The 212,835-nt window shown below is 41.7% G+C and overlaps 8 protein-coding genes, 1 long non-coding RNA gene and 10 other non-coding genes across 25 annotated transcripts; 10 read left to right on the top strand and 9 right to left on the bottom strand.

The window, feature by feature from the left end:
- Positions 1-8,324: 8,324 nt before the first annotated feature.
- Positions 8,325-22,077, top strand: gata2a (GATA binding protein 2a). 3 transcript variants are annotated; one of them, XM_018680074.2, is made up of 6 exons: positions 8,325-8,635; positions 12,972-13,399; positions 14,215-14,790; positions 17,507-17,652; positions 19,976-20,101; positions 20,841-22,077. In XM_018680074.2, the coding sequence occupies exons 2-6, from the start codon at positions 13,171-13,173 to the stop codon at positions 21,138-21,140; spliced, it is 1,377 nt and encodes a 458-aa protein (XP_018535590.1). In that variant the 5' UTR covers positions 8,325-8,635; positions 12,972-13,170; the 3' UTR covers positions 21,141-22,077. The 3 variants fall into 3 exon arrangements, with proteins under 3 accessions (XP_018535590.1, XP_018535588.1, XP_018535591.1); XM_018680072.2 differs by lacking the exon at positions 8,325-8,635 and adding an exon at positions 12,435-12,716; XM_018680075.2 differs by lacking the exons at positions 8,325-8,635; positions 12,972-13,399 and adding an exon at positions 13,843-14,111.
- A 7,158-nt stretch (positions 22,078-29,235) lies between these two features.
- On the top strand, positions 29,236-39,222 carry LOC108885642 (uncharacterized). Of its 2 annotated transcripts, none has more exons than XR_001961271.2 (3): positions 29,236-30,054; positions 34,748-34,877; positions 36,949-39,222. It is a non-coding gene; the product is annotated as an uncharacterized LOC108885642 (long non-coding RNA). The 2 variants fall into 2 exon arrangements; XR_001961272.2 differs by lacking the exon at positions 36,949-39,222 and adding an exon at positions 36,569-36,715.
- A 40,750-nt stretch (positions 39,223-79,972) lies between these two features.
- On the bottom strand, positions 79,973-89,696 carry LOC108885643 (inter-alpha-trypsin inhibitor heavy chain H3). Its single transcript, XM_018680076.2, has 22 exons — positions 89,530-89,696; positions 87,707-87,742; positions 87,519-87,542; positions 86,217-86,371; positions 86,032-86,136; positions 85,775-85,937; positions 85,504-85,614; positions 85,253-85,381; positions 85,054-85,170; positions 84,811-84,979; positions 84,369-84,494; positions 83,867-84,048; positions 83,579-83,764; positions 83,110-83,249; positions 82,778-82,938; positions 82,480-82,509; positions 82,290-82,379; positions 81,747-81,860; positions 81,437-81,638; positions 80,903-81,078; positions 80,638-80,749; positions 79,973-80,530 (listed from the first exon to the last, which is right to left on the bottom strand). The coding sequence occupies exons 1-22, from the start codon at positions 89,635-89,637 to the stop codon at positions 80,392-80,394; spliced, it is 2,775 nt and encodes a 924-aa protein (XP_018535592.1). The 5' UTR covers positions 89,638-89,696; the 3' UTR covers positions 79,973-80,391.
- A 353-nt stretch (positions 89,697-90,049) lies between these two features.
- Positions 90,050-97,886, bottom strand: LOC108885644 (inter-alpha-trypsin inhibitor heavy chain H3-like). The gene is given in 24 exon segments (XM_018680077.2): positions 90,050-90,757; positions 90,902-91,013; positions 91,230-91,402; positions 91,507-91,708; positions 91,904-92,018; positions 92,551-92,618; positions 92,738-92,767; positions 92,970-93,130; positions 93,304-93,443; positions 93,564-93,626; positions 93,628-93,750; positions 93,932-94,113; positions 94,238-94,343; positions 94,345-94,364; positions 94,465-94,633; positions 94,719-94,835; positions 95,017-95,145; positions 95,260-95,370; positions 95,483-95,645; positions 95,780-95,884; positions 96,055-96,209; positions 97,036-97,059; positions 97,328-97,357; positions 97,720-97,886. Coding segments are annotated over 24 exon segments (2,751 nt in total). The 5' UTR covers positions 97,834-97,886; the 3' UTR covers positions 90,050-90,618.
- A 2,111-nt stretch (positions 97,887-99,997) lies between these two features.
- On the bottom strand, positions 99,998-102,932 carry mustn1b (musculoskeletal, embryonic nuclear protein 1b). Its single transcript, XM_018680081.2, has 3 exons — positions 102,756-102,932; positions 102,480-102,603; positions 99,998-100,693 (listed from the first exon to the last, which is right to left on the bottom strand). The coding sequence occupies exons 1-3, from the start codon at positions 102,762-102,764 to the stop codon at positions 100,578-100,580; spliced, it is 249 nt and encodes an 82-aa protein (XP_018535597.1). The 5' UTR covers positions 102,765-102,932; the 3' UTR covers positions 99,998-100,577.
- trnae-cuc (transfer RNA glutamic acid (anticodon CUC)) lies at positions 101,981-102,052 on the top strand. Its single transcript has one exon. It is a non-coding gene; the product is annotated as a tRNA-Glu (tRNA).
- Positions 102,933-104,316: 1,384 nt separating the features above from the next.
- trnae-cuc (transfer RNA glutamic acid (anticodon CUC)) lies at positions 104,317-104,388 on the top strand. The gene has a single exon. It is a non-coding gene; the product is annotated as a tRNA-Glu (tRNA).
- Positions 104,389-106,758: 2,370 nt separating this feature from the next.
- On the bottom strand, positions 106,759-118,110 carry stimate (STIM activating enhance). Its single transcript, XM_018680080.2, has 8 exons — positions 117,065-118,110; positions 114,754-114,802; positions 114,568-114,663; positions 114,290-114,411; positions 113,896-114,008; positions 112,642-112,719; positions 112,331-112,474; positions 106,759-107,155 (listed from the first exon to the last, which is right to left on the bottom strand). Exons 1-8 carry the CDS (start codon positions 117,276-117,278, stop codon positions 107,042-107,044), a joined length of 930 nt encoding a protein of 309 aa, XP_018535596.1. The 5' UTR covers positions 117,279-118,110; the 3' UTR covers positions 106,759-107,041.
- trnar-acg (transfer RNA arginine (anticodon ACG)) lies at positions 108,017-108,089 on the bottom strand. The gene has a single exon. It is a non-coding gene; the product is annotated as a tRNA-Arg (tRNA).
- trnar-acg (transfer RNA arginine (anticodon ACG)) lies at positions 108,875-108,947 on the bottom strand. Its single transcript has one exon. It is a non-coding gene; the product is annotated as a tRNA-Arg (tRNA).
- Positions 110,551-110,622, top strand: trnae-cuc (transfer RNA glutamic acid (anticodon CUC)). The gene has a single exon. It is a non-coding gene; the product is annotated as a tRNA-Glu (tRNA).
- On the top strand, positions 111,715-111,786 carry trnae-cuc (transfer RNA glutamic acid (anticodon CUC)). Its single transcript has one exon. It is a non-coding gene; the product is annotated as a tRNA-Glu (tRNA).
- trnae-cuc (transfer RNA glutamic acid (anticodon CUC)) lies at positions 113,244-113,315 on the top strand. The gene has a single exon. It is a non-coding gene; the product is annotated as a tRNA-Glu (tRNA).
- Positions 118,111-118,194: 84 nt separating the features above from the next.
- Positions 118,195-135,414, bottom strand: sfmbt1 (Scm like with four mbt domains 1). Of its 3 annotated transcripts, none has more exons than XM_018680079.2 (21): positions 135,217-135,414; positions 131,003-131,060; positions 130,811-130,905; positions 130,166-130,409; positions 129,245-129,333; positions 128,164-128,416; positions 126,974-127,071; positions 126,686-126,787; positions 126,190-126,349; positions 125,924-126,006; positions 124,847-124,973; positions 123,576-123,689; positions 123,409-123,451; positions 123,238-123,302; positions 122,982-123,121; positions 122,528-122,637; positions 121,960-122,135; positions 121,065-121,243; positions 120,706-120,930; positions 120,074-120,202; positions 118,195-119,925 (listed from the first exon to the last, which is right to left on the bottom strand). In XM_018680079.2, the coding sequence occupies exons 2-21, from the start codon at positions 131,025-131,027 to the stop codon at positions 119,785-119,787; spliced, it is 2,598 nt and encodes an 865-aa protein (XP_018535595.1). In that variant the 5' UTR covers positions 131,028-131,060; positions 135,217-135,414; the 3' UTR covers positions 118,195-119,784. The 3 variants fall into 3 exon arrangements, with proteins under 3 accessions (XP_018535595.1, XP_018535594.1, XP_050930250.1); XM_018680078.2 differs by having other exon boundaries at positions 123,238-123,305; positions 135,217-135,411; XM_051074293.1 differs by lacking the exon at positions 135,217-135,414 and adding an exon at positions 134,772-135,055 and having other exon boundaries at positions 123,238-123,305.
- Positions 135,415-137,184: 1,770 nt separating this feature from the next.
- Positions 137,185-156,573, bottom strand: prkcdb (protein kinase C, delta b). Its single transcript, XM_018680082.2, has 17 exons — positions 156,356-156,573; positions 147,168-147,298; positions 146,631-146,903; positions 144,239-144,407; positions 142,967-142,998; positions 142,789-142,874; positions 142,181-142,310; positions 141,918-142,018; positions 141,691-141,775; positions 141,365-141,492; positions 140,370-140,543; positions 140,058-140,149; positions 139,852-139,914; positions 139,561-139,699; positions 139,040-139,228; positions 138,748-138,876; positions 137,185-138,598 (listed from the first exon to the last, which is right to left on the bottom strand). The coding sequence occupies exons 2-17, from the start codon at positions 147,274-147,276 to the stop codon at positions 138,440-138,442; spliced, it is 2,058 nt and encodes a 685-aa protein (XP_018535598.1). The 5' UTR covers positions 147,277-147,298; positions 156,356-156,573; the 3' UTR covers positions 137,185-138,439.
- On the top strand, positions 146,128-146,199 carry trnae-cuc (transfer RNA glutamic acid (anticodon CUC)). Its single transcript has one exon. It is a non-coding gene; the product is annotated as a tRNA-Glu (tRNA).
- A 5,394-nt stretch (positions 156,574-161,967) lies between the features above and the next one.
- fgd5a (FYVE, RhoGEF and PH domain containing 5a) lies at positions 161,968-194,806 on the bottom strand. Of its 2 annotated transcripts, none has more exons than XM_018680087.2 (21): positions 194,521-194,806; positions 189,691-192,484; positions 182,952-183,069; positions 181,919-181,977; positions 181,542-181,572; positions 178,557-178,708; positions 177,058-177,214; positions 172,150-172,240; positions 171,616-171,666; positions 171,379-171,437; positions 170,588-170,659; positions 170,367-170,435; positions 167,454-167,537; positions 167,266-167,345; positions 167,008-167,104; positions 166,600-166,737; positions 166,255-166,357; positions 166,032-166,168; positions 165,254-165,355; positions 164,719-164,873; positions 161,968-163,661 (listed from the first exon to the last, which is right to left on the bottom strand). In XM_018680087.2, exons 1-21 carry the CDS (start codon positions 194,528-194,530, stop codon positions 163,625-163,627), a joined length of 4,596 nt encoding a protein of 1,531 aa, XP_018535603.1. In that variant the 5' UTR covers positions 194,531-194,806; the 3' UTR covers positions 161,968-163,624. The 2 variants fall into 2 exon arrangements, with proteins under 2 accessions (XP_018535603.1, XP_018535602.1); XM_018680086.2 differs by having other exon boundaries at positions 165,227-165,355.
- On the top strand, positions 164,570-164,642 carry trnae-cuc (transfer RNA glutamic acid (anticodon CUC)). Its single transcript has one exon. It is a non-coding gene; the product is annotated as a tRNA-Glu (tRNA).
- trnae-cuc (transfer RNA glutamic acid (anticodon CUC)) lies at positions 165,656-165,727 on the top strand. Its single transcript has one exon. It is a non-coding gene; the product is annotated as a tRNA-Glu (tRNA).
- Positions 194,807-212,835: the final 18,029 nt, after the last annotated feature.

Consider the following 212,835-nt stretch of genomic DNA (forward strand, 5'->3'; position numbering starts at 1 on the left):
TATCATTTAATCTCTTTTTATATTTCTATGTTGACATAAATATACAGATTGTTTAGATTTTGTGTGAATTACTTCTATATCACACAAATAAATTTGCTTTACAAAACAATAACATTGCTTTACACAGGCAGACAATGGTAAGTACAGTACATTTCAAATTTGTGGGCTCAAAGCCAGATATATAAGTTGTGAAACCTTACTGTTATGCCTTTTAGGCTGCTTATAATCATTATCACAGACAAGGTGCTCCACATTTGGACTAAAGGGTGCCAAGAAAGTAGTAGTATGTTCTTGTAATTTGCCCATTTGAACTAATGAGCTAGTTAATTAGTTAATTAGGTACATACAGATACATTTAAATATGTGAATTTAATGCAGCTCAATTATATGAAATCATGCAAACTGAACCAGAGACTGCAGAGACAGCTGTTACGGCTACTCTGTAAAGCTAGGGCTAGTCAGCTTTTAGAATAGATTTCAATTGACTTTTTCTCCATTATGTGCAATTGCAATTATTGTGCAATTCCATTATTAAGATGCTAATATGATAATCATATTACCATTTTTTTTAGTTCTTACAATGTTTACATGCAGTTAACTAAATACTGTATGTTGTTACTGTGTTTAGATTTAGCAGAATATTAGGCTGCCTCTGATTGGATATTCCTGCTATAGCATGAATGTGGTTAATAATGTGATTATTGTCATCTATATGTCAGACTAAATTGCTTTATGAATGTTAACTTGTTTAATCCCACATTTGACCCCTTATAATTCACAAAGCCTTTAAAATGCTGTAACAATGTACACTCACTGAGCACTTTATTAGGAACACCATACTAATTCTGGGCAGAGTCTCTCATTGTTCTTAAAACATCCTAAATTCTTTATCATTGGATTCCACAAGATGTTGGGATTCTGGTCCATGTTGGCATGAGTTTATCACATCATTTGTCACCTGCACACTCATGCTGCTAATCTCCCATTCACAAACTAAAGGTGTTGTATTGGACTGGATGACTGGGGAGGCCACTGAAGCGCACCAAATTTGTTGTCATGTTCATAAAAACAGTTACAGACGACTTTTGCTTTATCACACGATGCATTTTCTTTCTGGGGGTAACAATTAGAAGATGGGTAACATCTGTGGCCATAAAGGGATGAACATGATAGGCTGTGGCATTCAAATGATGATTGATTGGTATTACTGGGGCCAAAGTGTGCCAAGAAAACATTCCTCACACCATCACACCACTATCAACAGCTTGGACTGTTGATAGTGGTGTGATGGTGTGAGGAATGTTTTCAGGGCAGGTTAGGCCCATGGATTCATGCTGTTGATATCAAAATCTGATCCTACAATCTGTGTGCCTCAGCAGAAACTGATATTCATCTGGCTAGGTTTTTCCAGTCTTCAACTGTCCAGTATTGGTCAGCTGCAGCCTCAGATTTCTGTTCTTGGCTGACCAGAGTGGAACCTGACCTGGTCTTCTACTGTTGTAGCCCATCCGCCTCAAGGTTCGACATGTCGTGCATTCTGAGATGCTTTTCTGCTCAGCTTAGCTGTAAAAAGTGGTTATCTGAGTTACCGTAGCCTCTCTCGTGTTAGCTTAAACCAGTCTGGCCATTCTCCTCTGACCTCTCTCATCAACAAGGCATTTCTCTCTGAAGCTAACTGCAGCTAACTGGATCGGGTTTTTTTTTTTTTTTTTTCTGAATAAGCGCCAGAGACTGATTCAGAAGTTTCAGAAATGCTCAAACCAGCCCTATCTGGCACCAACAATCACACAATGGCCAAAGTTAGTGAGATCACAGTTTTCCCCATTCTGATGATGTGAACACTACCTGAACCTCCTGGTTTGTATCTGCATGATTTGTGCATTGCACTGCTGCCACATGATTGGCTGGTTAAATGATTGTAAGAATAAGCAGTGTTGGGTTGCTCCCAATAAAGTGCTCATAAGTGTATGTTCGAATAATGCTGTTACCAAGTATCGTACTGTTGGATTCTCACCTGCATCATTGAATGTGGCTGGACCTTAAAGCTTATGTCATTATTTGTTATGTTGATGCCTTTGCTTCCCCATGTGACTGCTTTATCACTGAGAGAGGCATTGCCTTGTGTGGTATTGGTGCTTGGCTGATTGGAGGCCTTTCACTCTTTTCAGTTCCAGCCTTGTCCTCTGGCCCAGGATGTGATTACCGGTCGCAGAAGAACTGCGGTTTATCTGTTGGTGTAAGCCGAGCAGAATACTGTTTAAACCGGAATTCATGTGCAGCACTGTATCCTGATGTGGCAAACCGTGTGTGTGTTTGAGGTGGATGGTGGGGTATGTGCAGGGTGTTGGACTGGCTGGGCCATGTGGTTGAGCTGTCATGGTCGCCCCTCAGGCATGAAGTTGATTATTATCTTCCTTTCCTGAAGTATAGTAATGATGCAGAGGGTGTTCTTTCTTTATCTGCCAGAAAAAAATAATGAATATGCAAAAAAGTGTGGAGTCAAACTAGGTATCAGTTGAAGGGGTAATCCACAAGCCCTGGGCCTTGTGACGTGGTGGTGATTGATTACATTGAGGGCTCACCTGCAGCGCTCTCCCTCTTAATCTTTCTCGCTCTAAAATACACACACACAATCACACATACACACAAAAAGAGAGGCAGAAGTCACCAGTCAGGGAACAATATCCTGCTCAGAAGACCCTTCACAGCACACTCTCATAAATCACTGAGACAGAGCCACCACCCTCACTGTCAGTATGTTATTATGCACACATACACACACAAACTCAGATCCACGCTCCTCACAATATTCATTCATCCAATTCAGTCAATCCTGCTACGCAGCCATAAAAGGATGTCATTGAAAAGGAGAAATATGAGGCGAATCTAAACTCAAAACTCGCCCTCAAACACACACCTCACCTGTGTTGATTCTCTTTGGCTCTGCTTAAAACACATATCTTTACAACAGCGGCTCTGTGTCCCTCTCTGCCCCCGAGCCCTCTGCACCGGCCATTCCTCAGTGACAGGGTGCCGGGATGAGAGGCTCTGAAAGGGGCGAGGTGAGGGGTGGATGAAAGCGACCGCGGCTCAGGTACCGGGACCCTGCGTCCTGTGCAGGTGGCAGGTGTGATCTGGCCGGGTGCAGACGCGTGAGGGCGAAGGAGGAGGAGGACAATGAAGGCGTCTGTGGCCATCCTTGCAGCTGCAGGAGGCGGAGAGGAGCGGGGGCTGACAGATAAGACGGTTAGACAGACGGACAGACGGAGGAAGGGAAGGACGGCGTAGGGAGAGCAGAGATGGAGATGGGACTTCAAACAGGGGATTGGGCCCTGGGTGCAGAGAGACACATTCTTGTCTGGCATGGAGGAGGTGGGGACGGAGGGAGTGCAAGAAAGATGGACGGCACAAAAGGAGACGAGCATCAAAGTCCACTGTCGTGTTCGTCTTGTGCGGATGTTTACATCGCACACACTTTTGCTCAAAGCCTCTGTGCTCTGCCTACATCTGTGCATATTGATGTCAACCTCTCTCTCTGTATGGATTTGTATCGATGAGACAGTAATCCTCTTCCCTTGCCGCTCTTGTGTGCAACTGTCCACAGCTCCCACTAAGACCCACTGATCTCTGCCACATGGCGCTCCATCAAAGCACTGATGGTCATGCCTCTCAGGGCAAGTTTTGCCAAAAAACGTGCCCATGTGGCTCATATATGTCCCTCAGTGCCGGGGATAAGCAGCAGATGAAGGTCTAACGCTACTTTAGACTTTGTATCATCTTGGATCACATGAAGGCGAGTGAAACAAAGCTGCTCTCTGTTTAAAAAGCACTCTGCTCTCAGCGTCTGCACACACACACACACACACACACACACCACACACACACACACACACACACACATTTCCTACTTTCTCTATCGGACCTGATTAGAGTGACAGGGGCACTTCCCATTGGCTGTGAGAGTGGCCCTCTCCTTCCCAGGGCAGCCAATTTCCCCTACTCCGGAGCTGATAGGAAACTTTGATTGTCCACTGAGCTCAGGAGAGACAAAGAGATTTTTCCTCTTGCAATCCACATATCGCTCCATCACATCTCTACCTACGATCTCCCTCTCCACTTGCTCTCTCCTCTTCTCCTCTGCCATCTCTCCCTTTTGAATTTTCTTGCCTTATTTCCATGAACCCAAACTCACTTTCTGTTGCGGGCTGCAGATTGTGAGTCCATTAAAGTGGCACTGACTGCTTTGATGGGCAGGAAGTTTCACTTCATGTGGTGACATCTGCATCCTGTGACGCAATTCTACCCTGTGTACATGATCTACTGTCTTGGCTTACCACTGTCCTCTAATAGCATTACATACTGTGAGCCCAGGCGGATGCTGCAAAAAGCATTTGCATACTGGTACGAACTCATGTGGGGTGTGAAGTGAACTGAGAAAGGGGTTGGGGCGTGGGTTGGAGGGCGCAGTCAGAGTAAGCGAGGCGTCTAAACATGTGTAGAGAGCCAACAGGAAACATCTCCCCTTCTCTCTCTCTCTCTCTCCACCCGCTGCTGGCCCTCCCTGAGAACACGCTTCCTGTCATAGCTCCTCTGACTTCCTGTCCAGCCACCGGGAATCCCAGCTGGAACATTCCAGCTGTGCACTTAGTCTCCTTCCCTTTCAAGGCTGCTTGATTATTACAGTTTCTTAGTTGCTCGATCTTTCAATGGACCCTCATGCAAAAATATATAGCACACACACACACACACACACACACACACACACACACACACACACACACACGAACAGACACCAGGACTGCTCTCGTAGTGCTACTGCATCTCCTCCTCGCCAGGGGTCGCTACATAACAGCGCATTTTCTTGACTGCGTCTCTCCTACAGTGTAAAACTCGCCCTCTCAGTCCTGGCGATTCTGGGCTCTTCTAAATCCTCAGAAGGCTCTCATTTATATTACTGGTGTTTTTTCAGCGCAGGAAAATGCACAGTGCTATTAGTCTAATGGCATTAAATGAAATGGAGCATGCATGTTTATGAATGTGCTTTCACTGGGGGGGAGGAGGGGGGCATATGGAGTAGGGAAAAAAAAGCAGGTTCGGTGACTTTGTGTATGACCTTTTCGGAAAGAGAGCTAATCCCGAGCTATAATAGACTCCGGGACCGATATGGAAAACTGCTGCACCGTTATCTCGGTTGTCTAGGAGACCATCAGAGAACCGGGGCCGGTGGAGATGCCACGGTATTAAAAGGGGAGTGTGTGTGAGTGTGAGTGTATGTGTGTGTATTGGAAAATGTTTGCTTTTTCTGTCATAAGTGTCACTCATAAATGCTGCATTATATCTCATGCTCCATTATGGACGTACAATCATTTTTTTTTTCCTGCCACGTTGGGTCCACAGCATCATTACGATTTTCGGCATGTTGAATTTGTAAATTCAATTTTGAATACATAGGAAAAGGTCAGTCATGAGAAAAGTGAGTGAAGGGGCCATGCTCGTTCGCTTATTCGTTAAATTAAACTGCACTGGCCTGACATCAATTATAAAAATTCAGTAGGTCTTCTATGTGCTAAATTATAGCGGACATAGACTATTAGACCAAATGCCACAGCAGTCTCTTTTAATGATAAGGCCGGCCTATAAGGTGAGGCCCGTTTGCTCTGAAGTCAAGTACTGCAGGCCTACGAACCAGACAAAACGAAATCAGAGAAAACTAACGGTGCATTAAGCGGCTTAGCTGCTGAGAAACTGAAAACAATGCTATCATGTTTCTATGCATTTATTAGGAGGGAATCATTTTCACATGTACAATTATAGTTGGAAATTGAGCTTATCACGTTATCTGCATTTTATGGTGTTAAGCTAGAGATAAACTAAAAATATTAAAATCACACTTTATAAAAATATATCCAAACCACCTGAAAGTTTTATACGTTTGTAAATGTGTGACTCTACTGTCTCCTTATTTCATAAAATTTGAATTTCCAAAAGGTGGCTTAACTAAATTTTAAAGTGGCTTCATCTATCCCAGAGCAGGAGATGGGACTAATCAGACAGATAGGCATCATATCACAATGATATATGTTTAATATAGCTTGTATTGATATGTAAAGCGTGTGTACCAGTGGCCTGGCCCCCAGAAAACTCCCTCCAGTGCCAAACAGAGCCTATATTGGCTGTAACCTACCGCTGCAGCGCGTAAAACGTGTAAATATTTCTCATTCCCTGCGCCTATCTGTCTCTATCAACCTGCGGGATCTCCCCCACCACCACCCCACCCCTCCAACAAATGATGCATTAGATGCATTGAATGTATTTGTTGTGCAAGTTTGAAAAGGCGGCGATAATCTGGGAGTGAGAGATAAGGAACACCAATTTATTCAGCAGCACTTTGGACCCCGCTTCCAGCCTCGGTCGGTGCTGACACCCCCAGCAGTTTGCTGATAACGATTAGGCCATTTATTATCTTCACAGAGAACAAAGATTGCGTGGTGCCGATGAAATATTACCCCTGGTAATAATCAGAAGGAGAAGGGCCCTGGCATCTAATGCAGTGTGCATATAATATCGTCCCTGACGAAAGCCGTGCACACACAAGCACACACACACAGTCTCGTGCAGAACATACAGAAAACTGATTAACAAAACAAGTGCAAGTAGACACAAATATAATATTAAGCTCTACTGCTGTGAATTTGATTTATTGATAGAGATAATTTGCCTGTTTTTCTTTACATAATAATAATAATAATAATAATAATAATAATAATAATAATAATAATAATATGGTGGTAATTGTGATAATATTTCCTAACAGTGCCAACAAAAAAGATGTTAATATAAGATTTGAATAAAACTGTTATTTATTTATTTGCCCATCATTTTGCTCTAACCTGATTAACAGCTCTGGTGAAATACTGTCAGATCTGAAAGACATCACAAAGACCACATTGACATATTTAGATTCTAATTAACTACTAATTATAAAAGGTAGAAATGTTGACTCAAATGTATTGTGTTTGCATGGCCTATTTTTTAAAATACTGAATACAGACTAGTCTACATGTTTTAACTAAAAAGTTTTTTGAATACATACATAAAGCCTGGACAAACAAAAGGGAGTTTTTTTTGGCTTTTTAAAAAACTCTATGAGTCAAACATATTTTAAGAAACCATAAAGAGTTTATAGGTTATTCGTTCTGCACAATAAAAACTAAGTATTTCCGTTGAGCACCATTATGTGCCAAATATTGGTATTTTGAGCTCTCACTTCTCTGCTCTGGTGATTTTGAACACTGAAACAAATGTTATTAATTCAGTCAGACTTAACGTTTCTTTCTCTTTTTTCCTTTCCTTTTCTTTCTCTTCTTTTTGTGTTTGTGTGCACTCTGGGGAGCACGAGCCCCGAGTTGCAGAGGTCCTCGCGCCCCTTGCACCTGCCTGAGCTGCGGCGCCGCGCACGAGCCCAGGTCGCGTGCAGGAGATTTCAGGGGCTTTGCATGTTTTACAAAGTTGTTTGTACTGTGTGGGGTATAAAGCACGAGAAAGGGGAGGGAGGGAACCGTAGTTTTCTTCTTTAACACATTTAACACAGTGGGTGGAGGAGGGGGGAGGAGGGAGGAAGGGATGGGGGTGGGGGGGGGAGAGAGTCATGAAGCAAAATCTCGGTAAGTCAATTAGGACCGAGCCTGTCAGTCTTTCTCCAAATATTAGTGACAAACAAAAGGAAACATAAAATATTTGAAACAAAGCAGCGTATGGGCCTGTTCACCTACACACGAGTGACTGAACAACTGGCTCTGAGTACAAATGCCATCTAACTTCAAACTGAACTTGTTCTGTTGGCTACACGCCGACAGATTACTCCTAAATTGTTGATAATGATTGTGCATGGTATTACCTTGCAGCTGGGACAAGCGGGGACCAAAGGGCCCCTCGACAAAAATGAAGAATTATTTAAGTTTACAGTATTTTACTGCCTGGAGAAGTTAAAGATGTGGGTTAAATTCTCCATCGTTGTGTGCAATTCTGAATTAAATAATATCCAACACTAAGAAGTCTGAAGTCAGATGGTTTTGTAGCTGAAAGCTGACCTGGAGGACCTTTTTTTAAAAAAAATATATATATATATGTATATATCTAATTAATAAAAAAAATAACGCTAAAATGCTGCGATTCTCTGTCAGAGGCAGGTTTATCTCTATTGATCACCTCTTGGGAACAGGTATTGCTGCCAGTTTCTGTCTATTTAACGGGGACCCGGAAGACAGGCTGCTGGCTGACGTGCCATTACGTTGCTGTGTGGCTGCAGCCTCTCATACGGCCGCAGAAGTTTTTTGCTCATATTCAGAGAGGTTTGGATACAGCGAGCGAGGGGGGGAAGAGACTGAGCGCTCTCTGCCAGGTGATGACACAGAGATCAGCGGCTACATACGGGCCACCGGTTCTTTCATGTTGTCTCGACATTATCTTTAAAACGCGGGGCTCCCCTGGACGTCTTTTCCGCATCGGTCTTTTATTTTTTTGCGCCGTTATCTTGGAGAGAGGAGCCGAAGCTGCGCTGTGGATCAGATGGACCCACTTTTCTCCGGTTCGACTCTGAAAGCGCAGCCACTCTTTTCACTGAAGAGTGGAGCAGGTCAGTTAATAATTGTATTTTTTAGACTATCTGGCATTTTAAGTATTCTGCGGGAAAAATTATTTTGCGTTTAAAAAATAAATAATACAAATATATAGGCAGGTAATAATAATTATGAAAAACCTCTAGGTTATCATAGATTGCTATTAACATTATTATAGCAACAACAAACAAACGATAAATAATTTTTCTGCGACATTTCTTGAGCTGTACTTCCCATGAATGTTGAGTAAAGATGTTGGTTTTACGCTTTGTCAATAATATTTACTTTCATATCCTGCCTTAGTCCCTCACAGCTATCCGGTTATTAACTGTACAAACCTTCAACCAGTGAAAGCGGCATTAAATTAACTGTGGGGATCCTATCAGTAATCAGTCTTATTTATTGCAAAGATGCGGTGTTAGGCTGAAATACTTTGGTTATATTCACTGGCAGGCTGCTTTTCTTTTTATGTTCAGACTGGTCGCCTCTGTTATTTTCTAAATAACCAAACAATTTTAAAAAAAAATATGTCCAAAATTAAATATTTAATGCGCCAACTAATAAAAACATTGCGCCCACCAGACGTACAGTATTTCTAAAAATGAATCACGCGGGCACGTAAATACTACTATCAATAATGGCCCACTTTGTTGCCGTGGGCAAGGTGCTGTATTCCTGGAATACTGTAAACCCTCGATCACGAAATGGATTAGTGTATCATCAGCGTGATATTAGTGACGACAAAAGTATTCAATTGTCACGGCTTTAAAATGCATAATGACTGGAGCAATCCCTTTTCATCTGCAGAAAGAGCAGTCACATCACTACAATGGTGGAGCAGAGACAGGGGCGGGCTGGGGGTCTCTACAGGCATGCAGGAGCTGCAGTCAATACATTACACCGACCTCTCCTCTCTCTCTCTCTTACCTGTGTTATTGCCTGCACAAGGCTTTATATAGACTGTGTGTGTGATTCAGATAACATGAAGCAATTGTGTGGAGCTTTCTGAGTTAGTGGAGAGTGTTTGTGGGTGAAAGCTGTGAGCAAGAACTCAAACATCTGTGTATGTTTAATAAATACATGAATGAATGAATCCAGCTGATGAATGAATGAACAGGTTTTGACACTGCTGCTGAGGGGCTGTTGATGCATCTCTGACAGTTTTTTTTTTTTTTTTTTTTAAATCAAACATTGTCCTATGGAGAACTTCACGACAAATGTTCTGTATTTATAGCTCTCAAAAAGGGTTTAGGCTGTGAAGCTAAGAATCATCTTATGCTCCATAATCTTTTTTGTTAATAGACAGACCATGTGTTATGTCCTGCCCCTATTCTGAAATGTTATTATTCTGAGCTCAAACTGCTTAAATGGGAGTGAGTGGTGCTCTCATAGCAGCATCCAGGCCCCTCTCTCAGCAGTTATATGGTCTTGTGTCTGGGTGCTTGTGTCTATAAAGCCCCCCAGTGCCCTGGCTCGATCTAATTAGCCGTGAGTAAAGGGGACAATAATGCTTCAGCTGGTTTGTGTCATTCTCTTCTCTCTGGCTCTGCTTATCTTCACAAGCCCCACTGTGGCTCTTCACACTCCCCCCCCCCCCAAACACACACATATACACACGCACACACAAGAAAGTCAAGCATGCACACACATTCACACAGCCACACACCTCCACTCTGGATAATGATGAATGACCGTGCCCAATGGGAACAAACAGGTAGATAAAGCCAATCCCATTTAATAACAGCATGGATCGGAATGATAATCTTGTTGTTCATTAGCTACTGTGGCTGCACAGCGATACAGTTGTTGCACACAGTTCTCACCCGGTGCAGGAGGTGTTGTGAGAGGGATAGTGTTCTCCAGTCTAGGATAGCATCCCTGGGTGAAACAATACTGCTGTGTCCTTGAGAAAGACAGAGGGAACACAACAGCACCCCCCCCCCGTCACCACCACCACCCCACACCCTCTCCACTAACCCTCCGTCACCCTCTCCCATCTTTTGTTCCAGCACAGATACAAATGGGATTAATGAAGGTATAAATTACAGAGGGCTAAATCCTGCTGAGTAATCCATTTGGCAAACATGCAAACAACAATGGGCATGCTGCAGCAGCTAGGCTGACCCACTATCTAAAAGGCCCAATGGTTAACACAGTCAGAACACAACACAGGCACACAGGCTGACCACTACAGGCTACAGTGAAATGTTACAGTGCTAAGAGAAAAAAAAAAAAAAAAAAAAAGAAAAAGAAGAAAAAAAAAAAAGTCCTTTCACTACTGACCTAAAGAACAAGAGCATCACTGGTCATCCATTCAAGCTCAAACAGAGGCAGTCGTTGTTGCTTCAAGCATGTGTGACAGCAGTTATTCTGCAGCATAAAATGGCTTCTTTTTATTAACTGTAAAAAAAAACGTGTATTATTGATGAATTACAATATTTATTTAAGTACAATGAATTCCATATTAACATAAGCATGTTCTCACTCCACCTGCCAACTACAGCGTATCTCTACACTGGAATGTCAGTTATTCAGGTAGCTGGCCCTCTGCTGCCCCACATGCACTAATTTGTTGATTTTAGGAGTTGACAAGCTCAAAGGGCTGAGCTCATCAACTCACTGCCCCTGGCAACATGCCAGTGAATTTAATGACTGATGACTGAGACACACACACACACACACACACACACAGGCACAGAGATGATGCACACACATTCTGTAGGTATAACATCAGATCACAGCATGGATCGCTGTCCTAATGACCTGCATTGCGGAGTTACGACTAATTCTCTTTTACCTGGAGAATTTTTTCCAGGTAGCACAAGCCTCACGTGACGGCCCCAAACACCCCCCCCCCCTCCACCCACCCACTGGGATTCTGTGACGTCAGGTCTCGGCGTCGGCGTGGCGGCCAGTCTGGGCTCCGAGCACCCCCCCATTTATTCCCTGTCAATCACATATACACACATACAGAACAACAGTGCACGTAGGCCTACGGGCATAGCCTTTAGTCCCTAATCCATACCTGCCAAAATGTGGTTGTATCCTTACAAGCAGCAATAAATGATAACCTATTGATAACAATAATGAAAGTAAATTAATTCGCCTCTGTTACGGGTTTTGATTTCTGTTTTGATTTGTATTGTGAGGTCTGAATGAGGGCGTTAAGAGACACCTTGATGATCTCCAACTGGTTTTCATAGGTGAGGCCTTGCGCCCATCCCTTGTGCCACCAATTGAGAAAAGAGGCGCCCCTTAGTATGCAAACTGTGTTTGACTGCCCTGTTCCCGAGACAAAAACCTCTGTTTTCACAGGCGGAATGCCCTGCTACTAATTAAAGACAATTAGGCGCTCAGAACAATGGGGCCAATTTCAGGGTCATAAATCGACTCCTCCTCTGTTAGTTTTAGAGGTGCTGAAAACTCTGTTTATTTACATAACAGACATATGCGAAAAACAACACATACAATTATTGTTAGTGATGTGAAGCTCAATTGAGCAACTTTAACTGGTAAAAGGAAAAAAAAAAATCAAGGGGTGTGCGAAATTTAAACGTCACTTCAAAGCCATAAAAATCCTCTAAGTTAGTTTATACCCTCTAGAAGATTTTGCAGAAAAGCTCATACAGGTGGAGGCGACTTACTCCATGATTACATTTTTAAATAATTATAATAGTAGGCTAAGTCATACATTGTGGAAAATGAATTTCCCTCCATGTTAAGTGTCTGTCTTTACGCTTATAACTGCCGCTAAAAAAGCAGATTATCAGGGGCCGATTTCTCATTCACTGTGATCTTCATGAGAGAGAAAGACCCCCCGAGAAATTACACTGCTGATTGATAAGTCTTTTAGTTTTTTCGGTGCAGGGAAATGGAAATTGAAAGAGGGAGAGTAGGGATGCAGCGAGCCAATTGTGGCACAGTTGACCGTGATTGGCTCAGACCGAGGCCCCGCCCCACGTGGCTTGATATGGGAATTTACTGGCGCCAGCCGCATCAGTCTGCGCCACATCTCATTAATGAGCCTGAGCACTGCACGGATCAGGAGGTTTACACATCCAAGCTGTATTTGCCGTCAGCTGATCGAAATTGCAACAGGTATCGAGAGGAAACATGTCCGTTTTTTTTTTCTTTATGCGGAGATGGGATGGCATTGCTTCGAGTCTGAGTCAGCCGTGCACTACTTTGTTTTCGACCTGTGGTCACAAGGAGCCTTGCGTGTGCAAAGTTTATTTAATGTGTCAGCTGCTATGATTAGATAAAAATATAACGGATGCTTATTCTTTGCGCGGAGGAGGAGGAGGAGCGGCCACCGTGTCTATGAATTAACATTTTGTTTTCGTCTCATTGCAGGTATCCCTGAGGTGAAAGAAGGAGACCGGGTTATTTAAGGATTCTATTTCTGAAGTAAATAAACAAAGCCGAAACTTTTCACAGCTCAGGAACTATATTGTAAGGAGGATTTAACTTCCACCTGGAGGTAAACATATAGCCTAAAAGTAGCCCAACGCACAGAGACGCATTCAGAGGAGAGGAGACGGCCAGCTCAGCCATGGAGGTCGCAGCGGCCGATCAGTCTCGGTGGATGGCGCACCATCATGCAGTGCTGAACGGCCAGCACCCGGACTCTCACCATCACAGTCTGAGCCACAACTACATGGAGCCCATGGCGCCTTTACTGCCCCAGGACGAAGTTGACATGTTTCTGAACCACTTGGACTCTCAAGGGAACCCTTACTACACCAACTCCCGGGCAAGGGTCACCTACAGCCAAGCACACGGTAAGATGCGCGAAAAGTTTACAGTCGCACTTAAAGCTGTTGATCAGCTGTGATTAGAAATTAGAAACTTGCTTGAAAAATGAGCGCATTTTACTGAGGCGTTATTTATACTTTATATAATGCATCAGTGAACAAACAGAGCTTGCATCAATACTGTGTTTGTTTGTGTGTGCGTGTTGCAGTAGAATATTAATTTAGTACAGAAACGACGAGCTTAACAATTCATGTGCTGCCTAGTAATTTGCTCATAAAAGTCCATCTTAACAATTCTGGGCCGATTCACCAACATAAAAGGAATTTCTAGCAAATGACAGCGAGAGGAAAGGGAAGTATGTCATTTAACCCCTCTCTGTTGGGGCAGGGGTTCTAGAGGGAGAGAGAGAGAGCGAGAGAGAGCGAGAGGCACTTCCCGGATATAAAATAAAAACCGCAAATTTACTAATAACAATCTTTAGTCCGAGAGCTGCAGCTGATGAAAAGATACTGCCCTGACAAGGACCTACTTTTACTGTGTTTTACTGCAGTCACAAGGCCTTTATCACCTCTGTCTTAGATAGGCTGAGATGAGTGAGTTTACTGTCATTTAAAGGAGAACATTTTCTGGATAATTGATCAGTTGTGAAAAAAAGCTTTTCCTTTAAAATTATCTGTTAGTATTTGATCTACATCTGCAACTAAATGTCGGACGTGAATAATTCAGAGCATTTATCAGGTGAGGTCGTTTTGTTATGCTTTGCACACTAGTGGCAAGACTGTTCGTGTTTAAGAGGCTTTAAAGTAAAACATATATTAAAATAGATTATTTTGGATTTCAGCTCGTCTCACTGGGAACCAGGTTTGCCGACCACACCTCATCCACAGCCCCGGAATTCCCTGGCTGGACCCCGGGAAAGCAGCCCTGTCCGCTGCCCACCACCATAACGCATGGGCGGTCAGTCACTTCAGCAAACCCGGCCTGCATCCCACCGGCTCCGGCTACCCATGCAGCAGCAACACCGGCACGGCTCCGGTGTCGTCGCTCACTCCGGCGTCCCACTCCAGCCCGCATCTCTACAGTTTCCCCCCTACCCCTCCGAAAGACGTGTCCCCGGACCCCGGCCCTACCTCCCCGACCTCCACCTCGACCAGGATGGACGAGAAGGAGTCGATCAAGTACCAGGTGCCGCTGACGGACGGCATGAAAATGGAGAGCTGCAGTCCTCTCCGCGGCGGCCTGGCCTCGATGAACAGCCAGGCCGCGGCCACGCATCACCCCATCCCGACCTACCCGGCCTACCCTCTGCATACACCGCACGATTACGGCGGCAGTCTCTTCCACCCCGGCAGCCTGCTCGGCGGGTCCTCCTCCAGCTTTACACCCAAATGCAAAAGCAAAGCCAGATCGAGCTCAGGTGAGTCTCACTTGTGTTTGAGTTTCTCCCTCACACTAGACGAAAAGATCAAACTGATAAGGCCTTATTAAATGGTTATGGTTTATTCAGCTGAGCGGTGAAGCGTTACACACTCAATCAGCCATCAGGAGATAAATGTGTTATTTGTCACCGTGTAACAATGTTATTATATACTGCGACATTTTGTTTACATGAGTGTGTGTTTGTTTCAGATTTTATTTATCTCTTAATCGTCATCTCTTTCTTGCAATTATCTTTAATGCTGATGACACTTCTGCGTTGTTGCTGTAAACGAGTGTTCATTTCCATATCGGACACTTCTCTCTTATGAAAACCTGTCCTGACACGTCTTATCTGTGTCCCATCGCCTCTTGTAAACCCCATCCACTTAAAACGGGTTCAACTTAGAGAAGAATCAAGCATAGGTGAAACTCCTCAGACTAATCGGGGTCAACTATTTACTAAATGTCCAGTTAGGGCCATCATACGTTTCTGGAGTACCGAGTGTGACTTGAAAGAAAAGACAGTGGGATTACACCTAATAACAACTAATTGATTATTCATAAATATCGTTGGGTTGGGGGAAAAAAAATAGACGCAATATTTGTGTTTAAGCAGCGATTAAAGAATGTAACTTTAAAAAAAAAACAAACATATTTCACAAGAACTTTACACGAACTTATTCAATGACTCTCTAACTTGTTATCGCCGGTCTGCGTTCAGACAGTCAAATGGCTTCTTCTTCGTGCTGTTGCCTTGTTTTTCTTTTAAATGTGGCGTTTATTGCACTTTTAAAAAATGAAGTAGTCACGACGCCCTGGCTCCTGCCATATCCTGTATACCTCCAAGTGAACAAATCACGACCTCCACCCCGCCCACCGCTCTCCCCAGTACTAACAAAGCACAGGCGACAGAGCCCTGCTGTTTGTGTTTTTAAGCATGGCCTTGGCCCAGTGCACTGACACAAAGTGGAGTGCAACAGAGTCCACGTTAAACCTGCATCTATGTGTTGATGAGAGCGTGTTTAATAACACTGTCACTGTGGGCTCAGAGACCAGTGCATTGAGTAATCCTGATTAAACATGCACATAATTGGTTTTCCTCTTACCTAAAATCCTCAAAGCCAGTGAAATTGTTTATAATAAAACACAGGCTATTTTCTGACTGTCTGGAGGAGCACCTGATTCAATATTCTGCATGTGTTGGGAGTAATATTTAGACGTTATGCCTGACATTAATGTGCAGACGTTTGAAAAACAACTCAGTCTGGTAATGGCTCTGTAATTTCCCTACATTGTTTCAGCTGTTGTACTTTGGATTAATGGACAAAAAGTAACAACAGACATCTTAGACTGTTAACAAGTTGATCTAAATGTTGCTGTGCGATTATCGATATTGCCACCCATTGTTCCACTGTGCTTTTTAACACACCTGGGAGAATGCTCACTGGCTGATAATCTGAGTGAATGTGAGCTGCTGTAGCAGAGAAATGTTATACTGTGACATTTAAAAGAAGTTGGCCAGACTGTGCCTGAATCAGTAGCACAAACATATCAGCTGCGGCATTAAAAAGACTCTTATCTATCAAAGTCGATGTCCAGTGCCAGTAATGGTGATTGACTGTTGTACAAAATGCCACAATGACATTTCAGCTGTCAGCACATACACCTTACAGTGGTGTGGCTTCCTGTTGAACTAGCCTCAAACCAGAACTCCTCCTCCTCCTCCTCTCTACACCAACTTTTCTCATGCAGCTTTCATCTTCCTATTTTTGTTGGTCTTATTTCAACACTATACATTGCAAAAGACATAATACATCAGTCATTGTTGATGAATATTTGAGGCGTTAATGACCCCGCTTTAATGTGGTTGTTGGACTTACGAAACACTTAAGAGGATGAAAAGGGAGTTACAAAAAAGCGGCGAGATGCATTTCAAAAGGAACATAGCTTTTTGCTCAGGTCACATTCCATTGTTGAGCAAGGGTGGGACTTTGGGTGTCGCTAGCATTATAACAGGAATAATGAGAGGATGCTCTAGGGAGAGAGGGATACTTGAATTAAATGAATCGGTCGGTTCAGCAACAGGCTCTTTGAAGTCAGTCAAACCTGTATGGGAGAGCGGACCATGTGGGAATAACTAAAAAAGCAGGTTTTATAGAGAGGTATGCATGGGAGGGCTATTTCTGATCCAGTCACTGCTCAAGAAGAATACAAACTCCACCAAGATAATGTTGGACTGATCACCATTTCTATATTATTAATTGCAGGCAACTGGCATGCAAGGTTTTCATTAAAGACTGCAACACTGTCCGGCACATTTAATACCACCACCACACACTTATGTTTCCTCTCATGGGTGCCCACTGAGCTGATGAATAATGTAGTCCTAATTTGATGGTGTGTCTCATTCTTCTTGTTGGACACCTCTGGACATGTTCTGGCTGTCTGTGGCCTCCCCGCTCTGGATCGTTTTACATAGAGGTGTCTGTGTCCATGACAGCCGTGCACACTCGGTGCACCTGCACGCTCATATGGACACTGTCACCATCGTGAGACAGATTTTGACTTCATATTACAGGGCCATCTAGGGTCATTCAACGCTGTACAGTTGCCCGATTGGGCTGCACAGCTGCTACACGTTGCCTCTGGCAGAGGGTGAATTTTTTAATTATATAAAATTTCTTCTTCTCTCCCCCTCTTGAACTTATATGCAGAGGGCCGTGAATGTGTAAACTGTGGTGCCACCTCCACCCCTCTGTGGCGACGGGATGGTACTGGCCACTACCTGTGCAACGCCTGTGGACTGTACCACAAGATGAACGGCCAGAACCGACCACTCATCAAGCCCAAACGTAGACTGGTGAGTTCTCACTCCGTCACCTCACTCTGAGAGAGAAGGCGCCCAAATATGAGCACAAAGCAGATGCCAGGAGCACAATTCCAGGAAAGTTATATTTTCCCTATGATCTTCCTGGAATTGTTTGTCCCTCTCACCCCCTGATGATCCGCCTTCATGGCCTGTTACAATACTGCTACTATTGCCATTGTTCGTGCTATCATTATTGCTGGTACTCCTGATACTGTTTCTGATACCAATGCCCATGCTGCTTTAGTTAACACCATGCTCGAGTAAATGAAAAGCAGCATGGACACAGAACGTATGTGTTGTTGGTGTACCACTGCGCTGGGGCTGCACAGCCACTTCTGACATCAACCATATACTGAGTATGGATGAATTTCTATGTGGCTTAATATATCTATTTTATGGCACCAAAACGGTTTATGAATCTGTGTATTTAAATTATTTGCTATCTATCTATCTATCCTGAAACAGGAGATATATGAATTATTGTTTATCTTTTTATAGCCTCTTACTGTCATTATTATTAAAGTTTTGTGGTTTACAGTAACTCCTGAGTTCTTTGCTATTCAGTTGAAAAATGTGTTTTACATTTTTTTTTACTAGTAGTTGCTTCGTCAACAAACAAACAAATCCAGGCACTTTGTTATAGAAATTTGTAACTAGCCACAAATAAAAATATTAACTGGTTAGTAGAAATAAATATAAGCACCCAGCTTATAAAATTTATTGTTATTATTTTTAAGAGTTGCATAGTTAATACTACGACTAATAATAATGATAACGACAATAGCAACAATAATAGAGACATACTGCGAATCAGTGTTAGAAAAATTAAACAATAAAAAGTTTAGCAGTGGTTTAACCTTTTAACTTTAATTTAAAAAAAAGGTCTGGTCTTTATCATTTAGCCAGGGTAATTATGATTGTGGAGGCTGTAGCCTGGGTTTAATGGTCTTCATTAACGTTAGTTGGTAATTTGACTTGCCAATAAATGGGCCGCTATCAGTCGATCGGTAATGATATTCAGGGGGAAAAAAAAAACCTAGAGATTATTTTTTAAAAATCCTATTTTTTCGTGTTGTTCCTTGACCACCTCCACGTCGTCCCTCCTCGTGAAAAGTCCATTACATTTTCCACTGGCTCGGCCCATGTGGCTGTAGCTTTTGCATTTTCAGCTCAAGTGTTTTTCAGAGTTGTGTTCAAAGGGGCATCCAGTTGTTTCCTATCCGGATATCTGCCCGGCCCAGATAAGGAAGTCAGGCTCCCGGCTGTTTCCGCCCTCAACCAGCGCGCTGCATTCTCTATGGCCAGACTGACATATACTGTAAAGAGATTATCACAACACTGGAGGAGCCGCTTATGTGTGAAGAGACAGACCGTGAGGGGCGGGCATTGGAAAATAAATGGATTTATGTTCTTCTCGTGTTTGTCATTCTCTGTGGGCAGTGTACAGTCTTAATGCGCAGCGGCTTTTTTTTTTTTTAATTCTCAAAATATAGGGTTACGTATTTTATTTCGTATAAAAATGATCGGGGTTATTGTTGCTCTCCAGGTCAATAGAAAAGAGTCCACCTGAAATTAATTAAAAGGAAAACCTGGATGCTGCTTGTGAAGCAAAGAGCCGCAGGGTTCTTGCATGTAAAGCTAATGTTTCTTATTATGTGTGAAGAATTGATCTGCAATGGACGCAGGAGCACACTGCCAGGCAGGACACCGGGTCTTACACGACTTGTAGCCCAGTTTCCGTGGATCAGGATAAATAGAGGGTTTACACAAGGCCTCTATTCTAACTTGTTAATGCCGGCGTACTTATTTTAATTAATTAAATATGATAATTACCCACAGACATGTACAGAGAATAAAGCATTCTCTACAAAAATGCCCCCATATCTTATTGCACAAATTAGAAAATTTGATCATGGCTGTAGCGGTCTGCATACATGCAATTGATTTAGTAGAGGAGTTAAGTAATTTTTCCAGTCTGTGTGACGCTTCTTTTGATTTTTGATTTTTTTTTTCTTTGCACATGGTTCTGCGGTTAAAGTTGAAGCCTCACGAAAACCCACGTGCCGCCTTTTAATTTAAGAAAAACTTTCTGTCTCTTATTGGTTTTGTGCTGAGGCAGAAATCACAGATTCGTTGCATGCAGTGTCAGCGCTGTGGCTTTAATAGGAGAATGGATAAATGATAAGCCTTCTATAGGTGTCTAAATAACCGTGATATTCAGTGTTTTTTTGTGCAGCCCGGTGTCCGCGCTGACCTCTCTCTACAACACGTCAGTTGGTCATTATTCATGATGTCTTTTCTCTGCTTCCTGCAGTCCGCTGCTAGACGTGCAGGCACCTGCTGTGCAAACTGCCAGACCACCACCACCACCCTGTGGAGGCGCAACGGGAACGGAGACCCGGTGTGTAACGCCTGCGGCCTTTACTTTAAACTGCACAATGTAAGTAGTCTGAAAAAAAAAAAACCACACATCAACACTGAACTCAAGTGCGGAGTTTTTGGAGGGGAGGAGAGGGGAGGGGAGGAGGAGGAGGAGGATAGAGGAGGATAAGAGGGGAGCTGGTCGTTAACTGGTCAAGTGGGCGGACAGTTGGTATCGATTTAGGAGCAGAGAAACTGTGAGAGTGTGGAGGCAAAGCCTGCTCACCCTGTCGAGCAGAACCCACCGGTCGCCCTTTTTTTTATTAATCCATCGTTGTTTCAATGGGGGGCGTTACTCCCAGGAGAGACAGCAGGGTGGGACTGTCATTCTGTGTAACGGCGTCGGTTACACTGATGAGGATTTGTCTGAGACTGCTCTTTTCAGCCCAAGCCTGGTCCTCATCCCCATGTATTCATATTGACCAGGACGGTTCTGTTTGGTTTTGAATCAGACAAAAGCTAAAAAAAAAAAAAAAAACGCCCCTGACTCGCCTTATAATGGAGCTATATATGCAAAACAGCTGCTCGTTATTTATAGCATTTATTTCACACTGGTGTAACTCATATTAGGCTAGCATGAAAAACAAGCATGTAAATCCTAATTGGCAGTGCAATATGTGACATATTCCCAGTGACAATTTAAATTATGAGCTGGTTAACAGTCTGTAACAAACAGCAAAGTAACTCTTTACCACTATAATGTAGTGTTGTGCAGTTTGTGTCTGGTTTGCCTTGAACTAATGAGCCGCTCTCCACAGGTTAACAGACCCCTGACCATGAAGAAAGAGGGCATCCAAACGCGCAACCGCAAGATGTCCAGCAAGTCCAAGAGGAACAAACGAGCAGGGGACGGCTTCGACGAGCTGTCCAAGTGCATGCAGGACAAGGCCTCTCCTTTCGGCGGTGCACCCGGCCTCACCAGCCACATGACCCACATGGGTCACTTGCCCCCCTTCAGCCACTCGGGACACATGCTGCCTACTCCCACGCCCATTCACCCTTCATTCGGTCACCCCCACCATTCCAATCGCTCGCCAGTCTGGGCTGAGCCTCACTGAGGCCCCTCCAGACCCAGAACTCCTTCGCCTGTTGGAGCCATCGCATCGCCATTAACACTAAATGGCCTTCACATCACGTCGAAAGCTGAGCAGACTTGTTGCGTCATGTACAGTGGTTGGAGGGGAGGTACTTTCAGTCGGACTTAATGACTGAAGGTCGCGTCATGCCTGACCTCACTGATGGGACGCTGCAGAGAGCAGGACTTTAGCGGACTCTGTGAAGAGCTAATGTGACGAGGGGCTTTTTAGTCTCTGGGTGACTGAGGCTTGCAGGAATGGAGTGAATGGAGATGCTTGTCATTCTTTTTGCTTATTTTTACTAAGTCACTTTGGTACCTGCCTCTCCATGACCCTGTAACAGGAAACTCACGAGAGGTCTTAAAAAGAACCGCTGTTTCCACCTCATTATCATCTCGTCATATACTGAGATTTGTGCACCCTGTCCATCCCAAGGCTGCCGTCCACAACTGCTATGGACACACAGACAGACAGACTCTTCAGTGCTGGAGGTCTAAAGACTGGCTAACAGCTACAGCACCCGTACGCCTCGGTTACCAACCAGTCAGGCCCAGACTACAATACCCACGAACCAGTGCTCTCCTCACATGCTGGATTGTACACCACCACAACGTTCACCTGTTTTTAATAATGGACTTTTATGGAAAAAAGACACAGTAAATAAAGTGTTTATAAATGCTTAATTGCTATTATTGTTGTTATATTTGATGTTATAATTATTGCTACGATAATTTATTTTCACTCTTTAAGCTTTCGTCAAAGACACATGGAAACTGTTATGATTTTAATTTCATGGTTATTATGTAAAGAAAAACACTGACCTATCTTAGATATAAAAAAAAAGTCCCTGAGCTGTATGTTTTTATCATTTTTCCATCTCACAAAAGTAAAGGAAATAAAGTTTAATACTGAAGTAAAATCCGTCGCTGCCTCTTCAGTTTAGTCTGTCTTGATCACTCTTGTGCTTATATCTTGTATGTACACGTAAACATACAGCATTAACCAAAACTCTCCTTCTAATGAAGACTGCTTGATTATTAAAATCATAAGTGATATCAGATGTATCAAGGAAAGCTCTGTGATCCCTTAAGCGTGGTAATGCTTTGGTCAAGCTCCTCCTCTATCTGTGATGGCGCGTTGTTAAGAGAAGGCCTCTTTGTGGAGCCGAGGCCCCAGGCTGGACCATTGTGCCCAGACAGCAGACTCCAGCAAAGGGCTCCCAAGTCACACACAGTCATACATATGCGCATTACCACATGCTCTCTCTCTCTCACACACACACACACACAGACGGAAAAAAAAACAAATACAAAACCTAATTCACACCCTTGTTTAACCAGATAACCTCTTATGTAGCTGCAGTGGTTTTTCTATAAATTTCTATGTGGCAAATACTGAGTCATGAGTCCGGTTCAGTGGGAGCCGTTCTCGCTCCCCGTGTCTGTCAGAGTGGCCCTCTCTCTTGGCCGCGGTGATTGGAGTGAGAGGAAGGACAGCGGGTCTTTAGTGGGAGAGAGAAGAGGAAGGAAAGGCAATCAGGCGACCTGAGCAAACACGTGGGGGTCTGCTCAGACCCTTTGCACACAGATGTGCGCGCAGCTGAGGCTGCCAGGAAGCAGGCGTCGACTCTGTTTCTCCCTCATCTCGTCGTCTTTTTCTTTCTCTTTCTCTTTGTTTTGTTTATCTTGTTTCACTCTCCCCCTTTCTGTTCTCCCATTTATTCTGTTTGTCTTTGACTCTCCTTCACTCTCTGTTCCTATGCTGGTCATTCTGTCTCTCCCTCCCATTTGGACGATTACAGTAAAATAAAGGGGCTGAAGAAACTTTGAACAGAGCCAGCCACTAATGAGTCTGCTCGATTAGGGCCAATTTGAGGTCATCATCACTGAGTTCAGCATGGCCTCACACACCCACGGCACAAACCATCCGATTAAACAGTCCGAGCTAAAAGTGGACTACCACCCCTCCCTGAACCCTCCACCCTGCTCACATCTGCTGGACTGCTGTAGAGGTTCATCTGCTGGGGTTTCCCCAGAGGCTTGATCAGGTCAAATTGGAAATAATATTTATTCAGGGATTTATATAGGTGCTGTTTTGTTATTCTGTGTGGCTGGAGCACTCTGTCGTCAGTTCATGCTACATCTTAGCACCTTCAATACTGACTATCAGTACACACATGGATACAGGACTGGAGGACTGCATCTGAGTGTCTATTTTCAGAGTGGGGGCTCCCACTACCCCCCGATCCACTTGCTGAACATCAGTGAAAATGTAATGCCTGACTGCCAATAAGCAGTCTAGCCATCTGTGTGTAGCATAGTGCTGTGGGTGCTGGGCCGTGTACAGGCCACGGCTCCAGCGAGTTGTGTGCTGCTGCAGCCAGCGACTCTGCTCGGCCGGGCTTGGCCGAAGTCCCGGAGTCTGAGAGGGGGAGACAGGAGGGAGCCAGCACTCTTCAATGAGGCCCTCCAGAGGGAAGGAGCAGCCCTCCCAAAAATAATACAGCAGTCTGCCAGGCCAGCGAGTCCCAGAGCTGCCCTTGCCTCAACACACACACACACACACAACCCCCCCACCCCCCACTCCCACCCCCAACACACACACACACACACACACACACACACACACAGACATGAACACATATGAGTTCATACCTACAAGGATGGGGTGTGACAAAGCTTCTGATGCGGATGCAGAGGCAGTGTTTGTGTTTATAGGAAGCCAGGCTACATTTCAACTTCTAGGGCCTGAGAAGCAAGCACATGACATGCACACTTGCTCTTGAAATGAATGCTTGGCAAAGTGTCTTGGTAGACAGCATGTGCCACTGCTGCTCCATTTTCTTTAACATTCACTTTATACAGACTCTGCAATGTGAGGGCTTTGTATACTTTCTACTCACCAAGCCTCACTAGACCAACAGCTACATTGAACAAGACATCCCCTCCTGACTCACATCATGAATTATGAGACACCAAAAGAGCCATAAAATAGGATGTTACTTATCTTCACTATCAGAGTGGCGTTGCATGGAGGAGATGAAGAGGAGAGATCTCAGATGCGTTGGCGGGGTGAACGTGGTGGCCACCTAGATCAGAGCACGGAGAGGTTTACGACTTCAACCTGGAACTGGATGTTTCAACTCATCTCAACTCCCACCCTCCTTTTTCTTTCTCCGCTCTGCTCTTCCGTTTGTCCTCCCCCACCATCTCCACCCCCGGCACTGCTCATTCCCTCTGAGAGCTATGTGCAACTCTCCATCTCTTCCATTTTCCCTCCAGTCTCCAAACCCCTTTGCTACTCCCACTCTTTTCTTGTCTCCCACTCCCCCAGTGTATTTGTTTTTCTGTCAAATTGAATTAGCAGAATCAAAAGGTATCCCGACCATCCCCTCACAAAGTTGAGTTAGGGAGAGAGACACGTAGAAGATGAAAGGAAGTGGAGCGCAGTTCAGATGCAGGTCCTTTAGTGTGTGTGTTGCAGTGGGGGTTGACCTTTGCCTGGGCCTAACTAAAAAAGCATCCCTCCTTCCTCAGACCCCTAGAAGGATATTAAAGCTGCAAGTCGGGACAGTATTTAGATACTACAAACATGGGACATGTATTCTTGTCTTTATTTGCTGTAACGTTCCCTTAGTAAGTAGCTTGTTTGTTGACCTTAAGCAAAAAGAGAACTTATGCTTTGCCTATGATGAAGCATTAACTAAGCTCTTAAGTCTTTGAAATGTAATTGCTACCAAGTCATAGTGATTGTGCTATGAAGAGACCCACATGTGAACTTCCTCTTTTCACGGATCAAGTGAAATTCATAGAAATACTCCGCTGACAGAGCCTGACAGGAAAAAGGTGGGTATGTTCAGAAAAACACCTGGTACACACTATTCATGGAAACCTCCACAGACACACCATCTAACACTTGAACAAGTCTTTTAACACTTGTAAAATTAATCAGCCATGCCATATAGCAATTATGTGATGGGAAAGGCTTTGACAGAAATAACTGTCACTCTCAGAGAAACAGAGCTGACAGCAGATAATCACTGATGACCTCTGTTGACAGGAAGCAACCGCATCCTGACCTGCCAGAACATCAAATCTTACTGAGGATCTCTCCAAATGTCAGAAATTAGTCAGAAAACGTCAAAACTGTTTTGATCTTGCATCATTTTTGGCTCCTCCATGACCCCTATTTCCCATCATGCCTTCTTTCCTACTTCAGGCCCAACAATGAAAGGCTGCTAGATAGTTACAGCTGCATACCAAGCATGGCTTTTCATAGCAGTGGAAAAAAAGAGAAAAAAAGAAAAACAGGAAGTGAGAAGTTGAAACAGGAAATACTTATGTTGTACTATTAGGACCAATTAAGACCAGAGAGGTCTGAAACAGACAGCAAAAGATACTGTTTATGAGCGGCTCTATGTTTGTAAAGAATTTTGGTGTAATTCTCCACAAGGTTTTTATCCTGCAGCATAATGTTCCATATTGTTCTATATTATATGTTCTATTTAGGACAAAATCGGTCTACCACTGGCTTTGTTAACACATACTTTATTATTATTTGGGCTAATGAAAGTGTTTCCATAGATACTATGCTCAGACACAAGAACTAACCATTTGATAGTGCTAACCTTGAGGATATAATATATTTTTAGACTTATTTGAAATGCAGGTTTATATTTTTCATGCCTGCAACCATTGTGTATTTTGAGTGTGAAGTAGGCTTAAAAGTATCTATCATCTAATAGTCAAACTTTTATGGTTGTCAAATAAGATATAGAATTTATTTGAACATGTTTTACCCTCAGAAAAACTTTTTTCTCCATTCATACCACCCTCCGTGGGATAGCTTGCTAATATGAAAGTAGAGAAGTGAAAGAAAGAGGGAGAGTGTTTCATGTCCCTCATAAGTGGCTGGTGATATACCTTATTACCACAGTTTGTGGTTTTAAAAAGGTTGAGAGAATGCACTAATAATGAAAGTGGTTTATGAGTAGTGTAGTAGTAGTAGTTACAGGTCTTTGTGGCAGCTATCCTCCCAATGATTATCCCCACTCTAACTCAGTATCCACTTGTCTGATTGTCAGGATGTTGCCATCATGTTGTGTCTGGGTTGTTCTGTTTGCACACAATCCCCGCTGAAATGAGGCTGATACAAAATCCTGGCCCCATTCAGTTCCCCTAATCACACGAACTTGCTGCAATTCAAATTATGAATTGGCATCAGTCATCTGCTCAGGTCACACATTTTTTTTTTTTGTACACTAGTCAAGTGTTAAAAAAGTAGCTGTCAGAGGCAGGGTGTGGACATGCAGAGCACCCCTCCCATGACTCACCCTGAAAATGAGGTCAGTCTCCTCTCACCTGGGACAAAGAGCATTCAGGATGTTCACCTGGGACAGGTAGTGTTCAGGTCTCTTTCATGCCTTATTCTGCTGTGCTGAGGCCCTCCTGCTCACCTGCTCCGACAGACAAATTCATCCCCACTGTCTCAGGACAAATAAGCCCATTCATCTGGAGTCTCCCATTGACAAACCGGGGGGCAAGTACAGTACTAAAGCCTGGGAGGGCTCAGGGGAGTGGGCGTCTGGACCTGCCATCCTCTTCCGCACCCATATAATGTCCCTCACTATTCCCAGCCCCCGCCCCTCTCCACTCGCTTTTTTTTTTGGCTTTCACTAGCAGGTAACTGGAGAAAGGCATGAGTGGGGGAGTTGAGGGCACCCTGGCTCATGGCCAGGAGTGAAAGGATGGGACCCAGGTGCCTACCCCTGGATACATCCTCTGGACACTCCCACAGGGACTGATGACCAGACAGAGAATGGGAGGACAGTGGAGGACAGTAGAAGCCCACAGAGACCTGCTCTGCCCTGCTCAGACTCCCAAGCTGTTCAGCTTGCTATTGTGGTCTAACGATGGTTGCTTGTGTGGTGGATTAAGTGACAGAGCTGCTCGGCGGCTGATCTGAATTCACTTTCAAGCCTACTTCCTTCTCATGGACAGATTTGTCCTCACAACACAGCACAGCTGCTCTTAATGTACTGAGGTATTCAGGTGCATCCAGATCGCTCGCTTGCATAATACACCTCTGCTGATGTTTGCCTGTATGCAGAGGTACACCAGAGAAATGCTGACACGACTGCTTAATCTCATAGAAGAAGTCAGCCGGCCAGGCCTCATTTCAGCTCAGCTCATCTTGTCACTCATGCACAAAGACAGCATGAGCTGAGGGCATTCCTAGATGAGTTTTTCCCCCAAGTGTTTATCTTCAACACAAGAATGTTGTGTCTCTGGCTGTGTTTACCCAATACTTGTCAGGTTATAAGAGATAGGAAGACACAAACACGCACACATACACAGGCCAGTTTTATGATGAGTGAACAATGAATGAAACACAGTGTGCTTCATTTAAAAAAGCCGTAATATGATTAGACCATTACTGGACCGCAGGGACATTTTGGAGGGCGATAAGAGAGAGGAAAGTGTTATTTCTAATGGGCAAAGTTGTGGATGTGAGGAGTTTTATTTGATCCACACAGCTGATAGAACAGGAAGAAGTATTTGATATGTATCACTGTATCAATGCTTTATTCTTTCTTACACAGAAGTTTAGCAGTAACTGACACCTCTTATTTCTGATCAGCAAAGTCGGAAAGACTATAGTTTGTAGTGTATTTTACCTCAGCAACCTTAACATCCACGGTATTGGACAGACAACCTGTTCTCCATATTCAACTTTTGTTTTACTTTAAACCAGTCTCTGGATAGGAGATGTGTGCAGACCTGCAACCATTACACGGTAGCTGCCAGAATTCAGTGGAGACAGAAATTATCAGTGGCATCACATGCGCACACACTCACACATGCACTGCAGGCCTATCGGTTGAGGATCGGTATGAAAGGGCGTTGTGCTCACTCATTGGCTCAGTGGGATGTTGCAACCCCAGCACCTAACTGGTCCTTATCTCCCCTGAGCAGACTGCGCAGCTTGATATGCATCTGTCATATTTGTCGGAAAGAAAGACACCGTGGTAAGAGCACGATGAGTCAAAAAAACGGGCCAGTGACATAAACTCACTTCCCTGCGGTTTCTGCATGATCACGATCATTTCTTGTCTGCGTTGTACTCCCTGGTTGAGAAGACGCTCAACACAAAACAAGTCCAGTGCAGTTATGGATGCCTGATATTAAGCACTGGCATTTGCATTTTTTTTGTGTGCGGATATCACCGTACACCTGATCACTGACAGTGCTTACATGCCTGCACAGGTGTACACTTGTACATTGTACACTGTTCACGGCAGTCGTGCCGTCCTGTAAGAAAACATGAAGCCAAGAGCAGATTGCCATCATTCCATCGTGGCCATCACCATGACGACAGATAAGGCCCTGTCCTCTTGTCGTCATAGCGGCCTTGCATCAGCTCCATCAGCTGCTGTGGCTAGCTGAGCCTCTGACTGTGCGGGTATGAGTGTCTATCTGTGGGCTATCTGGCCTGATAAGAGTTGGGAAAGAGACAACAGTGCAACACATGTGCCACCGAGCTGCGAAAGGTATAGGAATATGGACAGGGTCGATGTTGAAAAGGTTTCAGTGTCATAGACAACTTTTCTACACTTGTATACTGCCGCTGACTGTGTACAAGTGTATACGCAGACAAACAAAAAGAAATGCTCAAAGTGATCTTCTCTAACATCTCGCACATCTCATCTCCTCATCTTGCGAGGTCAGGTTGTTAAAGGGGCAAACGGTCATGTGGGCAGGTATAATCTCACTTCTCTCACTCGAGTCGATTCTCTTTCTCTGTGCTACATTTATGCCTCTGATTGACTTTTAGCTTGCCAAACCATCATTAATTGGCATCACACACACACACACACACACACACACACACACACACACACACACACACACACACACGCACACACGCACTGATGCAGGCACGCACACAAATACAGAGCATCTAATCCAGCTAATCCACCCTGCCAGTTGAACAACTGGTAACATGGTTAATCACCCATGTAAAAATAAAGACAAGACCAAATTGACTGATAGAATTATTCCATTTACCCGTCTGATTAAAACATGTCACCACTGCCATGGTTCACTGGAGATCATCTCAAAAGAATGAAAACAACACATGAAAATTAATTAAAAGTCAGTGGTGTAAACGGCTTCATTCAATTATTGGTGCAAATAACAAGCTCTGTAGCATGATAACTGGCACGTACAGACACATCAAATTAGCTCCGAAGAAAAATAGAGAATAAGGGAACCACTTTGAAACTCTTTAAAAGGGCAGGACAGACTTCTTGAAACAGGAGACACTTTCTCCAAACAAGGGAAGCACTCTCCTGAAGAATGAGCATTTTTACGACACCCTTTTCAGTCGGCAGAAATGCTCGCTGGACACGAGCTCGTTCGACCTCAGGTCACTTCCCGACGTCCCTCGCTCCTGCTGTGACATCATAGGCCGTGTGGGTCAAAGTGAAGCGTGCGGAGACGGTATGGTGCAGACCGAACTACGAGCGGACAGAGGCAGAGAAAGGCAAAGTGAGACAAAGGAAAAGTGTGGTGGCTGAGAGAGGGCTCTCTGATTCGTTTCCTTGGCAGGATGACAAAACTGTGCGGAATGCAGTGGAGAGGGGAAAGAGAAGTGATCAAGAGCTCAAGAACGAAAAGAGGAGGGGAAAAAATAGACGACAGACGAGGGGAGAGAGGCCTGCTGAATAAGCCAGGATGGCAGGGCCTTCCATTGATTCATTTCCCCTTTCCCACCCTATTACCATTCTCTCTTCATCTCTCCACTCTCTTCAGTACAACCATTAGCTACATATCCGCTGCTTCCTTCAGTATTTCAAAGGACATCTTTGTGGCTTGATAGAAGGAATAAAACGAAGGTGAGTGATTGCTCTCTGTATATTGGCACATCACGATCTCTACATTTAAGACACAAGCAATCAGCACATGCCAAGTATGCATTAAATTCAATAAAACTTACAATTAATTTAGACATACAAGTGTGCACGCTCATGCACAGACAGAGCAGACAACACAGACACACACATACACACACACACAATTACAGTGCAGAGGGCAACGGGCTGCCTCTGTCAACCACATTTCACAGTGGCCTATCATGGCCAGGCGTTCCCGGCCTGCGGCCAACCGCTGCTTATGCACTGGGTAAACACTACCACCTCTGCCACATGGAGTCTCACACACACTCCCAGAGTGCCATCCAATGCACAACCCCAGTCACACATACAGGCTGTGATTAATGGAGTGTGAGCATTAGATATGACAGCATTACTAAGCCTCTGTGATAAAGAGCCACACACAGCCGCTCTGTTTTCTTTCAGCCGGTTCTGAGCCCATCGCTTGTGTCCATTTTTTTGTCCACTGACTCTGGACTCTCGTCAAGCCAGCCAGGGCATTTTGCTCTGAAATACCACCTTGGCATAATTTTTCATTTTTAATTTGATAGTGATGAAATGCTCTGCCTCGGTAAAGTATTTTTAATACCTCCATTATACTTTACAGGCTCTATATTGAATACTGGCAGCAGATCCAAGCTTTGAGGACACACACGTATACACACACAATATCAAAAGGACAGTGAGAACATTAGCAAGTCCAAAAATCTAAGTCCGTGGTTCCCGGTGGGTATCCGATTTTTAATGGGTGTAAATGTGAAGCTCACAGATTTATTCTGTTCTCCATGCTGACAGAAGTGTATCCTCTGATATAACAGTTATAGCAAAGGACTGAGCAGAAGCTCCATGTTTACACAATGCTAAGTCAGGTCATGAGTCATTTGCGCAGTTATTCCAACAGTTTGAATGCAGTTTGGCTTCATTATATGCCCATCATGTGACAGCAGTCAGCCAGAGCGCCCCCCTCCACGGCTCCATAGCTCCTCTTCCCTCCTCCACGTCTTCTCATGCCCGTCTCTCGCCCCCGCCCCCCCACCTTCTACTGGCGCCTGTACGGTTAGTTAGGGATTGCCACAGGACATCATGTGACAAACAAGCAAACACACACAAACACGCTGCTGTGTGCACGCACGCACAGGCACGCCCGCACACACACCAGCAGATGTATAAGCATGTAAACTACAAGCACCAACACATTCATTCGTCATTCTCGCTCCCATTGACTTCTTTCATGTGGGCTAACTTGAATGAGCAGTGGAGCTCTCCAACAATAGAATCCATTCTACTTGCAGCATCAAGGCTGCGTGTCCATGTGTGTTCGTCCCAGCAGTGGCCAGACACACCTTGAGGCAAAATGTTATCACTTACTTACTGTAGTTACATCCTTGCCAAATCTAGGATTTGTTACTTGTTTTTTTATGTGACAAGTTAATTTATGCTGGTTATGAATCAGAGTGTTTCCAAAGTATTTATATGGTTTGTCCTTGACGACTCCATTGCCATTAATATTTCTGAGAAAGAAGACAGTTTAGGCTTCAAGCGTTTTGATTTATTTGGGGGATTTCTCCATTTTGTGACGTATGGATGTTACAACAACAGGAAATATTAATATCTTGAAAGGAAGCCATTATGAGAATAACACCCTGTTGATACCCTCACTCATTGCTCGACCTCCTTACCTACAGTATCCATCCCAGCCTCGACTCCCTTGAATCCCCCCTCCTCACTTTCCCCCTTTGTCTGGCAGATCTCCAACGTCTGAAACTCTAGACAGTGCTGGTTCTGCCCTTTCTACAAAAATTTAGGAAGCCATTAGCAACATCAAATCATTACTTCAGGAAAGGGAGAGGGCAATGCGTGGGGGTGGGTGGTGGAGCAGCGAAGTAAGAGAGGAAAAAGAACAAGAGAAAGAACAAGAGACACACACAGAATCAGAGAGAGATATCAGATTTCTCCTGTTTTCAGTCACTCCATTAGAGTAATGTGTAGGGACCTATTTTACTAATACATACTGGAATTATCCCCATAATAACCAGCAAATAACTGACCAAGAGGGTCACTACACTGGGCACACACATTCCATGTACTGTTGGTAGGCCTTGCAAATGTACAAGCATGCATACATAACTAAAAAAAAAAAATCAGTCATATACCTCAAAAATTGTAATTTTCATCAAACAAGCATGGAATAACTGTCTGTGCCATATGTATTTTTTATTGAAATACTGTCAAAATCCTGAATGGGTACTATTTAGTAGCTTCATTTTTTCCACGAAAAGCCAATAAAGACAACACAGAACATACTGAACTCACAAGAACACTGTGAGGAGTTGACAGGGCAGTGCAACAAATACACTGAATGAATGGTATTGTCTTGTATTTTTAGAGCATGAATGCACTTTACATAAACTGTCATGACAGATGTCTTCACATATCTCCTCAACTTTTTTTCTCTTCAGACTTTGCAGTCTATCATATCAGGAAGATATCGTCTTTTTAGCACTAGAAACAGACTTTACACAAAGACAAATTTTATCCGGTTCAGAATGAGCAAAGCGTCATATAAAGTAGTTTCTTACTCGTAGGTATCTAGGTATCATGTCATGGAGTCTTACTATCCCTTGCAGTTCAAGGTGTGCTCTGTCAACCAGGTCTACTGTTTTGCCCAAACACTTCTATTAGCAACTTAGCCACAAAGTCCCAAGTGTTTTGGGACTGAGTGGGGCAACTGAATGGCTAGTAGAACCAAATCTCTGAGAACCAAGTCTCTGTGTCTGCTTCCATTAGCATTAGCAGATTCAACCGCCCGTGCAAGTGACTTTCCAGGTGAGGTAAGGGCTTCTTTGGGGTCATCTTCTTCTGCAGCATTTTCTTTTTAATTTTCAGGCCCATCTTTGGATAGGACTTGCGGATTACAAAAGACTGCGCTGTTCTTAAGTAGGTTTGAGTACTCTGGGTTTAATTGGAATAATAGCGTAGCAAACGGACTTTAGCGACTTTTGTTGTAGCATTGCTCAACCGGAAGTCCTGATTCCTCTTTTCATGTCCTCCATTACTTCTGCTTTTCCTGACTCTTACTCTCAGTCACTCTCTCTCTCTCGTTACTGCGCTGTCACCCCAACACTAATCCAGTTCAAATGTAAACAGGCTTAGGTCTTCATTCCTCACTTAAACCGATATCAAATGTATCAAAGCAGTGGCTCAGTGGTGTCCCTGGCTACAGAGAGGTCAGGCTGGGGCCACACGGGGCCACACACTCTACTCAATTAGCCAGAGAGCCAGTTAGTCTGTCTGACCAACACCGTGTGCGTTTCTGTTTGTGCGTGTGCCAGGCGATACAGTCCATGAGTGTATGTGCACATCGTAACGCTGTCTGTGAACACAGTGCCATATATGAGTGTGTAATCATACGTGAGTGTCTGTGACTGAATGTAAATGGCGCTGTGTACTGGGTTAATAGGTCACTTCACAGTTATAAGGAGCATGAGCATGTGTATATAATAGTGTGTGTATGTGTGTGTGTCTGTGTCTGTGTATGTGTATGTGTGTCTAGCAGAGACATGGAGTCTCAAAGCTCTATCAACCAAAAGGGAAAATATGTGAAAGGTTGTCTGCAGGCTAAGGACAATAATGCAGTCTGTGTCTGCAGCAACATTATTTCTCTGGTTAAGTCAGAAGCCCTGGAGGAGTCCTCAGTGGCCTTGACAGCACATCGCCTCTTTTTCTGGCAACCCTGAATATCCTTTTTTTTTTCTTTTAAATATAACACAGAATACAATCCCCTCTCAGATGAGATACACATGGATTTTGCAAGTTGGTTAAAGCTACTTCTGCCTTGAATTTACTATCTAAAACAAGTATTTTTAACCATGAGCATATTACCAAACACAACCAGTTAATTACAAAGCCACAACTTCTAATCAGGAAATAGATTTAACTTGAGACAAATGTGTCAGTTTTATTGCTGATTAAAATCTACAATTACAGTCTTTTTTTTAAAAAAAAAAAAAAAAAAAGATAATTCAACCATTTCTTGTTTTTTTCCCTGGGGGAGATTCTCACTTCTCACATGGGATTGTTTTCTTTAGATAAAATCCTTGCACCTACCCTTTGACCCTTCCTATGACATGTTGGTGTGTTCGTGGTTGGTTTATATGTGGGAATCAACCGCAACTAAAGCTCTCATTATTTAACTATCTTGTTCTATCATGCAACAGGAGGTGGAGAAGGAGGAGGGGAGCATGGGTCCCAAGAGGCTTTAATTACAATCAGTTTTATTGTCAAGTTCCAATCTCATCAGCTACAAATATCGTATTGCTCATTCACAAGCTTGAGCCAATTGGATGCAATCGAACTAATTAGCAAAAGAGAAACTAAGGTTCAGCTCCACAATCCAGTCCAGTCTCAGCCAAACACTGAGTAAATTTTGATGTAATAACAATGTCCAGTTTTCTATTGAATTATCACCAGAGTGATTTCTCCCTAATTCAAGCATCAATCTGGTCAACATATTTTGTGGGCTCTGGAGGTCCCTTAGGGGTCCTCCACTAAAAGGGACCCTCCTCCCTATCACAATCCCAAGCCCATCACTCTTCTTCAGGCACTCAACTGTCAATCTGACCCTGATCTGGGAACCCGGTCTTATCTGATCCCTCAGGGCTCCCTGGAGGAAGGAGGGGTAGAGGTAGTGGGGTGTCCCAGCCAAGCCAAGCCAAGCTATGTCTACAAACCTCCCCATGACCAGCTACAGCCAAACTTTCACCCAGTGAGTGAGGTGCAACCTAATGGTAAGAATATATGTTTTAACTAAAGGTATAAAGTAACATAAGACACGCAAAGTAAGAATTTAATTGTGCAGTGATTATGTGCATCAATTATTCTAATTCTGATTCTGAAGTGAAGATGCATTTAAATGATGCTGTAATGCTATTAGTCAGTTATGGCTACTAATCATAAAATACAAGAAACCTCATTTAGGATTATTTATACTGTGAAATGAAAAGAAGAAAAATTATATATGTAATATCCAGAAGTGGAAGAAGTATCTAAATCCTAAAGTTAATGTCCATTCAAAATCTCACTTAAGTTTGCAGGTATTGTCAGCAAATTGTATTTAAAATATTTGAGGTGAAGGCAGCCCTTAACTATAAAAATGTCCCTTGTCAACATCATATTATCATGTTATATTATTATGATTGATGCATTAATATCTAAGCAGTATTTCAACTTGGTAGCTGTTGAGGTGGAGTCTTACCAGTTCACGTGTAGTTTTGTTGCTAAATCTTAAACACTACGTTGTATTTTCCAGCATAGTTCTGAAAGATTTAGAAAATCTTAATCTGCAGATTAAACTGTAAAAATATATCTATTTTTAAATTGTACTGTACTTGAGTAAAAGTACTTGGTTATATTCCATCACTGGCAATTTCATACTATTAAATATGATTTATTCTTTAAATATTTTTCAAACATAACAACATATCAGATTTTGTTGGGGACATAATGATAAAGTCCTGAACTTATTTGCATCGTGTGCACAGCAAGAATGATGACATAAGAGGAAATACTGTTCTTTACGCAGTTCAAGTCCTCATTCCTGGAAACATCTACTCTGACACAGGTTCTACAGATATGACTGAAATGTACTGTACCTACCGCATCAGAAGCGGAAATCAATTATTTTTTTCTGTTTTCCTTTTCTTTTCTAAAAGTTTTTTTTTTCTTGTCAAGACAGTTTGTTTAACATATTTTAGCTAGTAGTCACCACTTACTAAGACAGATTGTAAGAAAACAATATCACCACATGCTGCTGCTGTGGAGTTTTTGATCATAATCCATGATCTTGTTCAGGGGGTGGGGTTTATACCAGTTGTCATGGAAATATCAATATTCAAATTTTCATTTTTCTGAGTTTGTCTTCAGTCCACGTCAGCTGCATGTGGGTTATTATTGTTTGCATTGTAGTTTTTAGTTGTTTATTTGTGAGGGGACAAGTAGGCTACATAGCATGAACCAATGCAACGTCAACGCCAGCATTTATAGCCTATGCTAATTTGCTATGCCCGTTCCCTAGATGGACTGTTACGGCACACAAAATTCAACAATGAAATAAACAGTACAATAAGAAATTCAATATTCCATTAAATTACGAGACATTTGAATGATGCGTATCTTGACACAGAATAATGCACTGGTGCTTTCTTTACATGCATTTCTTGTCTTTCAAAAATGCCCAAAAACATCATCTTTAAAATAAAAGTGAAAGTACTGTTCCATAACTGACCTCTGAGGCAACAAGTGAAAATACATATTTGCTTGAATCCTCACGGAAATGTTTTAATGTGATACTGATGATATGCGTGATATCACAAATACCATCAGAACAAAGCATTCACTCAAGAGTGCTTTGTCAGTGTGTTTGTCAGTGTGTATGAGGATGTATTTGTGTGTTGACTTGTCTCCTTCTCTTTATCGACAGATTCCATCATGCAGAAATAAGCTCTGCCAGGTCCTGTAGCTAATCGTTTCGAGGCTCGTCCATCAGACACAGATTCAATTGGAACCTTTTAATTAATAATGCCGTTTATCGGGGGGGGGACATCAGGCGCTTGGACGACGGGGGGTGGGGGTGGGGGGGCATTGGGGAGCGCGTCTTTGTAATTGGGACGCCTGATTAGGCTCCGGAGGAAGCTTTTAAGCCAGCAAGGTTATCAGTGCTCCTCCCTCTGCCTGTCATCGTCTCCTCAATGTGGGCTCCCGTTTTCCTTTGCTCTTGTCTGATCACTTTTATTTTATTATCTTTCGCTGCTGGTTCCTTTGTCTTTTCTAGTCTAATTTATGCTTTGCTTCCTCCAACAGGTGTCTGACATAAAATTCCTTCAAAGAGCTGCTTGCACAATGTATTAGATTTCCCCATATAAAATACTTTATATACACACATTTTACATCATTCACTTGGTGCCTCAGTCAGACTCAATGCAGCAGAAAGTGAGGCTCAGCACTCAGAGAGTTGGACAGCTCCTGTCCAGCCTGATGTGAATGAAGACTTATTGATCCCAACAGGCTGTGGCCCTAATGCATTTACACCCTGCTATACTCCCTCCACACATTCCGTTTGTCCCTCTTAATTAAAGCTACACCATAACGGATCCATACAACTCCCCTGATACCCGATGACTTTCTCTCCCATTCTCCCCATTTCTACCCTTCCTTTCCCTTTTTACCCCCCGCCCTCTGCCTCTCTGTCCTCTGAGATCCCTGGGGTATTACCTCTAACGGCAGTGTTTGTAAGGCCAGTCTGGTGTTGACATGGCTGATGTATTTTGGTGTGCAATGATGTGTTCTTTCAAAATGATTCAAATTAACCAATAGTGCATGGAAACAATGAGGAAACACCCACAACTGTCAACTGAGGCTTCATGTTGTTGTGGGCTGTGTTGCTTTGACATGGTAATAAACAAACCACATTTGATAATATAATTCATGTGATAGAATCTGATTCTGGGCATATTACATTGTACTGGTATATCAAACATACTATCTTGATTTTTAAGCTGTTTAAACCATGATGTAAGCGCAAGATAAGTGAGTTCAATAATCGCTAACATAAATTAAATTATCTGAAATTTCCTCATAGAGACATTCAGGGACCTTAATGTAAACTGTACATAAATTTATAGGCTGCTGACCTCTAAAAGAATGTCAGAACTTAACAAGGAAATAAGGAGATTGATTTAGGGAGCAAACTAAAAGCAAGAAGAAGGAGATGAAACAGCGTTTAATTTCATTGGTGTGAATTACTGCCTCTGACAGATCAAACATTTTTTGTTAGTGTAGGACTAAAACGTGTCTTCCTCCCTCCTTCTCTCCATCTCTGTCTTCCTCTCTCTTGGTATGCTGTGATCTCTGAGGAACATCCCACCCTGTCTCTGTCTCAAACTCTTAACCCCACCTATACCTTCTCTTCAACTTTAAACTGTACTCTTAAATTTCTGTATTGCACTGAACTTGGTTTAACTCCCTTCCCTTCATTCTTTAAAAAGCCCAGTCGCCACAGTGCTTTTACAGTGTAGCTAACTCAGCAAAAGAAAAACATCAGGTATACGCAAAGAAAAAATAGTTAGTTTAAATTTGCTCCTCTTATGAAACCAATAGCACACATTCAGATGACTAAGTGCAATAACAAATGAATCATTGTGGATAAAAACAAACCGAGTTTCATTCCATGTAATAAAACACATTAATGTCCCATGTGACTAATATCTAACAGGGAGATAATAGTGTTAGAGGTTGTGCTGGGGAGATCTGTGATCTTTGTCTGCCTGTTTAGAAAAGACATGTAAATCATCAGAGAATAGTCTTAAAAATGTGACACAAGAGAGAGCCAGATAAGTGGATCAGGGAGGGAGGGCTGGGACAATGAGAGGAGTGCTTACATACCACTCTGTTTATGACCGTGATCATTCAAACACTTAACCCGACACTTTAAAACTGCTTTATTCTTCTGTGACACCCATCTGGTATTGTATTATAAATGTATCATTCTGCTGGTACTAAAAAATAAAACCCTTGTTAGAACTAAAACTCCTTATGTATTATTACAGTTTTCATCACATGCTACTGAGGAATAACTTTGTACATACAAATTTTACTAAATTAACAATTAACAGAATGATCAAGGTCACACTGAAATGAGACCAATGAAGTACAGTGTTGATAACATGGGTCTTTTTTTTTTTTCATTTCAAAATAAACTTGTATGTTTTATCTAAAAATGTTATCAGCTAAGAAAGAAACCCTTATTTGAAATGACTATAAATTTTGGAATAATTTTATTATTGTTTTGTCTATGAGGAAGAACAATATGAACCAGGTGTTCATTTTTGTGGAGTTATTGCACTGCACTTCCCAGAAATCACTTGCCATTAAATCAGTTTGTCTGGTAATGTCACAACATTTTTTTGTAAGTGTGTGTCTTAGGTCCTGGCTACTACTCCTACTTTCTTTTTCTGTTCAGGCAGGAGATTAGTAGATTGCACAAAAAACTAAATAAAAACAACAAACAGGCCATAACAACAAAGCTTCTCAAATGAATAATACATCTTATATGAGTGCACGGTGTTCTAACTGGTTTGAAGTGGATGTGGCTCATCTGAAATGATGTCACATATTTCAGTTCACCAACGAGGATTTAGAATGTAACATTTGATAAACCTCTCGGCTGTGAGGTTGTTTATGTTGCCACTGCTGTCAATCAAGTTTTATCAAACTACACCCACGCAGTCCTGATGAAGCAGATAAGCTGAATTATTGCGTATTAATCTCTCAATGATTTCTAGTGAATGAATAAGGATTTTTTTCTAACTTAACTTTTGATCATTAAAAAAATGAAATGGAGAACAAAATAATAATAATAATATAGCAACTCTGACTGTGTCCCAGAGGAATTTTACCAAAAGTCCCAAGGATATTTCCATGAACTCAGGGGTAATGTATGAGTTGGTGGTAACTGATTCACTTTCTTTTATGGAAATGAGTTACCATTCCAGCCCGCCCTACTGCTCACTGGTTTCCCCACATCCAACACGGGTCTGTTTTGGTGTGGTGTGGTCTTAAGTGGTTGGACTAGGGAGTACTGTCCCGCGGCCCATCCGTTGGCTGGTTCCTAATCCAGTTAGGGCTGAGGGGGTCTGGCGTTTCCCGTCTTGGCTGAGCAGGCTGTGCTAAATGAGGTTTTTACTTGCCCCAGGGGAGCCCAACTTTAATGGACCCTTGCAAATGAATACATAAAGAAGAGAGGCAGACCAGTGCAAGGAAGGCTGCTTGGATCGGCGGGGAAGGAAAGACAGTGACAGTAATTAACAGGTGAAGTAATTAGGAAATCTACTGATCAATCAAACGTGAATCTGTCTCTCCGATAATCATTGACAAAGCTGCATCTTAAGGACAAGGAAACAAACTCATTTATTAACGTCTACCGGCAGCCATGACATTAAATAAGTTAAATAAGACTGTTGTAATGCTGTAAAGCTCTTAGTGACTCAACATGGAGGCAGCAAAGGTCTATACACTGCTCAGCGCACTTCCTTTCTCCCACTATTGCTAGAACACTATTGTGCGTATGAATGTATTTATAAGCTGTAGACGCTGCTGCTGCCTGGAGCCCTTTGGTACAGTTAGAAAATAGCTCCATCTATATCCCTGCGCTCTCTCTGCTTCACACAGACTCACAAACAAACAGCCCTCCACTCCACCCTTTCCCACTGGGTCCATGGGATGGGCAGTGGACTCAGGGGAAATGAGGTAACACATACACACCCACACACACATAGAAAACACAGTGGCGGTGTAGCACCATTCAGGCCTCTGTTCTGCTCTGTCCATCAAAGCTGTCAATCTCAGGGCATGTCTCATTGCTTCTCCCTCCCAATCCCTACCCCCCGGACCTCGACCCACCTTTTAAGGCCTGGAATATTTGGTCCTGCCGGTTGCCATGGGAACCATCCAGATGTTGGCCTCTGATTAGCTGGCGACGGTCAAATGAAATCAGAAGAGGTGTGATAAGATCGTGGGGCGACAGAGACTGGGAGAGTGGTGGCCGCGAGCAGGAGGGGGATGGAAGCGGGTGTGTGTGTGTTTGTGTGAGAGAGAGAGAGTGTGTGTGTGTGTGTGTGTGTGTGTGTGTGTTGGGGTGGGGGGGTGTCATAGGAAGTCACAGAAAAGGGGGAAGGTGGGCTTTAGTAGGAGGTTTGAACAGACATTCATATACTTTAATGCAATTCACTGGGGAGTGCTATTTTTCACCCAAACATTTCCATTTTCAGTCTGTGTAATCTCGGTCTTTCTGTTGCAGCATGTAAAAATGGCACCAATTTTCACTCACTCAGAAACCAAACAATTCCGCTCTCTGTTTGTTTTGAGAGTGAGAGAATGAGAATGTGTCATAAACATTGGTAGTGAGTGACAACAGAGCACCTCTGATCCCTTGAAATGCCAATGCCATGCTTTTGCTCCGATTGCACAAGTGATACGAGGGCTACAAGCTGCCCATTCAAATGGCTTTTAAACTAACTCAAAACATCACTTTTCTTCTCCCATACCTGTCCCGCAAGTACCTAATCACATCCAAAGTCCCATTTCCTATCAATGAAATTACATTAAACATCTCCCTTTAGGTCCTTGTCCAAAGTGACCCCAAACTCGCAGTGACTGATAAGGGTGCTAACTAGGTAAAGGCTGAAGCACTTCCCAGTGTTCGGTCAGTGAAAAGAGCTACAGTGAAGGGACTGGGGGGGGGGGGGGGGGGGGGGAGCTCGGCCCTGCCCCTGCCCGCTCCATTTTCCAATAAACTTCAGCAATCAGATCAGCGCTGCTTTAAATGGACGACTTGATGGCAGCAGGCTGCATTAGCCGCTGGTGTTCTCCCAATCCGATTAGACAGAGACAGTGACAGTTTCCAGCCAAAGGAGGCAGGTAACGCAAACACACACACACACACACACACACACACACACACACACACACACAGCAAAGACTACATTTACCGGAATAAAAATTTACAAAAGCTGATAAACAATAACAGGTATGAACTGAAGTTGGAAATGAATGGGCATCGCATACACACAGACACACATACAAGCAGTTCCTCTTGTAGTCATTTGCGGTGCTAATTGGATTGTCTGAGGCAGATGTCATTATTGTCGAGCAGTCAGCCACTTGATGTTTCCAAGTTGTTGGGCAGTCATTTGGGCATATTAGCAGCTCCTTTAGGGCAGAGGTCATACCCCCCAAGGCTACGGTATGCGCTCCTGTGTCTGCCAGGTACAAATGTGTGTATGGTTGTTTGAGTGTGTGATTTATGCATGTAAAAACGACTCTCTCTCTCTAATGGCTCCACTGCTTTGAGGACCGGCCTTTTACGGTCAAATAATTACCCCTGATTGTTTTTATGCACACAATGGAGTACTTTTCTGCTGTACGCGTGCCTGACATGAGAACCTGGCAACAAGCTGCTAAGTGCAACAGACAGTGTCATAAAAAATGGCTGCCATACCCCAGATAGCTAAAACCTCTTTCAGGGCAGCCTTTCCTAAACTGGACTCACAGCAGAGAGAATGGTCCCTCAGTGCGCTTATCAGGTAAAATAAACCTCAATGATGCAAAGTAATGGCTGGGTTATATGAGAATGCATGTGTGCGGTAGAGACTGGAAATGCTGCTCCTTATCACGGGGCTAGACAGAGAGGAGTGAGACTGCACTTAACAGATTTAGACGGTCAGTGAAGCCCAGCACCTGGACAGAGAGAAAGAGGGGAGGAGAGTCGTGTCTTAGGTTACAGTGCAGCCCGCCCAGAAAGGATACAGAAAAACCCTGACAGATCAACATTGGTAAAACTTTTTTTTTTTCTTTTCTTTGATTCAAATAATTTCAATGAGTCCCACACTTTTGTCAAATGAGCCCCACTTGCAGCTTCTGGGAAAATATGCCACAGAGCTCAAAAAGGTAAATGTAGATGGAAAGATTTAAAACGAGTTTACGCCTGCATTACTCTGTGAGCTGATAAAAGCAGACCACCGGCTGTTTTTTAGTGTTTTATGTTGGAAACACATTTGCGCAGCACTGCGCTACCTGACGCCTTCTGATCCCGTGGCTGATGATGGACTGCGGATCAGCCAGTTAATTTAGGCCAGATAAAAGCCTCTCATCTCCGCCGAGGTAGATTACTGTAATAGCAGCCTTTCTCATCTTTTGATCTTTTTTACTGCTGCGTTGGTTCATTTGCATGTGTCAGAGATACAGCTTTATTTAGGGCGCTTATTAATGGGAACAGGAGGGATTCTAGATACTAAAACCTGAGGCAGATTAGCATTGACCCCCCTGGATCTTGCATGCTGGTTCTTCACATACATTTATGAGCATATTATCTATGCGTGCAGGTACACCCTCACATCCTATAATACTGTAAATACACACACATATACGCATATGTACGAAAACTCATGTAACCTAATAATGCTGCATTCACACAAACCACATGCCAAAAAGACCACAAACTCACAAGGTGATGCTCAAACACAAACACACAGTGTATTTAGAGATGCAGGGATGTGGACTCACAACAACACACACACTAAAGACAAACACAAACATTCCTTCATCCCTGCCCCTCACTGACAGCATGTTGGACTTCTAAGCGTTCTCTCAGGCCTCGGCCTGTCATCCTCCTGTCTCTTCCCGGCTGCTTCACTGCGGCAGATATGGTCGATGTGGACGTGTACTTTGTCCAGATCATCCGTGAGATGAGATGAGAGGAAGTGGGAGGTATTGTTCTTCCTGTGGCGCTAAGCCCCTGGGCGATTACCCTGTCAGGAGGGAAAACTCAGCGCCGGCGCCGACTGCCACAAACCAGCGCTAAATCCCAACTGATCGCAAAAGAGGCCGATTTTACACTTTAGATTCCTCCCATCTCTTAATGCGGCCGATGAGGCAGAGGATCTTCGCCTCTCCCTCATCTTATCCGCTGCTGCTATCCTCCTCAGCCGGTGGCGTCAACCCCTAAGCTTGCGCTGCGGGGATAAGACTCAACGCCTTGTCAGGCCAGATCAATGTGATTTTACAATGCAGTCCGAGAGAGGGGGCCGTATAGTCAAGCGTGGCTAAACAACAGCGCATAGCCCCTTACACATGCTCAAGCACTGTTCAAAAGTGACTCTTACCACCTCTGTGTATCTAGCTTGCTCAAATAAGATACCATAATCTAACAACAATCTTGTACACAAAACCTGCCAACTGCATCTCCTAAATCTGACTACCTCACACATACCTGCACTATCTCTCCCCTTTCCTCTCTCTATCTTTTAGTTTATCAGTGGGGTTGATCTCTCTGAATACCTCATTGAACTCCTCCATCGGTTTATCTTATCTGTTTTCTCAGAAACACTCCTCAGGACAGTTCTTCAAATTCCTCCTCAAGTCGTCAAAGCATTTCTTTTTTTTTTCTTGGTGAGATCACCCAAGGATACATCCCCTGAAGATGACACTATCATGTGTGTGTGTGTGAGACAGAAGATGTTTATGTTAGGAATTAATAACATAGGAATTAATAATGATACGGCAATTATGTTATTGCATAATGCAGTCAGTGATTCTGTTGGTATCATTGTTATTAGGCTTTTTATTGCATTTTCCTTCTGTGAAAGACAGAAAAAGGTTTGGTTGGAAATGAGGCTCAGGGGCAGATTGAGTGAAGGTGAAATGAGAAATAACAGAAATATTGTTCCCCATCAGAGCATCCAGCTGCATGATGACATCCTCCTCCCTGCCAAGCCCTACGACTGATTTCCTGTTTGGGTTTGATTATCATATAGGGCCGCGCTAGTATATCATCCCCTCCCTCTCTTCTCCTAGTCTCTCCTTTAGTTTTACGAGTGACAGTTGCGAATAAAGAAGAGCGTAAATCTCTGGCAGTAATAAAGCTGCTCAGGCCAATGTTCCTTCCTAATGCTGGTTCTTCTCTCCCTCATCACAAATTTGTACACTTTACAAGACAAGCCCCGACTGCCTTTCATTGCTCCCACTAAGTCATCCTCAAGTGTCAGCTCTCAATCCAGGTTTAAGAGTATTGGGAAATCCACAGTTTGACACAAATAAATCCTTGAGTGTTGCAACACACATTATGAACACAAAAATAAATTCAGAGGGCAGTCATGTGCGTAGGCCTACACACAAACGCACACAACTTTTGCACACACACACACACACACACACACACACACACACACACACACTCATCCTTGAAGACCTATCGTTGTGGGGTCCTGTCATTGATATAATGACAGCCCCTTAACCTTAATCTAACCCTCATTCTACCCCTAAGCCAAAAACCAAGTCTTAATAAGTAAAACAGGCCCACAGATACAGACATGTATATACACACACACACACACACACACACACACACACATGCACACACATGCACACACATGCACACTGCTTGCTCTACCTGACCACATTCCTGTAAAGGGTGATCATGAATCTTGGCCAGGAATCTGAGTCCTGTGCTGGTAAAGCAGCCTGTGGCAGCACTCCTCCTATCCCCAATAAAGTCATCCCTGGGTGGGCAGGAGAGCCCCACACCTCCCTGACCTCCATCCATCAGCCAGGGGGAGTACTCCCCTCTGCTCACTGACTGGATCCTGAATCCATCTGCCCACATGCAGCACCAGCCTTCACACACACACTACAAACCACACACACGACTCATCAAGCAACATCTAACTTGTTCAAGCCCACAGGTGTCAAAACATGCACAAACAGCTCCAAGCATACAGCCCACAACCATCTAATCAGTCAACTGTTAGATAATACTGTCAAGAGGTAAGACATTCAACTGCTGACTTCGCACTTAAAAATCCCTTTTCCGCTCCTTATTTTATTGCAGTGAAAATGGCAATTTGCCATTTATTCAGGGAAAAAAAAACATGATGATGATCACAAGACCAGCATGTGAATTATCTCATAAAGTAAGTAAAACACACACATTTATCACAAAAAGATTTGCTGATTTTTGGGCCTGAGATGTATCTTTTGGATGTCAGTGAGAGGACCTGGGTGACCGCTCACAGGTGGGTGCTGGGGAACTGAAACGGGTCTTTGTCTTAAAATTTGTCATAAACAATGACACAATCTAGTGCACTACAGTATTTCTATGAAAATCAAGAATGATACACACTTTGTGTTCCTTGTAGTCTTACATTTTGTGTCACTGACAAAGAGTGCTTAATGTGCATATCATCGATCACATAAGTCTGGTCCAAGGACTTTAATAAGACAACTTGCTGTTTCCTCTTATCAACTCTGTGATCATTAGCACAGGAGTTGCTTCACTCCTGAACTGCAGGTAGTATTTATGAGTCACTTTCAAATGTGTCTGCCAAAAGAAAAATGAGAACAGCTGTATTGCAAGTTCAGCTATATATATATATATTTTTTTTTTAAAGTGATCACAGAGCTGGAGGGGACAGAATGACATTTTAACCACCTGAGATTCAGCAGAGTAACTGTTGCATCTATCCTGTCGTCACCAGACGTTCGCTTGTGATGCACATTTGTGCAGTTTGCCGACTGACAAAAGAGGAAGAAGAAAATTAACAATTTTCCTATCATTAAGGTGTTTGTTGATGGAGATCAGAAAACCTCTAAGTTGTTTTCACATGTTAAAAATTTGTTGTCAGATTAAGGTAAAAGCTGCAGCTACACAAGGTTAAACATGCAGGGTAAGAGATATTTAATAAAGCGTCTTGTAACATTACCGCCTTCTAAGATTGCTGTAATAAATGTATTATCTTAATCTCTCATGCAAAATGAAAATAAGATCAGTTTAATAAGATAGGAAACACTGTGAAAGAGCCCATTTAAGTTGTTGAGGAGATTCTTCTCTGATCATATCAGTCAATAAAAACAATTTCTCCCTTCACGGTACGACTGGAGTGAGAGAGGTTAAAAAAAAAAAACCAAAACCCTTGTACAACCACAGTATAATAATAATAATAATAATAATAATAATCTGATAGTCTCTGCCTATATTTTTTATTTTCATTCATGCCAACTGCATGGACAAATAAATGAATGAATCAGCAAAACATTTCACATACAGCATGTGAGCGAATAGGTTTTAATCGTCCCAGGGACCTATTATTCAATACTAGTGCACTGTTGGATATTATAAAACAGACAGCAAAACTCACTTACTAATAAGGTTTAATGAAATTGATGCAGAAATATATCAGTGGATTCACTTTGAAAAATGGGGGACGAGCAGCTTTCTCACTGACCATGGTCATTAATTACAGTAAAGCTTTAATGGCAGAGTACATGTTAAAAGCCACCAGTGATGAACAAAAAGCTGCATTCTTGTCTGCTGTCATAACATTTTTAACTCACTGCTGTTCTCGCTCTCCCTCTCGCAATGCTGAAGATATTGCAGGATAATTGTGGATGTTTCTGTAAATGTGCTGTCATGTTACTTATGATGTTGCCAAATTGAAATTACTCCAGAAGCACATGGAATTGATGTACTTCCTGGGAGAGCACAGTGCAGTGTTGATTCAAACCTCACCACAGTTTTAACTGGAATCCACAAATCTTGTAAAGATAAATTAATTTAATAATTTTACGGCTTATCTTTATAGGGTCTGCACAGAATGAACCAGTGCCACACACTGCAACATTTATCAGATAGTTTGTTATGTTTGTACCAAGATTGGCTTTCATAAAAATACACACACAGATACACGATATAACAAGAAAAACACATACATAACTATGCAAAACACACAGAAACACAAACAAGTTCTAAAAAGTAACATAAAATCAGATAACATTCTAAATAAATGACACCTGATGTCTCACGCTTGGTCACTCTTCAAAAACTGGAACTTCCCTGATTCAAAGGCTCAAGAAGACGCCCTCACATCACCAAATAGTAATACTAGCTGTACACTGGTCTGGACTGAACCAACAGAGTTAAAGAAAATACTTTTTAATTTTGGGATCAACTGATGGAGAGTGAAATACACTAGTTTCTGGTAAAGGCCAAAAATATTTGTTTTGTCTAGAATATTTCTCCTTTACTCGTTTTAAGTCATTTCTCAAACAAACCGTGACGGCAACCAATAGCCTACTACAAACTATGACTAAAACCCCAAAACTCAAGGCCTGACAGGATTCTTTCAGTAGAAAAATGGTTCCCTGGAGTATAAGTTTAAAAATCACAGAGTCAGATGGTCATTTGGCCAGTTAGGGCATGTTAGGTCAGACAAACACAGACCCTGAGGCTGCCACAATGTCAGAGGCCAAAGCCTGAGAGCCTCAGTGGTGTGTGCAGGAAAACCCTCCCACATATAGTAAAAATGCAGTCGGTAAACAACAGAACAGTTGAGTAACACTGGTTTTTAATCCATATGTGGGGACATAGACATCTAACACACACACGCGCACGCACAAACACACATAGATCCCATCACTCCCCCAGTTGATCAGAGTCTGTTTCTCACAGGGGTGGGACTGTGGGAACCATGCTGTCACTTCCTGTGCCCGCGGGCCTCAGCCAATCGTCATCAGATAAGAGTCACAGCTCTGCCAATCAGAGCTGGTCGTCAGCTTCACATGAGGGCACAGGGAACGCGATAAGGACATAACTTGCCAGGGAAAACGTCTTGATCTCAATTGTACCCCCTTCAACCCGACCTTCTCCCCCCTTCCCACCAAAATAGTTATTTGGAGACAAGGTTTCTTTTTGTCTTTCGCCCATAATTACGCTCCCTTTCATCTGCCCCCCTGTTCCCCTTGACCCCTACTCTGGGGTCAGTGGCCAGGATATCCCACTCTCCTCGGGCCAATAATGTGCCTTTTAGGGTGGATGAAGAGGGGCATTCATGCCAGGGCAGACAGGAGAGCAGCGAGGAGAGTAATCACTCCATCACACTCTGCCCCCATCTGTCCCAGCTCCTGCCCAAACACCCAAACATCTCGCCCCGCTCCTTACATCAAAGACCTGGACCCGGACTACAGCCTCAGCTTCAGCTCTACACAGCACAGAGGGCGACTGTGTCACCAGTCAGGGAAAAGCACAGTGCTTCACCAATGCAGTTGTGATCACCGTGGAAACCCCCTGAGATTTTTACATCTGGTGATACAGTGAAGGAGACTGCAAAGATTCAAAGAATTTAACTCACATTCACATGCATGGAAGCACACTTACATGTACGCACATATCAAAAGACAAACACACAAACCCACACTGTCATCGAATTAATAAATAGAGTCTGAGCAATGTGCACAATGAGTCATTAAGGAAGTGTGTGAATCGTGGGGAATTTTCCATCAGCTAGACCTTGGGCTGTCACACAGACCTTACATACATTAGTATTGTTCCTGAGCAGCTATCACAGGTGGTGGTCTGGCTTATGAACTAGTCCCTGGACGATGGCTGAGCTACACTAAATGTAGTCAGCTTATGTCAACAATATGAATGTATTTTAAAGTGGAGTGCGCCAAATGAGTGTCACAGCATATCTACACTATGTGTAAATCTGTCTGGTTTTACTTTACTGTAAAATGTTGGAGGGCCTCTCTTGACCCCGCATGCAAAAAACAATAAGCAAAGTGTGGAGCAGTATCTTAAAACATTCCTCAGAAAGAGGTGAAGACTGACTGGAATTCTGCCAAAATCTTCCACTCTGTCAAAGCCCCCCCGCCCTCACTGATACATGAACTGCAACACAGCAAACTCAGCCCTCAGGTCTTACACGTGTAATTGACTAAATTGGGAGTTTTCTGATTTATTTTCAAAAGATACTTAAGGAGCAGGTTTGCAATATTGTTAAGAAAGGCATTTAAGTCAGAGTATTCAATAAAACAGAGCATAAAGAACCACAAAAAGAACCATGATGCTCTGGCTTCATCAGTGTGGCCTCGTGCAGCCATCGGCCTGAATAGACCTAAACCAGTCTGCCTGCAGCCTCCCAGCCTTTAGAGTTTCACTGTGATCAATAGCTGGATTAATTACTGAAAGGGCAGGGGGAGGAGGAGGAGAGCGAGGAGAAGGAGGAGGTCGTCAGAGCCCCAGGCAGGGGAGGGTTTCAGAAGGTGGGGGTTAAGATGGTGCTGACAGGCAGGGAAAGCTAAAGGGATTTAACAGGCGAGCAGAGGGGAGCTGGAGTTGTAAGAGCTGGAGAGGGAGCTTCTATACCTTCCTCCACCCTACCCCACCCCAGGTCACCTGGCAGTGCGCAGGGCGGCGGGCCGTCAGATTAGGATCTGAGAGGGGGAGATAACGAGTTTATTGCCCCCTGGACAGGGCTGTTGGAGCCAGGGAAGGAGGAGGGCAGGCCAAGAAGGCCAGGGTGGGAGGCTGAATGGTGGTGGAGGGCGTTTGTGTTTGTTTTAACCTGGGGAGATAGATGCAGCCAGGCATGGATCTTTATGAAAGAGCAACCCAGCAGGGCAGTAAAACACACAGACAGCATGGTTAGAATACCATACACCACTCAACCAACAGTTACAGCAGCTCATCCATCACAACTTCGACACAGAGTCTGCATATGCGCATGTGCTCAGAGACACACACACAACTTTATCATCTCTGCGTGTGTCTGTGTTTTACTGTGGTTTTAATGTTAGAAAGTAGCTGCACAAATTGACTGCCAAGTGTTCAGTGAGTAACTGATACTGCAAATAATTATAACGGTTGCCATTTCCACCACTGTCCTAATTTGTGTGGGCTGAGTAAATTCATGTCTGAGGGCTTGTTAGGAATTCCACTTTCTCATTGATCAACACTGATGTGTACTTTCATGTTATCTCCTGAGTTATTGGAAATGGGATAAGCCCGATTCTATTACAAGCAAACACAGAATAACGTATGAAATCTATATGTATTTCACACCGCTGTGATCTTTGGTCACTGAATTCTGTGCACGTATCAGGAGCCTGTATTAGCTTTGCGTGTCTGGCCCAGGCGCTGGGAGAGAGATAAGGGGAGCGGATATGAGAAATATGAAAAATAGCACTGTGATAGGATGATCAGTGAGAATGAGCAATACGGGCTGCAGTGACAAATGGGACAGAGAGCCAAAGAGGAGAGCAATGCAAAACGGCTTTAGAGCCAAGGACAGAATGATTTTCCAAGAGGAGTGGAAACAAGCATACTTTCTTAGAATGAACAGGTCAATAATAACCTCCTGATATCAGTCATTTTGTCATTTCCCCTACTTGATATTTTTCAGTTTCAAGTCATCTAAGAGGTGCTGTTTAACAGTGAAACTCAAATTCACTCACCAGTGCAGGTGCTGTTGTTTCGCTGCATGGACTAATACCATGAATTTTAACAGTCAACAATGTAATCAAGTTCTCAAGTTAGAAGACTATAAGCTTAAACACTGACAACAACAAAAAGACCTACTTTAACTCCTGCTACTTGATATATCTCATCTTACAGAGATAAGATAACATGATATGTTTTGGCTTCAGCCAACAATCCAGCCAGACAATTGGAAATGAACAGACATCCTCAGAATCAAGAGAAATAGGATGAATAGCACAGATCCTTCTCAAACACACAAACCCCCACTTTCTCCCCAACACTCACACACTCAAAGGGATTTTGGGGCCCTGTGGAGCGGCACGTGAGCAGCCCTCTGTCAGCTGTGTTTGCAGTGAGGCAAGCGAGGGGCACCCTGCACCTCCGAAAGAGAGTAGCGACCCAGTGATATGGGGAAAAGGAGGGGTGCCCTGTGGAAAGGCCAAGGCCCGGAGAGGAGAGAAAAGAGCAGCCACAAAACAGCTTTCCTCCAGAGAGAGAGAGAGACAGAGAGACAGAGAGAAAGGGAGCGAGAGCGAGGAGGGGGCTGTTGGAACAATACCCCTTCAGTTGCAGGTGCAATGGCTAAGGCTGTGTGTGTAGTGAGCACTTTCTTTTTTGTGTTAATTGAGCTGATCTGTTGTCTTTTCTGTGCTGCAAGTTTAACTCACAGCTGATTAACATGTGGCCTTTTGGAGCTCCCATGTGTGTGAAGTGTGTGTGTGTGTGTGTGTGTGTGTGTGTGTGTGTGCAGAAATACAGAAAGAGGTCCATTGGCAGTGTGAGCAGAGTAATGACACAGGCACAGGGTGTGTAGACACTGGCTAACAGAGAGTGTTAACTCGATTTGCACTTGTATGGAGCACAGAGCAATGGTTAACACATCTGAATAAAGGCTTTATGTGCTACATGTCGTACAATTGGAAGTGCACAGAGGCGTCACTCAGCCACTAGATTAAATAGCATAGGATTACAGGCTTTACACCTAAGAACAGTAATGCAGTATAACACCCGAACATTCAGCTCACCTGCTATATTTACTACGACAGTCGTATTACCAATATGACACTGGAATCACTTCCAACACAGCCATGAGTTCATGATGCTATGGCTCTTCACTTTTCTTTACACAACTTAACAAACACAAAAGCTTATATTAGGTGACGTTATTATGACATGTAGTAGTTAACAAAACACTTTCATATTGTTGAGTTTGACATCAAAACACTTTGGTCATTAAACTTAATGAGACCCGGGGTCCTGACGCCGAGGGTCTGTCCCTGACAGCTGCCCCATGGTGAGAGATCTTGATATTCAGACCTCGCCAGACTGGATGACCCTGTTTGGACAACTGGTTCCTATCCTACGCTCACTTGAGGCCTTGCAGCCACAGGAGCATGGCCCTGCAGCCTGAGGGCGCACCGGGGCCGGGCCTCAGTGTTAACACAGCGGTAGAGAGGTGCCCATGTACCACCCACTGGCTTTAGAGGCGGTCTTCACCTACACAGAGGAGCAGAATTTATGTGCATAAACAGTGGATACCTGCATGTCGGCTCGCTCTTCCACACATACACACTTAAGGCACCTCAAAGTAGGAGCCCCAGGGCCGTCGGTGGGGCGCTCAGACAGCCACAGTGAGGCAGAAACACAGAAACATGTGTAAGGCCTTAAAGAAGACACTCACTTCACAGAGGAGTGTGTCCCCTGATCCCCCCCCCCCCACCCCCCCCCATCCCACACCTCGGCCCATCCCTTTCATAGGAGATTATTGGGAGAGAGAGAGAGGAGCAGAGGGTAAAGATGGGGAACTGTGATATAGAGGAGAGCGAGCGAGGAAGATGAAGACAGAAACAGAGAGATTTTGCTCTCCACCCCTCTCTGCAGATATTACTGCTTAATTAAAAGGGCAGCATGTGCTAAGTATTATTCCAGCTGAGATCTCTATCTTCAGCCTATGTAATAAGATCTTCAGCAGGCTTACAGCTAAATTTTCGAGCAAATTTCCTTCCTATTCTTTGCCATTATTTCCTCATGGCCTACGTCTGTTTTGTGCTGTCGCTGCAATCTTTTTGCATGCCTGCATTGTGAGTGTGAGTGTGTGTGTGTGTGTGTGTGTGTGTGTGTGTGTGCATGAGACAAGTGGGACTGTTTTGCATGTTAATTAATGTAATATTTTGTACACCACTCGGGAGCGTGTAAGTGTTCTCTTGAATGTATTCCAATTAAGAATCATCCCTCAGGCACAAATTGGTTTGGACACACTGAAAATGTTCCCATATTTTTACATATTTGGGAGAACATGAAGAACGTGAACAAAATGCAGAGTTTACACGCCATACAAGTGTTGAAAAGATGTTTGGTTTCTGTAGAGTCTTACAGAGTAGCCTCCTTCTCCCTAACTGTCATTCCCAAAGCCATCTCATTCCCAAAGCCATCTCCCCGTCTCCATCTGCTCTATATCCCGACGATGATTCACGTCTGCTGCTAATGCTGCAAATCCAGAGATGGTGGCTGGGTTGGGTGTCAGGCTGCCTGCTTTTAAATGAACATCTCCAAAACCTTATAAGTGCAACAGCATTTTGAAGTACTATCAAAAACATGTGCCCAACACAGCAGAACTACAATATGCTGGAATACAAAATAAATTTTGCATGTACAGAAATCACCTCCATATCAGATCATCTTGTGAGGAAAGACATACTGCAGATTTACATACAACACACACTCACATGTACACACAGTAAGCATGATTGCCAAGTCATTCATGTATCATGTCTACTGGAGGAGTGGCCATGAGCCCCTTTTGCATTTTTTCCAAAAGAGTGGCTTTGGACTCACATTCAATCATCTGGTAAATTAGTTTAATCCTGCAGCAAATCTGTCCCTCTCCTGGGACATTTCCAGAGGTGTCAATCGGAGATAAGGCCGGTGTGACAATAAAGCCACCAAACCACAGGGGGAGGGGGGGCTGCTCTTTAACTCTCCCATACATTTGAAGCTATTTGATTTATGGGAACAGAAAGAAAGACAGCCATTTTCTTTCTAAAGGAAAGAAAGACATGACAGTTGCGTCGCCTCAGAATGCAAGATTTCAGAGGAAAAACACACTGTGCAGGACATGGAGAAGAGGAATAGTAAACCCTTTAGTTAAAATCACAGTAATACTGCCAGAATATGCCAACAGAGACATACGGTGGGTCTTTGTGAGTATTTAATAATTAGTTCATGTAGTTCTTGTGGTGGTTAAATCTCTGACAGTGGAACAATAATTCCAATCATAGCCCCATTTGATCATAATACTCAATACTTTTTTTTTAGCTTTACTTGTATGGATGTTCAAACCTTACTGTCCAGTGCAAACAGCTGGACTAGTGATATACAGACATTAATGAAAAGCATAAACAAGCAAACATATCAAAACACACAGGCAGATGAACACACATTAACACAGACATGGCTGCACACACACAGACAAACACACACATTTATACTCTACATGTCTTGCTCTCCCTTCTCATGCAGACAAGCCTCTGCAGATCACTTCTGCCCTCTATTGACTATGAATGGGACTGTAGCTGTAGAGAGATGGAGTTACAGGATGGAATTAAGCAAGATGTAAAGATTAACTTTGTATTTAGTGTGGCTCTACATATTGCATTCACAGAGTCAAAGAACACAGTCATTAGCTGCTAAGTGAGTCATGGACAACTCGTAGTGGGAGCATGGTAAAAGAGGAACAAGAGGAGAAAAATGGAAATCTTCTGAGTCATAACAGCGAGTTACAGCATTCAAATCTATTATTAGGAAATTAGGGCAATTCAGATACTGTCATCACCATTATTTTAATTCAGGATTTTCATAATGAGATTATAAATAATTACCTGCATAGAAATTAAAACTTACAGGACAGATAATAAATAACAACAATAATAATAACACTAATAATGTAATAACCTAAATATAACCTTGTTTTAAACTGTGTTAATTCATCACAAACTCTGTGTTTAAAATTATACTTCTACAAACTACCAGGTTCTTGTTGGTTTTGCTTCTTGTGTTAAAAAATGTTTGTCTTTCCTATTGTTGACTAATAAAAAGGTGAATAAGTTAAATCATTAAATCATGTTTTTTACTTTATACAACAAGTGCAGTCGACACAATAAAAAATACTCTGATTCAGACAGACTATCTAAACATATAAAAGTTTCCACAAACAGTGAGCAGAGAGCTAATGTGGTGCAGAATGGCATAACGGAGTGGGGGAGACCCGGGTGACTTAATGTGAGTCATTTTAACATTAAAACAAGAGGGAGAGGAAACAAAAAGAGCAAAAGAGGAAAGGAAACTTCAAAATGCTCTTTGAGGAAAATGAGATCACAGGCTGCAATTATATAATTCTTGTCAAGTGATGGTGGTGATAGCGCAAGAAGAATGCACGCATATGCATGTGCGCGCGCGCACACACACACACACACACGGATAAACTCCAATGGGAGAATAGGCTCCTTGACTGCATTTTTAAATGTTGGAAAGTTGTGGGGGTCACATGGGGGTCAGGTACAGGAAGAGTATGTGTGTGTGTCTGTCTGAGTGTACATGAGTGGGTCAGGCCCTGAACACTGGGCCTCTGATAAAAGCACTTCTTCTGATTTCCTCCTTTGCTTTTTGTTTTTGTCCATTTGGTCCCTCTCTTTCTAGTTATGATGAAAGTCAAAAAGCCAAGCGTTCCCAAGTGTTCCCTGATGCCAAATGCAGATTTGAAGTGGGAGCATGACTTATGAAGTGTGTGTTGTACACATGTGTGTGCTGTGAGTGTGCTTCAGTGTCTCAGGGTTTGAGAAACAGTCAATCTTGATATGGCTTCATCACATGGACTCCAATACAACCACATGAATACAAGCATATATGATGAATTGTCAGGAACAGTGGTGCACTGCTTCCAAATGTACATTCAGAATAAACCAGGCATTCATGCTGTGGCCTACATATCATGGATGCTACACATCTCCACATCTCCCAGTTTACAAAACCCATTTACAAAACTGGGAGTGGAACACAAAGGTTCCAGTCTGAGCCCTCGTCATCCATCCAAACACACACATATATACATACACACACACGCGCACACACACACACACACACTGGTGGTGGGGCCAGGGGGTCTGCTGCTAGGTTCCCAGGGAGCCTCACTGGCCTGATGGAGGCACTTTGTCTGAGGCCGGGGCAGACTACAGCAGACTCCAGAGGAGATGCCTATCAGCTACTGGCTATGCTACGGCCTAGAGGAGAGAGGGAGGGAGAGAGAGAGCGATATAAGGGGAGAGGGAGAGAGAGAGAGAAAGAGGGGGGGGGACTATAATACAAGATGCTGAATGAAAATATAGTCCACATCAGCATAGAGATCACAAAAAATTAATTGCTCACTAAAGGCAGAAACAAAAACAAAACAACCCCCCAGCAGTCTGAATTTTGAAGGCCATATCATGTTAAGTCAACTCACAGAAAATAAACATTTCCTGTTGGTTGTGTATGCCAGATATTGACAACAGCGTTTTACTGCAACGATTGGGATAAATCCCTCAGCGGGCGAATCAAGTTAAAGAGCCTAACTGCTCTCCATTGACAAAACTATCCCACTGGCATGTGACACATTGCAGATAAGTGCTTTGAGCTTCTTCCTCCCTATACTAGTGTTGACAGGCAGAGTGATGTATAGTGAAACTGAGGGAGAGTCAGGTCGGTGACACACCAAAGGTCAACAAGGAGCATGACCCCTCCAGGTGTGGCCTTCTCTCTCAGCTCTGGCACTGCAGGCAGCCTTCCACACTTTCTTCATCCCCCTTTTTATCCTCCAAAATGATCTCTGACAGGTTTAAAATTATATGCAATACACAGTTCATATTTCACACAGACAGGGACTCTGACAGGTATTGTAAGGTGCTGAGCAATGATAGGAACAACAAAAAGCGGATACGAGGATAAATTCAATTCCTTTCTGCCGTGTCTTTCTCTAATCTCTCTCTCTGATTACCGAGGCAGTGCAGGGTTATGGACTGGGTGGGTTAGCTGGCGTAGTGGTAGACAGATCTAATATGTGCTGTCTGCTGCATGGCGACTTCTTAGTTACAGCATGAGGGCGCAGGCTAGGATTGGGGGGTGGGGGTGGTGGTGGGTGGTTGGGTGGGCTGGGGGGACTTGCACCGTGACCCAAGGATCTCCACGGCCTCTGTCAGCGGAAAATTAGATTACAACAGTCGGACCAGGGGGTGACTGAGGAGGGGGCGTCAAGAAGTCTAAATATGGAGGGCTCAGTATGTCCATAATGACTTTATACAAGTTAGATGAACAAAAAGACTTATCTCCTTCTCGCTGTCCAGATTGCCTATGCTGCTGGTGTCAAGCGTGTGTGCGCGCGTGTGTGTGTGTGTGTGTTGTGAAACCTCTCTGACACAAATCCCCTGTAGTCATCGTACCTCCATGGTGTCTTTTTACGGTGAACTGAACAAAAAAAGTGTACAGTGGAGCATAAATGTTAGTGATATGTCTGAATGGGTGGTTTTGACAAAGCAGCAGCCAAAACAGGCCAATTCAGATGGTGCCATTCAGAATGTAGCCATTCTGAGAAACAGACTCAAAGACATGAAGCCGTATGTCCGTCTGGATTTACATTCACAATAATGGAATGATCAACCCAAGGTGGAAAATCAAAAAATTTTTTTTTCCCTGAGATCTCAAAAGCCTTAAAATCATAGTTTTTTTTCCCACCAGGTCAAAGCATAGGATACATACAATTACGTGGTTGTTTATGTGAAGAAAAATTATCAAGTTTTGCCTTGATATGAATCAGTTAGATGTCAGTCAGAACTCTTTGAGACAGAGAGAAAAAAAGGAAAAAAAAAAAAAGAAGTAGTCTGGTGGAAAGACACTGGCAGCGACTGTGGATGAACGGTGGCAGCAGACTGCAGTGGTGATGAGAAGGGAAGGAAAAGAGTGGGAGGGGGGGTGATGGACAGAGACAGAGCAGAAAATTGAAGTACATGTAACATGACACAAATGGACAAAAGTATTTAGCTAATGATTTATTATTAAACAGAGCAGGCAGCCCTCCCCAGCCCGATCCCCCAGCCTAGCCCAGGCCCCGGCCCTATTGTAGGGAGATGGAGAGGCAGATAAGCAGGGCTGTAATGGTAGTCAGATGGCAGGTGGGCCGGCCGAATCCGGGGTTAATCACTGCTAAGTGCTGTGGAGAGGGGAGGACACGGGGCCTGGCTGAAACACTGTATCCTGGGGGGCATTGGGAGGCCAGGTAAGTCAGCCCAGGTAACTCACCTCGGCGGCTCAGGGAGACAGCTGGACTCTTGCACTGGTTGGCTAATGGTGTTAACTCAGGAGAGTCGCCACAATGATATGTTACATCAGCACACTCCCCTCCGTCTCACTCTCTGTCTTGCTCTTTGAAACCATGTTAGGCTCTTTTGTACGTGCTCCATCCTGCCTTATTGCTTGGAGCAATTCCGAGTAACACAAGTGATTTAATCTTTCTGAGAGGAAGGAGAGAACACTGTGTAACAGAGTAACAAAAGAGAGAGGCTTGTGGACCTTTAAACGGAGCTCATTTGAAGCAAAACGAGACAACTTTGTAATTTAAATTTTTTTTTTGCAAAGATGCATGACAGAAAACAACACCAAAACCAACACATTATATACATATATGTAAATATGTGTGTGTCTATCTTATACACACACACACACACACACACACACACACACACACAATGAAACGAAAACATTTAATTTTATCCGTCTCTACTTTCAATTCATGTATTTTTACCCGGAGTCACCCTATTGGTGACTGTTTCCAAACTGAGCTGCATTAGCCTCAAGCGGATATCAGACTACATGAAAAAAAACAACAAGAGGCCTCTCCTGCCACAGCATGAAATGTGGACCGCTGTGCGTCTAAACAGCGGATGACAAACCCATAATGAAGGCAGTAATTGGAACAACATTTCAGGTCCACTGTGCACGTCTCGCTCTGGTATCCCTGCCGCCATCAGGCCCTTCTCCCAAATCATTCCCAAACGTCCGGCAAATCAAAACAAAACACGGGGAAAGGAACACAACTTTACAGAGCAGTGACTTCTGATGGGCCATTTCTGCTGGAGACTCCAGTCTGCGTGGAGGTGGGCCTTATTTAGCCCTTAACATGAAACAGGCTGCTACTCTGGGCTACATTCTGCTAGAGCCAGAGAAGGTATCAGTGCATTGTTACTTCAACACACATGAGCTGTTGTGTTTGGAAATAAAAGCTGCGCAAAAGGAGTATGCACTGCACGCAATATGCCCAACGATAACAGAGATATTAAATAAAAAATGCACACGTACACAGACCTCCTTAATTTCCATTGTCACACACACACAAGCACCTTCATCTTAAAACACACACATGTGCTACCCCATCAACCATATAGCTAGCTTATTCCTCTGCCTGCTCCCATAAAATGGAGTCGTCGTAAACAACAGATGAAGTCATCTTGTTTTAGAAGAAGAAAAGAGGAGAGGTCAAGTTGAACAGAGAGCCTTAGTTAAATCATCTGCTTGTAGTAAACAGTTGAGAGGAACATCTATCAGCCAGGCACGTGCCGCTGACAGTATAATAATAAGGTAGCGAGAGCTGGAGCGTGCACTGAAAACAGATGAAGAGAGCCACGGCTCTCCAGAGACAGAGGGAGAGAGAGAGTGCGAATGAGGAAAGAGAGGACAAATAGAAAGAGAAAAGTAGCTCATCACCTTCTCCATCAGCACGGCGGGTGGTGCTGGTGTGACTGAACACAGTAACACTGCGGACCCTGTTCATAATCACAAGGTTACTGTTCATTGTTCAACATGACCTGGCGGACATGAGTGACAAGGTGGGCAGCCCGGCTCTGTGCCACTGTGCGGATAATTACCTCATGACGACAAAGTGAACTTTGATGTACAGTCTCCCACTGTAATTCTTTAATGACCTTAGAGCTGGTATTTGCGCATGTCTCTGTATATGTTTGTGTAGAAAATCCCTATGCACATACACAGACACTCATGAATGAGCACACACACACACACACACACACACACACACACACACACACACACACACACACACTTTCATACACACACACTATGCTTCAGCCAGCCAGTAGGCTTGATGTCAATCAAGTGGGTGTCTAATTAAAAGTAACAGGAGGAAGCTGCTGGGGACAGCAATCGCTATCAGACTCCCATTTTCATATGAATGGCCTTTTTTAATTAAACTCAACAGCTAATAAGCCTCAGTATCCAGACCATGTAGCAGTTTAACAGACAAAGAGAAAGAAAACACACATACACACACAAGCATAGAGGAGAATGGGGGATGAGAGGTAAAGACAGAGGGATGAATAATGAAGAGTCAGAAGCAGAGTGATGCATTGCCTTTGAACCTGTTGGCTCCCCTTTGTTTGTGGAGGCGCTTTGCCAGTAGCTATTGTTGTCAACAAAGTTTATTTAGCGTTGATGGTATTAAAGAACACAGTCCCACAGAATTTGCCTTTGCCATGAGACGGGGAGAAATGAAAGAGTACTATCTCTTTCTCAGATGAAAAGGAGAGTCTACAAACAATTTAGGCACGTGTGTTTTATTCTGTCCCACAGCTAAAGGCCAATTATACATTTATTTGAGTTAGAGTGACTGGATCAAACATAAAACAGCAATAAAAGTAAACCAGCTGTCTTTATTTAAGGCAAGAAAGGCAAAACAATGACAGTATTTTACCAAATGATTTGGAATATCATAAAATGAAATAATTTCAAAAGTAAAATGTCACTGTAAAATCCAATCTTATTTCCATCAATGGATTTAACATCTATTGAAATTAAATAAAAAAAAGCATGACAGCATAATTCAGTAACATGAATTTAATGCTTAGCGGCATGGTTATATGATGTTCAGACTTGTACTGCCAAGCTCTAACAATGACATTTAGCAGCTCCAAAAAATTGCTTTGTTCATGAGCCAGACATAATTAATGTGTTGATCCTCTTCTATATGAAATTAGCAAGCCACTCAAATCCGGTATTTCTGAAAGACAGACAGATTTTCTTCTCTGCCATCCCTCCCATCTCATATCAACAGTGCGTCGGCAAACATACATAATCACACCAGGTTGCCAAAACGTGTGTGGAGAGAGAATGGGGACAAAAGGCTAAATAAATGGGACGTATGATTCCCATACTGCTAAGATTTCTCTGTGGAAGAGATTATGGCTCCGTTCTAACAAACACGACAAATCTCCATTTTCCCAACCTTTTACAGCAGATAAAGGGCCTTGGATCCCTTTTCCACACTAAATCCCAGATCAACTTCTCCTTAGCTATTCAAACCACCCAGCAGGTTGTTTCTAAAAGGCTTGAAAGTGAGCAGAGAGATAGCCAGCTCTGGCATCTCAAATGAGCTCTCCACGCCGCCGTGACATACACTCGACTCGCTAATTCTCCCCTCTTTCTCACTTCTTCAGAAACTTTTAACATCATGACCCCGAGAAACATTTGCAAACTATAACAATAAAATTAACTTGTAATGAGCAAAATAATTGCACATCAAACGCTGCTCGATGGTGGAGCGCAAGCTTGGAAGAAAGGGCCCAATTTACAGATTACATGGCTCATGACTACCGAAGTTCAAAACACAGAGAAATTGGTTGTGAAGTGAGAAAAAAGGGCCCTCCAAAACGACTCCGAAGCATTCTTTAAACTTGTGTAATAGATACGCTGCGGGCAACTGGGCGAATTTACCATGCAAAGAATCTCCATTCTGCACGCAGTACTTCAAAGGCGAAAGGAACTGAGTTTCAGGGAGCCAGTGGGCACAGGGAGAGGGGGGAATGAACTCAGCGATGCACATTTGTCTCCCGGAGTGACAGAAATTGGCGGGGGGTGTTCAAAATGAGAGATTTAGCTGATCTAGGGCAGAGTAGTAGTTCAGTCAACACCACAGTGCTTCCTCAATCTTCAAAAACAGAGGAAAATCATAATACGGAGAGGAGAAATGCTGAGAAAGTTAAAATGGAAGACGAGACGCACATCAAAACTCGGAGGGGACTGGAAACGTTTTTCTCTCCTCTGCTGAGAAAGAAAAGAGAGCAAGTTAAAGAAAGATAGAGAGATAGAAGATAGGGAGATAGATGGCTCGAGAGACTAGGCCAAGTTGTTGTGTTATATTTTTCTCTATCAGGCAGCAGTCTTTTATGTTGTGTTGGTAGAGGAAGTAGAGAGGAGCAAGAGATTACATTAGAAATGATAAAGTGACCAATGCCACACCGTGTCTTACCATCAGATACACACACAACACAGCAGATTACGCCAAAAAACACCTAAAACCTAGATACATTCTGGACTGCAGTGGACAGCTGATATCGCCTCTACAGCCCAGCGTGCGGGGAAAATGTGTGATTTTAAATAAAAACCAGTGTGAAGGGCTACGGGTACATGGGTCTCTTTCTGTACAGCAAACAGAAATGTAAACTATGTTGACATGTTTTTTATTTGTATAAAACTTTTATAAAGTTGTGATCAGTTGTAGCTAAAATACTTGAACAGGGTCACAGAAATGTTATGCTAAAATGTCCAAAGGTCGGATAAAAGACTCCTCAGACAAACGTGTGGCTATTTATTTAGCTGTCGCAAAACATTCAAAAGAGGCATTTTCTTGGCCACTATGTTTTGCGCTCAGTTCTCACTATTGCCTCTGCTTTCACCCCTCACTCATTCTGTCTCTCCTCCACCCCTCTCTGCCTCACAAGACAGTCTCCTTCTCCTGTTCTGGAGCCTTATCTGATGGGAGTGCTGCCACTGTTTGCATAAAACACTGTTTATAACGGGTTGCATATGTTAAAACATTAAAACACACATTAGAGTGCATGCACACACATAGACATGCTGCACACAGATGTGCACACACTGACAAGTTGAGCTGTTTTGACCTTAGTAAAAGGTTTGCAACTGACGTGTGGTAGATTTGTTTAAATAAGGCTTCTCCTTTAATATTATTAAGGAAACTGAAAAAGAGTACACTAAACACACACACACATATACTGAAGTTGTTTGTGGTTTCATAACATGACATACGCATTAATATTATGATTAATTAAGCTTTCACTCAAAACTTAATGGTTTCAAGTTTACTAATTTACTCATTTATTTTAGAAAGAATAAAATTACACTACCTGATGTTTAACTTTCTCATGAATAAGAATGTTGCTATTAATGTAGGCATGATGTAACTATACTATTAAAAAGACAAGATAAGAGAAACAGCAAATTAACTTACAATTACAAAAGTACATACTTAGGTCAGCTGAATACTAATGATGACAAATGTATCACATTTTAAAATTTCTCAATAAACAATCCTAACAATTAATGTAGCAGTGGGAGAAGGGCAGCAATTGATTATTTTATTACTGATTAATCATTAATGACCACGTCTAAAATAAAAACTTTTAAAATAGTGAAAAATGCCTTTCATGTGATCTCATCTTGTCCAATCAACAGACGCAAACCCAGATATGTGTTATTATCTAATGGTATTAAACAGACAAAAGCAGCAGATCCTCTGTGAATTTGGAACCAGTGAATGGTCTAACATTTCTGACTGATAAATCACTTTACAGTTACAGTCTAAGTTTGATAATTGATTTATCAATCATCAGTTAATCAGCTGTTGATTCATTTTTCATTTGCTGATTTACTATTCAGCTATAGTCTTTTAGATTGTTTCAGCAATAATCGGAATCATACTAAGAAATTGACTACTGTACATATATCCCATAATTCAGATGTCATTTTTGAAAATAACAAAGATAAGTAACTGCTCAACAAATTAAGCCAAGCTCTGGACACATACTATGGTGCAACTGCTTTTCACTTAAGATGATCATGTAAACATGAAATTGGCTTTGTGAATACAAAGATGGCCTCCTTTATTACAATCACATATACACATCAATGAATTGTAAATTGAACAGATTACCTCCTAGTTCATCATTTACAAGTTAAAGAATGAGTCCCATGGTGGACCTGCAGTACTCTCGACAAACTCCAATCTGCTCTGAGGTGCAGCCCCATGCCATCATTGGGGATTTATAATATTTTGCATATTTGTGTGAAAATACAAGGACACATTTTTTGACACTTATCGGAAGCAACAATGGGGTACCACACTCTTCCTTAGGATCTCCACTTCACAAAACAGTTTTAATGAGTTTTTTCTGCCCTCTCTAACAAGGTCAGTGTTAATTTCTGAGTCAGCAGCCTATACAAACCATTAGTTTTTCCATCAGTCTCACTTCATTTTCCTCATTCTGTCTGGTGAGTTGACCACTATTGTGTTCAATTAAAATTCCACCATTTGTTTTCTCTGAAAATTAGGTTACTTCTGCAAATTTACACTAATTTACTTAACTTGCGCCAACCTCAGACTCCAGTCGTTCAAAAGACCCTGCTGTTTGTTTAACATGCAACTTGAACTCTGTGACTTTTATGTCAACCCGTCCTCCACCTATCACCTCCCCTTCTCCACCCCCCTCTATTCTTAGATCCCTAAACATTGATCAGTGCGGTCCACGTGGTTCAAGCTAGGGACACCTTTCCCTGTCTGGGATTAAAATTGTAAACCTAAGGGGGTTTGATCAGTGAGATACATCAAGATGTGGTTTCGATTAGTCCACCACAGCACTTCCTGGGGGAAGTTTTCCTCTCAGCTCGCACCCCTTGAGAACAGCTCCTTGATATCCTAACTGCCAACAATGGTTCTCTATGCTTGGGTCAGTCACGTCAGCGTCTCTCTTCCTGTGTGGACAGAGCGCCTTAAACTGAGTAGTAGGAGTATAATTCCCAGGAGGTTGAGGAGTGAGAGTTGTGTACTGATTGGAAGGGTGCTGTCAACAGAGACGAGCCTTTTGCCCTGACATGTGACCTGACTACTTCCGGGTCATGTCGTGATAGCTTTCCTGAAGGTTATTCAGAGTGCCAGCAGTATTTCACATGACCTCCAACACATTACATTCCTCAGCACTAATATCATGAAGCTCTTTTCCTTTCCTTCTCTTTCTCATACACACACTCACAACACCGCATTTGCCCACTCAGTCTGCTTATGACACGTCCGATCATGTCAGTCTAACCGCATAGACTGAGAGTGTCCGTTCATGGACTGTTTGATGTGTGAACATTAGACTGGGGTTGGGTTAGTGTCAACAGCTGAGTCATGGGGGTTAATGGACACGATGGCGAGTGCATGGGTCTTAAACGCCGTGCTCTCTTTCTTTGGCCACGCGTGACTGGAGATTATCATCATTAGAGATGAGGGGATGCAGCTATGAGCTCATCATGAACAGATGATGGTGCTCATTTGTCATTTCATGAGGAGAAATAACTCATTCACCAAAGTGTCATGTTGTGAAATACATCAGGCTGTTGTCAATTCAGAGAGGATGCTGCTCTCAAAGATAAAAGTTGAATTCTTGAAGTTGCAAAAAAAGTCACGCACAGAAAAATAGTTTAATTTTATATCTTAAAAGCTGATACTATATACAGTGGGTCAAAATTCAACTAAAAAGGTAAAATAAACAGATGCTTTTGTTTAATTACATGTAACAAAAGAAGTTACAAAAAAATTGGTAAATCCATTATTGCAATTGAAGTTGTCCTGCCTAATAGTTTATAGTTTTGTTTCTTTTTCAAGCAAAAAAGCCAAACACTAGTTGCAGCTTCTCCAATGTGAGGAGTCATGTTTGGCTCCTAAAGATGGAATGGCTAATTCTTACAATTTTTGACATTCTGAAGTCAAAAATCATCAATCAATTTATTGAGAATTGAGAAAATAATCTACAAATGAATAGATAGTGAAAATAATTGTTAGTTCCAGCCCTGTTTAGAAACAAGTTAGCTGGTGCTTTACAGAAAGACATACAACCAAGAAAATACATACAGCAGAGTCGATAATATAAATAGCATGGATTTTAGAAACAATTTCACCAAATTCAATAAAGGCAAAGAAATGCCAATTTAAGAAAAGACTTTTTACAAGTATTTAAAGGTTTATAAAAATAGCTTCCCGTGTGAAAATGATATATCACTGACATCTACTGATAAATCTATCACCTCAAGTTATACTATATTGTCAATATCACAGCAGACATACTAGTCACAGTAACGTATATGGGAAAAGCAAACTGACAATAGCTGTTTGTGTTTATTGGAAATTGCAGTGAAATTGTAGTCTGTGTAATTCTAAAAAGAAAAATGCTTGTGCAACCTTTGCAGCTTTTAGGTTTATTTCTTACAGTAAATGTATAAAATACTTTCTAGTCTGTTATATTACATTAACTTTGTATATAATATTTAGATTACATTCTACCAATACACTCATACAACTAAATAACTTTCTGTCAATGTGACCTTCATCAAAGAGCCAGATTTCTTGATTTCTTGTTATTTCAACCACGTTACGTTACACTTTAGTCTGATTCCAGGACGCAGAGAGCCTCTGAACCTCTCAGTGAACCCCGACTCAGCGTTCAACTCTCAGCGGATACACTGGGAGCTGTGTGTCGGCCCATTAGGGCAGGCTGGGGGTATTCAAAGGGTGGACTGAGGTCACGTGATGGGTTCCCACAGCTCAGAAACTTTGCTTCCCTAAAGCTACGACAGGAAGCAGAGTTTAGGGACAGACTAATGGACAATCATTATGCTTTCTGGCTCCGTTTGCTTTCATTTGTTCTACTAGTGTGAGAACATAGAGCCTCTAGCCCCCCGGCACAGAAAGACAGTGATATCTGCACTTTGTACATTATGCTGCACAAGTGATAGCCTATTTTCCCATTTCTTGGCTTTTATTCATTTTAATTCATCTTCTAGTTGAGCCATTTCCCCGGCCGTCCTGCTCTGCTCAGTCTCCAGGTCTCTACTCTATCTCTTAATTCCCCTCTGATTAGCAGTACTGAATGAAGCACTGAGAAGCACACAGGAATAAGAACTGCATCTACAAAGTTTCCTCTCCACCAAACCATCACTAAATTGTCTGTGTCTTTGAAGCACAAAATCTCATTCATTGTATACTGCCCCTGATGTTTAAAATACATGCATATGGAGAGGTGGCACTGATGAAGGCAGCTAATCAAAGCATGTTTTTTCTTCAAACTCAAGACAACTTTTACCTCCTCTGTTCTCTTTCTTCTACAGTTAGATAACCCAATATTGTTTGTTACAATGGCCGACAGCATTCTGTCTTCCTGTCTGCAGCACCTGTCCAGTCTGACTCAAATGGGCCAGAGTGGATTGAAGAAAGGATGGGGCACAGGCAATATGGCTGCAATTGTTAAAGTATGCTTGAGAGACAGCCAAAAGAGACAGACCCACCAAACTGGGCCAAAAGAGAGCTTGCTGAATGGTGTGTGCATGATGTGTGTGTATTTAGGGGGCAGCAAGGACGGGAGATGTCAACATTTTTCCTTCAGTGTGCCCATCTCCATTTGCATAATTTCCATTCCCTATGAGCAACAAAGAAAGGAACGAGATGCTCATACAAAACCCAAATTGACGAGGGAACAATGGTGGCCTGAAGGGTCATTTCGGAGGGGGCTTTAAATTTCCGAAATCACGGTTTAATATTTTGTCAGGCCAGTTTTGGAAAACGCAATCTTGCCAAAGCTCAGTCAGACCGCTGCTTTGTCTGATTTGACGAGCAAAATACATTAAATGTGAAGAGTTTTCACATAATCAAAAAAAAAACAAAAAAAAAACAATGCCTTTCATGTCCGTTGACTTTACTGCAAGCCAAAAATGAGCAGCAACAGATAAAGGCACAGAGGATGGTGGACATATCAATGATTAATGTTCATCCTCATGAAGTTGAGTTTTAGATGCATCATTTACTAAAGAGTACAAACACCTATGTCACATGAAAAGAGTGGACAAACAGTTCAAAGTCCAAGAAACTACAGCCACATCAAAAGCATCAATGGTTTGAGTTAGAAAAGTTCACAAACTGGCCCGATATACAAAGGCGACAATAGAAAACAGAAATGCAGACGGTTGCTGTATTCAAAGTTTTGTGAAAGGTCTAATGGTAGTGGGGCACCTAGCTGACAGAGGGGCAGCTGTAGGGAGTGAGAGGGCTGATGTGAGGGCGAATGAGCGTGCAGACAGGCAAAGATGGATGATGGATGGTGTTGATACAGAAGGCAGCAGCCCTGCTTTATCTAGGCAGCACAAGCCAGACCTGCCGGGGTGATGGGTGGGCTGTCAGCTCTTTGTTTATGGACCACCACCCATCTCCCATCTCCTATACGCCCCAAAAGCCTAGATCACTCAAAAATAGCTACTACCTCACCGCTCTTTGTCTCTCCATCTCTGGCTCTCTTCCTTTTTCATTTTCCTCCCTAACAAATGGCATTTTGTCTCCCCAAGTTTGTTTCAGACGTACAGTAGCAGAGGAAGAGCTCTCAAAGTGTCAATTCCTCTCCACTGCTTGGACAAAATGTGAAAAAAAAAATGTTACATTTATTGCAATAATTTTAACTGTTGATAATGGAATGTGTCTCCCAGACATTTAAGTCCACAGAGGAGGAAAGAAGAGACAGAGAGCAAAGGGAAGAAGTGAACCTAATCCAACCGTATCCCCACGAGTTGCACACTTCCAATTAACGACTGGTTGGTTTATCAGTCTCCGACGGATGATTGCTGTTTTTAATCATTTTCTTTCTCTACATGGTTTCTTCCACTCTATCAGTTCTTCCCACTCTTATCATCTAACCCCCTCCTTGCGCTGTCTCGCTTCCCACCCCATCTCCGTTCAGCGCTGCCTCTTGTTTCATCACGTTTCCCAAGCAGCTGTTCTCTCACGCTGTGTCCAGCATTACAGACTGTTCTGTATGTGAAATCAAAACTTTGATGTGAGTTTAAAATCTGCCAGTGGTTGTTCTTTGACAACTGACGCAGCACCTTCTACAGTGACTTATTCAGCTCTCCATTCCATCTGAATTAAAAACTCCAAAACAACTGTGTGATCAACGAACAACATTTGCCCAGAATAATAGAGACACTACAGTCAAACCAAATAATGGGAAAGAGATCCATGCACTGACCCACTGTACTGGAAGTTAGATAAAGTTTGAGTCTTTGGTTCAGGACAACAGAGGGTATTTTCAGGCCTTTTCACCTGACTCATCCAGAAACACAGCTGTAGTCCTCTGGGGGAAAAAAAAAAAAAAATCAACACCTCTTCTTTCACCTGCCTTTGTTAGTGTGATTGATTTGGAGACTAGAAATGTGCCTGTCACATTGATCGATCTGTCCACTTGATGGGGGGGTTTATCCCCCCCGCCTGTTGGCATGGTAATAAATGAGGGGTGATGGGCGGTTGACGGAGCAGCAGTTATGGCTTCTTTAATTTACCCAACGCCTCACACTGACAGAGACTCATAACAAGGTGACACGGTGCTGTAATGGTTACGCTCAGTCACCTCTTGTCGGGTGGAGAGAGGGAGTGGGGGTGGAGGTGTGTGTGTGGATTTTCGGGTTTGTGTGTGGCTGTGTGTGGATTTGTGTGTACAGGCTCACTGATTCAATGTTTCCTCTCCTCCCTCTGGTCAAGGTGTTATTGAGAGTGGGACTGTTATCTCTGTCCATGAGGTCGCCCGCTGCCTCACAAACGGGAGTACACCAGCCCTACCAATCCCAGCGAGCCGAGAAGCGTGTCCGGGTGGGTCGTTGCTAGCCACATCCTCCTGGGTGGGCTATAACTCATCTCCAGACGGGAAAAGGGCCTTATCTCAGTCCCCCTCCGCAGGCCTGCTCCTTGCCTGCTCTGTCTTAGGGAAAAGATTTTCTACTGCCCTGGTGTGTGAGTTATGGTTGGGGTTAAGGGGACTGAATACGCCTGTCTGTTTGGGTTGTCTTTGTGAATCTATGACTGTGTGGGCAGAGGAATGTGAGGGTGCCTGTGTATGCATTTATACAGTATGTGTATGTCTGCGTAACTGAGATTAATTAACATGCAAACAAGGTGTGTATGCTCATCGTAATGTATCCTATCCCATAAGGTGAAACGCTATTGTCATAAGTTATTTTATCATGTGAAGGGCATTGTTACAGTTGCATCTGCGCTTTGCCCCCCCCTCTATCTGTGCACACATACTCACGCCCCTCCACCCACCTACCCCATCCACGCCGCCTCTCTGTCATCTCAGCCTATCAATCAAAAATGTATTAAGTCCGGAGTCGGGCCGATCAAAGGCAGAATTCCTGGGAGGAGAGCAGATAAGGCCTATCTCATTAATAAGTGCTTTACCATCGTAGGGGCCCGCGCGCCTCGCCACACCCTGCCTGCCTCCCTTTGATATCTAATTATCCATCCGTTTCATTCTGTCAGAGAGGGAGGAGAGGGACAACTCACAGTCTCATCACAAGCAAATACTGTTGCGTGTGCGTGTCTATGTGTATCAGGATCTGGGCAAGGGGCTGTGCCAAAACATCATGACATGCAGCAAATCCAAGAGCAGAGAGTGGCACATGTAAACAAATGCAAATAAGATGTTCTTGCAAAGGCAACTGGGCCCACATTTGTATGGCACCCCTCCTGAAAAGCTGTCAGGCATACAGTGTGAGCCTGAGATGGAGAGAGGGATCTATTTTACAGAGTGCAATGCTAACAGCCAACTGCAGCTGAGACTCTGAGGCAGCTTACAAATCAACCTTTTAACAATCTGTAGGTGCAATGAGCTCTGAGAGAGCTCAGAGAGAGCTCCAAAGAGCTGAAGACGGATAAGATAGTAGTGGGTGAGGAGAGAAACAAGATATTAAAACATCAAGGTAAGATATTGGGGAGAGGGGACAATGAAAGGAGTCCAAGGGTTAAGAGGATTTTTAAGAAATGCCGGGTAAAGACTGATGGACAAAAGAGGAAGAAGAAATGAAGAAGGAAGGGAGAGACAGACAGAAGAAATGAGAGAATGGGAAATGGGAGAGAGAGAAAGAGCAGGGCATTCTTTTCCCTTCTCTCCTTGGTTTTCTGTAAGAGTAGCTCAGGAAGATAAGGCTAAAAGGTCCGTCAGTCTGTTGTGGAACAATCCGTTCTGTGTCTCCCCCCTTTCTCTCTCTCTCTCTCTCTCAAGATACTGCCTTTCTCTCTGTCTAATGGCACAACTCAGATTTCTAGTGATGCCTCTTGTGATATGGCTCATCTCTGGTGGCATGGTTTACTGACATCACTTGTCTAAAACAATATACTCACATCCCATAGAGAGAGCAAACCAACCTCAAGTCTAATGTGACAGAAAAATTCTGCAAACACTTTGTGGGCTGTTTCTCTTTAAAGAACAAACCTTCAATATATCTAATATTCAAACCAGTGTCATTCACTGATATAAGGGAGGACTATTCAAAGCTACAATAAAGGGCTGAAATTATGTCTTCATTTAACTGAGCTGTTCAAACCCTCGTCCCTAATCGCTCAAAGCAGAGCTCGGAGACAAACACAAACCAAGGAGGATTTAGAAGAACAAAACCGACACAAAACACAGGCCCACGTGCTTCACAAAGACTCCAAAGTCTGCCTCCCCATCCCATGTCCTCTTTTAAAAAGAGACCTTCATCTCTTGGTGTTCCTGTTATGAAGAGACTTTCTTCAAGAGGAAAAAGGAGGCATGTCAAAGACATGGGTCACAATATTTACAAAGACGACTTTTAATCCAACCACAGCATCCCCCTGCTTTTATTTCCTGTTTCATGGGATTAAAATTAAATGAAACGTAATAAAAAACAAAATTAATTTATGGCTGAATAACTTATTTCTCTGTTTTAAAGGAATGGGTTTAAAGACTGAGAGGGAATCTACAAAGGAAATAATTAAAGTCAAGATGCAAATTAGTTTCTTAGACTTTAAAATTCATTTTGTGTTTTCTAAAGGAATTTTTTGATGCAAATCCAGCAAACAATGCCTAACAATCACTGAATATTATCCAAACAGACTTCACAAAATCTAAGTTTTGTCCACAGTCCCTAATCAGAAGTAAAGACACCAGTTAATCAGTAAATAATCAGCTGCTCTTGCTCTCCCTCTCTCTCACCACCTCTCTCTGCAGCTTTCTCTGTTTCTGTCTCTGACCTGTTGTGAAGCTGCCTGAGGGTTTGAATAACTGTCTGGTGCCAGGCTGCCTCACCCCGAGGCCTTGTGGGAGATGAAGAAGAGGTCAGCAGGGGTGGGGGGAAGGGGGTGTGGGGTATTTGTGTGTGTGTGTGTGTGTGTGTGTGTAAATGTGAAGGTGTAATGCCCTTGGCTGATGCTGTTCATTGAGCCTAAGATAGATGGAAAGCCAGAGACATGGGAAAAGTGTGTCAATGGAAAGACATGGGAATAGGTGGAAAGTGAGACGAGCGTATTGCAGTCATGGGACCCAGTAGCAGAAAATCATGTGGAAAAGATGCCAAATTGGCAACTTTTACATAATATATTCAGCTTTATACTCATGCCACTGACAGATGCACAATAGCAAAACTAATAAGATTTCAATTTGAACTCCATCCGTTCTGGTATATTCTCAAACTTGAGCAAATTATTTTTACAGCTACTTAAAAAGTACTTATGATGATAAATGCAGCAACACACAGAAGAACATGACTGCAGTTGCAACAGCAGTCAGCCAACCTCTTAACCTAGCTAATACTTTGCCCTTGCAGCACTACTGGGTGTGAGAGAACACCTCAGACCCACAAGCAGATGAAAGAGAGGTCAACCTGCTGGGATCACCTTCTTCTAGGGTTGACCAGGGCTGGAGGGGCTGCCTGCATGGGTGGCACTGCTTACACCCCCCGATGAAGGGGTCTGGTTATGATTTGGTCCAGCGGACGCTGAGACACGGAGGACTCTTCCCTCGTTTTCTCTTTTGTTCCCAAGATGCCTTGGCTAACGTGGGTTGGAAAGGGGTGACAGAGAGGTCAGGGGGGCTCCAGTTGACTGTGCCCTGAGGGGGAATCCTGGGGAGGGATAGCAGAGAGGTAGTTGAGAGAGAGAGAGGAGGGGGGAATCCCTCAGGAGCCTGGTCCCTCCCAAATCAAAACAAACAAACAGAGTGGTCCTCTGATCTAATCTGCCTGGACTAAAGCCTTCCAAACAGACTGCTTGAAGTAGCTACTACATTGAACGGCAGCTTTTTCTTTCCCTTGCAGAAATTCAGAAGCACTGTCACTGTAACTACAATACCTTCATTTTACAGTATCTTGTTCCATTGTGAGTCAATGGGTAAAATTGGATGAAACTCATTTACATGAATACAGTGGAGCCACTGGTGGGTACTTGCAATATTCTCTGCTTTGACGTGGGGTTAAGATAGTGTATTTAGTGCATCTGTGAGGATCCGCTAGGGACCCTGTGATGTAAATTTTGTCATCAGAGGAGTGTACACAAGCCTGTGTGGACATCTGTGTACCCTCCAATTTATTATGACCACATGCAAGGGCACCAACTGCACATGTGCACTAGTCCACAAACTCCAAACTTGCTAGAAAGTAGTATAACGAGAGCAACTAGTTGTCCATGGCCGCAAGGGAGTATAATTGAGGTTTTAAGCTCTGACTTCTACAGACTAGATGAAGACACAGGGCACTATTGCAAGCACTGTAGTAAATATATGTGTTGATATTTACTGACATCTGGTCAGGCTTGTGCACACTGCAAGGAAACAGTATCAGGATTATTCTAAGGCTACTGCCTGGGAAAGCCAACATGTTTGGCTTTTTGAATTCTCACCCTAAACATTCCTTCTGTTTCTGTGTTTTGAGGATTTGCTATGGTTTAGACAGTAGACTAAACTTCTCACCGACTAACTGTTACCCCAACACAGCGCTAAACAAATTCCTCTTCCTCAGCTGTGCATCCACCAACTGCAGTGCGGCCTTCTGTCAGCTGACCAGCAAGGGAAGATGAGGGTGAGATTAGACCAATCAGGGGTCAGGCTGAGGTTATCACAACCACTCCAAAACTAAAACAGATGGAGAACGGAGTGCAGCACGACTCAACATCTACTGTTGGACTCATATCTTTAGGCCATGTATTCTTCCGGCTCCACTGGACTGGAAGAATGTCAGACTTAGTTTTGGTTTTGAATTCTGGGTCGTGTTGCTTTAACAAAGTAGTGTGAGGATCAGCAAGTCCAAGGCGTATGATACAACACGTGATAAGATGTGTAAACCTTGCACAGCGGTTAAAGCTCTCTGTTCCCTAAGGGGACAGATGTGACATAGAAACAACAAAAGATGCAAAATAAAGTCCACACACACTCCCTGTTCAAATGTTAAAATCTTTTCCTATCAGAATGATCACAGAAGAAGCAGTAAGAAGCAGGGATCACGATCACCCACCTTTTTTGACTAACATCAGTATTATGACCTCAATACATAGAATACTGTACACACAAACAGATGCACAAGGTCAAGACAAGGTCTTATCAAGCAAAAAGCTTTTTCTAAAGCATTGGTTGTGTTGTGAGGTTTCATGATGATCACAGCATTTTGTTGATATGTATAAACAAAATGCAAAGCTCCACTCTTATTCAGTGCCGACCTGTCTTAAAATGGCCCTCTAGGAGTACAAATAAAAACTTGTCCAGTTTACCCCAAACATCACTCCTGTCGTCTATCAGTCTGCTCTTTCTTTTTTCCCCACTTTGTCTATTTTTGTATAATTATTTGCTTGTTTTCTTCATTATCTCTCCATCTGGAATTCAAATTCCCTGCTGTGGTAAACATTAGGCCCCTCTCAGTCTCTTTCTCCTTCTTTCTTTCCTCAACTCCTTGCACCTAGATGAGATGCAATTGTGATTAACAGCACCGTGACAAGAGGACACAAGACTTTCGTCATGACGGAAAAACAAACAAACAAAACCACAAGATAAAATGGTGAAAATATGTACAACATCTTATCACAGATGTTAATTGTTTCCGTGTGGGAGTGGAGGGTGGCTGTGCAGAGGAGCAGTTCACGTGAGGGAGGGAAAGAGGAACTTGAGAATATCCTCCCTCTGCCTTTGGCCTGCGCCTGACTTCAGAGCTAAGCCCTCTCTCAAGAGAAGGTCAACACCAGGTTCAACTTTTCACCTCGGCAGCATGAGAGAACACATTAAATACCAAGGATTACACCACGGTGCGCTGCAATATCGCCTGGCCTTCAACTGCATTTCAGAGCAGACCCACACAGTACATTTCAAAACCACAAAATTCAATAATGCACTTTCAATATAAAATAAATGCCACAACAACATGTCTGTTGCCATGGCGTTAGACAAACTTGGTTTATATTCAGCAGAATATAAGGGTACATGTGCTAGAAAAGCAAAGGTATATATTTGCGTAAATACGATTACAAATAACTGTGGTATATGTGCAACAGCTTTAAATAAATCATATTTATGGACGTTAAGTTACATTTGTTCATTCAGATTACTGGCAAGCTGCATTCGATTACATTTTGGTAACACCTATTAACTCACACCACACTAAGCAGAACATCAACAACACCAAACCTAATGAACCTCCTGAACTGAGGGGATGAGTGGGCAGGCAACATTGGTGGGGAGTTGATGACCCTTAATTTGACTTTCGGCATCACATCTAATGATGTTTTCTATGTGTGTGTGTGTGCATATTTCTCTGTGTGTGCGCATGTGGGCATGGCGATGTCAGCGCTGGTCAGGTGTAACTGAACAGACAGAAAGACAGACAGGCAGGCGGCCGGCTGGCGTCAGCGGCCACACGCCTGTCACGACACACCACACGCCAAGGAGCCACATACCACAGCACCCACACTGTGTACACACAATGAGCGCTCAGTCCCTAGCATCACGCACCAGCGGCAACAGCAATGTGAAATATTCACACGGGGACAAAAGGTAGAGAGACGGGCGGGTGGGGGTGGACCTGGAAGGTGAGGGTTGAGGAAAGGGTTCAAAAAAGTGGGGCTGAAATGGCAGGAGTGACATGAAACTAGAAAACTTGACAAACTTGAGTGTTCAAACAAACATCTCACTGTACAGCTGTTTGACAGCAGGCAAAAAAAAAAAAATCCAGAACAAAAAAATTCTACTGTTTCAAAATGCAACATTAATTCTGAGATTTGCTTTGATGAAATGTCAAATGTTAAAATACTCTGTAATCAAGCAAAATTTATTGGCAATAAACAGCCTTCACTCTGAAGAATTTAATACTTCTTTTACTTTTACTTTACTACTTTACTTTTACTATCTAATCTATTACAAGACTCATAACTGGAGCAGAAACAATTTAATCCATTAGTTGACCTATAGTAAATTGCCTGCCATTATAATAAATAAAGAAAAGATTCTAGCTTCTCAAACATGAGGATTTGCTGCTCTTGTCCCTGTTGCATGACTGCAAACTGAATTGAAGATTTATGGTTGGACTGAGCAATGAGTGTCACAAAGTCACTTTGGGCTCAAAATATTGTGATATTTTCTATGTGAAAGTTCTTCTCTCTGAAATTTTATTTCAATACAGTAGTGCAATACAAAAACAGTTTGAAAAGGTTCTTGGAAAAAAAAAAAAGAAAAAAAACTATTAACCTACAATAGTCAATCCTGTTTGTGGGACCTGAACTTAGAGACACTGCAGATGTTTTACAGCTCTCTCCCACCCTCTGGTGGAGAAGAGAGAGACTACACTGACTCTCTCCTTGCTACGCAACCTCCTTATTTTACTTCCTTTAGCTCAGACTGACCTGATGTTTCAAAGCTTGTGGGGATCCAGAGGATGAACAGCAAAGATATTACTGTCAGCCATGTGTGGAAAAAAAAAACACTTGAGTATTTTCTTCAACCAAGGCCGAACGGAGTACAGTGGGGCCCTCTCAAGCTATTGCCGACACCCTGAGCTGCGCACATCTGGTGTTAATCAGCAAAGCTTACACAAACACACACATACACACACATACAAAGAGGCAGACACACACAGGCAAACACTTCTGCAAAGATCCCCTTAAGAAAATCCCTCTCAACTCCTGAACTTCCGACATGACTGGGGTCAACACACTTGCCCTGGATCTATTAGTACACACGCCACCGCCATGTAATAAGATCTGATGAGTTGTTACAGTACAAGGAATTCTCGCACATAAAACACACACACAGAGAACATTTTAGGCTTGCTGCATGGGGGCAAATACAACACATCACCAGCCATGCATACATAAACACACATACATTCAAATGAGGGTATAAAGGGAGCAGAGAAAATGAAACTATGTGCAATAAGCTGTTAATAATATCAAGATTAGGTCATATCACACCAGTCACTGACCACATTCATAGTGACTGTAGCACAGACTGAATAGCCTAACAGCTGAAAAGGTAGAGCTCCAAATTTTACAAAGACATGTGATAGCACAATGAAAAAAGACAAACACACTACATTTCCTAATGGCATCCATCGACTTCAACTTCTTCAATGGAAAGAGTGAAATAAAGATAAAAAAAGAGACTCCAAATGACTGGGAATAATAACAATCACCAGGTAATTTAAATTTAAAAACTGCAATAAAAAGTAGCCCAAAAATAAGTTAAAAACAAAACGGTAAATCCATGTCCTGGTCTTTTGACGTGATAATATCTTATTCTTATTTCTTTACTTACTTTTTCATGTTTCTATTATTCTGGTATGATATGATATGATATATATATATATATATATATATATATATATATACACACACACACTGTATGTATGTACACTGTATGTGTGTATGTGTTTATCTTATCAATTTATCCTGTGTCCTGCTTGCACAGGTGTAACAGTTAACTTTCTAATTGTTGACAAACACCCTCACAGGTGTTTCATCGATTCTGGCTGATTAGACCTCTGCTCAGGTTGAAATTGCATGGAGCTAAGAGTGGAAGTAAATTATGACATCATTGTCTACAAATGAGAAGAGTGAAGGAGAATTCAATGAGCATTTTAACTGCTTCAGTTTCAGGGTTCCGTTTTTGTTCATGCTGGCTCACTGTCACACTGTCTTACTGGAACAATTGAGTAAGATGAATGAATATGAATAACACCTAATGTGAATAACACATTAAGTTATTTATGCTCATGATGAGCACGTCTTTATCACTTGGAAAAATGACATACCTCCGTCCACACGTTTACTCGACGGCAGAGACCTGTTGTTTTTTTTTTTTTTTTGCGTCACCTGCGTCTGGCCCGTTCTCTCCAGGTGAGGAGCAGGTGGCTCTCCTTCAGCGGGTGGTAACCTGTCAACAAACAGTTTACTGACCCATTAATATGCTTACATGGGGCTACACATAAAGCAAAATTGGTATAAATACGACGTCACTGTAATATTATCCCAACTAAACTAAACTTTATTTAAGTTTCAAACATTAGTTAGCTAACAGTAAAATTAGCTTGGATTAACGTTAAGTTAGTTTTGAGGCGTCGTGTTGCTTTTTCCTTGAGGTGCGTTCATGTCTCCATCCTAACAGTCATTTTGCTTCTAAAGGTGAAAAATGCTGTTCGAAAATAATTCCAATAAAGCACAAATCTCACCTTTGTGTGGCTTGTCAAATAATATTTTCGTGAGCAGCATCTCCTTTACCTACCGCGTACAAATGTTTTTTTAAATCACCTGTGGTGAGCGAAGACCCGCCCTCCTCTGCCTCTGATTGGCTTGGTTGGTTAGGTTTAGGCATGAGGAGTGGTGAGATGGTTAGGGTCAGAGGGAAATGCCAGGATCAGAGCCAATCAGAGGCGGGGTGAGGTCAGGTATTCGGGGGTGGTTGAAAATAACGCTGCGTAACAAACCGTAAAGAGCTCACTGCTGCCCCCCGTGGTCAAAGACCAAGGAACACTATCTTCCTTACATCAGCCCTTTCACCCAACGGGAAAAGATAAACATGCCCAACAAATAACTGTAGAAATGTACAGCTGAAGCATTTAACATATTCCTTCACAGTTTAACTACTATCTGTAAGAAGTACTATTTAAAACTTGCTGACTTGCTGACTTGTATTATCTGACAAACATATGCTCCATTATCACAGGGTACCAGCTCTGGTGAACAATGATAATGATGTTGAGGAAATTAAGTGATAGCTGTGCTTTGGCCCACCCAACATCCCAGCAGTGATGACAACCTCACTAACTGGATGTTTCTATAATGGACCACCTCCAAACTCAGCCTCACCTCCACTGCTCAGTCCCTCTGCTGCCCTACAGCTCTGAGAAAAGACATCTGGCAACTTTTACAATGTCTGAGAAAGAGAGAGGTACTGGTATCCAGAAAGAGAGATGGGACTGTGTGTTCAGGCTTTGAGCCTCCTGCCTCCTGCCCTGAAAGACTTTCTGTGAGTTACCAGCCAGAAGGCCTCAAGCAAGCCAACTACTCCACACCCTGCTTGATTAATCTGTTCTCAAATTACGACATCACAACATTCTCAAACACAACCTTGTATTTAATTACATGAACAAGTGTCAAAACAGTTATTACGTAGAGTCAACAACAATTAACATGAGTAGCTCCTGAAACTAGAATGACTGCTTTGCTGTCAGCTTTGGCTATTAATCACCCAGTGTATCGAATCTAGTGTAAAGATTCCAGTTTCTTTAGGGGACACACTGCAGTCTATATATGCAAACACATTTGGTAATGCTGTGGCCAGCACCTGCTGTGATGCACATTATGCCTCGGTCCAACTTTTCTGTATATCAGTTACTGACATAAGCAAATACATTGAACTTTAAAGTTGCCTATAATGTTATGTTGTGATAATCTAAAATGTCCCACGCTGTAACAAGTTGTTACAGGCTGTTACTGAACTTTTCTTTCCTCCCTAAATCTGAAAGTGGCAATGCTACGCTATGGCATTCCACTAGCTTTTGCCGTTCAAATGCATGAAACTTTGACAACCAAATGTCCTTCTTGCAGTGAAAGGAGACAACTTTTTTTTTAACAGAAAACTTTTATTTGATTACAAAGACATGTTAAGACAAGTTAATTTGGTATGTGAGGTACTTTACTGAACATATTTAGTTTATTAGTGAATGTATATGAACTATATAAAACACTCTTCACCTTGTATTACAGCTCAAATTACACTCATTTTCATTGTAGTGAATATGCTCCTCAGACATAACTGTACAGTTATTTAAAAAATTGCACTAGTTAGAATATAAATTCATAATAAATTCATTTTGTATTATCTTAAAACTCAGTGTTTTTATAATCCTTGTTTCTCCTTGTGACCTTTGTGTAACCTTTTAATGGTGACACGCTGCGACCCATTATAATCTGCACCATCTCTCCACGCAACACTGTCACCGTATTGATGGACCATGATGAGAATTTCAATTTTCAAGATTCAAACAGTCTTAAAAAGCCCTGACACAATGTAGTCTGAGGCTCTTCCATCAATGAGGCCTGTTCCGTCATTGTCAACAAACCAGCAGGGAATACTTTCTCCGTTCTTCACATCCCTGCTAAAGTCCTTCTGCCAGTGTCTGTGAGGGAGAGAAAACTGATGATAAGATGTGTGTACATGCACACACTTTCCCCTCAGATACATTCTGTGTGTGTCTGTGTGTTTAAATTTTATGATCGTGTGCACCTGGTCACGTTGACTGTTCGTCCCTTCACATACATGGTGGCATCTAATTTCTCCTGCACTTCACCTGGGCGCAGGTCTGTCACCTCAAACTCAATCCCATGGTAGAATTGACCTGGAACAAAAAAGCTTGTTTGTTTTTTTATGTTTTTTATATATATATATATATATATATATCTTTTGATTTATTCAAAATTGGGAATAAAGAAACATGAAATAGTTATAAAAACAATGCATCATAATAAGCTATTTTTCTTGCTGGTCCTACCTAGCAGGCCATGAACTGAAGGAGACATGTGGTGGCTGTCCACTGTGTAGAAACCCAGGTAGTCTTGTTGATCATGGCGTCTCTTCCACACCTTTGTGTGTTTGATGACTGTAAATTTAACAGAGTGCCTCAGTGTCACCGTCAGGCTGCAGTTCTTTGTTAACTTGAGGTCCATACTGGAAGAGAGAATATCTGTGACTTGGATGTGAACAAACAAGAGTAGTAGTGTAGTAGAGTGTAGTTTCCGTTGAGACAATTTATTGTTTAGTTTTCATATAGATCAAATTCTCATATTTTGCTTATTTCTAGTAGACTGTGGGAGTGGTATTGAACTTAAGGTCATATATTGTGTAATAAACTCAACAAATTAACATTTATTGTGAAGAATGTCTTTAAATTAACTTTTAAAAGCATTTTTAACCTGACAAGTTGACAAAATAAGAAACCATCTATTTTAATTATTTTATCATTACAGTTTAAAATATGTTGCTGCCAAATAACTTTAGATAATATTTGCAAAGCAGTGTTACTTACTTGGTTTCTTTGATAGAGGCTGTATCAGACCACAGCATCCTGACCTGCCTGCCATCGTGGAGGACTGAGATGTCCTGAGTGCTCACCTCCAGCCTCACTCCCAGCTTCTGATGGCTGATACCAAAACGCCCAAAGTAGGTGTTGGTTTTACCATCTAGAACAACTTTCTTCTTTCCAATAATTTGGCCATTCACCAAAAAGCCTGAAAATAATAATAATATATATATAATAATATTTGTTTGTTTGTCCTATTTCTCTCCTTTTGCTCCTTTTCCTTTTTTTTTTTTAGAACAACTAACTTGGGGCTGACCTGATTTTGGGTCTCTGACCAGAGTGAAAATGGTTCCTGGTTTGTCGTTGATGTTGAAGCACAGAGCGTCATCTCTGTTTGGTAGCTCTATCATGAAGTGAGGGTCTCCGTCCACTGCACAAGCATCATCAAGGTATCATGTTAGAATAAAAGCTATTTAATAGTCAAACTCAAATATATAAATATACATAAATAATAGGTGTGTTATGATGATGTTTTCACCATTTGGTTCCTTAGTACTGCAGTGCAGAGCCTGCCCTGATTTCTTCAGTATTAAATTCCTGACACATATGTTATGAATCAAATAAAGACTGCTGAGATAGTGTATACTGAACAAAATGGAATAATCAAAAAATCTCAGGTGTTGTGTGTTTGACATTCAATTTAATTCATTATTTCTCTGTTTAAGTGTAGTATTCTATGCACCAATAAAAATGTTTAATAGAAGATATAAGTAAAATTGACAGAAATAATGAGAGTATATACTTGATAAAATGATGTATGAATGAATGAATGAATAGTTAAACTGTATGTGAAGCTTACCATCTGCCTGAGACTGGCGACTGAAACCAGCTCTGCGGGAACTGCCTTGAGCCCTGCTAGCACTGGCACTAGATGACCTGGCTGAGGAACCTGTTATAAAAAATAATAAAAGCATACATTGTCAAAGTTGTTCAGCCAAAATGAGGTTGATATAGACATTATATAATTAAATCAAAAGAGATTGTCATACTTTGGTGTCTCTCTGCTTTCTGTCGCTGGTCTGTAAAACAGGGCAACAGTTGGAAGACACAAAACACAAAGTTAGTTGGATGTTTTTGATTAGTTCTACCCATGCAAACTGATAAAACAGGTTTATAATAATCTAACAATGTTATGTAACTTTGCAAGAATAAAAGAAAGTCAGTTTGAAAGATAGCAAAATGTGAAGTATCAGTTTTTTATTCTTACAAATAAAAAAGAAAAAGAAAAAAAGAAAGAAAGAAATCAGCTGCTAACTAATGAAACATGACTGGTCACATATCCCTTACCCTCAGTCAGCTTGTCAGCGATGAGAGTTTTATCTGCTCCATCCTCAGTTTCAGGCTTGGTGACCACCATGGAGGTGAGAGGGGTGACGAAGCTGTACCGCAGGGACATGTCCAGTGCCTTAGTTGCCGTAACGTTTTTATCTTGCTGAGTACCAATGTCACTGGGAGACAGAAAAGAAAGAGGAGATTTGCTGGATGTTTTTTAATGACGTATGATGCACATGATGCACAATGTGCAAAGTCAGATTTGAGCAGCTTCTTTGAGTTTACAGAGAAACTTGCTTTACAACAACAGGTACTAGTAAAGGTAGTAAAAATTCAGACGAACAAACCTGCCCTCCAGTAGCTGCTGGATGGTGAGGTATGCCCACAAACGCTCTGTAAAATTCCCAAAGATGTACTCCTGTTCTGGGTAGGTCGACTCCCAGTTTACCACTCTGGCCTTTGCCGATACTTGGAGGTCCTTGTCAGGCTGCAGAAAGAGGAGAGGGTCAAGGCTGAGAGTCTACAGCCATGCTAGCAGCTCCTTAAGTCTGTACTGTGGTCACAGTGACAGCCTACAGCTGAAGTTGATGGAAATATCATCAGTAAACCAAAGTATAAGTGGAAATTTTAACCTATTGATAAGGGCAATATGCAAATGTAAAAATACCTAGATTAAAATAATCCAGTTCAGTTCATTCGCAGCATCACTCTTAGCACTCAATATTCAGTCACAGGAACTGTATCATTCTATTCACCACCATGATAAGATAAAGTCTTATTCATGTTGTAATTGACATTCTGCTGTCCAGCTCTCACCCCCTGGCCAAACACTTCCACTGAGAAGTTATCGATGTCATTATCTGTCAGCCGACCAGAAACCACAATCTCTGAGCCGTTAAACAACTGGCTGAAGTGGTTTTTGGTCAAGCCATCCACTGCATTGTCAGGATAACGCAGGTCCACCTCCAAGAGCAGAGGGTTCGACACTTCCTCATAGAAACCCTGGAACAAAGACACACCGCAAATCATATAATATCTCTTTCCTACATGCCATACTTGAGTAGGCACTTTGCTGTAAATCTCTGATTTCTTGTTTTACAATACCTTGAGCTGAATGGCTGCATCTGAACCCTCAAATATTCTGCGGGCCAGTCCCTTGTTTTCTCTGCTCATCACATCCAGGAAGGAGAAGTCCACGTCATTTCCAAATCCAAGACAGAACAGAGACATCTTCCCCTCGATGGCTTTGTGTACATTCTGCCTGATTGTTGGGACGTGGGACACCCCTATATGCATACATGCACACTCACATGTATTATGTATGACCATGAAAGCCTTGCTGTTCCATTAAAACACTTAACATACTTCTAGGCTTTTTCCAAAGCTTGTCAACCTGTGAAAACTGTGAATCACAATATTGCATTTAGACACCTGGAGCAGACCCTTTAAACTGTATAGACAACAGGTTAATTTTTGTCTTCTTCTTTTTTTTACAAGTCAGAAGTTGTTAGCTACGTGTAAGCTTGTTTTGAGCTGCTATACATAATCTACATAAGGCGACCTTCCAGAATAAAGTATCGTCATCCTCCAAATTAAGACAACTCACCATGGTTTGGCATCCCATCAGTCAGTAAAATAATCATATCCACACTTCTCTCTGGAAGCATCTTTTTTTCTCTTTGGCTCTTCAGCATGCTCACTGCCCTCAGTACAGCACTATTGATATCAGTGGCTGAAAGGCAATGACAATATGAGCAGATTAATATTAAAATTACAGATATAGAGATGATATTATCATAGAGAAAATTAAGCTCCAGTGCAGATTTGTTTTTATTCTTTAAAGGAATATTTCAATTAGTTTGCTTTCTTGATAAGCATTAGGTAAAAGGATTATTTCTGTCCACCAAATACGAAGCTACAGCCAGCAAGTGGTTAGCTTATTTAGATTGTTTAATCCTTAAAAAGTCTCTGGAAGTCTAATCATTCGAATAAAGAATAAAGAACAAAACATTTGACTCTACAGTTGGTGCCATTCGTTTTCCTCATACCTCCGTTGTCTCTTAGTTTGTTCACGTAGGCGATGGCTTCTGTCACGTTTTTCTGTGTTGCTTTGCTGAGAGAGTTCTTCCAGGTGACAATGTCATTATCAAACATGATGAGAGCGAAGTGGTCCTCCTGGTGGAGGTCCTTCAGAATGGCAACCAATGCCTCCCTGGTCTGCAGAGGTTCACAGTTTAATACATGAAGATGTACATGCAGCGATGCAAGCAGCATGGAGCTTAGTCTTTCACCTGTGCAATCTTTCTTCCACTCATCGATCCGCTCCTGTCGATCACAAACACCACATTCTTTGGGACTCTGTGCAGGTCAGGGGGAGCGAAGAAGTGCACAAAGTATCCATTTACAATCTGAAAGGGAAGTAAAGAATTTGATTAAGACTCTTGTATGATATCACTCTGTGCTTCTGCAAAGACTTTGTTGGCAACTGACCTGAACTTCCCCTGGGCCCTCTTCTCGTATCACGTCATAATTGATGATGAAATCGCCATCGATTATGGTGCCTTCACATCCTGGACACTTCATCTGCTGCTCCAGTGTTGGTGAGAAAGAGATGTGTGCCTAAGAACAGAGATATTCATTTCAGTTCACAGTACTGAACACTGATCATTCATGTTTCAGAAAAACAGTTCTTGTGACCCTACAAACAGGATGGAAGCATGGAAGCCATCTTAACCCTTTACCATTGTGTCTGTGACAGTTTTCTCTACCAGGGAGAGCAGTTCATTGGAGAGGAAGGTTGCATGGGCATCAACATGAGCAATCCCCTGTGGCTCATAGATGTCTGCCACGATCTGTCTCCACACACACACCCACACACACACACACACACAGAGAATCATAATATGATAGTGTGGAATATTTGTGATGTAAAGTCTCATTAACTTGACACAAATTCCTTACACTTTGCATTTTTCATTATTTGAAAAAATAAAAGAGGTGGGCGAGTAGAACCTTAAACTCCTGCACCGGTTGTTTGGGCTGAACACGAGTCAGGATTTCATATTGGCCCAGTTTCCTCTGAAGGAGCTCCTCGTAGGTCAGAATGAAAGCCACGCTACTTTTGGCTGCAATGTTGACAGACACTGAAAACTTCTCCATCTTTCTCCCAGAGGCCCTGTAACGACAGGAACCGTTTACTTTAACATGATGTTCGCACCACCACAACCTGGTGTTCAAACCACACCGTAATATTTTTCACTCTAACATACTTGACCAGTCCAGCTGTTTGCCCGGAGGACACAGCTTTATCATATTGTTTCTTGGCTTTCTCTTTTTCTTTCACCTCCCCAACGTACATCTGACCGTCAGTCTCCCTGTGAGGTATAAAGACATTTGTTAAACAGAAACACACAGCTCATATGTTCACTGTCAAAAGGCCTGAGCTTTAACTGACATGGTAAAGTTGGTGATGAAGGCGGTCTTGGGCAGCTCCACTTCGAAGAAGATTTCCTGGGAGGAGTTGGCTTTGTTCAGAGCCCTGGAGGTCATGACGGTGTGGGCGAAACGAGACGTCACCTTGCAGTCCACTGTCACACTGTGCACCTCCACCTGAGACAGAAACAAATGACGAGATGGAAAGACAGAAACACAAATGAATATGGGAAGCCTGTCACAAGCACTTCACATAGAGCATATGGTGAATTACTGTATTTTCATGTCTCTTTTCTCTTTTTTGTTTTTTGCAACTGGGTCCCACCCACACTGTGCTGTCCTGATTGGTGCCAAAGAAAATAATATCAGCTTGAAAAAAAAAAAAAGTTTAAAAAGACATTATGTCACTGATTCCACTTGGGGAGTGCTGTGATGAGGCTGTTTGGGCAGGGTCAATTTAGGTACTGTATGCTCTAAGCAGGGATAGTGTGGGTGTTTAAAAACAAAACTCTTTTTCAGTTTGTTTAGTTGTTTATCAGTACTTATACTTTTTTTTTTTTTTTTTTTTTTTAAGTCTGTTGACCTTTGGTTGTACAGCCAATCAGTGAAGGACAGAAAAGCCTGACCCATGTTGTTTAGATCACCTCAAGGATTCAAACAGCAGGATGTGGAGGTGCACTGTCACACTGTGCACCTCCACCATCTGATAGGAATTTTGTCATGTTTTTAGAGTAAAAAGTCTATAGGGCATCAGCATCAACAAATCATAACCACACAAATGACACTGTCATATTACAGCAAACAATCGAAACCAGTGGTCAATAGGATTGGCAGTCTCTCTACTGAATTCTGCATCAGATCTCAGGAGGGATGTCCTGAAATGATTCATGCCACAAAACAGAAAGAGGTCACATTTCTGTCAACACAATGTAAAATGAAACTTTCCCATACTAGCAAATGAAGAAATGAATAAAACACAGATGGACAAATCACTACCAGCTTGGTTATTGTCTCCAGTAAAGCAAAGAGAAAAGAAATGCATGCCAGTGGACACTGGGGGGAGGGAAGAGCGGAACAAGTGGCATCTGGAAGTAATGTGGTTTATGGGAAATGTGCACTTCATTTTGCAAACGGTAACAATGCCACTACTGTGACATAGAAGCTGCCAGTCATCTTGACCACAGCCTCATGTGTATTCACTTTTCATATTCAATTTTAAATTAACAATGATACATCAACATATATAAACGTTTTGTGGTTAGCCCAGGTCATACACCTGTTTTGACTTTAGAATTTCATATTAATTTCAAAATGAGTTCCTTACGTTGGCAGAGTCGGTGCTTCTTTTCTGCAGAGGAAACAGAAACAAAAATACTTTCACCATCAGCATTGTTGTTTTTGAGTTTTGTAGCAGGGTGTGGCCAAAACAAGTAACATATAAAGACAGCATACAAAACAAAGATCAGTGAAATTGTAGTTTAAACCTTTGTTGGTAAGTTATGAGATGAATACCTTTATTGACCTGGTGCCCATAACTTCTTCAGTCTCCTGCAATAGAACATGGAATGACTGCATGGTTATTGAGTTTAAAACAAAGGGATGTACGTCAAATATTTTTTCACTGAATCTTTACTATTAGTTATACCCTAGCTTGAAAAAAAAATCCATGCTTTTGATACTCTGCATCATGTGTACAAAGGTTGAAAGATTATTGTGGTAACATGTCTGGGAGGGAAGGTGTGGACCTAGAATCAGATAAAGAAATTGTAACAAGGGTGGGAAAAAGCTCTGGGGAAAGACACACAACAGACAGTTTGTCGAGAGGAGACAAGCAGCGGCAAGATAATGGGCAAAACTGGTTGGCATCCTAGACAATCTGGTAAAGTGGCGTTGTTATTTAGGTTTTACATGGGGAAGCAGATACTGTATGTGGATAGATGGATTGGGATGTGCAGAGGCCTGATAGCTCAAAGGGGGCAACTAGTGGACAGGTGAAGCATGACAAGGGCTGAAATGATACAACAAACTACTGCGCTGAGAGGGAACAGACGACAGAGGAGGACAGAGCTGTCATCACAGTGGCACATGTCACTCTTGGTCAAAAAATGTCTTTTGGTCTTTTGAACCTAAACGCAGCAGAAAAACTGTCTCTGTCTCAGTCTCTCTTTCTTTGTGAGTTATTGTACTTTGGCATAAAACTGACACACTACTCTTTGATTCTGAGACAAACAGAGCTGTTGATGTGAAACTTGGACTTGAGTCAAAACTGAAGGCCTTCCGTACTGTATAATTTTGGCCTGTTCCGGACATAATTTCACAGTTATGACAAAAACATGGAGAACTCTTCAGAGAAAACAGTGTCCCTAGATCTCACCATAAGATACTTGCATCAACAGCCAATTTTGAGCTGACCAAATTTAGCCTGTGTCCGAAATTTAGGATCAAATTTGAATTCTGCATGATTTTTGAAAAATAAAAGTTTCAAAAATATTTTTGATACTTTTTGATGTTAAACAAAGAAATTCATTATACATCTGAGACAGATTATGACCAAGATTTTATCAGAACCATCTCACACATTTTAACATGCATCAAACTTAGAAGATAACTGTACAGGGTCTTTAGTTACAGCTTGAGAATTGACTCTGAGTTGACTGCTGTAAGAATTGTATGGTCTGCACCTTGAATTAATAAGACTTACTTAATACCTGACTTTGGACATGCATTGACAAATCTGAGACTTGACTTGGGCGTGCATCTATAGACTCATAAACAGCTCTGCTTGCACCCTAACCTACATCTAATTCAGTCTGCTGGTGATGAGTTTCTCTCTATAAAGCTCCATCGTGCCTACAGAAACGTGCTTACATGGGTGAAATCACCCATGCAAAGATCAGCATTGGCTTAAAAATGCAGCCCACATCACTGATATCTAGCTGTTTATTTTAAAAACAGTTTTAAAAAGATTATTCCTGTAAGCTGTCAGTGCCACAGTGTTCCCGGAGATGACTGGGTCAGAGATGCTTTGGCATGTTTTTATTTGATTTTGCATGCCACCCTCTTGTTTTTCCTGCATAGCTTTGTTAATTATACCCTTTAAACAGATCTTCTTTTATTCTTTTTTCCTTTACAAAAAAAAGGAATAATAATTAAAAAAAGGCAACTTCAGCCACGCAAATCTCATCACATCCAGCATGCCTGAGGATTCTTCATGGGAAAGATGTGCTCTTAAAACTGAAGTGTATAGACTCAACGAGGCATCAGCTGACATGGAAAATAACAAAACTGACATTTGTTTGCATGCGACTGCTTCACAGATAGTTTTTGTTGAATACCTGTGTCAGAACATTTCTGCTGGAAATGACCAAAGCTCCTCCGGCCTGGGCTGGAAGCCAGATGCAGACACAAACCCACAGCAGCAGGACTCTCCACGCCGTAGTCATGCCTGGGAAACAGAGGGGCCTCTTCTCCAGCGTGACTGAAAACAAGTGTGGAGGGAATTTGAGGCATGTGGGGATCAGGACTTCCAGTAAGAGTTTTACTCCGCCCACACGGTGGTGCTGGAGGAGGTACCCTCTGTGACTCTTGTAGTATGTTTGTGTGAGTCAGTGTGCATGAAGAATGTATGAAGGATTTCATTGACTAAAATTTCATCGTGTCCTGACTTGCCCATCCGGTGTTAGATTTCAGATGTATGCTTGTATGTTCATATTGACATTGTTTCGAGGTTCTATAAATCACAGGATTTAAGTACAGTTAAGCATGGATATTTAAAACAATAATCAGGGTCATTTGTTAGGGAGAAGAATTTTTCTTTCTCATTGTTTGACTATGAAGAAATGTTTCACCAGTGTGTCACCACCAAGATAAAATTTATTAGGTATCATGTTGTTTAGAAATTCTACATGAACTGTTACAGACTGTTTCATCAGAGTTGCACTGCTTGGAAACAGTTGGGTTTCCTGCTTTTGCATCCTGTCAGCTCCTGACAATTAGAAACACCTAAACTAGGATCTTAAAAGCAGGATGTGTCAGGTGTCATCATACAATGGCTTGAAATGAGCAAACTTTCAAAGTCAAACATGTCTTTAGAGGAAACAGAGGAATAACTAAAGTAAAGATGTGATAAACACTAAATAAACTGTCTTTACTGTCTTACTAAACAATGTTTGAAACAATGGAAAACTGACACAAAATGAGTAAATCTTGCTTGAATCAACCATGTCCCATTTATTCAAAAAAAAAAAAAAAAAAAAAAGTCTAAGTCTGTCTGGGTGAGTGTTATTTCCAATTTTCATAATTCCAGCAAATACACTCATAATGAAGCCTGTTTGCCTTTGGGTATATGATGTTAGATTATTTATGGTGTAAGTACGTATGATTTTGCTGATTTCTGTGGTGGACGTTGATGTGTAACCTCTTTTTTAAACTGTTTTAAAAAGTCCTGACACAATGTAGTCTGTTTCATCTCCATCGATGAGGCCTGTTCCGTTACTATGAATGAACCAGCAGGGAACATTTTCTCCGTTCTTCACATCCCTCCTGAAGTCTCTCTGCCAGCCTCTGTGGGCCAAGACAGAAACGTCACAATATTTTATGCCCAAATAAAACGCAAAGCAAGAACCATTTATTCATTTAGGAGGCAGATTACATATTAACTCTTCCACAGTGAGATGGGACATGCTTATCTGTGGCATGTTAGCGTACCTGGTCACATTGAGTTCTTGTCCTTTGACATACATGGTGGCGTCTGGTTTCTCTGGGACTTCTCCTGGACGCAGGTCCGTTACCTCATATTCAATCCCATGGTAGAACTGACCTGAAGGACGACCCGACATTTGCAGCAAATATTATTTTAAAACATTATCATTCTGGCTCTGTATCTACCCACCATCCCAACTGCAGTAAAATAATTGCAACTATCTTATTCTTTTGTGTCTACTATGAAGAGACACCACTGTAAATTCTGAAAAGAAATGTATATTACTTCTTCAAACCATGCAATCTACTTCCTGGTAAGTGTGTTATGTTGTACCCAGTAGGCCGTGAACAGAAGGGGAGAGGAGGTGGCTGTCCAGGGTGTAGAAACCCAAGTAGTCCCGGTGGTACGGATGCTTCTCCCACACTTTGTGTAGCAGAATCACAAACTTGACTGAATCTTTTAGAGTTACTGTAAGGCTGCGATCCTTGGTCACAAGAAGATCCACACTGAAAGGAGAAAGAAAGGGAAGTTGAGGATGACTCATATTATTCCTCTAAAGGAACGGTTCTCCCACTGAAAGAGATAACAAAGTGATGGTATAGCCACTCACTTGGGTCCTTTGAGAGAGGCTGTATCAGACCACAGCAGCTTGACCCGTTTGCCATCCTGGAACACTGAGATTTCACGAGTGCTCACCTCCAGCCTCACCCCCAGAGTCTGGTGGATGATGCCAAACCGCCAGAAGTAGGTATTAATTTTACCATCAGGGGGAATTTTCTTGTCTCCAATTATCTGGCCGTTGACCAAAATACCTGAGGAAACAATGTGGGATTCAGTCATTCACTGTTTAACTGCAACAAATGATTTGCTAGCACTTAAGTGTACAAAATGAGAAAAAAAACTACATTTGATTCAAATATTGGTCCATAAGACAGACACTGGGGACTCTATTGTGTACTTGCCAACTGTTAATAAAATCATGGTGATAATCAGGACTCAAGGCTGACCTGATTCTGGGTCTCTGACCAGAGTGAAAATGGTTCCTGGTTTGTCATTGATGTTGAAGCACAGAGCATCGCCTCTGTCTGGCAGCTCTATCATGAAGTGAGGATCTCCATCCACTGCAGGTGATACCAGACAGCAATAAACAAAATGAACTTGTTTTGGACATAGTATTGGATCAATGTGCTGTTGACAACATGTCAACAGCCATGCTGGGAGTTCTGTGAGGTACACTTGTACTTAAAGCAAATGCTAACCCAAGCATGCTAATAACAATGTTTACCATGTTCACCATTTTAACTTAGCATGTTAATATTCTAACACGTGTTGACTGGCACTAAACCCAAATACAGCTGAAGTTGCAAAAGTAAAAATTTGAATTGATCGATTGATCGATGGCCCAGATGAAGAGTTAAGGGACCGTCCAAAAACATTGCAATTAATCCTGAGAGGGACCATGAATATCTGTACAAAGATTTGTGACATGGTATAGATTTTGATCTGCTATCGGTGCTGAGTGAGAAGTCAGAGGATCCCTTAAGTCATTAAGAGCCACACTCTGAGGCAATGAACGGACAGAGCACAGGGACGATAAACTAGCAGTGCCATCTCTAGAGCCATGCGGCTGGTACTGGGAAAAATGAACTTACCGAAAATATGTGGGTGGTGACTGGTAAGCATGTGTTCGTGTGTACAGCGCAGGGCTTGCTAATTGATGTGCTAGGTACAGGAACAATAAAATCAAAGTTAAAAGCAATGCAGTAAATAGACTTAAACCTATATTTTTTTTAATGCAATATTGTTAAAAAAAAAAACAACAACAACAAAACAAGTCTTACCTTGTCCTCTTTCTGCCTGTTGTCTTTGCTCTGTTCAAAAATCAATAAATAAAATTAAATAAACAAAAAACAGATGAACATAATTGAGTAAAGAGAGATAATTTGTTGAGAATATGAATTCAATAGCTGGTGCTGCTTCTGAATGTATCAAAGTGAAGTTTTGCTCTGCAGGAAAAAGGCTTGACTTGGCCTGTCCAGCATCACTTTTTAAACTCTCTCTTTCCTCCCTTACCCTCAGTCAGCTTGTCAGCAATGAGAGGGCTATCTGTTCCGTCCTCAGTTTCAGGCTTTGTGACCACCATGGAGGTGAGAGGGGTGACAAAGCTGTATTGCAGAGACATCTCCAGCGCCTTGGCTGTGGCATTGACTTTCTCGTCTGGGCTACCACTCTTGCTGCAAAAGGAAAAATATATGGAAGCTGCCACATGTGACACTGGCACAATGGAATCAATAAATTAAGATTAAGATTCATTATGGGCTCTCGGGCGTTGGCCAAAGAGTATCTGTATATATTTTTAAGCTAAAGTAATTCAGGTCTCAGCTTGAGTGAAATGGCTTAAACTAACCTCTTCTCCAGGAGCTGCTGGATGGTGAGATAGGCCCACAGACGCTCTGTGAAATCCCCGAAGATGTACTCCTCATCTGGGTAGATAACATCCCAGTTCGAGGCACTGGCCTGGCCCTGCACTTTGAAGTCATCCTCAAACTACAGGGGAGGGAAAATGAGAAGAAACTGCTGTCTAATTAACAGAGTAATAATAGACACAGTGAGTGTCTTCCAACCTCAGCAGCTGTCTCTAAATTTCTGCCTTGTCCCTCTCCTTACCCCTTGGCCGAAGACCTCCACCAAGAGGTTGTCCAGGTCGTTGTCTGTCAGCCGACCGGCCACCAACGATCTCTGAGCCGTTAAACAACTGGCTGAAGTGGTTGGTGGTCAAGAATTCCACTGCATTGTCAGGATAACGCAGATCCACCTCCGAGAGCAGAGGGCTGGACACTTCCTCATAGAAACCCTGAAGTAATCGAATACATACATTGTGTTACATGCACTTGTACAAAATGTGCCATATACAAAGCCTTTAATTAAAATTTTGTCAGTAAGAGTGACAATCAAAGTGACCCAGCTGGTATTTTTTCAATTTTCAAAAATTTAACTATTGGCTCAGAAATGTATTTATAGCCTAAACCCTCCACCTGGAGTTGCATTGTCGCATCTGAAGCTTCATAAATTCTGCGGGCCAGTCCCTTGTTTTGTTTGCTCATCACATCCAGGAAGGAGTAATCCACATCATTTCCAAATCCAAGACAGAACAGAGACATGTTTCCTCCAATAGCTGATTGTACATTCTCCTGGATCTTGCCAAGGTTAGACTCTCCTTCAAACCCACACATACAACACACAGAGATTTAATGGTAAGTATAAAATACATTGACCAGATGTGCATTCACACAAATGCTACACAAAATTCCCCACAGTACGTACACACTCTAGATGCTCACCAGAATTTGGCATTCCATCAGTCAGTAAAATAATCATATCAACACTTCTGTCAGGGAGTCTCTTCGCCTGCCTGTCTTTGACCAGCATGCTCACAGCTCTCAACACTGGCATCATTGATATTGGTGGCTACAAGAAAAACACAAAACAAACGTAAGTATTCTTATCACGTAAGGAATAAAGATGACATTTGGAATACAAGCTAGATGTCACTTGTTTTTCTCTTAACCTCCCATATCCCGCAGCTTGTGCACGTGCTTCATGGCTTCAGCCACATTGTCCTTGGTTGCTTTGCTAAGTGATTGTCTCCAAGGACTGACCATGTGATCGAACTCGATGAGGGCAAAGAAGTCCTCCTCATGGAGGTCTTTGAGGATCTCCAGCAGTGCCTCTCGCGTCTACAAAGAGTTACAAGTTCAGGGGTCACGTGCACATGGACATCAATATATTAGAACCACATCAACAGTCTGAGCATTCTCTCACCTGTGCAATCTTTTTTCCACTCATTGATCCGCTCCTGTCAATCACAAACACCACATTCTTTGGGACTCTGGGCAGGTCAGGGGGAGCGAAGAAGTGCACAAAGTATCCATTTACAATCTGAAGGGAAGAGATAAAGAACAGTAATATACAAGAAATAACACAATCGAATCACAGATAAATACAGTTTTTCTTTCAAAACATAGCATCCAGACGAATGATATTAAAGTGACTCTGTGGTTCTACATCCAATGCATAGTGTAAATGTTTGTTTAGCAGATACTGAGTGATGACAGCTGACCTGAATGTCCCCGAGGTTCTTTGCTCGGTTTACGTCATACTTGATGATAAAATCTCCATCAATGAGTGTTCCATCACAACTTGGACACGTCCTCTGCTGCTCCATAGTTGGTGAGAAAGAGATGTGTGCCTGACAAGGGGATGCATACACTCAGGTTAGCTCATTCTTAGTGCTTGTGCCCGAAATGTTATTTTTTATTGGAAATCATTTTGACAAACTTTGAAAGCCTGTTACACCATGTACCTTTTTCTCTGTGACAGTTTTCTCCACCAGGGGGAGCAAGTCATTGGAGAGGAAGGTTGCATGGACATCAATAAAAGCAATGCCCTGAGGCTCATAGATGTCTGCCACAATCTGTCTCCACACACACGCAAACAGAGACAGAGATCATTTTGTAAAGTGAAACACTGGTTTAGGATAAAAGAAATCACCAAGAGGCAGAATTTAATCATGAGCATGGATTCACCTGAAACTCATTGACCGGTGTTTTGGGTTTAACTCGGGTTAAAATCTCATATTGGCCCAGCTTCCTCTGAAGGAGCTCCTCGTAGGTCAGAACAAACGTCACATTACTTTTGGCCGCAACGTTGACAGACACTGAAAACTTCTCCATCTTTCTCCCAGACACCCTGTAATAAAATACAGACATAACTGAGAGCTGCTAAAAAAAAAGGGGGATAAATTTACAACAAGCTGTACAACAAGCTTTTATTTTTGTGTTTGAAAAACTGGGTTTATGAATTTTTCATCTCCACCAACTCACTTGACCAGTCCAGCAGTCTGTCCAGAGGAAACAGCTTTTTCATACTGTTTCTTAGCTTTCTCTTTCTCCTTCACCTCTCCAACATACACCTGACCTTCAATTTCCCTGCGAGGTGCAAAGATGGAGAACTGCATTAAGCAACCCAAAGTAAATTTACTGCACCATTAAGGAACATCTGTTTTAGAGCACAACTGTGAAAGGAAGCAGGGATAACTGTCATCTCATACACAGATGGTCATAACTCATGCAGGAATGTGGACTGAGCTTTAACTGACATGCTGAAGTTGGTGATGAAGGCGGTCTTGGGCAGCTCCACTTCGAAGAAGATTTCCTGGGAGGAGTTGGCTTTGTTCAGAGCCCTGGAGGTCATGACGGTGTGGGCGAAACGAGACGTCACCTTGCAGTCCACTGTCACACTGTGCACCTCCACCTGAGACAGAAACAAATGATGAGATGGAAAGACAGAAACACAAATGAATATGGGAAGCCTGTCACAAGCACTTCACATAGAGCATATGGTGAATTACTGTATTTTCATGTCTCTTTTCTCTTTTTTGTTTTTTGCAACTGGGTCCCGCCCACACTGTGCTGTCCTGATTGGTGCCAAAGAAAATAATATCAGCTTGAAAAAAAAAAAAAAAGTTTAAAAAGACATTATGTCACTGATTCCACTTGGGGAGTGCTGTGATGAGGCTGTTTGGGCAGGGTCAATTTAGGTACTGTATGCTCTAAGCAGGGATAGTGTGGGTGTTTAAAAACAAAACTCTTTTTCAGTTTGTTTAGTTGTTTATCAGTACTTATACTTTTTTTTTTTTTTTTTTTAAAGTCTGTTGACCTTTGGTTGTACAGCCAATCAGTGAAGGACAGAAAAGCCTGACCCATGTTGTTTAGATCTCCTCAAGGATTCAAACAGCAGGATAAGAGTTGTTTTTGGGACCAACAAATCATGAAGAAATCAAATTGCTTCCTATAGGGCTGTTATATGTTTTCTCAAAACTGTAAAGATAATTACATATACTTTTTGTAAAGCCTCTTGATTTAATTTCTAGATTGTTTTCTTATACTTGTATATGCATTTATTTATGTATTTATTCCATATATAGTATTTAAGCTTATAGCCTTTTTAGTCATTAGTTTGGCTTTTTTCTTTCTCCGCTAATCTGTTGTGTGTGTGTGTGTGTGTGTGTGGGTGTGTCCACTGATCTGGGTGGCAAGCTGCTGCTGCGAACAACTAACAAAAAAAGGTCTCATCTTACCTTGCCCTCATTTGCACTCCTTTTCTGTTAAAAAACAAACAGATGACATGATAAGGAGATGATATACTATTTAGATTTCAAAAATCCAAATATGAGACAGCACAAAACTGGCAATTTACGTATGGTACTTTTAAAAAATATTTATTTATATTATGTTGAAGTTTAAGTCATGCAATTGCAATTCTGATATTTAACGACCAAAGGTTTGGTGAACACGTATAAACAGAGAGACACTAATTCATAATTGAAACATGAAGAAACTGTGAGCGTGTGAATGGTTTCTGCCCAATACCTGCAGTGATCTGGCAGCTCCTCTTGTCTCCTGAAATACAAATACAGCAGCGTGAACTACATAGTGCAAGATATCAGAACAAAAAACATGCACATTGCCTTAACATTAAGTAACTCCTGAGAAAAAACTTGTGTCACACATATACACACAAAGAGGAGAAGTTAGGAGAAGTTAGTTAGGAGTGAAATGATGGTAAAACTGAACGGGCGCAAACTAAAACTGAATGAGCAGAGTTTGTGTCAAAGAGAGTATTCATAAGAGAGCAGGCTTGGCTAAATCAGGAACTACCAGAAGAAAAAAAAATGAATATGGGCAAAATTAAACTCTAACTATAAACTAATGTGATTTCTAATTAAAATCAGTGTACAAAAAGGCCAGTTGTACGAGGTTACCTGTGGCGCTTCATGGCCCCCGGAGATGACCAGAGCCCCTCGGGCCAGGCTGGGCAGCCAGAGGCAGGCGCAGACCCACAGCAGCAGCAGTCGAACACCCAGCACTCCAGACATGACCAAACTTCCACTGAACACTGGCTGACTTCACTGCTGAGAAAAATTCCCTCTGCCCAGAGGGAGGGACAAAAAAATGTGTGTGTGTGTGTGTGTCTGTGTATGTGTGTTGTCCTTCAGTATTGACCAACAGACCTGAGCTCAACGGGCAGGAAGCCCTAAGGTAGAAATGCTGATGCTTGTAAAGCTTAAAGAAAACGTCTGTGCTCAGGCTCTGAGTGTGTGACTGTTTGTAGGACTGACATAAACTTACACCTAATTAGATGTTGCCAACATGACAAGCTTGACACCCAGAGCCTCAAGACCAATGTACAAAAATCATATCATAAAAGCATCAATTAGTAACACACAAATTATTATTTAGAGCAGGAGATAATTCCTAATGTAATTACGACTCATTATGTCAGCCCATGTTGTTCCACACAATTTGCAATAATAAGTAAGTAAACAGTGTCTAGATATTTAAATAGATATGAGGCCAGTATGTGTATTCACAGTCTGTGGTGTGTAGCATTCAGTTAGAGCAAAATGTTTAGTTACACATGTATCAGAATGTCTTTACTGGTTGTTTAAGGTTTCTGAATGATGACTAAATGTGAAAATAAAACAGTTAATTTGTACATGTATCAGATATGTTTGCTTAAATCTCCCCTCAGTTAGTGCTTTCTTCCTCCTCCAGCTGGACTCTTTCACTCACTAGCCTGTGCTGCTTCACTTGAAGAGTGTGTTTACATCATTTCCCATTTGGGAGAAAACAGTGAACTACTGTAAGAAAACCAGAAAGACTCTCTTGTATGTTATTTAGTGAAACGATATATATATATATATAAAAAAGCTGATCAGTGCTGAATGTGGCCCACATAAATGAATGATTCAGACTACTTGGACGTGATACTGGGCTACAGAAATAAACTTGACTACAGAGTGTTTTTGAAAGGGAATTTGTCCATTATTACATACAAAACAAAAGGTGACCAGACTCAGCATAGCTCCACAAATGACAAAAACAGAGTTAACTTAAACAAACAACTTTTGGCTGCGTATTTGTAGTGAAGCCTCTCTGAACTTTTGAACAAACAACATTATTTTTCTACTTGGACAAGCTGGGCTGTACTCTGCACTCAAATCAGTGAGTCATTGTCATCAGTTGGCTACAGGGGTATGAAAATGTGAGCCAAAGATTCAGGTATTATATTCAGTACTTGTGTCATGACAGAGCAGAGCAGGCTATTAGAGACTTTGTTGTTTAACCAGGTTACTTGTTTGGTGTGTTGGCTGAAATATGTTAATCATCTCAGCCATGGCCAGGTTAACCCACTAAAGGGTCCCAGGGCAAAAATGTGCTGTGTGGCCCCACTGGCCCCCATTCATCTATATTGGTTAATGATAAGCACTTTGTGATAACTTGGTTAAGCAAAACAATGCACCATGTAAGCACAATATACAGTATACTGAAACAATAAATGCCTTGATGCCTTTACTAAGCAAAGCCTTAAGGCAATTTAGTAGCACATATAGTAATAGACAAATTTGCACTCACTTAAACCTGCAATAACAAACTGTTTGGCCTCTTGGGGGCAGTGGAAACAAGCTGCTATCACAGGGTTGCACTTATATATTACACCTTTTAAACGGCAAACTTGTTAGCACAAAGCTGCCTATTTGCACATCTAGCAGAAACAGAGCAACATTAGTATTCATCTGGAATTGTGTCTCTGGCCACCTGATGAATCTAAAGGAGTGCAGACAGAAGGTGAAGCAGCCTTTTCACTTGCGTTCCCTCACTCCACAGAGCTGAGAGGAACGAGTCAAGTGACAGTTCTGTTTTAATTTGTCACTGCCAGCAACCCCTACAACATACATGCAGTCTAGTTATTCATCGTTAATATAAAAAAAACTGATTATAGCAGCTTTAAATGACCATTAAACACAGAAATTAATACATAGTAACTGCTTTGCCTGAGTAGTAATCCAGTCAGTCTCAGATTTCTCACTTGGGTTAAAAAAATAATCAAATGTTGACAAACCTTACTTTATTTACTGATGACTTAATAAATAATAATTTGAAATCACAAGCACAAGTCAGGGATACAACCACTGTAAATGTAGAGACACAGTGAATAATAATCAAATTCGCATTCTCTTTTTAACACTGCCTTTCAGGTCAAAATTTCAACTTCAACTTAACTATACTTGATGAGGTTACCTGCCACAATTGCTGTTTATTTGCATTTGGTGATTTGCCAAGTGTTCATTTCAAGCCCTAAATACACAGAATTATCCTCTTTTTGTAGTTTACTACTAAGAAATTAAAGAAACAAACAAACAAACAAAAAACATTATATTTCTATATAGTGGGAAATAATTTATTTAGGAAAAATAGTCAAATAAATAGTAAAAAACTGAGCAAATAAGCAAATATTTTAAAAAGCTTTGTCACCACTGATGAAAGAATGTTACAACGCATTTACAACCCGCGCCACATTCAAAACCTAAGCCATTCTCCAAGTCTGATGCGTGGTGATGATGATGATGTACAATAACTGCTTATATAGCCGTAATGTCACACACTACTACCACTAAACAAACATATTATCTCTCCTAATGTCAACTAACTTTTTAAAATATAGAAGAAAAACACACACTTTTCAATCCATATTACGCAATAACATCACTGACTCAAAAAGTTCAAGACTACAGCGTATGTTTCTTCAGTGCTTTCTGTTTTGTCCTGCAGTGTGTCTCTACTTGCTGAACACACTGGCTCCAGGAGCTTTGGCAGCAGCAGGCTTCTCCAGGGCCGTCTCTGTCCCCATCCTCACACTGCTGAATACTGACGGAGCCACTTTGCCCATGCGTTCTGAACACATGTGGAGACAGAGAGGAAAAGAGAGAGAGAGAGAGAGAGAGAGAGAGTGAGTGCTTTAACCAGGTGACTTCTTGTCCTCAATGAGTGATAAGAATTCCACCTGGGTGTCTTTGAGGGATTGATGTGAGAACAAAAACAACAAGTGTGTCTAGGTAATTTCATGCGTGGTCTTGCGTGTTTACTATTCAACACTCTCAACAGCTGGCTTCTCAACTGAAGTGAGATTTTCATGTCTTTACAGTAAACACTGCCCCTTGATTCCAGGTCACAGGATTTCTTTTAATCCTTTAACTGACCAATATTTTTACACTTTGTGAATAATGTCTCAAGTTGGAAAAAAGAAAAAGTCACATTCTCACAAGTAGTATTCAAAAGGCATCTCTGATTTGTTAGTTGCAGGCTGTGAAAGTTTTATTTCTATCTTCACCACACACTCAAATCTAGACATAAAATCTGATCTGTGAGACAATATTTATGCAGGTTGGTAAAGTTGAAAGGGCATAAAAGTGAATCTGGGGGAAAGATGTTGGCACTGTCCAACAGTGAGTGGGAGTCATGCAAGTGGAGCAGGGTTGTGTGTAAAGGGTGTTAGTCACTGCAAGCAAGAGCAAATATTCAAGGGCAGCTGCAGATTACTCAGCATTTGAACAATGAGCTAGAAGTTAATTAAAAAAGGATAAAATATCATAATACGAGCAAGAATTAGTCTGGTAGTGAATAGTATTTGGATTGTGTTTGAAAAATCCTTGCTGTTTCCAACTGAGTTTGTCACAACAGGCATTACGGCATGAACACAGCAACATAAAATCCACACATAATAATCATTCGACAACATGCTGGTATCTGCTCGATGGAATATGTTTTTAAAAACTGTCACAAGCACACTGTATATAATATTGTGCCATGTTGTACACAAGTGGAAAGTTGGATCACCCCATAATATTTAGCTAGGGTCACATATTTCTATAACACCTCGCATATTGGATCAAACCTACCAGCCTTCAGTCTTAATTGGATGAAAATAATTGAATCCATTAATGACTGTATGAACACACTTCACTGTTACTTTACAGTTTAGTAACCTACACATCGCGCTTCCTGTCGCAGAGTTCAAACGGATTTCCGTAGCGGCAGGCACATGTAAAATTAGGCACGCGTAAATTATCGTACAAATAAGCTAATTATTGTAAATCGGGTAACACTAATCAGAAAAAAAAAACTGTAGAGTTATGTTAATGTTATGTTTATAAAAGAATGCTGCGGGGCTAATGGCATCTGTCCCTGGTGGTCTAGTGGTTAGGATTCGGCGCTCTCACCGCCGCGGCCCGGGTTCGATTCCCGGTCAGGGAACACGTTTTTATCTTAATATTTGTGAATGACGTGTTGATTTTCTAAAGAAATGGAAAAAGTTGTACAGTGTTGTTACTATGACTGGATTAATGCTGGATTATGGATATAAATGAATACATAGAAATTGTAATTATTACATTAAAACAAGAAATATGTCAATAAATGTTGAAATAAATGAAGAAAAGAATAATTAAATATATAAGTATATGAATCAATATAATAAAAACATGTTGATAATCAATTGGTAAATAAATACATCAATTTATTTCTACAAGGACAAGTAAGAAAACCAATTTTGGAGAAAGATCACATTTGAGAGAACAGAAAGACAAAATATCTTTACATATATGTTTACATCTGACATGGCATTAACGTCACTTGTGTTTCAGTGTCAGAGGAAACAGCATTAAGAAAAGGCTTTACTCACCACACTCCACCATGACCTCATAGGTCTTACTCTTGACCTCGCCCTTCAGTCCCAGTTTACTGCGGGCTCCTTTCAGGTCCTCCTCCTTCATTGGGGGACGCTTCTTCTTCTTCACCTCACCTGGCTGAAATTAAGTAAAGAAGGAAGAAAAGATTATGACTGTTCAAAGTAAAAAGAAAGAAAGCAAATGGTGGTAATATTAAAATCTGTAGTAAAACCTGGAGCAGCGTTACATTCAGGTAAATAGTCAAAACAACATATTAGACTTGACCTTACCTGTGACATGGTGATTGATGTTGGGGTATTGATTCAACAGACACTCTTTTCAGTGTGACAGAGTCGCTGCTATTTTTCTAGTGTGTGTCTTTGTCTCCAAACAAGCCTGCCATTATATATAGTCCTGGTCCAGACCCAGTGAGTCAGTCAGACCTGCTACCCTCTTCCCCACTCTGCCTGTTGTCAGTGTGTATTATTAGGTGTGACGTGAGGGATGGTACAGCTGGAATGGGTCTCCCATCTTTTACGATAAGCTTACAGGCCAACAGCTGATAATTCAGGACACAACACAAGTGGTTGTCTGACTCCTCCTCCTCTGCCCAACCAACCCAAGCAGAGATACAGTCTTTTTTTTTTTCTTTTTTTTTTTTGGTCTGGGACTTGGCACTAAGACGAGTATTGAGAGTGTCCACCACCTGGCAACACCTTCCTGCAGCTCCAGGGGTTGGGACTCTGCCTGCCCATTGCTACAGCTTGATTTAAGCCTGAGGGAATGTCTTTTTGGGCCTTGTAAATAGCATTTCCAGACAGTTAACACAGGGACCAATGAAAAAAGGGCTGAACCAAGAGGAGAACTACCCAAACTGTTCGACTGTCTTGTTTGAGTCACAGGGAAGCCTTTAGCACTTTTCTAATGTGTGTAATAGGCAGCAAGCAGTCTTCAGGTCAAATCCAGACCCATGCAAGATAATTTATTACTGTGTAAAACAGCTGTAATATAATTAACTATCAGAGGACTTGGCATCATAATCTGAAACTGAGGTGTTAGCAGTATGACGATGGACCAGCTGACTCACTATGTTAAAAAGACAAACTTGGTGACACAAAGAGGATCCAGAAAGGCTGCACACCCCTTTCAGCAGTTCTATTGATAAACCTCTGACTGACAGAGGAACAGTCTCTAGATGTGATTATCACTACTGAATCTCTCTTTAAGTTGCTGTATTAGCCATCTCCTGTGTATCACAATAAAGTACATGGTTGTGAAGGAGCTTATGAGGCCTCTCCAAGTGCAAGGTTTAAGGTAATGAGCATCTCTTTGATACTTAGTGTTAGGGATGGAGGAAAAAACAAGTACAATAAATGATATGCTTGTGTCAGACAGGAGGTGAAATCATGGCACACGCAGTGAAAGTGATACATGGAAAATTGGCATTTGTCTCACTAAATGAAGCTGATGAGCCAGGATGTCATGTGTTTGTTTAGTGCTTCTGAAAGGATAACTGTCAGTCAGGATGACTCCTGGCGCTAAATGCGTGTCTGTGTATTTCCTTAAGCATTTATAAAGTAGCTATAAGTACCAATTGGAGCTATTTCTGGACACACAATCATGACTGTAGGTCCGGCGGCTCTTATTACAACGGAGTGTCTTCCAAAATAAGGACTGCTCTGTATTTGTCAAAGAGCGACATCCAGTGACGACGCAGAAGCAACGTATACCATTCTCTTTATTCTCATGCCTCATCCTTAAAACTCTTACATCAGTCAGGTGATATCTACAGAATACAGTCCATCGCTGTATTGAGTTTATAAGCAATCGTGGCACGAGTATTTACTACCTTCCCTGGTGGTCTAGTGGTTAGGATTCGGCGCTCTCACCGCCGCGGCCCGGGTTCGATTCCCGGTCAGGGAACTACTTTTTCGTTGACACACAGTTAGAAGGTTCCAGTGGCAGACCGTACATTTCACACCTAGACCTTCGCTGATGTGCTGTAGAAAATAAAAAAATAAACAATGTAGTACAGAAACGCAGTATAACATACTTATATCACAGACAGCATGTCAGGTAGGCAGAACATAATGTTAATTACTTATTACTTACTTAAGCAATGCTATAAAAACCCAATTAACAAAATTCTATATGTCTCCAAACACTGCACTTTACTCACCAAAGCTGCTGATTATTTGTAGAAATAACTGCTTCTGTGGAGCAAACATTCTCAGCCCTAAATGAATTAAAATTTAAGCGGGAAATACGACTGGACAGATGAGACTTTCAGCATTGGCCTCCATGGGGACAGAGAAGGACTTTGTTGGAACTGAGACGCACAGGTTAACTCTACAACAGAGCCATTAAACTCCTCTCCCACCATCAGCCATTGTATGTTGAAAAAGCAGCTATTAAATCTATTCTAGCATATTTTGGCTTGCGCTGGTCGCTATGGATACGGTTTGCTAGCTCTGACTAGTATGCTCTCTGACTACCCAATTAGATGTCATGAATATGACATCTAATGATATTATAATGGTCATGAATATGACATCTAATTGTCGTCGGCCCCTGGTCTCTGAACCTCGAAATCTGATTGGTTAAAGGCCCACCACAGAATTCACACTATAGTAAAAAGCAAACGTTGGCTCAACATACTGTAGTTTATCACATCCTTTATTGGAAAAGCAGTTATAATGATACTTTACCTCCACCAGTTGCCTTTTTACTCATCTAGTAGTTTCACTTTGCAAAATACTAAAAGTCCTCTTTGTCCTGGTTGAGCTAAGTTACCATAAGTGCTGCAAGATTCTGTACTTTCCTCCTTTAAAATGCACACTCATTTATTCCTCGCCAACATGCCAAAAACATCATAATGAAATCATCACCAGCACCGTAGTCATCACAGTCAAAGTTTATGTCACTCTCCATTAACTTTAAAGAGAACCAGCACTCACACCAACTACGCACACAAGCATCCAGCACAAGCCAGTGCATACAGGTATAGAGCACTGTGTATATATACTGGCGCCGCACGCGCACACATACACACACTCTCTCTCTCTCTCTCTCTCTCTCTCTCTCTCATCTGTCTGGTCCACCGTCACTTAACAGTTTAGAGGTCTATGCATGTTACATTCTTAACATCAGAGCCTGCTGAATGCTGCTTCATGCCTGAAGATCTCCAGCTCTGGATACAACCGTCACAAAAAAAAAAAAAACAATCTGACAGACAAAAACAAATAAAACACCTGCTGGTAATTTCACTCAGGCACATTATTGTAACAAAAACAAATGAACCACACACACACACACACACACACACACAAAAAAAAAAAAAAAAAAAAAATCACGCTAAACACAAAAGGAAAGACGAAAGCTATGATAAATGGGAAATTGTGCAAGAAATGGTTCCCATATCTACTCTCCCTGTTTGAGTGGAGGAATAAAGAACACTTTTGGAACAAGCATAGTCACCTTTTTGGCCCAAAAATAACACTCAAAAACTTATATAAACCCCCCCCCCCAACAACTTAAAATGAGACAAAAGATATTCAAAGACAAAGAACACACAGTCAGAGCACATCAGTAAAACACTCACAAACAAACTGCAGTCTTGGGTCAACAGACAGACAACACGGACTGAGCTGATATTAGGATGTTGCAGTGTGGTGCTTGCAGTCCTATAGGTTTGTAACAGTTGAAAGGACTTTACCAGAAGATAAAAATGGAAGGTTGCTGCAAGCATTAATGTGCTCCTTCTGACGTTAAGTAACATTACATACAAGGTATACAGTAGTAAAGTGTGTAATTGTGCTCGAAAAGTGTTAGAGTCACATCAACACAGTGATTCAAACACTCCGACTCTCCCTCTAAATTTGGTGCGTTCGACCGTACGCACCCTCACATACATACACACACACACACACACACACACACACACGTCACAGGCCATGGTGGTTTGTCTACATGAGAAAACAAAAGCACAAACTTTACATGGAAACTACATCAGGAATACAATCACTTTAGAGTACATGTTAAGAGTACCAAATGTGATCAGCTCTATGAACAGACTTGTTTGCATGATGTTTGGTTCTGTTGTGGCCATTCAGACTTGTCCAGCTGACGTGATCCTCAACCACTGCAGCACAATACAATACACACTGCCACTGAAGTCCAAATAGTATTAAACCAGTGTTGCCCTTTTCCTACTTAAATCACATTTAGGATTAAACATTATTATGTTTGTTCATGGTAAATTCTTTGACAGTGTCTTAAACAACACCGCACAGGAGTGTCAAAATTCAACAGTGATCCAAAGTACTAGGTTAACTGCAAAAAATATTTCCCAGTGTGTTAAAAGTAAATCCCAGGTTAGACACGGCCTATGCAGGAGTCTTTCAGGAGTCAACAGTGAAGGGATTTCAATTACAGTATATTCTTCTGCCATCCATATCCTATGTTTGAAAAGAGGTTGATATCAGAGTCTGTGGAGGTGCAGGGAATGTGTGTGGGCCTGTGCGGTAAAGAGGTACCAGAGGAAATTCGATTGTAGTGGTTTAGCTCGGCACGCGGGTCAAACAGGTATCCCCATGCGAAGCTTCTTCTTCTTCACTGTCTTCAGACCAGTTAACCGACGAACATCATCTTCATCTGACTCATCCATTTCATCATCTGCTGAGAAAAGGATCTAAGAAACAGGAAAGAGAGAGGAAAAAATAGGACTAAAAGCTTTCTGGGAGACAGATTCATTATAATATTATAAGGGCATAATGCAGTCTCTTTAAGCTACATAAAAATCTGCCCCCATCTCTGCAGTCTTTGGGTGGATAGTAAAAATATTAAGCTTCTTATAAAACATTTTTCCCATCATACAGCTGGATAGCATCTTTCTTTAGAACATCCATGTCTGGTTAATGCCTACAGTGTGAAATGCAAGCTTTCAGTTTAAAAAAATTGAAGTCATCAGGATTATTTCCTCAGAGTTTAGACAGCTCCTCCATAACCACCAACGTTATACAATTGTTTTCATATGCTGAGTAATACCTCTTGTAACAGCCAAGCTTAACTTCACATGTAAAATTGGTGGATTGTTCCTTTAAAGTAAATCAAATTCAAAATAAAAGCTGTGATTCCTATGGGAAAAATAATGTTTTATTTATTTTATTTATGTAGTATTTTCAGCCTGACCCTGACCCTGCTGTTATAAATAATCAATCTTATGTAAAGGCCCATGATATCCACTGATAAAAAATATTAAACAAGTTTTGACATTTCAGTTTCCTTGATACTATTTGTTATCAGGCAGTTTAACTCATAATTCAGTAATATTCTATGACTAATCCTCAAATTCACAAAATCAAGACGATATACCTCATAAATGTTCAAATGTGTGATGTCTCATTTCCATAGTATTAATGGTACTGTGTCTCTACACACAAAGAAATACTAGGATTGTACAATGCATGTAACAACAACAACAGCTACTGCTGAATTTCAGCCAAAAAGAAGTCGTAGTAATTTCCCCGGCAATGCTAGAAAAAGGTATTCACGAGCCAGCCAGGAGTCGAACCTAGAATCTTCTGATCCGTAGTCAGACGCGTTATCCATTGCGCCACTGGCCCGCTGCACAGGCTTCATGCTGCTGACACCAATACATGTGTTTCAGCACGGCTTAGCCCATCCCCCACAACTCAGCAGTCTGCTGAGAGTGTGCTCTCTCGTTGCAGCTGCTGCCACAAATAGGAAGTGAAACAAAACATGAGGCTGGCTTTTGTCTGCACTGCTTTGACCATTCTGGCCTTGATAATCAGCCATACATTTCTTTTTGTAATCTAAAAGCTCACTAACATGGGGGCCATTGACAAAATACATCTGGTGTTTATAACAGAAAGAACACTCAAAACAGCATTTAGATATTCTTAGATACAAGTTGTCTGATGGCAAAATGAAAATTGAACATTGGTTTTCCACTTCCCCCAGTGTGATAATGAACTAAATGAGTTTTTTCAAGACCCTCATACTTCAAGGAATATGCAAAAATGACCTAAGGGCCACTTTGTGCTGTGTTTTGTTCCTACTTGGATAGGGAATCACTGTACATGTGTTTCCACAACCTTTGGCACAAATTGGTGTTAACATTGTTTGACCTAAAATCTGAAAATGACCAAAACTGGAGATGTAAAATCCACTATTAAAGGACAGCCTGCAGGAACAGGACTTAAGGCTGTAATCTGTCTGATTGTGGCAATCGCTTGACCACTCTGAACTCTGCCAAGTGAAACAATTTAGCACAGATCTGGTCTTGGGCAGTGTTTATCTTGTGTCTGCTATACCCACTTCAGACCAACACGTTGCAAGTGTTCTGAATGGGTCAGTGAATGAAAACAAAAATATCAAAAAACATTTACGAGCCAGCCAGGAGTCGAACCTAGAATCTTCTGATCCGTAGTCAGACGCGTTATCCATTGCGCCACTGGCCCGCTGCATAAGCCTGTGGCTGCTGAAAGCAATAAATGTGTGTTCAACACGGCTCAGCCCATCCCCCACAATTCAGCAGTCAGCTAAAAGCATGCTCCCTCAGCACAGCTGCTGCCACACATAGGAAGTGAATAAACTAACAGAATCACAGACAAAGATTACTTTTACAAACCAGGAAAAAAAAAACTAATGTGTGTATTTATTTTACCACTCAATGTGTCAAAATGCAGGATAAGCTCTATATATGTTTTATATTCATTTTTAAAATTATGCATAAAGTGAAAAAAGAGGAGCAATAAAGGTATACTGTAGATGCACTGGATATTTTATCAGGCCTGCACAAAAAATAGATTACAGGCGGGTAAAGGATCCACCACTGGCGTCATTACAGTCGCTAACTGTTCATAAAAGTCCTTCAAATGTTTATTACGAACTGGCTTCAGCAATACTGGGAGCTGCCAGCACTAGCCACATCTGATGCATGTTGGGTGCCATAGCTGTGAAGTTCTTCTTCAGGAATCTTTTTGGTGCATTACCACCACCTTCCGGTGAATGTGAGTGTTGTTGACTCTATGAAAGAGTTTATGACGCTCAGGTTCATTAGTTGCAATTGGATACGTTTCATTTCACAGTTCACCAAAAACACATGAGTACATTCAATGAACGCTCTCTTTTAGTACATTCATAATCAACACTGCATATTGATATGAGAAAAAACCTGAAGCTGACTGTTTGAGTAAGTAAAGGAAATAAGGAATATTTTTTTTCAGTCATTTTTCAGATTTGGTAAAGCAGTACACATCAGATTGCTTCACTGTTAATATAAATATGCAGTTATGTGTCTTGCATAAAGTATCTCACCCCTCTTTTCAATTTGAATCGTAATTAGACCTGTAGGCAGGTATTCACAGGGTCCAAGTCCTCCCGAGCAATTAGCAACCGGTGTCCCATCGAGGTGATGCAAGTTGAAAGTGCAGCCCCACAGGCTTGATGCAAGTCTCAGGTTGAGCGCAGCACAGTGACTAGAAAATATTTCACTTAGTTTGGAATGTTTCTGAATGTTTCTCCGTAAGCCCAGGACTTCAGTGAACCTGTTGTGAGTTCCGTATACACTTGCTGCATCGTTCTGTATACACTTGCTGCATACTGAATGACAATAAAAGTCTGTCTAAGTATCTCCAAGTTTTGGGGTAACTGATCTGACTTAGTTCAACAAACCCTGAGTATGTTCACACCAAGTTAAGCTCAAACTATCATCAACGGAGCTTTGATCAAGTCTCTTAGAAGTCTTAGAAGTGAGGCAGCCCTAAAAACGTGCATAGAAATGTCCATCCTGCTCTTAGAACCCTTTAAGCCATAAATCCAACCTGTAAAATCTCCATGCATTCACCTCATCCTGCTGCTTGTTCCATTCCTTATACCACTCAATCAAAAATATATTTATGTAGTTCCAAAAAATTATGGGCAAATTTCATGTTAATATTGTATTAATTGAACTGACCTATGAGCTTCAGTGGGGCACCAGCTCTCTCAGGCTTGGAACCCTAAATATAGCTCATTCAGCTGGTGTTGCTACTCCAACACTAAATCTACACCACCATCAATTCCCTGGTGGTCTAGTGGCTAGGATTCGGCGCTCTCACCGCCGCGGCCCGGGTTCGATTCCCGGTCAGGGAATGTCATTTTGAAAAAACAGTGACTAATATTTGACTGATAAAAGGTTTAATTCAGTGTGGCTGCATCTTTCCACCTTTTGTTGCTGATTTACTTCAAATGGCAAGAAGGCTCTCAGCCTTGTAGGCGCCGCACTGGACTTAGCAACAACAGTAGTCCACATATTAACAAGAGACCACTACCAGTACTAGAGATAGACTATGACACATCTCAGGCCTTTGTCAAAGGCCAGAGATTGCAGACAGCATGCCTTCACCAAACAAAAAGGCATCTCCGGTGGTCTAGTGGTTAGGATTCAGCGCTCTCACCACTGTGGCCCGGATATGATTCCCGGTCAGGGAACTCTTTATGTGTCTTTACATATTACACCTATGCCTCTAATTCCAGAACGCTAGCATTTACTCAAAATCACACAATGGAGTAGCAGTAGGCCAGTTTTGTTTGGTCCAGGGTAAACAAGCAAAGCCAGCATAATATGGGTTCTTCTTAATGGAAATATGGCAGGATCCCTATTCTAAAGGGACTATGGTTTCAATGACAGAGGGACAGCCCTCTACAGCAGCAGCCATAACTTTACATCTGCTAGAAACAATTAAAAGTTATGCAGGTAAGGATGTGCAGAAAGAGTACATCTCTTCTGCAGATAAAAAGTGCTGACTTTATTTGTTGAAATGATTATCATAGATTTAGACCAGCCCATTTAAACTAAAATGACACTGGTTTGAGAATGCACAGACACTAATGTTTGGACAGCTCTTGTGTCCTATCAGAGTAAAAAGAAAAAAATCTGAGTAAATCTCAATCTGATGAAGGCAAAATAGTGGTTAAGACTCATTACCGTGACATAAGGTGTGGTTAAGGAGTTTGATAATATCCTTCCATCTTTGCTTTTTGTTGCTGATTCACCTCAAATGGCAGTCAGCCTTGTGGATGCTCTACTGAGCAACAGTGATCTCCTGTCAAGGGTCATTACATCAGCTACGCCACTACATTCATACTTCTGCTTCTGTACACTACTACCACCACTAGAGGCAGACTGTGGTACTGTAACCAATATCCTCTCCAGAGAACAGGCCTCCACCGAGCTGACAGGTGTCCCTGGTGGTCTAGTGGCTAGGATTCGGCGCTCTCACCGCCGCGGCCCGGGTTCGATTCCCGGTCAGGGAATGTCTTATTGCGTGTCCCCCAAAAAAGGCTGGATTGCAAACCATTTGATAGTTAAGACTTCTCTGTACACATGAAACCATGAGAAATTGGAGGCATACCTTGTTGCTCATAGGAGACTGGCATTATGACTTCATTGCGGTGTGGGTGTGTGAGGAACGGAGCACAGTGGTGGGCTCATTTGCTTTACAAGCTTTTAAAGTAACTGAAAACCATGATCTAGGGAACTGTAACAGTGTAAGGACATGCTTCTCTTAAAATTGAGGGTGTTCTGAATTAGCACAAAGTCAGTTTGCCCATAATAGGGTGCCAGTTGGTACTGGAGACTAGGAACAACTGATCGTCGAAAGACTATGTCATACTGAGGTGGTTTCAGAAGCTAGAGGAGGGCTTTTGGGGTTAAGAAAGAGAGGGGAAAGGGTGTGTGGAACTTCTGTGCCAATGGGCATTCGCACATCTTCTTCTATGTATGTTTTATTAATAAAAACTGATGATGTCTAGCTATGTCTGGTGTGTCCTACAACTATATCATCGCAGTGGGACTTACCTCTGACTCTGAGTCATCATGGGACAGAGCTCGTCTGTAGCGCACCTTGCTGTTCCCCCGTGAGTCTTCCTCTCTCTCCTCCAGCTTTGCTTTTGTCCTGTGTTTCTTCATTAGAAAATTATCTACCACCCAGAACATCAGGGCCTAAAGAAAACACAGAGGTGAAAGGAAATGTATTGAATGTTTCCTGATGTAGGATTTACAGAACTGATCTTTTAGATTATTCACCAAAACAAAAATACTTATTTACAGTCAAAAAAACGACAATGGCTATGGTTGCAGGAAAAAACAAATAAGAACAGAAGTCTTACGTTGATGAAGAATGGAACGATGAGCATGACGATGGCCAGTTCCAGGTAGGGATTCTCTATGGGGTTGAGGAGAGCCAGCTGCGACACACATAAACATACAAGACAAACATATAAGCACAGACATAAGCATACACAGCAACACAGACAGCACACCTGGCCTGTCAAAATCCAAATATGAGTAGGAGCAGTCTGTTTATTATGTGTGTCCTTGTGTGTACACACAAGACCCACTCGATAGAAAAACAGCTCCATAGCTCCATAGAGGTTTAAAATGAAAAAAAGAGATACATTTTTGGTGGCACACAAGAATCCTGATTTATTTGAGAAATCAAGGTCCTGTTTCATAAAGCATGATTAGAGGGTTTGCTCAATAAATCTGTGCTAAATCATAGATTTCAAGTTTCACAAAAGATAGCTTGATAGTTTTGACTGCCATTATAAGGACACTGTATACAAACTACACAACCCTGTAATTATTGTAATTGGGGTTATGGATCAAAGCATAAAAAAAAAGACTACCTCATCAGTTGTGCATGAGGGAAAAAAAAATGAATTCATCATTCTTGCAGGATATCAATACTGACAAAGTTTCATAAAGACAGTCCCTGGTGGTCTAGTGGCTAGGATTCGGCGCTCTCACCGCCGCGGCCCGGGTTCGATTCCCGGTCAGGGAATAGTTATTTATGAGTTTTCAATATGCGGTATTGCACACAGTGTAGAAGCACTTCCCATAGCACACATGAAATCAAGTACTCAAATGTAAGTCTGTGGGTGAAATTTGATAAATTCATCTAGTGTTTTAGCAATCAGTCTGCCCTGGTTTTGTGATCTTCTCTCTCGTCTCTGTAGGACTCTAGATCAGTGAGACTGCTTCACAGTATTTTTGAAAGGTTCTCCTGTCATTTCCTTTGTTAATCAAACCTGCCACAATACTCTGTTTCTTTAACAAGCGAAATCTGCCAAACATTTTCAGGTCAAGCAAACAAGACGAGAGCTGACAGAGCAGCATGCTGAGTGAGAGGCGGGGCTGCTCTGTGTAACTGGTAATGTTTAGCCCTTATACACAGTCTATGCGTTGCTACGTTGAGGACAATTAAGATAATTCTTACTATACTTTTCAACCTGTCAGGATTAAAAAGCAGGTTAATAATAGCTCTGGAGAGTGCTGCTATCCTTCGTCTCTACTTGACAAAGAAAATTATAGGCACTAAATACACCCTCTATCTCTTCTAAATCATTGCTCTTTTTTCTGACCTTTTTCCACTGGGGAATGAGGAGGACCAACATGATGATGACTTTCTCAAACATCATGATGAGGATGTAGAGGATGCACTGGCCCAACCATGCTGTGCACTGCACTGGCTCTCCTATACACACACACACACACACACAGGAAAAGAGAGACACAAAAGGTTACTGTCAAATATTTTGCTTAGGCGTGAAGATACGTAGTGCAGATCATTATTAGATTTCACTGCTTCAGTGATACACAAGCTGTATTTGGGGGGAAAAGAAAACACTGACAGTGTAAGAACTGACACTGCAGCATTGCAGTGCTGAGGGTAGCTACTGCCCTCCATTGGGCATTACAGGCATTTTAGGAATGTGCTGGAGCTCCCACTTTACCACTCAGACACATGATCCTCACCATATTCTCCGAAACGCAGAGAATCCCACTGCCTCCACTCCACAATAGCACTGACAGCTCTCACCCCAGCATAGATCAGCAACATGCCCAGAGAAGCATCTAACAGGAAGTTAATGAGGTATCTGCGAGAGAAAGAAATTGGACAGCGATGTGGTTAGGATTACTCAACACTTCACGTCTAACAAAGTTAAATAACTGTCATTTTAACAGCTGATGTATCTGTAACATGTAGAATCAGTAAGCTCTGAGGAGAACAGGAGAGCACAGGATTGACTCACAGCGAGCAGGGATCCTCCTCTGTGAGGTCTGACAAGTAGACATTAGCAAAGTGGATGAACAACATGCCTATGGCCTGTTTGGAGGTATCCAGGAACCTGCAGAGACATGGGACAGTTAGCGCTTCTGTGGCACTACATTTGATGCTTTTGTAGAGAAATGAATTTAAATTGGCTCAGCTGTCTTACCAGATTTTCCAAGGTCTCCTCTCATGTTTGGGCTCCCTGAAGCGTTTCACTGTGGAGGAGAAAATGTGCCACACACGTAGTAAGATTCTACTATGCAGAAACAATCAAACACATTATTTCTGGTTACAGCTCTCCTTTGAGATGTCAAATGTCCAATTAATAATTCATTGGTTTATAGTGGACTATCTGCTTACTCCAGCTGAAAATACAGTCTTGTACTAACGTATTTAAGATTTGGGGATGGAAGGCTGATGTGTCTTTTTTGAGCAGTTACACTGCCACACAAGCAGGCTCACAAGTGAGACATCAAAAAAAAAATGTCTCATCTACCCTACAGGAAACTACTTGAGCTGAAGTGAGACAGAGTGCATGATACAGGCTGAATGAACATGTGGATGGTTTGTTTTTGCATAATGAGAACTGAGCAAGGGCAATGTGTTGTTGGTCACAGAGGAAGCAGGACTAATGGCCCTAACCATAACTTAAAAACTGACTTCATATCAATGTGAAGCAGCTGTGAAATGGTTGGTCTTATTTTCAGCTCTCTGCTAAATTGACAGGAAAATTTTCTTCTACATTTGTTTCTTACAAGATTCCAAAAAGGGAGAAGTGGATCAAGCTCAAAATCTTCAGTGTTTCGTAATCAAAACTGTACATCTAGCCTGACTGTGCTAAAAGTCATGAAGCTGTTTGTCCAGAATCAAACTCTGAATAAATAAATCAGTTTGTGTTACACTGCATGAAGTGGTCTATAGTCATCTAGTGTATGCAGCTACTGAATACAAGTATATACAAGGTGTTGAAGTTACTTTTTAGAATTTGTAATTTAAATTAATTCCTGTGTGTCAGAGAGTCTGGAGAGTTTTATGTAAGAATGCTCATCTCTGAAAGCAGTGAGACGTCCAACACAAATAAAGCTCTTGCTGTTCTTCACAATAGTGGCTTGTTTACCATGACACCCCCACTACCCTCTTCTTTTAACTGCCATGACACAGAGCTGCGTGATGACAGGAGAGCTTCAATGTTAAGACATCACTGATTTACTTTTCTATCATTAGAGATGTGCTCGCATTGTTTGAGGCTGTGATACCTAAACTGGACTGTAACCTTCTGTCCATCTCTAAACTCGCACTAAATGCTGTGGTGTTGCCCAAACGTTTACTGAGGGCTTTTTGTGTTTTCATGCGGACAAGTCGTGCTGCTTGCTATGACCTCAGTCTCTGCACTGAGTGCGAGTGTGACTTCAGACCGAACACACCCTGCATGCAGCTGGATGTGATGTGAACACAGGCGGAGGCCTGGGCCTACTCCTACTGCTCAGAGGGCTGCCTCGAGCAAAAAAAAAAAAAAAAAAAGCTGTAAAATACTGAACATTCCTCATTGCTGTGAAGCTGCTGGAACACACAAAACTGAGACTGCTCTCATTAGGTCACACAGCTGTCGGTGGAAGCGCCAGACACTGACTGAATGGAACCACAGCTAAATCTTGAGGGTGATTTATTTTTCTATGCCAGTGTTTCCCTGTCTACCTAAATATAAGTTAGGCTGCTGACTCTAATGTAAACCCACCTCAGTCGGAGATGGAAAATAACTGTGAGGATGATTCACAAGGAAAAATTAAACAAGATGTAGCTTGGTAGACAACAGTTGTGGGCACTATGTATTTTGAAATGGACACATACTAGTTCCTGCAAAACACTCAGTATAGAGAAATGATGATGATTTTTACTGTAAGGCAGTGACAGGGTATATTGAGTAACATTCAATTGAGGTAGTGTTACTTAGGTAGCAAAAACTACACTGGTACAGTTGTGTTTGCATGCAAATCAGTAGTGCACTGGAGCAACATGCACTCCAACACATAATTAATGTAAGCAACACTCTTCAGTTGCTCCCTTAATTTAATGTATTCTGTATTCTTCTTCAAAATAAAAATCCTGTGGGAAAATTATAACTGTTTCCTATGGAGTATTTTTTATGAATGAGATTTAACCTGAGAGGAGCAGAGTAGGTATTATGTAAGAGGAAAAGTCAAACATGTTCCAGCAAGCACCACCATCAACATGAGAGGAAGTTACCAGGTGTAGTGTTACACTGAACTAAAAACACTCCCTTTATAGCTTTCAAAGTGAGGCCGAGCCTTTCTAACTTACTCTTGTTGTAACTCTGTTCTAAAGTGGGACGCGATCCCCCCAGCTGTGATCAATATCGCGTTTGATTAACCGAGGGATGCTATTGGATAATTGCCCGATTACATCAACAGCCGGTGTCAGGTATCTGACACGCAGCTGAGCTTGCTGGCCATACTCACACATCAGCGTGCTAAAAGCCATCACGGCAAGAAGTCCTTGCAGGAAGATCCCAAACGAGTCCATTAGGGCGCCATTCTCACATCCTCGGTTATCAGTACCAGGCGTCAGGCTGGAAGACACCGACGTGTTGGTAAAGGTCACAGCGGGCAGTCCTGCTCCTCCTGGCCCTGCCATGTTGACCCCACTTACAGCAGCAGCAGCAGCAGCAGCCATGGGACAGATGAGTTGATAGACAGTGATTTAATAAAGCCGAGGAGGCAGTAGCTTCTCACGCAGAGATTCTGTAGGCTCTTCAATCCTCTACAACAGTTGATGGTCAGCTAATCAATATGTTAAGCAGGACAGTCTTCGGTGAAAGATGGTGGCATCCTGTTCCTAGTAAGCGCGTACTCATTCTCCTGCCTCAGACATCCATGAAGACATGGCTGTATTTAGCATTAGATAAGAAGTAAAACAGTCTCTCAAAGGGGGTTACTAGAAGTTGCAATGACGTGCGACGTAGTTACAACTCACCCCCTCTTAACGCTTCAAAACCGCGCCGCAACATTTAATGAACAATATCTGTTTCAGAAGGTCCGTGCAGCAGAGGAAACCTTTCTTGGATCGACCTGGAATCATCTGATGTGCGAGCTAACATTAGTGACAGACACGCCAGCTGTACCTCGTAGTCAAACAGACAGAACCAGTGTGGTAACACATCTTAAATGTGTTGTTCAGTGCCGGTCAATCGGTCAAAAGTGAATTTCTGCCGAATGACAAACGTTCATAATGGGAAAAAAAGAGGAGATCCAGCGGCTGAGACGCTATCATCACCTACCTAGCTAGCCTCAAAGCTAACTCTTCAGTTACATGAAGCCAATGCCAGGCTGGCAAACTTGTGTTTTCTTCACAGACAATAAAAAACCAAACGGTGCGCTGGTCGTTCGTAACTTTACCGCCCGTATAAACAGCTTCTCCGAATTAAAAAAAATAAATATGATGAATAATTGCAGGTCACGGTCCGCATACATCCAGCTGCTTCCCTGCCCAGCAGTGCCCACTCATGTTGACAGACGTAGAGTCATGTGACCTGCGTACCCACAAATTGCATGCTGGGAAGTGTAGGACAAACACCAAGAGACGTCTAAAATTCGTTGTTCGCCGTTTTTTTTTTTTTTAATTGCAGTGTTCTCTTTAAATAGCAGTAATAATCTTTAAACATGAGATAAAAATATGTTCCATTGCTTTGAGTACTGTTGTAACTACAAGCAAATGAGTAAACAAAAACCCACAAGGTTTTTCCACACACAAAATGAAGCACATTACAATAAATCGCACTACAGGAACTGGGTAAAAAGAGGAACAACTGATTTTTACAAAAGCATTTTGAGAATATCTTTTCTTTAAAACTGCCCACTTATTAAGTTAATTCGTTAAAAATAATGACTTCAATGATATGAAATGGCTCATAATCAACTGTAGCTGAATTTGTTTTAATCATACTCCCCATACGAGAAGGTTTAGAGGGCCTAGTTTGTGCAAATATACGGTATATTCAGGGCATTTGCTCATTGCTTATGTATTAGGTTATTGGCTCAATAGATTTTCTTTCTAATCACCCTGTTGCAGTATCTGATTATATACACTATATACAAACGTGCACTGTCATATTTGCATACCACCCAACAGTACATGGTTTTGCTTGTGCTTGCATTACAGAATCCTTGCACTGAAAATTGGTCTCATATTTGAACAAGAAAGCAATCTGATCTCGAGATGAAGGCCCCTTTTACATCTGTTGTTGTGTCTGTTGTTCACACTAAAATCTAATTCATTGTCTATCTAGTTTAATACTACCTCTGCATTTCAAGAAACTTGCAAACTGTATTAATTATATGCAACTTGACATTTTCTCTGTGTACACAAAATTATTTGTGTCTTTTTTAAATTAATGGGTCAAATGATGACTTCAAGAAACAGCTTTAAACAAATTCTGTAAAAAAACTCAGTTTGTAGTGCTTCAGAGTGAACGCGACATCATATTACTAAAAATATAGAACTTGTGGTTTCAAATAAATTAGACTTGAGTGTGAAATCACCAGAATCAAACCAAACCTCTGACTCCAGCAGACAACAGCCAATGTTAAATAGTAGATGCCAGATATTCTAGGGCAGAGGATGACAAGTAAAAGTTGTTATTCAGCGCTATTCCCTTTTAGAGGCAGCGAGTCCGGAAATCATGAATGGACACAACGGACCAGTGGAGTTGTAGCTCTGTCACTCTTCCTCATAAAGAAAGAGGAAATAAAAGAGAGAGAGAGAATCCGAGGCACTCAGAAGACACAAATATGTAAAAAAGCCTACTTATTAAATGTCTTGTTTCAGCTTAAAAGCATGTCTGTGATGATGGACTTAAGTCTTGATGTGCTGGATTAAATATAGACTTTTACATTTATTTATGGCATAGAGTTGCCTTGAATTCTTCTCTTTCACTCCTCCCCTGCGCTATGCTTTCCCAAAGAGCACCTCAACTGTTTTTGACCCGATGTATCTCCTCTTCTGTGCCCCCCCCCCCCAAACGATCAGGAATATGTCCATGCTCGTCTGACACAACATAGTATATGCAGGATTCTAAAGGATGTCCAGTGTAACAAAAGTTGAAATGGGAAAGTACAGTGTTTTCACAGGATTAATACACAGAACAAGATGTAATTATGTCCAATGTTCATTCCCCCGTCAGCTACGTTGCAAACTGCTGATAAAATGCCAGCTTGACCCTCTCGATGTGATGGCACAGCTTGATGGCCGGTCCCAGCTTCAGGTCCATGCATTCCTGGACTGTCGGGAGGTTCAGCAGGAGCAGCGCTTGTCCATCGATCTCCTACAAACACATAAGTTAACAGAAGATGCATTTTTGGCTAAACTTTCTATAGCTGTGTGACCATGGATACAATACAAGTCCACGTGTTGCAGTAAAGTGGAGCAAGCTCTCATCCTGAGTGCCCATTAAGTCTGTGAGTATTGCTTACCTGATCCAAGAAAATCCTTGCAAGAGGTGCACAGTCAGTGGTCCTGATGAAGCGAACCACATCAGTAACGCTCCACTCCAGGGGGCTGGTGTCCAAACACAACTTCTGAGGAGGCTCAGTCTTTGAGGTCTATAAACACACAGACAGGGTGAGTCAAACAGAGACTCAGATCTGGAAGTGGAAAAAGGCTCACAGCTCATTTTAACCCTTACAACTGATTGGGAGAGGAAGGGTATCAGACTGGCACATTTCATAAAAGAAGTGCTGGCTGTTTTGAGTCTTGTTGATTTCCACATAAGCTGTTTAGAGTGAGTTCAGGTCACAGTGAAACAGCAGTTGCAGAGCATTTTATTTCCTTGAGGCAGGATGATAGGCTACGGTATAACATGGTGGAAACATCATTCTAAATGTTATTGAGACAGATAAGTTTGGCAGAGCAAGGCCGTTAAATTTAATGGTGCAGAGTGCATTTTATTTCGAGCTGGAATTTTTAAAGTATTCATTACAGATATACTGTTTGGAAACGTTGCTATAAAAATACCATGAGATAAATATTTTGAAATGTTTTCAGATTTTATTGTTCGGGCGTGGAGTATTGTAAAAATCGCTTCTTCCTCATTAACTTTCATTACCTTTGGTGAGGGAGGGCGGTTCTCATCATCAGAGAAAGAGGGTGAGCGAGGTTTCCGACGTCGGCGTGTGGGCCTGGGTGTCGCTGGTGGGGAGGGCGACGGTGTGGTGGGCTGAGACTTCCCAACAGACTGTTCAGAATCATCCTGGAGATCGTCCTGCAGCTCTGAGCCAGAGTCTTCACTCAGAGAGTCATCTTCATCTAAATCTTCCTCCTCTCCACTGCCCTGTGAGCCAAAGATAAGGATAAGAAAAAAATGTAAGTATTAGAACAGATTAAAATAGAAGCCAAAGGTAACAATATTAGTGGAGCTTATGCACCCTTTAATGTACTGCTTAATGAAGAAAATGTGTGTGTTACCTGTGGTGACCCAGCAGGTGTGTTGTCCACCGAGGCTGAAGAGCGCCTCTTCTTATGGACAAAGAGCTGCTTCCTCCTCTTCCTCCTCCTCCCTCTTCTCTTCACTCCACCTTCCAGGTTGGAGTGGCCCCCGGGTGGACGGCCAACGCGTTTACTCTTCTTCTTACCATAGTAATATGCTGGAGACAAGACAACTGGCTTATTGTGGTGTCTAATACGTCTGAGGCATTTTAATAGTTTACTGAGAGAGACAGGGATTTAACAGTCAAATTAATTGCTCAAACTGATTTTAATATTTGTATTCTTTGATACATATATTCTCTACGGGACAAGCTGTCATTAAATAGACTGTTAAAGTGGGTCTGTGGAGAGTGCATGCTGTCTGGGTTGATATGAAAACGTAAGAGATTATTTGTCTGTTGCTATCAAATTGCATCAGTTTCGTAACACTGGTGCAGCTGCAGTAAACATATTAACACATCTGTGACTTTGTGGTGACAAAATGGTTCAGCAGAAAATGAAAGATTCCAATATTGACACACACACAAATATATATATATATATATTTTCTGATACCCGTACCTGCTTATTCATTGCTTTTGGACGGTTATTTCAAGTTCTTTCCCTTCACAGAATTTCTATTTAACATTTATGTGCTCACTGATAATTTCTATTCATGAGCAGCACAACAGAAAAGAATTACATGTTTCTGAAAAAAATTACTGACTTTGTGCTGAATGAGACCAAGTCTGAATAATGCAACTGATAAGCAGGTATTCACATTTCTTACCCAGTGATAATCAGCAGGTCATTAGTCATTAGCTACATTCACCGCCTTCATTGATAATCTGAAAAATCATGGCTCAACAATCAGTCATCTGTAGTAACCACCTACTGTATTTGGTCTTTGTGAGGACAGAGCAGTTCTCAGAGCAGCGCTCCAGAACCATGCGTGGACCGAACAGGTTTGGGCAGCACTCTAGCTTGATGCAGGTTTTCCTGCAGAAGTCTGCCACGCGATCTGCAGTGCGGACAATTTCCACAGTGGCTCGGTAACTCTTTCCCTTGTACCTGATATTTGAAGAAAAGCAATGTTGAACAGAGAACAAATAGTGATAAACTGCTGGTATTTTCACAGAATAATAGTTGAAAAATGATGGGTAAACCTTCAAAAGCAAAACTTAAGCTCCAGTAATGTTCATGTTTGATCAAACAAGGTTACTACGACCATCAAAATCTCTCTTTAAACTAACTTGCGTGCTGTCGGCTAAATCACTGTTTTAATGTAGTATCAGGAACTTGTGCCAGGTTCCAGATATTTATTCCCACTCGGGCATTTAAGTACACTTTTAATCCAGCATGTGTCCTAAAATAGGCCAGCTGTGAACACTTGTACTATTCCTGCAGGTTTTCTAAAGAGTGGAGAATTTTTGATCTGAGGATTAAATGATGTTTCCACTCACTTAGCTTTGAGTGTCTCTCCATGGCCTTGCCAGCGGCTCTCCTGGTCCAGCTGCAGCTCTCTCAGCACGCGGCTGGGCTTGTATGCTGAGTTTATCAGCAGAGTCAACACCTGGGTACAAGACATGCATAGAAATGCAACACTTACGGGTTATCTCTGGATTGGAGGTCTGATATTCTTTAATGGTGCTATGTGTACTATTTTAACATCGAAACTCAGCACATTCATTTGGAGACCAGACGTTCATTACCCTAAACTGTTGATGGTAGTAGATTTAGCAGATTAGCGGTGGCAGACTGAACCACCGACTTTGCCATCCAGTGTCATGTCACTGGCATGGCTATAAAATGCTGAACATAACAACAAGAACAACTAACAATAATGTTTGTGATATGGGATTGAGGGGAAGGATGTATTGTTATTAATACAGCAAACTGCTGGACTAGCCTTCTTACCTCTTTGAGCACAAGGACACAGTTTCCCGGGCCAATGAACTGCGGCAACTCAGTGATGCGTCCTTTGTTAAGGTAAGGTCCCGAGAAACAGCGGTGGTTGAAGTAAATCTTTGGACAGCAGTATTTCCCAATCCCCTGTCCTGCACATGGAGACAAAATGAGATACAAACGACGGAAAAACAGACACACAGACAGACAGTCAGCAGATATATCACAGTCGTGGATCCTCCAATGAGACCTGAGACACACCACTCACCTGTTTCTGATTGGTTGGCCATCTGCTGCTTAACAGTGTCAGGTGATGAAGACTTTGGTGGAGTTCTGCTGTGAAGAGATGAAAACGGAGTCAGATGTGGAGAGGTGGTTGGACTCGATCAGCTCAAACCAATACACCAATCAATGCCCCCACCCATCCTCTTATACTCACTGTTTCTCTGGCTGCACCACAGCAATCCTCCTCTCTTTCTCAACTGAAAAGCAAGGAGAGATTAATGAGTGGGCAGCGCCACTAATTTGGTGGTAACATCATTAGTAAGAGTCTTGTTACTGGAAGTCGCGTTTGGACCATGAGAGCCCACAACATACAACATATACCTGAGGGTTTAATGGGATAGACAAGTGGGTAGCCATTTGTCTCACACCAGCTGACAGGGAAGATGTCAAGGGAGTCCACATGAACTATCAGCTCTGGCATGGGCTGCTTCAGTCCTGGACAAAAACACACACAGACCTACTAGAAAATCCCTTTCAATACACAATGAGCAGCAGTAAAAATATCACAGACTACATTCTGGTGTGGATGCTAAATTCAGCTAACACAACTGGAAGTGGCATCATTACTACTTATACCTTGTTATCATGCTAAATTACTGTGATTTAACTTGTTATAATTATCTTTATAATCAAGCAAATACAATACAATAGTAGAACTTACTTTGGAGTTCTTCATCTAATTGTGTGAAATATATATACAAATATATAGATACGTCACAATATTGTAAATGTGCAAAGACAAGACAGGACTTGTACATTTTACAACAAATTACAATCTTGTATATGTGGTGTATAGATGTCAAAATGTCAGGAACAAAGATCACAGAATTTTTCAAAACAATTTGCTTCTACACCAAATGACACATGTAAATATTAATTTAATAATAAATTTTACAGTAATATTTCCAAAATGTTTTTAACATTAATGTCAATTTCTATAGCTTAACAGCATTTAAACATGTTGAAGGCTCCAAAAACCTATTTTCTTTATCAGTGCCTTTGTTCAAGACCAAAATTATCACGTGACACACACACTTACATAGACAACAAAATATGTGTAATGTGTTACGAAATATGGTGCTTATCTCTGTTCCGTCTTCTATATTGCAATACCAAATTGTGAACATTTGTATTGTTGTTTTGGTCTCAGTTTCAGAATCGTAACACCCTTGGTTGCCAGAGGAATGAAATGCTTATTATTAAATGTTATTAAGGTTTTGATTGCTACTTTTACTAACTCTTTAAACTCATATGAAAGTTTTTAAATCTTTGAAATGAGAAACTGAGTATTAACATGTTTTCTGAGGGGTGTGATGCTTATCTGTTCCTCTCTATAAAACTATATGATCTCCAAACAGTGATTCTGTGTATGAGTTGGATGTTATGATGTCTGTTTCTAATATTTCCTGTCTTCTTCATAGAGGAGAGAAAATAATCTGCTCAACTAGGAAGCATAGATTATATCCACATGGGTAAGGCTACATGTCATGTGTCACAAATGTATTGTTGGGACTGCACAGAAATTCTGCTTATTACTTTTCATTCATTTCAATCTACTAAAGTAAACACATTCTTTCAGTATCTCATCTCACCTTCCAGGCTGAGCCACATGTATTGCCCTTTGACCCTGGTGACTGTTGCCACGTGAATGTTCTCGGGTGACAGCGGGTTGACAGCCTCCAGTTTCATGGCCTCTTTGAAGCTGTGGTCACACTGCTCCTGGCAGGTAAACAGAAAGGGAGAAACCCTTGTGAGAGCTTTTTCACAGCAGTGCATGTTTGTGTGTTCTATGATTTTTATCCACTATGAAATCACCACATATTCACTCTCTGATAAAGGGGAGAAAAGTCACAGTAGGCCAGCTGTTTACAACCCATCGCACTGTAGAGACACAGTCTCATCAGTAGCATTTGATTATTCTTGTCAGTCTAATGGGAAAAGTCTTTTCCCCCACATTTTGTCTTTTATGATGAGCAGATGTTATGGTAAACAACACTTCTTATGCCATGGGACTGCAGTATACAACATTTGTATAAAGCTATACAGTTGCAAATCTAACATGTCTGCTGTAGAAAAATTCACTGAACTGAGCTGCTCTCTGTGTTTCCCAACATGAGTCTGATTATTCCTGATCTTTTGCTGCACCAAACCTGGTGATTTGCACTCTACATGTGCAAAGCTGTTTACACAAGAAACAGCACACAGTACATATCAAAATTTAAAGGCTGCTGCAATGCTTTTAGAGAATATTGTAATTTCTGACTCTTAATTTGTTATTTGTTCAATTAAAAATATCTTTAGTAGTCTGCAATGCTGCTTGAATAATGCAATCCAAGTAACGTCAGAGAGGATTTTAGTTCCAACAGGTCACTAATGGTGATTTGAAATCAAATTAATTTATGGATGCTCACTGCAGCCCTCACACAACAGCAATATATCAATATATTAAAAATCACATTCAATTGTCATTTTGACAATGATCAGTGGCGAATACAAAATGCACTAGGAGCTGGTTAATAGTCCTGCATGAGATATTTTCACTGTACAGCCAAAGCATGAGCCTAACCAGGAACTGATGCTGTATTGCTGGGCACAGGATGAGTCTTTTTACACTGTAGCCTGACCATTGTAAACTTGCTTTGAAATAGGTAAAGCACTGGTCGACTTACAGTTGGGAAGCAATGCTGAGGAGCGGCCTCAGCCTCACACTGTTTCAGGTAATCTGCCCAGTCAAAGTCTGGACCCTGGTATCCTGCACATGATGAAATATAGATGAGAAAGAAGGAAGAAAGAATAGACACAAAGAGACAAATGAGGGAAGATAAAGGAACCAAATAAAGGTTGACAGTGATCTACTCACTGTCATTCTTTACTTCGTGATATCACAGATAATTGATAAAATAAGTGGTCAAGGAAAAAGTCTGACAGAGCAGACCTGGTGGGGGGCTGAGTGGGAGTCCATTTTTGAGGCTCCATTGAGCAGGGAAGATCCCTGGACTGTCTCTGTGGCACAGGAAGGACCGCCCTGCACCTTCTGACTCCTCAATACCACAAAGGTCATCCATCGTCACCAGGAAGTACTGCTCATTAAACACCTGAAAAAGAGAGGAGGTCAATCTGGGACAGTTCCTGACATTCTCAATTGACGGCTGTAAAGTTTTCATCATCTGTTTCGGTTCTCTGAGTCACACTAAAGATAAACAGTGTCAAGCTGATTTCAAAGTCAAGGAGATCGGTTGCATAGCAAAATTCTGAATTCAAACAAATAGCGTTTCAATCATGCTGTGGCATGCAGCGTGATAATTTCTTAGCTACAAAGTAAAGACAGTTAGGTAATGAACACAGAAAGTGCATGCATGGCAAATAAATAGCAAATAGGAGAACAAAAATTGCAGCATAGCAGAGACAGATTTGATAGGAAAGTCTGTTACCTTGGTGACAGTGGCAGGCCTGATGGAAATAGGAGCAGCAGGGTCAACAGCCTCCAGTTTCATCCCTTCCTTGAAACAATGAGCAGCAATTGCAGGCTGATCCTGAGACAAACAACACACACATACATACACAGGAGTCATTTTCAGCTCTTAGGAATGCTTTAGCACCCAGTTTGGAGGAGAATGTCACAGCTCTTTGTTTAATGTATAATTATCAATTCTTAACTAGTGACTAAACAGAGAAATGTTTGCACCAGGAAGGACAAATAAGGGCATGGTTGGCAGTACCTTACTGAACTCTGCAGTCAGAGCTTCATCCTGAGGCAGGTCACTGATCCTCTGTCTCACCTCCTCCCACTCTTCCTCTGTCCGCAGAGCCAACAGATCTGAAACACGCAAATACACACAAATCAGCTGCTGAATTTTACTCTGCACACTTTCTTATTTGAATGAACTAAACCTGTATGTCTGGGTTTATATCTGCATGTCAGCTTGTCCTTATGTAACCCTCCAAAAAGGTCCCCACAATTAATTAAACAAGTTAAAAAAAAACAAATCAGTGTTGTCCTCCACAATTTCACAACCACAAAACACACAAACTTCTTATCACAGTGCACTAGGTTCCAGACAGCCTTATAAACAAGATGATGTGCAGAATTAATGTGGCTGAACTTCAGTTGTTACCTTTCATTAGATATAAAAATGAATTATGTTTCCCATTTTGAAAAAATACAACATAAAAAGGCTTACTCAAAAGTTTACCTTTAACACTATGATTTTTTTTCAAATCACTTTTACTGTTCTCTATATTCTGTTATTAACTTACAAAAGCAGGGTATCTAGGTATAATCCCCCCACCCCACCCCTCCACACACACAATTTTAAGCAATAAAGGCCTGGTAATAAATATCAATAAGGTTTTTGCTGCAGTGGCACCAGAGGGTAGATCAGCTGTGTAAGGAAAGAGATACAGCCTCCAGTGCTTCTTACATCTTGCATATTAACAAACTTTATTCACTTGAAGAGTATTAGCAGATTGTGGCAGTGAAAACAATGATCTATCTAATCCTGTATGGAAAATCAATTTCAAGGTCTAGTAGTATTAGTCCCATTTATTTCATCACTATGCACATGTCAAAGTGTTGGAAAATCGTTCGTATGCCTCACATAATGTGAATACATTATAGTACAATGGCAGATCTGATTGAACAAGTGGGGATAAACATGAGATAAAAAATTAGGTGTGATGCAGTGATTCTATATAAATGACAAATTGTGATAGGTACTATATAAGTGTGAACCATGCAACAATCATTTCACCAGTCAATAATTGCCATGTGAATTTTCCTTGTGTCCTTCTATCAGAAACTATTATTCACGCATGCTTTGGCAGCAAACCTCAACATCTTGAGACATCGTTTTTCCTTTATTCCTTTTGTTTCTAAATATAAAATCTGACCCGTGTCAGTGCCACTGACCTGAGGGAGGCCTGAGGGTGCAGCCGTGCTCTTTGGCCCAGCCAGGTGGGTGGAGACGTGGGTGGAGGTAAAAGAGCCAGACGGTTGCGGGTGTGTCGGGGAGGCCCTCTGTGCCTACCAGGCGCAGCTTCAGCCGCCCTCCGACATTCTCCTCCACCTCAGCAGCCCAGGCCAGCCCCGGGTCAGCGCTGTCCTGGAGCTCCACATAGCAGCCTGCGCACAAGAGCTCCACTGGGTCTCTACCGCGCTGGGGCTGTGGGGAGGGGTAGTAAATGAGAAGCTGGTAGCACACACACTTGCACAAACACAAATGAATACACGCCTAGGCAAAGCGAAGAATTTGTACTGGGAGAGAATGTGCTGCATGACTAAGTGGCAGAACTGAAGCACGGTCACTGAAAGCTAACTAATGGCTCTAAAGAATTTCACAGGCTGTTCCTACAGTGAATTTGCTTTCAGGAGCACAGCCTTGGTGCCATAAACAAAAGCTTAGAGCCTTGTTTTTTGGTACACTTGGGACTTCGGGCTGGGTAAGCATGCAAGACTTCCTAACAGATATAAAATTGGAATCAGTTCAAGTTCAAGTTTATTCCAGTGGATATTTTATGCCTGAAGTTGTTGCCCTGCCTTTTTGCCGTTTCAAAACAGGAATTATGAACACTCTAAACACTTGGAGATTTCAGTCAAAACTATAAGGTCAGTAAAAACATGTAGCAAGCAAGAGTAAAAGAAAACATGACAACTGTACAGTACATGTGCGTGTGTGTTGATGTGTCAAAACTGCAGAGTCACGACTCTGATCACCTGAGGGTGAAAACTGTCAACTTGGTGCATCTCTTATGTCAGTTTAATTCACCGAACTTGCCTTCTCACTTTAACAATAATATGGAAAGTTTGACTTCATTGTAACAACCTCAGCTCTTTTATTTAGAGCATTGTGTGTTTTTAAAGTTGACAAATTAATCATATCGGTAACGATAGAGGAACTCGTTCTTGGCACAGGGAGAGACAAAAACAAAAGCCACACCCTGGGTGTGAGTATATTCTGAGGAAGGACAGCTGCTCTGTTCCCCAGCCTTACCAATTCCAGCAGGTTGGCAGGCACACTGCACTCCTCAGCCAGGGCCCTTTCCAGCAGAGCTTCCCAGTCCTGGTGCTTCTCACGCACACCTGAGGTGGATCATATACATACAGTGTTCAGTTTATTAACCAAACAGCCAGGTGGGCTCAGGATCACACAGACACACACACACACATACCACTCTGACCTTTCTCACTCAGTCACCTTGAATCACAGCATCAATTTAAGAAAAACAACAGGAATTCATAATATGTGACAGATGATCATTTCATACTGTGAACGTGCATCTAATTGTCAGCTACATTCTGAACAAGTACTTTGGCTGTTTCAACAAGTTAACATATCTAGGTATCAAGTGCTAATTGGGACAGCGTTAATTAACTATTTAAATTATAAAAACAGCAAAATGGCCTTAGCACTTAGCAGCAAAAACTGGGAAGCTCTCACCTGTTTCTCAGCCAAAATCATTTCTTATGAAACTAGAGCATCACAAGGGAAACACAAGCATTTTCACCTGTGAAAAGCTGTGGCTGCGGCAAATCAGGAGAACAGAAATATTCCTGATTCCTTGCTATGCTGAACAATAGTGCAATTACTTAGTTTAATTCCACCACTAAAAAGTATTTCGACATGTGCATGGTATGAAAAATTGTGTGCCTTCTCCACGGCTCGTGTCTCTAAAGCTCCAATACTTATAAACTTGACATCTGTAATTTGTTAAATTTACAAAATTAAATGGTTCATATTTGGCACCAGACCTTTGCATGGCTGATTTTTGATGAGCACCTCCGCACATTTTTTAAAATGTAACCACTCAGCGCTACAGGAAAAGGACCATGCAAACATCTAAGCATCCACAGGTGGATTCCAGTTTAAACACTGCGTCTCACAATTGAAAAACAATCCCCAGCTATGTCTCACCCTCAGGGGCCCTCACGGTCTTGCCATTCTGGCGGCTCCAGCCCAGCGGGTGGAGGTCTGCCGTCATGATGTCACACCAGAAATCCGCACGCCGGTCATCCTGGTATCCCTCGTAACGTAGCAGCAGCAGCTGGCTGCACGTGGTGATGATGTTGGCTACCCAGTAAGGACTGTCTGCCTCCGAACGCACGCACACCTCCAGCTTCATGCCTGGAGTGAGTCCTGTCTGTAGACCTTGGTCCACCTGAGAACGGAGAGACAAACCACCTTTTTATTTATGTAATTTCAGTTTTAGGCAAAAACAATTGATAAAAGTACACAAAGAAGAGATAAGAAGTTACTTTTATTCTATGCTTCCTATTCCAATTAAACCAGCTGCAGGTGAGTATCAAGTGTTGAAACTGCTATTTGCAGAAACTTAGTTACCACTGGTGATGCTACGGTAACTTGTGTGTTTATGCTGATTTCTAAAGCTGTTTCTTAGGAACTGATTAACATGGGCTCTACTCCCTAACTGATTCTATGCATTTGAGTCATGCTTTCAGATTTAATACATAGTTTGAAACTAACTAGCTTAGTAACTGATTAGTAGCTGGTACAAGCTTATCCAGAGATGTGCGTGTTAGCTGTGATGTAGGCACCCACATGTTTGAAGGCATGATGGGGCACAGACACAGTTCCAGTCTCCTCCAGGTAGTCATCCCAGTTGAAGTCACAAACATCCTGAGCAGAGTCTCCATCTGTAACAAACACACACATAACATTGCTCCTTTCCAACTTGCTTTCCAACACTTTATCTTATTCATTTCACGCAGCTGTTCACAGAGTAGTTCTTACCAGACTCCAGTGACTCCTGACTCATGCTGGTGCCCCCTCAAGGCCAAGACAAGGAGCTCTGAGGAGAAACAGAGGAGGATGATTATTATCCTGTGAGAGTAAATGAATGAGCACTGGTCCAAAACTCTGGCAACACAGAGAAGAAAACATGGAAATGAAACTAATACACTGCACCACCCTCCTCACAGTTATAGCCGTAGATCTCAACATTTATCAATAAGCTCTGAGCTTGCTACTGTTTTCACCAACTACAAGATTAATGAGACAGGTGTTACTGCTGGCTTGTAACAGCCCGCTCAGCACTTCACAAGCCAAACTGTATCAGCAGATAGTTACACAAAGAACTGGAAACCATGATCAAGGGTTTCGCAGGTTACCATACCTATGATACATACCTAAGATACGTAACATTAGAGCTGAACAAAGTCCCTGAACAAACGTTAAATTTCCATTAATTCTTCAGCCCTACACAAAAGAGCAAGTGTCACTAGATAATCAAAATATTTCAAGTCAACGTTCAAATACATTCATATACCAGCAATCACAGCACTAACTAGCAGGAAAAACAACGACGTAAAGTCACGCTTCACTCTCTAAGAAAGACAATATTCAGCAGCTTTCATTTGAAAACACTGCTTCAAGGCCAAAATGACAAGAATTTGCATGTTTTGAATTCCTTAGCCACTCTAAAATCAAGGACTTCTGGGTCTTGATAATAGAGCTATTCAGATACTAAATCTCTGGTTTAGTTAAACATCAATATCCAACTGCTTCTATCTAGTGCTCGTCTAAGTCAATAAAAAAAGACAGGAGCAGTGGTGAATAAAATCAGAATTTACATGCTTCAAATTTGCCATTCATTGGGGCAGCACAGGCTACCACCTAACTAACACACCAGATGGTATGTGATTGGGAAATATATTAAAACTATGCTAATCTTATCCAGCCTCACCTCCACTTGTGAAACTCATTAGGGCTCATCTTTAAAAAAAAGAGAGAGAAAAAAAAGAAGGAATCTAATACCTGCCGTGATGTAAAGATTCAAACAGTGCCTTGATGTGAATGTGGACACACGCATCAAACTCTGACACATCGAACTGACCCGCACGTGTGGTGAAAAGCTGATGAAATAAGTTAATGCAACAAGAGAGATGCCGTGAATGAAAAAGGAGGGAGGGCTGGGCGTGTCAACAGTGGAGAGAGCCAAGTATGGGATGCTGAGGATAGCTGCTCTGTCACGGCAGCTCCATTCAGCTGGCCTGTCAGGCCCGTCTTTGTCATGTCTGACGTCTCTATTAAAGCCAGGGCCACAGTGAGAATCCACCCTCTCCCAACCACTGGACTGCCACCGCGACCCCCGTGCTCTGTCGGGATCAGCGCCGCCTTTCACCCCTCGACCCTGCCCCAGACTCCCTCTGTCTTTCTCCCCCTCCCTCCGACACATACATACACACACCAGAGGGCCTCATTGTCCCTGCGGGTCACACTCCTGACTTGAGAGTGGAAAAAAAAAGAGCAGTTTAGACAGGAGTAGAAATACAGAGCTTAAGAGGCTATATTCCAACATTTGATTCTGACATTTTTATGTTTACTGATTAATCCATTAAAAAACTGAAAGTTTATTCTGTTTCTACTTCTGATATGTCTACCTGCAAGTTCCTAGGACTTTCCTCTACAATGAATTTCATTGTTTTTCTGTGTTTGAAAAGGTTTCTGATGCAATTTCAACAAAATGAAACTGAATCAGTCCTTCTCAAAAGCATAAAATAGTGTCTGTGTTTAAGTAAAGCCTCTTAGTGACACACTGATTGCAACATTTCTGACAACTAGTGAAAGAGCTAAAGAAAGCTTTCAACGTTTGCTCTGACATATTCGAGGTTTCTGCAGCACTTAACTTTGTAGAGCAGCACAGGAAGAAAAGCAACTTCCCCTGTTTCATATACAGTGAGTGGTCTGTGCGGACCACAGCTATCAGCAGTCTGTCTGAATCTGTCTGCACCACCCGAGACTCTGACTGAACCTGAAAGGGAAAGGGCCAAATGTGCTCACACCCACGCAAACACACAAACACACACACATAAACAAGCACTCACAAACAACTGATATCCACACTACATCCTCTGTACAAGCACTTACTGAATCATATTCTCATCAGCACTTAGCATGCGATTGAGCATTTCTAAACAAGACTTCCTGAACCCTCTGAGGTCCCTGGGCGGGAAATGCAATCTGACAAAATACACATTCGCACACACTGCACGGCTTCTCCAGGAAATAAAATCAAAGCCAGCTTTCAATAAAATGAAATTATCTGCTGAAACATTTCCCCTAACACTATTTAATGGCATCTGCTGATCACCAGTAAATGACTTTACATTATGAGCAGTAATGTAGTGGAAAATTAGTAGGTCCAAACTCTAATATATACAAAACCTGTTTTCAGAAAAGCATTTATTTGTTTTTCTTGTTACGATGAAGTGTGATATGAATTTGTGGCATTAAAAAGCATAAAGAGATGGTTCATCCAAATTGCTCAAACATACTTTCTCACTTGCCTGTAGTGCTGTAGTTTTGGTTTTATGGTTCCATGTTTTGAGTCTCTGCCTTCACCACAACACAAGGGAAGTGAATGGAGTTTTGTTTGTGGCCCTCACAGCACTGAAAATTACATTTTAAAAATTCAGCGGCTTCCTGTCTTTCCAGAAACTCTGTCTCCTGAACTCCAAACAATCAACAGACCTTACCCTGAATAGTCTTCATAGGAACTACCTCTTTGAATAGAAAGTAGTTCCAACGAAGACTGTTTACAGTGAAGTTTGTGGATTATACAGATCAACAGGGACATTGTCTCAGGGAAAAGATGCTGCTGTTGAATTTTTCACATTTAATTAACACTGTTAGGATGGCAAACCAAATTTTATTCAACACCATCGCATTCAGCTCTCAACACATGGCACCATAAAGCCAAAGCCATTACGCTGATGGGACAGTGACACTATCAGTATATGGGAAAATATGTATTTTTTTTCTTAATGATTCATAAAAAGGTTGATAAATAAAGCTGAAGTAGGGTTAAACTACACAACACTCATGAAAATGATATGATAGACCTGAGGACCAAGTTATTATGCAAAGCACTGGAGGTTCCCATCAAGTTTCTGAGATACCTTACACCTGCCTAGGTGATTTAAATGACTTGAAATGCATTAATATGGACATTATGGTTGGCAACAAAGGGTTGCACTGGAGCCCAACCAATAAGAGTTGGCCTGCTCAGTGGTAATCCACCAGCTCTGCCCGCCCAGCATGCTGAACTGAAAAAAAAAAAAAAACACATTTCCTCCACACAGTACGCATAATTAACAACTCTATTCCGTTCAACGGCTTCCATTCAGTTGCAATAATGTTGCTGGTTGCTATTGCATAGCGGCACGTCAACCGGAGCAGCGCTGCCAGTGGATAACTCAAGTTGCACGATAGGGAAGTTAAGAGCCAAAAGAAAAATACGTTGCAATAAGTCAACGTGGAATATGACAACAAAATGACAACCCGAGCATTGCCCCGTTTATCAGCTCTGCAAAGCAAAAATAAAACGAAAGGCATTTATAAACGCGAGTTTATTTAGCCTATGTGGTGAGAGCTACGCCGAAACACAAATCGACTGAGATCGTGCAACCTTCATTATGTAAGACTCCGACATTAGAAATATACTGAGTTATTCAAGGGCAAATCATTGGAAATTTCCACACAATCCTTGAAGAGTAACTACCTTAAGATTGCACCGCTTGTACAGTCTAACCGCAGCATTCAGAGACAGAGATGGGCCATTAACGCAATGGCTTTGCAGAAAGAGACTACAGCGCCGACGGTCTAACTTTCACACTGAGGAGAACATGGCAAATAGCGATTAAGAGAATTATCAGATTGCTGTCTAATAAATAAACATGCGGTCCTAAATGCATAACAGCCGTGTGGGACTCACTGGACACATGGTAAAATCGCCTGTGTCCGAGTCAAGTTACTGAACGTCACGGCTTGAGCAATAAGAGCAGGCTGACGAGCAATAAGGGCGCTTACACTCGACCGAACCCGACTCATCTTTTTGAGAGACGGGAAAAAAGACGAATGCGCCACCACAATACAAAACACCGTTAGGAATTTGTAACCAACAACACAGAGTATGTGAATATTTAGTCGCAAAATTCGCCTCTTACCGCTAAGTAGTTTTTCCAAGTCGGTTTTTAGATGCCGTTCCTCTCCGCCTGCTCGCTCTCAGCAACGTTAAGCTAACGCGAGTAAAAACCGGCAGCCCCGGTTGAACGCTTCAAAATAAAACGGTCGTAAGAGCGGCCGTTACAACTGTCGTCCGGGCAACGGTTGGGCCTTTTTGTGTTGAGGATAAAATCGCGGTACTTCCGGTGTAGCTCTAGCAGCGCCTCACTAGCTTGACGCAGTTCTCGTTCACGACCTCATTCCAATATGGCACAAATGGCCACTGCGCATGTTCTGCCGCCTATATGCCTCTGAGCCCGGCTACATCACACTGACTTCCATCTTCACACACACAATAAAATATCACACAACCAGAATCATGACTAATATCTGTTAGACGAACAAAAGAAAAGAAAAAAGCAGAATGATCTCCGCTTGCATTTAATTCTTATAAACACGAGATGAAACTGATCGTTAGTCGTTAAAGCCTTATATCCCCAGCGGAATCAACACTTAGTTAACGATTGAGCTGGAATTAATTGTACATATAATCGACCCACTTTCGATAAGTGCAGTGTTTTTTGCCACGAGACAGATATTCGTTCTGTAATGAAGTTACGTACATGTCGTGTTATTGAAGATGACCTCGAGTTGCTTAATTTCTCTTCAGTGTAATATTTGTTAAGTAAATGAAATACCCTACGATGCACCATGAAAGCCTGAATGGATCACTACTTTTTAAATAAATCACGATAACGCCCTGTCATAATGACTGGATAGAAATTGTGTATGTCACAGCTGGTACGATACTTCTGCTGCACAAGGATCTCAAGTCGGAGGTTTTTTTTTTTTTTTTTTGGAGAGGGCGGGAGAAACTGCTGGAAATATGCGTTGACACTGTGAGTGCAATGCTCAAAGTCCATCTATTTGGTCTTGTCAGTGTGCTTTATCTATGAAATAAGTCTATTTCTCGTTTAGGAAAGCATTCCTAGGAGCATACAAGCTTAATCCGTTGTCTGAAACAGGTTTTGCCGCTCACTAGGACCATATATAGGCTACTGCCTCAGTAAATCCTCCACAATAGACCAACCCTTCCGATGCCTATTACAACAAAAGAAAAAAAAAATTGCAATTGCGTTTTGCTTTCGTTGAGGTGGAAACAATACATGTGGACTGCAGGAAAGCGATCGGATCTTGCACGAACAGTCGAAACAATCGGAGAGCCGTGAATAAATCTAAAGGGGGCAGGCATTTACTCCCAAATTCATACAGTCGTTTTATTTAAGTACAGAGGTGCTCTCTCTATACGCTTTCATACAGAAGACAGTTAAACTAGCATAAGGAAATTAGGTTAAGCAAATAAACACTATTAAAATCAAGTATAGATTTATTTGTTGATTGTGTCCTTCCGCTTTTTTGATGATGCTTTTTAATCTGGTAATAGTGTGGGGTCATTTTATTTTTTAAGGGTCCATAACTTGGATGCTGCATGGGCTTGAGGCTGTTTGCACAAAGGGTAATTTTTCAATAACTTGAACAGGTTTATCTTTCAGTGCATGTTGTTGTTTCTTTCCTAGTGTTTGGTATTTGTTCAGTGTCTATATCCTGCAGCAGGCGGTGGATTACTGCTGGGGACAGAGGACGAGGACAGGTCATAAGCCGTGCGCACTGCAGGAATGCCTTTCGTCTACACATTAAACCGAGAGGTGCAATTACAGCACCTGACCGCTAGATGACGGTAAAGCTCGGCAGGTCTTTCTCTCCAACAATATCCCTGAGGTACAGGACTTCACATATTCTCTGGTGAGGTGCTGCAGAAGCTATGCCACAGCTGCAGAATTTTTTGGTGATTTCTGTTTTTGTGAGATACAGAGATAGATTTTTACATATGAAGCCTTATGAGAGACAAGTCCACAACAATAAATGTAAATGAAATACAAAATGAATTCAAGCGGACACAACAGCCAACATGAATTTTGAGTTTACAGTATATTTATTCATAATCAGATGTAAAAGATGAGGAGAGTAAAAAAAGTACACCCTAAACTCACAGACAGCTCATGGTTACATACATATTCGTTTTCCAAACACAGCACTATTATTTTAATATTAAAAATTCCTACATTCAAGTAATATAACACATTTTAAAGACCCTATGCTTCCAGTGAAAGGTTCCTACCTCCCACACAAAATAACATCCTTCAACACATCTACATGTACAGGTATAGTACCATACCACTGTTCTAAGTCTTTCTAGCTGACAGTCCAAAAAAAATGAACATGATGTACTGAATGACTGTTTGTGTTAAGCTTTAGTTTGAGGTACAGCGTGAGGTTTGACAACAGTGGCACACAAAAGACAAGAACACTGCCATGTAGAAATCTAATTTTGAAAAGATGAACTCTTTTGAGAGTGACACTCAAGACTTTCTCAGGACAGTGCAATCAGCGAGGGGGGAAACTTTGCAGCTCCAAAATAAATAATCTTTCTTCAGCTCAGCGGGATTTAAACTCCCTCTGTTTTTAATGGAAACAATTCTTTCTATGTTGCATGGATAAACTGAGGATTCATTCAACAGCAGACAATGTTGCCAAGTACAGTAGCACCATTTGCATCTAAGAAAATACCTGCACACACCCACATGCTTGTGTGCATGTGGTAACACTCAAACACAAATGGGATGTGCTGGGAGGCACACACTAGGCAAAGCGTAAGAATGACTACTGCGATGTACCACTGAATTCTCCCAACTTGCATGTGTGGTGCTGGGTGTACATATTTGTACTGATAAATAAGGGGCTCATGCTTGTGAATATAAATTTCAAGATACAGTACATTAGATGATTCGTACAGATTCAAGATGTGATCACATGGGAAAATTACAGAAAACAGGAAAAAACAGAATGCATCATTGATAACCCCCCAGTATTGATTATGTTAACACTGGTTTCTTTAGAATCTCCCTTAATTTCCTGGAGCTTATATTCTTTTATACACCTACACAGTTTGACAGATGAGACGTGATTATTGCTTTAGACACCAGTAAACATTCTGGTAGTATTTTATCTTATCCTCTGATAGAGGAACAAAATAAGTCATACTCAAGCCCAAATCTTTTCATGTTCTTGTCATCCATCCAGCTAATAAGGTAAAGAGAATAGGATAAGAGCCTATTTTGGAGGGCTGGGCTAAGACAGTGTTCCCAGGGCAGCCATTTTGTTTTTTCAATTGCTTATCATTTGCTCTATTTTGGGGTTGACAAAGGAAAAGCCAGCAAATGCTTCCTGGTCCATTGAGTCGATGAGGTTCTTGTCTGCGTGGGAGAGGCGAGGCTTCTCGCTTAGGAACTCTCGGTCAAAGTTGCTGCAGTCACTGGGGGATTTCTATAGGTGGTAGGGTCAGGGATTTCAGTTAGGTTCATGTAACAAAGCATACTGAAATAATCAGTATCCTGGATGCATTTCATTATATTTACACAAAATGATTCCTGGCACCACATAATTTGTTCAGAAACAAAATCATAGGCTCGTACCACTTTGGGCTTGAAAGGGGGCTCCACTTCTCTCTTCTCCAGTGCTGGCCAGTTGACAGTTTTGAAGAAGGGGTGTGCACGGATGTCTCCCACCACACCCAACCTGCGACTGGGATCTCGCTCAAACAACTGAAATAATGACAGGAGACAACAAATTTCATTACAGAAACAACACAAAACCACTATCTGTAATACTATATTGTGAAAAACATAAATGCATATTATGACATCCATTTGTGAGTGTGATGGAACAAAGTGTGCCTAATAAAGTTAAAAAAAAAAAAATAATTACCAGTTCAAGAAGGTTCTTGGCCTCCTTTGAGATCCACCGAGGATAGTGAGGGGTATCTGACCTGATGGACTCAAACAGTTCATCCTCATCGTCGCCTTGGAAGGGTGACTGACCAATGAGCATCTCATACACTAGCACGCCAAAAGACCACCAGTCCACTGAGAAGGTGTACTTCTGTCCTAACAGGATCTAAGATGAGAGAAAGTTTCACAAAGTGCATCAGAAAAGCATTAGGAGATTAAAGACATAAAGAAATGTTAGGAGATGGTGAATCACCCTGATCTGACATTATTTGTAGACACTGCAATGCTTCCTAATGGCCAGAGGGTGGCATATACACAGATCAGCAACAACATTAAAGCCAGTTACCAGTGTAGTGGCTGAATGGTGCATATTGTGAAACAATGACAGAAAACACAGCCATTCACATTTTAAAACAATAGTTGTGAAAAAAAGGAAAATAAAAACTTCACAGTGCACGAAACAACAAAATGTGCTGTCAGCCAGGCCTTCAGACTAACCTCTGGTGCAATATAGTCTGGTGTTCCGCAAAATGTTGTGGCTCTGGTCTCTCCAAACACATTCTCTTTGCACATGCCAAAGTCCGCTATCTTGATGTGTCCGTCCTTGTCCAGCATCACATTGTCCAGCTTCAGATCTCTGCAGAAAGACATATGCAATATACATCCAGTTCTGCTACAGTATATTCTGTTTGAAGTGTTGTACTTTAAAATCAAAAAAGAGATTCAGTTCCAGTCTACTCTCAGTTCAAGTCACTGCAGGAACAGTGTACAGTGGTTGCTGGCTCATACCTGTAGATGATTCCTTTTGAGTGGAGGAACTGCAGTCCCACGATTATCTCAGCAGCATAGAATCTGAAGGTTGAAATGTGCAAAACAATCATTAATTTTACACAGTTTTACAGTGATAAAGAGGTACAGGTACAGATCCTCAATTGTGAAAAATGACGACTGCTGCGTCACTCATAGCTCTTCACATGGTATCCCAGTGTACTCACGTGGCTCTGTTGAGATCGAAGCGGCCTTTGTCTTGGATGTGGAACATCAAGTCGCCTCCATTCAGGTACTCCATTACAAAGAAGAGGTGCTCCTGTGCAAACAACACATTATTGTCAGCTCACTGTCGCAGACAAATGAGACATGAAGAGAGTGTGAGAGAGAATGGATTCAGATAAGGGGGGATGGGAGTGTGGGTTCTTATCAACAACTGGGAATTATTGCTCTTACCGCTGCGGCCCAGATTGATTCCCTATCAGAGAACACGCTTTTTAAGCTTTTACTCGTGAGATGTTCTGTATGTGTCTGCTTACTTTAGACTGGAACGTGGAGTAGAGGTGTGTGAGGAAGGGGTTCTCCCAAGCGAGGGCCAGGACTCTCTTCTCCACCATGGTGCACTCCACATCATCATCCATGAGAACTACGTCCTTCTTCAGAACCTTCACAGCAAAATACTGCCCCTGCCCCTTCAGCTCTGCCAGCAACACCTAGGATGTCAGAGTCACTGTGTGAGCACTTCATCACTGTGATCACAGCAGTTTCATGTGGCACAATCATACCAGAAGAAAATGAGGAAGTTATTTATATCACTTTCTTCTCTTTTTTCCTCTAATAGATCAATATTCGATTATATTATTCGAATCGAATATTATATTGATTTATAGACTGTATGATTTGTCAAATGCTGCTTTGGATCTACAGTGATGGAGTAACACAGCTCTTGTTTCATCTGAAAACCATCTCCCACTCCAGTGTATGAGGGAGGTAATTTAACAGGCAGTGGGAGGTGTATTGATCTACTCAGATATTGCTAGCCTAGTCTATCAAAAATGTGGCAAACTACAGCTCAGTTGGTAACATATAATGACTTTTTTAAAATTTGGTTCAAAGAAGGACAGAGACAGATGACGGAGCACACTAAGACACTATTATGTGATAAGAATCTGTCTCCTCAAGATGTGTGCCCTTCACAGCTGACTCATTTCAAACATGTTCACATTCTTATTTTTCTCAGTAATGCCACTTCTGGTTCCAAACCACCTGAAACATGCAGATTTAGGCTTTTTCTGTCCTTTTTTATAGTTTATATTATATTATTTATATTCTATTATTTTATTTATATTTGTTAGTTCTTGTTTATCTACAGGTAATAATCACATGTGGACAATTTCAAAATGAATGTGATGTTCTGTGTAACAACATTGGCATGTACAAGCAAATTTATAATGTTATGTGTTATTTTTGCATCTAAACAATCATCTCATGTTAAATTTAGCAAAGTGTTTCAGATGGACACTGTGGAGCATACCTTGCCAAAGCTGCCTTTGCCCAGCACCTTGTGGAACACCAGGTGGTTCATGGTGAGGCGTACCCGGGGAACTGTAGGTGCCACTGGGGTTGGGCTAACACCCTCACCTGCCTTTCCATTGCCATGTACTAAAAATACACGTTTGCACACACGGAGTAAATAAATATGCACACCTGAATGCAAAGATGTATGCAAACTCTTACAACAATGAATTAAGGTTTGAGAATGTAAATTAAACAGCTAAGCAACAATACCACACCATAAACATAACAACTGATTTAAAACAACTTTGCACTACAGTTTGTGCTACAATGAACACATCTTACCACTAGGGTCTACTTTTCCCCTTGGGATGTCTTGGTAGATACCAATATCTGCTGTATTGGAGTTATCAGACTTCCTCACAGATTTCTAAGGAAGAAAAAAAAAGAGGTTTTTCTGACACATTTCCTGTTCGTAATTTTTTAACACTGTCATACTGAGACTGTCATAAACTAGTCATAAACTGTGCGCAGTCAACAGTGAAACAGACATGTGTTGTTACTGTGCTAACCTGTGAGACTTGAGACAGAGCCTCTGACAGTAGTTTCTGGTTGATTCCACACAGATTAGCCACTTTCGTCTGACAGTAGCTGTGTACATTCATGCCACAGTCTGGTCAGGGGTGCAACAAATGGATTAGTCAAGTGGTGAAAGAGAATACAGTGAAAAAGAAAAATATCAGAGGCATGAGAGAACACAGGGCAGATATAATATATATATACATTTGAGACAGAGAAAAAACAACCCAACAAACAACAAACACTTTAGACTTACCTTCACATTTAAGGCCCTGTCTGTAGAGACCCCACAGCAGACTACCACAGTGGTCACAGAAAGTGGGGCTCTTGTAGTTATAATACTTGAAGCGATGTGGCATATCAATATTGAAGCGCTCTTTCTGGAACTACAAACAGAATTCATTCATTGGATCAACAGATAGCTGTAATCTGATAATTAAACAAAGATAGGTAGATTTAGATTTTGATTTAGAAGATTTAGTTTTAGATCATTTGTGTGGCAAGCAAAAGTCAAAATAAAATTTAACAGCCAGTATTTGAGCACATGTCTCCACTGATTTTAATACTAAAATCAATATTGATATTTTCTGTATACTTGGGCCTGGCCCTGTTTTGTTGGATTTGTATTCAGTTGTGGTGAGAAATTAAAGCCTTGACGCATTGCATCCTTTATGTAAGGAATAACGTATTGACCTAATTATAGATTATTGGACTACTTCATAACAATGCATAAGTCATGAAATAAAGCTGGAGAGGAAGAAAAAATCATTATTAAACCACAGCTAGGAACAAGTAAGTTCATTGTCAATGTCAGATCTGAGGTGGCGTTTTGCATTCATGCTGGAGAACATTAACTCTGCTCACCATAGTTTCACGACTGTTGGCTGCCGTTCCAGTGCACCTGCCAATGATTTTTTCGATGCATTTCTTGTGGATTGCCGCATTGCATTCTGGGTGAAATAAATGATCAAATATTGTCATAAGTGTGAAGAGTACAAAAGGATAAAATGTGACAGCAGATAGCAGTTAAACAAACACTCACGTCTGCACTTGTAACCTTGCTTGTTGAGGCCCCTAAATGGAAGAAAAGAAATGGAATAAAAAGCTTTTAATTCATTCAGTCATTCATTATCTATACCGCTTATAGCTCAGCCCCAGCCCCCCTGCTTAAGGGTTGTGGGAGGGCTGGAGCCTATCCCAGGCGAGAGGAAGGGTACACCCTGGATAGATCGCTAATCCATGGCAGGGCCAACACATACAGACAACCAACCATTTATATTCAAATTCACACCTACAGGCAAAGAAAAGTATGTATGCTGGTATCACAACAACATACTCATGGTTTTCACAGTGTGCAGATAATTAGCAGCATAGAAGTAAAAGTTTGATGTCCCCTCTACGGAATAGCTACTAAACAACATTTGAACGGTTTTAACTTTTTTCCCAAAATATTATATAAGTACCAAAAAAAAAAAAAAAAAAACTGAGAAAAGCATGAAAGACTTGTTATCAGAGCAAAGCCTCAGTAGTTTTACATTTGTTGTCAGCATAACTGGAAGATATCTTTCACATCTTAGATCATGAGATTAAAACTTGAATGTATAAAAATGCTCAGATGATAAGTGACCCACAGAGTCACACTGACTAGATGAAACAAAACAAAAAACTCCCCCAATCAGATTTCCTCTTGCCTCTTGCCAGGGGATAGATAATACTGTAGATTGGGAGACGGGGCAGGAGTTTGGCTCACAGGTTATTCCTGCTGACATAGTTGGAACAGAACATGACATCTTTGTGGGATTTCCCTGGACAGTGACTCATTCTCACAATAGCAGTCCTGCTGTTGTTTCTAGCATTACTAAGCACGGCACCCCCCACCCCCCACCTCCCCTGGACTGCTCCATTTAGGAGGCCTGAACCGCTACTAATTGGTCTTTTGAGAAACATCCTTGGAGGGCTGGACTTTTCTTATTGGACAACTGATGTTTTTGTCCCATTTGGTACCTAGAGGATATACAGTAGGTGATGGCACAAATGGCCTAGAATGATTAAAGCTGTGCCAGTGGCATCTCAACAACACAATGCTGATTATAATAACACAATAGAAAAACAAGCCAAGTCAAATTAGCTGCTTCTGGACAAGTCATGTCCAAACAGAGTAGCATTACTGTCATAGTGTCTCCCTGGCATTCACACATACTTGCTGTAAAAATGACAGAAGTATCTGATATGCTAACCAGCTAAAATACACAAACATAATAGTGTCATAGTAGCCACAGCTGTCATGTAACAAAGGCAGAATTTGGCATCTCACCAGAGGAACTCTCTGCAGACAGAGCAGAAGGTGGGCTGGCCAAAGAAAGTGGCAGTGAATTCGTGGTTCTTAATGACGTGAACCTTGGGCTGCTTGAATGCTCCTCTCCGCCTGTTGAGGGTTGTGACTCCATCCTCAGGGGGAGCCTTCACTGATGGTTTACACGTCGCTGAGGAGAGAGATTTACAAACATTTACAAATCAAACTACTGTGTCTCTGTTCAGTTCTACAGAAAAGGCAAACTTCTCTGTCAAACAGTTTAACAGTTGTAGTAATGTGTTATCCTAATCAATTTTTTAGTGATTCCCAAAGGCAAATAAAAATGATATCAGTAAGGTGGGAGTCTTTATTTATTTAGTTAACATCTAGCTGATGAGCCCTATTTACGGTCTTTAAATGAATCACAGAGGGCATTATCATAAATCAGTCATCAGCTATAATAGCATGGGATATTTAGGCAAAAAGTGCTATTAGCTAGAGAAGGATAAGCGGCTCTCGGATAAGCGGCTCCAGCTGACGCAAGTAAACAGGGTGGGGTCAAAAGTCACTCAAAGAAGACAGCAAAAGAGGCGTGAGAGAGGTAAACAAAGCAAGCAGATACTCGTGAAGAGATAGGGAGAGTCAGTGGGTGGATGGGAGGGATGGAGGGAGGGAGGGAAGAGTGAGAAAGAAGAACAGTTCAAAAGCGGAGCAGCCTTAAAGAGACAATTGATAGACAGGGAAAAGTGGGAAGAGTGATGAGGTGAGGGAGATAAACTTAATTTCCTCTCTGCCACTCTACTGACAGATGTTTATGTTTGGACAGCGCTTCAGTGAGCCGAGCCAAGAAAGTGGGAGTGAGAGACGGGGCAAGAGAAAGACAGACAGAGAAGGCAGACAGCGTTGAGGGCTGTTCACACATGCCTAAAAATACTCTGGGCTGCTTTTCAGGAAACCTGTGGAGTGAGTAGGAGGGAGCTGATGAAGAGGGGAGCTCTGTCACAACAGCGGGCACACCTCCCCTATCATGACCCTCTCCAACCCTGAATGGTGAACCCCTGCCTGTGTTACTCCCACGTAAGAAACTCCCCCTACACAGAACCAGTTTGTGAATCTCACCCGGTCCTCTCCATGTTGGCAGTGACTACCATACGCTGGATTCCTTGTCTGGCGTACTTTGCTGGCAGCTGAATACAGCATTTGCCAGCCAGTACTGCTCTGATTTACTTCTGCTTCTGACAGCTGAAGTGAAACTAAAATAGGTTTTTGGAAGCTAATAATGATAGCAGTAAGAGTTTGAACTTTGTGTTGCTATTTAATATGTTTAAGTGGCTATTTTATGCAAAAAAAAATTCCAATGTTTCACAGTTTCTCTTTCATTTCTGACAGGATATAAAGCCATTTGAAATCTATAGCTGTTCATCTAAAGGTTAATGTAACACATGTTTACACTTCTTCTCTATGTTCAGCCATACACATATACATACATGTATATTGATTGTTGACTACTTAGTGAAAGTAAAGCCAGCCCTATGGCCAAATTCCTACATGGCCTTGAAAAACTGTCAGGGTACATTGGCTACATGGCCACACCTGTAGTCACCTGACAAGCTAAATGTGAGATATGTCACCAGCACATAGTTTAACCCACAACAGCCTGAGGCCTGAAGTCCACACTCCTCCAAGAGGTTTTACAGTAACTACCATGTTAAGCTGTGGTTGTGTGTATTAAGTGCAGGGGAATGAACATGAGATGCAGATCCTTTCTGCCAGTAGAGGGCATTACAAATCAGCATGGCAGGAGAGTGATTTTCTGTGTCTACGCAAAAAAGGAATGAAAGGAAAAGGGGAGGGGGGGGGGTTCCCACTGGTCAGCAGACTAAATTTTAAAATCTCAAGGAGCACACCATTCCCTGGTGGTCTAGTGGCTAGGATTCGGCGCTCTCACCGCCGCGGCCCGGGTTCGATTCCCGGTCAGGGAACAGCTCTTTATTAGACAGGGAAAATTGTTTCTTAATAACCTATTTACTTTTAACATTTTTTTTTGCCAAAGATGGAAATGTTTTGATTGTTTCCCATGAGAAATTTCTGTTTGTGTTCTTTTCACTGGTTTGAAATGGCCTGCATTCAGTTGGAATGCAGTGAATTTACATATTTCCATGTACTAGTTAGAATTTAACAATACTTGAATCTAAACATGATAACAGTTGTGGGGTTGCTTGCTTTAGGTTTCTAGGCCACTGTCAATGAAACCTGACTGAAACACACCCAGAGTCCCGATAAAGCACATTGTTTTTTTGGGTGTTCAACTCTAACTAAATATTTGTGGAAGTTTGTGTGAATTTTAACATATTTAATAGTATAGAAAAACACTTCAGGTTTGTTCAGAGGCTTTAAGATGTAGAAGTTTTACCAGCATCACTATCTTCCAAGAAGAACTGCACAGACATCTGGACCTTCCCCGAAGGATAAAGGTCCACCCAGAATTCAGTACATCCGTTGTTTTTGGACTTCTTACAGCGCTCTGCCAGTACAGACACGCCCACCGTGGCCTTGGCCAAGGGCTCCTCAGTGCTCTGCATGAGAACCACTTCTAGGACACGCCCCTCATAGATGTGAGCATCAAAAGTGGACTTCCAGGCTGGATACATGGTGGGCTTCCTCTGGACCAAGGTCTTTCCTCGCTCTGTGAATGAACACAGGATCATCTTTTGGAATAAATCTTTCATTTTTTCATTCTTAGGGAAGCCACAGCACAGGAATGACTTAAACACAAAGTACCAGGAGCTAGTAGAAAGTCAGTTTGCTTATGGACTTTTGAGCCTGGCAGATGGTGACTGTTAAGACAATTAAACTGGAAACGTCTGGTCTCTGCATACACTGTGCCACACCCCTGTCTAAATGAAATTATCATTGCACACATCCCCGTGTGCATCTGTTCATTTCATACCTGTGCTGACAGACTCCTTCATCTTGATGGCACAGATGGGAGGGTCCAACAGAGAAGCCAGAGCGCCCAGGTCATATGCATTAAGGGCCATGCGCAGGAAGGGTGCCATGGTGACTGCTCACCTATGCCTCCTAGAGAAAAAGACAGTTTGACAGTTAAAACTTATCTCATCCATGCGCATACACACTCAGCTTGTACTTGCATTGCTCATGGTCTGTAGTTAAAACAAGAAGGAAGAGAGTCAGTGGCTAAGAGTCATTTTTTTAACAGAAGGGAACTACAGAGGAAGCAGAAGTTTCCAATTCAAGACAACTTTGGAAACTACCTGCCAGCAGTGAGGGAAGAGCATACAGAGTGGTAATTCTGAACTGAGAGCAGGATGAGGGAATGAGACAGAGAGTGACAGGAAGTCAAAAATATCACATTTCAAGCCCCCAGTGTTAGTGAAAAAGACAAACAGGTGTTAAAAGATAAGCAGTGGAGTTTCTGTGCAACTTTAGTTGGCTGCATGTATGTTTGTCTGCAGCCATTCTTTAAGGAATTTTTGAGGACTGTATCATAAAAAAGAAGAGATACTAGTAGCCTATTTTTCAGCTGTGTCTGGTTAAATTTTAGTCCTGTAGTATTTTGTTTTTCTGTTGGTAGTATAGGGGTGAAACTCTGGGGCCAGTCCTAACAGACAAGTTGGTCAAAACACGTCACCATTTTATTCTTTTGTTCTGTTGGATGTCTGTGATCATTCATCATCTTTTTTCTGTATTTCAGGATAATGTCCTTCCAAAATCTATATAATACTGCTATAAATGTTGACTATAATCGAGACTAGACATTAAGACATCTGCGATACAATGCTAAAATTACACTGTCCTATCAAAGTTCAAATGAAATTCTACACTTCAATTAAAAAATACAGAAAGAGAAACAGAAAACAAGGCTTGCATAAGTGTTCATAGCTTGTTTCATTTAGTCTGAATTGCTCCAGACAGATTTGCTCATCATTGCTTTTTATGTGTTCCATATACTTCCTCTTTAAGTGGTTCTTAAGGTGTAGCTGCAAATAGGGCCTGAACTTCTCTGAAATTTAACATGATGAAATTTTTTCTTATGTAATCTAATGCATGGTCCCAAAGTATCATGTAGGATTAAGTCACATTAAGGACAAACATGTTTTCTGAGGGAGCAGTCAGTATCAGAAGGACACAGCAGCACTAACCGTACGGCACCAGGAAGCACGTGTCCTGTGTTTTCAGTTTTGGGACACAGTGTTCAGTAAGCGTTCAGTAAATCAGTGATCTTAAATCGTAAACTGACTTATTGTGAAAACAATAGCTAAGACCAGTGACACTTCCCTTCACGCGGCCTTGTAATAACAGAGATTTAAAAAGGTGAAATTTAAACTGAGTTGGCAGCAAGTCAAGCCTCATAAAAAAAACACTTTCTGAACCTTTGATGTTATCAACGCAGTTTCACACCAGAGTCACACAGGTGCAACGTCACAGACTAGCAGCACCCAGAGGGGATATTAGCCTACGTCCTAATTCCCAAAGCAGCAATAAAATCCCACAGAATTCCTCCAAGAATTTCCACACAGCAGTTTTTGTGAGCTTTTAAGTTCCTTAACTTGATCTCTTAAAACTTCTTTCTTGCTCTGTTGACATAATCTTGGTTTAATAGACATTTCAGAGACACGGCACGCCTGTGGTTTGAGGCAAACAGCATCTTATATTAACTTCACAACATTTATGGGCAGTAATCTCTAACAGCAAAATGCACAGAGGCATGTCCCTCTCTCAAGCTTAAGCATGAATATGTACCTGAAACTCCTGGACAGAAATGTATAGAAACCTCTGTTTGCCTGCTGAAATAATAAATCACTCATAAGGAGATAAGTTCTGTGTGTGTTCCTGATTCTTGGCACATTGCTGAATGTCATGCATTATGAGATCCTGAGTGACTGAACCAGTATGTATCCTCTTTAACATCTACTGTTTTTCTTTAATTCCTACTGGAAGCTGCAAGTAGTACAACGCTGCACTGAGCTGACCTCAGGTGTGAATGTTTCCATGTGTATAATTGTGTGCATGTGTACATAATTCTTCGTAACCTGACTCACTCAGGTTACTCATTGCAGCAAGAAACACAATATGTTTTTTCACACTTAAGTTAGTGAAACCAAAAGCCACTTTCAGAATGAGAAAATAGAATAACAGGCCATCTTGCTCTGATCCCACAAAAGTTAACACCATCACCATAATCCTGACCTGTATTATTCCAAATTCACAAATGCCAGTCCAGGATCAAGTCCAGGATCAAGTTGGACAATACAAGAAAACTTTAAAGGTCTTGGCAGAGAAAATAGGATGAGTACAGTCATAGGTTACAGCAAAGTAAAAAAAAAGGACCGACACCACAGTATGCATTTATAAAAAGTGTCTTGGCATGTAAATGTGTTCTGCACCATGTAGCTAAAGTAATTGGAAATTTGTGTGCTAGCCTCATCTTTACATTTCTTACAGCTTTAGATGATAGGTATATTTTGCATTTCAAGCTGTCCCCCTCAGCAGTGTCTCCACTGGGAGACTGAGAATAACACATCTCTATTGCCGCTACTGGAAGCTTTACATGACCCTGCAAACCTGTCTCGGATCTAAAGAGGATCTAAACAAGCCACTGTTTCTGAGTGAGGTCAGGAGGGTTGAGAAACTACAAGAGATCTCATAATACTGCCCACACATGCACATACACAGACAGACAGACAGACACACACACACACACACACACACACAAACAGTACTAATCAGGTTGACACATGCAAAAGCATATCAAAATATATATACGTTTTTATAGTCTGTTTCCAGTTTTCTCTCTGCTTTACAGCAACACACACACTTTTATGTACACATACACAGACGCTGCTACATAGAAAAGAGAGCTTTGTTTCCCTAGAGAGAGTGGAAAAAATGAGCACATGCAATTGGGGAAGGGGTGGGCAGAGGAAAAGAGCAAGAGAGAGGGAAAGGGGAAAAAAAAGATAGGCAACACAGTGTGAGGCAGGCCAGTGGACATGATGAGAAACCAGACTCAATGATAGAACCAGATTTGCCTTCTCTGGATCCAGCCACAATGAAGTCAACGTCCAGAGAGATGAATAGTGTTCATACATGTGTGTGTGTGGCCCCAAGCAGCTATTTAGTAACTCTTGAGTACAATTATGTCTTTAGCTTTTGTCTTCCGCTGAAAGCTCTGCAAAGAGCCAGTAAATGTAAAGCTGGACTTCCTGCCTGCAGTGTATGTATTGACTTTGTATGACACAAAACAATTTAACAGTACACTGACTGGAAGACAGCACAGTATGCGGAAAACATTACAACAAAAAGACATAAGTAACTTGAGCACGTGATTAAATGCCTCTTGACTTGACACGATAATTCCTGTTGTCCATCATATCAGCCCTGAGGAAGTTTAGAGTGTTTCTATTCCCCTAACTATATGCTCTGTGTGTACTTCATTTCAGAACCAATCAAATAGTAAAGTATGCACATTAACATACAACAAGGAAATTTACCTTTCACTGTAATAACAAAATACAAATATTCTATTAAACTGCATGTGTCAAACATAACACAATGGTGAGGTCAGAGATGCAAGATTGAAAGAGATAGGTTATTATCAGTGTTGTGCTAATTGAAGCACCAAAAACAATTCAGTGGTTTGGTATGTTCTGAATTAGAGGAGATGGCGCTTCAAGGAAGAAGTGATCAAGCAGGTCTAGCAAGTTAGGGAGCTCCTGTTTGTCAGCCATTTCATCAACATGTCTGAACAAATACAGGTACAAGGCCGCGAATAACAACAGAGTTTCCTTCACGTAATAAACTAGTATCATAGTCATCTACAAATCATTAGAGGAGACATTTTAACTCCTGTAGGGAAATTCTTCGTCTTTGACTCAGAGTCTTGGACAAGGATACATTAATTCTGCAATGTGGACGTTTGGCAACACAGGACTGATGAATGGTTAACTCCTTCTCAAACTAATAGGCTACCCCTTAGCCACAGTGGAAGATGTGATGTAAGTTTTTATTCTGTAGATAGTCCCACAATTTGGCAGCAGAAAACAGCTCCTAAAACATGTAGACAAGACAACCAAATATTTTTGATGGCCTATTTACCTGACCTCTTGCTGTCTACATACTAGGCAAACAAACTTACAAACGTACTTTTTTAAATATTAAAACCATTTAAGATTAAAGGCAGTTAAACCTAAAAATGGACAACAGGCCTCTTTCACAGCAGACATTTTGACCTGTCATAGCAGGGAACACACAGGTGTCACTAATAACTATTACAATGGCTCAGTTACAATAAGTGTCATTAAGCATTTCCAGTGAGTCAGCAAACAGGAACCAGAAATTGTCTCAGCTAAATGGAATGCAGCCATTATTAATGTTAATTACGCCTGTGCTTTCTTCTGCTGTGACAGGTCACAATGTCTGCAGTGAAATGCCCATTTAAACGTAGGTTTTAGGTTTAAATAATGAAGGTTTAAATTGTGTTGATTCAACACCAATAGGCCTTTTCTATGGAAGGTTCTGAAATATGTCACAGATGCACAAGTGTTTAAAAAATTATTTACAGGGTTCTGTAATTGTGCTACTGTCATAGTTCACTGAGACACTTGAACAGAGCAGAGCCGTCATTATTAGTAACACCTGCGCTATCCTCCAAGGACAAAAAGTCAAAGTGTCTGATGTGAAAAAGGCCCACCAGTAGAACTGATTAAATTCACGGCATGAGAAATGTTAAAACATTTTCAAGATCAGCAGCACATCCAGTATCCTCCATTTAAATATATTTTGATCTGACTGACTGAATATGTTAATGTTTTCAGTACAATTATGTTGAGCAGATTCTTCTAAGAAAGGGTGCTGTGAGAGTATGGAAGCAAATCACTGCAATAAAATTTTGAATAATATCAGCAACTGAATATCATTTGAGATTTAATCACTACTGACCACTTAGCGTTGCACTTCAACATTTGATTTTGAAAACCATCTCTCTGAACTTACGTAGTCTCACTTGAATCAATTTCAAGTTGTGCATTTTCAATAACTTCACCTCCTGTATATATTCAATTTGGGATTCTCAAATCCAATTTGAAAATTAATGTCACTAATATTCAAAAACTATATTCAAGTTGCTCCATTTCAGTAAGCTTAATTCTTGTAATAGGCGGTAATGATATCTGTCTCGGTGACAGGAAAGGACCTTGAGCGATGAAAACTGGCCTGGTAGGATGCTAAATAAAGCCACAAGATTAAGTAGGACACAGGTAACAGATCAACCTGTTCTGAAACCCTGTCATGCAAAACCCAACCAAAAACATGTCATAGCAATTTCAACGTTACCTAACATCACTGAAATAGAGCTGTCAGTTGATATCAAACAAACCACTGTGACAGTATATTAGGTTTGGAGGTTGCTGGTTCACTTAATGCTACCCTGAAGGTGCTGTCAAGTAGAAGCAGAAAGTATTTGACACATTCCCTCACTGTATACCATAATATATTTGGTAAGCAAAATCAGGAAATATGTTGAAATGTAAAGGAAGAAAATGTACGTGATAAAAACATTTTTTAGTAAAATAGCAAAAGAAACTTTGGTCTCCCTGTCCTCCCAGACACGAGGGTCCACAACAAACCCAGAACAGCGTGACTGGATGGAGCTAGGAATCATGGAATCATGATCATGGAAAAAATTCTGTTCCTAACAGTGATATCACTGTTGATTGTACACTGGGCATCTGCTGCTGGAATATAGCTTTTCTAGCTTCACATACATTAAGTACTGTACCTCAGTTAAGTCTGCACAATCATCTAAATTTGCTTATTGAAGGCGTTTTTAGATGTTTCGATCTTCAACTGAATCCAGATCTGAGAGAGGACAAAAATATAACCTCCTTGGTGGAGGTAATAACATGAGATATGGTAACTTTTGAATACAATCAATCACTTGATGTTCTTGTCACCCCTGGTTTTGACAAATTCATGCAAAACAGAGTAATTCTCACAAAACTTTCCTTAATCCACAAGTCTTTCACTGAGGCACGATGGCATGTATTATTATTGCATTAACCCTCAAAAGCACGCAAGTTCACACACACACACACACACACACACACACACACACACACACACACACACAGTAATAACCTTGAACAAAGCAGCCTTTAATAAATTTCAGTGGGGACTGGCTTGAAAGAATCAAAGCCTTCCTTTCTTTCACTAACCAAAGTTAATGTCCAACACCCCTTGTCCAGCCACACACACACATAGACAGAGGTTATATCAACAGGCAGCATATTACAGATGCTGTTGGGGAAGACACCTTCAGGCAAAAAGCATGAAAATATGCATTTAACTATGCACCTCTGTGATGTTAACTTATCCATCTCTCTCTCTCTCTCTCTCTCTCTCTCTCACACACACACACACACACAGCGATGAGGTCAAAGTAGGACAGGAAAGATAGGAGCATGAGGCTTGAGGAATGAGACCAGAGCTGAGGTTGCTGGTTCAAGGTCAGAGCCATATGAGTGGGTGTTGTGATATATCTATTCCAGTGATACTGACTTAAAATTTCACTTTAGCTACAAACTGGCCTAAGACCAAATCAATACAAGTTTGTTATTAATTGCATTATTACATTAGCTGTGAAGACTGACAGTGTGCATGGACACAAACTCCAGTGCAAATGTTTTGCAGTGATAACCTTTTCTGATTTTCTCTCCCTTCTTCCTGAGTATCACTGTGCTCTTTGGCACGACGTCAAACCTGCTATACGAGCATGGAATGAATCCTACCACTGTGTGTGTGTGTGTGTGTATGTGTGTGTGTTTGTGAATGTAAGTGTGTGTGTATTCTCTCTCCATGCATTAAAAGCGGTGTCCATTTCTGCCCCGCTCACAGTTCACAAAGTCTTGGTTAAGTCAGACAAAATAGCATCTGAGCAAGGAGAGCCAAGCTGTATACCATGATGTGGGGTGTGTGTGTGTGTGTGTGTGTGTGTGTGGTGTGTGCGTGTGTGTCTATGACGCAAAACAGGAGGTTATGTGTTATACACACACTTTTTTTTATACACTATAGTACATAAAACAAAGTGTAAAATAAGTTTTGAACAGTGTTTTTTTTGTGATTTTTGTACATAATTACCACAATGATATTTGAGTGATACAAAAAATGTACTTTTTACAATACATTACTTGTACTATTGTTGAGTGTGAATGTGCTATAAAAACACCCTTAGTTAATAAATGATAAATAGAGATAAACTAGACTAATTCCTGATGTCAACCCTCGGTACTTGACCGTTCTGATGCTCAGCGTTTTAGACACAGACTTGTTGATAAAATATAGCCTACTGGTTCAATATACAACTTCATTTGCTGTCCCTTTTCAAGCTTACGGTGTGATATTTCTAAACACTGAATTATACGAGCCTGTGATGTGTTTATGTGTGTGCTGTACTATAGAGGGAGCAGGGCAGAGCATGGGCAAATCCTGACCGAGCAGATGTCCTACCTGTGTCCCCTGAGCAGCTCACTATACCACAAGCTAATATTGACACACCACTAACTGCAGGAGGATAGTGTTACCTGCGCTCACAAAGCTACGCTGCCCCAGAAGACATTAACAGGATACAGAGTGTTGCCACAAATGCAATATTGTGTTATAGTGTGTGACACAAGACTTTCACAAGCAATGAGAGGAATATTTCAAAATAGGGTAATGTCTTTAGTGTACCTGAGGCTTTTTACAGCCACAAGAATGCTGGGTAATCTTCACACAGACACTTCCCTTAAACTAAACACTGCCATCTCATAATTCCTTTACCATCCTTCAACGCCTTTTCTGAGAGAAGTTAATCATTGAGAAACAGGCCACATGCAAGACACAATGACAACAATGTACTTGTTGCAACAACAACAAGTAACATGTAAGTGGGATGATGACTAAATCCAACACCAGTTGCTAAACCTGAGTGCAATCAGGGAAGGACCTTTGACATTTCAGGCTCATGGACTTCAGTCTCAGCTGAGCGACGCAAACCGGCTCCAGTACAAGTTAGACCACAATGAGCCAAGTTCTATTGTTCATAATCTGTATTGTCTTGGTAATGACAGTGACACAGGTAGCTCCCTGTCAAACCAGACCAGAAACCAAAACCTCTGATTTAATGGAGATAGGACTACAGTCCACCTAAACACCTGCTGCCTAGCCCAATGTACAATGAATCACAGTGAATCATTATATTGAAGGCATAATATTTACTACAGGTGTTGACTGTATGCAATCTGCGAAACTTAACAGTTATCACAGTCAGTGTTGTTTTAATTAACTATTTAGCTGTAGTAACTATAAGAACCCCTTGATTGTATAACTAATATGCAGTGAAATAAGTCACTTCATGGGATAAAAGAACTTTTGAGCCTTAATACACAAAAAAATGTAACGTGTAAAAAGAGTGTGTCGCTTAGCCTATGACAGTCTGCTCATTTAAGAAGGTTTTTACAGTGTTTTAATGGAAAGCTTAAGAGGAAAATGGCCGTTTAATTGTTAAGAGGGCTTTAAAGAATGCCTCTCTGGCTTTTGATTAGATTGGTGGTGGTTAGCACCAATATAAACTTTAACTCCGACGTTTAACCTCGCTCCATTTTTATTTTCCACCGCGTTACTTAGTGGAACAGACTCCTCTGTTGCCATAGGATACCACACTTCGCCGGAGGAATGTATGTCTTTCCGGTGTATTGAACAGTGTTTTCTCTACTATAAGTGGAGACACGTAAAGTTTTGTCCAAAGTGGACCAGCAAGCACTAAAACATGGCCCAACTTAAGTTACGTAACTACAGCTGTAACAAGGCGAGAGAGGGAGGCATTCCGCGACAGCAACTTGTCTCATTCCCAAAGCCAGACAGTCGTTTTACTACTGCTACTGATGTCAGCCGGGGTTCACAGTCGGGCTGTGCTCCACAAAAACACGAGCCAAAGCCGCGAGGTCAAAGCAAAGACAGGCGACTCCTGACACCCGGTATCCTACAACCCATCAAGCAAGTGTTGTTGTCCCAACTGTCACACACCGAGCTCAAGTTTTTCCAACCACGAACAACTTCACATCACAAGCTGTGACTTACCTCTTCCGCTCTGAGCTGCAAAATGTGTTGTTTGTCGCGAGTTCGTGCCGGGTTTGGTGTTTGAACCACGGGTTTTCTGGAAGTCACACTTCAAAATCTTAAATGATATTTAAGGAAGTGTTCGAGTCGGCCGCTGTTGATTGTGGCTGTCTCTGTTTCTCTGACTTGCCCGGCTCTGTACTGCGGGTCTATGGCAGCGCGCGGTGCAGTAGTAGTTAGTGTGTGACGTCAACCAGGTGAATTCCCAAAGACACGCGCGCGCGCTAGCTCACACGCAGAAGTGAGATTACATGGTGGTGCAGTATTTGCAGTAAACACACAAGTCGTACAGTTATACAATGGGATCGAGGGCTGGTATTTTCATGTCAGCCTTTGACACTGGCAGAACTGGATTGACAACAGTGGAAAACTAATATTTTAGTTTGTTAACTGACTTCTAGCAGCTGCTCTATCATGGGTAATGGAGTGTCTTCCCAGGATTAAGTTTGTCTTCTAACACCTTGCCCTGAACATGACACTCATACAACATAGGCTGTCAGTGTTGAAAAGCAAAACAAGGAAGTGAATGAAAAGTTTTGCAGTTACACATGGACTGTTTATGTACCTCAACAAATTTTTTTTTCCCTCCAGTGAAAAAATGTGCATTTGGCAAGAACACCAACTAACCAGGAAATCAAAGCAATATGTATGCACAGCTACACAACTGCACATCTCCCTCTCCATCTGTCTTGCACACACACACACACACACACACACACACACACACACACACACACACACACACAGGTTTAGAGAGCATACAGCTTATGGGCTGATCCAAACAGCCATGAATTTCCATACTGGCCCTGCCCACAGTCCACTCTCCCACTCCTCCTCTCCTACACAAAGCACAGAGATCCACGTGGTGCTGAGTCATGAGCCCCCACCCACCTGTATGTCTATAAGAGAAAATGGACCGGTAAATTTAGACAGCCCGTCTCAGCTCCTAAAGGGGCTATTTGTGGCTCCAAACAGGATATAGCAAAAATGTATAGAATAGGTGATCAGGGTTGAATGCTGATAGAGATTACTGACTAAGCCTGGAGTTACTCATCACCACCACTGCAAACATTTGGAGCACAGGACAATAGACTTTAATACAAAAAAATAATTCCACTACAGAGAGAGTGTTGGCACCTGGACAAAAACTTCCAGCCAAACCCATATTTCAACTATTTATTTTTAGTAATTTCAAGATCTCTAAACTATAATGTGGTTGTGACAAAGAACACTATTACATCCCTGTTAATTCCACAGATTCATCATGTTAGCCAATCTTCTTTAACACAAGGGAACAACCATAAAACACTTAAAGTCCTATGACAGGAAAACACGACTTTTTCCATTACTTCACTACCTGAAGGACTATCTGTCTTCATCAATGACCTCATGCTCCACCAGCAGTTGTAAAAATTCCACCCAACAGCACTATCACAGACTTTTGATCAGTCTCCTCTGTTGGCCCCTCCCATTAAATAAAGGCTGCCTCCCTGGTTTTCCCAGCCGATATCAGGTGGACTTGCACTTGAGTGACCCCCCCTGTGTTCTAGCCCCGCCCCAACATTCTGGCTCAACAGGAACTACATCAAATTGGGGAAGCGAGATTTTCTCCTCCACACCCGCAAGCAAAAAATATTTTCTCACCATCTCCACCTTCTGTCGGAAGAAATGTAGGTCAGGGGCATTCTTAGTTTTCAGGGGCCAAGAGTTATGTGATCTTTATTAAGTTAATTTCTTGCTAACACCCAGGGCTAAGTTACTGAGGTACTAAGTTACCCCTTGCAGCTTTAAAGTTCAAATTATAGGCTGCATTCCAGCTTGATGTTTTACCTGTTTGAAACACTTCGACAGGCTTAAACCTGATGGTTGACTGTTGAGTCTACATGTTACTTGTATCTGGGCAGGGGACCCAGACGGCTCCTGTTGTGATGGCCATTTCTGCCATCCCAGCAGTGCCAGGGCAAATATGAGAGTGAGTAATAAGAGGAACAGACAGAGGGAGGGATGAAAAAACAATCCCTAAAAAAGGAGAGAAATGGTCCTTTCATCAAGAGACATGCCACAGACTAAATCTGCCTTACTCTATCTGTCCTCATTTCCTTCTCCCTGTGACTCTCTTCAGCTTTTTCACTTCTTTGCCTCACACTGTCTCTTGTCCCCTCGTCTTTGCTCTATGCCTTTTTCATATCTCAAGGCAGAGAAACTGCGTGTGTAGACAAAGAGAAGTTCAACTGTTGCTCCATTCAAACGGCCTTGAGGTAAACCAGACCAGTTTTTAGACAGAAACAACATTGCCTGAGCCCATATGTGGCGACATGAAATGATGTTGGTAAAACATTGTGTTAGAGGTCAGGTTATCTCAGAGAGCAGCGTAACCTTACTTTCCTGTGTTAACCACTTTCCTCTTGAGCTGTGATAAAAACACCAAAAGCACATCTACAGCTGTTTGTGTTTTCACTACTTTAAAATGCTGTGCAAGTCACCACGTTACCTTTATTCATACTTATCCTCTATTGTGCAACAAATTCTACATTATTCTACACTAATACTGTTGTGAAAGGAACACTTAGCTCAAACTTAACTCAAGGTTTAGGACAGGTGTGTCTACAGTGTTGCACTGGAGCAAGATTTAAAGATTGCAGCATGGAAAATTTACTAACCTGACTGGTGTCAATGTAAGCTACTCAGCCAGGGGAGAATGCTCCCTTTGACATTCCAACATACTGTAGGTCACTGTCTGCTCTTAAAACATAATTACAGCACTGGTAATTTTTTTTCAATTATATCTGCCTACTTTACCCTGATTAGCAGTTTTCTCTGTGTGACTCCTTTTTTCCCGAAAAAGGATTGTTGTTTTGGCAATGCAACACAGGCTCTCCCTATTGAATTTCTGACTTATTATTGGCCTCCTGGATGTGGATTTGAAACTTTTTGAGTGTGTACAAGGAGAATCTGTCCTTTACTATTTTTAGAGGCCCTTTTCTTACAATTTGCCAGAGAGTACAGAAACTGAGGGCTATTGATTCAAGCATGCAGGCAGTTACCTAATCACTTTCTGCATCTCTGGTTCCCTGGCTAGTAAGGGAAAGGTTTTGTGAACGTGTTTGCGTGCGTGTGAGAGACCACGTGACTGAGTTCATGCTCCCATCAAGACAAGAAGTGGAACAAGGTGTCTGTCACTTTCAGGTGCTCAAAGAAATTGAACAACTTTCCCTGCATTCAATGCTTTTCTCACTTCTCTCTGTCTCTCTTTTGTTACTTCAAGTAAGTATTGGGTCACTGACACTCATGGGATCACATATCTAGAGCAACCCCAATCTTCCTATTTTCTGTTCTGCCTACTTTCTGACTGACGTGCAATCACTTCATCTTTACTCCTTTAATTGGAAATGATCTCTTGGTCTCTTGATCTCCTATATCCAGTAACAGAGTTCTAAGCAAACACTCTCTGTTCCCTTTCCTTTCCTTTCCTTCCCTCAATAAGCTCTCACTTTGGGCTTACTCTGGTTAACTTGCAGTCATTAATATTGCAGATGTTGAAAAAGAAATAGGCCAAAATGTTTTGTGCTGTTTCTTTTTCTTTAAATATTTATGCAAGCCACTGCTTTCCTGGTCGCGGTCCACTGCTGTCTGGCTTGGTTGTTTTGGCTCTGTGGAACTCTTTGGTAGAGCTAATTAACTTATCTGAGAGGGCTCGTCTTACCCTGCAGCCTGGCTGAGACTGGGAAGTGAAAAGCTGGGAAAAAAAGAAGTGCTGATTGTAGACTATACTGGCAGTGGATGGAGATGTGTATTTTACTGACCAAATTACATCTACAATGCCACAGTTAACAATAATGATGGGTGTTCCCTCTGGGCCAGACAAATATGTCACCTTAATTTGACCTAAAATTAGAGTGTCTCCCTTGTGATTAGTCAATGTAGTGAAAACTGCAGTAGACTGCAGTACTGTTAAATTCTGATTTACCATGACTGATGTACTCGAAAACGCTGAACAAATATGTCTTGTTTTTTTTATTATTATTATAATCCCTTGAAATAATATATTGAGATGTTGACAAGAAACTCTGAGACCTCACAACATCACAGTAATGTTTGACTGACACTCTGGGCGGATGATGCACACCAAGGACACATGGCTGTTTATGGACTCAAAAAAGTAAAAACGCTCACGAGTTAAGTCTTTCAAACTGCTTCAAAAATGAAATTCCACAAATTGACTGCAAACTGCAAAATAATACATTATAATCAGAGTCAGCTGGATTTATGTCAGTTAAAATGTTTAATTCAAACATAAGAGGTTTAGTCTGTACCATTGCCTCTGTTTGCCATCATTATACTGATGTATGCCATTCCTTTCATGAACAGGTGTGAAGTGTGAACAAGTGTGAAAAACCTTTTTCTTTCAAGCAGTGTTTTGGTTAGATCAATCTGCACCACTTTGAAATTCCATCCTTACCTCCACTAAAGTTATTCCCAGCAGGCAAAACTAATTGCAGTGTAGGGAGAAATATTGCTGATATCTTATGCATCTGTTAAGTGTGAGTCTGCAGACGTTCTTAGTACATCTGCAGTATAAGTGGGAACCCCTCGTAGATGATCACACTATTTATCAAATAATGACATTGTACTCTTTACCTTTCTCCCATTTTACTGTTTTTTTCTGTACAAAACAATAAATATTTTAAATTTAAGACTGGTATTTCAGATTTGTAAAAATAAATAAATAAATCTATTAATAGGAAATAGTGAAAGCCTGTAATGCATGCCATGCACAAATACATTTGTTACACTGGAGTAAATTAAAGTTTTGTAATTGTTGCAATTATTAATCCTCTTTGAACTCTGTCAACTTCAAATTCAAATTACATACAAACACTCTGGAGCATTTTGTTAGTTTTCAGTCATCAGCATGATTCTGTCTGATTCAGTTCAAAATGAGATCTGTTTGGCATGATGTACTGCTGCCCCCTGCTGGAAAAAAGAGAAATTTATCCAAACTATTTTTGCCAATACCACAAACAATGGAGACACATGGGTACAGTATGTACTTACATCACCAAGAAACCTGTGTTTATCATCAGCAGGGGATAAGCACAAGATGAACACCTGTTCAAAGTAATATAATGCCTAGCAACAACCCATCATTTAGTACTGCATTTGTGAAGCTCATAATTATTGTCAATGCAATCCAATCAGAGAAGAGCTGATTTAAATGTGTCATTGTACTAGATTCCCTCATATTTTAAGATGCTTGGATACTCAGATAACCCCACATAGAAACAGAAATAGTGGTCAGACAGAAAGACCTAGCAATACGAGAATATGAAACATATAAATAAAAAATAAATCACATACAAAGACTTTGATCTACCACACAGGTGAACATATTCTCAATCAAAAAGGAACATTGTGCTTCACAAAGGTAGTGTTTACACATGGATGACTGCAGTGGAGTATCATTATTCTGGTATTCATCTTATTGTGTCCAGTCAGTTTATGCTTTTTAACTTCACTTAATAAAGAAACAGATTCATATGTAAAAGTGCATAACACTATGAAAGCACAATAAGTAAACTTTTTAAAGGAGTTTATTTTCATATGTGTCTATATACATAAACATTTACAATGCACTATATGCAAGAGGTACAATCCATAATAACACTATAGATATGGCCCATAAGAAACAGGTAAAAAAGCTGAACAGTACTTGATGAACAATCATGTGCTTTAGAAATAATGCGGTTTGACGAGGTGAAGGATCACATGTAGTACAGCTGCATTCACATACAGCTGGAGCAGATAATGCCTTTAGGTATGTTAGTTAAGAGAAACTACAATATGGGTGTATGATTATGTTGAGAACAGTAGAGTGGGGTGAAATTCAGTGTCTTTCCTACTGCTGAAGACATGAGCGGCTCAGATAACTTTAACAATAAAAGGTTATAGGTAGTTTGACGGTGACTTTTTTTCAGCAGTTTCATTTATGTCCAAGTGGTTAAATTGTAATTACATTCAGCAGTGTATATACAGCATGAGAAAGGCATTAATAAAAATGGCACAATAGTATATTCTTATGTTACTGGATAGTAACTGGATTGTTCAGAGTACTAGAGGGTTAAACTATATAGGACTAGATGAAAAGCAAATGTTATCGAGGTCTCTGCTGGAGACATGACAGTAGTACAGTACTGTGATAACATCAAGACAAATGAAAAGTACAATTTCATTTCAGGCACATTCATCATCAATTGCAAATTGCACTGCATTCAACTGGAAGAAAAAATGGCACTTTAGAACTGTATGACAAAGGATTTTAAAACCTACAGATTCAAATACAAAGTATCTCTCAAGGTTTTTATCATCATAGTACTGTATGTAAGTACTGTTGAGTGGCTGTCATGCTGAGGGTCATTCCATAGATTTGTAGATTCAATACAAGAGTTAAACACCACATGAAATATAATATACACACACTCTGACGATAAAAATGACCTCTTACGAAGAACACTGTGTTAACACCATTTCTATACAAATAAGTCATATAATTCATGTCAGTATCTGCAGTGTATACTTCACAATATATATTCAGAATACCAAATATCTCTTGCAAATATTTTCCCTTTGACGAGCTGTGAAAACTACTATGGAGCAAAGTTTGTTGTCAATATTTTTGATGTTGACTCTGTCTCGTGTATAACAATGAAATATGTGATGTTTTCTTGCAGAACCAAAAGAGTGGCTTAATAGTCCAGTGGAAACTCTGGTAAAAGACGCCAAAATACGGCAAAGTTAAGTTGCAAATTTGGGAGCATGGCCATTGTAAAAAAAAAGGTGAAACTGAAGGAATAAAATGTTCTTTCTTGGGCTCATAGATGAAACTATTGATGTATCCAAGCTGCTCCTGTGAACTCTGCTCGATCAGAGCACTGGGAACCAAAGAGTTTTCATATGTTAAATCAGACTCCAATAGAGAGGTTTCCACTACTTATTTCCAAATATTAGCATCCGTCTGACTCTCCCACTGCTTTACCTCTCTACCACTGGGTGGCAGCCTTGTCGTAGATGCCCCTGGTGATAATATTGTGATGTAATATTCCACAACAGGCCAGGCGTGATGAGTCCTTACTGATGGTCTGAGTTCAGATGCAGCAGGTAGCTATGTTGTGCTCCACAGAGGAGTTCTAGCAGTCACAGACAGCAGGGCTTGTTCACTTAACTGAGCAGGTGCTATAAAACGGTAGCCTCCTCCATGGCATTTACCCATCTGAAACACAAGGCAAAGGAACATTAAACTTTAAAGGGACAAAGTGACTTCACTAGTCATAGACTACACCTTTTGTTCAGAGCAGTTTTGCTCAGTGCTTTATTCAGATGATCAGTTTTATACCAGTATATTAGCAACAAATCATGTTTAGTAAGCATCTTAAAACCAATGATTTTAGAATTTTGTGGTGTACTCTCCTTTTTTATTTTGTCTTCTCTGAGTCTTTTATTTTCCTTTTCCCCTTTTCTCTTAAAAAATGCAACCAACATACATATTTTACATCTGAAAAATCAACTCACTCTACTAGCTCAACTATAAATAGCATGTGCTTGTTTGCCTCTGCACATTATACAGTATATACCCATATGCAGTCAACACTCTTTGGAACTCTTTCTACAAGGAAAGTCTTTAGATAAAGAACCTGACAGAAAGTAACAAGCTGATCCAAATAAAGTGTCAACAGCTAGTTTGATAATTGGTACCTTTTGTTCTGCTACATCTGAGTTGGAGGAGATAAACAAAGCTAATTCCCTTTAATAAACGTGGTCTGTCAACTTGATTGGTTACCAGCAGTATAGGAATGTCACTAATTACCACATATTCATCTAAATGGTGCAATGTTGGAGCCTGTCAGCTTTCACAGATAAAGCTGTTAGATTAATGCTTATTAAAGCACCTCAGCATTAAAGAGCACATATACAGATAAAATACAAAATAATATAAAAGCAATATACAAAAGCAGATATGAGACATAAACCATGGAATTAACACATAGCAGTATCTTCAGCCATCTTCCTACAGGTCATATGGGAGGGCAAGGAAAGTGCTCTGTGGAGGCACAACACTGTACACAGGATAGTTAATCCCAAGCCTGCTGTCACGCATATCACACATGCCAACCAGCAAGCTCCCTGGTGGTCTAGTGGCTAGGATTCGGCGCTCTCACCGCCGCAGGCCCGGGTTCGATTCCCGGTCAGGGAATGTGCTTTTAATAGGTACCCAACTTCCAATACAGTAAGGCAAACCATGATAACATTAATACAGCGCCTGTGCCGACCTGCGTGCAGTGTGTTGGTCATCTGCCCTGAAGGTATAGTAGAGGGTTTTCTTGTGGTACAGATGGAACACGTTGCTGCTTTCCTCTCCCTCTGGTCTCTCAGTCAGCTTGACAGTGAAGCCCTGCAGAGGTAGACTCTCTGAAGCCACTTTATCCTGAGGAAACCAGAGTGAAGACATCAACACATCTTGCTGTCAGCAGCAATATGAGAATAACAAGTATTTCATGCCTCCAGAGGAACAAAGCAGTGCAACATTCAGATGTGTATTTGTCAAAAGAAAAGGAGAGAGCACAGAGAATCCCTTCATTAGTCACATGAAGTGTTCTGCCCAGGAGGAAAGGTTGAACATCGGAAATGTGAGTTAAGCAGTTCTGCATCATACTGGCCAGAAGTGAAGTGGAAGAAGAAGAGTAGGCAAAGGTTGTGAGGAAATGTGTCTGTGATTGAGTGATCTTGGCAGTGTGTGAGTGTCTTGGGGCTGGTGTGGGAGACTCTGTGCCCCCTCACCTCACGGGCTGTGAAGGTGTAGAGCACCTTGTCTTTGAGGAGGAACCACAGCCGCTTCCACTTCCTCTTGCTCTTCTTTCTGCGCTGCAGGCTGCCACTCATGGTGGAGCCCTCCACACCAAGCGACACCTGATGAAATTCATGATCTATTAGTCGCACGTTAACGGACAGAACACAGGTTGACAGATAAAGGGTGTGGACAATATAGCTGAAATTCCTGAAAATGAGAATCACAAGTCTGGTATTTTTTTGCAGTTTTAGTGTGGCATTACATTCTGTTATTTTATCCAACACCTTAAGATATTATGATGAGTATAAAGGCAGATAGTGAACCCTATTGGCAGCTGCTGTGCACTACACACATGTGCCTATGACCAATCAGTTGTCATGAATGTCTGACATTCCAGTGCACAAGCACATGCATACAGATCCCTGGTGGTCTAGTGGTTAGGATTCGGCGCTCTCACCGCCGCGGCCCGGGTTCGATTCCCGGTCAGGGAACACTTCTTTACTTACTGAATAATATAAGCCGCAATTTGCAGCCTATAACACACACTTAAGTGCTGTGACGTGCAGAAATTAAGTGTGTTTTCATTCAAGCGAAAGAGTATACTGAACTGAACTGAAACTAGCCTTACCTAAACATCTACCGTGACACATTTACAAAGAGAAAAAATGAAGCAGTGGATTATTACAAGTGTGTTGTGATTAAACAGGGCCCATAAGATACCATATTCGGAGGCTTGTCAAATGCATGTTAGAACTGAAACACAGGCACAGATGGCATATGTGAAGCGTATTCCACCTGATTGAGAGAGGCGGTGCTTTTCCTGCTCTTCCACAAACTCGGGGGCTGCAGGCTCTGGAAGACAGCAGAGAGTGGACGACTGGCCCGGTGAGTACGAGGGCTGGAACTACCGCATGCCCCCGACACGCTTCCACCTACAGACACATACACAGATAATACCATGTTATAGAGGGAGAAACACGCCAAAATAATACCAGTGTGACAGAAAGCTAAGATTCACCTCTTTTCCTGAGCTCAGCATAGCAGTGGTCACACACTTTGACCACTCTGTCTTTGAGGTACTTCAGTGGGTATCTATTTCTGGAGCAAGCACGGCACACCACCTGCTCAGAGAGACAGAATACAAAGAAAATTTACCGACCACAGATGGGCCTAATCCAGTCTCAGTGAGCTGCACTAGAAGCTTCTTCATACATAAAGATTTCTGTTATCCTTATTTTTAACAGCTGTAAAAGGTTTTAGAAAATGAACAACTGTCTCCTAAACTGATTGGAAATAAAAAAAGGAACATCATAAAGACTCATCACAAACGAGTCAAACTAGTTTTTACAGTGCTGTATCTGACCTTGCCACAGGCATTGCAGTGGTGTCGTCTCAGTGTGAGGCTGAAGTCAGTGGTACAGTTCATGCACATCATGACATGAGAAACTGGCACCAATACAGGAGCAGCTTCACCCAGCGCCATCCATAGCTTTTCACGAGCCTGTTTGGACAATATAAAGACGATGTTTACTATCACCTATAGTTGTTATTGTTGTTTTTTTTTTTTTTACAGTAATCATGGTGAATTACTGTTAATTGTTGCCATCATTGTTAGCTACAGTAAATATATATGCATTATTACTGTTAAGTTATGAAAAGATTTAGTTTTAAGTCTTCTTTTATCTGATACATTGAACAAATCAAATCATAACTTTTCCTCTTCCACAAAACTCCTTGCTGTTTTCATAGGTTGTAGCATTTAAGTTATTACCTCATTACAGGGTCCCCCAAATGTACAGAGTCCTGCAGCATGGTCGGCTATAGCTCGACTTAGTGTGTGGAACCAGTCCTCCCTCTCTCCGACCGAACTGAGGAGACAGGCAGACAAACAATCACACCTGGTGCTTTTGAAATGCCTGAGATTTAACATATTCAGTTGTTTTGAAGGAGGGATGAGAGAGGAATCTTGTGGAAGTCATAAATAAATACACTTTTTCATTTCAGGGTTCTCTGGCTGTCAGATGCTCACCTGGCAGAAAGTGTAATGGTGATGTCAGACACCTCAATCCGTAGACAGTTCAGCACATTGTCAAGTACAGGTTTGCTCACCTGTATGTGTGTGTATGAGCAAAAACATATTAGACCAGTCAACAAACTTTCCATAGAGAAATTATGTTACAGATGAGCCAAGACTGTCAGAGATGTGAAAAGTTGCACCTTCATTCCAGACAAAGATAGTGTGTTCTTCAGCCTGTATTTCCCATCCTGCTGGGGGTACGTGTACAGCATTATGTCGTTCATCTGATAAAGAACACAGAAAGAGGAAATACTAAGTACATTATGTCAGATTTCAGTTATTTTTTTTATTAAACGTTTCATGATAGATAGATAAGAATGTAAAATAATTATCATTCTTAGATATTCAGAATGTAATACCCAATAATTACCACAAGGTGGTGGTGTTATGTTGAGAGAAATATCTAAAATTGTGGCCCACACCTCTTATTTATTCTTATTTGAAAGCAACTTTCTGGGGTCAGTTATGTAGATTTCCTTTCACAGCACCCACACGTCTGTGCATCCTGTCAGCACAAAATTCCCATGTATACACACAACGAAATCAGGCATTACTGTAAAGAAAGTATTTATTTGCTTGTCAGACTAAAAGTATTGTAATCCCCTGAACGTACTGAGAGTCCATTGTGTTATGCGAAGCATTTCATTTCTTCCCAGACAAAAGAAATGACATCATTGGTCACACCTAATGTGTGCTCTAAACATCCGCTGGGGCTGTAAAGGCAGCATCCAGGAATTCTCCACCCTGCCCCGGGCTCCAGGCCTCCCCTTGCCCTCCCAGTCTTCTCATGCTACACTGAGAACGAGGACTGGGTGGAACCGGCCACCTTCACCACAACAACAACAACACAAACAGCCGCAGTTACGGGTTCACTGGCTGCCTGGCTGGAGACAAAACAGTGCATGTTAGCCAAGCCCGAGCTCTGCCTGCGACCTCTGGGTTGCAGCCACCGCAGTTCGCCTGCTCCACCCTGTGCTGCTCATTTACTCAAAGATTCCTTCCACAGAAACCCAACCGCGTGCCAAGTTAACAGACTTCACAAACAACTTTCTCGGATGAAACACAACCTGCACCTACTTAACCCCTTCGTACCTTTGACACAACAGTGGCAATTCATCTCATCCTCTAACCCCTTTACCGGCTTCACCTGCCTCTTTCATTCATTCTGTCTGTCCTCTGGCATCTCTGTAGACCTCCATCCTTCTAATCCCTTCACTCACTCATTCAACCTGCTTCTCTTTGTTCTTTGAGCCCAGGATTGTGACATGGTTGCAGCTTCTCCCTGTCGCTGAGGAGACTGATGGCTTTCATCTTTGCTGTTGTTTAGATTCTCTTTCCTTAAAAGCCAATAAATAACACCTGACCCACTGAAGCCGTCCAATTCAAGGGTGCCAATGGCTGTATAAGTCTAATAGCCTAGAAGTATCAACTTCCAAACCTTTTCAGCTATTGCTCAACAACAATCCGCTTTAATAGGATTGGAAGAATGATGGAAGAGAACAGAATGAAAAAAATGAATAAATCCACAGAGCATCTTCATGTTATATTCTATTTGAATCAACCAGTATAAGCCAAAATCATAAATGCTGCTCCGGCAGATAAGCAGCTCAAGAATAATTCAGAACGTGAGACAGCGCTGATTGCACTTGGAACAATAGGGTAGGTTTCTCTATTTCACATTATGTGTTTGTGTAGCGCCCCCACCCCTTCTCTGCCACCTCCTCCTCCCTGCATTCTACAGGGTGTCTGGCCTTCACTTTGCTGTCACTCCCCTCCCAATACACAGGAAGCCGGCATCCAGTGACCCACACCAAACATCCTGTAAGGAAGTGGGGCCCTGGAAAACAAGTCCTAAGAGGGGAGGAGAGGAGAAGAGCGGAGAGGGAGGCCCTTGCTGGATGGGTGTGGTGCTTAGTGGAGGTCTTACAGCCTTGGCCTCGTGCCCCCACCACCTCCTCTCAACTTCACCTACCTCGCAGACCAACCTCCGCCCAACATTCCCCCATATTTTCGCAAATCACGCCAGCTTTGTTTTCATCATTGCTACAATAATATGGCAGGTGCTTTCTACTGCAGTGACTCACATCAAATCGTTGATGTAAGAGTGATTAAACCTTGTAACAAGCAATGGTCGGTCAGCCAATACAAACTAACACTGGACATCCAAACATTGTTCAAACCAGCAGAGCTCTGTGGTAAATTTTAGGGGAGATCCCAAAGTTTCCAAAGATGTTTGTAAATTTGTAAAAAAATGAACTTCCATGCTCAAATGGAGACTTGGGTTTGAATACGTTCCTCAGTGTACATTATATAGTTTCAATGAGGAACTGTAACAAGCTAATACAGAATATTTTGTCTGGAATAAAATCAAAATATGACATTTTGGGAAGTACACATGCTTACGAACAATGCCAAACTGTGGGCTAAATATGAGGCTGCAGCTAGCAGACAGTTAAGTTAGTTTAGCATCAATCCTGGAGACAGGGACACATCTAACTAGGTTCTGTCCAAAGTTAGGAAAATCTGCCTACCTGCACCTCTGAAGCTCACTAATTAACACAATATATCTCATTTGTTTATTGTCTACAAAAACTGTCATCACAAGGTTACAAGAAAACCAGGGGACGCTCCAGGACATCACTGCACCCAGACAAGAAACAGCTCAGCACAGTGTCCCCATGTAATCATAAAACTGTCATTTTTACAGACACAAGATACATTTTGTTAATTAGTGAAGTGGTAAGCAAATTTTCTTTTTTCATTATGGACCGAGCCAGAGAAGCTGTTTTCCTCTGCTTCTAGTCTCTATGCGAAGCAAAGCTAATCAAGCTGTTGGCTGTAGGATTATTTTTATCATACTGTTTGTGAGTGGTATGGATCTTCTCATCTAACTTTAGGCAAGAGAGCTGATAAGCATACAGTATTTCCCAAAATGTCAACGAATTAAAACTACAAAAGGGTCCAAAAGAGGATTTTAAGCTAACACTAGCTTACACTCTCATATTGCATCTGATGTGATAACGTTAGAGTGGTATGGAAAGAAGAAATATTACCAGAAAAAGGTGTCGTGGCTGCCTGTTTTTCCTCGAGACCTTCATGAGTGTGCCCTCTTTTACAAACATCTGCCAAAAGAAATGGCGTTAAAGCATTAGAAAAACATGTTTTTTATGTCCTGCAAAGACTTAAGTCTTCAGATATGGTTACAGAACAATGTGTTGCTGTGTTTTGACACAGAAACAGTAACGCTGGCCAGATGCAGCTGGATGGTGCTCACCCTTCCGGGCTTCAGGAGGTCCCTCTTGCCTTTTACACTGTACTCTATGTGGACCAGACGCAGCAAGTTCTCCTGCGGGAGAGGAAAGAGCGGAAAGATTGGAAGGAGATTATCCAGTGATGGACGGAAGAGGAGACAGAGATTGAAATTGTCCCTGTTTGTATGTGAATGAAAGGGAGGGAATGCGGAAAGGGATGCGATACTGAGAACTGAATAGTGGGGGGACAGAGATAGAGGGATCCTGTGTTTCCACTATCTGTCAGCCTGTGTGTGTTGGTGCATGTGTGTAGAAGAGAAAAAAAACACACCGTGTGATAAACAGAGGAGGCAAGCCAAAGTGAGGCACAGGGGATCTTGACAGTGAGAGGCAAGAGAAACAGTGGGGGGAGGGTTTGTGAATTATCTCCATGGGCTGCTCATGTTTGAGGAGGAGCGTGAGCCATGTCCACCCTCACACTGCTCTCTTTGTAATGATACACCTGGGACTTTCTGATGACATCATCTTTCCTCACCCTTTGCGTTAATCAGCAAGCTGTGGAGGCCAGCACCAAAGAAGGATAGACCTCTCCTTCACTCCAGCATGTCATTTAGAAGAGGGATTCATGCACAGGAAAACCTCAGCTGTCTAACTTGTTCACGCTTGATTTCCATCTAAAAATTGCTCTTTCATTGCCGAGCAGAATATAAAGACTCGTCTCAATGGTGGCAGCGCTGGGCTGTGAATATGTCAAACTCGACAATAGCTTAACGCGGTGAGTGTAGCACATGGGGTAAATCCAGACAAAACTCACCCCCTGTTTCAGATTGTCATTAGCTTGGTCTGCCACCTCGGACACGATCACCAAGGCAGCTGCAACACAAACACAGAATGAAAGAGAGAGATTTATGCACAACTGACTTCAATAAAGACACTCAGTGGCTGTGGCTTAACAACTAGGCCCTGATACACATTGAGCCGCTGCACTGCGTATGTGTTTGTGTGCGTGTCAGTATGTCTTTGACTACTATTATGTGGTTATGATGTTTACCTTGTGTGTCCTCATATTCTTTTGAGTCAGGAGAGAGGTTGTTCAGGTAATCTGGAGAAAACAGAGAAAAAGTGGTCAATGCATAAATATATGGTCCCCAAATTGATTATTTCATTAGTAACCATTTTAAACTTTCTGTGAAGGGCAGCTCACTCAGTGCATCGTGACATTATGCTAATGCTCCTGTCTTCTCTAACATTTCTGAGTTTAAAGTGATGCCACAATAGTCACGCTTTAGCAAAAATTACACGGCCTTGCTTTAAAGAGGCTATTTGTTGCATAGCAAATGCTAGCATTAACAGATCTTAGCAGTACTTAGCAGTCTAGAAGAAATGTTGCAATTTCAGCATCAAACTTTAGTCCTTTACTCACTAAGAACTGTCTTCAGTGGTGCAAAGCAGCACTTATGTTATGCTTCTATTTCTCTCACTTCTTTTCTCCTACTGAAGTTAGCATGCTGAACAAGCCCACCAATAGTCTAGCAAGACCGTCTCGACACTTTCTGAGACTATGTGCTCATGGTTTGTGTGTTACCTGTAAGTAGCATTCGATACTGAAGTACTCTCACTATGACCTGTAGCAGCTGGTGTTTCAGTGGGACTTCAACTTCTTCTGGGCCTCTTGTCTGTGGACACAAATACACACACCACAACAATAGTTTGAATTATAGTGGTAAGTGGTAAATGTCCTAATATCACAAGTTTATGTGGGTTACAAAAATGTTTGAATGGTAGATACAGTAAGGGTGCTTTAAACAAAGTATATGCATGGACTTGACACATCCTATATAATAATCCAGTGTAACATTTTTAAATATCATAATCCCAAACACACACGTACACATTAGAATTGTAGATCCAGCCCTGTAAGGATCTTATATTAAAAAGCTTTTATTAGTATTCAGTAACTGAATTGTGAAATTGTGTACACCAATAGGCAACGAATCAGTTTTGCTGAATAAAGCTGTAGTGAAATTGAATCTCATTATTCTATGCCCTACCAAAGAACGCCTCTGTGTCCCTGAACTGCACTCACAAAACTACAGCTCTATGTCCTCTAAATGAGGGTAACCTCTACAGTCCGATGCTGCAAGTCAAGGTCACAAGTGACCAAGGGAGCACTGTCGGACAAGTTGACCTTCCCAGTGCACAAAAAACCCTGAACAACTCCCATTCTTCTTCTCAGAGCAGTCATTTGCAGGTGAAAGGGGACAGAAATTGGCCACAATCAAAGAGAGCTTTAGAAAATCAATCAGGACCTAATTGTCTCTGACAGGTATTTATGCCCTGAGCGGTAGAGAAGCAACGGGGGACTGGGTGCACACACACACACACACACACACACACACACACACATGCACATGCAGTCTTTTCTAATCCAATGAAGTCTTACCCTTCATTAGAGAGGCACAGATAGCAGCCTGCGGGAAACAGCGTCTTCATCTTATTTACACTGCACACACACACACACAGGAACCCATGCAGACACACACTCAGCTCATCCCAGACACATTCACACACACACACACACACACATATAATGTGTCATTGATACACACCTCCAAACACACTCAGATACATACACACACACACAGACCTTGGGCTGGTGATGAGATAACACTGACTGGGGATGGGATGGGATGCAAGTTATACACACTGCTCTTTGTCTTCATTATCGCAGTCTGTACTGCAGGAGTTAAAAGTAAATGCATCTTTAATGAGCAGACCTTCACCAATACTTGTCTCTATTCCCTTTTCTTTTTCTGTCTCATCATGCTTTTCTCCTTAACTTCAGTCCTCAGCAACAACCTCTAATTGAGTTTCTCTCACTTCTCTGTCTCTCCCCCCTTCCTCCCTCCCTCCCTCTCTCAGTCCTCCTCTCTCCTGATCACCACACGATGCGTTGAGTACAATAATAACCAGCTCTTCATTATTAAACCAGCTTGCCTTCAGAACATCCGCTCTCCTCAAGTGTCGCTTGTAAATTGTCATCCAATTGACACTTGTTCAGAGGAAGTGGCTTTCCAGAGATGGTAATTAGCGTGTGGTTTGTTTGGGTGAGTGAGCCAAGCGGAGGAGGAGGTAAGGGGGAGAGTGTGATGCCTCGTGCAAGGAGATAAACACACACACACACACACACACACAGACACATGCACGGGACAAACAAACACACCTTTCAGACTCTGTCACGGCCAGCTGATTTGCCGCCTGCACACACACAACTGATCTAATTGGGGAGTTGTAAAGGAGGCTGCTTCTCTAATTAGCTTCTGTCTGCCTCATTGCCCAGCTGCCTTTACAAGGAATTCACTCTATCGCTCTCTCCCTCTATCGCTCTCTGTCCACCTGCTGCACAGCCTCCTCCTCTCCTCCTGGGCTTCTTGCACGAGGGAAAACACACAGGCTTTACACAAACTCAGGGCCATGACATGAATATAAATCCAAGCTGCTGAAGAGCATTGGAAAGAGATTTCATAAAGTCAGTTTCACAAGATCCATGCAATTTGTGTATGGACATGCCTCTGCAAAACAATCAGACCCAAATACACAGAGGCGCAAAAAACCCTCACACATAGGTGACACACACACACGCACACACATGTACACACGCCACACTGTGTTGGCCAATGTTTATAGATGATGCTGTAAGCAAGCAACTGGCTGTGGAGAGGAGGCTTTAATCCTGTAAGAGTCTAGCTCTGATCTGATCAGGGTCTGTGGCTACTTCATCACTGTCATCACCACATCCACAATGAAATTACTACCACTTATACTGCTGGACTTTGGCTTGTTGCAATAAAGGTGGAGGAGCAGGAAGGTGGAGAGGAAAGAGAGCTGTTGTTGAGGATTTAATTCTTAGACAACAAAGAGAGAAAATGGCTACAAATGCTGAAGAATGAACATTTCTGAAAATATTCAGATTAACCTTCCTTTTATGTACAATGGACTTAAGAAATGTCACACAACCAAGAGACAGATGACCACTGTCCCTCTCAGCAGTATCTATACTGTATCATGTGACCCGTACAATCTTCTCCCTCATTACAGAGGGGTCACACACACAATGCAACTCCCAAGGCAGTGATCTGATACAGAACAGCATCCATCACACACACTACCTAGTGCCCTGGTATGGGAGGGTGGGGAGGACAGACACCAGGTTCTAGGCATATGTGCAATATGGGAAACGTAAATACAATATGCAGTGTCTATATGCAGTGACAGGTGTGGTGAATCTGCCAGCGGACCAAAAAAAAAAAAAAAAAAAGGTTATTGAATATTCCTCTGGGTGTTAATTTTACAGGTGTAAGGTGAACCACATTCTTTATATGGACTAAAATGAGCAACAACAACAACAACAACAACAAAAAAATTTTCTCATCCAGACCAAACCTGAAATTTTACTTGGGTCCTTTGATAAGATTTTGTTGCAAATCAACCCATTTATGGCTACTGCAGGCAACAATAAATAGTTTATGTAGTGAGAAAATGAACTTGTGATATGAACATCATGATCCTAAAATGAGGAGGAACATTACTGACTTTGATCAAGGTTATCAAGGGCTAAATTACTGGCTGACGTAGACCAAGTGTGAAAACATGCTGTAAGATATGAAAGGTCAGTGTTTGCTGAAAATGGCCATGGCTTAGAGTCCTCATCACTCACCTCCACTTCCTTCTATTTACATTAGTTTCACTAAAGTCTGGCTCCACTAAAGTTCCTTTCTGGGAAGGGGCAGCTGCTGCTGAATATTCATGAACGGAGACAGTTGGTGCCTTGTCCATTCGCTTTTCTTATCAAACCAGAGACGCCTGGAACCATTCTGTCAGCCACTCACAGTGACTCACAGTACAGCATGGAACTGGTAATGTGTAAATTTGGGTAGAAAGGTGCAGTGGTGAGTTCAAAAGGTAACTGTGTGAAACCTTTAAAGTGCTTTAAAGGTGCTCTATTTTAAAACACTACAAAATTAATTAAAATTATCAACAGAATGTGAAGAAATAAAATTCGTCAAAGACGGGTTTAGTGTGTTGCAGAGATATCTACAGATGTTGCATGCTAACCAGCAAGCCCCGTTCCATGCTGTAATACCACTTTGTACCTAAAGAAGGGTTAGTGAGCCACTGCAGTGTTCAGTCTGCCCTCAGTCCAATATGAGAGGATGAAGAATTAGTGCTGCCCTGAGAAGATAATGTAGTCTCTTGCCAATTATGTTGAAAGTACGGCCCTGGTTAGACTATTTAAGGTCAAGGGAACAATAAATGCAACGATGGTGGAAGCTCTTAGCAAGAAAACCATGTTCAGCAGCAAAGAAAGGAAGAAGAAAAGAAGTGATTAAAGCAAAACAGGAGTTAAAATTCCACTGCTGGAGACGAGTAAAGTAATGAACTTGCAACATTCCTTCAAGACGGGTAAATAAACAGCTGTTAATGCTAATGTTGGCTACATAGCGATAGCAAATACTCACATATAGCACATTTATCATAAACAGCACAGAAACATGGGCTATGCTTTTAAATGATCTGTAGCACTAAAAATGAATCTACAAAATTTGCATATAAAGTAGTTTAAATTACCAAACAACCAAACAAAGACTAAAGGATTTTCATTTTTATTCACGGTGACCTCTGTGCTGCTACACAGCAGTTTTAACTATGTAAGTGGTGAATCAATTCCATAGACACAGAGCACACAGCCGCATGGAAATGAGAAATCTATTGCTGTATCTATTGCTGCTCTCTGTGGTCTTATCTGTAGGCTCTCTTAATATCCTGTCTTTTAGTTAAAAACTGTAACAATTGTATTGTTACCAGCAGAGACTATACAGGCACCTATTGAACACATGGATGAAGTGTTAATTAGGTGACCCATGAACACAATCCATGGACCAATGAGTTTTGATCCTTTTACCAAAATCCCACATCCCTGCTCTCCAGGGGATATCAAGGATGAAGAGATTCATTCTGGACAAAGAAGGACTATTTGGTGTTGAGTGGGTATAAAATATGCGAGCATGACAGTGGAAAGGTCAGTCCCGTGGAGAGGAGCAGGATAGAGAGGGTTTAGAAAGGCCATTATGTCCCCGTGGAAGCTGGGTGACAAAAATATAAGTTGAGAGCTGCTGAGTGAGTGCCAGGGGAAATACCAGGTTCGATCTCTGCTCCGTGAAAACACCCACCAGGCTCCACTTTCTCTCCGCAAATATGGAAACTGAACCTGAGATTTAAATATGTGTCTGTCAAAACACTTCTACCAGTTCCCCTTTGAGGAGGATCTTTGGGTATCATGCAGAGCTTAGAACCCACACTTGGTTGACACATCATGTGTTTATCATAAGAAAACAGATGAAAACAGAGTGATAAGACTATTGGCAAGAAGACACAGTCACAGCTACAATGACTCAACATTTGGTCAGGTTTTAGTCTTTGTCCAACATTTTACCTCAAATTTCTTGACGATGCTGGCGAAGGCTGGGTTGTTCCTGCGACTCTCCTCCAGTAAGGACATGCTGCGATCATACTCTGAGATGTAGGTGTCAAACACGGCAAAATCCTCTTGACGAGACAGAATTACATCGACCACCTTTTGGCTCTCCTCCCTTCACAGTGGGGAAAATCAAATATGAAGTACACTCTCTTTAAACATTTAATGCACAGTTAATATTTGTGATTTAAACAGAAAAAGTCTAGAGTACTCTTACACTGTTAAATAAAATAAGTCTGCGAAGGGCACTGTATTTCAAGACTGTGTAATTTGCTTTTTACCTGTAATCACTTATTTCCTCAACCTGTTTTTGCCTGCTTCCACCTCAATTATCAATTTCCTATTTTTTTCCAGAATGATATTTGACAACCTTCAGCAAGCTGACAAAAAACATTTAGCTTTTTGACCGTAAGTAGCTAGAAAATTGTTCATTCATTGTGACTGCATAGCATTATGGTCTCTAAGGGATTATTATTTGTCCCAGTATGATTGTGAAATACTCATACAAAATGTTGAGTCTAGAAGTAAGTCATTGTTGTGGGTCAGTTTGGAGAAATGTTCTTATTTGCTTGTGTGCCGAGAGTTAGATGAGAAGATTGATACCACTCTTACATCTGTCCACTTAAGCGACAACCAGCAGATGGTTAGCTTAGCTTTGCTGGACTGGAAATGGGGGGAAAACAGAAACTGACTCTGTCTAAAAGCAACAAAATCTGCCAAACAGCATCTCTAAAACTAAAGCTGAAATTAAATAACAGAGTCTTGTCATCAACGTGAGGACACCCAGCTGAGACTAAAGGAATTTACTTGTCTTCATAGTGTGGTGCATAACCCCATGCAAAACCACAACTTCTTAATGTTACACTTTGTTTTTTGCATGGATTAAGCAAAAGAGATATAATGTCTCAACAAATGAGCTTTAGAGGTTCTGGCAGGCAGATTTTGTTATGCTTGGACAAAGCCATGCTAGCTGTTTCCTTGTTTCCAGTGTTTATTCTAAGCTAAGCTAAGAAGAAAAGTAAAGAGAAAACTAAAAAGTGTATTCCCCAAAATGTTGAACTATTGCTATTGCTAAGAATGAGGAAAGTACAAGGTAGATTTATAAGACAGAAAAGTTGATTAATATGCATTGAATTAGATCATAACTTTAATAATTAGTTTTTGCATGATCTGCTACAGAATATGATCCCCACACACGGAGATTCACTCTGGTTTGCTTGATGCCATGCGAGGCCTTTGGTTGAAGAGGGTCCTCTGTAATTATCAAACTATCCTGCTGTGCATTTTAAAGCAGGGTTAGAATAGTGCCGAGTAATTATCGTGACCTCAGTGGAGAATGGTTTTAGGGTTTCTTTGTTTCAATGCTTCATGCCAGTGATATTACACCTCTATATTACATCATATGAAAACAAAGCATCAGTTCAGGCCACAGCGCCATTATCAGTATTGTTTCTCACCACTGAGTAATGCGTTCCTCCAGCTCGGTGAGGATGCTGCTGTGGAGGGCGTAGACTTGGGGGAGCACGCTCAGTATCTCCCTGAGCCTCTGCTCCTCCAGCACTGGCTCCCCTTCTTCACCCACCGCGTCAGTCACCGCTGACCTAAAGTCCTGCACGTGAGAGGGAAAACAGGATTTGTGAGGACAGATTTTTTTTTTTTTTAATTGATGACAAAGTCTAGGGGCAGAAGAAAAAGAGGGAGGAATGGAGGAAATGGTTGTGAGGATGGAGAGAGGAGGGGAAGGAGAGCAGGAGTAATGAAAGGCATAGAGGAATGAGGAGTGAACAGGGGGGAGAAAAATGGAAGGAAGGAAGGTCAGATCCTCCTAAACATCCTTCCTGCCACCCTCCCTTCATATCACCTCAGTACTTTGGGCTCTGTCCAGGCATTCAGGAAAGGCGGCACTGCTTGCTCAAGAGTTACACACCAGGTGTTGTTGCATAATGACCTTGGTAGTCAATGACACAATGCTGTTTTGTACATAGCCCCTCTTTTCACCTCTTTGTAGACAAGGACCTGAAAATTCACTGATATACAGGGAATTTAAGTCCATTGAAATCCATTCAGCACACATAAAACATGTGCAACAGGCCTTAATAGCTGCAGTGACTACGAGGCTAATTAGTGCAGTGACTACGAAGCTAATATGAGGAGTTATGGCACATGGGAGTAAAAAACCAGGGGAGAGGTTATTTATCTACTCAGCAAATGAAGACAAAAAATAAATGCCAGTAGGTGAATCTTTGGATGTGTCGACACGCCTTAAAAAAATCTCAGTTTTCTCTGTGGGCAAAAGAAGTAGCATCATATATAACACCTTGATGTGTCTGTAAGGGATAAGTGCCTGGAGCTCATCTATTCCTGTTCTGAGCAAAGCGCAGACATAAAACAAACAGAGACGTCCCAGTTGGATGTGAGATAATGTGGTGACACTGGGCGCTTCAGAGCGCACCGTTCATCATGCACAATCGATCGAGTATGAGTTAACATTCATCACATCCGCCAGGGAGAAGAACAGCTACTTTAACTGACTCTGGTTGAATCTGTCTCCCAGGTTACACACATACACACACACACACACACACACACACACACACACACACTGAGATCCATGAATGAGAGGTGCTTTACTCTCCATTTCGCTCTCACTCTCCTACCTTATCCCCATTTTCTTCACATAAGGTGGGTCAAGAAGCAACATTAAGCAGTTCGCCAAGCAACCAGTCTTGCTTGGTTATAACTCAGCACAGAGAATCTGTTCAGAGGTCACAGGTTACTAATAAGAAAAAAATTATAAGTGTCAGCCTCATATGTTGCAGCCGTTACAGGGAAAGTGCTTTAGAAGAGGAGCACGGCCTCCCTTCCTATGTGGAGACAGGGTCTGGAAATTCTTTGTATTCTTGTTATTCCTTATCAAACAATGGAACAATAGCTCGATGTGTGCCTCTCACTTAACACCGCTCCTGTTTTTTTGTCCCCCCCGAAACTGTGTGTTTGTACATGTTAAGCCGTTGGAGCGTTTCCCAGCTGAATTACTCAGTTTCATGCTAATTATGACATCAGTCTGCATCAAACAGTAACAAATATACTGACAGATCACTGTTTGAGGTTTGAAGACTAATAAGACCCGAACATTGTACCTATGCATTATGCAACAGCATGATGAAAAGGCCAATGTCACCTTTGAGAGGCGGCAAAAAGATTCAGTTAGGTGCTATGGTTGCACAAACCAAGGCTACTCAGTGTCTTTTAAAGTGAGAATTTGTGAAAACAGACAATTTACACTGAAAAATAGTCCAGCCTACACTTGAAAATTACTGTCAATATTCCACTTCTGAAGCACTGTTGCCCAGAACAACTTGCAGCATATGTTTCTGTCTATACTTTGACATGCTATGACTAATTAGTATAATTGAGCATCATGATGAGACTGGAGATTTATGATTATTAGAGGATTCTGTTGTATAATATTTGCATTAGTTGCTGCTTTAATGGCATCAAATTGCACATTAAACAAAGCAGCTGCTTTTGTACTCACAGCAGGCTTTCATAAATCACAGCTAGGGGGCACACATAAGAAATTCAGGTTATGACCTTATTCAAGGTTATAAGGTACAGGCTGACTGATGGGCTTCCCTGGCTTCAATGACTCTACCTGTCAGCTTTGTGCTTGCAACCATCACAGTAATGGCAACTCTCGCACACTATTCTTTAAAATGTGCCTATCTCATTCCTCCTTTTTGACCAAAATGAAATTACTGTTTGAACAGTTTTGCCGTCCACAGCTGGAATATCCTTCTCTGTTCCTAACTGTGCAGGGATTTGGTCTTGTTTTGACAGGCAGTGAGTGGGAAATGATGGAAATAGATGACAAGTGGCAGTTGGCTGTGATGCATAACTGACCTCTGGAGGCTTACCACAGCTCACCTTTAAATCCTCTGTCCTGAATTAACTATATGTGTTACTCTATTGAGAGGCGAACTCTTTTCTTTTTCATAGCCAACCTGGCCATTAGGAGCTTACATTGTGCATCCAATATAACCAACATAAATGGGCGCAAAAACCTTTTTATGAACCTTTAGATAGCAGATTGCCAGGCAAGTTGCATGTGTATCTACACGTAATATATCAGCTGAGTAAGGATACAAGGAAAGCATCAGTAAGAGTGGCTTGTGTACGCAAGCTGCGTCATCTTACAACTGACCACACCAGAGTACATGTCAACTTTGTCAAGACCAGGAAGTACATCTTGCTGCAACAACATTGATAAACCTGAGCAGAGTCTTACAGCAGGGGGGAGGAAGAGAAGAAGGAGACAGAGACTGGGGAGCAGACACACAGGATATTATGTTATCAGTTGGTTTTCAAGAAACTTTAATAATCCTTGAAGCTGGACACATTTAAAGTTAATATTTGTGGTGTGGCAGCAAAAGTTTTCTTACCTCTTCAAGGTACTTGATGGCGTTGACGTGTCTGGAAAGCAAGAGGAGAGAAACATAATATTTAACCATTGAAAGGAATTTACAACCTATACAACTTTCATTAAATTGTTTAAATTATGCATGATGAGAAGACTTCATCAGAAGAATGGTTAAGTGTGTAGCAGGGGCAAGGGCAAGGCTGGTATATTTAATTAGTTACAACAGACACTTGTATAATTGGCTGCCAGTTGCTCTGCAGGTAGCTCGATGAATGAGCTCAGAAGCAGGAGAGGAAGAAGAGAGTAGAAATTAGGCCAGATTTGGATGCAGCGTGTTTGTGTGTGATGACATGCAGGAGAAGAGTGAAAACAGGGGAATCCTCGAGTGCAGATGCTCACAGTCTCTCGGAGTCGACGAGCTCTTTGGCGACATAGAACGCTCGGGATCGGCCATCAATCTGCGTGACAAGGAGGGAGAGCAGCGGGAGATGAATGAACACAGCTAATGTTTAAAGGCTCTCTGTGGGCACTTAGTCCTCTCAAACATTAATAGAAACAGCTATGCAGCAGCAACAGAGACTGGCGAAAAAAGCAAATTCATTTTTTTTTTTTTTTTTGATTTCTGCTGTCAAAAAAAAAGACTGATTATTTCATTATAGTGCAGCATAGACATGAAGCCTCTCTCAAATACGGGACTTTTAAATTCAGATGCATTATGTATGAGAGGCTGTGTGTGTGGTGACAACAATGCTGCCCATTGATTTAGAGGCTAATCACTGGGTCTCAAAACATCCAAGCCAAAACATAACATTGAAGCCATTTAGGGGTGTTTACCGGCAAGGCTCCTGTGTTATTTTTTCCTGTGTGGGGCATTTCACAAGTACTCCATGAAAGGCAAACTAATCCTCATTTCCTTGAAATAAAACCAAAACACACTTCCATATACTGAGGCCAACTCGCATCTCTCTGGTCCTCTTCCTCTCTGTATTTTCTCAATTTGTTGTATTTGTTTCTTTGAAAAGGAAATAAACAAGAAAATGCATGTCACATGATGGGGGCCGGGGCCTAATGTTATTGTGGTAGCAGTAAAATGGGTGGGGTCCATATCAGGCTACTGTAAAATGGCTGTGTTTTACTGTACGGAAGTCTAGGGGGGTGTGAGGCAATACATTACAACTAGCACAACAGTGAATCAGAGGGAAGAGCTCACATATATATTAATGGATCACTCTAGATGTGTATATGTCCCACAGTACATGCAAGTCCAGGCCTATTAATACAATAAAATATTCAAGAGGATCCTTATAGTGTTTTTGCTCATCATGTTGATTTGCAGGACCAGGTTGTAGCTCAGAGAAGCTGAATTCAGTACCATCTACCCTTGTTTTTTTTTTTTTTTTTGTCTCTGTATCCCATATATACCATATCTCACCTGCCGGTCATAACTCTGCTCTGCCACCCCCTCTTCTTCCTCTGAGGTACGGCCGTGGTCCTCATCGGCTGACAGCCCAGCAGAGATGGGGTTCACTGGGAAAGGCTCTGTGTAGGCACTGCCAAGGGGAGAAAAGAAGCACTGGTATAATAGTATAACAGCATGCATACACGCACACACTGTAGCATGTCTTCAATAGCATTGCTTTTAACTGCAAAGACAGACACTGTATATCTTCAACTGAGAAAGCATAGAGGACTGACACTCCAAACAGGACATTTACGGTTGATTGTGTACTATCTTTACAGCAGCATATTCTCAAAACACTGAGCAATATTCCAAGTCCCCTGAAAATATACGTTTTCCTTTTTCCTGTGTGTGTCTCTGAACATTTCTATTCCTCACATGGAGTCCTCCTGTGGCACAAGGTAATCCCTTTCATGATTCATTCTCCTCACAGATGGCATGGTTGTGTACGTACACTTGTAATCCTTTTGTGTGCTGCGGTACCTGAGGAGGGCACGCTTTAGGTCATTTCACACGTAATCCCTTTAAATGTTACCTGTGGTAATTATTAATGTCCTCTGGCACATTAAGACCCACTCAGTATCTCTGACCTAATTCACAGTGCCAGGATGATAAGTGATGAGAACAACAAGTATTGTAAAAGCAGCTATAAGACTGCTACATGACAGCACTGAGACTGGTTGAAGGTTTCACCACAAATGGAAAGGTTTCACCGCACACTTGTTGTGGTATAAGTGTAGATACAGAAGTTATATCTTTGTGCAGCACGTCACATGGCACAGTGCATAAATAGGAGATACAATGACAGTTAAATGTGCAGAAATGTACTACCACAAGGATGATTTGATGTCAGTCAGAGGACTGCAGCTAGTGTAATGAATGTTAAACTGTTAAATTGACTTATAATGTTAAAGGAAAAACAAATCCCATTTTTATTTATTTCTTTATTTTTTACACTTACTCAAACAACCAAGAGCTGCTCTGCACCCTGGTCATTTAAATGAAACCCTTACGCCTCTATTGCCTATGACAAATTTCATTTTGCGGTGCTGATTCATTCATACACTGCTGTGTAATATTGTCTCATTTCATTTTTGTTTTCACTAATCATCCACAGGAATCAATGAATACATCCACCATCCATCCATTATCTATACTGCTTATCCGTTAAGAGTCGCAGGGGAGCTGGAGCCTATCCCAGCTGACATTGGGAGAGATGTGGGGTACAGATCGCCAGTCCATCACAGGGCCAACATACAGTATATAGACAAACATCCATTCACACTCACATTCACACCTGTGGGCAATTTAGAGTCACCAATTAACCTAACCTGCATGTCTTTGGACTGTGGGAGGAAACTGGAGTAGGACAAGAGGGACAAGCACAGGGAGAACATGCAAACTCCACACAGAAAGACGCTGTGCTGTGAGGCGACCATGCTAACCACTGCACCACCATGCCGCCCCTCAATGAATACAGAAAACAATAAAACTGTAAGAATGCTTTCTCCAAATTATGAAGTCAAACAACTATACAGATATTTCTATTTAGAGAAGGGGTTAGTGGACAGAAGAAAAAAAAAAAAAAGGTAATCATTTGGATAACTGATTGATCATTTTATGAAATACCAGAAAATACCCAACATATGCTTTTCAATTGAGAGGATTTGCTGTTTTTCTTCATGTTGTATGATAGTAAACTGAATGTCTTTTTTGGCCAAATGTTACACTGAGTTCTATCCTTTTAATAAAGAAAATAACTGGCAGATTAATTGATAATGACAACTATCATCAAGTATTCCTGTCACCCTCTGCTTTGAACAAGCAATAAAATGTGTAAAGGAGATAATGTGATAAATTCAATGCAAATAATTAAAACAAATGCACAAACTCCCATTCATTTACACACACACACACACACACACACACCTCATAATGAATGTTTGCCCTAATGTCTTAAACAGCCCCCTGTGTGTGCAGAGAGTACACAGCTATTAGAAGACCAAAGGTTAACAGAGTTACCCAGTGGACTTCATCTCCATTCAGACATACTCGTACTTCATGAGATTCACACCTCACCACACACACACACAAGCACACACACATGCCCATCAGCCCTATTGGGTGGGCTGGGGAAAGGACCTACAGCCCATTACTCATGGTTGACCTCAGAGTAGATGGGTCAACCTGCTGTGGGCTCCTGGGTGATGTTGGGAAGTAAAGAAAGCTGCAGGGATGGGTCTTCTTTGAGCTAATTCTTAAGCTCTGATTTATTGTCTGAGTGAGGTGAATTCTTTCACATCTCCAAGAAAAACTCACCCTCACCTTTTCACCTTCAACCATCAACAGCACAATCTTGGAAAACGTGTACCTCCTGTGCTGTACTGGAGGGTTGTGTCCAAATTAGAATAACACCTCCCAGAAAACAATATAGTAGAACATAATAGTAAAAAAGCAATTGTACTAAATGGTTAAATTAGAATAATGTCTTCTTCATACTGCATCTCATTTGTTTTGGTCAGAACGATTAAATGGATGTGAACATTTCTTTACTAACATAGCCCATTTTTCTCACAGTTGTTACATAGCTCCATTCCAGCTTACCATATTTAAACCTGCAAATAAGACTTTTTCTAATATAGTAATGTACGAAACCCTTTCACATAACCATTACGGGAATGCTATTATGCCAGCCGAATGCAATGACATTTAGAACATGGCAAAGTTAAATCTACCGTGTCAAATTCGGCAGAGGACACGATGACTCTCTGGAAAAAGACCTACATACCACCAATCTCCTGTAAATTTGATGGTGCCTGTAATATGTAATTCAATTGAGCTAAACATTGAGTATTAAAATATATATTAGGAGCAATCAGACAGTCCTTTTTCCACTTGTAATGGCACTTTTATAGCAAATAGGAGCAGATAAATTGTTTCATTAGCTGGCTAACTATAGAAGATCCTGATACTAATGAGGGGATTAAGAGAATGGGAGCTGTTTTAAATTGTTTGCTGCTTTTTGTAATGATGATTACGTGTAGCCTGTGGCTATTGTGATGCTGCTGTTGCGACAGAGTGTGATGAAGTGATTTGTGAAGATGCCAGCGCTCTGACTGCTGCTGCCTCACCACTGATGTGATAGAAGATGGCTTTGGATATTAACCACATATCATGTGACAGGCTGTGGATTCAGTACCACGTACGCAACAGCTGTACAACCTTTGATCACCTGTTTTCAGCTGATTTATCATCCATGCCACTGTATCGAGAGACGTGCACTTTGGGTTACATGAAGCGAGAGCAAGCTTTCCTGACCAACTGGAGCAACAAAAACAGCAGACCTGGCATTCCTGAAGGGACCACACCTCATCTTGTTGTTCAAGGGAGAGTCTGGGAACCTCCACCCCATCACTCTGACCCCCTTCTCCGCCCCCCCGTCATCCTATCTGTCTTCCCCTGTCTCCACCTCCCTGCCTCCCGCCAGAGTCCCCGCCCTCGTCTTGCATTTCCTGTAAACAGGCTGGTGGGAAGCTCCTAGGCTGGACGCTTCCTCCCCGGGGATGACCTGGCAATGACCTCAGAGCGCCTGGCACTGGGCCTGGCAAGCCAACGACACGCCCTGTTCACCACCTCGCCACAAAGCCACCACCCAGTACAACAATGTACTTAAGATGGCTCCCTCATCACTACTAACGCTAACATAACAGTGGGTGGAGGAGCTGTTTCAGAGGCCATGGCAGGGCTTTGTCATCACTCTGAAGAGGTTCATGCTGAACTGTTTGATGTGAAAATGATGCCAAAGGGTAAGCTAGAGATGTACAATTTTGCACAGATTAGCAGTTCTTCACTGAACATACCACTACAGAATCTCTTTACTAAGTACACTGGGAAAACAACACATTTGCATCACTGTTGTATCCACGTGAGTTCATGTGGAACTGCTTAAAGTTGACACAGAGAACACTTAATGGTCTCTAAGTTGAGCACAATCACAAATCATGGGCTTTCTTTGCTAAGACGCCTTTTTCAACGCACATTTGTTGCTACACGGCCTCGTAGCAAGGACAATTCTGCTGAGACAGCATGCCTAGTAGGAGCCTCATCTTGGCTAAAGCAGTGTTGTAACTTAATGTGCATGCACGTCTATGCACTCTCTACAAACAAACACCTTGCTTAGGCTTGGGATGAATCATTAGTGTGAATTTTCTTTTTCCCTTGTACACTATGGTTGCTCTCTAATGAACATATCTCTGAGCTTAGAGTAGAGTCTGAATGGTGCTATACATTAATCACACAAGTGGAAACAAGCCAAGCCTGTGGCACAGCATCTTTGTAAGTTCTCTTTAAAATGCATGTCTGCCTCTGCAGGCAAGGTCCTTTTGTGTGCGGTGCTCTGGGGCCATTCAGTAATTTTCCTCACCACAAAAATCCACTGTTTCTCTGTGGGTCTACAACCACTGTGACTGTTGAATGCGTTCTCAATAAATCACTGCCGTCATCACCTAGGCGGCCTGGGACGGTGGCAATGTCAAGCTTTAAGGAGAGTTTAATGCAAGATGTGCACACAAAGACAGGGACAAACACTGTGACTACACATGTGGGCGCACACTCACACACATATATGCACTGACACTCAAATAAACATAAACCAGGTCCACATAGGCACTCGAAACAGTGGCCCTGGCAACAGAAGCATCTCTAGGGGGAATGCGGTGAAAGGTGAGGTGGCAGGACAGATAGTTTCTTTGCATCGGTGTGAGACCATCCACCACACAATGAGCCACATCGATAACATCACAGGGAGAAAAAGAACTCTCACTGAGGGACCATTGTCTGGGAAATGGAAGGGTTTTGAATGCTTAGATTTAAAGTACAAATTTTAAAGTACAGTGGACATAAACAGTGGGGATTCATGGTATAGTGTCTGTTGCACACAGTGTCTGAAGGAGAGGTATCTACCAGCTATGTGTGTGTGAAAAGTTATCTAAATTATATGAACTGCAACCTGAACCCATTTCTATAATATAATTATGAAAGACACGATCTGCAAAATAAAACAACAGTTAGCTGCATATGAATTCTAAACAAAGGAAACCACATGAACACAAACTGAGGCAGAAGCATTTTGTCCCCCTTTGAGGGAGCTCTTGGTAATGGCCCATCTCTTTGACTACACACAGGTCATCAAACACAACTATTTTATTAAGACTGGGGGAGGACTGTGGCCCGGAGTGGCTGAAGCTGTGGCACAGGCCAGGGTAATTTGGTACAGTCTGACTGTGGTGATTCCTCACTCTATCACACACTGCAGTAAATCCTGCGGCGCCTCAAGGGTCCATTGAAAGAGAAGCACTCAGGAGAAAGCTACTTTAATAAAAGCCCTCCTAAACTTAACCATAAGTGTCAGGTACATGAGAGCAATTACACCAGCACTGCTCTTGCTCCCTCTCTCCTTTTCTTACCTTGCCCTCCCCCTCTTGTATCTTACTTTATCACTATACTCTTTCTTTTCTTACTCTTCTGCTCCTTCTATTAACACATCCCCACCCCTTGCTCTCACCTTTTCCCTCACCCGTCTCCATTTCCATGTGTTAAACGACCTCCCCCACGTTTTTTCACTTTTAATTGCAGCCCATAATTACTTTCTCTAAAGTGAATAACCTGCGCTCAGTGAGCTACCCAATTGCGATTACCTGTTCTATCACCTCAGACTTGCAAAGAAACAGTGGCAACAGATGTGACCTCTAAATCTACCAAATGAAAATCAGGAGTAAGCTCTCCCACATGCATTGTCCATCTTCCCTAAGCCAGCAGTCCCTGACACAGCAGGCTGCTCATCTCTCACTGAATCACTGAACACTTTGCTACAAGAGGGGGATACAATTCTACTCAGCCAGGTGCCCCCTGCTCATCTGAGATACGGTGTAAGAATATCTGTCAGCTGCTCAGGGGTCAAGATTGCACTTGTGAGCGAACAGATCCAGACCTAACAATTCAGCTGAACGCATTTAAATAGTGGTTCCAGTGATAAACAGAACAAAAAAAGAAAAAAAAAAAAAAAGTGAAATAACAGGATATGCTTAGTTTCCAGAATTCACACCTGGCATGTATAAGAACATTAGCCGAAACATCATATGTAGCTAGTGAACATCTGGCACCTTTGCTTAAAAAATGGTTTGAATGATTAATCTACTGTGGCCTATTCATTTTCTGGCAATTAACTAATCAATTAATTGATTAATTTTAATATATTTTCCCCGATTTTAAGATATCTGCCTCACATGCAAATACAATGTTTATAAATGGAATTACATTTGCAAAATTCAGCAGCAACACTGTTTTCAGGGACTATTTATTCAGAATAAATAAGTGCTATTGAAAACTATACACAATGATTGTCAAGAGTAAATGTAATTTTTCTGCGTGCAGCACAGAGAAAATACTATTCAGTCTCACCATTGTGGGTATAGGTTTGTGTAGGTCTTTTGAGTCTGCCATTGTGAGCTGGAAGCAGATATTTCAGACAGATATATCTAAAACCTTTTTAAATAAAACAGAAACACATTCAAAGAAATAGATATAGATATGGCTAGATACCACTAGCAGGGTAAAATACTACATGTGCTTTTGTAACTCAGGTGAATCAACCCTTTAAGGTTTGCTTGAGATGACACAAAACTATTTTAACTTAAATGAATGATTACTATACCTTTCAGTGTCTGCTTTCGATGTCTGGGGTTTGCTGTCAATCCCAGGGAAACTGTTCATATCCACATAGCCATCATTCTCATTGCAGGAAACTGCTGTGCGGTTTTGATCCTCAAAAAATTCAGTCACCGTGTGAGATCTGGTGGGCCTGCCTGGGATCTGGATGTTCTCATAGTCTGAGCTCATAGCTGGGATGTTTTCATAGTCTGAGGTGTCCGCACTGGGGAAGGAGATGGAGCGGGGTTTGGTCAAAGGCAACGGCATGACAGAGCGGCGAGAACGCTCCTCAAAGGACTCCACTCTGGAGACACCTCTCCCATAAGCTTTGGGGTCGCCTTTCCTCCTCTGATGGTCATTGTAAAGGATAAAGGCAGATGGCAGGTCTGAAGGACGTGGCTGAGGGTTCACCATGCGGGACTGGAGCTGAGGAGAGCTGCCGGTGCTTCTACGATCAAGCTCTATGACCCTTGTGGGGCCATGGTGGCTGGACTCAGAGGAAGAACGTGAGGAGCGGACACTTCCATCACTGAAACCCTTTGAATCTGTCTTCCTCTTGAACTTGAGCGCCAGAAAGCGTTTAAAAGAGGATTTCTTCTTCTTAGGTATGTCACTGGGTTCATGCTGGATCAGGAGGGATGGGGAACTCTTGGTGACTGGTCTTTTAGTGATGTATGCCAGCTCAAAGGGTGGTGGAATGTCCACTAGCGAGGTTGGTGTGGAAACACCACTAGATGATTGATGGCTACGCTGGGAGAAGCTTCCGGAGGAGGTTATGACACATGGGAGGGAGAGATTATCATCTTTCCTTTTTATCCTGATCTCATCCCTCAGAGAATGGCTGATCTCTGTTGGGGTGGTCAAGGACAGTTCTGGACCCTCTGCAGACCGGGAGTATAATAAGAAGCGGCGAGACTTCACAGATGGGACCAAACAGTTGAGACCAGGCTGCTGTGAATGGCTGAGCGGTTCACTGCTCTTATCCAAGGCCACTGTACAGTAGTCATGATTCTGGTACTCTGTCCCTGTCTCTTCTGGTACAGTTTCTGGGACATAACCTGGAACTTTCCCAGAATAAGAGCGTGACCGTGTGACAATAGTCTTCCTATCCAGGGTTACAAAGTTCTCCCCCTCTGAGTCAAACCCCGCCTCTTCATATATATGCTCTTCACTGTCAGAGTCTGTGTCTTCATAGTAAGGCACAATATGGCAATCCAGTTCCTCAATGTCTTCTTCAAAGGCCTCAGTGGTGTGGGCAAACACCACTCTGTTGGTGAGCTCTGGGGTGCGGCCCAGGTCTAGGTCTGCTGGCACTGTGATGTTGCACAGCCTGAGGCGAGGCTGACAGCTTTTTCTCTGGCTGTGGAAGGCCTGCTCTCGTTTTGCTGTTCTCTCTTTTGCACTTTTTCCTTTGATATGTTTCTTTTCTGTTTCCTCCTCTTCATCCTCATCACCTATTTCAACATAATCCTCTGATGAGACACACTCCAGCTGCTCAATGTCATCTGTTTTAGGACAGAGTGAATCATCAATGTCTGCATACTCATCTGCCGACTCACTGTCCTTCGCTTTGTCTTTGTGCTGATTTGACTGCTCGGTGCCCTCCTCAGTCTCACCCTGTTCTGAGAGGGCTTGCTTATCATCTAGCTTGTCCACATCATCTGATGACACATAGTAAGGCTCCTGGTTAGAAGCACCTGGTGTTTGCAGTTCATCTGCAGGTTTGTCATCAGTATCGTCCTGACTCCACTCGGGGTCAGCGGTGGCACTCGTATCCCCTGGGACAGCTTCTATGACTGAATAAGGCCCAAAAACATCCTCAGTGCTGGATGTGAATCGAAAACAGCCGGACAGGTCCTTGGTGGCCCGTTCTGGTTGCCATACCTCTGTGTCCCCTGTTTCAGCTGGATCACATGACTCACATGTATCACTAGCGTCATCAGTGGGGCCAATCACATCGTAGGGATATTCCTCATTTACGGTTGGAAGCATGCTGAATCCAAATGCAAACCCTTCGGCTTCCAGGTTAGTCTCGTCTGCGATTAAGTCACAATGCAAGCACTCCTCACTTTGCTCACTATCTGGTTCATTAAGTCCAATATCACTGTCCTCATCGCATTGACTGAGCGACTGTGTTTGGTCAAGGTTTTGCTCTTCTACATTTTCATCAGAAAGTCCTGTAGAATCACAGGGGATTTCAGTCTTTTTACTAAAACTCTGTTGCTCCTCTTCTTCCTCCTCTCTTGCATCATGTTCTGTTTCAGTCAGAAGAAGAGAAGGTGTTGATATATTTTCATCATCAGTGTTATGGCCACCCTCAGGCTGGTTCAAGTCATTGTCAGTGTTTTCATCTTCAGTAGTGTCAACAGTAGAACCATCATCTCCTTTGACTGTGTCCTCAGAGCCAATGCTGTCTATGTCACCATCATTATCTAATATGTTTACTTCTTTTTCTCTCTCATCCTCATTTTCTCCCTCTAATATGACCTCTTTGCCATTGTCTCCTGTGCCATTGTTGAAAGTCTTACTTTTCTCCTCTTTCTCCTGATTCTCCTCTGCCATCTCATGGAGATCTTCAGTCTCCTCATCAGAGTGAGCCAGGTCTCCGTTACTGAGGCTCTGTGGGGGACAGGGCTCCCCCTGTGGGTGAGACTCATACAGTGGTCTTGGCTTGGGGGCGACGGGAGGTTTTGGACCACGGACAGGGGGACACGGCCTGGACATCAGCTTGGACTGTACTTTGATGGTCAGATGACTGCGGACCTTGGGCTGAGGGACTTGCAGTGGATTTTGAAAATCTGTACAAAGAAAGTGAAAGATAATTAAAAACTGTTAAATCCACACAAATGACATTTTCATTTCTTTAGTACTTCTTACTGATCACTTTCTATCTAAGGGTAAATGTGGGCTGTGTTCTATATAGAATGCAAAGTGGAAGTCCAGAAACGTACTCTAGTCAGTGACACGCAGAATGCTGTGAGGGACATTATCAGCAGGAAAAACAACAGAGCCACAGGGTACTTACAGGAGGAACAATAACATCTCCCTGTCTGGGAAATGACACATGCGGGTTATAGCAGCATCGGATAGACTGGCTGATTTTGATCAAAGCTGATTTCACAATCATTCCTCAAATGTCCTTATGTGCACTGAAATGGCAACATAAGTGGTGGGTGCCTCTAATAATCCAAATTTTGACACTGTGTACCACATATTGCTTTTAAATTTAGACGTTATGTTTAGTTAAATGTTAAAAATTGTGAAGTCATTAAAGAGTACCGCTTACGAAATTTTAAATTGTCATGAAACACACCCATAGTTAACAAAATGTGTACACCCCTTGTCTCTTCCTGTTATTTAGTACCTGCCCTGACGCACATCCTATTAAACCCTGTGTGCACTCTGGCTATCTCTGAGTGTTTTCTCTCTCTTTCTGACAGTTTGTCTGCCTGTCTCTTTCCCTTTCTCTCTCTCTAGACATCAGTCTGAAAGTGATTTTTGTGAAAAACTGTCATTCATTCTGCCCACGCTGACAGGTATACGTATTGTTTCTCTATGAATGTCACCACACTCTTCCTTTTAAAAATTCCAGGTTCTACTCCGGCCGAGCCCCCTTCCAGGACTCCACACAGGATGTCCATGGGGGGAAGGACCTTAACAGCATGGCCCCTAATCACTCCACCACGAACCTCTCCAGGAGTACACATTTTCACAACACAAATGGACTTCCTTCTCGTCATTCTTCCCCGATTCTCACGAAATACACTCACACTGCCTCGCACAGATGCACACACACAACCACACACAACCACACACATATAGGTACCCACACACTTTTTTTTTTTGAGGGGGGGGGGGGGGTCTTTTGAGTGCGTCAAAGAACAATAAAACTGGGAGAGAAAACAAGGGTCGCAGTCTGACAAAGCACCCAACTGCAAACAACAGGATATGAATTATGCAACAAGAATTCAATTAAAACAAATGTTTCTAAAACAAAGGAAGAGATAGACACTGGAACCTTGGCTGTGCCAAACTTACAGGATATGATTTCAGATTGTGTCTTGATCATGAAATGACACCTGTTTTTAAAATATAAAAACCTTTCTAAAATGTAAAATGACAAGGTTGTAGAATAAAATCGGGCTTCATTGTTAGAATAAAGACAGCCTTTGAAAAATGTTATCACACACAAACCACATAAAATAGAACCATTTCTCAACACAGTGTATCATTATACAGGACACCATATTAATACACAGGACACTGTGCTTGAAAGACAAGTGACTCTCTATACAGAACAATGATTCTGTCTACTTTCACCAACATAGATTATAATCCCAAATCTAACCCCAATACTAATCCTTCAACAGAACATTTTTTTCAGTGGAGACCTCCACTGAGAGCAACTTTACTGAGACTCAGGCTAATCCATAACTATGGATTTAAACCACTCCAAAATCCAGTATATATTACTCTTCTTACTAGAAATATTGTCATGGGAAAACCATCTGAATCATTTCCATGAAAATTTCAGTAGTTGTGCGATCAATCTACAGCTGTGTTGATTTCATTTTATCACTTCACAACTCTTATAAAACACTACAACAGACAACACCAAGTTTCCTACGATATGAATTTGCATGTTAAATATGTAGAAAATAAAAAAGGAGAAATGTTTTGACAGTTTCATAAATTAACACCGCTGCCCAATAACTCCTCACATAAACACAGGCAAGCTTTCCTTTTTCTTTCTTTCTTTCTTTTTTATTGCTGTAAAACATTTAAAGTTTGGTTTATGGACTCACAGCGTGAGCATAGAAGGTTTACAACCAACCTGCGTTCATTGTGGGACATCATCATCCACGGGATCCGACAGTTACCCTCATGTTTCCTCGCACTGACCGCGTCCCTCCAAATGACATGGAAACTTAATCCAAATATAAACACATTGCGGGTAAAAAAAAAAAAAAAATCAAGTTGTAGCGGGAGAGTTGAAGAACATGTCGTCTCGGTTTTCTCCAGTGGAAATCTACTCTTGTGATCCTGTGAGAGTGAGGAGCTGAGCTTTCAACCGGCGTGTATCTCCAGTGTTGATGCTACATTGAACTGGTGCGCTCCTGTGTGGAAACAGGAGGTGCTGCTCGGCGCTTCCTGAGGCAGGACTACACAGCACGGCGCGGACATGGAGCGCGAACCAAAACTCACTCCCCTATATGTTTCTTTTTTTTTTTTTTTTTTTTTTTTTGCAATGCACAGCATTATATATCAGCTATCGTGGAAGGTTTTGCACGGAGAGCTTAAGTGGGCCGTCATATTCACATCTGGTCATGTTTGGTTTCAGGACACTGCTCCACAGATGTTTGCAACGGTGCCATATTCTGAAGGCGGCGGACTAAGCTACAATTGAATTAAATCAAACCCACTCAGCATGTGAAATTTGGAGTCCAAATATGCAGCAGTGTTTTACTGTGCTGCTGGACCACTCTAAATCTGCAGCTACTGTTTTTGTACAAAGAATATTATTTTCTTAAATCACATCTACTCATTTTTTTCTGCTTGGCACGTGTCTCTCCACTGATATACAAATGACAGTTGGCAAGTTAAGCTCATGCACAGTTAGATGAGCTTTTGAACTGTGTCATAACATACTTTTCATGCCTGGAATGACTGGAGCACCATGTATGTGAAGGATTAGAGTCAGAAATCAAGCAGTGATTCTTCTCACTGTTTTCTCGAATATGTTTTGCTCATGGATTGTTTCCTGCAACAGAACAGTGCATAGAGAGGTTCCTAAAAGTAGTTTCCAAAAACAGTTTCTCTAGGACACCAAAGCTTTTGCTATTGGCCGGGCTTCCTGGCGCGGCATCTGTTGCATGATTGAATGAATGCAACCCTTTAAAAACCTTTCTTCATAACAGGAAACCGCTCTCCCTGTTTCCTGCACAACAGGCAACACTTCCTTAGCAACAGATGGGAAAGGTTGGGGATGTTAACCCCTTCGGTAACCTTCTAACAGAGCTGATTGACTGGTGCTGTGCAGAGCCTGATGGTTCGAGGAACAGCCAAAACTTTGGCCGGCTCCAATCTGGGACTCACGGTGGGCTTTCAAGGACAGGAACACCTTGTGCGACACACTGGGAGGGCTGGGATCGTCGCCCACTTGGGGTCTTTGATTTGACAGCTCCCAATGCTGGTTAAACGCCCACATATTGAGATGGGAATATCTTACCTCTTTTTTCCTCCTCTTCCACTCTTCTACACACTTGAAGGTCAAACAAAGCAGCAGACCTCAGGGTTTTTTTTTACTGGATAGTTGAAGTGGATAGTGATAGAATAGAGAAGCACAATAAAAGAATCAGCTGTGCTGTGTCGCTGCGGGGCTCTGGTCCTGACTGCTGCAGTGGCATACAGACCCATACATTATACACACAGCAATATTCCCATTCCAGATGGTTTGGTGCAGGAAGGATTAAGCTCTGCTGCAGGTGCAAAGCTCCATCAGACTCTAAGAGGTGGTTAGAGAGTCCTCATTTCATAATCACCTCATGTTATCTTTGCACTTGCATGAGGGTCATCTCATTTAAGACTAAGCATATTGGAGTATGGCATTATACAACTCTAAATTATTAAGCATTTCTCTAAGGAGGGTATTAATCATGAAATAATTGTTTTGAAGATGTGGCCATTGTGTTTGCTGCAGTAATTAAGCTGTTTATTTGTGTAAATAGGATGCTGAGTAATGTATTTTGCAATATGCACCAACACCACCAAAACAATTAAATCACTGTGACTCAGTTGTTTTGTTTCCACTTGTAACAATGTGATACAGTAATAACTATTATGGAGTGTTGAAGCCAAGACAGTTTTTAATGTGTCAGTAGTAGCACATTTATAGCTGCCATAAAGTAACCTTTTGTTTTTGAATTGGATGACTAAAGATAGCTCCACTCTGGTCTTTTGGCAGCGCCAAATGTGCCTCTCTCAAGAGCATTCTACTCACAATTGCTACACATGACCTTTTTTTTGCTTTCATTTGAGCAAAATATGTTTTGCCATTGGACGCTGTGCAAATAGAACCTGTCAAGAGTATTGTGTCATGTGAGCATAGAGAAGAATGGCTTTAGGAGTAAATATCCCTCCAGATGTGGCACAGACGGTCAAAACATGTTTTTGGACGGAGGACACAAATTTCCTGGACCGCCTCTGGCTGTGTGCTGCGCTCTGTCACCCCACCTGGAACATGACTTGACTGGATGAAAAAAAAAAGGGGGGGTTGGGGGGGGTGGGGGGTGGAGATACTAGGGAAAACACGCCGTAGTAGTGAGGAACAAACCGACTCCATCTTCCCCCTCTACTCGGCTGCACACATAACGCCAAACAGGAAAGGGATCAGGGAAAGGGGTCGGCAACTCGTTCCCAGAGCTGAGACAATCCATAACACCTGCTTTGCCAGTGAGTGGACACTGAGCTGAATGGATGTGCTGAGTGTTTTTATTCCCCTCTGAGACTAGAGCTATGTGACATCATTCTTTCATGCAGCTGATTACTGGAAAGCACATGTTTTGGTTTTCTGCCCCGTCGCGGCACAGCATGATACATTAATGTATGTGTGTAGCAGGTTTGCAGCAGGATTAATTTCCTAGAAAAGAAGGCACTTAATCACGCTGTTATGCAAATGAGCTGTAGTGTATTAAGTTCAGGTATTGATTTATGTGATCCTCAAGTACAATCAGGCAGAGGTCTTTCACTCTTTAAAGTGACCCAAACACCTTTGTAATTAGATGGCAAAGCATTTGACTGCTGTAATGGATCGAATCATTATTGACATAACTTATTGATTCCCAGCTGTGCACAACCAGTAAGAGGTGCTCTTCTGAGACTTGCATATTTGCCCTGAGCCTTAGATTCTGATTAAGAGACTTTGGAACAGAGGATATTGTATATAAGAGGACAGCAGACTTTATTAAAATGTCAGAAAAATGAAGAGTGCAGGGATTATTTTAGGATTAATGGAGTTTGGTTGTTTTTGACAAAGAACTGTGACAAGATAGGTAATGTATTATTAAAAAGAATTACATCAACCGCTGGTACCCAAGAAACTCAGGTGTCTGTCTTTTTGCATAAAAATAGTTTTGTGTAACCTGAGTGAAATAAGAAAACCCCGTTGTCAGCAGTGTATACTTCACTCTCCCAACAATATGAAGCCAGGGCCCCATCCCCCCAACCCCCAGTGACTGCTTTTTGCATGCACACACACACACACACACTCACACTCACACAGACACACACACACACACACACACACTGCAGAGCTTTACTGTAAACAGGTGGACCGCGGAAGTCAGCACTTCATCAAAAAGCAGCAAATACAGGCTTAATTCCCCACAGGGCCTTCAGAACTCCACAGCAAATCAATGGAACTGACCTGGATCATTTTTGTCATTTGAATAACAAAGACTATATTATATATTATTACATTCAAAAATATTGAAGCTATGTTTATTGTTATTGTGCTGTAGTCATCACAATGTGGGTTTCTCCTGTGTGTAAGCACTTTTTAAAAATGACAAATAACTTATCCAAATGATCAAATAATGGCTGAGATATGTGTCAGTGGCTCATTAGGTCACATTTAAGTTGTAATTTTAGCAGTGCTGTTTGTGTTAAGTCTAGCCTACTTTAAGATAAAGTGGCAGCACTGCTCCATTACCAAAAAAACAAAGTATTATTGCTGCGTAGTAAAAGGCCATACTATGGCACAATAGCTGTCACACTGCTGCTAATTAGCCTGAAGCCCAGAGTAGGTCAGACTCTGATAACAGATGAATTTGTTATTCTTTTTCTCTATTGCCACAGAGACAGTCCTCCAAGCTGCACTGTAAAAACAATGATTTACTGGTTCAAAATAAAATTCTCATGGAGTCCTATAAAAAAGAGAAGCATTTATGTCCTTACCCAATAAAGCACAATAGCTCAGTCAAAACATTATATGCTGGCTTTTGGTATCAGATTAATGAGCTCTGTAGCACTTCTCATTGTGAGAGCCCGTTGAGTGGCCTCTGTCTCTGTTTCTGCAAGTTGTCTCTGCATTATAAATTCCCTCATTCTCTGCAGTATGTTTTCCTTTATCATTTTAATAGCCTTGAACACTCAGCTCCCATGTGGCAAAATAACACAAATGCTCTGAATGGATTTTGTGTGTTCATGCAAGTGTGTGTTGTACATGCCTACATATGAGCAAACATAAAGCAAATGTGTGTGCACTATCCATGAGCACCATTCTGATTCTACACAACACTAAAGGATCTAGAGGGAAAACAATAGGATTGTGAAAAAAGTCCTGAGCCAGAATTTACTCTTCCTGTGAGTGTTTTCACATTTCTCAGCCAAAGGAGACTGGGCGGATGCAGGTACTCCTGCTAGTGAAACACAAGTCTTTGGCAAAGCTTTTATATAGTCTCACGCAAGTCTAGCTGAAGGTGTGAGCACATTGTATGACTTATGTAACAGTGTGCAACAAAAGAATTGTGTAGTGTAAACCCCTTTACAAGGCTTAAATGTGTCTGTCATTAGTTAGACTGCATAAAATATTTATTGCTGTGTTATATGTCAGAGCTGCAAAATGAAATATCATCCTTGAAGGTTTGTCACATGAATAAAAAATACAATACAATACAATACAAACAATACATTCTGCACAATATCAGCACAAACCATAAGTCAGACTTTTGATAAATCAGTGCTATTCATTCCCAGAAACAGCATTTAATAAACTGTGTGCTTTACAAAAACAATGACATTCATACACACGCATCACAAGAAGGAAAACATATCTGGGGGCTTTCCAACTTCTTCTGACAATGCATCTTTCATCGCACTGCCCCTGTGTGCAGATACGAGTGAGCGATGTGATGTCTGTGTGCATGTGTGTGTTCACTCAGCCTGGCTCTTGTTGGTGTAGATAGCTGTGTGGAAAACACAGATGGTTGTTGCTTTTGCTTCTTCCGCCAGACCTGTGTGACCTTTTACACAAAGATAACAAGGCGGTCTCTTATCCCCAGGACCCCCCCATCCAAAAAACAGCCAGGCCTGGCAGCTCAGACAGAGGACTTCCTCCCTTCGAGCTGTCTGATAGAACAATATCAACAGCCAGCGCCACAGCCCTCTCTTTTGTCTCTCCTACCAGGCTTTTGTTTTGGAATAATTAAGTCTTTTCTAATCAAGACAGGGCTCTGACAGACAGGAAATGAGAGATCTGCATTAAAATCTATTAAAAGTCTTTGTAATACCCTAACAGTCCTTTTAACTCACTGGTCATGTACTGTATGTTTGAGACACACTGCTCATGTCATTCAAGATGTGCTATAGTAGTGACAGTCAAATCATAAGTTTGAACATCATTTGAAATCTTAATCAGAGAAAACAGCACATTTTTATGAAACACCGTTAATTAAGATTTTCTATATACTAATTGAAGGCTTCTACTCTGGACCATAGTACTATTTTTGTATTTTTTATTTGTACTTACACTATTATCTTTTTTCTGTACATGAACTTCGCCACAGTGACTGTAGATGTTGATGCTTATATTTGACGATTTGTATGCGATACATGTACTGACAATTCAAAAGATAACCCTGGTAATATTCTGTAATTTTGTTATTTGTTATGTCACTAAATCCTACGAAAGACATTTTATATTTTTTTACATTTTAAAATGAAAAAAAAAAAAAGACTGAACATACAACATAATAGTTTTTAGCAAATGCTGCTCAAACAGGAATAAATAGGGCATTTGTTGGGGACTTTTTAAATCTGATTTCAGATTAATACATGTTTAAGGAACATGCTATTAAGACAATACTTATTACTAGGACATGCCAATTGATTTTACAAATTTTTCAGAAAGAAATACATAAAATCACCAGACTTATCCTTTAAAGGTGCTATATGTAAGTTTTTGCCAGTGTTAGCATTTCCTTACCAGTCTAGATGAAATGTTACAAGTTCTGCATCAAACTTCATCCCTTTACTAGCCAGGATGTGTCTCCAGCTGTGGAAAGCAATGCTAATGTTTTATGCTTTTCTATTTCAATCACTTCTTTTCCTCTACTGAAGCTAGCATGCTAACCAGCTAGCCCAAGCCTTTATCATCTCATAATACCACTTTGCAGCAGGGAGTCACTGTAGCATCCAGCTGGTCTTCAGTAAGTAAGTAGCAAGTAGCACTGCCCAGAGGGTGTATTCTAGCCTCTTGTTGATGGCTGAGCTCTTGTTAGGTAAACAGCTGTTAATGCTATTGCTGACCATGTAGCAGTAGCAAAAACAAACACATAGCACATTTAACAATTACGATCTCTTTTCAGGTCCCTTCATCTATCTAACTTCAAGGCAACTCATTTCGTTTGTAGCACATGTGTAATTGTCCTTTCTGTATGTATGCCATGCCAACCTCATTTCAGGTCACTATGAATTCTCCCTCTCGTGACAGTTTTTCCCCAGAGAGCTTTAATGTCCATTCTGTCAGCACAAGGTGACCCTATAAGAAGACATAGAAGCTTACTTGACCATATTTGACTTTGCTAATATCTTTTGTCCCTTGTTTTTCTCTGTCGTTCTCTTTCATTCTCAGCATCATCCTCCTTTACATGCTTGTTTTCTTTTCCTTTGTTTCTCTTTTTATCTATCTCTCTTGGACTCACACTCAAGGGACATGAGAGGTCCTGTCTCTGGTCATATATTTTGCTGAGGTGGTTTTAGCCGGGGCTCTTGTGTATTCTCATATGCACAGGGAGCCTCAGGGGATGAAGGGTGTGGTGAGGGGCGGGTGGATGCTACAAACTGGAGGGTTTTCTACCAACATCAGCACAAACATTCAATTTTCATTTATGGAAACTGTAAAACCACCAAAGTGTGGAATATGCCTCAGTATGTATATTTGATCATGCGATTTATCATGACAACCATGCATAGGTCACAACATTGCTGCACTGGTGGTGTGGTTAAACTGGTGTTAATGAAAAAGATGTTGACCCATAGAGACCTTTATATGTGCTCATCTGTTTCTCAGTGGGAAACAGAAGAAGGAGAGGGCACTTAAAATCACATTATCTTTAAGTAAGTATCTGCCCCAGGTGATGGGTGTCAATCACAACACTGTGTCAGCTGATGTCAATCAGCAGCTATCACTCCTACAGAGGCGGCGTGTTTCCATGGAAACCCAGAGGTCAAAAGGGTCAGCTTTGATACAATGCGCCACAACCGATCGTTACTGTCGTTGCAACACATTGGCAGGGCGATATTGCCTGAGTTGTCATTATTTGGTGCAATGAAAATCCCTCTTGCTCCATCCCTTGAGACTCACTTTCTCTCCTCACCCCTCATTGACCCAGTGGCCATTGTCTGCAATGCCCATGCTCATTTTCTTTAGCAGGGTCTTGGCTCTGCTGTGTCATATTGGTTTATGAATTCAGCACTGTGGCGCCACTGCAATAACTGAGATTTAAATGTCAGGTGATGGAGCCACTTTAAGCTTAAGTAGGTAATAAAGATATATTGCAGCAGAAAGAGTGTCTTTTTAAGTATCACATGTGTACAGGTTGAAATATTTGTTTGGATTTTATGTGAGCGTGTGTATGTGTGTGCGTAGATATATTTTGTGTGTTTTTTCATTTATCTCTAATGAGGTTAAGTGGCACCTGGAGGTGAAGCACAGCTGAGGTCATAGCCAGACCACCAGACAAAATTATTTGGAGCATTCATTTTTATCATGTTTTATTCAATTGACTTTGGATCCCCTGTAGTGAAGCCAAAGTACTGAGTTGTGGCAAAACATATCTGACTGTTATTGAGAAATACATGTTGCAGTGGAGGCACCAATTCAGACTAAGCTAATGAAATGTGGCTGATTGGATTAAATAGATCTATTCAAATGGCATTGCTGTCAATGAACTGAGTTGGCCAGCAGACTGGCATGAAGCACAACTGTCATTATCATCATTATTGGTATCTCCAGACCATATCCTACATTAAACAGATTTAACCTTGGCATAAGTTTTGTTGGATGTCAATGTTGCAAGGCAGAATGTTTGAATAGGTTTTATTGTATCATTTCAAAGTGTAGCTATAAAAGCATCACCATTAAAAATGATTCTATTTGTCAATTGTGTAGCAGAATATATGAAAATGAAAGAAATAAAAATAACATTCAGAGAGCACAAGCATCAGTGCTCTTTCCATTGAAGCAGCCATGGGTCCCCACTGTGAGAAAATCTGTACCTTCAAGCAGTATGCACATTTTATGAGCTCCATTACAAAGTTTGTGCTAACACAGACATAAACAGACCATAAAATGGGAGATATCATCCTTGGGGCAAACCTCACTATTGGATTCCTGTTCTCCTCAGGATGGACACATGCTTATTGCGCTAAACAAACCCCTGCTCCCTTTAACAACAACACCTTTCAGCATTTTTCCCCCTCCTGCCTGTGGGAGGTGTGTGTGTGTGTGTGTGCGTGTGTGTGCGTGTGTGTGCGCGCTTACAGGGAGGTGGCCTACATTTATCCACAGCTGCACTTTTCATTACTCTCGTGAGGTGAGGTCAAGGAGGTGAGGTCTGCTCAGGTCTTACAGCGTAGGTGCACAACTAGTGTTGGTGAAATGAGATGTAATATGTGGCGGAGTGGCTTTTTTCAAACTGTACGTCCTTGCAGCAGACAGTGAGCGGGGCGGACAGTGACAGGCAGGGAAATGAAGCTTTAGGTGGCCGCTGAGATGGAACAAGAGATGTCTCAGTCAGATAGATAGCAGCAAGCTAACAGCAGAGACACTGAGCACCCTGCAGAGACTGTCAGCGGAGCGCAGCGTAAATTATAAGACAGACACATTTGCGGTGGTAGGCTACATGCTTCAGAAACTTTGTGCTAAAGGGGAGGACATAAACAGAAATGTGAGTTATTAAATTTGACAAGATTAAAGCACATTTAGAAAACAGATTTTGTTTTGTGCAGCTGTGACCAGTGTCCTAACCTGCAGAGGACAAGGCTGTCACAATCTCATCTGCGATGTGCATCCATTACTGTGTGGAATTATAATGGGACACAGCCACTACAAGGGCAGAGCCAAACACTAACATGATTATGGTAATGACTGCCAACAGCTATCCCTCGAAGCACCAGGGAGATGCGCACTGAAAAGGCAATTCCCGACAATTAATCAAAACACATAAATAGACATAATGTCATTGACATTCACTCCTGGCAGACAAGCGATTGGTGAATGTTGTTGATACCTCTAAAGCCATTCAATCACTGTGATGCATGGGGTTGGAGGTGGGTGAATTTGGCAGGCTACAATACATCATGTCAACATTTAGTTTACACATTGTCAGCAAATGTAATTAGCCAGAATCACATTTTTACATGTTAGGGATCTGAAGTACGACTAACAGCCATCTCACCAGACTACAGAAATATTTAAGTGGCTGGTTGTATTTTAGATTAAACAAACCCAAGGGATTCCCACTGTGATGACAAACTGAACAATACTGAAAACACTGTTTTTAACTGGGCGAGGGAAGAGGACATGCTGTGAGAAATATGCTCATGAACTGTGGCTAAACAAGGCCATGAATCTATAGTCATGTTAGCAACTATGCAAGGTTAGCAGGGATAATACATCCATGGGGGCTTGGCACAGCAAAGCATTGAGTTAAATGCTAACATCAGCATGCTAACATGCTCACAGTGACAATATTAAATGCATATGCTTGGCAGGTTTAATGTTCACTGTCACTATACACAAAGTAAAGCTAATGCTGATGAGAATGTCATTTGTTTTGCAGGTGCTGCATTTGGCCATCAACCAAAGTATTAGATTAATTGAAAATCTGACCTGATGATACAGCTAAATTAAAAGTCAGAGGGTCACAAAAGTGATAACTATTCATTTTGAGGGGGACGTGGATGTCATATTAATGCATCCAATAGCTCTCAAGACGTTTCATTTAAAACCACAGATGTTAACCTCATGGTGGCAGATTCATCCTCTGGAAACCATGAAATACTGCATCAAATTTTGAAGCATCATCCAGTCGTTGCTGAGATATTTCAGTTTGGACCAAAGTGGTGGACCAGCCTGCCACCATCCAAGAGCTATGCCACTAGCATGGCTAAAAAACCAAAAGGTAAAAATGACATTCAGTTTAACTGTGACCCTGTAATGATGAAGTGAAAAGTGATGAAAATGTTCCCTCACCTTTATGTCTTATTACAGTTTTATCATGTAAATATATGCATTGATGGATAGATTGGAATTATATGTGATACACAACAAGTTATTGCTAATTTCTGGGCCAATTCGAGTCAGTGTGAGGTTTTAAAGCGTACTAAAACAATGCTCCAGTTGACAGCCTACTGATTGGATCTTCCACTGCTGAGGAGAGCAGCAGTCATCCCACACAGGGTGTAAATCCCAACACCCCCTGTGAGCCACCAGCCTTTCACAGGAACATCCCACCTCAGCACATACGCTTACTGATCTAACGTGTGTGTGATAAGTCGAGCATGTGGTTAAAAAGCAAGTGTTCGGCACTACTTTATCCTCACAGACAGATGGTGCCCCCTCCCTCTAACACCACTCTCCCTCCCCCTTCAAAAATACATGGGTTTGATTTATGTTCTGCCCCCACTGGCAACTTTCTCTCTTGCTCCTATTTTTGTCTTTTAATTGCTACAGTTTTTTTTCTGTCTCTCACCTTTTCCTCTGTACGCACAAAGGCTTTGCTTCTTCTTTGTGGGGCTGTAGTGTATGGCTATAGGCTTTGAATCAGCAGACTATATAAAGCCTATCCTGTGCTGATCCACCTGAGACTGGACTGGCCTCCCATCATCAGAGAGGACTTCATATATGTTTCATATACCTCAAGGGATTTCTCTGTTTATGTTTCTGGTTTCAGGCAATATGAAAATTCCAAAACCCCAATAAACAATCATCTTTTCCTTTTTGTCCCCATTTATGTTTTTATCGCTTTCCCTGTGACACGTGGTGTGATTTTTCACCCTCAGTACCACCATGGGAAGTATATAACCGAGAAAAATATATGGCTCTTATCAAACAGTGGCTTTAGGGTCTCTGTCTTTCAGCAGGAGTCTGTGCTCACAGATCTGCACTTTATATTATCACATCATGAAAAATATAGCTGTGGAACACCTGCTCTCATTTGACGCAACTAGGCATATACAATTGTTCTATTTCAAGTGTGGATGCTTTAAATACCTTCTATATATATGGAAGCGGAGGTTGCGTTAGTTCAACACTTACTGAATTCAAGGCAGTGATTTGGTGCTGATAATAGCTGTAGGCTAGGTGTAAAATGCTAGAGCTATTTTGGGGGAGACAGAGCAGAAAAACACAAGACGCAACCTCTACTGTTTACATCTACATATACATCTTAAACTTGTGGATAATCAGCTATGTTGGATTTGGTTTGTCCGTGAACGTCATAAACTGGTGAATGGTTTTATTAGCAGGGAGGGGATGGCTTAGCCATGATGGAGTTGTATTGATCCTCCATCAACATCCCACATGCTAAATCCTCATCTTGACAACTGTGATTGAACACTTTTTTGCCCGTGGGTTGTGTGTGACCATTCATGGAGAAGCAAGTGATAAAATACACATCGTCAGCAGTGCCTCTGGTATGTTTGAGTTTTTGCCTCTTTTCTTTACGTGTAATCTGTCCTCTCTCCAGGTCATCTTGGTAGAGGGGAGAACTTGTAGCCCAGGTCCCACCTGTGTTTGTCAGCTCCTATAGATTTGCACTTCAATACCCTAATACTGTCATTCTGATTCACCACAGAGCAAATTTACTATTATTGTCTGTCTTTGTTTCCTCTCTGCACTGACATCTACTGCATGTCTGTCCATCCCAGAGGAGGGATCCCTCCTCTGTTGCTCTTATTGGTTCTGAGGGCCTAAGGAGGTCAGCTGTCAGATGCCACAGACTGTATTAGCCTTTGCCTTTGACAGAACTTTCATTTATGGTTTTTCCTCCAAAAAGGCCACTAGCATAAACAAAGACCATCATGATTACAATATGTATTTATTGAGTTCAGCTAGTGCACAGCTCCACTAGTTTAAAAATGTGCATTCCTAAATGCTCATTCACCTAAACTGAATTTCCTTCTTTCAGGGTAAATTAATTTGTCCATAATATAGCTTGATGCTAATGACAACCATTTGTCCCCTGCTGTGCCAATAGATTACTTCAGTCTGAAAACAGCCAGGTCGATTGACTGAAGGAAGACAATACACCAACAAACAAGCTGAGGGCCCGCCCCAGGCTGTTTACTAAGTGTTTGCAATGAAATGAATGCAATGCAATGCATGAATGTGTGTGTAAAACAGTGCCAGATTCTGTTCAACATACCTGTGCATACAAATAGTTTGCTGTGGAAATGGGGTAGGCACAGGGAAGGAGACTTTTACAGTCTTTGACTCAGTGAGCTGAAAACACATTTTGTGGAATGGCAATGTAATATGTAGGGTGCCATTTTCAGTTACTCTTTTCAATTTTTAGAGGATCAAATTAAAAGAAATATTAGATTACTAATAATTTAGTAGCTTTTGGGATAAAGGTAGAGTTGAATTATCTGATTCTGCCCCAGTTTTACTCGTGCTGTTTACCACTTTCCCTTTTAAGAGACAACTGTTGTGACTCATAAACAAACTTTTCTCTTCAATAAAAAATAAAAAAGTTATCCGACCTCCCCAGTGGTGGAAGATTTCAAGGACTTCATTTATAATCAAACATTCTGCTGACTTTGTGCCAACAGTTATGATCACTAGCAGAACCATTATCTACTTCTACAGAGAGTTATAAACTTAATGACTCAGCATAATCTCATTTTCTACTTCATTATTAATCTGTTCCTCTGCAGCTGTTATCAGGAGGGAAAATCTGTTCAAAATGGATGGTTTTATCATGTTTGTTGCAGTCAGTGTGTGCAAGCTGTTCATACTCCCTCACTTCGCCACTACTGAACAGACAGAAGGTATGATAGTTACTATGAAACCGTATTACTATTAGGACATTGAAAAAAAAATAATCTATACTCATACTTTGGATCTTTTGGTGAAAGACGCAAAATCCTACAGAAAAAAGAATAGTTTTAAATATCATATGCATATCATATTCAGGCTTCAGTTGTGTGAATATGTATTTGATTTGAACACTGTATCCATCCCAAAACTCAGTTACAGATAAAGCCAACAGCCATTTGAGTATGGCAGAGGAGCAGGATTTTCAACAAATTCAACAAGTTACAATAAAATGCATGAAAGTATTTCCCTAAATTGTGATTGTGAATATTTTTGGACGAACGTGAACTGCCTTGCACATGACCCACACACAGCTCAGACTAATACTACAGCTGTGGGCAACCTGTTTTTTGGAAAAGCAGTAAATCCCCACTAGATGAGGTGTAATGAGGGAGTGCTGGGCTGTGATCCCCTCTGCCCAGGCTTAATATGGTAATACCTGCCCCCACAACACCCCGGCCGTCGGCAGAGAACACAACTAGGATTTACTCTCTTTATTACCTCGGCGGCGCATTTAATTTCCTGGGCATTTGAGTGGGTTAGTGGTACAAGCAGGCAGATGTCAGGACTGGCAATCACTCAGGGTGATGCTGGGAGACATTGACGTACAACAGAGTCATCACCTCAGGCAGAAGTGAGAGTGAGAGAGTAATCCTTTGTTAGGGATGATGAGAGTCCAGCTGTCTCTGGTTGAGAAACTGGATTTGTGCAACATACACTCACAAGTGTTAGATATGAATACATGGGTGTCTCTGATTTTTTTTATATGTATTATACATTCTATACTGAGTCATGTAGCGGTCATTCGTTCCCTAAAAGGCCCATAGGAACTGATAAACACCACTTAGCTGCCACCTTAATAAATAACTTAGCACCCAAATTGTTTTTAATCAAGATTTCATTTTAGTTTCGCTCTAATGAATTCATTACGGGGGGCTGGGGAGAAGCTCAGTGCTAGCTGCTTGCATCTGCATTATGGGATCCACTGTTATGTCATCAAACAGAGCAGAATAAGTGACATGAAAAGTAAGTTAAAGTGAAAAGTAAAAAGGTTAAGGAATAAAGGGTAAGAACTGTTTTTTTACCACTTTCAATGCAATGATTCCAGCTGAAATAATGGCCTTTGATTTTTAGTGACAAAGCATTTAAAATGTGGACGAAACTCCATTATTACAGTGTAACTCCAGTGTATACTGCCTGCACTGCTTTATCACTGTATTGACAGGTTATGTGGGTTGTAGTTACAGGTTATACAGGTGGTATTTACAGGGTATACAGACTGTAAAATAAAGTGATCCCTTGGTCACCCCTTTTTCTGTTTACTGTGTAGTTACAGGGTCTGTGGACTGTAAAATATGTCAAATGCGGGCCCTGTTTCACCCCCTTTTTCCATGCAATTACAAAGTAAATATTGGTTCTGCTGTAAAGTCTTTGCTTTTTCCAAACATAAGGTGGGGATTTAACAGAGGACCACTTGCATTGTAATTTATTATTATCTAGGTTGTTCCTCTACACATATTTCTAACCCTTTGGTTTCCTGCACTCCTTTTCTAGTGCCCACCAGTAGATTCCCACTCAAATCATCAGTGTATTTACTGAGATGTGGGAACACAGCAGCATCGGTACTGGATCAGTCCTACAGGATCAGAAACACAAGCACACAAGTCAGTTAATTAGAAAGGTTGTAAAAAAGACAACAGTTTATCCAAATTATGTAAACCACTTTATTTGGGGTAACTGTAATACTGGCATTTTAAACAAGAAACATTCAGTATTATTTTTGGCATAATTCGAGTGAGGAGTTCAAACAGACGACACTGCTGTGTCTCCACCATGTAGAAATGTTTAACAAGCGTACAATCACATCATATTGCCATTATTCTTGTTTAATGTGGTGATAAATTGTATTCATGGCTTAAATTATGAGTCTTTACAAGGCAGGAGTCTTTACAAGGCAGGTTGCATGCAGATTTGTAGCAGTCATAAAAAATAAAAGTCAAGGAAAGAACACAAACAAATAATCAAACATTCATTAACGTGATATGTCAACATGAGTAATATTGTGCTTAATGTTCTCAGCTAACAGTCTGCAATTCTGATTATAGGGGAACGCTTTGTATAAATCAAAGTGAAAAATGAATAAGAATGTTAGCACTCTTTTCATTATGTAATATAGTGGATCTTAAATACCATTATGAGTGCATATAAAAATGACTTACTGTTTCATTGGATGGAATCTAAATCACATAGATCCAGCTGAAGAGAACTATCAATATTACAAGGATAAAATATATTTGAATACATATTGCTGCTATGATGTTTCTATGACAGCTACAGCATCTTTTCTTTTTAGGTGTCACTTTAATATTGCAAATCTCACAGGCAATTTAACTTTAAGGGCTGCCATGCTGCCAGGTGCACTGCTGTGTGTTACTTTAAAGGGGATAGCAAAAGACTTTGGGATACTTTATCTCCTGTGACTGTTTCAAATGAATATTTCTTGCAAACATAAAAAAAAATCAGTGCAATAACAGAGGAGATAAGCTGTAAGTTGTTAGTGGCATCGGGGCGCCAGCCATCCAAGCCTGTAGCCTCTCTCCTCAGTCATTCTCAGTGGAGAGGAAGGATATACCCCACTTCCTTAGCTCCACCCTGCCCCATGCTCTGTAGAGGAAAGAGGAGAACATAAAATGCAGGGCTAAGGAACTCCCCGGGGGTTAAACCTTAGGGTGGGAACAGTACAGACAAAACACAGTAGCTTCTCTAGCATAAATCATGGCTGGTTATATGGCATGGCAAGGTGTGGAACATGTCACACCTCAACCCATGCAAGTTCAACTTTAACTTTGATCACTGGATTTACAGATTTGATTTGATTGAGTGCAAATGAAACCTACTGCAAATAAAAAAGGTCAAATGAAACTGCTGAAGCAATGTTGACCAAATGGAATCAGCAATGATTCATCAAAAAATTACTGGATCGATAGAGGGGGTTGGGATTTTGATAGAGGGGGTTGGGATTTTGATGGAAAAGAAAATCGCATTACCTGCGCCAAAGGTTCTGTGCTGAGCAGATGCAGGAATGAGAAATGGACATTTCCTCAGGGTTATAGATACAGTTGTTTTTGCCCTATGGTGACACCAGAGAGCCAGGGGGCAGCTGGTCACCACTGGGGTACATTGGGTGACAAAGTGCTGCTACTGCACTTTGGCATTGTACTTCTACTGTGCATTCTGCTCTAGTCAACTTACGCCCCTTGATAAAACACACCATGATACATTTAAGGAAAAGGGGAGCTCCCTTATTGTTCTCATGTACCTTCTGTCAAGTTCTTCATCCTTCTCAGATGAAAAATCTGAACCTTGAACTATCTGTTGTTTTCTGCTCTATTCCTAGGTGTGTTTTACTGCTGTGAGGAAATTCTTGGGTGACTGCTGACTGACTGGATGTTGACTCCACAATGCACAATGTCTCTTCTCAGCAAGGAGGGGACAATAGTGATGGAGGAACAGTAGGAATAACAGAGCAGGAAGTATGCTGAAGAGGACAGGAAATAGGAAGCGCAAAGCAGGAATAAACGCTGTTGAAATAGCTGGAGGGAAATTTCCATACCACTGGTATACCATACAAGGTTCTACCACAAGTAAATTCTCTGCTGTCCTTGAAAGACATAGAGAGTGAGCCTCTCCCAGAGATAAAAGGTCTAATATAAGGAATACATAAGTTTTGACATTAACACTGATACACATCAACTCAGTGGAGATATGCATCCTGGGGGACATCCAATTGTTTGTCTTGTGACATTTGACCTACCTGAGCAATGTGTGTAAGCAAGTCTTAGTGCCAAAATCAGTATTTGTTTGTCCATTAGAGTATGTATCACTTTATGAGACTACGCCTCTGAGCTTGTAGCCATCAAAACTCAAACTGTCATGAACTGTAATAAAATTTAAAGGAATAGTTAGATGAAAAGAAGATTCCACTCTCATCTCTATAGGCTGGAGTTGATTGGCTAAGATTAACCCCAAGACTGTCAACAGGGGAAACTGGCTCTGTCCAAACGTTAAAATATCAGCCTAGACCAGAACTTCTAAAACCCACTGAGTAAAATGTTGATTCATGTTTGTTAGCTGCCTCCCTCTGCTTCCGGTCCATATGCAAGGCTAAGCTAATCACCTGGCTTTAGCATCCTGCTTACTATACAGATATTCCTTCAGCATAAGAAAGTTAATAAGTATATTTCCCAAAATGTTACTACTGTAACTATTACTTTAATCTTTACAACAGATGATGGAAAATAAAATCAGATATGTATTGTACATACTATGATGGGATTGTGACTCAGACTTATAGTATTTTCCTACTCAGCTTTTTGTCCTGCTATGTATCCATATCTATCCCCCTGTCTCCTGTGGGATAGTCCTGTCTAAGAACTCTGGCAAACTTCATTTGCTGGAGGGTATTTCTTTTGTTCAGTGTAATTATTTTCCAAGTTTGCTTTTAGATACTTTGAAGTTGCAATCTGAAACTAACATGAGGAAAAATATAAACTGAAAATGTGCCAAAGTGTACTGTTTTCCCATATGGAAAAGTCTGGATTTCTAGAGTTTAGAAAAGGACAGTGCCTGTTGGTCATGACTGGAGTCATATGGGGTGACTTAATGAGCGATGCTATACGGTAAAACCTCAGGTATGTAGGCTTTAAAGTTAAATGACACTGCAGTCACTAAGTAATGAAAATGTATTAATGTGGGATATAACTGATTTAGGGTCAGACTTGAACCTGTAAGATGTATTAATCATTGCAGTGGCTGCATTTATTAGTCTGACTGCACCAAGTTACACATCATTCAGCGTATTGGGGTAGGTACTTCAAAGTCACCATGTGATCAACATTTTTTGGTCCAAATCTTCAGCTTTTCCTCCATCTTAGAAAAAGTTCTTAAGGACCAAACACTGGGGGAAAAAAATTACGTGCAGCAAGGTCACAGCAAGTCCTCCACCCCTCCAGGCAGGAAGTGCCGAGCACAAATCGTCTGTGGGGCTCT

Source organism: Lates calcarifer, linkage group LG12, assembly GCF_001640805.2.
Source record: "Lates calcarifer isolate ASB-BC8 linkage group LG12, TLL_Latcal_v3, whole genome shotgun sequence".
Lineage (NCBI taxonomy): Eukaryota > Metazoa > Chordata > Actinopteri > Centropomidae > Lates > Lates calcarifer.

Bases quoted from the DNA above. Each gene is read 5' to 3' on its own strand.
- sfmbt1 (XM_018680078.2), bottom strand. From the start codon at position 131,027: ATGAGTCAGGAGTCACTGGAGTCTG. The intron at 127,072-128,163 runs GTCAGTGGCACT...TGCGTGTTTCAG, and splicing joins CACCCTCAGGCCTCCCTCAG to ATCTGTTGGCTCTGCGGACA. The intron at 123,690-124,846 runs GTGAGATGAGAT...GTTTTTGTCCAG, and splicing joins CATGTGGCTCAGCCTGGAAG to GACTGAAGCAGCCCATGCCA.
- prkcdb (XM_018680082.2), bottom strand. From the start codon at position 147,276: ATGGCACCCTTCCTGCGCATGGCCCTTAATGCATATGACCTGGGCGCT. The intron at 146,904-147,167 runs GTATGAAATGAA...GTTCATTCACAG, and splicing joins GAAGGAGTCTGTCAGCACAG to AGCGAGGAAAGACCTTGGTC. The intron at 139,700-139,851 runs GTATGAGCCAGC...GTCTTTCTGCAG, and splicing joins TCAAAAGGAATCATCTACAG to AGATCTGAAGCTGGACAATG.
- LOC108885643 (XM_018680076.2), bottom strand. From the start codon at position 89,637: ATGACTACGGCGTGGAGAGTCCTGCTGCTGTGGGTTTGTGTCTGCATC. The intron at 83,765-83,866 runs GTATTGTAAAAC...TCTTTGTTCCAG, and splicing joins ATGCAGCCATTCAGCTCAAG to GGTTTCTATGAGGAAGTGTC. The intron at 82,939-83,109 runs GTTTGTTCGTCT...TCTGTCTCCCAG, and splicing joins CAGCAGCTACTGGAGGGCAG to TGACATTGGTACTCAGCAAG.
- fgd5a (XM_018680086.2), bottom strand. The intron at 171,667-172,149 runs GTAACACACAAA...TGTTTTCTCCAG, and splicing joins GTATCGAATGCTACTTACAG to ATTACCTGAACAACCTCTCT. The intron at 166,738-167,007 runs GTAATAACTTAA...TTGTCCAAACAG, and splicing joins TTGGGGGACCCTGTAATGAG to GCTCGTGAAAAGCTATGGAT.
- gata2a (XM_018680074.2), top strand. From the start codon at position 13,171: ATGGAGGTCGCAGCGGCCGATCAGTCTCGGTGGATGGCGCACCATCAT. The intron at 14,791-17,506 runs GTGAGTCTCACT...ACTTATATGCAG, and splicing joins CAAAGCCAGATCGAGCTCAG to AGGGCCGTGAATGTGTAAAC. The intron at 17,653-19,975 runs GTGAGTTCTCAC...TGCTTCCTGCAG, and splicing joins TCAAGCCCAAACGTAGACTG to TCCGCTGCTAGACGTGCAGG.
- stimate (XM_018680080.2), bottom strand. From the start codon at position 117,278: ATGGCTGCTGCTGCTGCTGCTGCTGTAAGTGGGGTCAACATGGCAGGG. The intron at 114,803-117,064 runs GTGAGTATGGCC...TCTCCTCCACAG, and splicing joins GGCTTTTAGCACGCTGATGT to TGAAACGCTTCAGGGAGCCC. The intron at 107,156-112,330 runs GTAAGTCCCACT...CCTGTTTCTTAG, and splicing joins ATGATGACTCAGAGTCAGAG to ATCCTTTTCTCAGCAGATGA.
- mustn1b (XM_018680081.2), bottom strand. The intron at 100,694-102,479 runs GTGAGTAAAGCC...ACATGTGTTCAG, and splicing joins TGAGGTCATGGTGGAGTGTG to AACGCATGGGCAAAGTGGCT.